The sequence below is a fragment of the Trachypithecus francoisi genome, unplaced genomic scaffold, assembly GCF_009764315.1.
Source record: "Trachypithecus francoisi isolate TF-2019V2 unplaced genomic scaffold, Tfra_2.0 Lachesis_group13, whole genome shotgun sequence".
Lineage (NCBI taxonomy): Eukaryota > Metazoa > Chordata > Mammalia > Primates > Cercopithecidae > Trachypithecus > Trachypithecus francoisi.
In genome coordinates, this window is record NW_022681458.1 from 4152555 (window position 1) to 4440912 (window position 288358).

General features: G+C 45.9%; 5 protein-coding genes, 1 long non-coding RNA gene and 1 other non-coding gene across 68 annotated transcripts in view; 1 reads left to right on the forward strand and 6 right to left on the reverse strand.

Annotated features, from left to right (window-relative positions):
* Positions 1-4377: 4377 nt before the first annotated feature.
* RBM44 (RNA binding motif protein 44) lies at positions 4378-43321 on the reverse strand. Of its 5 annotated transcripts, none has more exons than XM_033229708.1 (16): positions 42793-43321; positions 33794-33884; positions 28576-30185; positions 28251-28309; positions 26563-26724; positions 25642-25825; positions 25531-25553; positions 25071-25155; positions 23370-23484; positions 22512-22640; positions 19542-19621; positions 19364-19437; positions 17370-17655; positions 12401-12546; positions 12116-12261; positions 4378-4782 (listed from the first exon to the last, which is right to left on the reverse strand). In XM_033229708.1, exons 2-15 carry the CDS (start codon positions 33864-33866, stop codon positions 12138-12140), a joined length of 3150 nt encoding a protein of 1049 aa, XP_033085599.1. In that variant the 5' UTR covers positions 33867-33884; positions 42793-43321; the 3' UTR covers positions 4378-4782; positions 12116-12137. The 5 variants fall into 5 exon arrangements, with proteins under 5 accessions (XP_033085599.1, XP_033085600.1, XP_033085596.1 ...); XM_033229709.1 differs by having other exon boundaries at positions 17370-17436; positions 25071-25167; XM_033229705.1 differs by having other exon boundaries at positions 25071-25167.
* A 9537-nt stretch (positions 43322-52858) lies between these two features.
* LRRFIP1 (LRR binding FLII interacting protein 1) lies at positions 52859-220148 on the reverse strand. Of its 50 annotated transcripts, none has more exons than XM_033229765.1 (24): positions 219966-220148; positions 134790-134876; positions 128422-128439; positions 124608-124655; positions 122775-122819; positions 121567-121617; positions 118508-118546; positions 113841-113900; positions 108294-108338; positions 106813-106878; positions 102688-102765; positions 93262-93297; positions 92346-92471; positions 90408-90479; positions 88185-88355; positions 85213-85305; positions 83858-83950; positions 82569-82661; positions 81172-81313; positions 71453-71502; positions 69263-69380; positions 68518-68597; positions 67015-67119; positions 52859-53751 (listed from the first exon to the last, which is right to left on the reverse strand). In XM_033229765.1, the coding sequence occupies exons 1-24, from the start codon at positions 220059-220061 to the stop codon at positions 53641-53643; spliced, it is 1923 nt and encodes a 640-aa protein (XP_033085656.1). In that variant the 5' UTR covers positions 220062-220148; the 3' UTR covers positions 52859-53640. The 50 variants fall into 50 exon arrangements, with proteins under 50 accessions (XP_033085656.1, XP_033085649.1, XP_033085655.1 ...); XM_033229758.1 differs by lacking the exons at positions 82569-82661; positions 83858-83950; positions 219966-220148 and adding exons at positions 109696-109773; positions 111917-111979; positions 150943-151334; XM_033229759.1 differs by lacking the exons at positions 82569-82661; positions 83858-83950; positions 90408-90479; positions 219966-220148 and adding exons at positions 109696-109773; positions 111917-111979; positions 150943-151329 and having other exon boundaries at positions 53293-53751.
* A 28258-nt stretch (positions 220149-248406) lies between these two features.
* Positions 248407-268663, forward strand: RAB17 (RAB17, member RAS oncogene family). Of its 3 annotated transcripts, XM_033229767.1 has the most exons (7): positions 248407-248483; positions 251582-252111; positions 256450-256609; positions 264782-264933; positions 265558-265683; positions 267518-267611; positions 267857-268663. In XM_033229767.1, the coding sequence occupies exons 3-7, from the start codon at positions 256453-256455 to the stop codon at positions 267964-267966; spliced, it is 639 nt and encodes a 212-aa protein (XP_033085658.1). In that variant the 5' UTR covers positions 248407-248483; positions 251582-252111; positions 256450-256452; the 3' UTR covers positions 267967-268663. The 3 variants fall into 3 exon arrangements, with proteins under 3 accessions (XP_033085658.1, XP_033085659.1, XP_033085657.1); XM_033229768.1 differs by lacking the exon at positions 248407-248483 and having other exon boundaries at positions 251270-252111; positions 256450-256543; XM_033229766.1 differs by lacking the exon at positions 248407-248483 and having other exon boundaries at positions 251273-252111.
* LOC117094333 lies at positions 249481-251358 on the reverse strand. The gene is made up of 3 exons (XR_004441507.1): positions 251272-251358; positions 250691-250769; positions 249481-249590 (listed from the first exon to the last, which is right to left on the reverse strand). It is a non-coding gene; the product is annotated as an uncharacterized LOC117094333 (long non-coding RNA).
* Positions 268664-275752: 7089 nt separating the features above from the next.
* Positions 275753-276356, reverse strand: PRLH (prolactin releasing hormone). The gene is made up of 2 exons (XM_033232084.1): positions 276257-276356; positions 275753-275916 (listed from the first exon to the last, which is right to left on the reverse strand). The coding sequence occupies exons 1-2, from the start codon at positions 276354-276356 to the stop codon at positions 275753-275755; spliced, it is 264 nt and encodes an 87-aa protein (XP_033087975.1).
* A 2654-nt stretch (positions 276357-279010) lies between these two features.
* LOC117095474 lies at positions 279011-279118 on the reverse strand. Its single transcript, XR_004442014.1, has one exon. It is a non-coding gene; the product is annotated as a U6 spliceosomal RNA (small nuclear RNA).
* Positions 279119-288079: 8961 nt separating this feature from the next.
* MLPH (melanophilin) overlaps positions 288080-288358 on the reverse strand; it is a 68015-nt gene continuing 67736 nt past the window's right edge. For all 7 annotated transcript variants that reach the window (XM_033229776.1, XM_033229775.1, XM_033229774.1 and 4 more), the window contains one exon: positions 288080-288358. This exon is cut by the window's right edge and continues 149 nt beyond it. The gene's annotated coding sequence lies outside the window, so the exon portion shown is untranslated.

A 288358-nucleotide genomic window follows, 5' to 3' on the forward strand; every position in this document is an offset into this window, starting at 1 on the left:
GAAAGAATACTACAAACACCTCTACGCAAATAAACTAGAAAATCTAGGAGAAACGATGAATTCCTGGACACATACACCCTTCCAAGACTAAACCAGGAAGAAGTTGAATCACTAAATAGACCAAAAACAAGATATGAAATTGAGACAATAATTAATAGCCTACCAACCAAAAAAGTCCAGGACCAGATAGATTCACCGTTGAATTCTACCAGAGGTACAAAGAGGAGCTGGTACCATTCCTTCTGAAACTGTCCCAATCAATAGAAAAAGACAGAATCCTCCCTAATTCATTTTTATGAGGCCAACATCATCCTGATACCAAAGCCTGGCAGAGACATAACAAAAAAAGAGAATTTTAGACCAATATCCCTGATGAACATCAATGCAAAAATCCTCAGTAAAATACTGGCAAACTGAATCTAGCAGCACATCAAAAAGTTTATCCACCACGATCAAGTTGGCTTCATCCCTGGGATGCAAGGCTGGTTCAACATACGCAAATCAATAAATGTAATCCATCATATAAACAGAACCAAATACAAAAACAACATGATTATCTCAGTAGATGCAGAAAAGGCCTTTGACAAAATTCAACAGCCTTTCATGCTAAAAACTCTAAATAAACTAGGTATTGTTGGGACGTATCTCAAAATAGTAAGAGCTATTTATGACAAACCCATAGCCAGTATCATACTGAATGGGCAAAAACTGGAAGCATTCCCTTTGAAAAACTGGCATAAGACTGGGATGCCCTCTCACACCACTCCTATTCAACATAGTGTTGGAAGTTCTGGCCAGGGCAATCAGGCAAGAGAAAGAAATAAAGGGTATTCAATTAGGAAAAGAAGTCAAATTGTCCCTGTTTGCAGATGACATGATTGTATATTTAGAAAACCCCATCGTCTCAGCCCAAAATCTCCTTAAGCTGATAAGCAACTTCAGCAAAGTCTCAGGATACAAAATCAATGTGCAAAAATCACAAGCATTTTTATATACCAATAACAGACAGAGAGCCAAATCATGAGTGAACTCCCATTCACAATTGCTTCAAAGAGAATAAAATACCTAGGAATCCAACTTACAAGGGATGTGAAGGACCTCTTCAAGGAGAACTACAAATCACTGCTCAATGAAATAAAAGAGGACACAAACAAATGGAAGAACATACCATGCTCATGGATAGGAAGAACCAATATTGTGAAAATGGCCATAGTGCCCAAGGTAATTTATAGATTCAATGCCATCCCCATCAAGCTACCAATGACTTTCTTCACAGAATTAGAAAAAACTATTTTAAAGTTCATATGGAACCAAAAAAGAGCCCACATTGCCAAGACAATCCTAAGTCAAAAGAACAAAGCTGGAGGCATCACGGTACCTGACTTCAAACTATACTACAAGGCTACAGTAATCAAAACATGGTATGGGTACCAACCCAAGAGATATAGACCAATGGAACAGAATAGAGCCCTCGGAAATAATACCACACATCTACAACCATCTGATCTTTGACAAACCTGACAAAAACAAGAAATGGGGAAAGGATTCCCTATTTAGTAAATGGTGCTGGGAAAACTGGCTAGCCATATGTAGAAAGCTGAAACTGGATCCCTTCCTTATACCATATACAAAAATTAATTCAAGATGGATTAAACACTTAAATGTTAGACCTAAAACCATAAAAACCCTAGAAGAAAACCTAGGCAATACCATTCAGGACATAGGCATGGGCAAGGACTTCATGACTAAACACCAAAAGCAATGGCAACAAAAGCCAAAACTGACAAATGGGGCCGGGCGCGGTGGCTCAAGCCTGTAATCCCAGCACTTTGGGAGGCCAAGACGGGCCGATCACGAGGTCAGGAGATCAAGACCATCCTGGCTAACATGGTGAAACCCCATCTCTACTAAAAATACAAAAAACTAGCTGGGCGAGGTGGCAGGCGCCTGTAGTCCCAGCTTACTTGGGAGGCTGAGGCAGGAGAATGGTGTAAACCCGGGAGGCGGAGCTTGCAGTGAGCTGAGATCCGGCCACTGCACTCCAGCCTGGGCGACAGAGCGAGACTCCGTCTCAAAAACACAAAACAAAACAAAAAAAACTGACAAATGGGATCTAATTAAACTAAAGAGCTTCTGCACAGCAAAAGAAACTACCATCAGAGTGAACAGGCAACCTACAGAATGGGAGAAAATTTTTACAATCTACTCATCTGACAAAGGGCTAATATCCAGAATCTACAAAGAACTTAAACACATTTACAAGAAAAAAATCAAACAACCCCATCAAAAAGTGGGTAAAGGATACGAACAGACACTTCTCAAAAGAAGACATTTATGCAGCCAAGAGGCACATGAAAAAATGCTTATCATCACTGGCCATCAGAGAAGTGCAAATCAAAACCACAATGAGATACCATCTCACACCAGTTAGAATGGCAATCATTAAAAAGTCAGGAAACAACAGGTGCTGGAGAGGATGTGGAGAAATAGGAATGCTTTTACACTGTTGGTGGGACTGTAAACTAGTTCAACCATTGTGGAAGACAGTGTGGTGATTCCTCAAGGATCTAGAACTAGAAACACCTTTGACCCAGCCATCCCATTATTGGGCATATTACCCAAAGGATTATAAATCATGCTGCTATAAAGATACATGCACACATATGTTTACTGCAGCACTATTCACAATAGCAAAGACTTGGAACCAACCCAAATGTCCATCAATGGTAGACTGGCTTAAGAAAATGTGGCACATATACACCATGGAATACTATGCAGCCATAAAAAAGGATGAGTTCATGTCCTTTGTAGTGACATGGATGAAGCTGGAAACCATCATTCTGAGCAAACTATTGCAAGGACAGAAAACCAAACACTGCATGTTCTCACTCATAGGTGGGAACTGAACAATGAGAACACTTGGACACAGGGTGGGGAACATCACACACCGGGGCCTGTGGTGGGGTGGGAGGAGGGAGGAAAGGATAGCATTAGGAGATATACCCAATGTAAATGATGAGTTAATGGGTGCAGCACACCAACATGGCACATGTATACATATTAGGGTTAGGGTTAGGGTTACATTGTGCACATGTACCCTAGAACTGAAAGTATATATATATAAGTGTGTGTGTGTATATATATATATATATAGTGAGAGAGAGAGAGAGAGAGAGTGTGGTATGGCACTATTCACAACAGCCAAGACACGGAATTAACCTAGGTGTCCAACAGATGAATGGATAAATAAAATGTGGTACATATACACAATGGAATAAAAAAGAATGAAACCTGTCATTTGTGGCAATAGATGGAACTGGCAGACATTATGTTAAGTGAAATAAGCCAGGAATAGAAAGTTAAACACTGTATGTTCTTACTCACGTAGAAGCTAAAGAAAAGTTGATATCATAGAAATAAAAGGTAGAACAAAGGATACTAAAGACTGGGAAGAGGAAGATAGGGAGAGATTTGTGGGAGAGATTTGTGTAAGGATACAAAATCACAGCTACATAGGAGGAATGAGTTCTAGTGTTCTGTACCACTATAGGATGGCTATAATAAATAACATATGATATAATTTCAAATAGCTACAAGTAGGATATTGAATGTTCCCAAGACAAACAAATGATAAATGCTTGAGATGATAAATATGTTAACTACTCTGATTTGATTACAATACATTATATATATGAAAACATTACTATGTGCCCCATGAATATGTACAACTACTATTTGGCAATTAAAATAAAATAAAATAAAGAATATTTGTTATTCTGGGAAAAAAAAATGCCACTGAACCCAAAGAAAGCATTAAATTGACAGTGGTACTATGGATTAGATGACTTTATTAAATATAAATGTATCAAATATAAACGTTAAATGGCTAATTTTTAATCAAGTAACACCAACTAAACATTGAATGTTATAAACATTTAAAACATTTAAAGAAAATGCAGACTTAAATGTTAACCTTACTATTAATAAAAATGCAAATTAAATATTATATTACTTTCAAAAAGTAAGTAATTAAAAAACCATCTATTCTATATTTCTATCAGATAAGGCATAAAATTAGCCTTTGAAAATTGTTCTAACAATACAACAGAACTTTTCACAAAATGAATGCAAGCACTATAGGGAACATTTAAATTTAAGTACCAAAGCACATACAAGTTAACCCTTCCCAGCGAAAATTGCTAACGCACCTGAATGTTTTATACTGAAATCATAAAAATGCATGAAATGTATCATGACGTAATTTAATTACATTGGAAGCCTGAAAGCATACACATTCCAAAATGTTGTATGATACTGAATGTATCTATACAGTTTATCTGTTATCCTATAATCCAATATAAGAGTCTTAAGACAAAGTTCAGGTAAATTACCTTTTTTTATGTATGGAAATCATTTCACAAACATTGATATAACAACAAACCTCTTTCTTGGTCAATATATTTTAAAAGTGACTTAATAAAGGTTTTTAAAATGGACAAGACCATGTCTTTAGATCCCAAATATGCACCTTGATGTTCTAAACAACAAGATTGAAATAAAAAATTTTAAAACTTATTAAAATTATATTTTAACTTTAAATATACAGAGATCTTAATATTGTATAGACAACTGCTGCTCGATTTTAGAGGAGGGCTATAAAGTAGAATATTTTAACAGCTTAGCCCATGTACACAGCCTAATTACATCATCTTGCTATTACTACTTTTTCCTAAGTGCAGTAGAACATTCTCTGAAGGAGGAGACACACTTTCCAAGGAAGTTCTAGAATCAAAAGAAAGGAGAAATCAACAATGATTGTTGAGTATCTTTTGTTAAATACATTCCCAGGCACTTGTTTTTAATGGTACTATAATACCTTTTAACAAATTTCATTTTTCTTACATCATGGATAGTGAGAATTGCAATTAATTTTTGTGTACTGTCTTTGTATCTAGCAATCATTTTAACTCTAATATTTCTTTCACATGCCTCTAATTTTATTTTGATAAAGAAAAATAAGATATTTTATTTTAAACTTCTATTTTAGTTTCAGGGGCATATGTGCAGGTTCGTTATATATAGATAATTTACATGTCGTGGGGTTTAGCGTATAGATTATTTCATCATCCAGGTAATAAGCGTGGTACCAGATAGGTAGTTTTTTGATCCTCACCGTCCTCCTACCATCTACCCTTAAGTAGGCTCCAGTGTCTGCTGTTCCCTTCTTTGTCCATATGTACTCAAAGTTTAGCTCCCATTTATAAATTAGAACACGTGGTATTTGGTTTTCTGTTCTTGCATTAGTTTGCTTGATAATGGCCTCCAGCTTCATCCATACTGCTGCAAAGCACATCATCTCGTTCTTTTTTATGGCTGCATAGTACTCCATGGTGTATACATACACTTCTCTTTATCCAGTCTACCACTGATGAGCATTTAGGTTGATTTCATGTCTCTGCTATTGTGAATAGTGCTGTGATAAATATACACATGCATGTATCTTTATGGTACAATGATTTACATTCCTTTGGGCATATATTCAACAATGGGATTGCTGCCCCGAATGGTAGTTCTGTTTTAAATTCTTTGAGGAATTACCAAACTGCTTTCCACAATGACTGAACTAATTTACATTCCCACCAACAGTGCATAGGCATTCCGTTTTCTCTACAACCTTGTCAGCATCTGTTATTTTTTGACTTTATTTAATAATAGCCATTCTGACTGGTATAAGATGGTATCTTGTGGTTTTGACTTGCATTTCTCCAATGATTAGTGATACTGAGCATTTTTTCATACGCTTGTTGGCCAGGTGAATGTATTCTTTTGAGAAATGTCTGTTCACGTCCTTCACCCATTTTTTAATGGGTTTTTTTTCCTGTTAATTTAAGTTCCTTACAGATTCTGGATATTAGACTTTTGTCAGATGCAGTTTGCAAATATTTTCTCATGTTCTGTGGGTTATCTGTTTACTCTGTTGAGTTTCTTTTGCTGTGCACAAGTTCTTTAGTTTAATTAGGTCCCACTTGTCAATTTTTGTTTTTGTTGTAATTGCTTTTGGCATCTTCATCATGAAATCTTGGCCAGAATGTAATTGTCCTACTGTCCAGAATGGTAATTCTTAGGTTTTTCTTCAAGGGTTTCTATAAGTTTTAGACTGTACATTTAAGTCTTTAATCCATGTTGAGTTGATTTTTGTGTATGGTGTAAGGAAGGGGTCTAGTTTCAGTCTTCTGCATATGGCTAACCAGTTTTCCCAGCACCATTTATTGAATATAGGGAGTCCTTTCTCCATTGCTTGTTGGATTTTGTTGAAGATCAGACTGTTGTAAGTGTGCATTCTTTTCTGAGTTTTCTATTCTGTTCCATTGGTCTGCGTGCCTGTTTTATTTATTTATCTATCTATCTATTTATTTATTTATTTATGAGATAGTCTTGCTCTATCACCCAGGCTGGAGTGCAGTGGCGTAATCTCAGCTCACTGCAACTTCTGCCTCCCAGGCTCAAGGGATCCTTCACTTCAGCCTCCTGAGTAGCTAGGACAATAGGTATGTGCTATCATGCTTGGCTAATTTTCGTATTTTTTGTGGAGATGGGGTTTCACCATGTTTCCCAGGCTGGTTTTGAATTCCTGGCCTCAAGTGATTTGCCTGCCTTTGCCTCCCAAAGTGTTGGGATTACTGGCGTGAGCCACCTCCTCCCCAGCCTATTCTGGGTATTAACCCCTTATCAGATATATGATTTATAAATACTTTCTCATTCTATGGGCTGCCTTTTCACTCTTTCGATAGTGTCCTTTGATGTTCAAGTTTTTGATTTTGATGAAGTCTAATACATGTATCTTTTCTTTTGTTGTCCATGCTTTTGTTGCCATATCCAAATCAGTGCTAAATCCAATGCTGCGAAAGTTTTCCACTGTTTTCTTCTAAGAGTTTTATAATTTTAACTCATGTTCAAGTTGTTGATTCATTTTAGTTGATTTTCAGATATGGTGTAAGGTAAAGGTCCAACTTCATTTTCTGTATGCTTTCGAAAACTGTTCTTTTAGGGGCCGGGCGCGGTAGCTCATGCCTGTAATCCTAGCATTTTGGGAGGCCGAGGCGGGTGGATCACGAGGTCAAGAGATCGAGACCATCCTGGCCAACATGGTGAAATCCCATCTCTATTAAAAATACAAAAATTAGCTGGGCGTGGTGGTGGGTGACTGTAGTCTCAGCTACTTGGGAGGCAGAGGTTGCAGTGAGCTGAGATCGTGCCACTGTACTCCAGCCTGGGAGACTAAGCAAGACTCCATCTCAAAACAAAAAACAAAAAACAAAAACAAACAACCCTCCTCCACAAAAAATTGTTCTTTTAGTAGTTGCCCCCAAATTTACAACATGGATTCTTTATTCTGATATCAACTGGCATATGTGTAGAAAAATAATTAATGTAGCAGTCCTGAGACTGCCATCCTTAGAAAGATCTGCTTGCAAGGTTGGCCCCTGGCTGGTATCTAGGAACTTGGGATTTTGGGGTGGGGGTTCCCACCATTTCCAGAAGTGATGAGTGCCTCACTATACTAAAACTGCTATACAAACAATGTGGTTTATGCTGAATTGCTGCTCCCTGACAGTCTGGAGCTATAGTATGTGCTAGGCAGAGGGCAACTACATGACCAACCCCCAGTAAAATCCTTGGGCACTGAGTCTTTAATGAGTTTCCCTGGTAGACAGCATTTTATAGGTGTCACAATTCATTGAAATTAAGCACATCCTGTGTGATTCCACTGGAAGAGGACTCTTGGAAGCCTGTTTCCTCCAGACTTCACCTTATGTACCTTTTCCCTTTGCTGATTTTGCTTCGTATTTTGTTGCTGTAATAAATCATAGCCATGAATACATCTATGTCCTGAGTTACGTGAGTCCTCCTAGCATATAATGAAGCTTGGGTGGTCTTGAGTACCCCCAACACAGAGCATCTTACTCTCTTCCCAAACTGCAAGGTGTTTAGAATAGTAAGAATACTTAATCCCCTCTCAACTTATGTATTAGTATTATCATGTATTTTAATTACATTAGAACCTATAAAAATCATTATTTTTGTTTTCTACCGCCAATATTGATTGAGACCTACCACATATTTACTCTTCGTTGATCTTCATTTCTCCTGTACCTCTGACCTTTCATTTAAAATCACTTTTTTCCCAGAGAACATTCTGGTATTTAGAGTAGGGCTTGTTCTAAAGTAACAAATTATCTTAGTTTTTAAAATTTGCATGATAATTAGTTATTTTACATTTATTTTTGAAGGCTCTTTTCCTGGGTCTAGAGCTTTGGGCTTGGAGAATTATTTGGTGACTTCTGTTGAGTGAGAGTCAGCTGTGAATCTAACTATTGCACTCTTAAGGTAAACTTTATCCCTCCAGCTGCTTTATAGTTCTTTTAGGCTTTAATTTTTCAAGCAGTTTTTCTGATGTACTCATGTCATGCTGAAGGCTGGAGTGGCTGTGGCAACTTCTTAAAATAAGACAACGATGAAGTTTGCTGCATCAACTGACTCTTTCATTCACAAAAGATTTCTCTGTAGCTTGAGATTCTGTATGATAGCATTTTACCCAGAGTAGAACTTTTTCAAAATTGGAGTCAATTTCCTTAAACTTTTTTTTTAAACACCGAATGGGTACTTAATCCCCTCAAACTTTGCCACTGCTTTATCACATAAGTTTATGTACTATTCCAAATCCTTTGTTGTTATTTCAACAATGTTCACAGCATATTCACCAGTAGTAGACCGCATCTCAAGAAAGCGTTTTCTGGGCTGGGCACAGTGGCTTACACCTGTAATCCCAGCACTTTTGGAGGCTGAGTGGGAGAATTGCTTGAGGCCAGAAGTTTGAGACCAGCCTGAGAAAAATAACAAGATCCCATTTCTACAAAAAGAACAAAAAATAAAAAAAGAAAGTACTTTCTTTGCTCATCCATAATAAGGAACTTCTCATCCATTCAAATTTTATCATGAAGTTGCAGCAATTCAGTCACATCTTCAGGCTCCACTTCTAATTTGAATTGTCTTGCTATGTCTACCACATCAGCAGTTACTTCCTCCACTGAAGTCTTGAACCCCTTAAAGTCATCCGTGAGTTGGATTCAGCTTTTTCTAAACTCTTGTGAATGTTGATATTTTTACCTCCTCTCATGAATAATACATATTCTTAATGGCATCTAGAATGGTGACTCCTTTCCATAAAGTTTTCAATTTACTTTGCCCAGATCCATTACAGAATCAGCTATGGCAGCTATAACCTTATGAAATGTATGTCTTAAATATTTAAGACTTGAGTCAAAATTACTCCTTGATCCATGGGCTGCAGAATGGATATTGTGTTAGCAGGCATTAAAAAAACCCATTAATTTCCTTCTACATCTCCATCAGAGTTCTTGGTGACTAAGTGCACTGTCAATGAGCAATAATATTTTGAAAGAAATCTTTTTTTTTTCTGAGTAGTAGGTCTCAATAGTGAGCTTAAAAGATTCAGTAAACCAGCCTGGGTAACATGGTAAGACCCCATCTCTAAAAAAAAAAAAAAAAAATTATCCTGGCATGGTGGTATGTGCCTGTAAACCCAGCTACTGAGGGAGGCCGAGTCAGGAGGACTGCTTGAGTCCAGGGATTCAGTAAACTATGCTACAGGCTAGGCTCAGTGGCTCATGCCTGTAATCCCTAGCACTTTGGGAGGCTAACGTGGGAGAATTGCTTAAGGCCAGGAATATGAGACCAGCCTGAGCAACAAAGGTGAGACCCTGTCTCTACAAAGAGTTTAATTTTTTTTTTTTTTTGAGATGGAGTTTTGCTCTGTCGCCAGGCTGGAGTGCAGTGGTGCGATCTCAGCTCACTGCAATCTCTGCCTCCCAGGTTCAAGTGATTCTCTTGCCTCAGCCTCCCGAGTAGCTGGGACTACAGGTGCCCGCCACCATGCCCAGCTAATTTTTGTATTTTTAGTAGAGACGGGATTTCACCATGTTGGCCAGGATGGTCTCGATCTCTTGATCTCGTGATCCGTCTGCCTCGGCCTCCCAAAGTGCTGGGATTACAGGTGTGAGCCACTGTGCCCGGCCGAAAGGTTGAAATTTAAAAAGAAAGTAGCAGAGAATGGTGGCGTGTACCTACTCTGGTTCTAGCACTTAGGAGACTGAGGCAGGAGGATCTTTTGAGTCCAGGAGTTTATGGTTGCAGTGAGCTATGATTGTGTCACTGCACTCCAGCCTGGGTGACAGCAAGACCCTATCTCTAAAAAAAGAACAAAACCCAAAAAACCTCCATGCTGTAAACAGACGTGTTGTCATCCAGGCTTTGTTGTTCCATTCATAGAGTGGAGGCACAGTAGATTTAGTGTTAATTCCTAAGGGCCCTTGGATTTTCAGAATGGTAAATGAGCATCAGCTTGAACTTAAAGTCAACAGCTGCATTAGCCCCTAACAAGAGAGCTTGCCTGTCCTTTGAAACTAGGAATTGACTTTTCCTCTCAAGCTGTGAAAGTCCCTGATGGCATCTACTTTCAGTAGATGGCTATTTCTTCTACACTGAAAATCTGCTGTTTAGTGTGGCTACCGTCATCAATTATCTAACCTAGATCTTCTGGGCATCTTGCATCAGCATTTGCTGCTTCACATTGTACTTTTGTTACAAAGACGACTTCTTAGAATGATACATTGGACTTGAGGGCTGGAAGAAAGGGTGGGAGTGAGGTGAAGGATAGAAGACCACATGTTGGGTATAGTGTACACTGCTCAGGGCTTCGGTGATGGGTGCACCAAAATCTCAGGGAAAAAAAAGAAAAAGATGGCTTATTTCTTTAAACCTCATGAACTAACCTAACCCTCTGTTAGCTTCACACTTTCCTTCCTCAGCTTCCTCTCCTCTCTCATCACCTTCAAATAATGGAAAAGAGGTCCTTGCACTGATTACGCTTTGGCTTAAGGCAACGTTGTGGCTGCTATGATCTCTAAAATTTTCACCATATTGACAATAAGGTTGTTTCACTTTGTTATCATTCTTGTGTCCACTGGAGTAGCATTTGTAATCTCCATCAAGAACTTTTCCTCATTGGCTTCACAACAATGAACCATGTGGCTAACTGGTACCAAAGGCCTAGTTTTCAGCCTATCTTGGCTTTTGACATGCCTTCCTCACTAAGCTTAATCATGTCTAGCTTTTGATTTAAAGTGAGCATGTGACTCTTTCTTTCACTGGAATACTAATAGGTCATTGTAGGGTTATCAGTTGGCCTAATTTCAGTATTGTGTCTCAAGGAATAGGGAGGACCAAAGAGAGGGAAAGAGATGGGGAAACAGCCAGTGACTAGAGTGGTCAGAACACACACATTTATAAAAGTTGCTGTTTTATATGGGTGCAGTTCAAAGTGCCCCAAAATAATTACAATAGTAACCAAAGATCACTGATCACAATCACCATAACAGGTGTCATAAAAGAGTTTGAAATGTTGTATGAATTACCAAAATGTGACACAAAGTGGGTATACATTGTTGGAAAATGGCGCTGATAGACTTGCTTGATGCAGGGTTGCCACAAACCTTTGATATGTAAAAATTGCAGTATCTGCGACTACTGAGGGTAGATAATACAAGACAACGCAGTTTCCATCTTGCTCTCTCTCTCTTGCTTAGGGGAAGCCAGCTGCCATGATGCAAAGACATTTGAAGAGCCTTATGGAAGGGCCTATGTGGTGAGGAACTGAGGCCTCTTGCCAACAGACATGTGAATGAGCCCCCTGAGAAGCAGATCCTCTGGTCTCAGTGAAGCCTCTGAATGACTACAGTCCAGGCCAACATCTTGACTGCAACATGAAAAACCCTGAGCTAAAACCACCTGACTAAGTCACTCCTGAATCCTGATCTGCAAACTGTGAGTTTATGAGTGTTGTTTAAGCCAGTCAATTTTAGGGTAACTAGTTTTGCATTAGTAGTTAATTACAGTATGCTTGTTTTAAAACTTCATGTTATTTTGTGATTATATTATTATTTTAAATTTAATTTTTTTATGTAAAAAGAAAATGAAATCAATAGCTTATAAATTTTAAGTAATATTCAAATATGAAAGAATATGGTTGCTTTACCTCTTTATTGTTTTTCGAATTCCTAACTGGAAGCAGAGTTTTGCAGAAGAGATGAAGTCATCTCCACGATAGTATTAATAGATAAGCCATTCAGAAAACCTTTATGTCTTATTCTCACTTCCTGAAGCGCATTTATAATATGGTCTCTATGCAAAAGGAAAACATACGTGAGTATTTATTTGTCTTTTCCAAAGGAACACATTCTGAATATATCTAAGTTATTAACTTGAACTATATTTTTACACAAAAGTTTTAAACCAGTTAAAATATAATTTTGGTTATTACCTGCTGACTTCTGGATGCAGTTCAGCCAGTTTCTTTATGATCTTGGTAAAGCTACGAAGGTTCAACGTAGTTGGAGGTATGAATTGAACAGGTGTATCAGGTAATAATTTAGTAGATTCAATCTGCTTACAATTCTTCTTGACACCCTAAATAAGCATTTAAAAAGTTTTCTTAAAATCAGTAAGGACCATTACAAAAAGACAATACAGCTTATTCAATAATAATATACTTGAAAATTAAAATAATAAAATAAAAATTCCTTAAAAGTTTACTTTAACTTGGGATTATTTGTATCAATTGCATTTACTTGGGCTGTGTCTCAGGGCCATATACTACAAAACATACCCAACATTTTTTCTTTCTGATAAAGTATACGAGGCTATGTCTAAATAAGCCTTTCTCAACCAGATTTCTCATCTGAACCATAGAACACAGAAAATGATGTAACTACTTTCTCAATTCTCCCAAAGATAGGATATAACGAGTTTCATTTTAGATGCACAGGAGAGAGATTCATTCATTAAATAAATGTTTTAGGCTTAGGGCATTAAGGCTTAATTCTCTTAACCAACCTAAGAAAGGCTACACAGTAATTAGAGATATTTTACATCATATTTACTATATGCTGTATGTAATGAATACAAATTGTATGCCCAGAAGTGCACTATATGCTGCGCGAGAAAAACTATAGTGATATAAAACAGAGTCCTCTCCATTTGTGAAGAGACAAAATTGAAATGACCAATTAGTTACTGTTAACAATGCAAGTAGGCTATAAATTGTAGAAAACCACTGTAAATACCATAAGAGTTCTATAAAGGAAGGATTCAGACTTTAAAGCCTCGATGAAGTCAGGGCAAGACACATAATATACTGGACCTTTCACATCAGAACATTGTATCTTTCACTTGCTTGTTTATTGCCTTAACTCCCTCACTAGATTTAAGCTCCTTAAGAGCACAGATTTTTGTCTGTTTTATTCATTGTTGCTTTCCCAGTGCCTAGAATAGTGTACACAGTTGGTATGTAATAACTATTTGTTTAATACATAAAAAGTTTGGGATACAATAGTTTAAGTGACAGTTGAAGTAAGTGCTCTCCAAGAAAGAATATGTTCTCCAAGAAAGAAGTCAAATTATTGGTAAGTAATAACAACAACAGCTAATGTTTTCTGGGTACATCTTCCAAGGTAGGCACTGTTCTAAAAATTTTTCTGTGGTAAGCTCATTTAAGCTCGTCAACATTTGTGAGGTAATGGCTCTTATCTCCATTTTACGATAAGGAAGCTCAGAAATGGAAAGGTTAGGTTACTTTTCCAGAGTCACATGGTGAGTAAATGGCAAAGCCAGGTTATGAATCTAAGAGTGTTTATTAATCACTATGATTCTGCTTTTCATTGTAGATAATCAATATTTTCTAAATGAATGAATAGAATAAATAAATGTGGAGAATCAGAAAAAGAACATGGGAACAAGAAATTGCTAGAAAGGAAAGAGAACTTGGAGTATAGTTTAACAAAGATAGTTACAGGAGCTTCCCGATCCACATACCAATAGCCCGTATGGCCCTCTTTATAACATCCCCATCTCAACCCCATGGCCCACTGCCACAGCTGACAGGATCAAGAGTGTTGCTGCCTGAGCTAATGAACATCAAAATCACAGCTTGGATCAATTCAATTTCCTGTCTAAAGCATGTGGAATTAGCAGGGTGTGGTGGCTCACACCTGCAATCCCAGCACTTTGGGAGGCCAAGGTGGAAGGATCACTTGAGGACAGGAGTTTGGGACCAGCCTGGGCAACATAGCACGACCTGGTCTCTACAGAAAAATACAAAAATTAGCTGGACATGATGACACACCTGCAGTCCCAACTACTTGGGAAGCTGAGGTGGGAGGATTGCTTGAGCCCAGGACTTTGAGGCTACAGTAAGCTGTGGTTGTGCCACTGCACCCCGGCCTGGGTGACAGAGTGAGATCCTGTCTCAGGAAAAAAAAAAAAAAAAAAAGACTGAAATTAGAACATGAAGCAAATGAATTAATCAGATCACAGGGACTTGAATTGAACATAGAGAGTTAGAATCAAGCCAAACAAAGCCAAATGGGGGAAGAAAGCAGTCATGAGCAGAGAAAAGCAGTGTGTAGAGAGAGGGGAATAAGGGGAATGAGCACACGGAGAGCAGAGGCAGGAGACCACATGTGCTACACAAGAGAGGAAAGGGAGAGCCACAGATCCCACAGCTGCAGCTCAGGGCCCCACGCAGCTTCACTGCACTTTGTTTCCTTCCTTCCTGCTGTAGATTGAGGCTATGTACCAAACAAATCAATCCCACACATGAAGGGTCACTGAGATGAAAGGAAAAGTTTCAAGAAAGGGATGAACAGTGTCAAACAGGCAAAGTAGTCAAGAGGAAGGCAGATGAGGGAAAGACAAATACAAGGTCACTAATGCCTTATGAAAAGGGCCGTTTAGGTAAAATTTTAGAGACTGAAGTCAGATTATCAGGACAACAGAGAAGCAAAGAAACAGACATTGAATATAACCTACTTGATTGAGAACTTTGGCAATAAAAACATAGGACAGGCTGGGTGTGGTGGCTAAGGCCAGTAATCCCAGCATTTTGGGAGGCTGAGGCGAGCAGATGACTTGAGGTTGGGAATTCAAGATGAGCCTGGCCAACATGGTGAAACCAAATCTGTACTAAAAACACAAAAAAATTAGCCAGGCAAGGTAGTAGGTTCCTATAATCCCAGCTACTCAGGAGGTAGAGGAAGGAGAATTGCTTGAACCCAGGAGGCAGAGGTTGCAGTGAACTGAGATTGCGCCACTGCACTCCAGCCTGGGCGACAGAGACTCTGTCTCAAACAAATAAAACAAAACAAAACAAAAAACTTCCCCAAAACAAACAAACAAAAAAACACATAGGACAAATAAGGATGGTAAAGTTAGAGGAACGCAAAGTCAAGTGAAAATCCTGTCAGGATTAGGAAGGGCTGGGCCTGACTTTGAGTAGAGGCTAAGGTTTGTGAGTGGAAGTGGAGTTGCTAATGGTATAGAAAAGGAATGTAATAACTCCAGGAATGAGGAAAGGACTGGATAAAGGACACAGTTAGAAGAGATCACTTTATCTTATTAAGGGAAAAAATTAGATTCATTTATTCAACAAGTATTGATTCTTTTTTTTTTTTTTTTTGAGACGGAGTCTCGCTCTGTCGCCCGGGCTGGAGTGCAGTGGCCGGATCTCAGCTCACTGCAAGCTCCGCCTCCCGGGTTCACGCCATTCTCCTGCCTCAGCCTCCCGAGTAGCTGGGACTACAGGCGCCCGCCACCTCGCCAGGCTAGTTTTTTGTATTTTTTAGTATAACGGGGTTTCACCGTGTTAGCCAGGATGGTCTCAATCTCCTGACCTCGTGATCCACCCGTCTCGGCCTCCCAAAGTGCTGGGATTACAGGCTTGAGCCAGCGCGCCCGGCCAAGTATTGATTCTTGTGCTGATCTATGGATTCAAAATAATCCCAGCAAAAATCAAAGGAGGATTTTTTTTTTTTTTTTTTGTAGATAGGTGAATTATAAAAGTATACAGCAAGGCGAAGAGACTAAATAGCCACAATAACTCTGAAAAAGAATAAAGTTAGAGGACTCATTCCACCTGATTTCAAAACTTACTATGAGGCTACAGTAATGAAGACAGCGTACTACGGGTGGAAAGAGACAAAACGGTTCAACAAAACAGTTCCAGTCTAGAAATAGACTCACACAAACATGGTCAATTGATTTTTGACCAAGGTGCAAAGGTAATTCAACAGAAATAGGATCATCTTTTCAACAAATGATGCTGAAACTATTCCATATGCAAAACAGAAACAAATGCAAATAAACAATAACTACCTCAACAAATACCAGAAACAATATATGAAAATTAACTGAAAATCTCTATGACCTTGGATTATGCTAAGATTTCTTAGCTACAACACTAAAAGCATACATTATGAATAAAAAATTAATAAATTATACTTCATAAATACTAAAATATCCCTATTCTGAGAAAGACACTGTTAACGGAATGAAAAGACAAGGCACAAAGTGAGAAAAATTATTTGCAAATCGCCTATCTGGTAAAGGACTCAAAATCAGAATATTAAAACATCAAAATTCAATAATAAAATAAACTGAATAAAAATGGACACAACATGAGCAGGAATAAAATGCCAGTATATACAACAACATGGATCAGTCTCAAATGCATTCAGTGAAAGAAGCCAGGCTAACAGGGCTATATAGTATAATTTCATTTATATAACGTTCTGAAAAAGGTCAAGTTTTAAGAATAAGAAACAGATCAGAGCACGAGGTAATTTTTTGGAATGATGGAACTGTTCTGAATCTTGATTATGGTGGTGCTGATTTGCCTATATACATTTGTCTAAAGCTATAGGCACCAAAAAGTATTGAATTTTACTGTATGTAAATTAAAAAAAATATATATGGAACACCTATGGGATTCCAGGCAATTTGCTGAGCAGTGGAGAGAAAAGACTGAAGGAGGCAAACTTTACCACTTCTCACAGGGTGTTCACCTCAGTAAGAGAGACATGAGAATGTATGAAAATAAAATGACTACATCTTATGGTTTTAACAATTATGAGATAAGGTTAGCTGTGAAAGAAAAATCAAGATGAAATTATAATTAGTTACTTATAGAGTAGTAATAAAAAGACGGTGAAGGATTGGCAAAGAGCCTAGTTAAAATGAGTTTTTCATGAGCTCGGTCTACAAAGATCTAGATTTCCCCCCAGGAACAACTGGAGTTGTAGAAAACCAGGTTAGGGCGGATTCAAGGTTAAAAACAATTCAGATTAATGCTGTCATTCCCATTTCAAGACTGCATATTGAAGTTATTTATTCTACAAAGCTACTTACAGCAGTATGACACACAAAGACCATCTAAGGGATCTATCAAAAACACTAACCTGGTTGGAAGGGAAAACCTCACTGTCTTGCTCAGATCCCAGCTGCCGTGGTCTAGTTCTGGGCAATCTAGAAATGGAGAAGGCTGAGTGGATTTCTTTGTTGGTGCTTTTCTCTAAATTATTCGAACTAATTCTATTCCCATTTTTGGAGGAAAGTGGTGATGTACATTCTCCAAGAATTTTAACAGGCCTCACATTTACTGACTTCCCATTTATTTCTATCCCATTCATTTCTTTCACAGCTATCTTTGCATCACTGTTTTTTGTAAAAGTAAGAGATGCATATCTAAAACATAAAAGCAGAAAACCGAAAGGTTGTTAATGACTTCAAATTACATCAAACTTAATTTTGTAACTACGGATGCAAATACGTTTTTCACAAGAATAACTGCTTTTAAAAATAAAAAGGTTGCTGTACTTACCTTTGGATTAGGAAGAATATTTATTTAGGATAACTAAATAAAAACCAAGTTAAAGATGGGAAATAGAAGAAAAGTATTTCTTACACATTATCTCCTATTAATTTTATATTAAAATCTAATGTAAAATATTTGCAAAGCTCATATATGATAGAGTTGCTGAGATTAGTGGTCTGGGGACATCTGATTATCCATAACTAAAAAACCTTAAAACTAATCCCTATGTATAAACATAAACTTCAGATAACTTAAAGGCTTAAATGTGAGAGGCAAAATTTTAAATATTTAGCAGAATACGCAACAGTGTATCTTTACGATCTTGTAGTGGGGAAATATACAGACAAAAACAAAGAGTTGGAAAATCTAATCAGAATTTTAATTATATACACAAGAAAGTTGGGCAATAGCTATTCCTATAAAAGCATCAGCCCTTGACAGTGCCAATGGAAGGATATACACCAAATCCTGGGAAGAGTGGCTGTTTTCAAATGATGAGACTATGGATACATTTTTATAAACTCCTTGTATTTTTGCATTTAACTGTATTTTCTAAATTTCTACACAGAATGCAAAATACTTCAAGTAAGAAAAAACTATAGTTCTTAAAAAATATTCAGCAAGATACTAAAAGAGTCACATCAAGTAATGCTCCTAAGATTACAATACTACTTTAATGAAATGTATTAACATCATATCAACAGGTCAAATAATTACAGCTAAACAATTATCTTACAATTATATGACTTCATTTAAGACACACATTTTTAATAAATTGCAACCCCAACTACAAATAGGATCCTTTCTTAATTGATAAAAATTTTATATCTGAAATAAACAGCTATCACTTTTAATGATAAAACAGTAAAAAAAATTCCATTAAGCTATGGCCATTGTTATTTAATACTTTTGAATCATCTGGCAATGTCACAAAACAGAAAGTAGCAACATACATACTCAAAGTAACTATATGTAAATGAGGTAGCTGTCTACCTAAAATATACTGAGTGTCAACTAAAAAGTAATTGAAATCAGAAATAGTAAAATGAAACACAATTTTCTGAGCACCTACTATGTGCCAGGCTTTATTCCTAGTGTTTCACATATTTTACTTGTAATAGTTTCACAGCAATGTTGTGAAGGTAGTATTACTATGCTCACTTTATATACAAAGAGGCTGAGGTACAGAAAGGTTAAGTAACTTGCCTAAATTTATTAACCAAGTTGTTGACAGAGCTGGGAACTGAACCAATGTTATCTATTTCTGGAAGCCGTTCTTTTGCCTAATGTGCTCTACTTCCCCACGAAATGGCATGTAGCAAGATAAAGCATACAAAAATCAGTAAGTCTCCTGTATACCATTAACACGTTACAAAGTATAATGAAAAAAAAGATCTGGTTAAGAACAGTATCAACTCAAGACTGCAGCTATTTGTCCATGTGTCCCCTTTCCTGGCCTGTGAAACCCTATGAGAATAGCCCTTGACTTTGTCACCACTGTGGCTGAGATCTGATATAGGACCTTTGGCAAACAGCAGACACATAATAATGCATATTGATTAAAGTTGGGAAACACACCTGTAATTAGTAGAAGAATCATAAATTGAAATTTCAGAAACTTGGTATTTCTGGAAATGAGACCTTAAATCGGCCTAAAAGAAGAGAAATAAAAGTTTGTGAAGGGTAGAAAAATACAACAAAACATGAACAACTAATAAACTTGAAAATGAAGCTCAAAAAAATAATCCTGGTTTACCTCAGATACTGAAGGGCAGAGGCCACCAACATGTATCAAATAACCTTTATCTCTTTGTGAGGATTCAACATTCTTCATTTCTGCTTAGAGAAAAACACATAACAGAAATGATCCTTATTGTACTGATATGTTTCAGAGAAAATGTGAACGCTGTTACATATTTTATGCTTCCTTTTTACTAACCCAAAGCTTATTATAAAGTTATCAGCAACTATCAGCACTTCTAGACTGAGGACTAATAGCCTGCCGTATAGTTTTAAGATTTCTGGGCCTTCATCACATCATCTTAAAAACTAAAGGGGTTGGGTTAGTTAAGTCTCTTATAGCTCAAAAATGGACAAATTACATCTAAACAAAGTAATCAATTACTGTAATTGCTGTTCCTCAGTATCCCTGGGGGACTGGTTCTCGGACACCCCAAGGATGCTCAAGTCCCTTATGTAAAATGGTATAGTATTTGCATATAACCTACACATATCCTTCCGTATACTTAAATCATCTCTAGATTAGTTATAATACCTAATAAAATGTAAATACTATGTAAATATTTGTTATACTGTATTGTTTAGGGAATAATGAGACTCCTAAAAAGTCTGTACATGTTTCGTACAGGCTTTTAAAAAATATTCTCAATCTGCAGTTGTCTTTCATTTGTCTTTGGTTCAGAGAAGTGCTATCTAGAACATTGGACACACACAGGATCTTAACTCCCTAGTGTTAATGCTGGCTAGAGCTAGTGGTCTGAGAGCTCTCATTATGCAAATTCCCTTGCTGGGGAAACATCACGCCAAGAAAATCTTTTAATTGGACAAGGAGCAATAGCAGGTATTATAACATATAGCTTGTAATAATGGTAAGGGCACACAAGAAAAAAAGTGGGGAGATAACTTGAGTTAGAAAGCATGATTTTCCAAACTACAAATACTAGGATTATGGATAAATTTTTTTCTTGATAAAATATTTCAAAATTCTTAGAGTACATTTTCATAGTCTCTACTGTGAAGAGAACCTGAAACCAAAAAGGATTCACTGAATAGAGATTCAAATTACTAGCAAATCCCATACCTGGCACATAGGGAGTACACAAATATTTGCTGAATGAATCCTTAAAGTAGCTTTTATTTATATGCTTTATAATTTTTATATAGTAATGGGAGATATGGAAATTTTATTTTTTTCATTAAATAATAATATATAAGAGTAGCCTAACACTTATCCAGTGTTTCTGGTGCTCCAGGCAATATGGCAAGCACTTTATACACATCATCTCATGTAATTCTCACAATCATGCCACAGGGTAGCTATTATTATTTTCATTTTGCAAATAAGGAGGCTGAGGTCTCAGGAGTTTAGGTCACAAATATAGTAAATGGTGGTGCTGGAATCCAGGCACAGTTTGTCGTCGTTAGGTAATAATACCCAACCTTCATTAACTTATTCCATTTGTTAACCTCTTTGAATCATGATGTATTCTATAGAGAAAACAGCAAAACCACCTACCTTTATATTTTTACATTGGAGTGAGGAGGGAATAATGAGCTACAGTATAGTAAAAAAGGGTAAATAAGAATCAGAAGACACACATTATACCCATCACCTCACCTTTCACTACTTCAACACAAAATAGCTAATGAACATCCAATGGGCTGCATGCTGTACCTGGCACTGGAGATAGGGAGTAAACAAAACATATAAAAATCCCTGAGCTCACTGAGCTAATGAGAGGATGGGAAGGCAGTCAATATATCAGGTAAGCAAACCATACAGTGTTGTGATAAGTGACATGAAGAAAACTAATGCAAGGGAAGAAAAAACAGAATAAAACTAAATGATATGGGGCTGGGTGCAATGGCTCACGCCTGTAATCTCAGCACTTCAGGAGGCTGAGATGGGTGGATCACTTGAGGTCAGGAGTTCAAGATCAGCTTGGCCAACCTGGTGAAACCCCGTTGCTACTAAAAATACAAAAATTAGCCAGGTGTGGTGGTGGGCACCTGTAAGCTGAGGCAGGAGAATCACTTGAACTCGGGAGGTGAAGGGTTGCGGTGAGCCAAGATAGTGCCACTGCACTCCAGTCTGGGGTGACAGAGTGAGACTCTGCCTCAAAAAACAAACGACAACAACAAAACCCCCAAAATAGATGATATAATGCTATTTACTTTAAATTGTATGTGTGTATTAAATATATACATAAGAAAATGCATAAAAATGATCATTAAAATATTCATAGTGGTTACTGCAGAAACCAGTTTTTTGAGAAACCATTTTTGAGAAAGTTTTTGAGTTTATTGGAGAAACCAGTTAATTTTAATTGTCCTATATTTTAAAATTTTATTTAAAAAACCATAATAAGCATTATTTAGACAAGCAGAAAAAAACAATAAAACCAATGCTGACATGGAAAATAAAAGAAAAATCCATATAAGATACAAAAAAATAAGGAAAGGTAGCATAAACTTACCTAGAAATGATAGAAGGGCAATAATCACAGGTAATAGAGAAAACTATAACTATTCTAAGCAATTAAGGACTATCTAAAAATGAAAACATCCCTAAAATTATTGAAATAAGAGAAAGCAAATAGTTTTCATCATTAACACCAATTTGACAGATTAGTACTGGTTGCCTGGTGGTAACTGGGAAGCTGGTTTTATTCACCATGTACCCACGTGTGGAAAGAGGAAAATGATGCCCTGCAGGAGTGCTGATGTTGGCCTTGAGCAAGAGAAAGAATGCGGGTATCTACCTGTTAAAACTAAATCTTGGATTTAAGCTTTTAGCAGTTTTTTCCTCTTTAAAAAACTGACCTCCAACTGAACAATTTCCTCATTTTTTAATTTATAAAGAAAAGCCAAAACAGAAATAAAATATTAAAACAACTCAGTTGCCCATCACAACATAGAAGCAGGTAAAGCACTATTTTACAAATAATCTAGGTTAGGATTTCTCAGTAAATTCTTGAGAACCAACCTAGTGTAAGATTCAAATTCCATCTGTCTTGTTCTATTTGATTTTCTTGTGTTCCTGAGATGTCAACTCCTGTCAGGTTCTCTTTAGCATCAGACCAGTCTTCACTCATCTCTTGGTAATGTCTGCAGTCTAAGACATTAAACACAATGAGCTATGAATGACATATAATGTCCAACACACTGAAAAGTTATCTAAAAACCATGGATGAATCAGCATGATGATGACTACTAGAGTTTTATGTATAAATCTGAAGATAAATATTAGCAAAATAAGAGAACCAAGCACAAAGATTCTCTGAGAAGAGATTTTCAGTAGTCCTTGAATAAAAAGTTGCTTTCAGTCTGAGTGATCTGTTTCCTAGTTTTCCTTTAATTAAAACACTATTCCCAGCTTATTGAAACCCTTAATTTTCAGCGTTTTGAATTGTCCTTTAGTGAAAAAGACATTATCTTTATATATGCAATAACATGAAACATCTTTGAAAGAATTAAGCTGCGTTGCAGCTCTTTATTTCATTACAATTAAATTAATAATCTTTTGGAATGATCACAATCTCTTTTCATGTGCTAAAAATGCACACAATTTAGAGATACAAATGAGATATAAGAGAGAATTTTCATACTAAAAACATGAACCAAAAGAATAAGAGTCCATATAATTATTTAGCATTGTCAGCTATATTAGGCAACCTTAAAGATGTCAAATAGCAATAAGAACATATTTGATATTTATAATCAGAATGATGCCTTTCTGTCAATTAAGAATATTTATTTTTCTTTAATGAATAAGCACTACCAATACTTTAAACCTTATTTTGTTTTCCAGCAACTATACAAGATAACACATTTTTATACTAACCTTTATCATCAAGTTTCAGTTGACGAAAGTCTGCATTTATATTACCATTTTTAAAGTCATCTTTTTTGGGTGATATGTGTTGTGTAGCACGACTACTGTCAGATGATAAAGACATCTGAGGATTAAGATAACAAAAACAACAATAAATAAGAGCAAATAACTATTATGCTCTTACTATGTGACAGGTACTCTTCACTGGCATTATTCAGCCCTTACAGTAATGAGGGCTATGAAAGCAATACATTATCAACCTGACCTGACATGTGAGAAAACAGAATCTAAGTAACTTGTTGCTTCATGTTACACAGTTAACAAGAATTACAATTTGAATCTAGTCTGTGTATAATGACTGTGCTAACACTACTATTTGGCAAAGTGTGGCATACACACATGAGAAGTAATCGAGATAATTTTTGGAGGTATATATATACACACAAGTATTTATCACATTAACCTTTAACAGTTATATATTTAATTTAGTGTATGCTTATGTGTATCTTTTATTTATAAGAATATTTCTTTCCTATATGTAATAGTTATTATTTACATTTAAATTTATGTAAAAAGGAGAATCATTTAAAGACAAAGTAACATTATAGGTAATACAGGGCTATGGTAAACTGTGAAGATGGTACATGAGTAGCTGAAATTTAGAAACACAGTATACTGAGTTTCATGCATTACCAGTTAATTTAATGAGACAGGAATTAAAACGTAATCCCAACTTAAAATAAATATTGTTTTGTAGCTAAAACCAAGATTATAAAGAACGACATCTTCATCTTGTTCTTTAAAAAATAATTTATTGTTCTCTCTAAATAAACAGGTTATACAATTCCTACCATTAAATACATAAAAATCTAGTTTTTGACCTGTTAATTCTTTGTGGATAACTGAGATTTTTTTTTAAGAAGAATTTATCAATGGAATAGACAATGTTAAAGTAATTTACTTTTACTCAATCAAGTATTTGACTTTTAACTTTGGAATTCATCTTGGGGGATTAATATTACTTAAATAAAGAAAACCTCAGAGTTAAAACCAAAGTCAGAAAAGTAGACTAAACCCCAGCCTTCCTATTGTATTGCCTCCTTGCTCAATAATGGAATATAACCAATGTTTCCGTAACACTTCGTAATTTTCAGAGTGTTCTTACATAGATTAAATATTCCTTCTCGGTTGTCATCCAACAAACATTTTCTTGGGGGAACGAGAGAGTAAGAAAACTTATGACAGGCATTTAAAAATGATTTTCATCCATTTCAGTAAAGAAGAAATTATAACTTTACCCTGTCTAAAATGACTGAATTATTACTTTATCTCATGAGATGAAGGTACAAAATGTTAGTTTTAATTGAACTGGCTTAACATGATTATGGCACTAAATTATAGTTTGCCCAGGACAGTCCAGGTTTATACCGACTATCGTAGAGAATTACCATTTCACTCTTTCAACCGCAAAAGTCTCCTGGCGTGGTTTAAATTATACGGTCACCCTACTCAACATATACGGCTGACATCTGTTTGATCAGGATTTGACATAAATATATCATTATAATCAGTTATATCCATCAAATGGTAGTACACAAAGTAAGCCAGCTGAGTGAAAAGAAGGATGTCAGGGTTTCTGAAAATTATGGTTTACTTTACTTAAACAATACAATTAAAGGTTTACATTGATGAACTTTCAAGGACCCTTACTTGAGAGATTGTCTTTTTTAGGTTTGAAGAGACATCAAAATCTTGAGCCCTCTGATCATCTCGTTCAGCATCTGCTTCTGAAAAGCTAAAAGGAACACTTCAGAAGAAAAACGATCTAATGTTTGACAGCAGAGTAAGGTGACTATAGTTAACTACAATGTATATTTCAAAGTAGCTAAGAGAGAACTTGAAATGTTCCTAACACATAGAAATGACAAATACACAAGGTGATGGATATCCTGAATATCGACTTGATTAGTACACATCCTATACATGTAACAAAATATTACATGTACCCCATAAATTTGTACAATATTAAATATCAAGAAAAAAGATAAACACTTCAATAAAACATTTATCAATGTTCTAAATAGGGAACAAAACAGAAAGTTTAAAGTTAACTGAATTAAGCAAGTTTTAGAATCTAATGAATTATAAATCAGATGAAACCATAACTCACACATGTGTTTCTTTTTTCATTAGCTGGAAAGAGAAAAGGAAAAAAATCTTTGTTTAAAATGTTTTGTCTAAATGAAGTAAAATTTTTAATTTCTAAAATATATATACATACCCTGGAAGCAAAAGTAGAGAAGGTAGATAATAATTTTGATTCTACTGACAGTGGGGGTAGCTCTTCCAGTGGTATGCCTTTGTGTATTTTTTCTTTCAAAGTCACATATCTAACTTTTAAGTCCCCCCAAAGGGACAGTAGTGCTGATCCCACTTCCTTCTTAGCAGAATTACTTGATAAATTCCTGTTCAAAAGTTGAGTGCACAAAACTAAATTATTTAGGCCCAAGTTATCCATTTAACATTAATATTATATTACACACTTGGTTCTTGAACTCCTGGGCTCAAGCAATCCTCCTGTCTCCACCTCACAAGTTGCTAGGACTACATGTATGCTACAACGCCCAGCTAGTTTGTAAAACAATTTATTGTAGGGATGGGGGGGGGTCTCATTATGTTGCCCACATTGGTCTTGAACTCTTGGCCTTAAGTAATTCTCCTGCCTCAGCCTCCCAAAGTGGTGGGATTACAGGCACAAGCCACCTTGCTCAACCCCACTTGGTTCTAATTTTACTAGAACTATAAATATTTTCTTTTAAATGTTGAGTAAAAGAAAAAAATGAACCACAGTAAATGTGTTTTTCTAAGGGCAGTACAAACAACTCTCGACACATAAGCCAGAGAAAGTGTGGTAGCATGTCATGCAAAACCCTCTAACTTCATCCTTCCTTGAACTTTATAAAGAAACAACAAATCTATGTTTTCACTGGAGTTGTCATGCCAACCATGTACTGTGGCCCCTCCATGAAACTCAAGGGTTCTATTACCCTTAGGCTAACTAACAAACCCAGTAACAATCTACTCCTCATTTTACTCTTCAAAAATGAAAATTAAAGAAACTGTCTAGAATAAACTTAAAGCTAGTGACAAATTTCTAAGAAAAAACAGATTTAAAATTAATAAACACATATTTAATCCTTCCCTATTTTCCATTACAAGTTTGTAAATATCACAACAATGGCGACGACACATCTGATAGTGAACATTTAAAAGGTGCAGCTCTGCTTTTATGGCTCTCTGCATTATTTTCTGACAGCACATTGATGGCAAATCCTTCTCCGTATCTTTAAAAAGTTGAACTTCCCTTTAAAAATAAAAGATAGGATCAGGTAAGATTCCAAACATTTTTCTATAGTAATAACATGCCTCCAGAAACAGATTTTAAATTTTTTATATTTCCCTGTCAAGTTTAAATCAATTTATACTGAGGTTGAAAAGGCTGTAGGAATATATAACAACTTCAGAAAACAAGAAGTTAATGCTAAATATATTCATTCTAGAAGTCCAGGAAGTAAACAATTCTCAAATTCATACTTTCAATACCAAAAAAGGAAGTATGAATTTGAGAATTGTTTATTCTGGAGAATTGCTCATTCTGGATAAAGTTATTTTGGTAATGACCTTATTTATACAGAACCAATGGATTTTTTTCAACCTAAATCAAACTTTGGCCAAGATTTTTTAAAGTTATAAGCATTTTGATGAAACTTATTCTTAAAACAATATCTTTTTAATAGAAAATAATTTACATATTTCTTAATAATTAAGGATCTTTTTTTTTTTTTTTTTTTTTTTTTGAGGCGGAGTCTCGCTCTGTCGCCCAGGCTGGAGTGCAGTGGCCGGATCTCAGCTCACTGCAAGCTCCGCCTCCCGGGTTTACGCCATTCTCCTGCCTCAGCCTCCCGAGTAGCTGGGACTACAGGCGCCCGCCACGTCGCCCGGCTAGTTTTTGTATTTTTAGTAGAGACGGGGTTTCACCGTGTTAGCCAGGATGGTCTCGATCTCCTGACCTCGTGATCCGCCCGTCTCGGCCTCCCAAAGTGCTGGGATTACAGGCTTGAGCCACCGCGCCCGGCCAAGGATCATTAACATAAGCAAATATTTTGCAGTACTATTATATCAAAAAGCCCCAAGTCACTGTTTTTTTGAGTATTAGTAGTTTTTGGAGGTCTTCTTTTATTACTAATTGCCACTTCTAGCTATTCTCAATAGTTTTGCTTCTAGAAACCAATTATTCTATTTAATTTTATAGAACTGAAACACCAGATTAAACATTAGAAGGATGAGTAACAAGTGAAGGAAAAAGTAAATGACCTCAGAGTATGATAACTAATTTGGCTTATCTTAGACCTTCCCTGTTTCTCTCCCTCCCACTTCCTGGTTCTCCACTGTGTTCTGAATTACAAGAGTATCTAATAAATGCAAAGCAAATTACGCAATGAGTTAAAATCAAGATTAAAATGCTCCTGTGAAAGTAGCTATTTACTTCTCCAAATAAATGACATATTCCAAAGGTGCTAGTTTGTTTTGGTCTACAGGTGAATAAAATGAAAGGAAATGGAAAATTAAATCAGTATGGATTTGGGTTGAACAAGTAAAGATTAGATGCCACAAGTTTCTCAAGAAATTGAGACTGAAATCTCAGTAAGTGAAGAGCTTTAATATTCTATATTGTTTTAATATTTATTTGAAGGCAAACGGTTGAAACAGATGATTTCTTGAAGTCCATTTTAGCTATTATTCTATATGGGTAAGTATGCTATACAGAAAGCAAATACTATTTTGATTTTTTCTTCCAGATGTATCCGTAAGCATATATATATGATGTACCTCTCAGGATGTTTCTTTAGGTCTGTGATACCACATGGTTTTCTTAATTCCAGGAAATCCTGAAAATATGATTTAAAATTAAATTAAAAAAACACATGTTACATCTGAAATTCCAAACTAGTAAAATGTATAATTCAATTTCTACTGGATTTTGTGGGAGGAGCTGCCATGCGAGGAGGAGAGAACTGGTGGTAATTTACAAACCTTTCCCCTCATCTAACATTTTCTCACAAAAGCCCTAATTCAACAAACCAAAAACATCTACGTTAGCATACACTATCTCTTTATAAAGTCTAAATTTTATTATTACTCATATTGATTTTACCTTATTTAGAAAATTTCCATTAGGCTTTAAACTGTCAACTGAGGGAGATTTTCCTGATCCTTTTGTCACAGCCATCTGTGTATCTATACAATCTTCACTGTATGACCAATCTGTACTACAAGCCACACTTTTTTGTTTCTCATTTTGCCATTCATCAGGTCGTTTTTTATTCATCATTGTTATGTCTGTGTTGCTTGATGTAGATACTACAGAAGGTCTTGCACTTGTTGCCCTGCTGGTTGTGAAACAAGCCCTAAAATCAGTGCTAACATCCACTGTCTGATTAATTGTGACTGTACAACTTGCTGCATCTGTCATTGAGTTAGTACATATTCCTTCCATATTGTGAAAGCATGTTTTCTTTGTGGTACTGCTATGAGCAACTTTTAGGCAAGTATTATCTTCTACTGCCTGATTATCTCTCACTGCAATCTTCGGTAGTATAGCAGAAAAATCTAAGGCTGAGTCAGGGGTGTTTTGTAGGCTTTCATAATGTGAATATCCACAGGCAGAAATTATTGAATCATCAAAAACAGAGGTCCAGGAAGTTTGACAATCTTTACAGGGTTGGGGTAATGTCGCTAAAGCTTTATCCTGTGGTAATGTGCTAGGATTTTCAAGGTGCAGTAATAGTTTGTTCTCAGCAATTTTATTTCCACAAAAATCTTTACTTTCATTTATTTGAGATTTCATGTGTTCAGTATAAATTTTCGTTTTTAATACTTTTTGAAGGCTCAAGGAACCACTCTTAGATTGAGATTCCTGGTTTCCTGGAGAATTGCTTCTTAGTACACTGCCATCAAATACAGTGTGGTACACTGAACTTGTCTCTTTTTCCTTACACTTTTCTTGCTTTAGGTCATGATATTCTCTTAACATAACAGAATTCTGAAATTTGGAGACATGAAGTGACTCTTCTTGTCCATAAACATCAAATGAATCTGAAGAGATGATAGAACCACTTTCCGAGTTAACACGATTATCTTCTACATTGCTAGCACATTTAACTTCATAACCCAAATTTCCTAATTCAACAACTTCTGGATTAGATATACCTAATGTTTTTGTTTGGTCAAAAGATAAGTGGTTACTTATGTATTCTTGTTCTTCAGCACTGTGATATTCCTGCTGTGAGTCTTCATCTGTATCATGCTTTTGTGTATCTTCAGCACTTTCTCTATAATTAGCATCTGAAATATTGTAGATTCTTTCCAAGCCAGCAGTCTTATCTTGATGTTCCAAAATATCAAAAAACACCTCCTCTTTTTTCTGCACTTCAAGATCTAATTCTGAACTTAAAGGAATAAGACTTTCCTTCTTTAGTTTTGACTCTGGGTAATGTATAGAATATGTTTCATTCAAGAAAGCATAGTCAGTACTGTCTTCAAGTTCACTTGACTGAAAATGAGTACTCTCTGTGTTAGTATCTTGACTCACTGAAAAAACTGGCTCTAATAAATCCATCTTGTCAATATTGTTGATTTCTTTATTATTAGCTCTTTGCTCTAGTGTTGAAGAATCCCAGTCATCATCAGGAAAAGTCAATTTGACTTTATCACAACCACTGGAGGATAATAACAAATTTTCTTTCTTTGGATTTGAAGGTTTATCTGATTAAAAAAAGGATAAAAACATTAACAGCAACATTATAGAATCTAAACACTAGAAAAACCTTAGACATGATCTGGTTTAAGCTCTTCCCAATGCAGAATTACTTTTTACATCATCCATGACAAATATCCCTTTCAGTAGCAGCTAAAAACTGAACCATGTCCTCCCAAACGCATATGTTGAAGGCCAGACCCATATGTTGGAAATGGGGACTCTGAGAGGTCATTAGGTTTAGATGTGGTCATGAGGGCAAGACCCTAATTATAGGATTAGTGTCCTTTCAAGAAGAGATCAAAAGAGCTTGCTTCCCCCTTCTCTCATGTGAGGACACAGCAAGAAGGCAGCCATCTATAAGCTAGGCAGATACCCCTCACCAGAACCTGACCATGCTGGCACCTTGATCTCAGACTTCCAGCCTCCAGAACTATGAGAAAATAAGTGCCTGTTGTTTAACCCACTCACTGTATGGTATTTTGTTATGGCAGCCTGATCTAAGACAACAGCTAAGATTTTCTTGAATTCTTTCCATGGCAAGGAATTTACTATTTACAGGGCAGCCACTGTTTGTAAAATGGTCTAATAAGAAACTTTTTTTCTTATAAATTTATTTAATAAATCTTTGGATGCCTTCTAGTGCTAGCCCTAGGCACTGTAAAAACAAAGGAAAAGAAGACACAGATGCTGTCCCCAAGTGCTTATGGTTTTCATAGGGTCATAAGATAAGCACACAAAAATGTAATTTTAAAACAGTGCTGACAGAGTTGTGTTGATGGAGCAGGTAAATTTTTGAAAAACAGGGAAGCAGACTTCAGAAAAACTTTATATTTCAAAAGTATTTTGAAACAAAATAGACAAAATTATTTTAGGTAAATCCAATACAAGTACAATTAGCTGTGTGAAAGAACATGTCATTTTCAGGAAATTGTAAGACAGCTTCTCTATAGTGAAAGAACTCTTATGAGTGTGACAGGAATTATGAACTGAAAAAGGCCTTTTATGATGTGCTAAGAAGTTTGGCTCTTATTCTAAGACAACAAAAGACCACTGAAAACTCATTAAAGGGTAGTAATGTGACTGGAATTAAGTTGTGGTCATTCCTGGCAACAGAAAGACTAAAAACTTGAAAGAGGAGAATAAAGACAGGTACCAAAAGCGTACAGAAGTGGAATAAAGAAGAGACCGGCATGAAAGTTCCACAACTGACATGTCTTGGTGGCCAATTAGAGATGACAGTAAGAGGAAGAGAGAGAGCAGTGGTTTTCAAAAGATTTTTTTTTGACTAAGACCATAATCGGAATTACATTTTATGTCATGACCCAGTACACACATACATATATGTATGTGTATAAGTAAAACAAAAATTTTACCCATGTCCAGTGTATTCTGGTATTTTCTATTTTATTCTATTCCATTTCTTTAAAAAAAAAGTTGATCACAATCAGCTAAACTGATGTTATGACTTACCAATTGGCCAATAAACACCTACTTAAATAGCACTCAAAGATAATGCTTACATGTTTATAACTTGGTACTATAGTTGAATGGGAATATTCAGGGCCAAAGAGATAGGGACTGCATGAAGAACGGGTTTAGAAGGTAGAGAGGAAAAATGAGGGGGAGAATAGGATAATGAATTCAATTCTGGTCAAGTAGAGACCCAGATGTGAATGTCTGTCCAGTAAGCTGTTATAAATATGTGGTTGGAGATGACAGAGTTGTTTAGAAGTCTTTTATACATTCTAGATACTAATTCCTTGTTTTTTTTTTTTTTTTACATTTGTAATATAACTGAATTTTCCTAGCTTATTGCTTATCTTTTAATTTTTTTTTTTTTTTTTTTTTTGAGACGGAGTCTCCCTCTATCGCCCAGGCTGGAGTGCGGTGGCGCGATCTCCACTCACTGCAAGCTCCACCTCCCGGGTTCACGCCATTCTCCTGCCTCCGCCTCCCGAGTAGCTGGGACTACAGGCGCCTGCCACCGCGCCCGTCTAATTTTTGTATTTTTAGTAGAGACAGGGTTTCACCGTGTTAGTCAGGATGGTCTCGATCTCCTGACCTCGTGATCCGCCCGTCTCGGCCTCCCAAAGTGCTGGGATTACAGGCGTGAGCCACCGCACCCAGCCGTCTTATCTTTTAATTTTTAAAAATTATTTTAAGAGACAGAGTCTTGCTGTGTTGCCTGGGTGCTAGACTTGCATCAAACAATCTTCCTGCCTCAGCCACCCAAGTAGCTTGCCTGGCTTTAACTTTTTATAGTATCTTGTCATATCAGAATTTTCCAGGTTATTTAGTTAAATGAATCAGTCTTCTGTAACTTCTGGGTTTTGTGTCTTTGATCTTCTCTACCAAGTAATTATAAAAAGATTCTCCTATAATTTAATCTAATTGTGTGTGTGTAGGTGGGGTGGAGATTAACACTTAGTCTTTTTACACTACACAGAGTATTATTTTTCTCTTTAGCATAAGTTAGGACTCTAACTTAACTTTCTTCCAAAATGAATGGTCAATTTGTCCTAATACCATTTGCCAAATAATCCATTGTTCTTCTGAGCTGAAATAACACCTTTATCATATTCTGAAGTCTTCCTGTTTCTGTTTCATGATTTTCTAAGAATTTCTATTTATTTCATTCCATTAACCTATTATCTTTTTGTATGACTGTATTACTGTTTTAATTATTATAGTATCACAGGTTATTTTTATATCTGGTAAGACTTTTCCTGTATTTTAAAATTTATTTTACATTCTCTCCAACAGATTTTTTAAAGTTTATTTTTTGGGGACCATTTTGAATTGCATAAAATGTCCTATTGGGATTTACTGAGATAGAGAACCATTATCATGTCCAATCTCCAGCAGCCTTTCCCTAGATTTCCAACATTTAATGTATGAATACAAAGTATACTGTTTATTCCATTAGGGTTCATGACTGACATCTTCATTGTATAACTTTATCATTTTAAAATGACCCTCTTAATCTTCTTACAATGCTTTCTGCATTGATTATGCTCTTTACTACTATCACCCCAAAGTTTTAAGTTAATTTGTTTAACTTGTTCATCGTTTTATCCTAAACTTTTCTTGTTTTAAATATGTCTCATGAACAACGTAGAGTTTTTGTTTTAATCTAGAATATATGTATCTTAATAGTTTAAGCTACATATAGTCATAAGCACATAAAGTTTAGTCATCTTGCTTTTTAGACTCTTGCCATTTCTTATTTTCTTTCTGCTGTGACCCAAGAAAAATACATTTCAGATTTATGGGAAGAAGAAAACATACACAACTTGGGCAGTAGAAGTCAACCTGCACACTTTCTGATCACCCTGAAGGCAACTATACCTGTCAGCAGTTCTTGAAAGGCTGGCTGGACAGAAATCCTTTCTTCCTGCTCACTTTCCTTCTCCTAAAGATAGCTCCTGCCTAGACTGCCCTGATCCACCAAAAATCACCTGAGTCAATTTGGCAAGTTAAAAACATACTGAGGTCTTACCACCTTAGAGGGAGGAAGAGTTAAAAAGCAGCAACCTGAAGGGCAAACTGTCTGGCACAATACATTTAACACCCTTCCCCACCAAGAATAAGGGTAAGTGGCCTAGACCCTTACCTTTTTGGAGGTTGCCTCCATTACTGTGGTAGCCTTTACCAGATGCTGTCTCCACCACTGCAGTGGCCTGCATCACTCAAAGATATATAATCTAGAAAAGGTATAAATATTGAACTATTATTATATTTAAAAAGCATAAATTGACAACTACATGAAGGACAGAAAAGATATGTTCTTTTAAAATTTCCAAGGAACATTTTTAAAAAAACCAATGTGTTAGGTCACTAAAAGAAGTTTAAATATAAAAAATAGAGTCTTAAAGACCATAACATCACCCTATTTATGTCAAACCTAGATAAAAAGTTTCCAAGACAATTGGTACACTTACTAAAAATCAATGACGTGGCAAATCCATACAATGGAAAATCTTTCAGCAACAGAAAGAAATAAACTATTGATAGATGTTACCTTATGGGTTAATATCAAAAACATGCTGCATGAAAGAAGCTAGATAAAAGAGATCACCTATTGTATGATTCCATTTAAGTAAAACATCCAAAGAAAGCAAATGTATATAGAGAAAGTGTATTAGTAGCTGCCTGGGATAGGCAGCTAGATGGGAAGAGAGATTAGCTATAAATGGGCATGGGGGATAAAAATGTTCTAAGATAGGTTTATGATGGGGTGGTTGCAACACTTGATAAGGCTACTAAAAATCACTGAAATGAGTAAAATATAACTCAACAAAACTGTTTTAAAAAGGTAATAATGATGATTTTTTATTGATACATATTAGATGTACATATTTTGGGGGTACATGAGAGAATGACTCTGAACCCAGCTGCCACATGAAGCAGCCCAAGCTAATTACTGGTAGAACACCCAATGGACACATGAATGATCCCAGAGGCAACAAGCAGAAGGAAGTCAGCCAACTCACAAAATCATTTTGAGCCTCTGTCCCCTACTTATCGTCACTGTCCATACCCCTAAAAGCTGAGTTGTCTACAGCAGAATTCTGGTAATCAAGTGTTACGAAGGTTCCTGATGAGTTTGTAAAAAAAAAAAAAGGAATTCATTGTGTTTTAACTCTGAATTATTTCAATCACTGATCCTGAAAGAAATCATCTAAATGTACTCTCTCTCCTCTATAAGGAGAAGATATTAAAAAGCAGATCTCATGTCATGGAGACAGCCTTGTATCCTGACTTTGTCACTTAGTAAGCTGTGTGGACTTTGATAATTAAAATAAATTAATGACAATAAGAACACAGACTACCAAAATCTACAGGACATGGTCAAAGTTATATCCAAAAGAAGTCACAACTTTAGATGCTTATTATTACATAAAGCTAGAAATAAATGAACACTCAACTCTCAAGAATCTAGAAAAGATTAAAAATAAGCCAAAAAAGTTGAAAATATAATTAGTTAAGACAAAAACAGAAGTGATCACTTTAAAAACAGTAAAAATGGTAACTAAAATCGATAGCTATTCTTTTAAAAGACTAATAAAAGTAGGTAAATAACAGGCTGGGCGCAGTGTCTCACGCCTGTAATCCCAGCACTCCGGGAGGCTGAGGTGGGTAGATTACATGAGCTCGAGTTTGAGACTAGGCTGGGCAATGTGGTGAGTGAGACCTTGTCTCTACTAAAAATACCAATAATTAGCTGGGTGTGGTGGCATGTGCCTGTAGTCCCAATTATGTGGGAGGCTGAGGCACAAGAATTACTTGAACCCGGCAGATGGAGGTTGCCTTTCTTAGACTTACCTAAGAAAAAGAGACAACACAAAATACCAATGTCCTGAATAATAAAGGAACATTACTATGGGATCTACAGCCATTAAAATGACAGAGGATATAATAAACAACTTTATCTGCCAAATTCTACAACTCAGAATGACATACTTCTTTGAAAACCACCTTCCAAAATGAATACAAGAAGAAATAAATAAGGCTGATGTCAAGAAGAGTATTTCCTAGGTTGTCTTCTAAGATTTTTATAGTTTATGGTCTTACTTTTGTTGTTGTTGTTTTTAATTTTTTTGAGACAGGGTCTTGCTCTGTCACCCAGGCTGGAGTGCAGTGGTGCCATCAGAGCTCACTGCAGCCTTGACCTCCCAGGCTCAAGTGATCCTCGCACCTTAGCACTCCCCCACCCACCCCCTTGAGTAGCTGGGACTACAGGTGCACAATACCATGCCTGGTTAATTTAAAAATTCTCTGTAGAGGCAGGGTCTCCCTATGTTGTCTAGGCTGGTCTCAAACTCCTGGGCCCAAGCAGTCCCCCCATCATGGCCTCCCAAAGTGCTAGGGTTACAGGCCTGAGCCACTGCACCTGGCCTTGAGGTCTTACATTTAAATCTTTGATTCATTTTCAGTTAATTTTGATATATAGTGAAAGGTAGATGTCTATCTCCAATCTTCTGCATATGACTAGACAGTTATTCCAGCACCATTTATTTGAATAAGGGAGTCCTTCTCCCATTGCTTTGGCTCTTCAGGCTCTTTTTTGGTTCCATATGAATTTAGAATAGTTTTTTTCTAATTGTGTGAAAATAATATTGGTAGTTTCATAGGAATAGTGTTAAATCTGTAGATTGATTTGGGGAATATGGCCATTTTTACAATATTTATTCTTTTTATCCACAAGCATGGATTCCATTTATTTGTGTTGTCTGATTTCTTTCAGCAGTGCTTTACAGTACTCCTTGTAGAGATCCTTCACCTCCCTGGTAAGCTGTATTCCTAGGCATTTCATTTTCTTTGTGACTACTGTAAGTGGACTGTGTTCTTGATTCCACTCTCAGCCTTGTCATTGTTGGTGTATATAAATGCTATACATCAGATCTAGGAGCTTTTAGGCAGAGACTATGGGGTTTTCTAGGTATAGAATCATACAGTCTGCAAACAGAGACAGTTTGACTTCCTCTCTTCCTATTTGGATGCCTTTTATTTCTTTCTCTTGCTTGATTGCTCTGGCGAGGACTACAATGAAGAAGAGTGGTGAAAGTGGGCATCCTTGTCTTGTTCCAGTTCTCAGGAGGAATAGTTTGAGCTTCTGCCCGTTCAGTATAATGTTGGCTGTGGGTTTGCCTTGGCAAAGAATGTGTAAGTCCCCAAAAGCAATTGCAAGAAAAAAAAAAAAAAAGACAAGTGGGACCTAATTAAACTAAAGAGCTTATGCACAGCAAAAGAAACTATCAACAGAGTAAACAGACAACCTGCAGAATGGGGGAAGATATCTGCAAATTATGCATCTGCTATCTATAGATTCTGGCCTAATATCCAGAATCTATAGGGAATTTAAACAAATCAGTAAGTGAAAAACAACTTTATTAAAAAATTGTCAAAGGACATAAACAGACACATCTCAAGAGAAAACATATGAGCAGCTAACAAATATTAAAAAATGCTCAGCATCACTAATCGGAGAAATGCAAATCAAAACCACAATGTAATACCATCTCACACCAGCCAGAATGGCTATTATCAAAAAGTCAAAAAACAACAGATGCTGGCAAGGCTGTGGAGAAAAGGGAACTGTTGGTGGGAATGTAAATTAGTCCAGCTACTGTGGAAAACAGTCTGGAGATTTCTCAACTTAAAACAGAGCTACCATTTGACCCAGCAATCCCATTACTAGGTATACACCAACAGGAAAATAAATCATTCTACCAAAAAGACACATGCACTGGTACATTCATCACTGTGCTATTCACAATAGCAAAGACAGAATCAACCCAGTGCCCATCAACGGTAGACCAGATAAAGAAAATGTGGTATTGGTCAGGCATGGTGGCGCATACCTATAATCCCAGCACTTTGGGAGGCTGAGGAGGGTGCATCGCCTGAGGTCAGGAGTTTGAGACCAGCCTAGCCAACATGGTGAAACCCTGTCTCTACTAAAAATACAAAAACTAGCTGGGCATGGTGGCACACGCTTATAGTCCCAGCTACTTGGGAGGATGAGGCAGGAGAACCCCAGAGGTTGCAGTCAGCCAAGATTGCTCCACTGCACCCCAGCCTGGGTGACAAAGCAAGACTCTGTCTCAAACAAAAGAAAAAAGAAAAAAAGGTCTAAGGCATATTCAATAAATGGTACTGGCACAAGTAGATTTCTACAATCTAGATTTTTACCTGGAGGGGAAAAAATGCCTGGACCCACACCACACCACACACAACAATAAAAGGGAGATTAATCATATTTTTAAATGTGAAAACCAAATTTATAATGCTTCTCAAAACACAACAGAATATATTCATGACTTTGGAATAGGCAAAGATTTCTTAGAACACAAAAGGTGTTAATTTAAAAGTTGTTGATTGGGATTCTGCAAAATTAAGAAACTTCTCCTCATCAAAAGACATTACTTAAAAAATGGAAACACAAGCCAAAGACCGGAATAAAGTATTCACAATCCATATATCCAAAAGAAGACGCTTATTCAGATTACATAAATAACTTGTACAAATAGATTTTTTAAATTGCTTATAAGTATGAAAACATGCTCAACATCATTAGTCATCAGGGAAATGCAAATTTAAACAACCACAGTACCACTTTACATTCATTAGAATGGCTGAAAATTTGTGTGTGTGTGTGTCTCTGTCACCCAGAGAGAGAGAGAGTGTGTGTGTGTCTCGCTTTGTCGCCCAGGCTGGAGTGTAGTAGTGTGATCTTGGCTCACTGCAACCCCTACCTCCCAGGTCAAAGTGATTCTCCTGCCTCAGCCTCCTTTGTAGCTAGGACTACAGGCGCGCACCACCACACACAGCTAATTTTTGTATTTTTAGTACAGATGGGGTTTCACCATGTTGGTCAGGTTGGTCTTGAACTCCTGACCTCAAGTGATCCACTTGGGTCCTGAACTCCTGAGCTCAAGCGATCTACCCGCCTCGGCCTCCCAAAGTGCTGGGATTACAGGCATGAGCTACTGCACCTGGCCAAAATGGCTTTTAAAAAGAGTGCTAACACCAGATATTGGTGAGGATGTGGACAAACTAGAATTCTTCAACACTGCTTGAGGGAATACAAATTGTTAAAACCATTTGGAAACTGGGCAATTTCTAGTGATGTTAAATATATGTCTACCCTATTACCAAGCAATTACACTTCCAGTTTCAGGGATGAGTACCTTTCTTTGGAGAATCACTCTTTAATATATTATTCAGTAATTACTGAGCCTGTGTTTTCTAAGTTATATGTTAAGTGTTGAGGACAAAAAGGTGATCAGTCACTGGCTCTATGAAGCACAACAGGCATACAATTTCCAAAAGGGGGATGGATGCACGTAAATCTTCTATAAATTTAGAGTACGTTTTCCCAAACTTACCTGATATAAGAATCACTTGGGGCGCTCATTAAAAATATAGATTCAACAGCCTAATTTGGGGCTCAGAAACAATACTTGAGGACAACAGTCTACAAACTTTTTGGTACCAGACACCAGTTTTGTGTAAGATAATTTTTCCACGGACTGGAGGATTGGAGGTAGGGTAGTGGCTTTGAGCTGAAACTGTTCCACCTCAGATCATCAGGCATTAGTTAGATTCTCATAGGTAGCACGCAACCTAGATCCCTCACATGCACAGTTCACAACAGGGTTTGAGTTCCTATGAGAATCTAATGCTGCTGCTGATCTGACAGGAGGCGGAGCTCAGGCTGGAGGTTGGGAACCCCTGCCCTAAGAAATTCCTACAATCTGGATATTTTGAGAAACACAAGGTGCTATGGGAAATATTCAAGACTTAACCTAGTCTAAGGATTAGTGAAGGCTTTTCAGAGAGTTACTTAACCTCAGATCTGAATGATGAGTAAGAGCTAGGCATTGGGGGTAGGACTCCTTTAGTATTGATTTTGACTGAAAGGATAAAACGTAACATGCTCAAAAATGTATTTGGAGTTTTTCAAACTGCTAGTTGTTTTTAAAAAGCAATTAATTTTATGTTCAAATCCTTGCTAGAAAAAAGGATAAAAAGCAATTAAAAACTAAAATTCCGACCAAGAAAAATATAACCCGTACCTACTTTGGGATTCACAAAGTTAAATAAGACAATTAGGGGTTAAATAAGACAGTTACGTAGACAATAATTGTATAGCATGGTTGCATTAATAAAGGTAAGGAAAAACTTATCAAAAAAGTAAATGATGGTCAAGTAGGGGCTAGCCAGGCTAAGAAGCAGGAAAGGGCATAGAGCATCCCAATGTAAAAGGAGAAATAAGGAATGGCTCCAAGATAAGAGTCATTCCTTCTTCTTAGATGATAACTAGAGTTATTATGTATGAAACGAACTAGTCTGGCCAGGTGCGGTGGCTCACACTTGTAATCCCAGCACTTTAGGAGGCCAAGGCAGGCAGACTGCTTGAGCTCAGGAGTTCCAGACCAGCCTAGGCAACATGGTGAAACCCATCTCTAACAAAAATACAAGAAATTAGTTGGGCATGGTGGTGCAAGCCTGTGTTCCCAGCTACTTGGGAAGCTGAAGTGGGAGGATCACTTGAGCCCAGGAGATGGAGGTTGCAGTGGGGAAGATATTAAAATACATATATATTTGATACATCTGATTGTTCAAAATATTGTATATATATATTTATGTCAGGGTCTCACTCTGTTGCCCAGGCTGGAGGCTGGAGTGCTATGGCAGCAACACAAATCACGGCAGTCTCAACCTCCCTGGGGGGTTCAGGTGATCCTCCCACCTCAGCCTCCCGAGTGGCTGAACTACAGGCATGCACCACCATGCCTGGATAACTTTTTCGTAGAGACAGGGCTTCACCATGCTGCCCAGGATGGTCTCCTTGCTCAAGGGATCCACCTACCTCAGCCTTCCAAAATGCTGGGATTATAGGCATGAACCACTGCACCCAGCCAGCTCTTCATATTCTTAAAAAGTATTGAGAACCCTGGCTGGGCACGGTGGCTCACGCCTGTAATCCCAACACTTTGGGAGGCCAAGGTGGGTGGATTACTTGAGGTCAGGAGTTTGAGACCAGTCTGGCCAACATGGTGAAACCCTGTCTCTACTAAAAATACAAAAAATTAGCTGGGTGTGGTAGTGGGTGCCTGTAATCCCAGCTACTCAGGAGGCTGAACCAGGAGAATCACTTGAATCCAGGAGGCAGAAGTTGCAGTGAGCCGAGATCACGCCATTGCACTCCAGCCTGGGCAACAAGAGTGAAACTGTCTCAAAAAAAAAAAAAAAAAAAAAAAAAAATTGACAGTCCCAAGGAGTATTTTATTTGGGTAATATCCATCAATACTTACCATATTACAAATTAAAGCAACATTTTCAAATATTTATTAATTTATTCATAGAAAGTACATTCATTACTTAAGTGAAGTTTTAAATTAAAAACACATTTTCAAAAAATTGGTGAGAAAAGCAACACTATTTCAAGCTGGATTCTCATTCACATCTGATTCTACACTCAAATCTGCATTTACTGAAATCTGCAGTGTGTTGCAAGCTTCATTCTTAAATATGAAGACACCCAAAGTTAAAAACGTTTGCCAAAGAGAAAATTGTAGTATAACGAAAGTACTTGCAGATCATGTATGTGCTAGAGGTCTATTATCTAGAATATAGAAAAAACTCTTATAACTGAACAATAAAAAGGCAAACAACCCAATATTAAGAATGAGCAAATGACTTGACAAAGAGGATATAAAAATAGCCAATAAACACATGAAAATATGCTCAATTTATCAAGAGTCATGAGGGAAATGCAAATCAAAACCAAAAGATATCACTTCACACCCACTAGGATGACAGTAACAGTAACAGTGTTGAGCAGGTCATGGAGAAATCAGAACCCTCATCCATTGCCGGTGGGAATGTAACACGGGGCAGCCACTCTGGAGAAGTCTGGCAGTTCCTCAGAAAGTTAAACACAAGATAACCACATGATCCAGCAACTCTACTCCTAGGTACATGCCCATTTTTATTATTTTCTTCTAGTTCTCACTTACCAAACTATTTCCTCCAGTGCACCAAACTCCAGGGAATGGTATCGCCAGAACTCAGCCAGAAATCACAGGACTCGCCCTTGACACCTACCTCCCTCATCCCTGAGGTCTTGTCAATGTTAACTCCTGACTCTCACAACTATGCACGCAATCATCTCACATCTGGCCAGAATCATCTTTCTAAAATGCTTATCCAATCAAGTTACGCTCCTGCTTAAAACTCAGCAACGGACTGTCACTGTTTTCAGACAGATTAAAATCTGAATAAGCCCTGTAAGCCCAACAGTGGTCCTCTGTGTTCACCTGGGCCCTTTGTGTCTTCCAGATACACCCTCCTTTCCATTTCCTTAAAAAGTCAGGCCCTGGCCGGGCGCGGTGCCTCACGCCTGTAATCCCAGCACTTTGGGAGGCCGAGGCGGGCGGATCACGAGGTCAGGAGATCGAGACCAGCCTGGCTAACACGGTGAAACCCCGTCTCTACTAAAAATACAAAAAGTCAGGCCCTGTTCGTTCTCTCGCCTGCCCACTCCCCACCCCACCTTTAATTCACGCTCAACTTCAGATCCCATCTTAAATACGCGCTTCTTAGGGAAACCGTCCGGGCCCCTCACACTAGGTCAGGAGCTGGTGCCTCCTCCAGGGCGTCCGACGCGTCCTCAAGGGCACGCACGCCTGAGTACAGAATGCACCTCGCGTCCCCCTGTCGCTAGAGTCCCCGCCACGCAGCAGAGGCTCCACCAGTCTCCGTGGCAAGAAGAAGTATATGTGCGAATTTCTAGCTTTCCCCAGGGACATAACCGCGTTTGAGTGACCGGCCGCCCGCGACTTCGTTCGAGACCGACTTTTGCGGTGCCGAAACTCCAGTGCCACCCGAGGAACGTGCCAGTCCCCAGCCCGCCTCGCTGGCCTCGCCTACACCGCCGTTAGGAGTCCCCGCGTGCCTCAGCGGGACGGGCCTCGCCACCGGGACCGGCCACACGCGGGGTTCGCCATGCCCAAACGCTCAAGCCCATGGCCTCGCCCTCGCCGGCCTCGCTGCCCGACCTGCCGCCCCGCGTCTCTGACCTGGGAGCCGCTAGATAGCTACCGCCGCTGCCGCCTCCAAGGGCCAATGCCCCGCTCTCTGCAGCGGCCTCCGAGCCAGTGGCGTCACCAGAGCAGCCGCGGCGCCTGCCGGGTAACGGTCACCGGCGGCCCGCCCACCGCCTGTTGGTCAGTATGAAAAGTGCGGCACTGTGATTGGCCCAGCCTGTGGGCGCGAAAGCGCGGGAAGGAGGCCGCGTACTGGAATATTGCGTGACGTAGAAGCGATTGTGGGCGTCTGGCTTGGAGCGCAGAGCGCCCACAAGACTTTCCAGCTTTGCAGCGTGAAACCCTCTTCTGGACAGCGCAGCTCTGCAAAGCCACCATATGAAAATACTTGGAAGCGCTGCTTCTGCCAGCAGAGGCCAGACTGCCCCTCGTTTTTGGGTCTGGTGCAGGCCGAGTCCTCCGCCCTCAGTGGTGGGACAGAGGCCCGGCTTCCTTGCCGAACTGTTTCCCAGGCCGCATGGTCCCGCCTGGTGTTTGGCTTGTCCTCTGCCCATCTTCTGGAAATGCCGTTAGCAGGGTCAGGCCGCGACTAGGCTGAGGCCAGTGAGGCATTTGTCACAGGCACAGGATTTTAGACGCTGCCAAAATCGCAGCAATCAAGATAAATAATATTTTAATGCAGTCTCTAAAAAAGATCAAGAGTAATGAAAAAATTCAGTCCAATTTTTTCCTTTCACATCCGACTCTTAAAATGGCTCCACAGGGTACATTGTTACTGGTCCTGTCTTTATTTAAAATTTGAATATTCTGGGCCGGGTGCGGTGGCTCACGCCTGTAATCCCAGCACTTTAGGAGGCCAAGGCAGGCGGATCACCTGAAGTCAGGAGTTCAAAACCAGCCTGGCCAACGTGGTGAAACCCAGTCTCTACTAAAAATACAAAAATTAGCCGGGTGTGGTGGTGGACGCCTGTGATCCCAGCTACTCAGGAGGCTGAGGCAGGAGAGTCGCTTGAACCCAGGAGGTGGAGGTTGCAGTGAGCTGAGATCACCCCTTTGCACTCCAGCCTGGATGACGACAGAGCGAGACTCTGTCTCAAAATAAATGAATAAAAATAAATTAGATTTGAATATTTTATTATGGATTTTTTGCATTAATTTCGATTTTTTAAAAGACTGCATTAAAATATTAGATTACTGAGTTTTTGCATCCCGCCCCCCCCCCCCATATTTTGTGCCTAGTGTCATCCCTGATAGGGAATTTAAACCTGTACAAAATGATACAGTCCTGAAGGGGTGGGGACAGGATAGAGCTGCAGATGACTTCATTTGCTTATTAGTCTAAACATGCACTTGATTGTTAAGCCATGGGGGACTTTGGATAGGTGGCAGATAGAGGACGGGCTCTAAAACTGCACCTACCCCCAAATTGTCCCCTCAAATGAGGCTGCAGCCTCTGAAATGCACTTCATTCATTCATTCATTCATTCATTCTGCAGATTGCTCTTGGCCTGCCAGGGGCCAGGCGCTGAGGGTGCAGGGGTGGACAGTGGACCGTGAGCATGGATCTTGGGATGATGTAATACACTTATTGCAAATCTTGCCGTTACCAAAAGTGCTTTCAAGTGTCTTTTAAAGTGATATGGCCTATCCTTTTACATGGATTTCATTTGGAAGTCCCTATATCATTTGAAGTTAACACCAGTGGCTGGAGAGGGCAGCCACGGCAGCAGCAGGCCAGAGCTGCTGATGAGATTATGAGGTCTGGCCTCTGTTATAGAAAGGGGTTCAGACTGAGGCTCGCATTAGGAAGCTGGAGACTCTCCCCCGGGCTGTCGGGCAGATGGCATCTGGAGCAGGACTGGGCCGTGGTGACCCTGGAAGGGTGGCTCTGGAAGTGTGTCCGTGGGCCAGCAGCCCTGATGTCAAGACAGCTGGAAACCACATTCTACTCTAGGCCCTTGGCGTTTCTCTGACTGCTCCAGCACTGTTAGAATTTTGAGAAATTCCTCTGCTGAACAGACATTTGCCAAATGCTTATTTCACTGTTGGTCTCTTCTCCACCCTGTGAGTGGGTACAACACAGAGTCAAATCTTTCCTATATCAACCTTTTAAACCATCAAAGACAGTGATCATGCCGTCCTTAGGGAGGATTATTGGGATTTGGGGAATAGAGATGAGATGTGTTATGAGTGGACGGGCTGAGCACAGACATCACATGTGTCACCAGGCTACAGAAAAGGTAAGCTGCGCCGGACAGTGATGCTGTGCTTACAGGCAAGCCACTGAGCAGGTGGCAGGAGGGGCTGCCGCGTGTTGGCAGGGAGGCGGGTTGAAGGGCAAATGGGCTGTTTGCATGGGACACACCAAGCCTCCTGCTACTGCAAGGGGAAGAAACATTCCCACTTAAGTGACCTCAGCTGTTTTTGTGTAACTGTGGGATTCAGTGTCCTTGTTTTGCCTTCCTCTAGGCTCTTTGAGGTGTTTAGTTTTGTTTTTTGAGACAGCCTGGTTCTGTTGCCCAGGCTGGAGTGCAGTGGCACAATCTCAGATCAATGCAACCTCTGCCTCCCAAGTTCAAGTGATTCTCCTGCCTTAGCCTCCCAGTAGCTGGGATTACAGGTGCCTGCCACCACGCTCAGCTCATTTTTGTGTTTTTAATAGAGATGGGGGTTCCAACCATGTTGGCCAGGCTGGTCTCGAACTCCTGACCTCAAGTGATCCACCCGCTTCGGCCTCCCAAAGTGCTGGGATTACTGGCTTGAGCCACCACGCCTGGCCCACTTTGAGTTTTTTTTGACACTGTCTCCAGATACTCCCCATTGGCCCTATGGCATGGGACTCTTGCTCCTCTTGGTCCGAATTTCCTGTGTCTGTGTATGAAGCTAGTGGTTCTGCCTTTTCTGCCAGGGAGCTCTACCACGTTTGGACTTATGTAATTGATTTGGGGATTATATTGTTTTGATGTGAAAGTTTACATTTTTATTAAATCCATCAGTCTCTTTGTCTTTATTTTCAGTGATATTAGAGATTCTTACTCCAGCTCAAGTTCAAAATAATCATATTCAAACAATAGTTTTTGTTTGTTTGTTTTTGAGACATGGTCTTACTCTGTCACCCAGACTGGAGTGCAGTGGCACGATCTTGGCTCACTGCAACCTCCGTCTCCTAGGTTCAAGCCATTCTCCTGCCTCAGCCTCTCGAGTAGCTGGGATTACAGGCTTGCACCATCACACACAGCTATCTTTTTTAGAGATGGGGTTTTGCCATGTTGGCCAGGCCGGTCTCGAACTCCTAACCTCAAGTGATCTGCCCGCTTTGGCCTCCCAAAGTGCTGGGATTACAGATGTGAGCCACCATGCCCAGTTACGCAATAACTTTGATTTGTGCCTTTTATGATTTGATTTTTTACACTTAATTTTTTCCTTACAACTTTGAAATATTTTAACGTTATTAAAGTCACATGTGTTTAATGTAGAAAATGCAGAAAAGGGTGAAAAAGAAAATAGACATCTCCTATAATCCTGTTTTTCACAGAGCCTCACTGTGGGTGTTTTCGAGGAGCTATCTATAGAGAGAAACCATGGAGCTGCTCTCCCACATGGACTGTGATGCCTTTAGACATTTTTAACCTCTCTATTCAGGAGCTGTTAGAATTTCTTATTCCGCAAACACCTACTGAGGTCTTGCTCTGCATCAGGCAGGCCATGGAATGAAAAGCTTATGGCAGTTCTTGAAGAACGTACAGTCTAACTGATACCACACAACTTACTGGGGGCTAAAATGTGTGGAACAGACAGGATGCAGAAAGGGGCGCTGTGTTTGTGAAGCAGTCTCAATAGCATGGAAGCCACACCCTGGGAATCCTCAGGGAGTGCAGAAAATAAGGCAGAGCAGAGCAGCTGGGCCCTTTTGAGCAAGGCGGGGTCGCCCCATTGCAGGGACCTGTCTATCCTTGCACCTTTGTAACACTGAAAATACCTGGCAGAGGCCCCCTCAACTGTTGTTTTATCAAAGTCATCTAGTCTGGTTGCAATTTTTTTTTTAAGCTTCCAGGTGAATATTAGAATAATTTTGTTGTTTGCTGGGCATAGTGGCTCATGCCTGTAATCCCAGCACTTTTGGAGGATGAGACAGGAGGGTTGCTTGAGGTCAGGAGTTGAGGCTGCAGTGAGCTCTGTGTACTGCAGTACACGCCACTGCACTCCAGCCTGAGCGAGAGTGAGATCTTTGTTTTCTTTTTCTTTTTCTTTTCTTTTTGAGACGGAGTCTGGCTCTGTCGCCCAGGCTGGAGTGCAGTGGCCGGATCTCAGCTCACTGCAAGCTCCGCCTCCCAGGTTCACGCCATTCTCCTGCCTCCGCCTCCCAAGTAGCTGGGACTACAGGCGCCTGCCTCGTCGCCTGGCTAGTTTTTTGTATTCTTTAGTAGAGACGGGGTTTCACCGTATTAGCCAGGATGGTCTCGATCTCCTGACCTTGTGATCCGCCCGTCTCGGCCTCCCAAAGTGCTGGGATTACAGGCTTGAGCCACCGCGCCTGGCCGAGATCTTTATTTTCTTATAAAAAAGAAAGAAAGAAAAAAAAAAAAAACAATAATTTTGTGAGATTACCTCCCCAAAAATCTCAAAGGGGTTCTCAGAGAAATGTATTAAATCTGGTGGGGCGCGGTGGCTCATGCCTGTAATCTCAGCACTTTGGGAGGCCGAGGCAGGCGGATCACAAGGTCAAGAGATCGAGACCAACCTGGCTAACATGGTGAAACCCCTTGTCTACTAAAAATACAAAAAATTAGCCGGGCGTGGTGGCGGGCGCCTGTAGTCCCAGCTACTCAGGAGGCTGAGGCAGGAGAATGGCATGAACCTGGGAGGTAGAGCTTGCAGTGAGCCAAGATTGCACCACTGCACTCCAGCCTGGGCAACAGAGCAAGTCTCATCTCAAAAAATAAATAAATAAATAAATAAATAAATAAATAAATAAATAAATAAAATAAAATAAGAAATGTGCTAGATATATAAATATGAAAGTTTTATCTTTATGATATTTATTCTTACATCTTTCTATAGTTTTTTGTGTCTTGTATCTCAGCAGAGTATATAAATTTCCTAATGTAGGTTCTTCTATTTCTTAGGATTATTATTATTGCTTCGGTTTGTAGGGGAGGCTTTTTTGGGTGGGTTTTTTTTTTTTTTTTTTTGAGACGGAGTCTCACTCTGTCCCCCAGGCTGGAGTGCAGTGGCGCAATCTCGGCTCACTGCAAGCTCTGCCTCCCAGGTTCAGCCTCCCAAGTAGCTGGGACTACAGGCGCCAGCCACCACGCCCAGCTAATTTGTTGTATTTTTAATAGAGATGGGGTTTCACCGTGTTAGTCAGGATGGTCTCGATCTCCTGACCTCGTGATCCACCTGCCTCGGCCTCCCAAAATGCTGGGATTACAGGCGTGAGCCACTGTGCCTGGCCTTTTGGATGGTTTTTGTTTGCGATTATGAGATCCTAATGAACTAATCTTTAGTTAGATATTCTAAATCTAACTGGTAAGTTTTGATACATAGGAAAGCTATTGATTTCTGAACATTAATCACATATCCTAGTATTTTAAGGAATTCTCATTACTTCATCTGTAGTTTTGCAATTGAGTACAAACAATACTTATGTTGCCAGTTTTCCAATATTATATCTTATTACTATTTTGTGTTTTGCTGTGCTGTCTGAAACTTTACAGTAGTGCTAAACTTTAGGGCTTCAAGGCATCTTTTTTTCTTCCAGATTTAAATGTAAATGTGTCAATTTGCTGTTTTCCTACCAAATGTGATGTTAACTGTTTGAGATAGTATTTTTAACAATATTGCAGAACTACCCTTCTATTTCTGTCTACTTTGTCTTTATGAAATCTTTTCAGGATCTATAGTTTCCCATCTATATTGATAAGTAAGGCTGGGCTTCAGCAGTAGTAGACTATCAAAACTCTTCCTGTTCTTCACCCTGTTCCCAGCCCCCATAAACATATTAATAAGTTTGGTCCAAAACATGCTGAAGGCTATGACCAACCAAATCAATAACATAATGATTATATTATTCTCATTTATGAAAGTTTGTGAATCAACCCTTCTGCTTCTACTTTCATATATCTGGATAAACCAGCTCCTGAGAGAGAACATAGGGCTCTGAAAGTAGGAAAAATGGTGGAACAAAGAAATCTTGATGAAGAGGGTAAGGCATGAGTAGTTCAGTGAATGAAGCTATAGTTTTGCTTGTTGTCTCGAAACATAGTGGCCACACCTGAAGAAGAGCTGAAGACCCTCCTGGGTTCGTCCTCTTAAGCAGACATGTGCCTCACATGCCATCTGCAACTCCCAGGGCTTTCTGTAGTGAGAGGAGAATAGAATTTTGCTCTCTGAACTGTAAACAACATTGCGGGGAAGGATAGCGGGGGTGCACCTGGAGGCAGGCTTGGGAGTAGGGACTCAGGTTAGGAGTGTATATGCTTGTGCCTGACCTTGAGGCTAGAAGTGCATTTCCTAATGTGTTCTGCAGAGCCCTGATCCCAGAAGGCTCTGTGAAGAAACGGGTTCCATGTTCAAAGTTTGTGAAATGTTATCTAATCTGTCTCCCTGTTAAGGAATCCCAATGATAGATGCTTCTCAACGAGTAAACTCATCACCTGTTTAACTGTTACCAAAGGCTATTTGTTTATACAGCTATTTACTTAGAATCCCTCCTAACATTCCTAGAAATTCGTGGCTCATGATAAAACATGTTGGGAAACACATGACTGACAGTAATATTAGTAGTCACGACAACGAAGACAAACCATCAGTTATCTCCTCCTGAGCATCATGTACCAGGTAGTGTTGTCAGCACTGAGCCATGGTGCTGAGCAAGACAGACACGGCTCCTGACCCCACAGTGCAGTAGAGTGGTTACAACCAGGGCCAAAATAATATTAATGTAGGACCCTCCATTGTGCCCCCTTTATTTATTTTCTTTTCTTTCTTCATCTTCTTTTTTTTTTTGAGACAGGGTCTTGCTCTGTCGCCCAGTCTGGAGTGCAGTGGCAATCATTGCTTGCTGTAACCTCTAACCCCTAGGCTCAAACCATCCTCCTGCCTCAGCCTCCCAAGTAGTGTGTGCCACCTGCCCAGCTAATTTTTTTAGTCTCCTCTTATATAAAATGGAGGTATAAGAGTACCCACTTCAATGAGTTATTGCAAAGAACAAAAATGATTATAGTTGGAGAAGGGGTAGTGACATAATCAGGTTTTTTACAAGTGAGTTTCATGGGTTGGAAGTGTGAACAAGATTGAAACTGGGAAGACCAGGGAGGACGGGTTGCTAATGATGATGGCCTGGTCCAGGGGCATTGGCGATGGTAATGGGAAAAGGACAGACATGGGAGATCTGAAATGGAATTGATAGGATGAGAGTGGAGGGGCGATGAGGGAGAGGAAAGGGCCAACAGAACACTGAGGCTTCTGACCAGGCTGGTGGCGTGAATGAAGGTGCACTTGTATTACTGAGGATCTGGGGAAGAGGAGCATGCTGGTGGGGGCAGGTGGGAGGGAGGCACGGAGTTCAGTTTATGTCAGAAACCTTGGCTTTGTAAGCTGCACTGGTTTTGTATTTTTACACTCTCTATTGCCTTTTGCATCTCTTAGTATGTAACCCTTTGCCATCATTCTCAGTCCCCTTTCCTGGCCTCTCCTCCTCTAATCCCTTTTAGATTGTTCTAGGTGCTTCCTGTGCCCTCTACTTAGTTACACCCTCCCCCTAAGAAAGTCTAGTCTCAAGATTTGAAAGCTGCATCTTTGCTGGCGACTCCTAATCTACATCTCCAACCTGGTTCTATTCCCTGAGTTCCACACTCAGTTCCCTACCATCGACCATGGAGTTTCCGTTCCAGTAGGGGATGAAAGGCAGTAAAGAAAAATTTATTGTATGTTAGACAGCGCTAAGGTGAGAAAAACACATCAAGAAAGGGGATAGGAATTGTTGAAAGATTGGAATTTTATTGTATTTTATTGAGGCAGTCTCATTCCGTTGCCCAGGCTGGATTTTGGATAATGAAAGGTACTATGAAAAAAGTTGAAAGCAGCTAGTGGGATAGAGAGCAAGCTAAGGTACGTGTGGTCAAGAGTGTGTACGTTTGGGGAATTTGCTGCTTTAGCTGTCTGGTTAAGAAGGGCTTCACAGAGTGACATTTAAGCTAACACCTGAGGATGAAAAAGTCCTGGCCATTTGAACGTCTAGAGCAGCACTGTCCAATAGAAACATAATATGAGCCATATATGTAATTTTAAATTTTCTAATACCTATATTTAAAAAATAAACAGATGAAATTCATTTTAACAATACACTGTATTTAACCCAATATATCTAAATTATCGTTTTGCCATGTAATACACATTTTAAAATTGTTAATAAGATATTTTATTTTTTTTAATAGCAAAATTTCAAGTCAGTATATATTTTATATTTACAGCATATTTCAATTCAGGCAAAGTTTTCATCATAAATACTTGATCTGTGTTACTATTTCATAAAATTAAATAGAATACCAAAAAATCATTTTTTCTTCTCTTTTTTTTTGAGACAGAGTCTTGCTCTGTCACTGGCTGGAGTGCAATGGCGTGATCTTGGCTCACTGCAACCTCTGCCTCCTGGGTGTTGGGAAAAGCCCACGGTGCAGGGGACAGCCACCCCAGCCACCAAGAACGACCCAGCTCCAGACGACCGTCGTCCTGAGGCTGAGAAACGCTAGGTTGCAAGGATGAAAAGCCAGCAACAATTTCCATTAGCTACATCTGCAAAAAAAAAGTTTTATTCTACTAAATAAATTTAAAAATCGTGTTCTAGCTTCCTCTGGATTAGGAAGTGCGTGTAACATTGGTTTGCTGTTTCCAAAAGAATTGGTGGGAAAGGTAGAGACTGAAGGCTTGACTTCTTCAGAGCCACTGATAGGGAAAACGCCATCTTCTCAGGGCAGTGAGACACCTGGGAATCGATGCCTTGCAGCCCTGTACTTAACCAGCTGGGAGACTTCTGGCCAGTTCACCTTCCTGGACCCTGGTTCCCTCATCTGTAATGTGGATTTAATAACAGCATTTACCTCATAGAATTTCTGTGCAAAGGAAGTGAGTGAAAATATGTGAAAATTATGAGTGAAAAATACCTAAAAGTGTCAGCATGCTGCCGAGCATGTCTGTGTGCTGTGTGAGTGTTTGCTACTGGTGTTATTCGTGAGTGACATAGACATTTTCCCGGTTAAACATGTTTGTATTCAGACGTTGTGGAAGAAACCTGAAGGATGGGACAATGAACTGAACATCTCCCCTTTGCTGGTGGGCCCAGCATGGTCAGGACAGGGTCCCCGAGGGGCTTCGTCCAGCTTCCTTCCTCCTTCCTGTTCATACGGCGCCCGGGTGTGCAGTGTGGGTCTCCCAGTGGTGCCCACCTGCCAGCACGTTTTGCTTACCTGTCCTTACCCGTGGTTTCCTACTTGCCAGTGTTGGCCCCCAGCCCCTTATAACTTGTCTGCCTCCCAATGGGCAGTGGCAAATATCCTCTGCACAAGGAGATACAAAAATCTGTGTATTTTAATAGAGATTGCATCTCTTTCTTAATGCAGTGCAGCTGTGTATATCCTGGATCCATACAGTTCTGGGGGATGGACGCTGGTGACTCCTAGCATTACTCTGTGAGTGTTTTCTTAATTATACACCCTGAACTCACAACCCTCACTCCAGCATTCTCCATGTGTTAAGACTAGATATGGTTTTGGATGATACTGATTTGGTTTCCACTTGATAATGTCCGGAAAAGCTGGCTGGCTTCACCAGCCATATTTGAAATACAACATATATGAACAGTCACTAAAAATCAGCAGGTAGCTAAACGTTTTTACTTTTGTCCTTGATGATATCGCCATCATCTCTACTGTTACCTCCTTCTTCACTTCACTTTTTAAGTGCACTCATTCTGTGAAAACGCCTTTTTTTAAAAAATAGGGAAAGAAAAATGAATTGATTTGATATTCTTAAAAAATAAAAAAAGACCCAAAATATACAGAACCGTTAATATGAAATTAAAGATCTTCTTTCTCAGTGGAAAAAAATTAAAACCACATTGCTGAAGTCTCTCAACATTTCACTTTTAATTTTTCTAATAGTACATTCTTTAAAAGAAGTTAACAACTTCAATTCCAAATGTAAGGATTAAATAATGCAAATGAAAAGCTGTCATTTTCAGTGAAGCTTTGCCTAATTACCCTGGAAAAAAGTATTCCTATGACTGAACTGATGCAAAAATCCCTTAGAAAATCTTCATTTGTTGCCTGTAAAGAGTCTTCTTAAGGTCACTTTTACTACTAGACTGCCCCCTTGTTTCCAGTGAAAGAGTTTTGCTTGGTAATGGCTTGTGGTTCCACAGTGTTTTGTGTATGAAAAGCATAGACTAAGAGATACTACTGAAGTCGCTCAAATTGTAGATTCTGCCATGAAAGGAAGTCCCAACACTGTAACATTTCCCCTTAATCTTCAGCAAGACACATAAAAAAAAAAGAACTCAAGTCCCAACTGAATCTTTACTTTGATCACCATTTCCAGTGGCATTCAGAGGCTGCTGTGCGGTCAGACACAGAGCTCCCTCGAGGCCCCCATGTGCTTAATGAAGTACCTGCAGGTTCTGAGCGACGGCCCCAGCCTGGGCCAGGGGTCTGCACACAGAGGCACCTGGTGGCTGCTGGGGCTTCCTCGGGTGAGCCATGGCATGGGAGCCCCTAAGTGCCAAGCTTGCCGCGATCTTCTTCTCTCAGGAGGCAGGGGAAGAAGCAGCGCTCCCAGACAGGACAGAGAAAAGCCTATGAAACAATGCTCTCCAGTCACCAACCAGTTGCCTGTTCAGAGCTGGAATTTACTGCTGGGACAACAGTGCACTCCGATTTGCTTTCATTTTTTCCAGACGCTTCACTAAGTGGCCGTTGCTCACCTCAAGCTCTTCTGTTTTATCCAATGCAGAGCGGAGCTAGGAACAGAGGAAAAAGCAATGAACTTTGAGGAACTTGTTTCCTCCAAACATAACAGGGTTCTGTGTTACCAAAATTCCAATCCTACTGAAAAATAAAATAACTTGGACCCTGGTCACTCATGATGCCCTTCCTCCTCTGAAACAACTGGACTCTAGAGAGGGAACATTCTTGGGGATCCCGATGGTTTTCTTTTCTTTTTTTTGAGACGGAGTCTTACTGTGTCGCCAGGCTGGAGGGCAGTGGCCTGATCTTGGCTCACTGCAACCTCTGCCTCCCGGGTTCAAGCGATTCCCCTGCCTCAGCCTCCTGGGACTACAGGTGTGCGCCACCACGCTCAGCTATTTTTTGTATTTTAGTAGAGTGGGGTTTCACCATGTTGGCCAGGCTGGTCTCAGTCTCCTGACCTTGTGATCTGCCCACCTTGGCCTCCCAAAGTGCTGGGATTACAGGCATGAGCCACCATGCTTAGCGCCCTACGCCCACCCCCCCTCCTTTTTTTTTTTTGAGACAAAGTCTCACTCTGTTGCCTAGGCCAGAGTACAATGGTGTGATCTTGGCTCACTGCAACCTCTGCCTCCTGGGTTCAAACAATTCTCTTGTCTCAGCCTCCCGAGTAGCTGAGACTACAGGTGCACACCACCACACCCAGCTAATTTTTTGTATTTTTCGTAGAGATTGGGTTTCACCATGTTGGTCAGGCTGGTCTTGAATTCCTGACCTCAGGTGATCTACCCACCTTGACCTCCCAAAGTGCTGGGATTACAGGCATGAGCCACCATGCCCAGTGGGGATCCCGATGGTTTCACAAAAGGTAAGTGAGGCATGAGGTAAACAAACACAAACAACAAGAGCTGAGTCTGGACTGCATGGAGGAGGTGGTCCCCACAGCCCTGGCAGCCAGAGTCCAAGGCAGGAATGCCTGAGGTCAAGACGGCCACATCTGGGAGCCAGGGCCATGGAGCCTGAGAGTTAGGCAGAAGACAAGCTATAGAAGCCACATTAGCAGGACATCATCTGGCCCCACAGGCAGCATGGCAGAGTGGGGGTGCCCTAAGCTGGGACAGCATGGTTTTGGCGGGGTCACAAGAACAGGGTCTACAGCTTTGCTTTCAACCCAAAACACTCAAGGAAGGTTGTTTGGGTCCTGGGACAGAAGTCCCGCCCCCATCTCACCAGCAGAGGCAGAAGCAAGCCCTTTTTGCAGGAGGTTTCCACAAGTTAAGCCTGGAGTATTCCTACAAATTAAAATCATGCGTAAGCTCACAAAACACTAAGGTGACAAACCATTTGAGTGAGAGGCAACAGAAGCAATAAATGACAGAATTAGACCCGCAAAGACTGAGCATGTTTCAATCGTCAGATATAGAAAATGCAACAGCTGTGTATGAAATATTTAAAGAATAAGAATACAATTTAAAAAGAGGGCATACATGAACATGCAGCAAGAAACTATCAACAATGAAGATACTTTTTTAAAAAAAGGTGAACTGGATAATCTTTGCAAAAACTTTAGGCATTACGCAACAGAGAGAGGTAAGGAGATAGAAAATATGAAAGAGAGATGGTTAAAAAATGTGGAGACAATGAGAATCTCTAACATCCTCTGATTAGAGTTCCAGAGGGGAAAGTGGAGAGACTAAAAAGGAGGAATTATTTAAGGAGTTAATGGTTGAATATTTTCCAAAATCAATTTTTAGAAAGACTTCATAGATCCAAGAAACACTATATATCTCAAGCAGAAAGATTCCAATAAACCACATCTAACAGTAAAACCGTAGAAAATCGAAAATAAAGAACCTGAAAGAAACTAGAGAGGAAAAAAAAAAAGGTTCCCTACAAAGGACCCACCGTTAAAACAACAGCTTTTTCAACAGCTCAATGGAAGCCAGCAGATGGTGGCATAATGGCTATAATCATTGAGGAAAATGACCACCACACAGAATTGCATGTCCCTCAATACTACTGTCCAAGAACAAGGATGAAACAAAAACATGTATAAACAAAAACAGGGAATTCACCACCAAGAAGTCTGCTCTAAAAGAATTTCTACAGTAAGTACTTCATGGAGGAGGAATATGATTCTAGTACAGTCTGAGACACTAACACAACAGACATATAAAATGGCCAATATGTAGTTATGTCAAACAAACATGGGCGATATAAAACAACAACAACAACAACAACGCAACAATAGTATTATCTGAGAAGAGGGATTTATGAAGGTCAAAAGTATTTATGTGTGGATGTACATGTATACATACACATATACACATATGTGTGAGTGTGTGCATGTCAGGCAGGAGAGTGAAGCTAAGGTGCTCAAAAGTCCTTCTATTTTACAGGAGGGGAGTAAAGATAGTGTTCAACTTTAATATTTTTTTTAAGTTAAATAAGAATACCCCATATGTGATCACTGAAAAGAATAGAAATTGAATATAAAGTTTATATTTGGAGAGAGAAAGAGGACACACAAAAGACAGGACAAATGGTTATCTGCAGTCAGATGGTGAAAACAAGTCCAAATATACCAATAACAATGGACTAAAGGCTCTATTAAGATGGGCGGATCATGAGGTCAGGAGATTGAGACCATCCTGGCTAACACGGTGAAACCCCGTCTCTACTAAAAAATACAAAAGAAACGAGCTGGGCGAGGTGGCGGGCGCCTGTAGTCCCAGCTACTCTGGAGGCTGAGGCAGGAGAATGGCGTAAACCTGGGAGGCGGAGCTTGCAGTGAGCTGAGACCGGGCCACTGCACTCCAGCCCGGGCAACTGAGTGAGACTCTGTCTCAAAAAAAAAAAAAAGATATGCAGTTTTCAGATTCAATTAAAAACCACCGCCACCTAGCTATATGCATCTAAAAGAGATCATCTAAAGCATGACAACACAGGGAAGACTGGAAGCGAAGGGACGGAAAAATCAGAAGTGGACAAATACTAACCAAAAGAAAGCTGATGCAGCCACGTGAATACCCGACAAGGTCAACAGCAGCAGGGACCAAAAGGGTCGCTACAAAATGACAAAAAGTTTAACTCATCAAGAAGATATCAGAATTTTTTTTTTTTTTTTGAGACTGAGTCTCGCTCTGTCGCCCAGGCTGGAGTGCAGTGGCCAGATCTCAGCTCACTGCAAGCTCTGCCTCCCGGGTTCACGCCATTCTCCTGCCTCAGCCTCCGAGTAGCTGAGACTACAGGCGCCCGCCACCTCGCCTGGCTAGTTTTTTGTATTTTTTAGTGGAGACGGGGTTTCACCGTGTTAGCCAGGATGGTCTCGATCTCCTGACCTCGTGATCCGCCCGCCTCGGCCTCCCAAAGTGCTGGGATTACAGGCTTGAGCCACCGCGCCCGGCCAGATATCAGAATTTTAAACACCTAGTATCAATAGCCTCAAAATATATAGGAGAAATAGGGAGAATGAGAGAAATCCATCCTCATCTTTTGGAAGAGCTTGACAAGTCTCTATCAGCTACTGAGAACTTAAGCAGACAAAAGAAATCAGATCTGAATACACACTTCACACGTTTGATCAGTGGAAGTATACAGAATTTTGTGTCCATAAATCAGAGACTACACATTCTTCCTAAGCAAATTTGAATTTGAGACATTTAATTTACAAAAGCGAATCATGTATCAGGCCATTAAGCAAGTATTGACAAATTTCAAATACCAGATATAACAGGGACGATGTTCTCTGACCACAGCAAAATTAAGCTAGAAAGTTAAATGGACCGGGACTGGTGGCTCACGCCTGTAATCCCAGCATTTTGGGAGGCCAAGGCGGGTGGATCACCTGAGGTCAGAAGTTCGAGATCAGCCTGGCCAACATGGTGAAACCTTGTCTCTACTAAAAATATAAAAATTAGCTGGGCATGGTGGCAGGCACCTGTAATTCCAGCTACTTGGGAGGCTGAGGCAGGAGAATCGCTTGAACCTGGGAGGTGGAGGTTGCAGTGAGCCAAGATTGTGCCACTGCACTCCAGCTTGGGCAACAGAGTGAGACTCTGTGTCAAAAGAAAAAAAAGAAAAGAAAAAAAGTTAAATGAAAAAATTTTACATTTTAAAAAAGTAAAGGAGGGGGGCGCCCAAGATGGCCGAATAGGAACAGCTCCAGCCTCCAGCTCCCAGCATGAGCGACACAGAAGATGGGTGATTTCTGCATTTTCTTTTTCTTTTTTTGAGACGGAGTCTCGCTGTTTCGCCCAGGCTGGAGTGCAGTGGCGTGATCTCGGCTCACTGCAAGCTCCGCCTCCCGGGTTCCTGCCATTCTCCCGCCTCAGCCTCCGAGTAGCTGGGACTACAGGCGCCCGCCACCGCGCCCGGCTAGTTTTTTGTATTTTTAGTAGAGACGGGGTTTCACCGTGTTAGCCAGGAGGGTCTCGATCTCCTGACCTCGTGATCCACCCGCCTCGGCCTCCCAAAGTGCTGGGATTACAGGCGATTTCTGCATTTTCTTTTTTTTTTTTTTTTTGAGGCGGAGTCTTGCTCTGTCGCCCAGGCTGGAGTGCAGTGGCCGGATCTCAGCTCACTGCAAGCTCCGCCTCCCGGGTTCCCACCATTCTCCTGCCTCAGCCTCCCAAGTAGCTGGGACTACAGGCGCCCGCCACCTCGCCCGGCTAGTTTTTTGTATTTTTAGTAGAGACGGGGTTTCACTGTGTTCGCCAGGATGGTCTCGATCTCCTGACCTTGTGATCCACCCGTCTCGGCCTCCCAAAGTGCTGGGATTACAGGCTTGAGCCACCGCGCCCGGCGATTTCTGCATTTTCAACTGAGGTAGCAGGTTCATCTCACTGAGGCATGTCAGACAGTCGATGTTGGTCAGCGGGTGCAGCCCGACCAGTGAGAGCTGAAGCAGGGCGAGGCATCACCTCACCTGGGAAGCACAAGGTGGAAGGGAATTCCTTTTCCTAGCCAAGGGAAACTGAGACATACAACACCTGGAAAATCAGCTATGAAGAGAGCAGTGGTTCTCCCAGCACAGAGGCTGAGGTCTGAGAACAGACAGACTGCCTGCTCAAGTGGGTACCTGACCCCTGAGTAGCCTAACTGGGAGACATCCCCCACTAGGTGCAGACCAACACCTCACACCTCACATGGCTGGGTACACCTCTGAGACGAAGCTTCCAGAGCAAGAATCAGACAGCAATACTCGCTGTTCAGCAATATTCTATCTTCTGCAGCCTCCGCTGCTGATACCCAGGCAAACAGGGTATGGAGTGGACCTCAAGCAAACTCCAACAGACCTGCAGCTGAGGGTCCTGACTGTTAGAAGGAAAACTAACAAACAGAAAGGACACCCACACCAAAACCCCATCAGTACGTCACCATCATCAAAGACCAAAGGCAGATAAAACCATAAAGATGGGGAAAAAGCAGGGCAGAAAAGCTGGAAATGCAAAAAATCAGAGCGCATCTCCCCCTCCAAAGGAACGCAGCTCATTGCCAGCAACGGAACAAAGCTGGATGGAGAATGACTTTGACGAGTTGAGAGAAGAAGGCTTCAGTCGATCAAACTTCTCAGAGCTAAAGGAGGAACTATGTAACCAGTGCAAAGAAACTAAAAACCTTGAAAAAAGAATGGAAGAATGGATAACTAGAATAATCACTGCAGAGAAGACCACTGCAGAGAAGAACGAACCGATAGAGATGAAAACCATGACATGAGAACTACGTGACAAATGCACAAGCTTCAGTAACCGACTCGATCAACTGGAAGAAAGAGTATCAGTGATTGAAGATCAAATGAATGAAATGAAGCGAGAAGAGAAGTGTAGAGAAAAAAAGAGTAAAAAGAAATGGACAAAGCCTCCAAGAAATATGGGATTATGTGAAAAGACCAAATCTATGTCTGATTGGTGTGCCTGAAAGTGACGGGGAAAATGGAACCAAGTTGGAAAACACTCTGCAGGATATTATCCAGGAGAACTTCCCTAACCTAGTAAGGCAGGCCAACATTCAAGTTCAGGAAATACAGAAAACACCACAAAGATACTCTTCGAGAAGAGCAACTCCAAGACACATAATTTTCAGATTCACCAAAGTTGAAATGAAGGAAAAAATGTTAAGGGCAGCCAGAGAGAAAGGTCGGGTTACCCACAAAGGGAAGCCCATCAGACTAACAGCAGATCTCTCGGCAGAAACTCTATAAGCCAGAAGAGAGTGGTGGCCAATATTCAACATTCTTAAAAAAAAGAATTTTCAACCCAGAATTTCATATTCAGCCAAACTAAGTTTCATAAGTGAAGGAGAAATAAAATCCTTTACAGACAAGCAAATGCTTAGAGATTTTGTCACCACCAGGCCTGCCCTACAAGAGATCCTGAAGGAAGCACTAAACATGGAAAGGAACAACCGGTACCAGCCATTGCAAAAACATGCCAAAACGTAAAGACCATCAATGCCAGGAAGAAACTGCATCAACTAACGAGCAAAATAACCAGCTAATATCATAATGACAGGATCAAGTTCACACATAACAATATTAACCTTAAATGTAAATGGGACTAAATGGTCCAATTAAAAGACACAGACTGGCAAACTGGATAAAGAGTCAAGACCCATCAGTGTGCTGTATTCAGGAGACCCATCTCACGTGCAGAGACACATATAGGCTCAAAATAAAGGGATGGAGGAAGATCTACCAAGCAAATGGAAAACAAACAAACAAAAAAAGCAGGGTTTGCAATACTAGTCTCTGATAAAACAGACTTTAAACCATCAAAGATCAAAAGAGACAAAGAAGGCCTTTACATAATGGTAAAGGGATCAATTCATCAGGAAGAGCTAACTATCCTAAATATATATGCACCCAATACAGGAGCACCCAGATTCATAAAGCAAGTCCTTAGAGACTTACAAAGAGACTTAGACTCCCATACAATAATAATGGGAGACTTTAACACCCCACTGTCAACATTAGACCGATCAACGAGACAGAAAGTTAACAAGGATATCCAGGAATTGAACTCAACTCTGCACCAAGCGGACCTAATACACATCTACAGAACTCTCCACCCCAAAATAACAGAACATACATTCTTCTCAGCACCACATTGCACTTATTCCAAAATTGACCACATAGTTGGAAGTAAAGCACTCCTCAGCAAATGTAAAAGAACAGAAATTAGAACAAACTGTCTCTCAGACCACAGTGCAATCAAACTAGAACTCAGGACTAAGAAACTCAATCAAAACCGCTCAACTACATTGAAACTGAACAACTTGCTCTTGAATGACTACTGGGTACATAATGAAATGAAGGCAGAAATAAAGATGTTTTTTGAAACCAATGAGAACAAAGATACAACATACCAGAATCTCTGGGGCACATTTAAAGCAGTGTGTAGAGGGAAATTTATAGCACTAAATGCCCACAAGAGAAAGCAGGAAAGATCTAAAATTGACACCCTAACATCACAATTAAAAGAACTAGAGGCTGGGCGCGGTGGCTCAAGCCTGTAATCCCAGCACTTTGGGAGGCCGAGACGGGTGGATCACGAGGTCAGGTGATTGAGACCGTCCTGGCTAACACGGTGAAACCCCGTCTCTACTAAAAAAATACAAAAAACTAGCCGGGAGAGGTGGCGGGCGCCTGTAGTCCCAGCTACTTGGGAGGCTGAGGCAGGATAATGGCATAAACCCGGGAGGCAGAGCTTGCAGTGAACTGAGATCCGGCCACTGCACTCCAGCCTGGGCGACAGAGCGAGACTCAGTCTCAAAAAAAAAAAAAGAACTAGAGAAGCAAGAGCAAACACATTCAAAACTTAGCAGAAGGCAAGAAATAACTAAGATCAGAGCAGAAATGAAGGAGATAGAGACACAAAAAACCCTCCAAAAAAATCAGTGAATCCAGGAGCTGGTTTTTTGAAAAGATCAACAAAATTGATAGATCGCTAGCAAGACTAATAAAGAAGAAAAGAATCAAATAGATGCAATAAAAAATAGTAAAGGTGATATCACCAACGACCCCAAAGAAATACAAACTACTATCAGAGAATACTATAAACACCTCTATGCAAATAAACTAGAAAACCTAGAAGAAATGGATAATTTCCTGGACACTTACACTCTCCCAAGACCAAACCAGGAAGAAGTTGAATCCCTGAATAGACCAATAGCAGGCTCTGGAATTGAGGCAATAATTAATAGCCTACCAACCAAAAAAAGTCCAGGACCAGATGGATTCACAGCCAAATTCTACCAGAGGTACAAGGAGGAGCTGGTACCATTCCTTCTGAAACTACTCTAATCAGTAGAAAAAGAGGGAATCCTCCCTAACTCATTTTATGAGCCCAACATCATCATGATACCAAAGCCTGGCAGAGACACAACAAAAAAAGAGAATTTTAGACCAATATCCCTGATGAACATCGATGCAAAAATCCTCAATAAAATACTGGCAAACTGAATCCAGCAGCACATCAAAAAGCTTATCCACCATGATCAAGTGGGCTTCATCCCTCGGATGCAAGGCTGGTTCAACATTCGCAAATCAATAAACGTAATCCAGCAGATAAACAGAGCCAAAGACAAAAACCACATGATTATCTCAATAGATGCAGAAAAGGCCTTTGACAAAATTCAACAGCCCTTCATGCTAAAAACTCTCAATAAATTCGGTATTGATGGAACGTATCTCAAAATAATAAGAGCTATTTATGACAAACCCACAGCCAATATCATACTGAATGGGCAAAAACTGGAAGCATTCCCTTTGAGAACTGGCACAAGACAGGGATGCCCTCTCTCACCACTCCTATTCAACATAGTGTTGGAAGTTCTGACTAGGGCAATCAGGCAAGAGAAAGAAATAAAGGGTATTCAGTTAGGAAAAGAAGAAGTCAAATTGTCCCTGTTTGCAGATGACATGATTGTATATTTAGAAAACCCCATCATCTCAGCCCAAAATCTCCTTAAGCTGATAAGCAGCTTCAGCAGTCTCAGGATACAAAATCAATGTGCAAAAATCACAAGCATTCTTATACATCAGTAACAGACAAACAGAGAGCCAAATCAGGAATGAACTCCCATTCACAATTGCTTCAAAGAGAATAAAATATCTAGGAATCCAACTTACAAAGGATGTAAAGGACCTCTTCAAGGAGAACTACAAACCACTGCTCAGTGAAATAAAAGAGGACACAAAACAAATAGAAGAACATACCATGCTCATGGATAGGAAGAATCAATATTGTGAAAATGGCCATACTGCCCAAGGTTATTTATAGATTCAATGCCATCCCCATCAAGCTACCAATGACTTTCTTCACAGAATTGGAAAAAACTGCTTTAAAATTCATATGGAACCAAAAAAGACCCTGCATTGCCAAGACAATCCTAAGCCAAAAGAACAAAGCTGGAGGCATCACGCTACCTGACTTCAAACTATACTACAAGGCTACAGTAACCAAAACAGCATGGTACTGGTACCAAAACAGAGATATAGACCAATGGAACAGAACAGAGCCCTCAGAAATAATACCACACATCTACAGCCATCTGATCTTTGACAAACCTGACAAAAACAAGAAATGGGGAAAGGATTCCCTATTTAATAAATGGTGCTGGGAAAATTGGCTAGCCATAAGTAGAAAGCTGAAACTGGATCCTTTCCTTACTCCTTATACGAAAATTAATTCAAGATGGATTAGAGACTTAAATGTTAGACCTGAAACCATAAAAACCCTAGAAGAAAACCTAGGTAATACCATTCAGGACTTAGGCATGGGCAAGGACTTCATATCTGAAACACCAAAAGCAACGGCAACAAAAGCCAAAATTGACAAATGGGACCTAATTAAACTAAAGAGCTTCTGCACAGCAAAAGAAACTACCATCAGAGTAAACAAGCAACCTACAGAATGGGAGAAAATTTTTTGCAGTCTACTCCTCTGACAAAGGGCTAATATCCAGAACCTACAAAGAAATCAAACAAATTTACAAGAAAAAAACAACCCCATCAAAAATGGGCAAAGAATATGAACAGACACTTCTCAAAAGAAGACATTCATACAGCCAACGGACACATGAAAAAACGCCCATCATCACTCGCCATCAGAGAAATGAAAATCAAAACCACAATGAGATACCATCTCACACCAGTTAGGATAGCAATCATTAAAAAATCAGAAAACAACAGGTGCTGGAGAGGATGTGGAGAAATAGGAACACTTTTACACTGTTGGTGGGACTGTAAACTAGTTCAACCATTGTGGAAAACAGTGTGGCAATTCCTCAAGGATCTAGAACTAGAAATATCATTTGACCCAGCCATCCCATTACTGGGTATATACCCAAAGGATTATAAATCATGCTGCTATAAAGACACATGCACACATATGTTTATTGCAGCACTATTCACAATAGCAAAGACTTGGAATCAACCCAAATCTCCATCAGTGACAGACTGGATTAAGAAAATGTGGCACATATACACCATGGAATACTATGCAGCCATAAAAAGGGATGAGTTCGTGTCCTTTGTAGGGACATGGATGAAGCTGGAAACCATCATTCTGAGCAAACTATCGCAAGAACAGAAAACCAAACACCACATTTTCTCACTCATAGGTGGGAATTGAACAATGAGATCATTTGGACACAGGAAGGGGAACATCACACACCAGGGCCTATTGTGGGGTGGGCGGGGGGAGGGATAGCATTAGGAGATATACCTAATGTAAATGATGAGTCAATGGGTGCAGCACACCAACATGGCACATGTATACATATGTAACAAAACTGCACGTTGTGCACATGTACCCTAGAACTTAAAGTATAAAAAAAAAAAAAAGTAAGTAAGTCCTGGGTTAAAACCATAAATCATAATGGCAATGTGAAACATTGCTAACTGAAACAGTCTACATCAATACATATGGGCTGCAGCAAGAGTGGCACGTTGAGGGGTGCACCAGGGAAGCAGAAGGAACATCTGGAGTGTAGGAAGGGCACAGGAGCCGCCACTGGGTCCCACTCATGTGGAGAGATGCACGAGCTAAGCTGCGGGTGAAGAACCGACTCCCAGGATCTTCAGGAAAATGATTTTCTAGAATGGGCAAAGGATCAATACTACCATCCAAGAACAAGGCTGAAACAAAAAGAGGTATAAACAAAAATGGAATTTACCACCAAGAAGTCTGCTCTAAAAGAACCTTTACAGTATGTACTTCAGGGAGGAGGAAAATGATTCTAGTACAGTCTGAGACACTAGCCGGAAAGACATATAAAATGGCCAGTATGTAGCTATGTCAAAGAAACATGGGTGACGAAAAACAACAACACAATCGTATTATCTGATAAGTGGGATTTAAGAAGGTCAAAAGTATTTATGTGTGTATGTACATGTATATATACACATATACATGTATGTGTGAGGGTGTGCATGTCAGGCTCCAAGAAGGGGAGGGCCTGAGGCTCTGACAGCATTTTCAAGGGATTGCACCCTTTGCTGGTGAGGGGCTAATAACTGAGGTGGCATGGAGGGGCATGTGGGTGAAAAATGATTTTTAAAGAGGAGAGAAGGCCAGGCGTGGTGTCTCATGTCTGTAATCCCAGCACTTTGGGAGGCCAAGGCAGGGGCCAACATGGAGAAACCCTATCTCTACAAAAATATAAAAATTAGCCAGGCATGATGGTGGGTGCCTGTAATCCCAGCTACTCGGGAGGCTGACGTGGGAGGCAGAGTTTGCAGTCAGCCGAGATGGCGCCATTGCACTCCAGCCTGGGCAACAGAGTCAGACTCTGTCTCAAAAACAAAATAAAATAAAGTAAATTTAAAAAACAATAAATAAATAAATAAAATAAAGAGAGAAATGGCATATTTGGTTTCTCCTCCATAGTCCCTTTCCTATAGTTTAAATACAAAAGGAGTGATTCTTTCCTTTTTTTTTTTTTTTTTTTGAAACAGGGTCTCACTCTTGTACCCCAGGCTGGAATGCAGTGGCACGCTCATGGGTCAAAGCAGCCTTCACCTCCCAGGCTCAAGGAATCCTCCTGCCTCAGCCTCCCAAGTAGCTGAGACTACAAGCACAGGCCACCACACCTGGCTAATTTATTTTTGTGCACTTTATGTAGAGACAGGGTTTCACTATGTTGCCCACGCTGGTCTTGAACTCCTGAGCTCAAGCGATTTGCTCACCTCGGCCTCCCAAAGTGCTGGGATTACAGGCGTGAGCGATTGCGCCCAGCCTGAGTGATCCTATTGAAACATAAATCAACATAAGCCCCTCCTTTGCTCAAAACTCTGCAGTAGCTCCCACTTTACTCACAGGAGGAGCCCAAGTCCTGTCCACGGCCTCCACGGCCCTGCCTCATGGGCTGAGGTGCTCTGACTGCTCCCTCCGCCCCCTCACCCTCTGCTCACCGCTCTGACTGTTCCTTGACAAAGGCAGTGCCTTGCCCCCAGCTCCCCTGCACGTGCTGATCCTTTGCGTGGAAGGCTTTTTCCCAGGTCTGCCTGGCTCACTCCCTGGGCTGTTCAGGCCTGTTCTTACATGCCACAAGAAGGAAAGTCTTCCTTGGCCACCTACCTAGAACTGCCCTGGCCTGGGCCATTCCGCATCCCAGCCCCTCTACTGCCTGTGGTCACTTTTATTGACCTCCCTCTTCCAGAGCGTAGCCTCTATGGAGGCAGAGACTTCTTTCTGTCAAGGTCACAGCTGCATCTCCAGCACCTGAACCCATGCCAGGCGTGCAACGGATGCTATAAATATTTGTTGAACAAACAACTTTGCCAAGTGTCTTCAGTAAGGTAAATTATGTGTCTTAATTGGGAAAGATGGTAATTTGGGAGTGTGACCAGCGGAAGTGACAGCAGCTCAGTTTCTCAAGGGCACTTTCCACAGGGTGACCTGAGGCAGCTGTGGCCTGGCCCTGGTGCCACACCCAGCTCTTGGCCACAGTGGGCCCATGGGCTCCTGGTTCCTCTACCTGGGCTCATTCTGCATGACACAAAAAATATTCGGAGCGTAAGAGGCCTGGCTACTCCTTTATCTCATTACCTTGATGTTTATGGACAAGACCTATAGGAGATGCTCAAAACTGACAGGTCAACTAGTTGATGTCAACAAGGGTCTGGCCTTAAGCGCTAACTGGCTGAGTCATGCCTTCCTTTATTAAGATACCAGCACTGCAGAGTGGTGTGGTATGATCTGACAATGACCAGCCCAGGGGCAGATGTCACAGTAGTAAATCCTCCCTGTACTGTTCCCACTAGAGAAATACTTGCAGCCATTCTCTTCCTGGAAATTGCCTAGGAAATTTACCTCTCTTTGGAGTTTCCGTTTTTCTGCCTTAAGTTCATCTTCTATTTTTTCTGCATTTTCAGCCGCTGATTTGTAACGTGATACTTGACTTTCTAACCTTATTACCTAAAAGGTAGGAAAAAAACATATGTATAAATTGATAGGCCTGTTTTCTTTCTTCAGTTTCTTTGAGATCAAAGGGTGTGATTTAATAAAATGGGAGAATACACCATGTAAATACTTATAACATTTTGGACTATGGTGTGGGTTTGAGCCAAGCAAGCTATTAGTAGTTCTTATTTCTGGGCGACCCCGTGCTGACACGATGGGGACCCATTTCCTCTGACCCCGTCCACCAGGGTCATTTCCGCAGTGCTGGCGCCTTGCTGCCTGCTTTTTCTCCCACTGCGTGGGGCTGTTCTGTTGGAAACAGAACAGTATGACCAGGCAGAATGGTGCTGGTAAGGGATGGGCTCCACCAGGACCTCAGCTCCAGTCTAATCTCTCCTGGGGTGGTGGGGGTGGGAAGAGGAAAGGACAGGGTGAGCAGTGAAAGGAGGAGGCTTAGGCATGGCATTCCCCAGCCAAGATTCTGAGATGAAAGACCGCAGCAGCAAAGGCCTGCCGGACACCTTCATTCTGCTGCAATCAAAAGCATGCATCATCTCTACATGAGCTGTTCTCATTTTTGTTTCTATAAACATTCCAAAAAGTTCCAGCCAAGTATACCCTGTTTTTTTCCCTCTCTTTCTAGCTAGAACAAAATTGCCCCAGGGCCCAGTGTGCTAGAGGCAGGAGTGCCCCATGTCTACACACCAGGGAGAGCTGGCCTTGCTGCAAGAGACAGGCTAAAAGCCCAGGCAAGAGGGACGTCCCAGATGATGTGGTTTTTAAATTAGCTAAATTATTTATTTATTTATTTTATTTTTGAGACAGAGGCTTGCTCTGTTGCCCAGGCTGCAGTGCAGTGGTGTGATCTCAGCTCACTGCAACCTCAGACACCCCAGTTCAAGCGATTCTCCTGCTTCAGCGTCCTGAGTAGCTGAGATTACAGATGCCTGCCACCATGCCCAGCTAATTTTTGTATTTTTAGTAGAGATGGGGTTTCACTATGTTGGCCAGGCAGGTCTCAAACTCCCGACCTTCAGTGATCCACCCATCTCAGCCTCCCAAAGTGCTGGAATTATAGGCATGAGCCACTGCACCCGGCCAATTAACTACATTATTTTTAAAAAACAAAATTTTAAAACACTCCCAAGCCACATTAGCTATTTTCTACAACTAACTGTTGTTGATAAAGGATTAGTATCTAGTATAACAACTTAAATTCTAAGAATTCTTTCCTTCCTACTTGCTCTCTGTGAGAAACGGATGGAAAGACTTGCTGTCCTAACTTATCCCTCTCAGGACATTTTTTTGGTTCTAAAATTCTTGGCTTTTTTTGGTCCTCAGCCTTTCAGGGCTATTTCTAGCAAGTAAAACTCCAGTCAATCATCAGTTCTGCCCATTGTTGCTTACACGTACATTTTGTTCTAATGCAGTTATCTCTTGCTCAGATTTTGCAAGTTTAAATTTGAGGTCGCTGATCTGTCTGTTGGCATCCCCTAAAGGTTGAAAGAGAAGGAAAATCTGTTAAGCTCTTGGGCTTTTCAAATATTAAAACAATAGTTACTGGGAATCAAGCCCTTACTTTGTAATCATCTTGCAAATCTGTTAGTTCTGGCCCTACCTCCACAACCTCCCAGAGCTGAGAGTAGAAGGCACTCTCTCCCCATGAACCCAGGCTGGGAAAGTGCCTTCTGCCCCCAGCAGACCCCAGATAAGAGAGTGCCTATGAGTGAAGAAAACAAAGAAATGTGAGGGGTAGGGAAAAGGGTGGAGAGAGACTGGGCGTAATTTTATCTCCCTTAAGACTGTTTCTAGTTTATTGGCATTAAAAAAGCCTTTCTTTTTTTTTTTTTTTTTTTCTTCATACAATCAACAGATCAAAAGATGGCTGTATCCAGCAAAGTAAATGTGGTTTCCATCAGCACAGCATGTGGCGGTATCTTGGCGCACATTTTTGGGCACCTGTTCTATTTCAGAGGCTCAGAGAGAAACAGCATTGTTCTGTCCACCTACCCATCCTTGTGCTTCTACTTTCAAGGGCTTTTGTGAGGATGAGAGGGAATGAGGGCATTCTTTGCCGTGACAGTTTTCTCTGCCAGCACAAGTATACTAAAACAGCACATAGGAAAGCATTTACTTCTACACAAGAATTGACATTTACTTTGTAGGTCCATTACATGCATGTCTGTCCCGTTTTCCAAGACATCATCTTCAGATCGAAGATTGTCTAGTTTGCCAATCTTCTGTCTCTCCTCCAGCTGCCCTTTGAGTTTCTTAATCTGAAAACACCCGCCAGTAAAATATGTTAATTTCTCTATTCTGAATGAAACCAAAAAGCTGAAGTTAGAGCCCATCAGAAAGGAAGCAGCATGTCAACTGACAGAAGGAACTTTCTGTCCATCAGTACTCTTCTCAGAAATACAATTCAATGTACAATGAATGAAAAATGAATTACACTGCAGCTCTGGGAGAAAAGTCATTTCTAAAGCGAAATTCTTCTAGGACTCAGGAGGAGACTGTACATGAAATACCTGCAATGTTTAAGACTCAGTGAGTCACCGTGCCATTCACTTTCTTTTTATTTACTAAGAAACCAGAAAGGGCCACTTGGAGCCTTCTGGGCTCCGATATATTGTAATTAAGTCCCCCAAAAGTCAAGTGCTTTCTCAGAGTCCAGGCAAGCTGCAGGTGTGTTCAGAGGCAGTTTGCCAGCTTTCAGGGAGGTGGCCTCTAGCTAGCTTTCCCTTCTCTAAGCAAGACAGAATCATGTCCAGTCGTCCCTTGGTATCTGTGGGAGATTGGTTCCAGGACCCCCTCAGACACCAAAATCTGTGGATGCTCAAGTACCTGATGTAAAATGATGCAGTATTTGCAGAAACCTACATGAATCCTCCTGCACACTTTAAATCACCTCTAGATTCCTTTTAACACCCAACACAACGCCTACAACTCACTTCATTCGCGTGGATTCAAGTGCAGGACTCCGTGCAGGGCAAATTCAAGTTTTGCTTTTTGGAACTTTGTGGAATTTCTGGTTTTTTTTTTTTTTTTTTTTTAATATTTCAATCTGTGTTGGTTGAATCCACGGATATGGAGGGCTGACCGTATAGCTGGAATTGCAGTTAACAGTCAATGACTGCAGAACTTTCTGGCATCTAGTTGGTGGGGTCTCTGGGGGCTTTTCATGTTTCACTTCCAATCTATGAAAATTGTTGCAGGTGATCACCTGCCTTCCTACTCCACACACCAAGCATAGGAGACCCCTAATTAAAAACAAACCAAAAGTGCATGCTGCTTTAAGGAAATAAGTCTAGAACTCATGAACACATATTTTCAAAAGATCACAGGAACTTCAGGAGAATCTTCCTACCATCTTTAGTGCTTTCTCCAATTTTTGGAGAATCTTTAACAGAATGGTAGAAAGTAAGGCAAATATATTTGATTAGGCTTATGAGGAGAAATTAGAGGAAAGTGGTTGCAGAGTGATGTAATCACTATCCTGCATATGAAAAGATCAAAATAGGACAACTGTTCGGTATTTCTTTGTTTTTGAGATGGAGTCTTGCTCTGTTACCCAGCCTGGAGCGCAGCGGTGCAATCTTGGCTCACTGCACCCTCTGCTTCCTGTGTTCAAGCGATTCTCCTGCCTCAGCCTCCTGAGTAGCTGGGATTACGGGCGCCCACCATCACGCGCGGCTACTTTTTGTATTTTTAGTAGAGATGGAGTTTCACCATGTTGGCAGGCTGCTCTTGACCTCCTGACCTCAAGTGATCCACCTGCCTCGGCCTCCCAAAGTGCTAGGATTAGAGGTGTGAGCCACTGCACCTGGCCCGCTACTTCTTGAGGTAGGAGAGAGCAATGAAGATAAACATGGTTAAAACAACTTTGTTTAGCTGTAACAAAGAAATACCTGTGAGAGAGGGGTGCTGCGCACCAAGAGTACAAACCTGACTTTCATGGACAAACAACCCATATGGACAAGGGAAGTGCTATTTGGAATGACTCAGTAATGCCCTTGTCTCTCAATGGTTAATCATTAATATTATTAATGATTGATATTTACATTTACTTTAAATAGCAATTCAGTAAAATGTACCAAATTCAGTTCCATGGCTTTGGGCCGTTGAGACATCCTCATTAAACCTCGTGTGACTCAGGATGTTCTCTTTGGATGAAAATATTAACTTTGATGTTCTATTTGGATAACAATCTTAAGAACACCAGTTGGCTTGATAATGATTTCCAGGCATGATTAACTTAGGGGTTTTCTGAGTAAGCAAGAAGGAAGGATGGGCAGGTGGTTTCAGGTGCCCTGTTCAAGAACCGGTAAAGTAATAAAAAGATTGTTACCTGTTCCAATAAGCATTCCCGTTCATCAACCAGCTTTTTCAACCTAATATCTAAAGAAATCAGAAAGACACAGGTTTAGGTGAATCCGTGTGCCGCACCTTTCAACACATTGCTAAACTGAAGAATGATCGTTCAGGTTAGTGAAATGAATGATGGAAGTAGTTATACACGTACCACGGTGAATGAGGCCACAGACAGGACGGGGGAAGAATTCAGCCAAGGGGGGTTGGGTCAACCTCCCAGAACATGCTTCACGTCAGGGGCAGCATCCGGCTGCATGCAAACAGGCTGCTAATCTTCTACCTTAGGTTAGCATGCAAGAACGCTAGGGCCAAACCACGCTGCAACACAAGATCTCACAGGCTTCATGGTTTAACATCGTTAGCAATGTACAAACACGGAGAATTACAGTTCAATAGCACCAACATTTTGAACAGCCTCGCCTTTCCGAGTTTACATCCCAGATTTATCTTTCTAATGTCTCTCATAGACTCATCGATGTCAGTGCTGTGACTATCTGTTTACAACCCTAAGTCCACTAACACCTCTGCTAACCCAGTTATCAAAGGTGTTATTCTTTTGAGGCAGAAGGCAGTAATGGTTTAAGTGTCTGTAATTCCTCCCACTCCCGATATATAAAGATGCATAAATGTTAAGTGTCTATAAATTACCCAAACATCTCTCTGAAGGAGGGTCAAGTACTACAGTCTTTGGACTGGGTGGGGGAAACCACAGCTGGGGGAGGGTTTAGAGGTTTGGGCAAAATCCCACACTAGTGTCAAGGCACAGTCGGAATGCTGGAGTGATGACAGTGATAACGTATGCTGCACTCACTCTGCCACAGGTACAGTTCTAGCAGCTTTGACATTGTTAGCTTGTGTCAGCCCTGGGAGCCCTACGGATGGGCTTCATTACAGCCTCCTTCTATAGATGAGGCTCAGAGGCCCAGAACCACTAAGCAATTTTCTTAAGGCCTCGCAGCCCAAACACATGAACATGCCCCTCACCACTGCCCCCACTATTTTTCCAGATCTAAACTCACACCTCTGAGTCAGACCCTGACTCAAAGCTCTTAGCCCACTGGGACGCTGCTCTCACGCAGCCTACCTCCAGATTCTTCGCAGAATGAAAAACTAACCTTGATTAGCCATGTGAAAAGAAAATAATTCATATAAAATGCATCTTCATTTTCATTTAAAAAATCATCTAGCCACATGCTAATCCAAGTTACATTTTTCTCTATGTTTTCCGAAGACCCTAAGTTGTTGTTTTGAAAGGTACAGTAAAACACCAGATAATGTTAAGCACAATATAAATTAAATTTATCATCCTTTTGAGTTCTATTTTAAATCAGTCAAATTACTTCTGACAGATGTTTTACTCTTTCCCTCCTGTAACCCACCCAACACTGAAACAAAACATTTTTGCAGCTATAAACCTGATTCTTTTGTCCAATATCACTATTCATTTTCTTACATGTTTTAATACTCCTACATACAAAAACTACAGGCATCGTAAAAAACACTGAATATATCAGAATGTGATCTTGAAGCTCAAGTATCTATAGTAAATTGTTATTGTTTTCTTCTAGAAAACTTCAAATATTCTAGATAAGCTAGAAAGTAACTTAAAATGTAATAAAAGTGCAAGCAAAATCGATATAGGTAAACTGACATTGAGTTGTATAGTGAGAATATTAAAAATAGAGAAGAAACTTTTAAGGAAGAGAAATTTTAAAGGAGACTTGGAGAAGAAAACAAGAACGAGAGTTTGAAGAAAACAGAAAAAGAAATGAAGCAAAATAATTTGACATGAAGAAAATAAGAGTACTAGTGTTCACAGCATTAAAAACCACCAAGTCTAATTTGTTGAATAAATAGTGGCACATCACTGGTAGACTTATAATGTCTGCATAATTGGGAAATTTTTCCCTGTATGAGCCACCAGCCATTCACATGTTGAAAAATATTTAAGAGAGGCAGTAGATAGGGACAAAGAGAACAAAAGGATTTTCCTCTTGAAAGACAAAGTTTTCTCCATGTACAACTATCACACTGAACAAGTACATATTCTGAACATAATACATGCACACACAAACACCCCTCCCTTTCCCTTAGGGGCCCAGACATTTGGAACAAATCTTACTGTTGTGTTCCCTTGGCGGGTGGCCATGGGTGGCATGCTGTACAGGGTTAGGGGGTGGTCTCCCAGAAAGGGAGTCTATCAATAGAAAGCAGGAACCCCAAACCATCTAAACTCCCCAGAATTAGCATTCAGGGTCCTAGTGATAGTGGAAACAAGTGTCAGGTCATTAGGTCTTCTGTTAACTGCAAATATTAAAAACTATGGAAAGTGATCAAGGTCTCTTTTAAGGTCATTCTTGAAAACTGTTTAAAAACTTGATTGCTGTCCAACCTTTGTATAACAACCTATAATTCAAAATCCATCTTCCTCTGTATTTTTGACAGACACCCATAATTATACTTAATTATACTTTTGAAGGAAGATTTACATTTATATACGGGAGCTATGTTCAGGTTTGGGACTGAAAAATATCCATGCTTTTTGATTTCAGGTGTCACTAACCAATGTTTTTCTCTATTCTGTATGATAGTGAAACCCCAGTGGTCTAGGTTCCTCTGGGGATATGACTGGAAGGCAACCTTTTGATTCTTTTCTGAGTTTGAATCTTTTGATGCTATAATCTTTCTAAATTGCCCTATATATTTCTATACCTTCTTACATGGAGTATAGCTAAGTCAACTTTTTCTTTTCTTTCTTTCCTCTTTTTCTGAGACAGGGTTTCACTCCATTGCCCAGGCTGGAGTGCAGTGGTGTGATCACCACTCACTGCAGCCTCGACCTCCCAGGCTCAGATGTTTCTCCCACCTCTGCCTCCTAAGTAGCTAGGACTACATGCACATGCCACCATGCCTGGCTAATTGTGTATTTTTTTTGTAGAGATGGGCTTTCACCATGTTGCCCAGGCTGGGCTTGAACTCCTGGGCTCAAGTGATCCACCTACCTCGGCCTCTCAAAGTGCTGGGATTATAGGCATGAGCCAATGTGCCCGGCCTCAACCATTTCTTGGTAAGTTAAGAGCCTTCACAGTAATATCAATTACTGTGCTTGGCTATCAAGTCATTACACTGGAGAGCAGATAACTGATGCTCAGAATGAAGGCTCTGAAATCATCAAGAAATGGCTTGGCTGCTCAGAAGTCTTTCTTTTTCCTTCTTTTTTGCTCATGGATTTTCAACTGCCCATTCCCTACTGGAGGGCTGGGTCCTAGCCACTTGTTCAATGGTACAGTGCCTTCCGTGTACAAAGTGATCAAACTTGTTTATTAATTAAACAAATGAGTGGTGAATCACTGAGGCGGCTGGATGGCTGAGCTGAGGGATGTGACGTGTGCCCAACGTCCTGCAGGGTGCTGGTGAATAACACGGGAAAGAACTTAAAATGGCTTGATGATCTCACCATTTAGTGACCTTGGTTGTTGAACTGCTTTCCAAGAGCCCTTTAAAGGTAGGAATGAGAGCTGTTTCCAGTATGCATTCCAATATGAATGCAGCTTTGCTAAAGTTAGAGACATACACTAAAACCCTGTGAAGTCCTATAGAGCCCTTGGACTTGATTTCCTAGCAAGCATTTATCATCCCTACCATCCTCCACTTCAGGACACTTGAGCAGAAACAGTCAAGGTTTTTTCCATTTTCATCATACTCTTCAAAACATTCTAAGTATTGGTGCATTCAAGCACAGCAACAGATGAAGACCATTTTCAACTGAGGCTGCACATTAGAACCACAGATCACAGGAGATGGTGCGGGACGATCGTCTCAATTCTCCCAGTAATGCTCATGCTAGCCCCAGGCTCGATGCCAGGAGGGAAGTGCATTCCTTACTGAGGACAGGCATCAGGTGTGGGTCTTCCACAGGACCCCAATGGGAATCAGCAACCCGCAAGCAGGTATTACTGGAAAGGTGGTATTACATACAACAGTAGTCAGACTCAGACTTCAAGCAGCCCAAAGAGTGGAACCACAGTTTTGTACAATTATAAAATGTTTTTATTTCAATTACATAATAACACTTACGTTTTCCTCAAATTTTATTGAGGTTTTGGTCTTTTTGCATTCAATTCTATCTTGTAACAGTAATATGAATCCACATAATTTCATAAAATGTTGACAACATTCATAAGGTACATTCCTTTGTGATTTTATATTTTACAATTTTAAATCTAACTTTACAATTATTTTTTAAATGTTTGTTTATATAGAAAACAGGTATTTTCTTCAGGCAGATCAAAACAAGAATTTTCCAATAAGAATATACTGGGACATAACAAATGAAAACATTTATAACAAAATACCAAAAGTGATTCAGCTCTTTAAAATATTCTACTATAGTCTAATTAGTAGTTTGTACAAGAACAAGTAACCTTTTTTTACTGCTCTTTTGAATGATGATTAGAAATTCAAACAAAGAGAAGTAATTTCACGGTTCAAAATCTTTTTTTGTTGTTTTTTTTTTTTTAAGAGACAGGGTCTCACTCTGTCTTCCAGGCTAGAGTACAGTGGTGCAATCATAGCTCACTGCAGCCTTGAACTCCTAGCCTCAAGTGATCCTCCCATCTTGGCTTCCCAGTGTGCTAGGGTTACAGGCGTGAAAACATTGTTTTGTGTTTTTTTTTTAGACAGAGTTTCACTCTGGCTGTCCAGGCTGGAGTACAACAGCTTGCTCTCGGCTCACTGCAATTTCTGCCTCGCAGGTTCAAGCAATTCTCCGGCCTCAGCCTCCAGAATGGCGGGGATTACAGGCACCCACCACCACGCCTGGACAAGTTTTTGTATTTTTAGTACAGACAGGGTTTCACCATGTTGGCCAGGCTGGCCTCAAACTCCTGACCTCAGGTGATCCACCTGCCTCGGCCTCCCAACGTGCTGAGATTACAGGCGTGAGCCACCGAGCCCAGCCAAAAACATTTAAAAAATGACTGTCCCTGCTCAAATACTGCAGTAGGAAATGTAATTTGACATATATCACTACCAGAAAAAAAACTTTAAATCTTTCTATAAAATGAAATTGATACATCATCAGCATGAAGTTAAAATCTCCTACAGAGTAAATTCAGGTATATCAACAATGAGATCCAAAAGCATTGATTCAAGATCAAAGACTTATATGAGGTGAAGGCAAATAAAGCCCCTCGTGCTTTCAGACGTTTACTTGTTATCCTTAAAATGACTATTGTTCTAAGGTGCAAATCTTATCATTCAGTGACCTATTTGCTATTTGGCTGTTTATCCCCTTTAAATAAAATACCATACAGGTTATAATGTACATTTTAAAATCAAATATGAAAATACACATATGTGAACAAGACATTAATTTAAATATCAATTATATTCACAATACATAAGTCTAAGAATGCTATTTGGTCATTTCAATTAGATGCTGATATATTTGGTCAAGAATATCCACATTCCTATCAGCCTAAGGCAAATGGTAAATGATTCTATTTTAATTAAGTGGACTATAAACAGTAGACATTATTGTTTGATACTACTGGAATGCTCTCAATTAGAACGTACACTGATAACAAATATGTCTTTCCAATCTGGGTGATAACCTCAATGATTACATGGAAATCTACAAGTAACAGTCTATAACTTAAAGCAGTAGACCACCTGGTGATTGGCATACAGTGCATCTCTATGAATTTATAACATTCTACTTACATTGGCAGTGGAGAAAAGAGCCCCTTACACTCAGACTTCCTGTGCACCACACCTGCCGCCTGCCTCAGCTTAGGACATGGTACAGTCTTCTTTGCTTTTGCCCTTCTCATTCCCTTCTCTGGTATCTTCTCTGCTTTCTGGATTGAAGTCCCCCGGCTCTCCTCCCAGTGCCGACAAGTCATCATTTTCTAGGCTATTGCTGTCTAAAGCTTTCCTGACGGTCTGACTTGGGTGTTCTGACATCCCACACCTCTCTGTACTTTCTGCTTCACAGGCATCACTAAGGTCCTGTGAGGGACTTTCATTTTCGGGCAGTGTGCAGCTATCTGCGTCTTCGCTCTCTGGTTCTGCGGGACTGCTCTGAGTGGCACCATCTGTTTTAGCATTATCTTTTGCAACACCGTCATCTAATTCTTCACCACCAGCCCTCGGGCCTAATGATTGAACTGTGTCATCCTCAAAATCTAATGTGTCTCCATCAGCTAGTACCACCTCAGCTGCTGTTTTTACATCATCGCCTTCTTGGTCAAGTTTTCCAGCCAACTTAATTTTAGGATTCTCTGGACAATCAGCATTTTCACTGCTTTCTGCCGCAATTTTCTGTTTCGGATTTTCAGGCGCCTCATTTTGGGCTTCCACTGCGGACTTTCTGTCAGTAGACTTTACCTGCTCCTCTTCCTTAATTTCACTTAAATCTGTGTTCTGATAAGTTAACTCTTTTTTAACATCTTTAAGGGTTTCTACAGGTACTGGGGATTTTTTCTTCTTGTTTTTCTTTTTCTTGTTCTTTGTCTTCTTCTGCGATGAGTCCAATGCCTCTCCCTGTTGGTCATTCTTTTCTTCCTCAGGCTCTTTCATATCTAAGGATTCACTTTGAGTGTCTACTGTACTTGGACCTGTCGCTTCCTGACCATTGCTCTCAGTTCCTGCTGGAGAACCAGGAACTTCTGTCTTGATTGGTTTCTCATCCCTTAATACTGTTTCTTCATCCTCTTCTTCGTTGTGATCCCTACCTACTTCTGTACTCTGCACTGGAACCTCCTTGGGCTCAGCTGCTTCCAGGTTGGTGAATTCTTTCTCTAAACTATGCCCTGTGCTTGTCTCTAACTCTTGGGGAACCTCTACTGTGCATTTGTCATCATGATAAACTGTGTCATCACTATGCCCTAAAGGACATGAGGCCACTGTGCCTGCCTGCTCTCCAACCTGGGTCGCCGCTGCCTCTCCCACATTCCCTGTGTGGTTCCCGCCATCTAAGTCATTCCAACAGCTGGATGGCTCAAGGGGAGTTCTGGTCCTGTCATCTGGTGCACCCATGACCTCATCTGACTCAGCCTGTGCTGTGTTTTCAGGGAGAGAAGTGCTCTCTAGAATTTGGTTTTGAACCTGTTCCTCATATGTAGCACCTGCTAAGGTTCCTAGGAATGGGGCAGTGTCTTCAGAGGATTTCTGGTCCTCGGTATTCTCACCAGCAGGGAATACCTCTATGTCCACACAATCTTTCACTGTGTCCTCTGTGTGTTGTTCTTTCTCAGTATTGTGCAAGATTTCTCTTTTCCCCACATTCGCCACGATTTCATTTTTCACCTCCACTTCACTGGCTCTTCCTAAAAGACCATTGAGAAAATTGAAGGGACCCCATGATGTGGCGGCCACATAATTTACATTAGAATGTAAATACATGTTCTAAATCCCACCCACCCCTATTCCTAAAGAGAGTCATCAAAGAGTCATGAGAAACAAGCCTTTGCCAGTTCTGTGCGGCAAAGCAGCAGTTGCATTAGTAAATTTTGGGTCAGTGAGGGCCACTGCCACCACATCAAAGGCCAGAGTGGCTGCTGGTGCCATCTTGTGTGGATAGATTTTTAAAGGTGAAGTTAAGTTTCAACAAATAGAAAGAACTCTGGATCAGGCAGCCAAACAATCCACAATGATGGGTTTAGGAAGGGACTGAAGGTTCAATTCCCCACTCTCACTTCTCAACGCACAACTTGACAACTTGTATTTTTGTAGCTGTCAAACTGCACTGCATATCACACAGCCCTAAAAGCAGCTTGCAAGTAATTTTTTCAAAGAATATTCAGTGCACTTTTAGAAATGCAGCCTCAAGGTCAATCTCAAGGAAGATGCTTCTGAAATAGCTCATATGAAAAGAAATCTGTCTTCTGCCACTCAACCATTGTCTTCCTGAGAAAACACCCTGTGTCCGTGCCCTGATACCTCTGCTCCATTCCCTAAGGGACTAGGGAGAGAGGACCAGCAGGAGGCAAATGTTGAAAGATCAAGATGACCACTAAATTAAATGATAAATCATTCATCGTCTAAAGAACATCAAACTGTTTTGGAATTTTTGGATTCTCCAAACAAAACCTCAGCAGATTAGATACAGTACTATGTTACTGAAAGTCAAAGCTAGATAATTTTATAGCCTAGTGGTCTCCATGGTGGGGTGCCCGTATCCCAGGGAAAATGGAGGAAATATCAGGAATTCTATTTAGAGTTTTACTCTAAAACTTTTTTGCATATGTTTTTACATGTCTTATAATGTACATTTTATGTTAATGAAATAGTATACATATATAGATTTAAAATAAACATATATATTGGAAAGTTCCTACAATTATTTACTGAAGGAATATGTGATCAAAAGTCATTTGAAGGCCACTTTCAAAACTGACATTTCTGGTTCTTTAAACATTTCACAATGGTTATCAAAGATTTAGTAACAGCAGCATAATCAAATTCCTAGCTGTTTGGTATGTAAAGGTATGATGGAAATTAATTTATTTATCTTTTTTCAACAATGGCCTACAGATATTATACACATATCTAGAGATGGAATCTTGCTATGTTGCCAGGCTGGTCTGGAATTCCTGGTCTCAAGTGATCCTCCAGTCTTGGCACCCACAGCATTGGGATTAGAAGTGTGAGCCACTGCACTTGGCCACAACTTTTTTACACAATTGAAAAGAGCTGTGTTTCTTTAATAGTCATAAAGATAATGAATGAGGTATCTCCCTGGAATGCAAGTCCTGAGAAGATGGGGCCTGGAGGTGTCTATGTTTCCATAAATAAAAAGAAGATGAAAGTTTCTAAATTAAAACGAAAAGTCATGGACCCTGACCTTATTCCAACCTCCTTGTGAAACACTGGAATGCAGAGGGTGACCAGTGACAGATGAGGCCTCACTTGTGTGCTGCAACTTCAGGCTGCACGCCAGAATCTGAAGGTTCCTCCCAAAGCCAACTCTTACGACGAATTATGACAAATCAGGTCATTGAAAATGGTATAAAATACTCCTCTAATCTACTGGATTCCCCAGTTTTATATTCTTTCAGAAGCAAACACATGGCATACAAAGGAGGATCCCCTCTGACAAAAGTGGGCATGCTCAGACTTTCAGCACTGCTACACCCCCTACCACGGCCGCCTGCCCACCTGGAGTGTGGCTTGAAAACGGCAACACAGATGGACCTGCTGTCCACAGGCACCCCGTGCCCTCAAAACGCTGAATGCTGCCCAGGATGTCGATGTTGGCTTGCAAATATGGCCAACTTACTGACTTGACAACCTCGACTATTCTGATCTTCTGATAATTCTGTCACAGAATTGGTTTAAAAAGCCACCCTTTATATGTACAGATATATATATGTCTGAGGAAAACCAAATAGTACTCTCCACATTGTTACTTAATTTTGAGACTATTTTCCTTGCCTTCACAGTCTTGCTTGGTAGCTTTGAGCAGCAAAAGAAAAGGTATACTTGAGCCATTGATGGTGCACTACAGAGATGCATGCCAGACAACACGAGTGACCACACCGGTGGTAAGGAAATTACCATGAAGTGATGAAACAAATGGCATGCCGGTGACTGTTAGCCCATCAGTGACAGTGGCTCCAACCCAACAGCGCATGGAGGGTGAACCAATGCTGAGTGGCAAGGCGGAAAAGCCGAAGGAAAGCAAATACTTACCTAAGGTCCCATCCCCTGTCGACTTGAGGGCATTTAACTCTTCTTTCGTCATCTTGCTAGGACCTTGGTATCCAAAATTATTGAGAGTGTCGGAAGTCTCTCCATTGGTAGCTATTTCTGAATTTAGGATTATTCCATGTTTCTGGGAACAAAAATAGGCTCATCGTAATATTTACTCAGTGATACTAGGTTAAACTCTGTTTTAATACAACTAACAAAAAAGAAAAGAAAACCATTTCTTCCTGAAGTACAGGGTAACTCCACAGAGACAGAGAAATGCTAGGGTGCAGCGCTCGTAAATATTCGGTCAACACACACAAATCTGGGATATCGTCCTCTAAAGGCTACTTCTTTCTCAGATGTTCCAATCCATGCCTTCATTTGCTGGTGACAAGCTACTTCCACCAGGCATCCTTTTCAACTACAGGTAGTGGCCTGTGGGCATCCTTTTCAACTACAGGTAGTGAAGTGGAGCCGTAAGCAAGTCACTGTCATGCAACCTTTCATTTTAAAACCCTGGTTGCATTCTTTAAAAAGAAGAGCCAGATAAAGAAAGAAATATATACACGTTCTGAAAGGGTCATATGAAACTTACGTTAAAGGAGGAATTAAGAGGTGGCTAGAACGTTCAGTATATTCAAAAGAAACAGAATTCACTGAAAATAGGGGCACTTCGCAACTGCAGACATCACTCACCCACGCCCTCCTGCCGCCCGCGTCTGTCTCCCTTGTGAGGAACTCCCCTGTACTGATCGCCTCTTTGAGGAGCAGAATTACGAATCTTAGCTCTAAGCCTGTACCTGGCTGGCTCACTGCTCTGGCTTTGACCCTGGAGGCCAAGCAGCAGATGGTGACAGTTCAGGAAACCCCCACCCAGAGTGCTGCCATTGGCACTTCACCTGTGTCAAGCAGCAGATGAAGACGCCTTGGCATGGCCCACAAAGGACAGGGAACCTTCTTCCACCTGTAATCTAGTAGGTCTCAAAGTCTAATTAGTGGGATCCTTGCCCAAACCACTTACCCAAGTCACTGTTCATCTAGAGAAGTCCTTAAATTGGGGGTTTTAATATAAAGAGGCAAATTAATTCTCTAAGTCTGAGTAATATCCTGGAGAATTTACTAATGAGTATAAGAAAAATTTAGATAATATATCAAAAAATTCTTGCATTCAAGATGAGCTATGTTTGTCAACATCAAAAGACCTTGGGTACCACCCACTGAATCTACATTTATTTTACATCTCATCCGTGTCAGTTAACCCAAGATACGAATTATTAACAGATCTAAACTCAATGACATAAAATTAATTATATACACACATATTCACAGAATCCCAAAATTTGCTGTTGTCACCTGGATTTTTTTTTTTTTTATAAAACTGTACTTTGGCTTCATACCTTTAATTCCTCTTTCAGCATGACTACTTCTTCTCTAAGATCATCCCGTTCACTCCTTACGGAATCAAAGAACTCTTTCTGCCTCTCTAATGCCTGAGTGTGCAGCAGAGCCAAGAGAAAGAAGAAGATTTGCAGAGATGAGCAAGTTACTTCAGAAGCGGGAACCAGAAGGAGGCTTCTACCATCCAAAACACTAGTGGACTCTAGACATTAAAGAGACTCTGCCTAAAGATACTAACAAAATCCAAGTATTAAGCTTTTCACTTAGTATATATAATCCAAGAAATGTTACTGTTCATACTCCATGAAAGACACGGGCATTTTGAAGCACACAAACACAGCACCGGGTCCTAGAGGTTACTATATTTGCATCACTTTCTAGCTTTGTCTGCGCGTTCACAGCTGCGTTAGAGTTAACCAAAGTCTCCACTTGAATGAGGGATCAATAAAGAAAAAGGATTGCTTAAGCACCTCCCAGAACAGCTGTTGTAGCCATTTAGACTATTTTTACACGTTGATTCTTGGTATCCATCATCTCAGATAAACAAAGTGGTCCTAAAGTGTGCATGCGTGCACACACATACACACAATCCTAAGTGCTGATGAGCACGACAGTGGAAACACAGTGTGGCTTGTTGAGTCAATGTGCCGACAGTTTGTACAAGTATCTCGACGTCTTTATCAGAGCTGGGTGTATGCATCACTATTTTGGGGAAACCATTTGTCGTTACGAATCACAACAGTTACTTTGTGGGGTTCTGTTCCCCCTATTCTTCAATTCTAAGTGTAGAACTGCCTCTTCTCTTCTTGTGGAGGGAGAAGGGTATGTGGAGGCCTTCCCTGGGGAACATTTCAAGGTGGGGATATCTGTCAGGTGGTGCTTAGATTTTTTTTTCAAAGCACCGCCAGGCAGTTAATCCCAAGAAGTCTGGCTTTGCCCACATCAGACCTCCCCAGAGTGCCCTCCTCACTCCAGGTGTTTCAACAACCACTGGCCCGGCCCACCCACGGGGCAGGCAGAGAGCAGGGCTACGCATTCACAAGACCCTCCATGGACAGTCCATGTCACATTCCAAGTTCATATCAATTTGGATAAGTTAGTGTATTCACTACTTAATAAAATTAAATAAATTAATACAACTTTGTGTCATGTGGGAGTTGCATGCATACTCAGACAAGCAGTTGTGCAAACTAAAGACTCTGAAAAAACTCTATTTGCTAAGCGAAAAAACTCTATTTGCTAAGCAGGCTGCCCATTTGAGTAGATTTTCAAGACTTGAGAATCCTACCCCTATCTTTTTGTCTTTCCACTCTATTGTTTCCTGAAGATCAGAAATCTCCCTGATAGAACTCGCCTGTTTCTGCTGTAGCTGTCGGATTTCCTGAGGAAAGGAACAGATAGAAAGCAGATAAAGGGTTAAAGAGGAAGAAAAACCCCAGCCCAAGAGATAACCTGAGAGCTGGGACAGTGAGTGAGGCCGCAAGCACCCTTTAACCTCAACAACCCTGAATTCATCGTCAGCATTCTAAGATTTTTCTCCTTCTCCTACTCCTGGCTTCAAGTGCAGGAAGAAAACCTGCTTTGGGTGAAATTCTCACTTCAGGGCAGCAGTTAAAGAACTGATTAAGTCAAAACATTAAAAACCAACCCTGTATTAGTTTCTTATTGCCATTGTAATGAATCACCATATTCAGCAGCTTAAAACACAAATTTACTCTCTTGTAATTCTAGAGGTCAGAAGTCCAAAATGAGTCTTAGGGGCTAAAAATCAAGCCTTTCTAGAGGCTCTAGTGAGAATCTGTTTCCCTGCCTTTTTCAGCTTCTAAGACTGAGTTACTTTCCTTGGCTCATGGCCCCTTTCTTGCATCACTCCAACCTCAGCTTCCTGTGTCACATCCTCTACTTCTGCCTTTGACTTGCCTTCCTCTTAGAAGGACCCTTGTTCCATCAAATAATCCAGGATAATCCCTTCTCTCAACGTCTCTAATCACAACTGCAGGGGCCCTTGAACCATGTAAGGTATCATATTTACCATTTCCAGGGATTTGGATGTGGACAACTTTGGGGGACCATTATTCTGTCTACCACACCTCTGAAAACAAATACAAGATCACCAAAGAATAGGAATGTTCACCAACGAGAGGGACTGTTTTGTAAATCTAGGAATGGAGAGTTAGCCTAAACTCTCAGTTTTAAGAAAACTGAAAACTTTAGTAATTGCCATGAATGAATGGTGTCCCTCTAAATTCATCTGTTGAAGCCCTAATGCCCAATGTGGCTGTATTTGGAGATAGGGTCTTTATGAAGTAATTAAGGTTAAATGAGGTCATAAGAGTGGGGTCCTGATCAAATAGCATTAGTGTCCTTATATGAAGAGACATCAGAGAGATTGCTTTTTCTCCACCATTTGAGGAAGGATACAGCAAGAAGGTAGCTGTCTGCAGGCCAGGAAGAGAGGCCTCACCTGAACCCAACCTTGATCTTGGACTCCCAGCCTCCAGAATTGTGAAAAAATTAATTTCTGTTGTTCAAGCCATGCTATGTATGGTATTTCATTACTGCAGCCTAAGCTAAGATAGTCATGGTCTGACAAAATGCTCCAAAGGGAAAAAAGGAAAAGAAAAGCAGGAGAATGCTACCTACCTCGAGCATTTCCTCTCTTTGCTTCAGGGCTTCCTTGACTTCCGCAAACTGAAATTGCAGTATACTGTGGGCGTGTTTTTCCCTTTCAAATTCCTGTAAAGGAGAAAAACAGCACTAAAGCAGTGGAATCCCATGTTTCTGGCACGCCAGTTCAGGCTCTCATGATTGACAGTTTCTGTGGAACAAATCACTTGCTACTAGGTCATCACAATCTTCAAGGTCTTTTATTTGGTTTATTATTTATGTATTTTTTTGAGACGGAGTCTCACTCTGTCACCCAGGCTAGAGTGCAGTGTTGTGATCTCAGCTCACTGCAAGCTCCGCCTCCCGGGTTCAAGTGATTTTCCTGCCTCAGCCTCCCAAGTAGCTGGGATTACAGGTGCCCGCCCCCAGGCCTGGCTGATTTTTGTATTTTTGGTAGAGACAGGGTTTCACCATGTTGGTCAAACTGGTCTCAAACTCCTGACCTCAAGCGATCCACCTGCCCCAGCCTCCCAAAGTGTTGGGATTACAGACATGAGCCACTGCGCCTGGACTTCACGGCCTTTGAAACAACACAAACAGATTCCTCTGGACTTTACAGATGATGCCTGATGACTTACTGTCAAATTAACCTGACGAGTTGATACAATCAACAAGGATTTCCTGATTTCTTATCTACAGGGAAGCAAGAGCCAAGGAGGGGCCCCCAGGGAGCCTGATGCCTCCCACAGCACTGCAAGGACTTAACATAAAATGGCCCCTGCGGAAATATGACAAGGAAGACTCTTTGGGATAAAAAGGAGATAAATATGGCCTACTTAAGCATCTCTCATGAACATCTGGTGGCCAGCTCTGTCCTTCGGGGGGGCTGCCCCTTAAGGGACAAAACAGGAGAGTTTGGGGGAGCAAGTGAAGAGCCTGCAAAACCTAGCTGCTCCTCAGGCCCCGCCTCCCCTCCCGAGGCTCAGCCCAGGAAGCTGGCAGCTCGGCTCTGCTGTTTTCCTGCCCAGTCACAGCCGCGCCATCCCTGGTGATGGCCTGGGACCCAACTCACTTTGCTGACAGCTTACAGGCCTGCAGGACACCCCTTCCCTAGACCTGTCAGGCGGGTGATCTGAGATGGGATCTGGCCTGAGCTTCTGCTCACCCTAGCACCTCTGTTCACCCACTTCCTTTAGCTTGGGGGTGGCTGGTGCCCTCCTGGCTATGACAAGGGCCCTCCTATGGGGCTTTGCATAGCCCTGTGTCCATCTCGGGACAGCATTCTAGCACCATCCAACTTCTCTGGAGTGAGACTCGAGAGTTCTCAGTCCACTGAATGGTGCCTAACAACAGCGTTCCAGGAGGAGTGCAAATGCATTACAGGCCCCCACCTGAGGGGGATTGGGATGTGCTCTCCACTCCTCTGTTCCCACATGACATCAGTCTTGTGAAAAGCTTCTCCCCTCTTTCAGAGTTCAGCTGTCACGAACTCTGGGGTAAAATCTGCAGCTTCCAACTCAATTCTATAGCAGTCAAAGAAGCAGGCCTGAGGGTTATCAAGGGTACCTTGGTTTTAACCCTTCGGATTTAGAGGATATCAGCCAGTTAAAAACAACAACAACAACAACAACACTCAGACATTACATTTTCTGTTTCTCTCAGAATCTCCAAAAAATTGGACAATTCCTAAAAATATGAAAGAAGTATTCCTTGCTTTCTATCTAAAGAACATCCAAGCCAGCCTTCATGGAATCAGTCCGCTGTCATTACTTATCTTAACACATGACTCATGCCTGAGACTCACGCTAGAAATTATATCTGATATCTGCTATCAACAAACTAGTTCCAGTGGTTCTTAATGAAAGCTCAAATAAGACTGTCTTTCTCTGAGCTTGATGATATATTTAATTCTTTTTTTTTTTTTTTTTGAGGAGGAGTCTCGCTCTGTCGCCGGACTGGAGTGCAGTGGCCAGATCTCAGCTCACTGCAAGCTCTGCCTCCGGGTTTACGCCATTCTCCTGCCTCAGCCTCCAAGTAGCTGGGACTACAGGCGCCCGCCACCTCACCCGGCTAGTTTTTGTATTTTTAGTAGAGACGGGGTTCACCGTGTTCGCCAGGATGGTCTCGATCTCTGACCTCGTGATCCGCCCGTCTCGGCCTCCCAAAGTGCTGGGATTACAGGCTTGAGCCACCGCGCCCGGCCGATATATTTAATTCTTAAGTGGAGTAACTGTGTCTTTTCCCAATCAGCAGGAAATAATATAATTTTCTTAAAACCTTTGATACTCATAACTATTTCTCTATGGTGTTAAGAGAGAATAAAATAAAAATCAGAAAATATATATTAACAGGAAAATCCTGAGGCATCTGATCGCACCTTATTTGAGCACGGTGGCTCTTTCATAGGTATGTTTTTTCACAGTTTGATTTTAGCTTACATGTTCTCCTAGAAAAACTGTCTCTAGTTTACATGTTGAAATTATACGTATCAATATTTCAAGTCACTTGGCAAAGAGTATGGTACTTTTATTCTCAGATGTTTGGATTTCCTGGATAACTGGAGAGCCATTGTTTAAAAATACAAAAATACACAATGTAAATTATACATTATATATCCACACATACACACGATATATCCACACATACATGTAAACACACACACATACACACACACACACCCTACCACTCCCTTTTTTTTTGAGACAGGGTCTTTTCTGTTGCCCAAGCTGGAGTGCAGTGGTGTCAGCACAGCTCATCACAGCCTCAACCTTCTGGACTCAAGTGATCCTCCCACCTCAGCCTCCCAAGTAGCTGGGACTACAGGCATGTGCCACCTGGCTAATTGTTTTAATTTTTTTAGAAATGATGTCTCGCCATGTTGCCCAGGCTGGTCTTGAACTCCTGGGCTCAAGTAATCCTCCCACCTTGGCCTCCCGAAGTACTGGGATTACAGGCATGGGCCACTGCATCCAGCCTATCCTAACATTCTGCATCATACTAATGCTTACTTTGTTTTTCTCTTCGTACTGCCGCCTAGATTCAGCCAGCTGTTCTTCAAGCTCCAGCATCATATCTTTGAGGGTATCAACCTGGTACATGAAGTTTGTCTTCTCATTGTCTAGCTGAGCATTGGAAACCATAGCCTTCTTATATTTCTCTTCAACTTCCGCTAGAGAGTCCTGTGGAAAGCAGGTCATATTTTTGAAATTGCAATAAAAAAAATCAAAACAAAGAATCATTCAGTATTCTGTTAAAAAAAAAACCCTCAGTCCTAAACTTAGACTATATTTCTTAGAGCAAATGGATCAGAGAAAGAAACACACGGCAACTTCAAATGCATGGAAATTCCCCTTTTCAATTTGGTCAAATTCTCATTGCTCAGAAAATTCGCTAGTAAAAGCAATGTACACACTCATTAGAACAAACGAGACACCAGTATGGAAAGGGATGTTGTCACAGAGGCAGTAGAGTCTCTGGCCCCACTCAGTAGCTGGGGAATCCTCCCCGCATGGTGTCTTAGGGCTGGATGTCAGGCTGTTCAACAGATTGCTGAAGAATCACTAGAGGCGTGTGACCAGCCCCTGGGAAAGAGCCAGTGTGTGATGGCTGAGATAATGACTCAGGGCCACAAGCCACAGTGACCACCACCAGCCCTACTCTGGCTTATGAACCAGGAAAGGAGCAGTAGTGATTTCAGATTTTTGACCCATAGGAAAATGGCATGCAGATCTCACTGGGTAGGTCCTGGAAAGACAAAGGTCATTCCCTTTGAAGAACAGTCCAGAGAAAGAGGCCTGTAAAATATGCATGGCAACGCCCTCACTTGCCTCACATCCTTGCAGGTCCCCAACATGAGGAGGCTAAGGTGATCCCAGAACACAGAGCAGAGCCGTCAGGGCGCATACATGCAGAGCTAAAGGCAGAGGCAGGAGCTGCCTGGTCAGGTGCAGCAGTGGCTACGAGGGGGCTGGAGGGACCAGTGCTGGTCTAGCTCTGCACCTCCACACCAGGACAGCTGTTTCAGGTGGGACCAGAGGGTCTCTGGTTGATTCAGTGGCTCCTCACCAGCTGTTTTTAATTTTTTTTTTTTTTTTTTTGAGACAGTGTCTCACTCTGTCACCCAGGCTGGAGTGCAGTGGCACAATCTTGGCTCACTGCAGCCTCCACCTCCCAGGTTCAAGTGATTCTCCTGATTCAGCCTCCTGAGTAGCTGAGATTACAGGTGTGCGCCATCACACCCAGCTAATTTTTATATTTTTAGTAGAAACGGGGTTTTGCCATGTTGGCCAGGCTGGTCTCAAACTCCTGACCTCAGGTGATGCACCCGCTTCGGCCTCCCAAAGTGTGGAATTACAGGTGTGAGCCACCGCGCCTGGCCAAGGGGCTTCCTTTTTCTCAGGAACTGAAAGCCAGAGTCTTATTTTTCCCCCTTTCAGGAAAGGTGACAGATATGAAGATAATGAGATAATGAATTAGTCATGATTGATGTCACCTCCTCTGTCTGGTGCCCTTTGATATTAAAAGACGACCTCTCAGGTACTTTCTGGGGGGGCTGAAAAGGAAGTAACAGATTTGCCACCTACTTCCAGACCCACAATCTGCTGCTCCCTAATAAAGACAGTCACTGATTGATCACCTTACTGTCAAGGAACAGGGCAACCACATCTCCTGGCTGGTGCAATGAAGTCAATGCACACTCTAAAAGCAGGGTGCACATGCTCCAAGAAAGCCAATGCCACAGTCAGTCTTTACTTCAATTAGCAGCATTTTACAGGATGCAAATAATTGGGATGTTTCAAAAGTGTGGCACGTGAGGACGGCCTTATTAGTAGACATCAGATATTTTGAGAAGCAAATCAACCTAAGCATTTTTGTATACAGCTACAACAAAAGGTGAAGAAAACCAAACCTTCTTCAAGTGTCTGGTACACGCCTATGGGAGATAAGAAACTGGTTTGAAGCCTGGGGGAAGGATGGTGAGTACGAGACATGCGTCAGGGAGTATGTTAGTAACCTCTTCTACTGGGGAGTTACATTTTCAAGTTTTGGTTCAAACAATGCATTTGGGAAAACGGTGAGTGTACACCCATGCCAGCATTCCTGCCATTTTCAGTTCTTCTACAACCTGGAGCCTCTTTACGTAAGCATGCACTTTGAATTTCTTTAGGATTTTGTTTTTTTTCAGTGAAGTTGGGTTAATAAGGTGAGACCAGACTTCTGTGAATTGGTACCTTCATCTCTTTCAAGCCCTGCATGTATTTGCCTTCTACATCCTGAATCTGGTCCTTTAACTCGTTGAGTTCCTGGGGGAAATGGCAGAAAAGGCAGATGATGTCAAGGGAAAACAGGTGATTCCCTAAATCTTTCATACTTCAGGGTACTTCCTATTTGGGTAGTCTGAGCACCCAATTTTCTTTTTTATTAAGTGTTAAAGGAAAATAAACTTCACTATTTAAAGATTAAAGTTCAGGTGTATCCCACGTGGTATTTTTACATGATTTTATGCAATCCTGGTGTATCTCATAGGATTTTACACAGTTTAAAAAACAGGCAAAATAGAGCTTCTGAAAATGGTACAGGTTATTTCAACTCCTATTCAGTAATTCATTCAAGTACTTGGAGTTCCTACTCTGCAAGATACAGTGAGATGCTAGAGGCAGAAATCAGCAACACTTTTTCCCTGCATTTATGGAGCTCCAAGTCTCTGCCAAATTATTGGTGCCTGGAACAGCATCTGGCATGAGCCAGCCTCTCAGTAAGTACCTGAACAAATGAGTGGCACGCAAAGCTAAGGGCAGAGAAACAGCAGGACTGCCACCAACTCTGCTGTAGAAAGAGAAACAGCAGGCCAGGCACGGTGGCTCACGCCTGGAATCCCAGCACTTTGGGAGGCCAAGGTGGGTGGATCACCTGAGGTCAGGAGTTCAAGACCAGCCTGGCTAACATGGCGAAACCCCGTCTCCATTAAAAATACAAAAATTAGCCAGGTATGGTGGCGGGCGCCTGTAATCCCAGCTACTCAGGAGGCTGAGGCTGGAGAATCGCTTGAACCCAGGAGGTGGAGGTTGCAGTCAGCCAAGATCACGCCACTGTACTCCAGCCTAGACAACAACAGCGAAACTCTGTCTCAAAAAAAAAAAAAAAAAGAAAAGAAAAGAAAAAGGAAAAAAAGGGAAGCAATGAGGAGCTGCAGGTGGCCCAGGGGTGGCACATGGGACACGGCTCTTCTGGTTTCGTAAACTTATAAAACATAGGTGTTGGAAGCACCTTCAAGGTGACCCCGGCCAACCTCTGGTGGATGCTTAAATCCCTATCTGTCCTCCCTGGCAAATGGCCATGCAGCTGCTCAGACATCCCCAGTGGGAGCTGCTTCTCTTTTAAACTTAGTTTAAAGCACTAGAAAATTCAGAAACAGAGTCAATTCTGGCTCCTTTCAGCTGCTTCTGTCTTGGTTCTGCTCCCTGGAGGACACAGGTCTAGTCACCTCACCTTCCCTTCCAGTCTTCAGGTTTTCAGATGCACTGTCCCTAGTTACTTTAACAAATAGCACTATGTTTCTCTCTAACACATGGAATGCTACCAAATGCCTGGCACTGTCCTGGGTGCTGAGGATAGAGCAGAGAATAGTACCTACAATACAGTGGGAGAAAAGAAATCATTAAAATACAGAGATGAGATCTACTAAAGGCATATTACAAAGAGAAAGGAAAGGGCATGTTCTAGGCCGAAGGGGAACATACTTAGCGGGGAAGGTCGTGTGAAAGTAGGTAAAGCTGTCTGGTGTCCAAACATGTGGACTGAATGTCTACGCAGACCAAGCACACAGAGACGATGAAGCACACAGAGACGACCAAGCACACAGAGACGACCAAGCGCATCAACACAACGTGCCTAGTGCTCTCACTAAGGTATGCCCCGGGTGCTGAGGGGCAGAGGGGGCCGGTACACAGTCCGCGCTGCTGGGGGTCAGTGGGTAGGATCAGATTCCTGCAGGAGACACTATGTGAGCTGGGTCTTGTTGTTAGAACACCATATTTTAGGGGAGGTGAGGGAGACAGGACCAAGAAGAAAGATCCAAAACTTTATGAATTAAGTCTTTTTTTTTTTAATCTAAAGACTGATTTTTACAAAAGGTTCTCCCAAGTCTGAGTAAGAAGAGAGTATCTCACCTTGATTTCCCTGATGGACGCCTCGGTGTCGATGGAGATGGAGGTGTCTCCGCTGCCTCTCCGAGAGGAAGTCCCACCCAGAGAGGCCAGCGTGGCTGCAGACAGGCCTGGCATATTACGAGACCCCTGGAACGTTGAGAGGATCAGATGCCGATATGGGTGTCCCCACCCAAATCTCATCTGGAATTATAATTCCCATAATCCCCACAGGGCGAGGGAGGGACCTGGTGGGAGGTGACTGGATCGGGGGGCAGTTTCCCCCATGCTGTTCTCACGATAGTGAGTGGGCGCTCAGGAGATGTGATGGTTCTGTAAGTGTTCGACAGTTCCTCCTTCAAATGTTCTCTCTCCTGTGGCCTTGTGAAGAAGGTGCCTGCTTCTCTTTTTACCATGACTGTAAGTCTCCTGAGGTCTCCCCAGCCATGCGGAACTGTGAGTCCATTAAAGCTCTTTTCTTTGTAAATTACCCAGTCTTAGGAAAGTTCTTCATGGCAGTGTGAGAACGGACTAACCCAGATGCGATTTTAGACAAAACCAAAACTGCATGTAAATCTAACATCACAGGACTGTTACTTTAATTCCATTTCCAAATTGGAAGCTCTTCATGGACTTATGGTAAGCTATAAGGAGAGGATCTTTCCAGGCACCTCCTGGATGCTCTGTGATCAGCTGGATTAACCCTAAACTCCATGGTGGGGCCCATCATAAACGCCTCCCTGCTCTGCAGGGTCTAATGCACACTGGACAGGACTCCCGGTGGCCTACCTACAGGGAGGTGATGCCAGGTTAGGTGGGCCGCTTTCTAGTCCATTCCCTCACTGGAGAACATCTTTATTAAAAAGACCAAGCAACATATTTTCTTATCAATTTCATCCACAACTTTCGGGACCCTCTAGATTTATGAACGATTCCTTACCTTCTCAGTAAAATCTTTTTCTGGTCTGTCTTCTACCTGTAGAGGAAAATGGACAACATATTAAATACTTTAAAAGCGTTAAATGGATAACATGAAGATAGGGGCTAAGAATGATAAAAAACAAAAAACAAACACACACAAAAAAACAAAACATTCACTTCCTTCGTAATTTAGAAGCAAAAAAGTGGGATCCTCCAAATTTGGCTTTTCCCACCTCTCCTACTTGGACGTCTGTGAGGCCCCTTCTCCTGCCCTCATTTGGATGTCCCTGAGGACCCTCTTCTCCTGTCCTCAGGTAGGAGTCTCACTGGGACCCACAGCAGGCTGTGGAACTACAAGAGGGGGTGCACATGAGGAACGGACCCTGGAGATGGCCCTGCACCATGAGGACGTCTCGGGACACGAGGCAGAGGCTGGTAGTGGGGTTACTTCTTTCCTGGCTCAGGACCCAACAAAAGACAGGCTTATTTTTTTCTCTTTCCTTTTTTTTTTTTTTGTGGGGCTCAGGGTGGGGAAGTGTTGTTTAAACAAATATTAACTACCTGGAGTGCTGCTTTTTTTTTTTTTTTTTTTGCACATTGAATGTTATCATAAACCCACTGGGAAGGTTACCAAGATTGAGTTTGTCTCCAAACTCTCTGGGAAAAGCTGTCAACTAATCATGTTTTCCCCATCATGTCTTCAACACAGCTTCCTGTAGCTCAGAACTTTTTCACTTTGGTTGTCAGAAAATCAGCCAAAGACATGCCCGGCAACTGCAGACCATATGCTTGATTCAGCAGATCTGAGCAGTGACCTGGGACTCTGCAGTCACCCTTGTGAGGTCACACAGAGATAATTCAGAATGAAGCTTGAGAAATCCTGATGGAGAGCTGCCAAGGCCACGGCTCACCAACACTTGATCTGCACAGACGCTGGTGCCGGGGACCAGCAGCTCAGTACAGGGGTGCAGGTGCTATGGTCAGGGTACCAGAGAGATGGTGACCTCCAAATGACCACTTTCCATCTATGGCCCGAGTCCACGCTGGACCAGATGCCCCTGCCCTCACCATCCGGCCCCACCAGGAAGGCTCACTAACCGCCACCTTCCCTCCTGCAAACTCCCTGTACCTTCAACTTCTCCTCCAAGGACACCTGGAGCAGCACTAAAACAACATAACCAGGAGTCACAGCTGGTCAGCCAGTTAAGGGATCAAATGGAATCCCACAAAATACTCAGTTAATCCAGAAGAAAGCAAAATCCAGGACCAGCTCTTAGCTCAGGGTGGCCATGTTTAAGGGTCTTCTACTCAACAGATCCAAGCTAAACCCTGCGGCCTGGCTCCCAAAGCCATCACACGGTCTCACCCACCCACCCTACACCCGGGTCTTCAAAAATAAACTTTCTACTCTCATTGAACCAGTCTCCTGTGTTCCAAGAGCAGGAGCGGAAATGGGGGCAGAGAGGCCACATCTTTCAGGCCAGTAGGATGCAGCCAGGGGCAGGCTGGCCTCTCTCCCCTCTTTGCTAAATAAGCCCTGTGGGCAGGGTGGTGGTGGGGTGGTCCCTCTGCCCACTTAGCCACAGCTCCTAAGGACCCACCCAAGGCCCTGCCTAGACCATGTGTTCATGGGAGCTGTCCACAATCCCAGCTGTTTACAGCTCTCCTCCCTGATGTCTCACGCTGGGTGCGGCCCAGCTATACCGCAGTGAAGACGGCTCTCTCCAACTGTAGCCCATACCACCTGCATTTGCTGATGTGTCAAAATGCACATCTAGAGTTATTTTTTCAGATGTGCATGCCACATCAGCCTAACTGTGTACTTGGAGGCACCAAGGCAGACTCTGATCAGATGCGTACCAAGGCAGACTCTGATCAGACGGGTACCAAGGCAGACTCTGATCAGATGGGCACCATCTCATCTAGCAGAGCCCCAGAAGCCCTGCAGCCATGTTCTGAGTTGTGAGATGACTGGAGCAATTCAAGTGTGGTTCTTCTCTTCACGTGGGAATAAAAATATTTCTGAAATGTTTTTCAAATCAAAATTTCAAGGCCAGGCGCAGTGGCTCATGTGTGTAATCCCAGTACTTTGGGAGGCCGAGGCGGGCAGATCACTTGAGGTCAGGAGTTGGAGACCAAGCTGGCCAACATGGTGAAACCCCACCTCTACTAAAATTACAAAAATTAGCTGGGTGTGGTGACATGCACCTGTAATCCCAGTTACTCAGGAGGCTGAGGCAGGAGAATCTCTTGAACCCAGGAGGCGGAGGTTGCAGTGAGCTGAGATCATGCCACTGCAATCCAGCCTGGGCGACAGAGTGTAACTCTGTCTCAAAAAAAATAACAAATAAAATAAAATAAATAAAATTTTAAATAACAAGGAAATGTGAACTATCTAGCACTTAGTTTCCTGGAGAATAAATTCATTAAATCTCCTGGGCCCAAAGCCTTTATCCCTTAGAATAAGTTAGTTTGTAGAACAAATATTAATAAGATGAAAATAAAGAGGCTAGTTTAACTCTTGGTGGAATATGAAAATCCAGTTTAATAGACTGCCAAGTTACCACTGAAAAGCCTGCAGCACTTTTGCTCCACGGTGTAAAATGAATGTTTTCTGGCTGCTGGTCAGCAATGGATAAATATTGTGGAGAAATAAACGAAGCTCAAGGGATGCATTCGTTTACCTACAAAGGTATCTGTGCCCGTAAAAGAAGGGCCTACCCAAGTCTTTTTTTTCTTTCTGGTATTTCTTGCAAGAAAGCTGAGAAAGAATAAACAGGTGGTCCATAAACTTTGATTTTGGGAGGACAGGGCTTTAACACATCTTTGTTCTGCATGGTTTTAATTGTAACCGTCTATATCTACTTTTTTTATAATTTGTAAAGTATCAAATAAGGGGAAAACCCCCAAAAGCCATAGTTTGCTGCTTCTATCATTTTAAAAAAGTCCTTGCTCCGAAGAATGTAACGGACTCAAAATAAAATCTGGGCATATTTTTAAGTAGAGACCATGCAGAGAAAAATTAAAAATTAAGCTCTTGATGAAAGGCGATGGCAATGAACATTTAACCTATCTCTGTTTTACATAGCAGAGTAAATTTCATTTTGTGTGTCTTCTGAATGAAAAAGGAATTTGTCAGCTTTCCTGAAACACAGGAAGGCTGTTCAGCCCCGTGGAAAGCCACGCAGCCCCACTCGCGTCCACCAGATGGCGGTGTGTCGCAGCTGCAGGGGCCAGGCCCGGACAGAAGCTGCAGGCAGCGGAGCCCACCTTAACAAGCCCACTTTCCTAAGCCCTAGCAGAGCCAGGTAAGGAATCAGGTGCTGTGTTTCATCTTGACATAAAGCACAGCACTTCCCACCTAAAATGACTAAGAAATCTAAGACACGACAGGATTTTAAACACTGTCACAGCCACTGCATGACATGGTGTGGGGACCCGGAGGAGGTGGGCATGGTGCAGAGAGGGGTCCAGAGGACACGGTGGCTGCAGGCGGTCCAGGCTGCTCTGCTCACCCACCCTAGCCCAGGGCAGGAAAGCACCGGACCCTGCAGACAGTGGCCTCCTGCACGGGAAGGGCAGCAGCGCTGCACACATTGCAGCCTGTTAGCTTCATGACTTTCGTATTGTGAGTGATACTAAACATTTCAGGTCAGGGTGAAAACTTCACACAGGTTTATAAAGTATGTGTGTCATATTTTATAGTCACAGCTGAGTGTATACAAAGACATCATTGAAAATCTACTGGAAACAGTCACTTCTAAAACACTTCTGTGGAAGTTTAGTTTACGTCAATTTTCCTTTCATAAACAAACGCTTCAAAGAGCACATTATTTTATTAATTCCAAACTTCTAACATTGTGTCTAAAGGAGTTTACTATCTAGGCTCCTGTACACACGATGCCTGGTGAGGCTAAAATGTCAAGTTTTCCACGTTCCAGCTGCCTGTCCATTTTCCTAGAGAAAGAATATGTGGCACCTGTTCACGTACCCAGAGAGACCCTACTCAAGGGCCCAGGTACAAAAAGAACCTGTCCCCAGTGTCCAGCCAGGCAACACCAGACTTGGTGGAAAAAGGGATCACCGAAGCAATATCCTTGTGAGGTCCCTCTTGAGACACAAATTAATAGCAAACACTGCTCAGAAAACATTGATTTTAAGGGTAAATTTCCTTCACATTTAAATGATAGCACAGTCTATCATTAGGGTGACAGTTTTTGGTTATAAATCCATAATATGTACTTTAGCCTGAATGACTTATCTTTGAACTCTGGTGTTTATAATTCAAGACCCATTTTTCCACCTGGTCCCTGCCCCTGCCTCTCTGTGCAACAAAAAACATGAGTCAAAATAGTGTTGTTTTTCTAGTTCAAACGGGCAGAGATCTGAGTTCATTGCTCCTGTTTTCTCTGAGTACACAAGGGAAGATATCGACCCGGGCTCCCCTCAGGACATTACTGATGGATGTTTCAGAAACGTGGTGGCTTTGCCAGGTTCCCAGTGGGATTCTGGGGCTTGGATGACCCAGACCTGTTGGCTTCACCAGGTGGAGTCACTCTGCTTGGGTATGGCCCAAGCCTGGGCCGTCAAACCTCCGGATTCCAGCTCTCTGGAGGCACCTTTGCCTCCCCTCACACCCCCGCTGCTGGGCTTCACACCATGTGTGATCACCCGATGAGCTTCCATCTGCCCCGTCTGTGCGTCCCATGAGGGCGGGGGCAAGTCTGCATTTCTCATACAACGGCCCTGTTTCTGGAACATTCTAGGTACTCAATAAAGAGTGAATGAGTGAAACACAACTTCCTCAAGGAGGAGATCCTGGCCATGCTGGAGAGGAAGAAAACAGTTCATCCACAGCATGGACGAAGACGAGAATGAGGTGAGAACAGTATTCTATGTCTGTCTTGACATGGGGCCGATGCCCTCTCTGCTTTCCCAAGGACCCTGGGAGGACCAAGTGGGTGGAGAAAACTTTAGGTCTTGACCCTGGTGGTGGTCTCTGGACACTGAAGCATTTTCATTTTCTCGAAGTGGGACAAGCAGTCACTTCCTTCTTTCTGGTTACTACTGCCCTTTAATAGCACTGCCCTCCCTCCACCCCTCGGGGGGCACCAGCTCTCCCTCCCCTGTAATGGGTGTGACATGCTCACCTGTGCACCTGTGTCTCCCAAACCCAGGGCGGGACTCCCTACAGAGCCTACAGGGCTGACCCTGTCTGACTGCATATTTTTCTTGTCCTCTGTCCTCACTCATACTGGCCCTGGATACATGTTCCTGATGAAGTCCTCGGCCTGGGAGCATTTCCCATGAGCTCTCGCTACAACAACTGTATCCCATCCCTGGCTAACCCCAGCCAAGGAGAAATAAAGTAACCATGTGTTTTTGTTTTGTTTTTTTCTTTTTTTTGTTTTTGCTTTTTGAGGGAATCATGACCCCTCTTTCCAGGGAAGGCACAAGAAGTTTACATGGCCAGCTAGATGTCCCAAACCAGGAATGAGAGCTGTGACATTTGAACCTGGGTTCTGAAACTCCCTGCCTCAGAGTACTGCCTGCTCCATGTGACCCCAAGGAAGGCCAGACTGGAGGGTCATTCACCTTTGCCACCACGCTTACTCCAGGCCCTGCCCAAGACCTGCTGCTCGTGCCTCCCAGGTAGAAGGACCGGCGAGTCCCATCCAGGCCCTCCTGGCTTCTTCCCATCAACAAGGCCAAACACACCCACTAGCACTTTCTGTTGGCCCAGGAGATCCAAAATATACCAGCAACAGTGTTAATGTCCCAAGACAGAAAGCAGAAATGGAGCCGATTCAGTATAAGAGGACCATGAGTTTTAGAAATTATGGAAATGAGCTAGCTTAGTTCTGTCTCCCAGGCTCTCTTCAGATACCAGAGATGCTGCCTGTACTCACCGTTCTTCTATCCTCCACACGATCAGTCAAGGGATACCATAACCACATCCCCTAGGGAACTGCCCTGTACCCTACAGACACCCCTCTGCATTCTAAGAATCACATACAGGAGGTTTCATCAGATGTGGGGTCCCCAACCAACATAAGGCACCCAGGATGAGGAAGGGGACAGCCCTGTCCCTCACTGCGGGACTGACCTTTGTTCCCTAAGTGTGCCAACCGCCCCGCAATCAACTGACCTTTGTTAGTTGAGCAATTGATTCAGGGAAGGAAGAGCAGATATAAGGAGATCACCCACCCCCATCAGGTCCCAGGACGCCCAGGAAGGCTGAACCCACATCTCTCTGTTTATGATCATCTACTACACCTGTGAGTAAATTTTCTGCAAATTTAGAAAACACATGACAAAGAAATTTGTATCATTTCAATCTCTTCAGTCAATTTCATATGACAAAGAAATTTGCGTCATTTGAATCTCTAAGTGGCTATATTGAGCCCTGTTATTTTGTGACCTCATCATATGATTGAATAAAGACAATGCTTAACAAAATCCAATTGCCATGTCTCACTGGAACCAGACAGAAGGTATGGAGGGCAATGGAACCAGGCGGAGGGTATGGAGGGCATTAAGGGTGTTCGCGGTTCACTGAAACTAAAGCCACAACATTCTTCTGTCAATTGTAAATACTTATATTTTCTTTTCTTTTCCTTTCTTTTGAGATGGAGTCTTGCCTTGTCACCCAGGCTGGAGTGCAATGGTGTGATCTCGGCTCACGGCAACCTCTGCCTCTTGTGTTCAAGTGAGTCTCCTGCCTCAGCCTCCCAAGTAGCTGGAATTACAGGCATGTGCCGCTACGCCTGGCTAATTTTTGTATTTTTAGTAGAGACGGGGTTTCTCCATGTTGGCCAGTCTGGTCTCGAACTCCTCAAGTGCCTCGGCCTCCCAAAGTGCTGGGATTACAGACATGAGCCACTGTGCCTGGCAATATTTATATTTTCTTTTCCAAAAAGTGAATGTGAGAAGACAAAGCAATTCTACATTAAATTTATTACGGAAAATGTTTCTTCCTGGTAGTTTTAAGTGATCACGTAAGTTAGCTTATGTTTACTGGTCTACTATAGAGTATGAGATAATACAGAGATCCCAACTGAAAGGAAGATACAGGCGTGGCGGCTGGCCAGGCTTACTGAGTCTGTGATCTGAAATGTCTTAGTTCACAACCATTTACTTTCGGTTATTTGAGTAACAGCATCAAGACCAACTTGTCAGGTTTGAAAATGGGAAATCATGTCATAACAAACAGCTGAGGATCTTCCTGTTATTGCCTGATGCACTCCGGGGAGAGACTTACTGGGGGGCGGTGTGCCCCTGGAGTTTGCACGGTAGCTGCTGCCTCGCACTCCCTGCACACATTTGCCTTCTCTCACTGCTGACTGCTGGGCTCTGGGATGGGGAGGGGTGGAACACAAACTCAAATGCCTGTGAGGCCAGCTGGGTAGAGCCAAATGCGTGACAAGATTGGATGTCTGCAACTTATACAGAGGGGAGAGTCTTCCCCCAGAGAAACAGGCACTGGTGTTGTAATACCCGCCCCTCTTGAACTCTGCTTTCCTGCTCTCCACGGCCGGACGGAGGAAACATTCCTCTAGCACAAGGAAAGCCATGCTGCACAGTGATGAACGGCACCTGGGCCGTGGCCTCGGGGTCATGAAAATAGTGGGTGGGGTGGAGGCTGCGCAGTTCTGCAACGTAGCCGCAGAGTCAGTGGCCAGAGACCCTGGGTTTTCTTTCCCAAAGAAGCTGATACCTGCATTTGCTGATACCTGAATGCAGGTATCAGGTGCGAGGTAGGAAACCTCACAGTTCTAAAACACTGCATCTAATTTAAAACAAATCACCAGCACCGTAATAGGAAAAGCCCGCCAAACAAGGTACATCTGTGCAAGCGGAGGTCTCAGCGCTGCGACTTCTTGGTTGATAACTAGGAACGTTACCGAAATTGTAGGGCTCAGCATGCTGAAGTATGGTGCTCAGTGACTAACTTAAGAGCCACATTTTAATGGCTCTATGGCTGGGAGAAGTTTTTGTTTTTGTTTTCTAGAGACAGGGTCTCACTCTTGTCCAGGCTGAAATGCAGTGGCGCAATCACAGCTCATTGCAACCTCGAACTCCTGGGCTCAAGCGATCCTCCCACCTCAACCTCCTGAGTAGCTGCGACTACCAGTGCGTGCCTCCACACCTGGCTAATTTTTTTCTTTTTTTTTTTTTTTTTTTTTTTTTTTTTTTTTTAATTGAGACGGAGTCTTGCTCTGTCACCCAGGCTGGAGTGCAGTGGCCGGATCTCAGCTCACTGCAAGCTCCGCCTCCCGGGTTTACCGCCATTCTCCCGCCTCAGCCTCCCGAGTAGCTGGGACTACAGGCGCCCGCCACCTCGCCCGGCTAGTTTTTTGTATTTTTAGTAGAGACGGGGTTTCACCATATTAGCCAGGATGGTCTCGATCTCCTGACCTCGTGATCCGCCCGTCTCGGCCTCCCAAAGTGCTGGGATTACAGGCTTGAGCCACCGCGCCCGGCCAATTTTTTTCTTATTACTGTTTAAGAGATGGGGAGATCTTCCTATGTTGGCCAAGCTGATCTCCAACTCCTGGCTTCAAGAAATCCTCCTGTCTCAGCCTCCCATGTCGCTGGGATTACAGGTGTGAGCCACCACACCCAGCTCAGGCTGGAAATTTCGATGTGGGTGGAGACGAACAGAGACGCCTGGCCCATCTTTGCTTTTTGTCCCCAAGGTTTCCCACTGGCTCTTGAGGGCGGGAACCCTGGTCGGGTCGTGCAGCCTGGAGCCCCTTCCCTGGCCACATGCCTACCTCCCCTCCTCCATTCCCACGCCCCCAGGCCAAAACTGTCCTGCAAACTCTTCCTTTAAAAAGAGTGATAGGGTCACCTTTGAGTATCAGATCAGGTAAAACCGTGTCTAAAATTCCAACAACCCAGGGAAAAACACATAATAATGAGACTTCACGAGCTGGAGACAACCTAACAGGGCTCCTATTTTGTGAAACAAAATTTGGGCCACGCTGAGTGACAAACAGGATGCAGGGCTGTAAATCCGCACATTTCGAAGGATCTGAGAACCAGCAGGGTAACGAATGACTGGGGCAGAACTGGGAGCATCCCGGCATCTACAGGTCACGCTTTACCTTAAACGCTGTCTGGCTTTGGTCACAGGTAACACTTCAAGCAAAACATTTAAGAGTCAATACTTCAAATTTTTTAATCATAAAAAGAAAATCACACGTCCGTGCACATGGCTATATTACTTTCTCCCTTTGTATAAAGTTTCCCTCCTCTAAGATCCCCATCTCTAAGCACTGCTAACAATTTCTTTTATGGTCCTTGAAAAGTTGAGCAATGTAATCCTAATAATATCACCGCAGAGTAATATTCTAAATTTGGAGACATTGGAAGAGGAGGGTAAAGGGAAGCGGGAGGGAGGATGACGCTGAGTAGGAGCAAGGCCAGGAGGCCAACTTACCACAGGACTGGCCCGGGCCGAGCTGGCCCTGGAGGAGGCACGGGAGCTGGAGTTGAGGTGGCCGCTGTACTCCGAGGGCTGCCCACACAGCCGCCGCCAGGACACGCAGCCAGAAACAAAGGAACAGGGTCAGCAAAGGAGCAAGGAGAATAGAGGCCGACAGAAAACATGCTGTGTGAGTGGTGGAGGTTAGCCACGCATGGCAAGGAAAAGAGAGTTAGGGTTAGACAGCAAACGCATATTCAAATCAGTGCTTGCTAATAAAAAAAAAAATCACATTATCAGAGCAACACAGAATTTCTCAGAGTAGGGAAGAAGAAAATAACACAAAGCACCCATTCAATTGGGTGTGCAGTCGCATTCCGTGTAGACACAGAAAGTCACCTCGTGGATGTGGAAGTGACTGTTTTGAGAACTTAAGCTGCCTTCCGGCACAGAAACTGAAGACTCAGACAGGGTGCTTGGCGCTTTAGCAAGGGAACATTTTTGCTTCTCCACTATCTTTCCAAGTGGAAGCAAAATGAGATTTAGGGTTAATACAAAATTATGTATGGCTTTTTAAGTTGCCAGATTACTTTCTACCTGGGTGGTTGCTATGCACATATCTGTCTATCCATTTATCTGAACTTTCTCACTTCTGGTGAAGGAAAATGACAGCAACTCCATTATCTGGAAGCCACGCCCTTGTAACTTTGATTTCTAGTCATCTGCTCGTCTTAGATACATTTTCACGTTCTTATAAACATTCTCATATTTTTCTTGAGCAAGGTATGGAGGGGTGGGGGCAGGATTTGAACACTATTTAGGTCCTGACATGTCCTGAGGAGACCGTCAAGAGAGACCTGTGCAGCGCCCTACAGGAGCCCTGCCACTGCTGAAGTCCCTCCACTCCAGCCCCTGGACACCCTGCACTGTGCCGGGCACAGACCCCTCTGCTGGCCTCACAGGCTCTGCTGGGGACCTGCAGGGAGTGCCCTGCCTGCGAACTGTAAGGAAGCCCAGATCTTCAGGGGTGCCCACGATCTCATCTCAAATATCATCTTTTAGTTTGTTTCCTCACCAGGGCTGGTGACCAGATGAGGCCTGGCAAACTCAAGAAATACTTGTTGAATGAACGAATGATTTCAACTGTAGACTAAAATAACCATCAAATGTCAATTGAAAGCATTAAATGTTGTACAGGGCTGTGGTCAAGATGGGCAAGTTCCCCAGACCCATCCACCTCTATTTTATTTGATACATGTTTACTATATATTTACACTTAGGTGCAAGATGTTGCTTAAGATACACAGATAATACTGCTGTGTTCACACCACATGTACAGCATTGATGCCATATTCAAGACATTCAAGAAAATCGCCAGTATTCCTAGACTCACTTTTTGGCTTTCTTGTTGAAAATAAAGGAAAACACTTAATGTCAGCACTTTAAAGCAGAAGAATTTTGCCTGAGGGTTTTCTGATATGAGAGGAAAACTTCCTTCATCCTGCAGCAAATCCCTCACCATTCTGTCATTCATGCCCTGGTTTATGGTGCGAAGACACAGTGAACTGTTGTGAGTACAGCTTACTGCCCACCCACGCTTCCCTAAGCAAAAGCAGTTCTCAAACCTTCCAACTTGACCTCATCATGCAGAAAAGAACAAAGTAAAAGTCTGTTATCGCCATGGTCCACGTGCATCTTATGTTTAGGAGTTACGTGGCTACCATGCAGCTAATGTAAGTCAGAAAGCTTTAAGTCTGAATCACAGTTCCATCTCTTCTTGGCCACGTGGCTGTGGAAGATGCTTAGCCCGTCATCTGTGACATGGAAGTAAGGATGTGGGTTACGCAGAGGAGCTGAGGACTAGGAAGTGACATGGAAGTAAGGACGTGGGTCACATGGAGGAGCTGAGGACTAGGAAGTGACATGGAAGTAAGGACGTGGGTCACGTGGAGGAGCTGAGGACTAGGAAGTGACATGGAAGTAAGGACGTGGGCCACACGGAGGAGCTGAGGACTAGGAAGTGACATGGAAGTAAGGACGTGGGTCACGCGGAGGAGCTGAGGACTAGGAAGTGACATGGAAGTAAGGACGTGGGTCACGCGGAGGAGCTGAGGACTAGGAAGTGACATGGAAGTAAGGACGTGGGCCACACGGAGGAGCTGAGGACTAGGAAGTGACATGGAAGTAAGGATGTGGGTCACGCGGAGGAGCTGAGGACTAGGAAGGGGTACATGTTGGGCTTCCTCTGTTTCCACTTTCTGCCAAAAACAACTTCCTCGGCTCCTGGATCAGATGATGCCGCTGGTGATGACTATATCCCAGCTTTGTCACAATACTGAAGAGAGTCACTTCATACTCAGGAGCTGCACGGGGGCAATTCCTGGTCCTCCAGGGGCAGGGCGAGTCCTCCACAGCAGGACCAGGGCTGTCTGTGCAGGCCTGGGGGCAGCCTGGACCCTGAGGTCATGACCGCTTGGGGCTGGGACCTCAGGCCTGGGCACTGGGACCACTCTGGACACCATCCTGGGCCACAGCCTCCCTACATGCTGAACTGAGAGCAGCGGTGGCTCTCTCCCAAGGCCCTCCTGTAAACATAAGGAATGGAGTATCCACTTGGAGGGGAACTGTGAGGGTTCCGGGGAAAAGATGGGAGAGGTTGGGAGGTCAGGAACTTCCTCATCCCTTCCCTCTTCCTCACGATGCTAATTTGCTACCCACAGCAGAGCTATTTTAGGCAGTTGTGCTGCCAGGACAAGATGACCTTTTGTTTTCTTAACTCTCTAAGGCCCTCACTCCCAGGCAATTCTTGTGGGGGCTAAAAGCACAGAAATCACTGCTCGCCAAAGAGCAAGAAGGGCCAAGGACTCACTAGGGCTGACGACTCATTAGGGCTGGTGACACAGTAGCGTCTAGAGAGCATCAGGAGCCCTCTGTCCTGCCAGATCGTAGAGTCCCCACTGAGGATGCCAGAAAACCACCTGGTGCTTGGGGGAAATTTCTCTTGAATTAGTACGCTCCCTCTTTTCTGATAAAAGAGAATCATTTAGTTGTGCTTTATCCATCACATCATGGGCAGGGCTATTTCATTCTTCACGCATGGTTTATGAGCTTTCTAACGGCCTATGAAAATGTTTACCAACTGGGAAACATATGTTGTATAGTGAGCTGCAAAATACTGAACAACTTATGCAATATAAAAATTGATAAATGTGTAACTAGTTGTTGACAAAAACGAATGCTATGTCAACTACTGGATTTAAGATTCATAAATTACATTTTAAAGAAAACTGTAGGTTAGACTGGCTTACATCGGAAGAATTCATGAATATTCATGTGGCTGGACCAAATGGCACAGTAAGTCATAAAACTGGATTTAGCCAAGTAAGTAGCTGATTAACTTCAAAAGCAAAATTATAAAAGCATTTCAAGTATTTCTTAGTAAATCATTCTATTTCCTGGAAGCTTGAAGCCATTTTTATAGGACTGGGGAGGAGTCTCTGAATACAGGCGCATCCACCGCCAGGGAGCACCGATTAGCACTGAAGGCTCCATTTCCACGGGTCCCTGGGACACGCAAATTCGTCTCCCCACTTCCACGGATTCCATCTCATTTTCCTACCTTGTTGCTTCTCTCATTCATTCATTCACAAATGTTTATTGTGCACCTACTACATTTTTACTCTCATGGCTGAGCCTATCATTTCAAATCGAAGAAAGAGGTAGAGAGACAACAAAATAAAAACAGGGAATGAAATATGCATAACAGTCCAACTTTTAAAATTTGTTCCTCTTCCTCAACTATTCAGAGACGAAAATGACGTGTGGCCTGCCAAATTGCCCTTTTTCTGTTTGTATTAATTTAAGATGATTTCACGACCTGTTAGTACTGCTGGCGTGCTGCAAAGACAGCAGATGAAACTCAGTGCAAGTGAGTCTCCCTAATGAGTGATGACATGAAACCAACAACCAGAGGTTTCCTGATTCACATTATTCGTGACCTTCATTATAACGGAAGGGGGTGGTGAGCCCAGTGACTCGGTGCTTCCTCCTGAGGACGGCCAGTCACTCCCCTGCCCAGCAAGCATCCCCAGGTCATGCAGCAGGCAGGGGGGAAAGGCGGTATCACCGAAAGCGCCTTACAGCACGGGAGCCACTGATGCTGCCCCGTCGGGCCCCACCGAAGCTGCCTTCATCCAACACAGACGCCTGCGACCAAAAGAGACTGTCAGGATGGGCACTCTTCCTTTCTCCAAGAGTGCCCAGAAAGTACTGAAAACGTAAGCTGTGAAAAACTGACACGTGCCAGAAGCATGACCTGAAAAGCATGCAGGGGAGGCCCAGAACCACCTTTCCAGCTCTTCAAAGGGTTGCAGAGTGCGACAAGGAAACCAGGAGAGACAGGTTTTAGTTGCTGTCCAGCAGCGTGCAATTTAATCTCCAACAGACCATTTAAATCTATTATTTTGAAAAACATCCCAGGCCTAAGTAAAAACTTGTTAATCCGGGTTAAAATGAGCAGATAATTCTCACATCCTGAATGCTGTCATGGCATTCTCATACTTAATGCTTAGAGAATTACTTTTATGTGAAGTGACTTTGGGATAAAATATCAAATAATGTTAATTACAGTTTTAATGTTAAATATTTTATAACCCTTTAAAAGTTGCTAAGTAGAAGAAAAATTGGTTAACTGGAAAATGCTACTTAATTAATCAACGTGGGTAAACAGGAGCTGACACTGCCACAAATGGTGATGTCAAACTGTGCCGGGTGTAAAGGAACTTTAATTTCCCTACTTTCCCCTGAGGACATACTAGTTTGCTCCGTCATTTATTAATATATCTAACACATAAGTATGCAATCTGATGAAAATTCAGAAAGTTATTAATGGCTGGGTACGGTGGCTCACACTTGTAATCCTAGCACTTTGGGAGGCCGAGGCAGGCAGATCAACTGAGGTGGGAGTTTGAGACCAGCCTGGCCAACATGGTTAAACCCATCTCTACTAAAAATACAAAAATTAACCGGGCGTGGTGGCACGTGCCTGTAATCCCAGTTACCTGGGAGGCTGAGGCAGGAGACTCACTTGAACCCGGGAGGCGGAGGTTGCACTGAGCCTAGATCATGCCATTGCACTCTAGCCTGGGTGACAGAGGGAGACTCTGTCTCAAAAAAAAAAAAAAAGCTATTAAGACAATATAGGTACTTTGAGTATTTATTTACATTTTTTGCATAGCATTAAGTATTTATATTTAAAACTGGAAATTTCCAAAGTAATAGAGTAACATGGATTAGTATCTGTCCAAGTTACCAAAGCACTAAAAAGCCACCATTCTTTCTGCCAACAGGTGAAGTAAACATTGCTGTTGTTCCATTCCTAACAATCCCAGCAAACACAAGGCTTCCTGGAGACGGAGCAGTGTGGCAGCTGCAGTCGGGGGAGAGAAAACCCAGATCCGGCCAAAGGGGACAGACATTCCCCACAGGCACATGTAAACTCCACGTGAAGGTGCGACTTCCCCCAGGGGGCTGGAAACAGGCACATCCACAGCTCTGGGCTTGGTGGGGGCGGTGCATGCACAGCGGGAGTGGGTGCGGAGAAGCAGGGCGGGCACACGCACCCGGTAACTTCCTGAAGGCCGGGCAGCGCTGTACAGACAGGAGGGCTGGAGGATGAAAGCAAATGGCAGGTTTTAAAAGCCTTGAAAAAACAGCAACAAATGACAGCGAAAGGTCATCATGACAGTTTCAGCATTCACCACAGCCAACTGCTGGACAGTGGTTAGATGGAAACAAACCGATCAAGGCGCTGTGTTTTCTGTAGATTTGATAGATGCAAATCCAAAATTTACAAGAAAGATAAATGAGATGATCTTTAACTTTGAAACAGTAAATTTCCCAGCATCTTTAAAAACAAGATCATTTCTAGTCATTTCAGGCATTCCTGGAAGAAAGAGTCAGGGGATGAGACAGAATGGTGACAAGGTCAACACACTGACAGCAACAAAACCCACAGCTCAAATCCAAGGTTAACGACACACTTGGCAGGATTCAGTACGCAGATGTCCACATGTGAAGACAGGGGCAGGGAAAGTCTTTATTTCTATGCGAGGGGCCCAGTGACCGTCTTCAAGACACAAAGGGAGTCGCTGCAAGGCTGCCTCAGCCGGTGTGGGAGGCACCCCCAGAGGGGCCGCAGTCTATCCCTGTCAAAGGAGAATCCTGCCTAGCACACATGTCAGGGGGAGGCAGTGCTGGTGAGGGGACAGGCTGGGACACAAAGGCAGCTCCCAGTGTCCAGAGACTGTGCCACAGGACAGAATCCAGACTCATTTCCAGGGCACAGTGAGCAAGTCAGGCAAGGTGCACAGCCAGGTGGTGATCACTCAGCAGCTCTGGTCGACGTGCAAGGGAGAGGACAGTTCAGCCTCCAAATAAGATGTGTACTTTCATCCCTGACACCAACTTCCTTGGATTAGAATAAGACTCAACACCTGTAGCTAACAGGCCAAGGACCTCACGGCCGGACCTAAACCCCACCTTGTAAAAACAGGAAACAGAGGGGAGACCGAGCCAAAGAAATAACACTGTTCTGTCCACTTCTCAGAGACCAAGGAGGCAGATTATGCACAAAAACCTTCCAAATTGCTTCCTGGACACATTTACAAGAGAAAAAATATTTAAAAAAAAAAAAAACAAATGAAACCCCAAATGGGGAACAATTGCTGGAAAAGGAGGAGAGACCCAAGAGACCAATTTTTTGGACTCGAGTTTTTGAAAATACGCCATTTAATAAAACCCTCCTTTTCCTTAAGTCTCCTTTTCTCTATCTGACAAGCATTTTTCTAAAAGATTGACAAAAGTCTTAGCAAACTAGTCAAGCCAATTAAAACAGTTGCTAAGCTGTGCTCTTGTGACTTTGTGTAGAGGAGGCTGAAGTATCCACTAAATGTAATCAGCAATTACAGTGATGCACAGAAGGAAAGGGAAGGAGCGACAAAGTGATGTCAAAAGGAGACAGACCCAGTTTCCATTTGGGGCAGAGAGGGGTGTGGGAGCCAAGCCACCACCGGGAAGCCCAAGGCTGGAGCCGGAGAGTCCCTGTAATCAGAGCAAATGGGCAGCAGAGAGGGGAGAGAGGCTCACACCCTCACGGCATTGCAAAGGTACATCAGTCCAGCGACCTTACACGACCAAAACAGGAACGGGCATGCACTCACGGGGGAGGGAGAGAATGAGGGTCGGAAGGGAATAAAGACAGCTGGGCCAGGCAACTGACAAAACTAGGAGATTGGGCCAAATTAGGACTTCTGAGTTTACACACAGAAAACAAGATTTAATTCATATTAAATACTGAAATAAATTTTAATTGATGTTAGGAAGAGTCATCAATACTACATTCTATGCTGATACCTTTCCATTGTCATATTTAAATAAAATTAAATGTACCACCCACTGGGCAGGAATAGATGTCTACAGAGCACACTTCCCAGAAAGGTTCCGAGGGCGGCTGGGGCGGGTGAACCCAAGAGCCCTCAGGCAGCCAGTGATGGGCACCCAGGGCTCAGGGCGGGTTCTGACGTGGCCCTGTTTGAATGCGGCGGCTCTCATTCCGATGTTTAACCCTTTGGATGTGGGTTATTTCTCTTAAATGGATTGAAGTGAGTCAGATGCAGGCTGAACTTCGGTGAAACGTTCATATCCAAGGATGAGATATTTATCACCATCTCTATTTTAGAGCAAGTAACTCAGCTTATCAAAAATGAGTTGGAAATAAAGTTTTCTTAATGACTAAGTGCCTTGAAAAAGGCTTTGGGCATTTTCTTAATTCAAGGGCAGATTTTGCTGTTGCAGAGAGCACTTAGTCATTAAGTCTGATTTCAGCGGGGGAGCTGCTCCTGCGGTCACCAGGTCCATAGAATGGCCCCAACAGCACCCTGGGCTCAGCCACGTGGCGCCTCTCCTGGGTTCTCACCATTCTGCACAGCCTCAGCTCTGCTCAAATGGCTACTCACCTTGAAGAGCTTCCCCTCTAGGCTCTACCTGGTTAGTTCCTATTCTTTTCATTTGATCTATCTATCTATCTATCTATCTATCTATCTATCAATCAATCAATCATCTATCTATCTATCTATCTTATTTATTTGTTTGTTTGTTTGTTTGAGATGGAGACTAGCTCTGTTGCCCAGGCTGGAGTGCAGTAGTGCAATCTCGGCTCACTGCAACCTCTGCTTCCTGGGTTCAAGCGATTCTCCTGCCTCAGCCTCCTGAGTAATTGGGACTACAGGCACGTGCCACCATGCCCAGCTAATTTTTTGTATCTTTAGTAGAGCTGGGGTTTCACTGTATTAGCCAGGATGGTCTCGATCTCCTGACCTCATGGTCTGCCCGCCTGGGCCTCCCTAAGTGCTGGGATTACAGGCGTGAGCCACCACACTAGGCTCTTCCTATTTCTTAAGGTTCAGTTCACATGCTTTGTTGCGACATTTCCTGGCAAAACCAGTGTCTCCCTCTCATTCTATTTACTCATCTGTTCACTACTGTACAGGTCTCCGGTGCCAGTGGCTTCTGTTCTAGATGTCAGTGCCTGGAGAGCACCCACCTCCCCCGCTTATCTTTGAGATGATGCCAGGCCTGCTCGATTTTCCTACCTAAACTAGTCCCAATTTACTGAGTAAATCTGAACTTAAACAAACACCAACAAGCCTTAGCAATTTTAGGGTTCTTAAACAATGTAGAAATTATGTTTATCAAGATCGATGCATGTTTGTAGAGAATGGGAAGGAACTCTGTTGTGTAAACATGTGGATTTGGATGAGACTCTGGATTTTCCTTCCAAGTCGAGTCCATGCCCAAGAAACCACCAAAAAGTTTGCATGTACTCTTCAAAGTAGTTCTGTTTTCAGAAACTCAAGAATTCAAGAGCATTCTTCCTATTTTTTTTCTTTTGATTAATTCTAATTAGAAAATATACACAAAAACACGTCCTTTCATTGCAGCCAGCTGAACGCCACAATTCACATTCGAGCTGGCGTGGTCAAACGCAGCACACTGCAGTGCATCTGAATGAAGGAGCTCATGTTAACTACTGCTTTTCACGTCAATAACACAGCTACCCAAACAAAAATCTGTCAAACAGACACCGAAAGAGAAAAGTAGAGCTGAATCCACACACACAAGATTGCATGCTACAAAACCTGCGGTTTCTGAAGGGAAGATGTGAAAGATTTAAATGGAAACCAACCAACTTCTCCTCCCTGGATGATGACAAAGTAGAGAATCTGCTGTCACTGCTGTAGCTGGAATTCTAAGCACCAAAAAAGAAAACATGTTTAAGTGACAAGCACTTCCTTATGACTCCAAAGCGCCCCTGTCCCATTCAAAAGGCAAACATGAAACAGCACAACCGAGCCAATCCCAGGAGCCCAGGAATGCTAGTTTATCTAAAGACACGAGGCACAAACAGCACAGCAGAGATTCTGAACAACTAGAGATTCGAAGCTGTATTTTCTATTTCAGTGTTTATGTCTCGGTGACGCCAGGGGTGTATCCAGTACTGCTTTTCGCAATCTCACATCTTCTAGCACAATTCGTGATTACTGAGTTTCACACTGTGTTGTCAGTAAACTCTTAGTCTGAATTATCCTTGTTACTTATCTCCTTAGGTAACTAAAATTCCATTTATTGCAAAATTTTCCATCTTTCTTCAGCTCAGCCCACCTGCGGGCTATAGCGCAGCCCTGCGGTGCCAGAAAGGTGGGTGGAGTATGACGGGCTGCTGCCACCCGTCCACTGGAGAGCCCTTATCCACACAGGGAAAATGTCCTGCAGGCTGTCTTTACATGTCTTGAGTATACATTTTAAAAATGTCACATCCAGCTCGGTGCAGTGGCTCACGCCTGTTATCCCAGCACTTTGGGAGGCCGAGGTGGGTGATCACCTGAGGTCCGGAGTTCGAGACCAGCCTGGCCAGCAGGGTGAAACCCGGTCTCTACTAAAAAATACAAAAAAATTAGCTGGGCGTGGTAGTGGGTGTCTGTAATCCAAGCTACTCGGGAGGATGAGGCAGGAGAATCGCTTGAACCCGGGAGGCAGAGATTGCAGTGAGTTGAGATCACACCATTGCACTCCAGCCTGGGTGACAGAGCAAGACTCTGTCTCAAAAAATAAATAAATATTAAAGGGCATGCAATGCCAAATAGGTAAATAGGAATGATAAAATAAAAACAACTTGATCAGCTGGTTTCAGAAAGCTAAAGACTGGTTTGGTCGGGGAGAGGGAAGGAGGTAAGGGTGGGGTCACTCATTTGAAGCCCAAAAGTATAATTTAAGTGTATACATGATATCTTAATAAAACATAATTAAGATAAATGAAAAGAAATATTATTTTACACAGGAGTATTACTAAAAGAAAAAAATGAAGCATAAGAACAGGAAATTTTTAGACCATTTAACATGGAATGGACCTGTGGGATATTGTGGAGCTTGATGGAAATGAAATGTATCCAGTGCAACCTTTTAAAATCCCCAATGACCTCCTGTCCTTGATAATCCAAAGCCCTCCCCACCTCTGTCCGGCCTCCCTAATGCCCCTGCCACTGGCACCACTCCCTCTCTCTCCCCCTAGAGCATCACCCTTTCCTTCCACCAGCTCTTCCTGCCTCCCACCCCTTAACTGGGAGCCTTCCAAGCATCTGCATTGTTTTCTTCTCCTTTTCCTCTCCAGAAAAACACAGGTTCTTGTACACATGCCTTTAAGGCAAACATTAAAATCACAAGTGACAGATGTGGAGACTGCAAAAATGTTGGATTTAATATCTTTGAAAGCTGAATACACTTAATACACATATTATATACATATACCCAGGGGAATACAGTAATGAAAGAGCTAATCTTTAATTTCAGATCTTTTTAAACTTGAGGTTCTTATCAATATCTACCCCTTATACTAACAATCAGAATGTTGGAGGGCTAACATTCTCAGAATGCTTGCTAGTTGAAAAACAGTATCTTTCATTCCATCATGTGCTAGGAAAAAACAGACAGACCCATTTTAACATTTAAAAACAGCAAAGAAGCTAAATTTAAATTTAGCAATTAGTTTTTAGTTCTAGAAGCTTTGAAACAACCTATTTGAATTTTGAGCCATGCAAATTTACTATACTAACCCTGCCAGCTCTTCTATTCAGGGACTGTGATCCATACAATTCTCCATCATAACCATTTGTCTGTTTCAACGAAGAAGAGAGAAAAACTGGCATCAGTACACAAATGAACTCACAGGCACAAATCAGCAGGGGCGAGCCAGCCAGGCATGAGGTGAGCTTACTTGGTGGAGGGGTGAATGACCAGCCCAGGACTGTACAAGTCCTAGCAGCTTCCACACTGCATCCCTGCCCCCGTCCACTCCCCCACAGCTCAGGAGAGAACAGCAGTCAAGCTAACGAAGTCAGCAGGCTTCCTGTCGCATGTCACTCTTAGTCTTAAAGTAGCACCAAGTCCCTCCGCGAGGTGGAACATTTGGGCTTGGCATGGCCGTTTCCTTGTCAGGCTCTGTTTCTGGTTTTATGGTGGCGCTGTGGACATTCTGCTAGCAAGACGCCACATGCCAGGCCGATGGGCAGTGATTTGGTCTGAGTCAATGAGTTTTCAGTTCCTGGTTCAGGGAGGGTCTTCGAAAATTATGGCACATTGTGATGCTATGGGCCATAATTCAGAAGATTCAGAAATCATTTCTTTTTTTTTTTTTTGAGATGGACTCTCACTCTGTCGCCCAGGCTGGAGTGCAGTAGCACGATCTTGGCTTACTGCAATCTCCGCCTCCCTGGTTCAAGCGATTCTCCTGCCTCAGCCTCCTGAGTAGCTGGCATTACAGGTGTGCGTTACCACGCTCGGCTAATTTTTGTATTTTTAGTAGAGAAGTGGTTTCATCATATTGGTCACGCTGGTCTCGAACTCCTCACCTCATAATCTGCCCGCCTTGGCCTCCCAAAGTGCTGGGATTACAGGCGTGAGCCACCGCACCCAGCCTCAGAAATCATTTCTAGTCAATCTATAGTGAAATGCAAAAGTTCATCGTGGGGCATAGCCTCTATACTAGTTTTTCATTCATCCAGCCCTCCCACTTTATTTTTCAAAATGAAATCTGAACACATATTTAATACTTTCATAATGTGTCCTCCAGAATAAAGGAGAACGATTCTATTAAGTGGATGCCTATCATCCCTCTCTTCTCAGTTTCCAGCCCAGGTTCCCTTAAGTCAAAGCAAGGGCTTTCTAAATGTCCCTTAATTCATCTATAAGGAAATTTCTGCCGATTCAAAATAAGAACTGTCAAACATCAGAGACAAAACCAGCTCTCAGGACAGAAAAAGGAGGAGCAGTCTACACAACTGGTAAAAATGGAAGGAGACACCATCAGGTTCTGGGCATGAGTCCAAATTCCAGACAGAAGTTCTGTCATGTGACCTTAAGTAATTATTTAATCCACTCGAACATCCGCTTTCTCAGCTGTGAAAATATGCATAATAATAAATACATTACAAAGCCATCGTGAGGATTAAACGAGATGAAAATGAGTATCTCAAGCACCTAGAACAGTGCTCTCATGAAGCATGTGCTGACTGGGCAGATACCTGAATATACATGGAAGGGGCCCGGGTACGTGGGAGGTGCTGAATGTGGCTCCTTATTCAGGGGATGGGTGCTGCACAGCACATGTTTTGCAGCCATGACATTAAAGTAGAAAAAAAAATTGAATTTCCAAACAGATTATAAATCCAGATTCATGAAACTTTGACTATCAAACTACATATTTATCTTTGCTATAACTCCAAACAAATCAAGAAATCAATTTGAAGTTTTGAAACAAAAGAAGTGTAGAAATCCTTCCACATTAAATTTGAGAACTCTGTGAGTGACATTACAACATTTCTGAAATAAATTTAATAGTAAAACTCTTTGGAGGTGGGCAAGAGTTTTACTCAGACTAATTTCCTCTCATGTCTTCAGCAACAAGATTATTTGACATGAAAATGCATGTCAAGGACTTGCAAATTGTAGATCTCAATCCCTTGTTATCTCTTCAGAAACTAGATTCCAGAAGAAATTAATATAACAATGAAGGCTAACGTTAATCGATTTTAGATGACTTTGACTTTACTAATAAATGAGGAAATGTATGACATAAGCAAGGCCTCTGGCTCTCCACTGCTGCTTATGAAACACACAACGCTGCAGAGGAACTCTGTCCTTTGCACTGCAGTTCTCCAGCTCAGCTTGCAGCGATGGAGCAGAAGGTGGGCAAGCCGGAAGCATGACAGTATCCTCTCATTTGTCACCTTTCCACTTACAGGATTCCACGAAAACCCGGGAAAAACTGTTACTTTGCAGGAAACCCTGCAAAGCAGTTTCCACGACCAGGTCTGTGGTAATGGAATTCTATCATAAGGAATCTATTCCTGGGCTATATTCCTTGAATGTACTCCCAAATCTATAGGATCTTGTTAACTGTATCTCTACAGGGAGAAGAACTTTGACCTTCTTAAAGAACACTGCTAACTTGCTCCTCTTGGATGGTGTTTTTTGCGCTGTATTTAGATGGGTGGGGCTATTTTTAGGTGGCGTAAAAGGGCAAGGGGCATTGACAGTTAACTGAACAATATTACAACAAAAAGTCCACAGGCAGCATATTAACTTCATCTTAAGTTGGGTCTCTGATGTTCAACAAGCTTTGCTCTATTGTACTGTATGGCTTTAAGTGGTACATAAGCTTATTCACTTTGCTGGTTCCATGCTCTAAGACTGAGTCTCAGAGGGGAGTCTGCAGACCACCTGCTTCCTGGTCACCTGGCATGCTTCTCACAAGCAAGGGCCCCTGCCTAGGGAATCAGGATACTTAGAGAAAGGGCTCAGGAACATGCATTCTAACAAGCTCTCCAGAAACACTGCCATAAGAGAGAACAACATAAAGAGGACATCCATAAGTTAATATTTTCTAATACAGGGTAAATAAGATACAAGGGTACATGTCCTATGAAAACGGTAACTTGTGACTAGCATGAATGCTAATGACTACCACGCAGTGTTATCAAAGCGTCTGTGACCTTCCCATGGGACCATGCAAAAGTCCCCTGCCAACTTTTTGGATTAATAATGTTAGATGTCTTTTCTACATGAGTCAAAAGACAGAGCACATGTAAAGGGCATTAGAGATGGAAAATAAACAAGGAAGGCAACGTCAAAACTCTTGAGTTCGATCCCTGATGCATTCTATTGAATTCTTACAAAGAACACCGAAAAAGAAATCCAAAACGTGTTCCTGACCATTGCTAACACATACATTTATCCCACTGGGGGTTAGCTCTTAAATCAAATTTACTTTGAATTTAACATAAAAAGAGTAATAATCTAGATTTATGTTGCTAATACATTGAATTCCTTAAAGAACAGGAGAGTTGCTGGAGGTACAGTGTCACAGAAATGCTCTCACCTGCCAGAGTGACTTGAAGTGCTCTGTAGTTAAGTAACAGATACTCTGTGAAGAGCACTTTCTGAATCTAATGACCTGTCTTTGTGCTTTCCCCTGTCCTGACCCCCAAGCTACTCACTCCAGCCTACATCTGTTAAGAGCAGAATAGCCGCCCCACAGGAGGCTCACGGCACCAAATATGCTATGCAGATGTATGCTACAATTTATTCATTATAATTGCAAACACAAAAAAATATATATATATTTTTTGAGAAGGAGTCTTGCCTAGAGTGCAGTGGCACAATCTTGGCTCACTGCAAGCTCCGCCTCCCGGGTTCATGCCATTCTCCTGACTCAGCCTCCTGAGCAGCTGGGAGTACAGGCGCCCGCCACCATGCCTAGCTAATTTTTTTTGTATTTTTAGTAGAGACGGGGTTTCACAGTGTTAGCCAGGATGGTCTCGATCTCCTAACCTTGTGATCTGCCCACCTCGGCCTCCCAAAGTGCTGGGATTACAGGCATGAGCCACCGCACCTGGCCGAAAATACATTTTTAAAACAGGAATTTACTAAATAATTTTGAAATGCACTGGAACAAAGGAAGCACAAAATGCTTCTAGGTAAAGTCCTTCAGGTGAAATAGTACATAATACGCTATAATGACTTTAGCATCAAATCACTTTAATGCGGAGCTGCGCTTTCGGGGGAGAACTTTTTCTTCCTGGAAGTATGACACTGACAGACTTTTAGAAAGCATAAGGCACAGAAACTGTCAGATACATATAAGAAGAAGTAATTCTGAGTTTAAGTCTAAGGCCTTAGTTTTTGTTACTGGAAGTAGGAGCTTTCTCAAAGAATACTTCCTGGCAAAAAAGTCAGATTGTACATTTAATTTGAATGGATATAGACTGGAAAATAATAGATTTTTCACTAGGTAAAATGACTTTACCTTTAATCTTTTAAAGGAAATGTAGAGGCTCTGGGAATTCTTGATCTGATTTGAGTTCCTTGAAGGCAGACACTATCTTTTTCATCTTGGTATACACAGCTGCTAACACAGGGCATGGCAAACAGCTGGTGCTCAAAGGCCATCTGGTGAGGGAGTGTTCACGCACAGATGCCTGGGCTCCTCCCCTCCAGCAGGATCAGGGCTGCACCCTGGAGGCCCCAGGAGGAAGACTGCTCACTCCGCAGGGCAGCGTAAGCCTGCCCTCCTGGCCTCACAGCCCCCCAGGCAAAAACTGGAGACAAACATGTACTTGGTTTTTCAGAAAAGCACCCATGAGATTCGTGGAAATAGCATAGGTTATTATACGTCACACCACACAGTTAAGGTCACACAGCAAAGCATATCCGACCATCTCACCCAGGCGTAGGGACCCCCATACTCCAAGTCAGGCTGTGACTGTCAGAAGAAAGATAGCAGAAAAAAAGAAACAACAGAAAAGAGAGTTGCCAAAAGTAAATTTAAAAGCTAAGTAAAACATAAATACAAGCAATCTTTAAAATCTTAACAAAAATACATTTTCCCATAATCTCTAGGATCTAATATGTACTTACAAAAAGAATTATGTCAGAATGGTAGCTACCATAGAATCCAGTAGCATTAAATAAACTTCCATGGAAAAGGTTGCTATAATTCAGGAAGTCTGAAACAGTCTGATAAATCTTATTTCCTCTTCTACATAATCCATTTTAGTTACATAAGGGAAAAGGTTAACAGACACATTGTTGTCAGTTTTTCAAAAGGGAAAATTAAAAATCTAGATTTTTCCAGAAAATCTAAAATCTAGAAATTCTAGAAAATCCGAAATCTAGATTTTCTGAGGCGGCATCCATACAAATGCCAGAATAGTATAAATCACCTCCCCACCTTTTCTAGGGTTTATCATCTTTTCTAGTTAAATGAAGAAGGCCTGTGTTTTCAGAGTCAATAAACAAAAGATACGATCTTAGAATCAACAATGTAAAAAGTTCATAATATTAAAATACATAAAAACAGTAAAAAACTGACCCTGCATAGAAATAGAGCGAGATGAGAGTCCTCACTCTGGGGAATGCCCTGCTCAGTGGTACAAAGGGGCAAGCATGGAGCCCAGGGCACCCAGCACACGGGGGGCACGCAGGCCACCAGGCCTCTGAGCAGCAGGCACTGGCCTTGTTCCTAAGAACTGTGACCCCAAGCAGGCCTCTTCACCGCTCTGGGCTTGTTTGGTGCCTATAAACATTAGGAGGTTTGACTCTCATCTCCAGGATCCAAGTTCTTAAGTTCTGAGGAATCTATTTCTTTAGATCAAGTACATGATGGGAAAGTGTCATGTGACTGAAAACGAAAATCCCATCCACTTCCTCCCCATCTTACATACTGTCCTAATGATGAATCTCCTATAGGGAATTTCAGCTCTTAAAACAAATATACGGCCGGGCGCGGTGGCTCAAGCCTGTAATCCCAGCACTTTGGGAGGCCGAGGCGGGCGGATCACAAGGTCAGGAGATCGAGACCATCCTGGCTAACACGGTGAAACCCCGTCTCTACTAAAAAATACAAAAAACTAGCCGGGCGAGGTGGCGGGCGCCTGTAGTCCCAGCTACTCGGGAGGCTGAGGCAGGAGAATGGCGTGAACCCAGGAGGCGGAGCTTGCAGTGAGCTGAGATCCGGCCACTGCACTCCAGCCTGGGTGACAGAGCGAGACTCCGTCTCAAAAAAAAAAAAAAAACAAATATACTTGATATCTTGGCAAAGAGTGGTGTCCAGCAGAAAGATGTAACTTATTTCTGGTTAAAAATCATTGAAAATGAAATGAATGCTGTTACATAACACCATCATACTCGTTCATATTGCAATTGTTTTCAGCTCTTTGGGGTCAGGAGACCCTCTGAGAATCTTAAGACAGTGAACGTACTTTTCCCAGGAAAATGTAAGTGCGTACCTCTTGCCTATAATTTCGGGAGGGTGTGGCTCTGAAAATGATGCATTTTGAGAGAGAGTTTGGGATTCTGTGTCTCTCTCCTCCTATTCTCTCTTGAACACATATTAACCAGGCTTTGCCCTCAACGTTTCTGTTAAAAGTTCTCCTGCCAAAGTCACCGACATCCTCTATGCTGCTAAGTCTGAGTTTTCTCTTCTCTTGGTCACTCTCCCTCATCCTTGAAACAGCATTTTCTTCACCGGTTTCAAGGACTCAAGCTTCTCCTGGGCCTGCTCAACAGATATGATATCTGGGCTTTGTCTACAGACTTTGTTAATTGAGTTTTGCATTTATTATATTTTGGGTCCACAAATCTTCCCTCTTCCTGGGTGAGTGGTGTCAGAGTGTCCTGAGGTTAACAGTTACAATGGCATCCCTGAGGCTGCATCTCAGGAGAAGGTTTTAAGCAGCAAGGAAGCCCTCAGGTGGGCCTCACATTTGAACCACAGCTTTTTGGCAAAATCAGTACAGATCTGCTTCTGGCACTGCAAGGACAGTGACAAGAACAGAGTTGCTTCATAGCACAGCAACCAGGTTTCACCTCTGCATTTTATCATTACAAACGGCCAAATTACACACACACTCAGCACATGTATAAGTCAAGGAGTAATAGGATTTACTTGTCACAGTGAAGTATAACAAGCCTTCAGCTCTATGGGGTCCCTAAGGATTAATAAAACGGAGTGGCTGCTTTGAGACTTATTTATTACTAGTGGTGAGATGCAATTTCAATCCTGTGGTAAAAGAAACTGACATGCTCAGATTAATCCACTGACTTAAAGCACTGGGCAAAACATAGTTTTTCTGTTTTACTTCCCCCAAAACTCACACTTTTTTCAAGTGTAATTATTAAGGTTTCTGGAATGTTTAAGGAAAAGTCCATATTTGTGTTGATTGACCATTAAGCCTATCAGTGGTGAAGAGATCTAATTATAACTGATACAAGGAAAAGCGGCTGAAGGCAGATCTTATGGATCCAGTCCTGGTCCAAGTTTTCAGCAGGCAGTCTATAGCAGCTGTGTGAAAACACTGCTCAATAATAATTCACTTACAGCTACTTTAATAGAGGCTCCGATTTTACCAGAAGCATGTGTGTCAGTGGATACAGACTTAATGAAGGGCAGATGCGCCTTTGCATTCCTGTGGAACACCAATGTGCTGAGCCCACTGTGCTAATCAAGGCTTGGGAGCTTTGTGATGTGGATAAGTATTGAAAAAAAGACGACTTCATCTCGGGAGAAAGAAACAACCAGCGTGCCTATGCATATTAATAATCTCTCTACAGCAACAAAGAAACATTGCCCACTGATTTGATTTTAAGTAAGCATCTCATCAGTTAAGTATTGACTATCAGACCACGGGGATAATGGAGAAGGAATCAGAATGCAGGGATGAGAAAGTAAAGGGCTTGGACCAGAAACTGTGCCATGCAAACTCCATCATTCTGTTTACTGACCCTCAGGCTTCCACGACTACCCACTGACATGCGCTCGTCTTCATCAGAAGCCTATTAAAAGAAAGGACGAGAACAACCGTGAAGTAATCATACAACATACGTGAAGAACCAGTGCCCAAGTCTTAGGGTGATGCTGGAAACTGACCCCACCGCCCCCGGACATCTCAGTGGACACCAGTCTAGATCCCCCACAACATGGCCTTTGTGGATCTCTGTCTGCTTATGGGCAATATGGATTTAAAGTAATTTCAGGGTCAGGCACGGTGGCTCACGCCGGTAATCCCAGCACTTTGGGAGGCCAAGGCGGACAGATCACTTGAGGTCAGGAGTTTGAGACCAGCCTGGCCAACATGGCAAAACCCTGTCTCTACTAAAAATACAAAAATTAGCTGGGTGTCATGGCACGTGCCTATAATCCCAGGTACTCAGGAGGCTAAGGCATGAGAATCACTTGAACCCACGAGGCAGAGGTTGCAGTGAGCCAAGATTGCACCACTACACTCCAGCCTGGGCAACAGAGTAAGACTCCGTCTCAAAAAAAAAGTAATTTCAGGGCCAGGCACAGTGGCTCATGCCTGTAATCCCAGCACTTTGGGAGGCTGAGGTGGGCACATCACTTGGGCCCAGGAGTTCGAGAAGATTGGGCAACATAGCAAAACTCCATCTCTACCAAAAATACAAAAATTAGTCAGGTGTGGTGGCGTGTGCCTGTAATCCTGCTACTTGGGAGGCTGAGACATGAGAATCATTGAATCTGGGAGGTGGAGGTTGCAGTGAGCCAAAATTGCACCACTGTACTCTAGGCTGGGTGACAGAGTGAGACTCTGTTTCAAAAAAAAAAAAGTAATTTCATCCAAATAGTATTATCTCACCGGTAATATAAATACACAGCATTGGTGTATATTATTATGCAAATTATTTATGGGTATTCAGTGGCACAAAAAGCACTACAGTTGTTATGAATATATTAATACTCAAAAATTTCTCAAACACACTCTCCTTACCAAATTTAGGTCAAAACGCTAAAAGCTGAGTTCATAGTCTTTATTTAGGTAATAATATCAGTATTCTATCATCAATAGTGTTAATTTCTTTAAGGGATGATATCATCATTAAGCTATTATACATATTATATATACTTCAGCCACTACAAGTAGAAATTAGAATTCAATCAAATTGCCTAAGTAATGAATGAACACGGTACTAACCGATGTGTTTCTCCTGGATCTACGAGAGTAGCGCTCACTGTCTTCCTACCAAAATAATGGAGGAAACAGTATGAAAAGGTTAGAGACAGATGGACACAGGAAAAGTGCTTTAAAAAAGCTTAGGTAGTCCCATTGCAACATAACACAGCAGTTCTGATCTAAATGTCAAATAAATATTTTCTCTGCCTTCGTTTAAAGGCTTCAATTAAACCAGTGGGTAAAAATGTTCTTTTCTGGGGTGGGAGGTTCTTAAGCACAAAAATAATTGGGATACTTCATTTTTGTCGTAAAAACAGTGTTTGGGGCAGAAGTTGGGCCTTAATTTTTTCTAACCTCTATCATCTGGTCCATTTAAATCAATCTGCTTTTCCCCTTACTTTCAGAACCTTACTCTCTTCAGGAATCAGAAGATAAATCATTTCCACAAAATATCCGAAAAGGATGTCACTCTTTCTACTATATATGGTGGATTCTAAGACACACATGGGTTTTCACACTTAGACATCTCTGAAGCTGGGGTGTACCTTACAATCCAAGTTGTTCAGTTATCATTAGCATTTTTTCTTTCTCAGTGGTATGTAAAACAATGATACAACTTCAAAGAATGTCTTAAGATTTTTTAAATTTTTCTTTTCTTTTTTTCTCTTTCTTTTATCACCATACCTGTGGACAAAAATGTCTTAAGGTTTAACAAAAATACATTTATGTCATGTAAGCCTAAAATGATGGTTTGCCTAGGCTGAATGTAATCATATTTCCAATAGAGTAAGTGTGTGCTCTTTATATTTGAAGAGATAACCTCTTTTATACCCAGTATGTAAGATGTTAGGAAAGAATTGTGGATTTTCCTCAGATAATTTTATGTATAAGAAACATTTAATAGGACATTTCCATCCTAACCAGGTTCTCAAATGCTACAAGCATGTGATGAAGTCCACGGGGCCAGGCAATAAAGCAAAAGGGACAGGAAGAGGTGGAAGGACTCGGGTAGATGAACTAACGAGAAGGGCCAGGCCATGCTCTCTCGGGACCAGTGGAAAGCACAGAGATTATCCCCCTTCCGCAGCCTCCCTATGTGGGTGCTGCTGCTTCCCGAGAAAGCCAAAAAGACAGGAGTATCATCGGGCCGAGCTAGCCCTCCATTCACAGGATGGCAGAGGGGCTGTTCTACGAAGCAGGTTGAGTATCATCGGGGCGAGCTAGCCCTCCATTCACAGGATGGCAGAGGGGCTGTTCTACGAAGCAGGTTGAGAAGGTAAAGGAATTTTCTTACCAAAGACCAGTGGTTTCAGCAGGCACAGCGGACAAGATGAAGAGAGAACCCAACAGCAAATGCAGATAAAGTCTAAATGAGGGTGATGGGGCAGCTGGTCGCAATCATGAGTGAAGGAAATGGAGCATAATGTACCTCTCAGGTTCCAACCAGAGTCTGGTGAGCTGCGATGTCAATGGGAATGTTCTCTGGAAAGTTCTCAAGCCAGGGGCGCATGCCCAGCCTGAGTCCTGGTAGAGGGCCCTGTGCTCAAGGAGATCAGGGTGGCTGTGGTAGTGGAGACCTCCCCAAACCGCTGGCCAGGAGACATCAGCAGTCAGTGGCTACTGAACAGGCAACACCAGGACTGTTTCTAAGCAGGCTGCATTTGGGGATGTAAACAATCAGAGACCAGATGCAGAAATCCCCGGAAGAAAATCTCTCAGTATTAAATTATGGTGCAATAGGAATCTATCTACATAGTTAAACTACATAAGAATTACATTATAAACCATTTAAGTCTCAACACTGTATTCAAGTGGGGAGGGAAGAGTAAAAACAAAATTATATTCAAGGCCTACCATCCACTGCTCGATGTCACCCCATTTTGTATCCAGCCCATAATATTTCTATAGACAGAAGGGGAAAAAAATGAGGCAAGAAGTGAACTTTCTTAAAAAGGCAGTTGTCTAAGGCACTGTTCCGACATGCATTTCCAAACCGCCGTCCAGCCGTGCGGTGAAGGTAACACGCCAAGGCAAAGCAGTCAGCAACACACTTGGCTTCTATGCAGGGAGCCGCCACCCGCGCAGTCATGCAGGCTGTGCTGTGAAGAGAGATCCTCCCCACCCACTCCATCCTGGCAAAGAAAGAGAGCCCGGGACGAAGCTTCCCCTGGACGAAGGGCCTCGGCGGAGAGCAAGACAGTAAAGCCGGCCCAGCAGCCTTCACGTCCCCTCGGACAGGCTGCTCATGCCTTCAAAGCAAACACGATGAAGGAATAAAACACCATCTAAGAGAAGCAGAAGCTCAGAGCCATTCCTGTGTTGGGACCTCAGGGAAACTGAGAGAAGAAGGCGAGAAACTGTGTGCTGACACTTGTTCTAGCTGCCTGATGTCTATGCTGAGTCTAGGCCCATGAGAATTCAGACTTTGATGTCTTTGTAGCATGGACGGAGAGATGACTGCCACCCACAGAAGAGGTCATTGTACAGAAGAAAAATACGCAGACCCACAAGTTACGTATGTCTGGAGATGACGTTAGCTCAGAGGTGTCCAATCTTTTGGCTTCCCTGGACCACACTGAAAGAAGAGTCTTGGGCCACACATAAAATACACTAACGATAGCTGATAAGCTAAAAAAAAAATTTGCAAAAAAAATTTCATTATGTTTTTAAAAAGTTTATGAATTTGTGTTCAGCTGCACTCACAGCCGTCTTGGGCCGCATGTGGCCCGTGGGTTGGACAAGTTTGCTTTAGTTTATACTTCCATGTTTTTATCTTGCTCAGTGGTCCAAGTTAAAATGAGAAAAGCAGACTCAGAATGGCTACTGATGTCACTGAATTGGGGAATCCCAAAGGTAGGTGGGAACCCAGGTCATGGGCCCAAATAATGGGGTTTTGCTTTTCTCCTTTTTATTTAATTTCCAGTAAGAAAATCAAGAAACAACTAACCAAACTTCCATATTATAACACAGATGTGAATTTTCTCTTTATACATTAAAATCTGATAATCAAGAGAAAAAATCAGACGCTAGACATACAAGACCATTTTTGAAATTATTTTACAATAACCAAAACATGCTGTTGCTATGTTTGGTTTAGTTTCATTTCGAAGTGTGGTCAGATTTAAAAATACGCAGTTCTCAGATGGTCTTACCTCTTTCTCTTAGAGATGATGGTAAGTAGAAAATTGGAAGAGCAAAAATTAGGAGGGAGAATTTAAAATGCTTTTAAAAATTCAATAATACTGAACTCTCCTACAAAAAGGACACGAGCCATATCTTTTTCTGTAAGTCATTCCCTTGGAATATAAATTCAGAAAGGAAATAAAAGCAAACATATCCCAAAGTCATGTCTTAACTTCAGTGTCAGGGAAATGCATCAGCTTAAAGCTATTTTGCATTCAATTAATGTTAGCACCTGTCAAGTTCCCGATTTTTCACAAGTAAAATATGATGCCATCTTGGCTCAGCTAGAAAGAGGGAAGCAAAATATGTTTTTAGAAGGATGAGGGCTATATAAACTCACAATAAAATTATTTAAATTCCAAAAGAAATCTGTATTGTCAGTTTTTCTGTTTTCATAGGTTTCTTTTTGCCCATTATATCTGCACACTCTGTCTTGCTCTTTTCATGATGAAGAACCAGTATTGAAAATCATTCACCTCGTTCATGGGTGGCTTTTTTTTTTTTTTATTGAGACGGAGTCTCACTCTGTTGCCCAGGCTGGAGTGCAGTGGCGCAATCTCGGCTCACTGCAAGCTCCACCTCCCGGGTTCAGCCATTCTCCTGCCTCAGCCTTCTGAGTAGCTGGGACTACAGGTGCCCGCCATCACGCCAGGCTAATTTTTTTTTTTTTTGTATTTTTAGTAGAGACGGGGGTTTCACCGTATTAGCCAGGATGGTCTCGATCTCCTGACCTCGTGATCCGCCCACCTCGGCCTCCCAAAGTGCTGGGATTAAAGGCGTGAGCCACCGCGCCGGGCCAGGGTGGTCTTGTAAGTGGCTACTGTAACTGCATTTCATGTCATTCCTGGGGAGAGAACGCCCCTAGTAACAGCAAGTGCAATTAACTAGTAGTTCCTGGGTTAGCCAGCAGCACTAGCACAGCAAAGTCCAGGAAGGGCAAACATTTCAAATGTCAATCACTACCATGAGCCGGAAGCCATGCGGAGGGAAGCAGGAGCCGCACTACTTTCAGAAATAGCTTTAATCCCAGAGGAACTGTTCCCCAAAGCAGTTGGCTGGGCCGGAGGAGCAATCGCCGCCTCCTCTCCTCCCCAGACATCTCAGCGATGAGGAAAGCCTTCCCTTCCCTGGGCACACCTTTACCATAAAACTGTGCCTCTGCTCCTCCACTGCGGATTTCCGGGGCTCCTTCTAGCTTCACATTCTACACAAATGCACATTCTGACAAAAGTTTTCACAATGTATCCCTGGCACGTTAGTGAAAACAAAACAACGTGACCTAGCAAAAGAAAGGCATGAATGCGAGTGGAAACGACCAGACAGAGCCCCTCTTCCAGGTTCTGGATGAGAGTGTCCTGCTGTCAGTCACAGGCAGGGCTCCCTGCCTGGCCTTGCACGTGTCCAGTTCTTCCCGAGGCTCTCTGAGGACGATGAGGAACGCCAGCTGCAATATCCACTTCTACACTTGGGCCCTGGAAACACTAGCCAAGCACAAGAGATTCTGGCATCTACTTAACAAATTTCTTTGCACTCTTCCGGACAGCAGCTATGCAGAGTGCAGGGCGCCCGCGGGGAAGGTGATCCGTTCTGATGGCCAGCACAGGAATCCAACACAACAGGTCTTAAATTGACCACCCGTGCATTCCAAGGGCCTGTGTGCTCTAACCTCCGAAATTAAGTGATCTTATTCTGATTTTCTCATCCGCTCTAAGAGAAAAATACAGTTGTTGTTCATCTAGAAACTAAATAAATTTATAAAAGGAAACTATCAGAGATGTTGTAAGTATCAAACTATATTTATGGGAAAGACTCCCTTCTATACAAATTCTATAAATTCTCAAGGAACTCGCTCACTTCTGACTTCATTTTTGCTAGATCTTGAATCACTGACTTGGTTGTCTTTATTTTCTGTGTCCGACCTGCCCAGTGTATTTACTTCTGAACCTCAGCTGCTTCTACAAAATACTAGGAAACAGAGAGGCGTGTTATTTTATGATCTCTGAGCATTAGGGATGAATGGCAGGTTTATTTTATATCATCACTGTCTTTTTACTCAGACTTTTAATTTTAAGTCAATATCTAATACTCTCTCAGTATGTGGTAATCTGCATGGATTTTTTAAGTTTTCTAATAAAATCATCTTTTTCTTTCAATACATAATTTCAGGAGGCTATCCAAATTCTGAAATATAATTTTATTTTGCCTTACAATTACTTTTCTTCTTAAAGAAACAATTTTTAAATTTCTTGAGGAAAATGCAGATGAGAAAAGCATTCAGCACACAGAAATGTGTCTGACTGTGGCTTTGAGTGGGGTAGGATGAGGATCTAGGCAGAATGTTCAAACAAATTCATACACAAAGTAGTAAAATAAACAGTAAGAACTTCTATGTATCTTCAGTGCAAGGTGTTATTTCTGAAAGGTGACCAGGCCCTTGGCAAGGAAAAAACAGTACATGCAAGTTAGAAAATAAAGAAGAGCCTACCTTTTGGACCTGATAGATCTACAGAGAAGGACAAAAGAAAAAAGAAATGTAAAATCCAATTAAAGAAGCTGTAACATCAGAATGAAAGGTTTTCCCCATATGAATCAAAGCCACAATGAATAACAGTAAAATGTGAAAAAGAAAACACGTGAGGTCCCACTGACAAGAGTTTGTAATTTTATCACTTACTTTACATTCCATTTTAGATACATCGGGGAAATAGGGGCATAGCCACATGAATCTCTACCCAAAATACTGCTATTATTCTAATACAGAAGTCTGTATAACCTATTGCCATCAATAAGAAAAAGTTCTTCCTTCATCTTTAATTCAAAATTTCCTTTTGCAGTAAGTAATAAAAGTTTAACCAAAAAGTGCAGAAACTTAATTGGAAAGTTAACTGGTCAAATTCACAAATAATGAAGAAAGAGGCTTTGATGTTCTGATTCACACAGACACATACAGAATAACAGGAAAATTCCAGCTAAATGGAGTGTTCATTTGAATGTAACAGAAATCTTCCTAAAAGAGGTTATTATCATACATTGACACATTCGTTTGCTTCAGAGGTTTCTCTTAATTTTGTAGTAATCACTAGATAAAACTGAGATAGCTACTCATTTTCATTCATTCTTCATTAAGACATTTATCATATCAGGCACTATTGAAGGCACTGCCAAAACTGCGAGACCAAGAAGTTGGCATTTCTAGTCTTATATGGGGGAACACATGTGACTATATCCAACAATATGACTGTAAGAAACACAGCATCTCTAACCAAAATGTGTATCAAGTCAGTAGAAAGAAAAGAGATACCCCGATCACCATTTTTTTCTATCAGTGTAGATTCTCCCTAAGAAGTTCAAGGTTCACTTGAATTTCCCAAAAATATGTACATTATTCTCCCCTAACAAATCCACTAAAAAAGAGCTCATATCCTTTTAACCAGACCCTGGAATGCAGCTAGAGTAAGCTGTGGAGGGTTCTCGCCGTTTGTGTGCTGAAAAGAACCACTTCCACGCTTCCCTTGGGGGACACCAACCCCGGTCAGCTTCCTGCGCCTCTCAGTGTTCTCACAGCGGGCCCCTCAAGAAAACCCTGAGCCTGCTCAGAAACGCCTGCATGCCAGTGAGATGGCTTTTGACCCAGATGAAAATAGGGATCAGGTTTCTCAATTTTTACACCAAAGTATCAACCCTACCCTTTAAACACGGGTCTTCCAAAACGTATTCATTTCCCCTTAATCAACAACTTAAAATGCCAGTGCCCCAAGCTACCAGATTGTATAACCTCCAATTGTGTTAACTGGTTCTAATAATAGCCAGGCCCAGAGACTTGATATGCAAAGAAGAGTGTGAGGCACCTTCCTAAATCCTCCAGGCACCGCCCGAAGATGGCCCCAAGACGTGCAAGCTCAGACCCCACCAGCTCGACTCACTCTTCCCTCTGGATGCATATACAGATGCTCATGTGTGAGTGCACATACACACACATGCACACACGAATGCGTGCGTGCACACATGGGTACACTCCTCCTGGCCTCTGCCCCACCCTTCGGATCATATAAAAACACAGCTAGGTGAACGGCTACTGATTCTGTATTTATAGAAAATTCTAACAAAATTGTCTATTTTATGTTTCATATTCCTGTGCCTCAAATTCCGCACCAAGGAGAACTTTATTTTTCAAGGCATGCTTCCACTTGGAAAGTGACTAGGATTATGTGGATCATTCTATTTCCCTCTCTGCTGTGGGTGCCAGCATCCTCAACGGGAACTTCAACCCCATGGTCCACGGATTCACTCCATCCTCCACTCTTACTTGTTTTTTTTTTTTTTTTTTTTTGAGACGGAGTCTCGCTCTGCCGCCCAGGCTGGAGTGCAGTGGCCGGATCTCAGCTCACTGCAAGCTCCGCCTCCTGGGTTTACGCCATTCTCCTGCCTCAGCCTCCCCAGTAGCTGGGACTACAGGCGCCTGCCACGTCGCCCGGCTAGTTTTTTGTATTTTTTAGTAGAGACGGGATTTCACTGTGTTAGCCAGGATGGTCTCGATCTCCTGACCTCGTGATCCGCCCGTCTCGGCCTCCAAAGGGCTGGGATTACAGGCTTGAGCCACCACGCCCGGCCTTGTTACTTGTTTTTATTGTTGGCTGCAGAACTGATTTCGAGACAGAGGGATGTGCTAGGAAGACCACAGGCTTTGCGTCTTGTCAAATGCGTTTGAACCTTGGCTTGGCCATTTTCTTGGATTCGGGGAAAACTGTGTCTCCCCCTAAGGCCTGTTCTCCTCACCTGTAAAGTTCGGGAAGATGCCCACCACCGACGGTAGGTGACAGCCCCAAGCCCACCTCTGCTGCACGGCAGGGGCCCTGAGATGTATCCCAACCCCAGGCTTCTCTGACTAGTAACAAAATACACATCTATCTTATTTAAGATCTTTCAATCCTTCTTTTGAAGAAGCAGACATACACTTTAAACAAGAATGTCATCACCTTGCAAAGACCCTAAATTCATGAAGGCACTATTGCCGTCGTTAGGAACGCGTGCTGCGCTGGGCTGACTGGGCCGGCCCTTCCTCGGCTCGCTCTCGTCTCCCAGGGCAGCTTCCTGTCTGTCACATCCATCCTCTGCTGCCAGGAAGAGTGGCTTTCCCCTCCGTAGAGCTGCTTCACTCCGTGTCTTCACTCACCATCTTGGCCACGTTCATTTCTCTGCCCCTCCTGACACGTCTCCCACCTTCCCAGGCTCTCGTTCCACAACCTGGTAAATTTGGGTGGCTCTGGGTCCTGGTCCGTGACCAACCCCAGGCAGGAGTCTGCAGCCACGCCCACGACGCCCACCCTGTGTCACAGCCGCAAGCCACAGTCGTGAGGGCAGAGGTGCAGGCATCAGTGATGAGGAAGCTGAGACTGCAGATCCATAGAAGACCGTGCAAAAGGTAACGTTGGCCAAAGGTGCTGCCTGCAAGGGACACCATCCCCTCCTCTGGTCCTGGCTGTCTGAGAGCACAGACCAAAACCACCACTCTTGGTGGAGGACTTTCCACCGAATTTGCAATAGGACGAGATATTTTGACCCCTGTGGCCCCCTGAAATATCTTTATGATAAAACCATGCTGTCTGAATGCGATCGACTAAGCAAATGACATCTGTACACGTGCTGAAGAGGGCAAACTATGGCATTTGACATCAGACTTCCCAGATTTCATCAGATGTTCTCTGCAAAGCCTGTGTTCATCAGAGGCATCAGCGACAGCTGCTCTGCACCCCCTTTTTACGATACTAAAATTAAATGCCCAAGACTTGGTTTCCCACCTGGAGTAGCAACTACTTTTTATATTTTGACTTTTTGAAAGAGATGGGGGTCTCATTATGTTGCCCCAGCGGGAGTGCAGTGGCTACGCACAGGGACAATCATGGCCCGATCATTGCTTCAGGCTCCTGGGCTCAAGCAATGCTCCTGCCTCAGTGTCCTGAGTAGCTGGGACTATAGGTGCACGCCACTACGCCCGGCTTATTTTTTATTTTTCTTCTCGTGTGGCTTAGAATATTACAACAGAGATGCGGGAGTCCAGCAACAGATTGTCCTTACGTTGTACAATTAAAATGCAACAGAAAAGGGCTTCCTTTGTATCAAAGGAATAAAGGGATGCTTTGCTTTTAAAGGAGGCCATTCACATAGATGATTGCTTGCCTTAATTCATCTTAGTTATTTTTTAAATCAAGAACTTTTGCCCAACAACTTTGTAACAAGCTGCTTATATCAATATGTATATATTTAAATCAATTCTATCCATAATTAAGGATATAATATGGGGCAGGTGCAATGGCTAACGCCTGTAGTCCCAACACTTTGGGAGGCCGAAACGGGCAGATCACAAGGTCAGGAGTTGGAGACTATCCTGGCTAACACGGTGAAACTCCATCTCTACCAAAAATACAAAAAATTAGCCGGGCATGGTGGCGGGCACCTGTAGTCCCAGCTACTCAGGATGCTGAGGCAGGAGAATCGCTTGAACCCAGGAGAGGGAGGTTGCAGTGAGCCAAGATCGTGCCACTGCACTCCAGCCTGGGCGACAGAGCAAGATTCTGTCTCAAAAAAAGAAAAAAAAAAGATATAATATGTTTTTACCTAAATGTTTAATTTGGAAGATGTTCGTACATACTACATAATTCTTTTTTCACCTTGATTTTGTAGAAATCCTAGGTTTGTATTCTTGATGAAAGTAACTTTCGTTACATCTACTGTACAAGAGAAAGATGAAGAAAGGATGACGGATGCCATCATGAAGGCCGAGTAGGGCCCACTCACAGCTTCACGACCATCTGCATCCTCTGGGCCCTTGGCTCTGCTGTAACAACAGAGCTGAGACACGGGAACTATGAACAGGGCAGGGGGCCTTAAAATCCCATCAACTGTGCAAAACCTGCCAGAACAACAAAATATTTTGGGAAATTCTTTTTACAACTCTTTTACGACCTTAATAAAAAAAACAAAGACTGAGGTCCTATTGGAGAGCCAGGCGAAGTGAATTAAAATCAGATACGCCTCAGAACGCCAGCATTAGCCTGAGGGAGTGGCTTTTGGCTCTGGAGAAAGAGGCAGCCCTCCGCTCACACAGTGGTGTGTCCTAAGAAACAGTGGCCACTGCCCACCAAATTAACCACCTTGCCCACCTGCTGCCATTAGGTTTCTAAAACAGACGGAAGGGGCCAGCAGTGTCCCGCACACAAGGAGCTTGAGAGTGTCCGCTGAGGTATGAACAGACATTTCTACAGAGACACTGATACTGGGCAGTGTGAAAAAGCACTTGAAATTGTCATTTAAAATATATATATTTAAGCCAGGTGTGGTGGCTCACGCCTGTAATCCTAGCACTTTGGGAGGCCAGGAGGTCAAGGCAGGAGGATCACTTGAGATCAGGAGTTTGAGACCAGTCTGGCCAACATGGAGAAACCCCGTCTCTATTAAAAATACAAAAATTCGCCAGGCATGGTGGTGCGCACCTATAACCCCAGTTACTCGGGAGGCTAAGGCATGACAATCGCTTGAATCTGGAGGCAGAGGCTGCAGTGAGCGGAGCTTATGTCACTGTACTCCAGCCTGGGCAACAGAGCAAGACTTGATCTCAAAAAAAAAAAAAAAAAAATTATACATATACATATTTAAAAACCAGTTCAGAATAAAAGCACTATTGCTTCTAGTGGCCTCTGGCACCACTATGGATACCAGAGCTTGAGTGTGCAGGACGGTTCCCAGGGCTCGCTGACACTGCCCAGCCTCTGCATGCAGGTTTCTACACGGAGCAGCAAACTCCTGGCAGCAGAGGGCAATGAGCACGTTCGACTGGCGGCAGGGCCCCAACCCTGCAGGGAATGTGGCCAGCTTGGTCTTTGCTGGGAATGTGGCGGAATCTACAACCACCGTAAGAGAATCTGGAAATTCAGGTTTTTATTGGAAATCTTACTGGTTTTAAACACTGGCTCGCCTTTTTACATTTGGCTATGTAAGCCAAACAAGAAAATCAACCCTGGGGAAGGCAGCTGGTTACTTCTGTCTAACAAAATAAATTCAAATATTCTTAAGAAGAAAAGCCCTTGGGGGTGGGCTCGGGTGTGGATGGTCCCTTGGCCCCAGGGCATGGCCCATGGGAGAACATGGACTGAGTGGGGTCTCAGCTTCTATGTCTCTGAGGTCATAGAAAAGGTCACACCATAACTGTGAGTTAAAGAACCCTCATGCTGTCGGAAATGACTCCCAGCTCCAGCTCAAGACGATGAAAATAACTTGCAAATGGCTTGAGCAGGTGTGTCAACACATTACTAGCCATTTTCCCAGGGAGGAATTTCTTCCCTGCCTGCTTCATCCATGTGTTCCTTCCTGTCTCTCTATCACACAGGAGCTCTAGATATCCTGAAACCTGGAGCCCATGTGTGACCAACACGGTACAGACCACGGGGGACATATTTTTAAACAAAACAATTTGACCAGTTTAAAAACTCATTAATCCATTCTGCTTTTCTACTTTAATCCAGAGAATCTAGATTCTAGTACAACAGTTAGAACTTAAAGCTCAGACCCTGAACATTTTGGCTCCTTGCAGCTGGAAACGACGATTTTCACAGGCAAGAGGCTTCTAAGCCCCTCTCAGGAGCCAGCAGGTCTGAGCAGGCATGCCTGATATCCATGCTAGCTATGTGCACTCCCGGCCTGACCTTGGGCAGAAGTCACAGGTACAAACGCACTCCGACCATGAGCAACGTGAGCCAGCCAGGTGCATCTGCAGCAACAGGTGCCTGCCCTTGCACGCTGGGCCCAGAACGCGTGAAATCACTGTGAAAAGACCCAATAAGGAGTCCCAAACGTTACCTCCTTCTGCTGCCGCTCCAGCTCCTTCATGCGGATCTCACGAGCCTCCGCGCGGGCCGCCCGTTTTGCAGCGAGCCGGGCCTCCGCCTGAAACAGACAGAATATCTTATTAGAGGACTGAGCAGCAGGCACCTTCCCAGTGGAGGGTCAGCAGTGATGATGCGGAAAGAAAATCTTGTTCAGAGTTTAACAGATATACAGCAATAAATTCCAGACTAATAGAGTAAAAGGGTGGTCACGAGCAACAGAAATAGTCGTTATAAGAACTGCTACCATTTATCAAGCCCTTACCACATGCTAGGCAGGAACTATTCTAAGAGCTTTATGGATATGATGCCATGTACTCCCTGAAATAGCCTCATTAGGCAGAGACTGTTACCATCCCCAGTTTAAATATGAGGGAACTAAGGCACAGAGAGGGTAACTTGCCTGAGGTCACACAGCCTGTAAGTGGCAGGGCTGGGCAGTCAGCCTCCCTCTGGAGCTCTGACAGACGCATGGAGCAGAGTGTTAACATCTGGATGCTACTCCAGGTTTCCAGTTCAATCCCTCGCTTTACAGAGCAGAAAGTGGAGGCCTGGAGAAGCTGCCAGACCCATCTGAGGTCATAGGGGTGGCTGGCATGGAGCTGGGACTGTAATCCCAGCGAACTCCCATCCAGTCACTTCTCAGCACACACGCACTCTCAGCTTCCCCTTCAACACAGCCGTGCCAGGAGTCCATCTTTTCCCAACACAATGTAGATCACAGCAGAATGGTTGTAGCTGTTGGAGTCCTTCCTTGCACTAAAATATTAGCCTCCATATAAGTATTTTTCAACTTGTAGTTTTTCTGCCACATTCTGCTCTATGAGAACGTTTCAAATGCTTGAGCAGGAATGGACATGATGCTATCGAGCTTGGCATCTGAACTGTTTCTACAAACGACTTACAAAACAGTTTACAAACTGCATGCGTATGCACCGTTTCATGTGATACAGCAACCCAGTAAGCTCGACGGCATGTTACTACTGAATGCAGGTTTTCTGGTATCAAATAAACCCCACCCTCTTTCTACTTAAGTGTTCCTGAGAATATGTCTGGAATCCTTCCACCAATGGTTCTATAAACACAGTTTTCAGACGTCTTGCATAATGTTTTCCTTTTTTTCTTCCTTTTTTTTTTTTTCTTTTTCCTTTGGGGATGGGGTCTTGTTCTGTCACCCAGGCTGCAGTGCAGTGTGTGTGTATTCACAGGTGTGATCACAGCTCACTGCAGCCAGGCACTCCTGGGTTGCAGCAACCTGCCTCAGCCTCCTGAGTAGCTGGGACTACAGGTTTGCACCACCACAACTGGCTCCTAGATAATATTAAAATGGGACTTCCGAGGTGGCTAGCAAGCTCCTGGCATGGGGGTGGTCCTGACAGGGACATCCATCTCTCCCATCCTAGACTTACACTATATTACAGATGTATCTTCTTTCTCAATTTTAATCTAAGTTGCAAACTGGCCATACTCGATCTGTCGTCTTGAGGTTGCCTGGCTTGTGTCCTCATGAGGAATCTGTTCTATTCACTTGGCTCCTTTATCAACCCACCCCATGTCTTTCAAATCAAGGGGTGTCAAAAATCACAATTGCATCAAGAATTTGATACATTGTTGCCATTTTCAATTTCCAAGACCATAATACATGGTGTGAAGGGCCTATTGGGGCCAGGCTAGGCATGGTGGCTCAGGCCTGGAATCCTAGCACTTTGGGAGGCCCTGGCAGGTGGATCTCTTGAGGTCAAGAGTTCGAGACCAGCCTGGGTAACATGGTAAAACCCTGTCTCTACCAACAGTACAAAAATTAGCCAGGTGTGGTAGCACACACCTGTGGTCCCAGCTACTTGGGAGGCTGAGGTGGGAGGATCACTAGAGCCTGGGAAGTTGAGGTTGTAGTGAGCTGTGATTGTGCCACTGCACTCCAGCCTGGGTGACAGAGTGAGACCCTGTCTCAAACAAAAGAAAGGCCTCTTGGGTCTATACAAAGATCTAGCAAAGAGGAAGGAGACAGAGAAGGAAAGGCATTAGAGTAACGTCCTACAGCCCTACCAATGGGCCAGCAAAGTGACCAATGCCACGCCAAGGGCAGCCCTTCCTAGTAAGGCAGGTGGCTCTGTGCCATTGGCTCAGTTTCTAAGTCAGTTCAGAGCAGGTATGAGGTTTCAAAGCAGCCACAGCCCACCAGCTTGGGGGTTGGGGGGCGGAGGAACAGAGAGGAGGGGCCAGGAAAAGAGAAGGGAGGCCATACAGAAAGAAGAAGGGGAACAGAGGGGTGAGATGTAAGAAAGAAGAAAGGGTTGGGGGAAAGAAGGGCACCAGAAGGGAATGGAGGGAGAGACAAGGGCAGTTGGCCGAATTCTGGGTTGGTCCTCAAGACTCTGGTGTACACGCCCTGTATAGCCCTCTCCCACTGTGTGGGACCGTGGAATTGTAGGCTGGTCCCCAAGACTCCCACCACCAGTGTACCTGCCCTGCATACCCCTCTCCCACTGAGTGTGTGGGACCATGGACATAATGGATGACACCACTGTAATTAGGCTGTATTACGTGGCAAAGAGTATTAAAAAATAATAATTAAGATCCTTCATCAGTTGACTGTCTTGCTCAAAAGAGAGATTATCCTGTGGGCCTGCCCTAATCAGGAGAGCCCTTTAAAAGACGGTCTAGAAGTCAGAGTGTCCTTGCTGGCCTTGAGAAAGCAAGCTGCCCAGTAGGAGGGACCTCGGCGAGCTGAGAGCAACCCCTGGCTGACTGACACCAGCAGAACAGTGACTTCCGTCCTACAACCACAAGGAACTGAATTCTTCCAACAAAAATGTGGCTCAGAAGAGGGGCCCGAACTCCAGAAAGACCCCAGAGTGGCCGACACCTTGGTTGTAGCCTTGTGAGACCTGAACACAGGGCCCAGTGGGGCTGACTCCAGGCTCTTTTTTTTTTTTTTTTTTCGAGACAGGGTCTCCCTCTGTCACCCAGGCTGGAGTGGCGTGATCACAGCTCACTGCCTCCGCCTCCCAGGTTCAAGTGATTCTCCCATCTCAGCCTCCCAAGTAGCTGGCACTACAGGGCAGGTGCCACCACACCCAGCCAATTTTTGTATTTTTTATAGAGACAGGGTTTTGCCACATTGCCCAGGCTGGTCTCAAACTCCTGGGTTCATGCCATTCGCCTGCCCCAGCCTTCCAAAGTGCTGGGATTACCAGCATGAGCCACTGCGCTTGGTCAATGTGCCCAGACTCCTGACCACAGAAACTGTGAGATCATAACTATGTGTTATCCTAAGCCGCTGAATTGTGGATATTTATTACACACTAGCAGATAACAGAAGGAGAGGAGGTCTGAGGTGACTCCTGCTCTCACAGGGAGAGTATCTCTGTGAGCTGAGTGGGGTCCCAGGCACCTGCACGCCCACCCACTTCCCTGCCTGCCTGCCCAGCTCCCCACCTTATTCCAGCTTAGCTCTGCTTGGGTCTGGTCAAAGGTCCTTGCAGAGCTCGCCTGCCTGAGCATGCAGTATTCCACCTGGGGGCTCCCTGTCAGGCGTCCCCCCTCCAGACTCGCCAGACTCCAAGACAATGTCAGAACCAGGTGCTCTTGGGGGCCTGCCCTCCACCAAGGAAAAGGTTCCCATCATGGCCCGCCTTCGGCCTAACAGGTCTACCCTGTCCCTCACTTGGGGATAATGACATTTAAAGACTAAAAAACATGACCTTTGCTGGGAGGCACATGGGCTTGGGCTGACAAAGGAACCCCATGGATAAACCATGGTATGGCATCAATTCCTCAGGAGGACATGCGCCCACCTCCAGGACAGGTCAACTATGGCAATCTCCACCTTACATTAGAATTCAGAAAGAAGTCCATTTGTCACTGAATACAATTCCAAATCCTTGCAACCCCCGCCTTCTAGAACATCTCCACCCTTACGATCCTCATGTGACTCATATGTGGAAAACAAAGTGCTGGCAATACCGGAAGTGGCAACTTAGTTTACAGGCAATTCTTGGAATCTGCCTGACTAAACATCAACAAATATATGAGCCAGCATTTAAACTGGCACAAAACCCCCATGCATGACCATCTTCACGAACACAAAACTACACACTTAGCCACAGAATAACTCTTGCCACTCGCTTAAGATGCTTGAAAGAAAATCCGCAGAGTTGGCCAGGTGTGGTGGCTCATACCTGTAATCCCAGCACTTTGCGGGGGCCGAGGCAGGCGAATCACCTGAGGTTGGGAGATTGAGCCCAGCCTGGCCAACATGGTAAAACCCTGTCTCTATTAAAAGTACAAAAAATTAGCTGGGTGTGGTGGTGGGTGCCTGTAATCCCAGCTACTCGGGAGGCTGAGGCAGAAGAATTGCGTGAACCTAGGAGGTGGAGGTTGCGGTAAGCCAAGATCGCGCCACTGCATTCCAGCCTGGGAGACAGAGCAAGACTCTGTCTTGAAAAAAATAAAAAAGAAAGAAAGAAAAGAAAATCTGCAGAGTTTCGACAAAATTCTTCCCCAAACAGAGACACTGTGAAGAATGGCACAGCAGGCTGACAGGGCACAGCAGATGACAGACAGTGGGGAGAGTGCTGGAGAGTGCTGACTGTGCAGATGCGGGTTCTCAGGGATCAGGGCACCTTGTGCCAGTGCTCCGGTGGTGCAGGACGAATCCTTTATCGACAGACACTTTTGTAAAATATAAAATCTCACGAAGGGCCACAGCCATGTCAGACTGCTTAAAGAGTTTCGGAACACGGCCTGTCACTTTCTGTGAGTAGCCTGTGGGCTAACCATGGCCCGCGGAAGTCACAGGAACGCACTGTGCTGGCAATGCATGGTGGTGTCTCAGCACCGCTTGAGACGGTGGGAGGGATTTCCAAAATGCAGTTTAGGTGTCTAGTCTCCCGGGAAACAGGCAAAGCGCCTGGTGACAATGTACATGTGATGAGGACCACACGGGGGAAGAAACGTGGGGCGGGGGCGGGGGCTGCTGTGGAGAACATGACCCAACCCTGGGGGGCTGCGGAAGGTGTCCGCGGGACAGGAGCCCTAAGCCGGACCCTGAAACAGGACAAGCAGAGCTGGGTGGCTGCGACCAGCGACCAGCGACCAGCGGCTGGTGACAAGGAGTGCAGACACCTGGGGTGCGGACCCTCGCCCTCAGCCTCCATATCTGGAACCTTGTCTTGAAAGAATTCAGAACCACTGAAGGGTTTTAAGAACACAGTGGAATCTGACTTTTGTTTCAGAAACAGGGCTCTGATAGAAGTGTGGGGAGCAGGTACGGGGTGGGGAGAGCAACAGGAAACCCAGGCAGCGAGTTGAGAGGCTGCTTCCAGCATGGGGACAGGAACGGGCTGGGCTGCAGAGGATCAAGCTCAGTGACAGAGTCCGGGCCCGTGGAGTTTAGGATACAAAGCAAAACCTGCACAGGGCTTCAGAGAACTCAGGAGACCAGACTGCACATACCCCAAATGGCCTGCAGGTTGAGCCATTCTTTCACCCCGATCCGGGCTTGCTGGATCCTCCACTGATGAGATTAGAACAGCAGCTTCTTGGCATGGCCCTCACTAGGGTCCATGGGGGCTGGTCTGTCCCTACCCCACAGGAGCCAACAGGGAAAGAGCGAACACTCGTCTGCTCCTGGGGTCCTACACCCTGAAGCCTCCCTTCTCTGCCCATACTATCTCTGCTGAGGTACTAAAACATTCAGGGGTACAGTGACATTATCTCCCTCTGACTTGTCTTCAAAAAACCTGGGTGGGGTGTAAATGGCTGTAAGCGAACAATTGTTGAGGCTGGGTAGTGAGGGTACAAGGCTCTTTAAACTGTTGGCTCAGTCCCACCCCAGATCTGGGTTCCCACAAGCCCCTCCCCCGCCCCCCCTCCTTGCCCAGCATGTGGGGTCATTCAAGATAAGGGCCCCTGCTTGCAGCAGGCCATGCACAGCTCGGTCTGGTTGCAATGTTTCATAACAAAGAGCAAAAATTTAAAAAAGAAAGAAAGGAAGGAAGGAAATCAAAGAGCCCCAAAACCAAAACTCATGCTTTCTGCTGCTGGAAGGTAGCCCTGCTGCTGGGTTTTGCAGCGCTGCCCCCACCGTGTCCTCTCTCAGCTCCTGCTGCTGCCCGTGGGGTTAGGATGGAGCAGAGGGAGGAGCTGACTGGAGCTCCTCTGACAAGATCCAGGCTCCCTGGCTTCCCAGGAACGCCCACAACGGTTGGTCCAGAAGCATTCCTGTTCAGAGCACACAGCCCAGCCCTTTCCCCGGGATCCCACCCACCCTGGCCAGGGACCCTATAGACAGTTTTACAGGAACTGGGTCTTAGAGCAAGATAGTCTTTGAGGGTGGGGGTGGCTGGGAAAAAAAGATTCCATTTACTATCAAAGTTGCCTCCTTGTCCCAATCCTAGAAAGCCGAACTTCGACTCCAGAATCGCACTTTTGTGTCTTATTTCACCATATGTGAATATGACAGCCCTCTAATATGGAGGTGGTGTGTATGGTGATAAGAGATCTAAAAATACACAAGGAAGCACAAGTATGACCCCCAGGGCCTCCGAAACAAATGGCTAAAAAGACAGCTAGGTTCTCCCAGCCACATCCTCGATGCCAGCCCCACAGCCTGCTGAGAGTCCGAGTCTGTGGGGGCACCTCCATGGGAGCCCCATCTGCCAGGCGCCTGGCCCACAGGCCAGATGGGGAGACAGGCAACCAAAGTGACCCTTCTCCCCCTGCAGGGTCTTCTCTGGGCTGCACAGACCGTGCGTGGCATCTCGGGAGCCAGGCTGGAGAGGCCTGCGGAAGACTGCGTGAAGAAGTCACCATCCCCAGCCCCAGCCACAGATAGAAGCACATGTTAGGAGGTGCTTTGCAAAGGGATCCCACAGCATGCAGAGGGCCCTGAGGGGCTCTCATCCTAGACAGAACCACACAGCAGAAACGGCTTCTGCTGGGGCAGGGCACACAGGGCAGTGAGGTAAATAGTTCAACTCATGCCTGTTCTTCCAGGGTCCCCCATGGGCCTCCTGCTCAGAGCCCCAGAGACTCCCAGCTGCAAGAAGACAGTCACAGAAAGATAATGGCCGTCCCTTCTTCCGGATTAGGGAACTCAGGGACAGCCTGGCTCAGCTCCTCAGGGAGCTGAGGCCAAGGAGAACCAGAGAGAGAAGGAGAAAGCCCTAGCGGAGTGCAGAGTGGAGAGCCCTCCTGGCCTAGCCCACATGTGCTTCCATCCTCATGTGGCCTCAGCCTGCGCTGGAGGTGTTGTAGGCAGTGGGGGTACTGCCTAAGGGTGGGGACAGCCCAACACCCTGAACTCCAATTCCAGTGGCGTCTGGGGCTCTAACAGCTCTAATGGCATTTGTATCCTTCTTACGGCTCCTACCAGAAGATCATCACGTGGTCTCTTCAAAGAACAGAAACACAACCAACACTGGTGGGCCAGGGGCCCTGACTGCGGGCAGAGCGACAGCAGGTGCCGCAGGAGGCTTGCTGGGCAGTTTGCTTAAAAAGCCCCACACTCCTTCAGGGAATCCTGGCGCCGCTCGTACATTTCCCGAGCATTGAAGCTTTTCTGGGGTTCCAGCCTAGTGTGGAATTACAGATCCCAGGGCCTCTCACCCTGCAGTCACAGGAAATGTTCTTCCTCTGCTTTTAAACTCTCTGGTGATACCCTGGGGGTCCAGAATTCTACGCAGAAGCTGGAAGGGGTTTATGAGCCACAGCTTTCGGGCAGGCAGTTCCTGCGAAATGCTGACGTCACTCCTTCCACCCAGGCTGAGAAAGCCCGGCAGCCTGGAAAGCACCGCCTGTGAACTGGAGGCCCGCTCCACCTCCCCCGGCAGAGCCCAGGGGAGACCTAGGGCACACGGCTCATGTGCAGATTCGTGGCTGCCATGCCCGCCGTTGGCCAGGAGCCTGTTAGCGCACATTAGGGACACCCAGTGGGCCAATGGACAGAGGACTGGGCCATGAACAGCAGCTTTCTTCAGATGTCAGATGGAAATGATGCACCACAGGGCTATTCAGGGAGAGAAGCCGTTTGCCAGCGGTAAAACTCTCCACAAACAGGAGGAAGTTCTCCAATTAATTACACACATTCATTTTAGCCTCCAGGTTTTAGCATCAAGCAGAGAAGTGAAAAAGCAGCAGCATTATTTTTCCAGGCCCCATGATATGTCACCAGTCTAGTTTATAACCTTTTTGGAAAAGTGTTAAGGATGTAATTCAAGTTCACTCACGTGAATGTAACAGGAATATGATGCAGCCCAAGGCTGAAGTGGCCACAAAGGCCAGTTTGTTCACAGACAAGCAGGGGCCTCTGTCCTTGTGCGATTCTTCCCCTGAGCTAAGAAGGAATCAAGCTCCTGGAGGGGCCGTGGTGTACCCAGGCTATGACACGGGATCCCTTTCCTGAGCCACCTTGCTATAGGAAGTGGCCACAGCCACCAACTTTTGTTTTCTCTATAAACCCCCAAACCCTCAGATGCAGCAGCCTCTAAAAATAGTTTGCTATTCACAGCAACCAAGTGGGCTGGGTGATGTCCTCCTGCACAGACATGGACAAGAACGGACAGCACAAGGCTAGTGCCTCCGAAACGCAAGGGAGGCTTGCCTCGACTCCGCGTACCCACCCCATGTCTCCCAGAGGCCATGTGCATTGTATCTCAGTTCCAAAAGAAACGCTCATGTAGGCAATCTCACCAAGTCCCCCAGTAACCACAAGGGAGCCTTCCCTACGGCCATGACTGTGAGAACGATCGTTACATGGCACAGGGCACTCTGGGGTGGCAGTTGGCAGTGGCAGGAGTGTTGACTTAGAGGACATTTTGGAAATGTTGGGGGGATTGGGATGTCAGAAAGATTGGGAAGAAGCGAAGGGTATTGGGGCAGGGGGGCAGGGCCAAGTCGGCCAACCATCCCGCATTCAGACACGCCTGCAATGGGAAGAACTTTTCCCTCGACTGCTCAGGAAGATAGAAAAACCGCTGTTTCGGCCGGGCACGGTGGCTCACGCCTGTAATCCCAGCACTTTGGGAGGCCGAGGCAGGCGGATCATCTGAGGTCAGGAGTTCAAGACCAGTCTGACCAACATGGTAAAACCCCGTCTCTACTAAAAATACAAAATTAGCTGGGTGTGGTGGTACACGCCTATAATCCCAGCTACTCAGGAGGCTGAGGCAGGAGAATCACTTGAACCTGGGAGGCAGAAGTCGCAGTGAGCCGAGATTGCACCATTGCACTCCAGCCTGGGCGACAGAACGAAACTTCATCTCAAAAAAAAAAAAAGAAAAGAAAAACCACTGTTTTTAATTTTTGGATTTACAAACTTATTGCAACTTACATATAAACTCAAAATATGTTTTACACAGTTCAAATATACATGAAATATTCCAGGAATGCAATTGACATGGAAATTGAGGGAAGATGATACTTGGCTTCGTTCAGAACTTTCCTGAGAGTTAGTCAACTTTTCAGAATGTCACATCATAGACAGCAACATGAGGGGTGGTGTGTGGGTCTCAGTGCAACACACCTGTGTCGGCCTCCCTGTGACACCAGGCACAGGTGTGTGCAGGTCTCACCACTGCATTCAACTGCTGGTGTACCTGGTCTTGAGTATTTCTATATCAAAATTCTTATTATGTTACTATAAACTACCTGTATTGTATTTTTTATGGAAATGTTATATTGACTTGAAATTATGTGCACTGGTTGATTTTATCACCTATGCATTTCATTTCAGGTTAGTAAGGAAGTTAAGGAACTTGTAAAAAAATAAAGGGCTGAGAACCACAGCTTCAAAACTCCAGTGTGGATCTGTCATCTCTCCATCACGCTCTATGAACCAGCCCCGGCATGATTCAGAGCACAGGTCTGGGTGCCTGGTGCTCAGGCCATCATGAAGATTTGGACGGCATAAAGTTAGAGATCAAAGCTTAACTGATTACTTAACACCATGTTTCCATCAAAATTAACTCAAACAAATTATGGAGTAGACTGACTGTGAAATTATCATGAAAGTTTACAGTAAAATGGCAGCCTTCAAAGAAGGCTTTAGCTTCTCTGGGGCCCACAGGCCCCAGGAGCCAGCATACTGTCCTCTGCCCTCAGGGGACCTGGCAGACAAGTCCAAGAAATGCTGGGTGCCACCTGCCTCTCTCAGCTGTGGCTGCACTGTTCTCAGTCTGAATTTATGCAGGTGGGGACTGTCAAGAAAGGAGTCTGAAGACCCAGCCATAGCCTCCAGCTTGGGCTCTATCACCTACAGTTATGTGAGCCTGGATAAATTACTCGGTTTTTGAACACGAGCCCTCATTAAAGAAGCAGAAGGGGACATAATCTTTAAGAGCTTCCCTCCCCTCTGAAATTCTTTGTCTTTATGCCAGCGGTGAATTATTTGTACACTGAGATTGCCCACAGACTTTCTCTGTTTTGCTACTGGAAATCTCCAGGCTTTGCTTTTCAGAATAAAAAGCTTCTTTAAAGTACTTCGCATACTCAAATAGCAAACATATTAATCAGGAACAAAATGATTGATGTTACTTTATTGATGACTTACACACTGACCTATTCAAACCTCACAACACAATCTTGGGCTTAGCAGCTACCCACACTGGCACTGAGAAATAAATATGCTACACAGTATCTTCCCTGCAAGTGAACTTCTACTCTTGCTCTTAATACATTTTTTGCTTTTCCTGAGATGAATGAATCTTCACATTTCCTTCAATTGCCTCAACATGCTGGAAATACAAGAAGAACCATGACTACCACTAACAGAGATGTGCGGGACTGAGAGGCGAGGGTGGCTGGGCCTCCCCTGTGCCGCCTCCTCTCCAGGTGACAGGTTTCCCTCCAGGCAGCACATCTGGACTCCACTCCCTTCACCTTTGCCTGCTCTTCTCAAGATAGTCCTACAAACCCCAGACCTTTTAGGGTTTCACAAAAACATTGAAATTGTTTCCTCTGAGAAGGCTGAGAGCTCCACCAGTACCAGGGTTCTCCCACTTGGGGCAGCACACAGCAACTGACGATCTTTCCTATATTCAGCAGATATTCCCCGGAACCAGCTGTAAAAGAAACATCAGCTGTCATGTTTATCCTCCATGAACTTGTCTACTTGGATGAGGTAGGGGAGGAGTTACATCACACCCAGAAAAATAAAAAGGCTTAAATCACAGCGGCTCTCAGGTATATGCCGACATAAGTAGTAGTTAACATTTTAGCATGGTACAAAAATAGCAAAACAAGTTTCACAGCTATTTCATTTCTATCATTATCTTCCTTATGTAGAAAAGTAAAGTTCATTGGGTCGGGCGTGATGGCTCACGCCTGTAATCCCAGCACTTTGGGAGGCCAAGACAGGAGGATCACTTGAGATCAGGAGTTTGAGACCACCCTGGCCAACGTGGTGAAACCCCATCTCTATTAAAAACACAAAAATTAGCCGGGTGACGTGGTAGGCACCTGTAGTCCCAGCTACTTGGGAGGTCTGAAGCAAGCAGGAGAATCGGTTGAACCTGGGAGACGGAGGTTGCAGTGAGCTGAGATCATGCCACTGCACTCTAGCCTGGGTGACCAAGCGAGACTCTTGTCTCAAGAAAGAAAGAAAAGAAAGAAAAGAAAAGAAAAGAAAAGAAAGTTCTTTGAATGCTCTCTTCTGTCTGGAAATTACCAGGCAAAGAATAGAAAAGTTTGATAGAATGAAGACTTCTCAGTACGCATTCAGGACAAGGACTTCTGTCCTAAGAGGCAGCTTTGGTAAAAAGAAATCCTTCAGCCCCAATACTGGGGTATGAGACAGCAGGCCTGCAAAGAAAAGCTGACAACAGCGACAAAAGCAGCAGCAGTAGCCGTGGCAGCCACAGATATCCCTTGCACATTGACTACCTGCCAGCCCCTGCCTGCAGCACTGTACACAGCGGTGACACTTCTCAGTACCAGTTCCGAGTCAGCAGGCCTGGGTCTGAACCGGCTCCACTGCTGACTAGCTGTGAGGGCTTGGAAAGTCCCTGACATTTCTGAGCCTCAGTTTCCTCTTTATCTGAAAAACTGAGAGAAAACTATCTGCTCCCCATGAGGTTACCTCAAGGGTTAGAGAAGACCTTCGCATAAAACACCAGGTGGGCGCGGCAGGGGTTTGGTAAATATTAGCGACTTTCACTCCTTAATGTCTTCTTTGACAGCTACTGACCTAAGTATAAATCCAGTCCAGAGAAGTTTAGCAGCACAATGAGAAGGCAAGCATGCTAAGGCACCCACTTAGCAGAGCAGCAGGAAAAACTGGGGAAACTTCAGAGGAAGGGGACAGAGGTTCCCAACCCACAAGGAAAGCCCACTCCTTTCCCTAGGAAAATCACACAGCCACTTACCACATACAGTAAAAAAGACAGAAGGATCACAAGGGAGTGTTGCTTTGATCATCTTCATTACACAAACATATTAATGAAACATTTTGGTTAAAATTAAGAGTAAATCTTCATTATAGTGATTTAAGATAAATTACTTCTCTATTACAAAGTAGTTATACTTTAGATTCAAGGGAAAACTACTTATCTAGTTTTAAAGTTGTAAAGTTACAATACCAAGGAGAAACCACTGGAAACACTGGCCCTTTCCAAAATGAATGAATGAGTCTCAGAATACATATCATTGCCGGGTGGGGGTGTGTGTGTGTGTGTGTTCTGGTTTATTGTTTTGGAATCTGGCCTGGGGCAGGGGGATTATAGTAGTGGTCTATAATCAAATACATGGCAATTTTGAATGATTAAATCTTGCATGTAGTCAAAATATTTAATTTGGGAGAAAGAAATGAATTTACTTAATTGTATCTAGGTAGTCTGAATAATAAAAGTTCTAGTAAGTCCATTCCATGAAAACAAGCTTCTTTATTTAAAAAAAAAAAAAAAAAACTCAAATTTGGGTGGCCTCCAGTAAAAACAGTAAGGTAATAAAAATCCTCTTCTCCTTTCCCATGTCTAACATGTAGTGAGATTAACGGACTTACTGATTGGTGAAGAGGTTAGTAATCTAAACATTACGGCCTCCAGGGCTTCAAGATCACTCCTTTAAATATGAGCAGATATTTTGGAAGCACTGGCATATGAGTAACCAGTCATAAACAATTCCTTTGCTGAGTCACAGAGCCTGGTTTTTCGGGGATAAGTTCCTCTTGGACATTGCCTTTTGAGGAGCAAACACACTGCACCAACATTTTGTCTCACAATTCTGTAGGGATTGGATAAGAATCTCGCTCTAATCAGGTAACACTCCAATCAACTTCGCTGAAACACCGTTTTACAACTATAAATAACTTGGTTTCCTGTGCTCAGCATAAGTGGCAGTTGAGACTGCAGGGTTTTTTGAAATTTGCTAAGGAGGCTTCCGCTGTGTGATATTAGTTCAGGCTAAACAGAAACTGACTCTTAAAGAAAAAGGGAAATTTAGTCTCCATCTTTGCCCCAGTAGGACACTCTCAATGCTACTAGAAAAGACCTACTTTACTATATTTATATCTTACCTGCCCAGGGAAATGACATGCCTAAAACACACCATACGATTCCATGCTCCACCATCTCAGACTGAGCTAGAGCAGGGCCAGCCCACCTTATGCCAACTTCATCCCCACGTTGGTCAAGACTCCACTCTCCCAGACCTGGGGAACCTGGACCAGGTACCTATAATGAGATGGGACTTGGGAGACTGTGTGTCCACGCTCTCCCCTAACAGCTCTTTTTTGGGACGGTGCTGGTCATTTAGAAGGGCTGCATGCTAATCAGTATGTGGAAAGACAGCAGGGTGACACAAGCCATCGCAAACACAGGGAAGTTACAAAAGCTGAAGAAATGCAGTTTCTCCACTGTCCGCATTGGACCCTCTCCTACAGCTCCAGGGCCGGTGCCCACTTGCTGAAGAAGCCCAGGCTCCCACTCAGATCCTGCTTTTGTCTTCTAGTTGAGGTGGAGCTTGCCAAATCCACTTCCTCTGACCGACCCAGCTCTGCTCTGCATGGGTGCGGCCCCCAGTCCCGCCTTTCCACGGGAGACCCATCCCTGAACCCACGGACACAACGCAGAATATGAAGTAGCACAAACCAGTGTGAAATGCCCACTACTACTCTCCCATGGGTATACCCAGCCCACAGCCCAGGGCAGCCGCTGGCTGACGCCCTGCCCCCGACCCATGAGGAACCCCAATTCCCATCACCATTCAGCACATTTCCTTCCCTACCTGAACATTAACCTCTTAACAGGAACTGCGTTTTGCTTTTGTTCACCATGTCTCACTCTGATAAAGTTTTTGCTACCATTTACCAAGAACAGCTCCTACAGGTTCACAATTTCTCTCTGAAAACCCTTGGGGCCATGTTTCAGAATTCAGCATTTTTGGACATTAGAAACGTAGTAAGACGTATACACCATATATTCTGGTACAACCCAGAGTAGCAGCCCTTAATCAAAGACATCAACAAGAAAACGTATGAATATTCACACTAAGAGGGATAAATGAAGACTAAAAATAGCCCCCCCCCTTGGTCAGGGCAAGTCTCATTGCTAAAATTCTGCCACAAACTTATAAAAACAAAACAAAACACAAACCTTCTGGTCTTCAGAGCTTATTGGGTTTTGGAACTGGGGGTGGGGGCTGGGGGGGGACACAGTGGGCCTGGGATGATCACATACCTACTCAGTTGGACGCAGTCCAGACTTTTCTCTCCCTTCTTCCCCGCAGCATCTCAAAGTCATCTGAACCCAGACTCGTCCAGGAGGCTCCCAGCCTTAAGTAATAGACCCCGTAGCCAGTGCCTTAGCAGCTTCAGGTGTGCCTCTACTTACTCCTCTGATCAGCCTGTCTCTGGCTTCCTCACATCCTGTTCTCAATGTTCACTCTTCCCTTCTCCAAGGACTCTCAGTCCAGCAGGCGGCTCTTCACCTCCACCCTGCTCCTGCCATCTATGGTGTCCCAGGCTGCTCCTCAGAACACCAACACCCTCAGCCACATTCCCACCTTCCTTCTTTGAAGAACCCTTCCCTGATGGTGATTCAAGAGTCTCTCTTCCCAGGCCCCTAGGAACTAATTAGTTGAAGGGGTAAAAACCAGCTCCGGAGGACTGGCCCACTGCCAGAGTTTTAAACGAGGTCACAGAAAAACCATACTAAAATGGACATTTAAAAAACAGCCACCATCTGACAAGCAAAGAACTGGCTTTTCAGTATGCGTTCATCAGACTATTTCTACACCTCTCTCTGGCATTTCCTAATAAGCTCTCCCAAGGTCAAGGCAGTCTGATTCATCTTAAATCTTACACACACACCCAGTAGATGATTAATTTCTACCTAATGAAGGAGTGATTGTTTGGGGCTCATACTTTTACCAAGATCCCACGAACATCTGATTAAGTTGAAAGCTAGGGTTTTATATTTATTTTCCAAAGTGCACCCTTTCACTTTTATTCCCATTCATGTTCAACCACAAGCTGCATGAAAATGTGTATTTGCAAACTCTCTCCGCCTCATCCCCTGCCCAATTTTAATGCCAAACTACAGCCATAGTCCCATGACTGCATATTGAGCTGGACAACGGCAAAATCCTAGAGGCAGGATACTGTCCGGGCTGGGCGGACCCGGGAGACAAGCCAAAGTGAATTTGGCGTCTGGGGTCTTCGCGGGAGGTGGTCCTCAGGTGCTGAGCGGGATGAGTGCTCCAAAGCACCCCAGCCACTTCCCGGTGGTTCCAGCTCGCGGGTGAGGGCACCGGCTCTGGCCACCCGGTCCCTGGTGCTGTATTTTGTAAAACAGCAAACTAGCAGCTCCCTGTGACTCTAGGCCGGGCACAGAACTGGCCAGGGCCTGTCTGGAGCCCACCACCTCGGGCGGGGAGAGACTATGTGCCTTTTCGTCCTTAAAGGTGGCGTCCCACAATAAAATGTGCTTCCCAGCTCAAGAGGGACGCCGCTCGCCGGGGCCACTCACCGACCCACACCCACTGCGCCCGCTCCCACCGCCATGGGGTCCCGCCGGAGCCCACCCCACGCCTCCCGGGGACCTGCGCCTGCCCTTGACCTCGAACAAGCTGTAAGCCCTGAAAGCCTGCCGCAGTCAGGAAAGAAAGTTTCGGAAGCGCTTTCCTCTTACCAGCCTCTGAGCTTCCGGGCTCAAACAGTCGATCTCCCGGCTTTGCGCGGCCGCGGGGCTGGTCATCCTGCCGGGCTGGGCCCGCTCCACCCGGCGGGAAACGCTCGGGGACCACGCCGGGAGCCCCTCGCGGGCTGGGCCAGCGGGCGCGCGTTCTGTCCGTGGAGACGGAGCCACTCGCAGAGAAATGAGCGCTCCCGCTTCCGGGGCCAGAAGCCAGCCCTCCAGGGCGAGGCTTGCGGCGCTGGGCTCGGGCGTGGCCGGCAGGGGCGGGGCGCAGGTAGCCGCCGGGCTGAGCACGGCCGGGGGTGGAAGGGCGCAGGGGAAGCGGGACTCGGGCGCCTCGGGCGCCTCCGCCCGCCCCATGGCCCGCCCCGCCCCCCACGCAGCTCCGCCTCGGAGGGTCCCTCCCGTCCCCGCCCGCCCCGTCCCCGCCCCACGCCCCGCCCTTCCCTGCCCCGCCCCCCGCGCGGTGCCGCCTCGAAGGGTCCCTCCTGGCCCCGCCCCTTTCCCCGCCCACACCGGCTCCGTCCTACCCAGGCCCCGCCCCATGTCCCGCCCCGTCCCCGCGCTCAGTCTCTGCGGGATCTTCCTGGTCCCGCCCGGCACCTCCCCGCCTGTCCATCACCACCCCTCCGGCCCCCGCGGGAAAGAGGACCGGAAGGAAAAGACCCCTCCGATCCCGGCCGCAGCTCCACCCGCAGGGGCCTGAGTCAGCGGCTGGAGCGCGAACTGTGAGGCTGTGGGAAGCCGGCGCTCCGGGAAGGACTCCACGCCCAGTAGGGGTTGACCCGAATAGGGGTCCCCTCCCAGGTCGGGGCTGCCCGGGGCCGGGCGAGGGCTGCGTTCTCGGCTCTCCTACATCCCTCACCCTCAGGCCCCGCTGAGCTTCCCGGACGCGGAAGCCTAGGCCCCAGCCCCGCTGCACCTGCCAGCCGGTCATCCCGCTAACACGGCATCCCGAGAAGGGCCGACTTCCAGGACGACGCAGCTGCGCGCACACAGGCCCCCTCGGCCCGGTGCAGGGGCCTGCGGGGGAGAACGAGCTTCCAGGGCGCGGGTGCGAGCCGCTGGGGCCGATCCGGCGTCGCAGAGCCCGGGGTCCCCACCGTCCAGACTGCGGCCGCGAGGACCCTGCCAGGCGCCGGTCTCCTCCTGGAGGGCTCCAGCCTGCGCCTCCTCCAGGCACAGGGCGCCCTTGAAACTCCCAATGAAAGTCCTGCGGGAAACGCTTCCCAAACTCGCCAGGCTGGGGGCAGAAGCGACGGGATGACGCGGATTGTAATCGGAAGGTCTGCCTGTCCAGGCCACGTCAGGAAATGTAAAATTTAAAGCACATTTACATTTTGCAGTCCCCCCATTCTTAATTCCCTTTTCTCTGCACACTGACCCGACTTGGTAACGTGAGCGCGCACCTGTGAGCACTCACCTTCCCGCTGTGACCCGGGCCCAGGGCTTCAGGGCAGGTGATCCGCGGGCTGGAGTTGTCAGGAGGGTGTGCAGCAGGGAAAATGGGTGCTGAGAAGCCAGAGGACGACTTGGGAGGGATGGGGGCGAAGGAAAACAGGGGCCGAGCAAAGGCTTAGCGAACAGCTGGGGAAGAAACGTGGAACTTAAGATGAACAGATGCCAAGCTCTCTTTGACTGACAGCATCTCAGGCTCACAAAAGCAACTTTCAAAGATAATGAAACGCCTACCTTTTAATAGCTTGTTTTCTCCCTGTAACACTTATTTAAATGTTGTTATAACATTTTTTTTTTTTTTTTTGAGATGGAGTCTCGCTCTGTCGCCCAGACTGGAGTGCAATGGCGCGATCTCGGCTCACTGCGACTCTGCCTCCCAGGTTCCAGCGATACTCCTGCCTCAGCCCCCTGAGTAGCTGGGATTACAGGCACCCACCACCATGGCTGGCTCATTTTTGTATTTTTAGTAGAGACGGGTTTCACCATGTTAGCCAGGCTGGTTTTGAACTCCTGACCTCAAGAGATCTGCTTGCCTTGGCCTCCGAAAGTGCTGGGATTACAGGTGTGAGCCACTGCGCCTGGCCTATAACAATTCTTGATTGTATAAAGTGCAATTATTTGGAGAAAATAATTTTAAATGTTCTCTGGGAATTTATCGTAGAAAGCTGTTAGACTTTTACCAGTGGTCACAACTTCACTGATGAGAATGATAACCCATTAATAAAACAGCCCTCTTCTAGACTTGAGTTTTGAATATTCTGATGTAGATAGGCAGATTCTAAAGCTACTCAACACCCCGAACCCTGTGACTGAACCCTGTGACCGCATCTCCCAGAGCGGAGTATTGGGACTGGCTTCGTTCCCTTGGTCTGGACAATGCTTGAAGACACCTGTAATTGCCACAAGACGCATTTTCCTAACCCCTAGGCCACCAGTCAATTGCTAGTTACCAGCTTCTGAAAACCATATAGGGAAAGGATTAAGAAGTGGGCTCTGGAATTAAGCCACCTCATTGGGTTCCTGGCCCTGCCACTCACTAAGGGATATTGAGCAAGTTACTTAGCTTCTGTGCCTGGAGTCTCACCCAAAACATGCCAGTGATAATAACAGTGCCCACCGTGAGGGTGAGAACCAAAGGCCCTAACATGGGGATCCCGCTGAGCATAGTCAGGGTGAGCTGCCCTGCTAGCCTGGTGCCTGGTGTCCTGGGAGTCCAGTAAAAGCAAGCCAGCACCTGCCTTGCTGCCTCTGGAGCCCCCTCTTTTCCAGATAGAGTCTCCTTGGTAGGTGCCCCAACTCAAGGTGCCCAGGTCTCCTTCTCCTCTATAGCAGGAAGGAAGCTGGGCACCAGACCAAGAACTGAGATGAGCCAGGCAGCAAGACTGTGGACAGTCCGGGGAAGAGAACAAACCCACTGCCTGCCACAAAAGCTGTGGGAGGGGGCTGCTGCAGAGGATGTAGGTGGCAGGGAGGGGGCCATGCCAGGACACTCACGGAGTAAGAAGCAGTGAGCTAATGAGTCTTAGTCCTAGGAACAAATGAACATTACCAGCAATAAAATAATGGCTGGTTTCTGATTCCACTAAGTAGTAGCATATTAAAGAAAACTGCCATCCTGTCACCCTTCTAGATGAGAAGATGCTACATTCTGACTTGGGTTTCAGCCCAGCCAGTCCTGTGAGGTGGAGGTCTCAGAACCATCCCCAACTCAAGGGCAAAGTCTGTACTGCAAGTTGAATGCTAATACATCTTTCTTGGTGTTTTTAGATCCCAGAGCCCAGGAATAAAATGTAGAGGGTTCACAGTTGCCTTCCAGTTTTATTAGGATGGTGCAAAAGTAATTGCAGTTTTTGCATTAAAATTAACAGCAAAAAAATGCAATTACTTTTACACCAACCTAAATAATACAGATAACTTTAATGTTCCCTTCTTGAAGCTCCCTTCTGGGGCAGTCCTCCCTCCCACCCCCAATCTTCTTCTTTTTTTTTATTTAATTTAGAGCAAGGTCAATTGTGAGGGTGGTGAAAGGGTGGTTGGAACCCACAAACTCGACACTGGAAGGACCAGTCAGAAGTCAAGGTGTGGGTGTGGCTCTGAAAGGTGGCATTTTATAGAAACATGGAGGTACACAAAATGTTCATCCCAGCACTCACAGATGGCTTGGCAGAGTAACATTAAATCCTTCACCTTGAAGACAAAACTCAAAACCCGAGGGCACCTTGGAAAGGTCTGAGCGGAGGGTGGGGGGTGTCCTCGGAAAAGGGTGCATCTGGGGCCGGGCATGGTGACCCACGCCTGTAATCTTAGCATTTTGGGAGGCTGAGGTGGGTGGATCACCTGAACCCAGGTGTTCGAGACCAGCCTGACCAACATGACAAAATCCCTTCTCTACTAAAAATACACAAATTAGCTGGGTGTGGTGGTGCACATCTGTAATCTCAGCTATTTGGGAGGCAGAGGCATGAGAATCACTTGAACTCGGGAGGTGGAGGTTGCAGTAAGCTGAGATCATGCCACTGCACTCTAGTAGCCGGGACAACAGAGTGAGATTCTGTCTCGAAAAAAAAAGAAAAGGGTCCATCTGGACCATGCCAGCATAATGCCCAGGGTCTTAACTAAAGAGCTGTGAGGTCAGTGACCAAGGCTTGACTTCCTCCTTCTCTTGGTAAGGACGATCCAGGGACAGCCCCTTCTAACAAGTGCCTTGGAATTTATGGCCCCTTCCACACTGCAGTTAATGGCCTGTAGACACACAGAGCTGACCTCCCGACGTCACTGGTTAAGCCCAGAATCTCTGCACTGAGAGGGTACTTTGGGTTTTGTGACAGGTCTGACTGCCTCAGAGGGCATCCTTAAAAGTTGCCAGGCCTGTGATATAATTTTGTCTTCCTTTGTGCCCTCTCAATGAAGATTACCTGTCTGAAATCTAAAAATTCATGTTCATAAGTATAGGAGACTCCTGAGAAAAGAACAAAAGGCGAATAGCATGGTCCAATTTTGTTCTAGGAACATCAGAATCATAGCTAACCAGAAAATGCCAGAACAGTTAACCAATTTGGGGCCACACCCAAACATGGTTTACTTTGTCTCCATGGTATTGGTCTGTTGCTTGGTTCACTAGCTGTGCCTCCCGCTGTGGTTTGGGGCTAGAGAGACAAACCCTTACAGGGATGACAACACAAAGCTGAGGGCAGACGGGGAGGACACAGTGGCTCTCGGCCTCCCCATTAGTCAGATAACTAACATGAAGTCATTTTTCTAAATCAGAGCCCTTAACATCTGTTTTTCATGAATGTGAATCACTAGCCATACTGATTACAGCAGAATAAATGTCAGTAAATTACTTCTACAAACTATGAGCTTACATTCATGTTATTGCTTTGGATCCCCTCCTTTTTTTTTTTTTTTTTTTCTGAGATGAAGTCTTGCTTCGTCACCCATGCTGGAGTGCAGTGGCATGATCTTGGCTCACTGCAACCTCCACCTCCCAGGCTCAAGCAATTCCCCTACCTCAGCCTCCCGAGTAGCTGGGATTACAGATGTGTGCCACCATGCCCAGCTAATTTTGTATTTTTAGTAGAGATGGGGTTTCACCATGTTGGCCAGGCTCATCTCGAACTCCTGACCTCAAGTGATCCGCCCACCTCACCCTCTCATAGTGCTGGGATTACAGGTGTGAGCCACCGCACCTGGCCTATTTGGATCCCTTTGACTGATATCTAAAAACACATCTATTAAACGTGTGGCTCATGAAATGCTCACTTGAAATTTACACAGCACTGGCTGGGCGCGGTGGCTCAAGCCTGTAATCCCAGCACTTTGGGAGGCCGAGATGGGCGGATCACAAGGTCAGGAGATCAAGACCATCCTGGCTAACACGGTGAAACCCCGTCTCTACTAAAAAATACAAAAATCTAGCCGGGCGAGGTGGTGGGCGCCTGTAGTCCCAGCTACTCGGGAGGCTGAGGCAGGAGAATGGCGTAAACCCAGGAGGCGGAGCTTGCAGTGAGCTGAGATCCGGCCACTGCACTCCAGCCTGGGCGGCAGAGTGAGACTCCATCTCAAAAAAAAAAAGAAATTTACACAGCACCTTTCAGCTTACAACACACTTTATCCACCCACTGAGGCTCACAAAGGTTATAGAACTTGTCCACAGATGCATGTTGGAAGAGTGAAGCTAGGTTATCAACCCAGGTCCCCTCAGCCCTTAGCACGTGATGATGGAATGCACCAGCGGCATGTCGCCTGATGCAGAGCTGCTTCCTTCCTCCCAGCCATCCAGAGGCCTCACTCAGAGCAGACAGTCATCACGTGGACTCGACGAATGTCCTTAGCTGTCTTCCTGGTGGACCAGTGACCACACCTCCCACTCCAGGGGCACTGGCAAAGCAGAGTACACACCCAGGTCAATGCCAGGAGACAGATCTCCCAGTAATACTGGGGGCATTGGTAGGAGCATCAAGCAGGGGAGCCAGACCCTGCCTGCTGTCTGCAAAGAAGGTGGTACCCCATGGCCAGCTGGTCCAGCTCAGGTGCAAAAGACACTTGGTCCTCAGGCCAGGGTCCTGACTGCCTCTGGTGGACAGAAGAGCAAGAGCGTCTAGAAAGCAACAGTGAACTTGTCTCTAGCATCCACAACAGCTCCATTGCCTGGCTTACTTATGGCAGCATGCTGCCCTCCCACAGCTGCCCTGTGACCTGGGTACTGAATCTCTCCCACCACCTCCCTCAGCCCCCACCCCCAGGTTATGAATGGGCTCTCCCGATTAAAAGCATGTTCTCGCCGCTTGGAACATGGTAGGCGCCTTATAAATGATGGGTAGGTAGATGGATAGATGGATGAATGGTTTTCCTAACAAAATGGAGGACTTTGATGAGTTGTCGTTAATTCTCATTGATCTTCAGTATTTTATACTTTTGTAGCAATTGGGAATAGAAACTCTCTTTTAAAAATGACGTGTCTTTAGGATATTTTTTTCATAACTAATTGTACCCAGCAATTCATCATACTTATTTTTCATCTAATGGGGTTTTTATTGTTTTTGCTTTTTAAATCCCTTTAGATTTTCTAAGGAAGGTGATGGTTTGATTATTGATTGAACTGAATTTGAATTGGAGGCAGAAAGCTTCAGTGGAGGTGTCTAACAGGCACCTCAGCACACACTACCAATTAAAGGTGATGATAAAATCAGGCAGCATGCCTAGAACAGAAAGGAGCCTGCAGAAAGGAACCTTGGGATACCTACATGGGAAGGATAAGAAGTGTGTAAGAACAAGTCCAGACAGAGAAGGGGTAGTTAGAGAGTCAGGAAATAGAGACGTCTCCTGGAAGCCACAGAGTGAAGAGAGCAAGGTCAGGAAAGACTTTAATTTGCAACTAGAAAAACACTGGTCATTACATTCTGCCATTAAAATTTGGCAATTAAACATTTTCTGTGATTTGTGCATGTGTAATAAATGGTAGACGGCAGCCTTGAAGGAAGGCGGGACCAAGGAAAAGACTTTGCGTGGGGGAGATTTATTCATGGTTTGTCGGTTTTTAAGGATGGAAGAGACGTGAGCCTGTCTAGAGGCTGAAAGGACAGTGAGAAAAGATGGAGTGGGTGGGGTGAGGCCTCAGAGGCTGCTGACCAAAGGCTGGGTGTGGAGAGCGGGGAGGGGAGTTGCAGGCACTGGCATCTTGTACTGACTCAGGACTTGATCCGATTGTGAGCTCCATGGGAAGGAGAACACCACAGTGGCCAGGAGCGGGCAGATAACTAGAAGCAGAGGTTCCTGTGCAGGAAGAGTGGATGGCAGAGTTGAGGGAGGATGAGGAGCAGGAGGACCCAATGTTGAAGGACCTGCCTCGGAGCTGTATGAGTCCCAGTCAAGGTGCACTGTACCTGAGCTCAGAGCCCTTCCATGGCATTACATTACGCCATTAAATGTTGCCTTGGGATACACTCTGAGGCGTACTTAAAATAATTTCTAATGTATTTTACTCTGGAATTAAGCTCATCTCAAAAAGTGTCTAGGAATAAGTCTATAGCAATCCTAAATGTATCCGTTTTCCCAGTGTGTTCCACAGAATTGATGATTTTTAAGTCCGTACCACAGAAACCTCCTATATACACAGTAGCCAAGGAAATGGCCACAAACACCTCCAGTAAAGCATCTCTAAGAAAACCAGTTCTGAGTTTTGGGGTTTTTTGGGGGGGGTGGTCATGGGGAGACAAGGTCTCACACTGTCGCCCAGGCTGGAGTGCAATGGCACATTCTCAGCTTACTACAACCTTGGTTCACTGCAACCTTGTCTCAAGCAGTCCTCCCAACTCAGCCTTCCAAGTAGCTGAGACCGAAGGTGTGCACCACCATGCCTGGCAATTTTTTTTTTTTTTTCAGAGACAGGGTTTCAGCATGTTGCCCAGGCTGATCTTGAACTCCTGGGCTCAAGCAATCCACCCACCTTGGCCTCCCAAAGTGTTGGAATTACAGGTGTGAGCCACCACACCAGGCCCAATTCTGTTTTTCATGAAGACAATGCACTGTAAATATCTACCAATTACCTTCTAAAAACATGACAGCTAAAATTCATTATGTATTTCTCAGTCTTATAGGCACAAACTCTGAAAAGTCCTCCTAAGGCAGCTCTCCTATAAAGAAAAAAAAATCTATACGTGCTCTCAGAATAGTTCATTTAAAATGTTCAGAATAGATAGGGACATGGGAAAATAAGCTTTATCCTCAACAACTGCATTCACCAGCTAATAGTATACCCCACTGAGAAGAAATAAATCAAATGCTTCAATATATACTTAGGAATAGAAAATGGCAATTTATTTTCTTTTCTTTCTTTTCTTTTTCTTTCTTTTTTTTTTTTGAGACAGTCTTGCTCTATAGCCCAGGCTGGAGTGCAGTGGTGTAATCTTGGCTCACTGCAGCCACCACCTCCCGGGTTCAAGTGATTCTCCTGCTTCAGCCTCCCAAGTAGCTAGGACTACAGGTGTGTGCCACCACGCCCAACTACCTTTTTTGTATTTTTAATAGAGATGGGGTTTCACCATGTTGGCCAGGCTGGTCTCAAATTCCTGGCCTCAAGTGATCCACTTGCCTCAGCCTCCTGAAGTGCTGGGATTACAGGTGTGAGCCACCACGCCTGGCCAAAAAAATGGCAATTTCCGTACAAACTAAAAGCAATATACTTTTTCCAGAGATTCTCTCATTTATTTGGCTTTGCCTCAGTAATCCTGCCTATGAGTTTAACATTCTAGAAAAGACATTCTAGAAAATTCTAGAAAAGTTTAACATTCTAGAAAAGATGTTCTCTGATAATCAGAGCCATGAAGTAAATCTTTATGCTACTAGCTGAAAACTTCAGAAATCAACCAATTACAAATGTCATTCACAAAAAAAGAAGTGTGGGGAGAATAGGACTTCATAATCTGAATTTAAACAGTACCCATAGCATACAGAGAAGTTTAAGGTACTCAAGATGTATTCAAAGGCTTAAAAGTAAAGCCCTGCCACCAAGCAGCTTGGCTTGCCCACAGCCTGACTGAAGGGCAGACAAACGAACATCAGGAACAGTGAGTATCCTTCCAGCTGAAGGTACAGAAATCCCTAAAACAGCATCCCCAAATTGATGTTTCCAAGCAAATGCATTTCCATAAAGGAAAATAAAGGCTAAAACATACTTCAGCATCACACTAAAAACATAGACCCACACTCTCATAGAAGGGTTTGCCCTTTTGTACTTTGGCCCTTGAGATATAGCTCAAAGAAAAGTCATCAACTATTCGACTACAAAAAATGTTCTCCATGTGTACAAATTGGATATCTTTAGAGAAGACTTGGACATAGAACAGACAAGCCTCACCTTTGAAGAATGAAGATCTTAGATGAACTTCAGGGGGAGCGTGAGGAACGCCAAAGAGCAGCCGTTTGGAGGGACATGCTTGGCACAAGAGTGGAAATTCTGGAAGAACTGGAGATCAAATAGCCACTCCTGACCACGCCACCTTTATACCCTGCACCTCACTGGGCAGCTGCCTTGGCATGCTGAGGGGGCGTGGTCCCCTAAACGCACTGGAGGCTTTCCAAACGCTTCTCTCACCTGACCGTCGGCTCGATTTTAGTTGCTGAGATTACACTGAAGCCCCTGCCCCTTGTCTCCACCCTGTTGGTGGCATCTGTATCAAATGTGGTGTCGGGCTTTCTGGGAAACCCTGGGATTAATAAAGAGCAGGGTCCCTCGACGTTTGGAGTTGCAGTTCCTTGTTGTGGACAGCTGTCCTGGGCATCCCAGGATGGCTGGCAGCATTCCTGGCTCCACCCACCAGATGCTGGCAGCACTCTTCACCCCAGCTGTGACAACCAAAGATGTCTCAGACATTGCCAAGTGGCCCTGGATCTGGAGGGGCCCATACCTGCATCCGAGATGCCCACACTGTGGAAGCACATTCACTTCTCAGCTTACGCAGCTGGATCGGGCCCCAACACATCCACAGCAAAGCGTGCACAGAAAGAATGGTCAAGATGGGAATATGTGCACACAGCATCTAACATCTGTTGCCTTCTTTCATCCAGTGAGAACACGAAGGCAGGGCTGCTTGTCAGGGACTGCAAGAAAGTCAGCGCCAGGAGCACTGAAAGACAGGAGGTGCGGGTCACTGGGTGGAAAGTGGGGAGTGAGATTTCAGATGTGGTGTGGAAGTTGGCTGGAAGAAAGAGCAGTTGAAGTGAGAAGATCAAAGAACTGGGTTTTGCTTCTTGACACCTCTGGGAAGGCCCAATCCAAGAGTAAGCCGACGGGAGAGCAAGCAACCCTGCACCCCTACGCAGAGAATGCAAGTGACCTGTGCAGAAGCCCTCAAAGCTCCAAAGCAGAGGGTTGGCAGATAATCAGGTTCCAGCTCCTGCTCTGCCATTCACTGGCTTGTAATTTCAAGGAAATCCCCTGACCTCTTCCAGCTTCCTACATAAAGCAGGGAGACACAGCCAGCAGACAGGACTGCCCGGAGGACTGCAGGTAACAGGGGACCTGAGTCTGGTGTGAACAAATACTTTGTTCTGTTGCACTGGCAACAGATTCTGTCTGGCAGCTCATTCCATCTGTTATTTGACCATACACAGATTATTTTTTCCTGCAAAACAAGGGGCTCTAGAATGACAATTTACATCCAGATTAGAGAAGTTGCGGGAAGGTCTAGTGTCGCTCAGTTAGCTTGGACTAGGTTTAAAACTTCAACAGTGCTTTTGGCACGTGCAGAGAGCTTCTGCCCTCTTTCCTCTTTCAGGCAGCTGTCCCCCTTCGAGCCCAGCACTGTGTTGTTGCTTTATGGCTATTCCCAAAGCCATGCTTGAGGTGTTCTTAGTCCTCAGACGAACACAATTAAGAATAGGACTGCGGCAGGGCATGGTGGCTCATGCCTGTAATCCCAGCACTTTGGGAGGCCGAGGCAGGCAGATCACCTGCGGTCACTAGTTCAAGACTAGCCTGGTCAACATGGGGAAACCCTGTCTCTACTAAAAATGCAAAAATTAGACAGGCATGGTAGCGTGGGCCTGTAATCCCAGCTTCTCAGGAGGCTGAGGCAGGAGAATCGCTTGAACCCAGGAGGCAGAGGTTGCAGCGAGCCAAGATCGCACCATTGCACTCTAGTCTGGGTGACAGAAAGAGACTCCATCTCAAAAAAGAAAAAAGGAATAGGACTGTGCAAAAGACATAGGCACGCAAAGACCAGAAGGACACACAGAATAAACACAGGGCTGCTCTGCCGAAGTGGTGGAACTGTGGGAATTTTCAACATTGCTGTTTGAACACACTTGGGTACTGTTAGAATGCTCTTTTTACAATACGCAAGTTAAAGAACTTGGGCTTTATTCAGGAAGCAGTAAAGGACCCACCAAAAGCATTTGAGTGGGGAGGTGAGATTGTGTTTGAATAAAGAATCTGTGGGCTACAAAAAAGTTGAAAACCACCCTGTTACATTTTTTCAAAAATTTCTTGGCCAGCCTCTCCATTTATTCTTCCAGATCAACTCAGGAGTCTATTTGTTTTTTTTCTTTTTGTCATTGTTGTTGTTGTTTCTGACACAGGGTCTCACTGTGCTGCCCAGGCTGGAGTGCAGTGGCGTGATCATGGCTCCCTGCAGCCTCCACCTCCTTGGCTCAAGTGATTCTCCCATTTCAGCCTCTCGAGCAGCTGGGACCACAGGCATGTGCCACCACACCTGGCTAATTTTTGTATTTTTGTAGAGACGGGGTTTCACCATGTTGCCCAGGTTGGTCTCCAACTCCTGGGCTCAAGTGATGGGCCCACCTCAGTCTCCCAAAGTGCTGGGATTACAGACATGTGCCACCATGCTGGCCTAGAGTCTATTTGTTAAGCTTTCAACCAACTTTCCCCTCTAAACGGAGATTTTATTTGAAATGCATTATACGGTTGTCCCTCAGTATTCAAGGGGCATTCGTTCTAGAACCCCCTTCAACCACTGGGGTATCAAAATTGGAGGATGCTCAAGTCTCTGATATAAATGGTGGAGTATTTGCACATAACCTATGCATATCCTCCTGTGTACTTGAATCATCTCTGGGTTCCTGTTCATACCTAATACAATGTAAATGCTCTGTAAATCGTTGTTAGACTGTATTGTTTAGAGAATAATGACCAGAAAAATGTCTGTACATGTTCAGTACAGAGGCAACCATCCATTTTTTTTTCCAAATATTTTCTTATTTATTTATTGTGATGGAGCCTCGCTGTGTTGACCAGGCTGGTCTTGAACTCTTGGCCTCAAGCGACCCTCCCATCTTGGCCTTCCCAAGTGCTGGGATTGCAGGCCTGAGTCACTGTGTCTGGCCAGCCACTGCACCTGGCCTTTTTTTCCCCCAAATATTTTTGATCTGAGGTTGGTTGAATCCATAGATGTGGAACCCACAGACACAAAGGGCCAACTGTATTTATCAATTATTTGGGGACGGATCCGTGTCTCTTTAACGTGGAGTCTTCTTGTTCAGAGACAAGGTATTGCTCTCTGCAGTTTTCAACTAACTGTGTCCTTCAGTAAATTATTATGGTCTTCATATAGGCCCTGCATATTTCTTTATTCCTATATGCAACTTTGAGTGGGATCTTATCATTTTTTCCATTATTTAAAAAATCAGGCTGGGCGTGGTGGCTCATGCCTATAATCCCAGCACTTTGGGAGGCCAAGGCGGGTGGATCACCCGAGGTCAGGAGTTTGAGACCAGCCTGACCAACATGGTGAAACCCTCTCTTTACTAAAAATACAAAATTAGCTGGGCGTGGTGGTGCATATCTGTCATCCTAGCTACTCGGGAGGCTGAGGCAGAAGAATCATTTGAACCCAAGAGGCAGAGGTTGCAGTAAGCTGAGATCATGCCATTGCACTTCAGCCTGGGCAACAAGAACAAAACTCCATCTCAAAAAAAAAATCATTATAGTAGGATATAGGAATGCTTTGGTTTTTATTTCTGTTATTACAAACTATCTTACTGAACTCTCAGTCTGAGACTGATTTTTTGGATTAGACATATACATAATCTGCAAGTTTTTACAAATTTTATCTGCACCCTTTCAGTACTTATATTGCTGATTTCTTTGTTGGGTATGAATATCAGAACTGCCATTATCATTATAATTTTACAGTTATGGCTGATCTATTCCTTCTTCCTTAAATTACTCTACAATTAGAGAAATAATCAGGACACAGTAGCTTTGTGAGTTAGTGCTTGCTCTGTAATCACACAGTACAGAACTCAGGCTTGTCAGAATTTAAATAGCATTTAAAATTGCTTGTAAGATAAACAGAGAGTTGTGTTGCAAGGCACCTGAAAGGAAACAAATCACGTCTCACAACAAGATACTCTTGCCTAAAGGCTAGAATCAAAGTTAGACCAATGGAAGATTAACTCGGAGAAGGAATAATACTTAAGTCAGTGAAAAGTTATTTTTATTGTTGATATGGAGTACAATTGTCTACTGCGGTGACAGGGAGCACAGGTTCTAGGGACGCTGTGACTGGTGGGAATCTTCAGCGCTGGGCAAGTTACATATCCTCTCTTTGTGTTTCAGTTTCCTCATCTGTAAAATGGGAGTGATAATGGTACCCAGTTCCCAGGGTTTATAACGATTAAATGAGTTGCTATTGATAATCATTATTTAAGTAAATACAATACTAGAGATGTAAGTGCAATGAAGGTGTTTGATCTGTATAATGCAATCTACAAAATAGTTTGAGGGGCCGGGTGCTGTGGCTCACACCTGTAATCTCAGCACTTTTGGAGGCTGAGGCAGGCAGATCACTTGCAGTCAGGAGTTTGAGACCAGCCTGGCTAGCATGGTGAAACCTTGTCCCTACTAAAAAAATCCAAAAATTAGCTGGGCTTGGTGGCAGGTACCTATAATCCCAGCTACTCAGGAGGCTGATGCAGGAGAATTGCTTGAACCTGGGAGGCAGAGGTTGCAGCGAGCTGAGATCACTCTAGTGCATTCTAGCCTGGGTCACAGAGTGAGACTCTGTCTCAAAGAAAGAAAAAAAATAGTTTCAAGATACTTTAATCTAAATCTGATGTACCCAGTCACACTTTACCAAGGGATCTGGGAGCTGACATTTGTCCCTGATACGCCAGCCCCTCCCCACCCACCTTCCTGCACACCCCAGGGCCTCTACCTCGCTCCACTCTGCATAGCCTGCTGTGTACGCCCACTGCAGAGAAAGAGGTGTGCCTGTTAAACACACAGAACCCCAACAGCAACTGGAAGTCTACATCCCGTGGCTCTAGTAGGAGTAACCTTCCCACTTTTCTAGAACAAGAGGCCTGAACTTTGTGCTGGTTATTTTTGTAAGGCACCCAGTTATTTCCTAGTTGAAAGTTATGATCTAGACAGCTGGACTTAAACTTCGAGAGCCACATAAGGAGCTGTGATTGTGCCTCCAAAGAATGATATTAGGCAATGGAAGCTCATGAGCTTCTCCTTTTCGGCAAAGAGACCCTCCCGTGGTGTAGGTTTTAGAAAAAGGGGAAATGATCTGCCCGTGGTGATGCAATGGACTCAGAATATTAATGAGATAAATAGATTTTTAATATAAAGCATATTAAATCTTTTTAGCTCTAACATTCTATGATTATTTAAAATATATGTCCTACATTTAGAATATGATATTAGAGCTCCAACTCTAACTTGCAGCATCTTCGTCTCTGGGGGAAGGCGAGGGGACCTAGGCAGTGAGGAAAGCTGAAATCAGGCAGACCCCAATGTGACTGGGAGGGTGGCCTCCTGGTACCACAGGTAAGCTGTGCTAGAGGTTTCATGGTGGCTCAGTAATATCAGGTAATACAGTGATAAGAAGGGCTCTGCATTGAAACTTCAAATAATCCACATTACATTAATTATGTAGTTTTTAGTTTTTTGGGTAGAGATTGGGATCTTGCTACGTTGCCCAGTCTGGTCTCAAACTCCTGGCCTCAAGCGATCCTCCTGTCTTGACCTCTCAAAGTGCTAGGGTTACAGATGTGAGCTACTGTGCCTGGCCTTCAAATACCTTATATTAAATGGACAAAATAATTTGGTCTTTTGTAGGTAGAAGCAACCCAAGTGTCCACTGATGGCTAAATGGAGAAACACGCATGGTATATATACACAGTGGAATGTAACTCAGACTTAAAACGGAAGGAAATGCTGTCACCTGCTACAATGTGAGAAAACCTTGAGGACACAATGCTGAGTGAAATAAGCTAGTCACAAAAGGACAAATGCTGTATGATTCCAGCTAGATAAGGTACCTCATACAATTCATCAAGACAAAATAGAATGGTGGGTGCCAGGGCTGGGTGGAGAGGAGAATGGGGAGTCAGTGTTTACGGGGACGGAGTTTCAGTTCTGCAAGATGAAGAAGTTCTGGGGATGGCCGGTGGTGTCGGCTGCACAACAGGATGACTATACCTGATGTCACTGAAAAAATAGTTAGGGTGGCAAACATTGTTATGTGTATTTTAGCACAATTTAAAACTAATTTTTAAGAAAACAATTTACCCTTTTGTTTATGCAATCACAAAAGGAGGAAGACGAAAGCCAGCGCAGAGTTTCCCCAGAAAACAAGCCAGATGGTGCGAATCCAATCGACTCCACATCAAATCAGCCACACCAAAGGTCAGGAGACCTGTGTGGAGATAAACTTTCAGAGAAGGCAACCAGGGCACATCTCTGTTTTAAAACCATCTCCTGGGCCGGGCGCAGTGGCTCACGCCTGTAATCCCAGCACTTTGGGAGGCTGAGGTGGGCAGATCACTTGAGGCCAGGAGTTTGAGACCAGCCGGGCCAACAGGGTGAAACCGCATCTCTACTAAAAATACAAAAATTAGCCAGGCGTGGTGCACGTCTATAATTCCAACTACTCAGGAGCCTGAGGCATGGGAATCGCTTGAACCCGAGAGGCAGAGGTTATAATGAGCCGAGATCGCGCCACTGAACTCCAGTCTGTGCGACATAGCGAGACTCTGTCTCAAAAAACAAAACCCACAAAGATAAAACCATCTCCCTACCATGAGCCTTCCACATTTGAAATTCATAAACATTGACAGCTGTCGTGCCCCCATATGAATTTTCAGGTCTCACTAGAAAGCGGCATCGGTAAGATGGGATTCAACAACAGTTGCTGGTCTCATTTTTTAAAAAGGTGGAAAGGAGGCAGGCTGGCGTCATGCAATATTGCTTGCGTTAAAGTATATACATTTAAATGATGTACCTTGAACTTTTATTGGAAAAGCGAAGCCCAGTAGTAAAAATTTCCATTAATCAAATTCATGGAGGCAGAAAGCAGCATGGCAGTTGCCAAGGGCTGGGGAAAGCAATGCCCATGCCACCTTCAGCTCTATGAATCTGGGGAGTCAGTGTTTAATGTGTACAGAATTTCAGTTTGGGAAGATGAAAAAGTTTTGGAAGTGGATGATGGTGATGGCTACACACTAGTGCACTTAAAACCACTGAACTGTATACCTAAAAATGGTTAAAATGGTCAATCTGAGATATATTTTATCACAATCAAATTATGTTAAAAGTTTTACATTATAAGAAAGGGGCCAGGTCAACCTGCTACTTTACAGCATCCTGTCCAGCTATAAAAATAGTGTTTATGACAAGTATGAAGTAGAATTGGAAATGCTTATGACAAAGTTCATGACAAGTATGTCTCTGCAAAAATAAACAACACCAAAGGCCCTAAGGAAATACATCAAAATAGAGCCATGGGTGTTTTTATGTCACAAAGAAGATAGAAATATTGTTTTCTTTACTTCTCTTTTCCAATGTTTTTTTTTTTTTTTTTTTTCCCCATGAGCAGGTACTACTTTTGAAGGGGGAAAATAACAAAGTTCATTTTCTTCCATAACTTCATTTGAAAAGAAAGGGAGGAAGAACAGAAGGAAAACCCTTTATGTTTTGTGTTCCTAGAGGCTTTTAAACCCAGCCCAGAAAAGGGCAATTAATCAGGCTGGCAACTGCTTTTAGCTCTGTTTTTTTGTGTAGTGGATCCCGCGGGCAGGCTGGTGAAGCCTGTGGGGCATTCTTGGAATAACATTTTTAAATGCATGTAACAAAACATAGGGTTATGAAGGAAACTGATTATGCTGAAACACATTGTCAAAAAATATTTTTAAATCCTGATACAGTGTATCAATCAGAGCCAAGTTAGGAAAAATGACAGCAGTGATTTCAATAGAAGCAATACAAGGCACCCCTAAACAGGTGTTGCATGGCTGAAAAAGCAAAGGAGGTCTCATGCCACAGAGGCGTCATCTCAGGAACAGCTAGGGCTGGAGACAAAGACCGGGGTGATGGTCCCAGAAGGCTTGGAGTGGGGACCCGGACCGCGGGGGCTCAGGCGGGACTGATGAGGGTGGTCTCTGGGCGTGTGAAAAACACTACAAACGGAACCAACAGCTGCTGCCAGGGTGAAGTCCCGTTGCTGGGGTGACGCTCACAGAAACAGGAAGCAGGCAGGAAGCAGCGTGCTCCAGGCTCCCTCCTCCCACTGCCCAGGCTCTCTTTGGCCCTCCTGGGGACAGGGCCCGATAGGGCACAGCTCTGGCCCGGCAGTAAGGAAGGGAGGGTTTGCAGTGAAGAGGCAACAGTTCAACAGCATGCACATGCAGGCACGTCCTTATTCTACCAAATACCGACAGTGATGCATGCTAACCATTTCCCCAGCTCTCAGCAACAACCCTAAAGTGACGGAGAAATATCTGTGGTTTCTATTGGTGCTGAGGTCACACAGACTTCTAATGCTACTGAAGGTTTTTGCCGGCATTTGTAATGGAAGGTAATGCTACCCTTTTATTCCTATTCAATTTTGGGGACCTCTGGAAATCTCTCCAAAGGCCCTTGGGGGAATTCTTGGACCCAAGGTTAAGAATCCCTCTGGGCCTTTCAAGGTGTCAAATACAGTTCTTTTGTCTTCCTTAATTTTTGCTTTTGAAAGTCACATAACTGACCATCGATACCAGGGTTTTAAAAAACGTTTTTAAAGCAAAAATAATAAGAGGACAAACACATGCCATTCTGCACAGCTCTCATTTAACGGACACTGATGGCCACTCCTGCAGATAGCAAACAGTCACTTTTGCAGTGTGTCACATTTTGCCTATTTCTGAATGCCACAGAAAAGAAGGTAAATGCACAACCGCCCTTGCGTCCTTGCCCCTGCGCATCTGCGGGCGCGGGCTAGGATCCTGGAGGGCTGCAGAGCTCTTTCCTGTAATACCCCACCATCCACTTTGACCATGACCTAGATGTTGATGGGCACCCAGTCCATATTTCCAATCCTGACTCCTCCAAGCCGCAGCCCCTGCCGTCTGGACACCTCTTCCTGGAAGCCCCAAAGGCACCTCAAATGTGACACATTCAAAGCAGAACTCCTGCCGCCTCCTGAGTCCTTCCTCTGCATTTCCTTCCTGTGGGGGCACCACAGTGCCTCCTAGCAGGCTTCACTTGAAGTCCCTGTGCCCAGACTCGTGTGTAAAGGAGAGACAATAACAGTGACAACTTTATAGGGGTGGTTTTTGTGAGGATGAAACGAGACAATAGACAGTGTTTGTAGACGACGTGCTCTGCACAGAGCTTAGTGTCAGGAAACGCCCACTACTCACTACCAGCTGCTGGCGCTCCCGAGACAGCCTCCGCCCACCTCTCCGTCCGCCATCGAGTCAGCTTCCTCTCTCAATGCCACTCCGTGCCCTCCCACAGCTGCTGTCTTAGAGCAGGCCTCTGCATGTGTCCTCAGAATGATCTGAATTGTCCCCAAAGAGTCCCCTCCCCGCCACTGCCGCCAATGTGACTTCCTTCATTCACACACTGATTCATTCCATCAACAAACACGGACCCAGGGCCTCCCCCGTGCCAGATACCACGCCAGCTACAGACAGAACGACCGACCAGGGGCAGCTGCACCCTCCGGGGAGGACTGATGTCAGATAACCACACACCCAGTGAGGATAACGGTGAGGAACCACCCCACACCATGCCCGCCACTGCACGTACAGACAAGAAATCCAGAGAGAAGTGCAGAGGCGCGGGGAGAAGGTGAATCTGACCCCACAGCTCTCTTGGTGAGACGCTGGTGAGGCTTCACCTTGAGAATGGGGTAATGTCCAAACTCCTCCTGGACGCCTACTGAGGCTTCCTGGCGAGCCCCTGGCATCCTACTGCCCACGGGCCCTCCCAGCACTGTCCCCGCATTGTCCCGTCTCCTACAGACCAGGGACAGAGAGGTCTGTTATGCCGCCTGGTGGTGACTTAGAGCCTTGGAAAGGGAATTCCCATGTTTATTTTTTATTTTTTCACTGAAACCACGTATTAAGATGCAGCAGATTTGTAATAAAAGAAGGCCCAGCCCTCAGCCGACGAAGTTAGGCTAATCCCTGTGGGGGCTTCATTTCACCTGAAGAGAAAGTCCCTCCTTCACTGTCTCACAAAGTGAAAGAAAGCACAATGTGTGGTAAGTCTGTTCTTCACCTAAAACGATGGAACACTGCCACTGTATTGTAAAATAATTTCTCATGCTTCGTGAAGAATGGAAACACTGCAACCATTTATATAAGATGCCAAAATTCAGTATTTTGTGACTTATCTATAGCAATACCTGGAAACACAGATGACTCAAATTGAGAGGTTATGTTCAGAGCTTCAGTATCAGAGACATAGTTAAAAGGATATATCATCCACATTTAGATACTGTAAAGTCTTATTTCAAAATATGATAAAGTTGATATTCTCTTAGAACAATCAGAAGGAAACCAAATTTAGAATGTATCAACAGCGGGTGCCAGGGTGAAATCCTGGCAAGGACAAATATTGAAAAAATAGTTCAATATTTTTTCAAGAACAAGATAAACTTTGTGTTGAGGAGTACAGAAAATTCTCTGCTTTCTTTCCATTTTGACAGAGCCATCTGATCATAATGGAAACCTAAGTTTTAAGATCTTTTATTTTTTTATTTTTCAAATATTAAATTCTCATTGAACACAAAACACTGATTCTCTTGCATAAGAATCACATTCCCCACCTTGATTTTAAGAGATTCCTATTGCCAGTAGACAGCTATATACTGTCTACTATTTTTTAAAAAGCCACTAAGGAAACAAGAAGCTGGGGCACTGATCCTTACTCTGTAAAGTGACTGTAAAGCTAGCTTGCTGTGTGTGCTCAAGGAATTCTAGAAACCATGAGAAGGAACTGAAGGAAGGTGACCCAGCAAGGCAGGTTCTGCTGTGGTTCAAGCCAGCCATGAGGAGGGCCTGAGTTTGGGCAGAGCAGAAAGGAGTGGACTTCGAAAACCTTTTAAAGGCAGAGTTCATGAATGGGGCAGTGGACAGATTTGCAGGACCAAAGGTAGCCGGAGGTGGCCAGACTGAGCATTTGCAGAAAGCAGCTACAGTTAAGGGTAAGCTCGTGTAAAGGCTAGTTTTCAGGGACAAAAGATAACTTCAACTCACGAGTAGCTTATGCTTTAGTGAGAAATCATATAAAGTGAAAGTCAAGAGATCAACACATGTGGATGGGAAGAAAAGCAGAAATTGCTACGCTGCTTTTTGTTTTGTTTTGTTTTTTTGAGATGGAGTCTTGCTCTGTCACCCAGACTGGAGTACAGTGGCGCGGTCTTGGCTCACTGTAACCTCCACCTCTCGAGGTTCAAGCGATTCTCCTGCCTCAGCCTCCCAAGTAGCTGGGATTATAGGTATGCACCACCATGCACGGCTAATTTTTGTATTTTTAGTAGAGACAGGGTTTCACCTTTTTGGCCAGGCTGGTCTTGAACTCCTGACCTCAAGTGATCCACCTGCCTTGGCCTCCCAAAGTGCTGGGATTACAGGCTTGAGCCACTGCGCCCAGCCACTACGCCATATTTTTTATTTTTATTTTTTGAGACGGAGTCTTGCGCTGTCACCCAGGTTGGAGTGCAGTGGCGTGATCTTGGCTCACTACAACCTCCACCTCCCGGGTTCAAATGATTCTCCTGCCTCAGCCTCCCAAGTAGCTGGGATTACAGGCGCTGCCATTACCATGCCTGGCTAATTTTTGGATGTTTAGTAGAGATGAGGTTTCACTATGTTGGCCAGGCTGGCCTCCAACTCCTGAGCTCAAGTGTACTGGCCTCAACCTCCTAAAGTGTTGGGATAATAGGTGTGAGCCACCATGCCCAGCCAGAATTCATATTTGTAGACCAGAAAGTATCACTGAAATGTGGGCAATTCAAGCGTCACGCTATGGTGGAAATTTTAGAAGAAGAGGCTCATTTGATCAGCCTAATAACAAATGTGTTGCCAGATGCCATCCATAATCACAGTACTGCCACATTTGGAGTCTACCATTTGTGCGAGAAGCTCTTTGGTAACATTTTGCTGAATCAATAGGAAGTTACCTTTTTTATTTTTCTGGATACAGGTGCTTGGTACAGGCCAATATTTTATATGATGCAATATTATATATTTTAAAGGATCTAGATAGAAAGGAAAAAAAAACCATTTTTTTTCAGAGATAAATGCCATGTTAAACTACTTCTACCTAAGTAATTGTCTGCTGAAAGTAACTATTTACTGAAACACTGAATTTGAAAAGAATGATACTGTATTAAGTCATATAATTTCGTTAAAGATGCAAAAGCCAAAATAAGGAAAAGAAATCCTCAACCTGGTGAACAGTGAAAAAGCATTAAGAAAAGATGTTGCCAGATGGTTTAGTTACAGCACTTAAATGTGATTTACTTAGAGAGGGCATCTAGTAAAGGAATACACAGACACACATGCATGCAGGCACACACACACGTGTGCACACGCACATGCAGGCACGCACACACCTGCACACACACATAGGCATGCACACATGTGTGCAGACATATAAAGCAGTGCTGAGTAGGCAGAGGAGCTGTCTATGAGTGCTGGCCCAGTCCCTGGCCAGCTTCTCCTGAAGGGGCACAGACACAGGGAGCAGGGGTGACGAGCTGCCCACTGCGGGGTGAGAGCTCCTGAGCCTCACCTGAGTCACTCCTTGCCGCCCCAGCTTCTGTCCCCTTACCTGTCTTCCTCGTCCCTGTGCCCCCAGCTCTTCCTACCACAGTTCCCTTTAGTTGCTAGAAAACAAAAGGCTCACATGACATGAAACATATTGTTGCAATAGGTTCATCTCTGATTTAAACATCTCCAACTTAAAAGTACCCAACCTATAAGCCAGTAAGAGAGCATCTATTCTGTGCCTTCCTGGGTTTCTGATGTGTGACAAGCAAATTAGCATTTGTGGGATCACGGATGTGCCCCGATTTGCTTTCATAAGTCAAGGTGAAGTGTTTCAGAGCCTTAGGTGGTTTCAAAAGCCTCTGGCTCTCAGATCTGTATGGCCGTGGCAGCTTATACCACCTACGGACACGTGTAGGATGTGTGTGTAGTGCAGGGTATCACACGAGGGACACAAGTCCACGGGTCATCACTTGGAAAGGGAATTTCTGGGATCATCAACGGTAATGGCCATTCGAAGCTGAAGGGGTTCCCTCGTTCAAAACCTCCGGACTCTTCATATGCAACAGGACAGCTCTCCCAGGGAGAACATAGCGCTCCTCAGATGAAACGAGAGGGATGGAATGGAACTTTCAAAGTGGGGCCTTGGGCCACCCCACACAGCTGTTAGTGCCGGCAACCTCTGCCATCCTCACGACCTCTGTGGGACTCCCAGGGAAAGTATTTCTAAGAGGAGGAGAGAGAGAAGAAGACCCTGCTGCTGAGGATGTGCCAGACGTTCAGAAAATGCCTGGCACGCTTCCATGTGCTTGCTTCTCATAACAGCCCCCCGGGGAGGAACAGTCACGCTTTCTAGCTTAGATGCGGAAACTGAGGCAGGCAGGAGATGCAGCCTGCCGAGGTCCCACAGCCCTGAGCCGCGCAGTCGGAGCTGGACCCAGGCAGGGAGGACCTGCCATCTGGGAGTGCTGTGACAGACATTCCCTAGACTGCCACCGAGTGCTGGCTCTGCAGGCGCTGTGTTGGGCACTTTCTATGTCTTAGCGCAGGTAAGCCTCAACAGCCTCGCAAAGTCCGTGTTATCATCTCCACAGCACCAGCGTGGAAATTGAGGCCCAGCGAGTCATATACTGCAGTTGGGGCAGCTTCAATTCAGCTCAGCGGGACTTCCAGCTCAGCATGATGGGCTGTCCGTGTTGCTGGCTCTGTCCTCCCCCACCCCTGGCTTTCACAGGACAATACACATTTTCCCTTCTTCTTAAAATCACAGCCAGGAAGGGGCCTCCTAGGACATCTGGCCTAGGGCCGTTGCTCCCCAGCAGACCAGTGTCATTATCTCAGGCTTGACCAGTGACCTGCCCAAGGCCACACAGCCAAGGGACACACCGAGGTGTCGGGCACTGACGTCCGCAGGACGACCTCCTGTTGACCGATACTGCTTTCCCCTCTGCCGGCTGTGTTCTCATGACAGCAGATAGCTTTATTTGGGACATTTCAGACGTTTTCCTCTCTGCGAAATATCCAATTGACAAATCATCATGAGAATATGCATTACGTTTTCCTTTCTAAAATTATAACTATCTCCCACCATTTGTCAAATGCCCAAGAACACAAGAAAACCGACTCCTCCCAGCTGGTTTTCATTAGATGATTTGGTGTCTAATATTCAAATTTGTCCAAAGACAGTCCCAATCTTCTGCCAGAAGCTGACTCAAGCTGATCCTCCCCAAAGCGATGTGCAAGGCTTTATGTCACGTGCACACATCCCACACATGGACGGAAATGGAGACCTGTCAGGCTTCTGCTACTCAGCCACTGTTTCCTAGGAATGAGCTCATGGAACAGCTGGTCCATGTTTAATGACACTATCATTTTTACAGGGAGGAGTGTGGTTAAGCATTTACCCAGGGTGGAGGCATCACTGCGGTTCTACTGAACTCCAGCTTTTAGCACTTACTCCTCTGCTCAACAAACCACGACGGCCTCAACATCATATAAGAGAAAGCCCGGCAGAAATCTCCATTTTAGGGTTATCAAGCACCTGGTCAGGCATATTTCTTTAAAGACATGAGGGAGATACTCGGTTCCTAATCTAAACTGACAAAAAAAAAATTGCAACAACTATGAAAAAGGTTAATAAGCAATCCACAAATCAACAAGAAAATAAATATCAGCACTCACTCTAAGACATGTTTTGACAATTTGAAAAAGAACTTCAGATGACTAAGAATTAGTTAGCTGCCAGTTTTTAGCTGTCAAATGTACAAAGCTGAGATAATCACAGTATTTAATCCTGTGATGAGAAAGACACTCGCAGACAACACAAATGAAAGTGTAAACCGACACACCCTTTCAGGAAAGCGGCTTGGAAACAAGCGCCTCATAACGGTCCTTAACTGTGTTTACATGCTTTGTATTTAAATTGCACTTCTAATATTCTAATTTAAGGAAATAATTTAAAGTACCAAAACTTCACTCTAAAAGATGTTCACTGCAATGTTATTCACCATAGTAAACAAACACAAAAGCCTGAGTGTCCAGCAACATGGAAATGACGATGTGATGGTATGTCCTCAAAGCTATGTTGTGTGGCCACTAAAACATTTTTACAGAGCATTTCATGCAAGAGTTATGTTTCTTTCTTTCCTTAAAAAAAGAAGATTTAAAAATGCACTCTTTAGAGACACACAATTGAGACTATGTTAAAAAAAAAAAAAGTCACAGATAAAAGAATGGAGAAAAGCAAAACCAAATGTTAACAGGTATTATGCTTGGTCAAGTATGAGGCATAATTTTTATTTTCTACTATTGCCTGAATTTTCCTTATTATTTTTCTATAATAAACATGTAGTACGTTTAATATAATAAATTAAATATTTTCTTTCAACAACAATTACCCTTGTTGCTGATTTCTTCATTTTTTCAACAGAAAAACCTCTTGTAAGCCAAACCTCAGGAAAAATGCTGTGAGGATAATAAGCAGCTAGTGCAAATGTTCCTACCCCGACCGAGGAAGTCAGGGAGGGCTTCCTGGAGGAGGGGGAACTGAGGCTGGAAGGATGGAAAATGTTGGGAAACACTGTTCAGGAGCTCAGTGTGACTGGAGTGTAAGACCCCCATGGGAGAGAGGCAGCAAGGAGGAGGCTAAGAGGCCCCCGGTGCCATGATATGAGTTTAAAATGTATCCTGTAAGCTATGGGAGTCGTTAAGGATGGTAAGGCAAGGAACCGTAGCATGAGGGTTGTGTTTTCTTTCTCCTTTTTGAAGATGGTAAGGCAGACTTTATTCCAGGGGGCCACGATGACAGGCACAGGGATGGCTGTGACGGGGCCTTGCCGTGGGGAGAGAGGCTGTTTTCAATACCAAGGCTGGCGTGTCCTAGGATCACTAGGACACCAAGATGAAGATGCAGGTGTGGTGGGGCCAATCTTGGAAGCAGATGGACTAGGAGGCTGCCAAGGTCACCATGCGAGGGGAGGGGCCTCAGCCAGGTTCATGATTCCACCGAAGTGGGGAGGGGAACATGCTGGGGGTAGCCCTGCATCAAGCAGCTCTGAGGTGGGGGGGATGAGAAACGCAGGAGAAGCAGCTGCTGGCAGGGTGATGAAGAGTGTTGGGGGAAAGGGGGGTGTCAAGTTGTCAGGTGGAGCTCAAAACAGGGGTCTGGGCAGGACATGGGGGCATCCAGGGATTGTAAAGTCATAATGTGGCTGCAACTGCAAAAGAGCGTCCTGTAAATACGGCAAAGGAGAAAGATTAGGAGCAACACCGTCACCCGAGGGTGCAAACTGCATGAAAGCAAGTGGAGAAGCCCAGGAACCCGGGGGAGGCTGATGGAGCCTGAGTGAATGGTGTTAGGGAAGCTACAGGACTTGGGGGCTGGACCAGTCCTGTGCCGGGAACACAACTGCCACTCCACCCCGGTTAGGCCATTTCATGTCAGGATCCCAAATTAATACTATGAAAGTCACACACAGGGAACGGTCAATAAATGAACGATAGGACGCTCCACACTTTGACGCTGTTGGTGGGAGTGTAAATTAGTTCAACCATTGTGGAAGACAGTGTGGGGATTCCTCAAGGATCTAGAACTAGAAATACCATTTGATCCAGCCATCTCATTACTGGGTATACACCCAAAGGATTATAAATCATTCTACTGTAAAGACACATGCACACATATGTTTATTGCAGCACTATTCACAATAGCAAAGACTTGGAACCAACCCAAATGCCCATCAATGATAGACTGGATAAAGAAAATGTGGCACATATACACCATGGAATACTATGCAGCCATAAAAAAAAATGAGTTCATGTCCTTTGCAGGACATGAAGCTGGAAGCCATCATTCTCAGCAAACTAACACAGGAACAGAAAACCAAACACCACCTGTTCTCACTCATAAGTGGGAGTTGAACAATGAAAACACCTGGTCATAGGGAGGGGAACATCACGCACCAGGGCCTGTCAGGAGGTGGGGGACAGGGAAGGGAGAGCATTAGGACAAATACCTAATGTATGCAGGGCTTAAAATCTAGATGACGGGTTGATGGGTGCAGCACACCACCATGGCACGTGTATACCTATGTAACAAATCTGCACGTTCTTCACACCTATCCCAGAACTTACAGTGAAAAAAAAAAAAAAAAAACTAGAAACAAGCGATCTGTGAAAATGCTTTGTGATGTGGATTTAAGTCACAAAAGAAAGAAAGAAAGAAAGAAAAAGAAAGGAAGGAAGGAAGGAAGGAAGGAGGAAAGCAGGAAGGCAGGGAGGGAAAGAAAGAAAGAGATGAAAGAAAAAGAAAGAAAGGAAGGAAGGAAGGAAGGAAGGAAGGAAGGAAGGAAGGAAAGAAGGAAGGAAGGAAGGAAGGGAGGGAGGGAAGGAAAGAAAGCAAGTGCACTCCAATCTATGATGTCAAGGACACGTCTCTTGGCTCCGTGCGGCTTCTGCAGTACCAGCAGGGTTTGCTTCACTCCTCTTGTCTGCAACCCTTCATGACCAAGACCTCTCAGGGCCTCCCTTTCTCTAGGAAGAGATAAAAATCCCCAGGCCCAAGAAGAGGAGCAAGAAGAATAACATATCAAAGACATGTTGGCTTGTTGGTACCTCTGGGAACCAACTCATTCTTAGGTGAAGAGTGGATTCCAACTCTGACTCTAATTAAAACCTTTCAGAAAAATTGGGATCCCTGTGTCTCACAGGTATAGATTACTTCAATTATACATATTTTGTTCAAAATCACAGGCACATAAATCATCAAGGACTGCCGATCATTTTAAAAGAAACCTAAAAAGAATTTAAAGGAAACCGAAAACCAAGAATATCTTGCATTGCTGCACAGGACTGCCAATGCACCCATTTACAGACAACTGAGTTGCTCGATTTGGCGGACGGAGCCCGACTCAAGAGCTTTCCATGTGCCAGGCGCTGTGCCAAGTGCTGTGTGTCCATTCTCTTATTAATTCTTATAACAAGCCCACGAATTAGACCCATTTTCCAAGGAAGGCACAGAAAGGCCAAATAACCTGCTTGAGGTCGTGTGGACAATCAGTGGTGCAGCCAGGGTGGGGCCGTCCATGCCAGAGCCCATGCTTGTGAACAAGACCCTGGGACACCCCTGGGGAAGGCCATGAGCACCTGGGTGCTTTGAACCAAAGGCACACAGGTTAAGGGATCACTGGAGCAGGACTGCAGTTGCCATGGAAGCAGCATTTACTATTCAAAGACCTTCAGAGATGTTCTTGCAAATCAAGACAGCAAGAAAGAATCCTTCCACAAATGACCCCTGTGTTGACTGCAGCTTGAGGGTCTTCAGAACAGTACGGGACACCCATGTTTGCTGCAGGGAGGTGGCACTGTCTATCCAGACAGTAGAAGTTTCAAGTTCAAAAAGAGCCAACTCAACCATGCTGAAAAAATGTTAACACACTCTCCCTACATAAACACAATGTCGCTTCCACATGGTGTCCAGTTTTCATATTAATAACATTTTACAAAGAATATAAATTCGTTTCATTTTTGTAGTTGTTTTTGGAAGTTTCATAGCATGAAATGAATTACTCAGAATAAAACCCCAGTTTTAAATATTGTGCTGATAATAAACAAGGCATCAAAGTAAGATGTGTTGACTTGTTAGTACCTCTGGAAACCATCTCATTCTTAGGTGAAGAGTGGATTCCAACCCTGACTCTCTAATTAAAACCTTTGAGAAAAATTGAGATACCTTTTTAGCAGAGTATAGATTACTTCAATTATGCATGTTTTGTTCAAAATCACAGGCTCACAAATTAACATTATTTCAATATGTAATATAAAAACATCTTGAGAATTCACATCAGTAAATAAGAAAATCAGCATTTTTTCTTTTTTTAAACTAAATTACTATTGTATTTTACCTTAACCTTAGAACTTTTTCTTTAACCTTAGAATTTGTTTCATTAATTTTAAAAAGCATAAGTAAATGAAGTAAATGGTTTATTTCACAATAAGAAATTATCTAATAGTAAGAAGCTTATTTAAATGTTTTCATGAATAAGTAAAATTATAAGTATTCTTAAAGTGATGTGAAGAACTTACAAATTCTTCAGAATCAGCACAGTGCAATGGTCTGATGACAAGCCTGAAGTCATCTGTTGGCTTCCAAAGAAAACCCTACATTCAGTTTTATGAATGGAAATTCTTGGCTGTCACTAAATTCTGCAATGTAATGGAACACGAGATTAAGATGGCATGGAAATCTGGATGCGCCAGGAGTCTTAACAAGTGGCCATCATCCTTTGAACCCAGCAATTTCCCTTCTAGCAACAATCAAAGATGAGTGCGAACATGATTGCCTGTGGATGTTCATCCCAACGTTCTTTATACCAGAGAAGGATGGGGCTTAGGTACATCAGCTGTGGGAAGCAGGACGCTAGGCAGCCACTGGGTGGAAAAAGTACACATAGAATGATTATAAAAGGCGATTTGCTCAAAATTTAAAAACTCACAAAGAAGTTCAAAGGGGGCAGCAAAAACACCCTTGCAGAGGCCAGACCCTTGCACTTCAGAAAAAAAGTCCATTCAGTTTTGGAGCAGCACTCGTTGCGGGGAAGTTCTCTTCACGCCTTCCTGGAGCTGTTACCCGTACACACAACAAGGTGGCTTTTCTGTTCCGGAGGCAGCATGCCAGCAGCTGAACACACTGCCAGACCGCCGAGGCCCCGTCATTTGCTGATGGACCTCAGTCCAGTCAGAGGTACAATCCAGATCTGAATAACAGCAACCAGCACAGCTGCGGACAGGCCAGGCAGCAGGCGCACCTGCGGATGGAAAGGCAGTGGAGAACGCGCCCGGCCTCTTTGCGGCCAACTCAATCTCCTTGGCTTGGGCCCCCTCCTCTCCACTGCCAGTCCCACTGCGGCCCCAGTCAGGACTCAGTCCTCTGTGGTCCTTCCTCCCCACGACTTCACTAAAATGGTTCTGGCTGAGGCTGCCAGGACCCTCCCTTTTGCAAGGTGCAAGTGACATTCTTCCCCGTGTCTCCCTTGGGTCTCTCTGCAGCACAGACACTGCTGTTTCCCCTCTGCCCGCACCCCTCACCCTGCTCCTCCCTCCCAGTGCCCTGAGGGCGACTCTTCCTCTGCTCACCCCTTCCCTGTTTCTGAGGTTCCCAGGGCTCCACCCTGAGCACTCTGCTCCACTGACCTACTTAGGACACCTCATGGAACTATGTGACCTTGACCACCCTGACCACTGATGACTCCCCTCTCCCGTACGACCCAGGCGAACTCACGTGAACCTATGCCAGACCTTTCCCTGTGGGTAGTGCTCAGCTGCCCCAAGGTGCCATTTCCAGAATAGAACTGAACTCTTCCCCGGGTCCCCACTCCACCTACCCAGTCAGTTCCGCAGTGTCTGAGTGATAATGCAACATCACACCATCCTCCCCAAAGCACCCCATCAGAGGCCCAGAAGTCATGCCATGTGCCTCATCCATTCAGGCCGAGCTGTTCAGGCTGCTGTAACAAAAGGTCATAGACTAGGTGGCTTATAAACAACAGAAATTAACTTAGTTCCAGAGGCTGTGAAGCCCAAGATCAAGGTGCTGGCAGATTCAGTGTCTGGGGAGGGTCCCCTTTCTGGTTCATAGAAGGGGTGAGGACCCCCTTCCCATTGTGTCCTCACATGGCTGGAGGGGAGGAATGAACTCCCCGGGTTTGTTTTATAAGGGTACTAATCTCATTTACCCTCATACCCTAATCACCTCCTAAAAGCCCCCACCTCCTAATACTGTCAGCTCGGCGGTTAGGATTTCAGTACACAGACCGTCGGACTGCAGCACCTTCTTTCACTCCGCGTCTCACAGAATGGTCACGATCTTACTCCTTCTTTAAAAATTAAAAATTCTAATAGTTTAGTTAAACTGATGTAGGGCAGGTGAGCCCTAAAGTGGAGCTTAGCCCATCTGGGTTCTTGGCTTTGCTCAGGAAAGAAGTCAAGGGCAAGTCATAGGTAGAAGAAAACAGCTTCACTCAAGTGGCAGTGCTCCAGCTCCCTGTGGGCTCCTGCAGAGCAGGGCTACCCCGCAGGTGGAGAGCAGCACCTCAGGGCAGTTTTGCAGTCATGTTTATACCCACTTGTAATTGCATGCAGATTAAGGAGCGGTTTATGCAAGGAAGAGGTAGTAATCACTGGGTCATGGCCATGGAAAGGGGCAGTAATGCCTGGGTGCTGCCATGGCAACGGTAAATTGACATACATTGGTAGGCGTGTCTGATTGAAGCCTGCTTTCCCCAGCGGGCCTGTTTTACCTAGTCCTCAATCTGGCCTGGTGTCCAAGCCCCACCTCTGGGGTCAAGTCCCACCTCCTATCGCAGAAGCAGTTCCAGTTTTTAATGTTAACCAACACAGAGAAAGTGAGGTTTCACTATAAATAGCTACATCGAGAATGGGAACATAAAACTGTCCCAGTTATAGGCATTATTAATGGATTTTGCTGCAGAACAAACAGGTATTTCAGGTCAGTTTATGACATATTGTTATATATCTTCGAATCCTAAGAGAAAGAAAAAAAATTACATTCAGTCATTGGACCTGAAAAAAAATAATTTTCCTTATCTTTTCTAAGGGGTTAACAGCACATGGCACACACCACACCTTAGCACCCCGAAGAATAAAATCATATATGTGATGGTGAGAATGTAAGAACCCTGCGCTGGGTTCAGTAACGTCGCCCAAAAGTTCATGTCCACCCAGAACCCGTGGATGGGGCCTTATTGGGACATAGGCTTTTTGCGGGTACAATCAAGTTAAGATGGGGTCGCACTGCATTAGCGTGGGCCCTCATTCAATGACCTTCTTATAAGGAAACAGAAATTTGCACAGAGACACAAATACCCAGGGAGACGGTCACATGAAGATGGAGGCAGAGCCTGGTGTGATGTGTCTACAAGCCAAAGAGGGCCGAGGGCTGCCAGCAGCACCAGAAGCTGGAGAGACGCCTGGAACACCTTCCCCTCAGAGCCTCCAGAAGGAAGCACCTGGCCCATACCTTGACTTTGGACTTCTGGTCTCCGGAACTGTGAGGGAATACAGTTCTGCTGTTTTAAGTCACCCAGTTTGCAGCACTTTGTTATGGCATCCCTATAGACCAACACATGCATGCTGTCATGGGTCACCCTACATGCACCAGGACTCAGTCTTCAGCCAGATTTTACATTTTATCCAAAGGAACCTTGGCAACAGCTATTCTGGGGGCTGATAGGTACCTGGGTCAGGAGAGCCTATGCCACACAACTGGGTCACATAACTACAGAGGATGGATTCAGGAAACAGGAAAACATTGCCCTCTCTCTTCCTGGAGCTGTCCCTATGCCCAGCACAGAGAATGTGTGCCCACTCCCGTGTCGCACCAGGGACACAACTGTCCCCCTGGAATGTGCTTTCTGAACTTGCGTGGCTCTGGGACAGATGTTAGATATCACTGAAAAATTCCATCCACAGTGAGGACCAGGATGGTTCCATGGATAAGGACAGAGATGCACATAGGGCGGTTTGCCCTGGGCAGGAACAGAAGGTGAACTGGGGCTGAGAGTAAGGTGGAAGGAAAGGGATTTGCTCACATCTGGAAGGAAGGAGGGAGTCTGGGGAGGGCAGCCCAGCCAGCTGGAGGGCTTTGGGGAACAAAAAGTTTCCACTGTCCGGGAGCATCTGAGGGCTTGTGCTCTAAGGAGGAGAGGGACTGGCAGGCATGGTGACATCTGGGTGGACTGGACACACAGTCCAGTCTCCACTGTGTGGCCCAGTCCACTGTGTCCTCCAGAATTGGCAGCAGCCAGGGGAAGCCAAGCCTCCAAGGCAGAGGGAGAATCATCGGAGGGCCCAGGAATCAGCTCAATCACTTCAGGGGCTTGTGTCCTGGATCCCCCAGGGTCTCCCTGCATGGCTCCAGACATCCTTCCCTGTTTGTTCGCAGTGCTGATGAGGCGCGCACTGTGGCAAGGCCTCTCCCCGCAGCCCAACCCAGGAAGCAGTGGGACAGCAGAGACGGCATGTTAGTTTCTCAGGGTGCAGGGACCGCGTGCCTCTGGAGCCAGGCTGAGCAATGATCTCGCCTCTTTCACAAGAGATCCAAGAGCTTCCTCCTCCCTCTCCCAGGATGACAGTGGGTCCTGCAGGTGGCCAGGTGTCCCGACGGTGTAGATGGAAGGTAATGGAATATATAAACTCAAAAATGCGTGCTTTCTCCCTTTTACTGTCACACACAGGTAGCACCGTGTGCTGTCCTGCCCTTGCTTTTTTCACTGAACTTATATGTTGAGGCTTTGCTTGCTAAACAGTCGAGCTCAGAGCTCCTTCCACAGGTGCACAGGAGCTCGTGGCACTCCTTGTATGGATGGCAACAGGTTTGACCAGTCCTTTATGGCGGACAAATTGGGTTACTTCCACATTTTTGCTGCTACAAGCAATACTGCAGCGAATGACTTGGAATTTCACATCATGGGAGTAGAGGTGCAAGATAAACTCCCAGAGGTGGGACTTCTGGGTTAAAGAGCATGTGCCTTTTGAAGTGGACAGATACTGGCCAGCTGCATTCTGCAGAGACAGCTGCTGTGCACTCTCTCATCTGCACTGTGGGGTCCCTATGTCCCCAAACCAACACCGGCCAGCTGTGCTCTGCAGAGATAGCTGCTGTGGACTCTCTCGTCAGCACAGGGGTCCCTATGTCCCCACACCTACACTACGCAGTGAGTTGCCAAGCCATGTCCTAATCCCTGCTAGTGTGCTGGGGCGTGGGGTGGGCAGACGGTAACCTAGAGTAGTTTTAATGAATACTTCTAATATGCGTGAAGTTTGGACCTTTCTGTTTGAGAGTCATGTGTAGTTCCTTTTGTTTTTAACACACTATTTTATTTCTTTTGCCTATTCTCATATATTGTTGGCCTTCTTAATAACTTTTTAGTCTTCCTCTTGTGAAAATGAGTTTTAGTGATACAAGTTGCAAATATTATATTTTTTCCCTGTTTGCTGTCTTTTGACCTTAACATTGGCTTTTGCCTTTATAAATATTTTTATGTTGATGTAAGACAAATCTAAATATCTTTGGTAACTTACGGGATTTGTAACTGATGTGAAATGTTTTCTAATATTATCTTAAACTTCTCGGCCAGTTGCGGTGCTCATGCCTCTAATACCAACAGTTTGGGAGGCTGAGGGGAGAGGATTGCTTTAGGCCAGGAGTTTGACACCAGCCTGGGTAAGATAGTGAGGCCCCATCTCTACAAAAAATGAAAATTAACTGGGCATAAGGTGGCACATGACGGCAGTCCCAGCTACTTGGGAAGCTGGGGTGGGTGGACTCCTTGAGCCCAGGAGCCTGAGGCAGCGATGAGCTATGATTGCACCACTGCACTCCAGCCTAGGCAACAGAACAAGACCCTGTCTCTAAAATACATATATACATATATATATATAATATATAATATACATCATATAAATATATTATAAACATATATATTATATAAATACATATAAAATTATATATAGTTTTTTTGTAAAATTATATATAGTTTTTTTGGTAAAAAAATCAAGAAAATTGATTTCTTCTTGTTGTTTTGTGGTTCTATTTGCCAACTTTTGACTTTCTTGTAATTTATTTTGGTATGAGGTATGAAGCATTAACTGATTTTATTGTACTCCACATGGTTTACTCTCTGTCCCCAAAATGTTATTTAATAACATATCCTTTCCTGCCTGGCACAGTGGCTCTTGCCTGTAATCCCAGCACTTTGGGAGGTCAGGGCAGGAGGACTGCTTGAGGCCAGGAGTTCGAGACAAGCCTGGGCAACATAGGGAGATGTCATCTCTACTAAAAATAAAAAAAAAAAATTTGCTGAGTGTAGTGGTGTGCACCTGTAGCACCAGCTACTTGGGAGACTGTGGCAGGAGGATTGCTTGAGCCCAGGAATCTGAGGCTGCAGTAAGCTGTGACTGCACCACTGTACTTGAGCCTGGGTGAGAGAATGAGACCCTGTCTCATTAAAAAAAAGATATAATAATAATAATAACTTATCTTTTCCCACTGGTTTGAAATGCCCCTTTTACTGTATATAAAAGTTCATTATTTATTTGGATCTACTTCTGCATTTTCCATTTTGTACCATTGACCTACCTGTTCATGAGATGTGCCAGTACCATATACTTTTATTAATTACAGACTTACAATATTTTCATACCTTCAGGCTAACCACACTGATACGGTTAGGCTTTGTGTCCCCACCCAAATCTCATCTTGAACTATAATCTCCATAATCCCCCATAATCCCCACATGTCAAAGGAGAGACCAGGTGGTGGTAATTGAAACATGGGGATAGATTCCCCCACGCTGTTCTTGTGATAGTGAGTGAGTTCTCATAACATCTGATGGTTTTTTAAGGGGCTCTTGCCCCTTCACTCGGCACTTCTCCTTCCTGCCGCCTTGTGAAGAAGGTGCCTTGGTTCCCCTTCATCTTCTGCCATGATTTTAAGTTTCCTGAGGCCTCCCCAGCTATGCTGAACTGTGAGTCAATTAAACCTCTTTCCTTTATAAATTACCCAGTCTTGGGCAGTTCTTTATAGTAGCATCAAAACAGATTAATGCACGCCTCCCTACTAATCTTTTTTAAAAAATGTCTTGATTATTATTGCTTGTTAATTTCACACAAATTTTAGAACCAGGCTATCTGGTACCAAAAGAAATTCTATTAATATTTTTATTGGGACCTGCATTATGTAGATAAACTTGGTGAGGTTTGATATTTTTATAGTGTTAACTCATCTTATCCAAGAACATGGCATGCCATTTCTGCTGTTGAAAGTTTTGGTTTCTCAGTAGTGTTTTAAGGATTTCTTTACATAAATTGCACTCATGCCAACCTTATTCCTTGGCATTTTATATGTTTTATAACTATTAATATGAAGCCTTTTCTTTCATTCTGTCTTCTAACTGGTTATTGCATGAATATATGGAGGCTATTGATTTCTGGGCAGTAGTTTATACCCAGTTGCCTTCCTAAATCCTTGCACTGTTTGTTACAGTGTTTCAGGTGGTTCTCCTTGGCTTTATTAGGATTACAGTTAAATAATGCTCATTGCCTGTTCTCTTGTGTACTTCTTTCACTTATCTTTTGGTTGCACTGGTTCTGAAACTTGGGGTTTAAAACAGTATTGATGATTCACTGCTGTCACTGGAGCTTCTAATTTAACTCATATGGGCTGTGAACTGAGCCCACAGGTTCATAAAGGATCTGGGCGATTCCATGGAACACTGTCAGATGGAAGACATTGTCTCCAATAGTTTATTCAAGAAGGAATTGTGGGGACAATATTCCTGAATCCTTGCATTTTTTAAAAATGAAATTTCATTTTCTTACCTATCCTTTCAGGGAAATTATATGCCTGTATAAACAAATACATAACAAATACATTTTTTCTCTTTTATTTTTATTTATTTATTTATTTATTTTTTGAGGCAGAGTCTCGCTCTGTCGCCCGGACTGGAGTGCAGTGGCCGGATCTCAGCTCACTGCAAGCTCCGCCTCCCGGGTTTACGCCATTCTCCTGCCTCAGCCTCCCGAGTAGCTGGGACTACAGGCGCCCGCCACCTCACCCGGCTAGTTTTTGTATTTTTAGTAGAGACGGGGTTTCACTGTGTTAGCCAGGATGGTCTCGATCTCTTGACCTCGTGATCCGCCCGTCTTGGCCTCCCAAAGTGCTGGGATTACAGGCTTGAGCCACCGCGCCTGGCCTCCTCTTTTATTTTTGAATGACAGTCTGAAGGGTGAACAATTCTGTCACACCTTCTTTCCTTAAGGCTTTGTAGGCATTGCCATAAATTTCTTCTACTAGTGAATGTTGCCATGGAGAAATCTGAGGCCAGGTTGGATATTTTCCTATTTAATCTTGGTAGGTCTTTTGTTATTGTTGTTGCTGTTGTTGTTGTTTGCCTGTCTTCTCAAGAAACTCTTCATGACAGCTATCTGAAAACACTATTGAACTGTTTCAGTAGTGACTGTACTATCTCTGTGTTTTCTTGGGCATGGTGCAGATTTCATTCTTTTTTTGTTTTTTGTTTTTGAGACAGAGTATGACTCTGTTACCCAGACTGGAGTGCAGTGGCATGATCTCAGCTCACTGCAAGCTCTGCCTCCCGGGTTCATACCATTCTCCTGCCTCAGCCTCCCGAGTAGCTGGGACTACAGGTGCCCGCCACCACCCCTGGCTATTTTTTTTAATTTTTTATTTTTAGTAGAGACAGGGTTTCACTGTATTAGCCAGGAGGGTCTCAATCTCCTGACCTCATGATCCGCCCACCTTGGCTTCCCAAAGTGCTGGGATTACAGGCTTGAGCCACCGCGCCTGGCCGCAATGTGATTTTTTAAAAATTATGTTTGTTCTGCCCTAGAATAGTAGTTCCTCTGGAGATCTGTGCATAAGAAAATGTTTCTCAGTCATACGGATGCTCAAGCCCTGGGGGAGAGACCTAGGAAGCAGTCTCCGAGTATGAGGCTCCCAGGAGCGACTCTCCCAGAGGGACAGTGTCTCAAAGCCACTGTCTGCTGCTTTTCAAATTAAGTGAGTCACACAGCAAAATAATGACTAACACTTTAAAATGCTTTTTATATGCCAGATACTCATAATTTTAAAAAAGTTGTTACTAGCAAACACTGAAAACCAACTAAATATCTAAAACGACTAGACTGACGTGGATAACGTAGTCTATTTGGGCCAACACAGTTTTATCTCAATCAACTTCTCTCAAGATTGAACGATTTTACTTCTACTGTGAGTCACAGGCATTCATTGATTTCCAAAACTGTTCGGCTGCTTTTATTATGAATGTGTAAACGATCTCTGCAATGAACAGACACGACTTGCTGAAGTTAAAGGGCAGCAGATTGTAAGAACCTACTGAGTGAAGTATCCAGCTAGAGTAAGAAGGGGGTGTGGGGCCGAGAGGGCTGAGGACCCGGATGTATGAAATCGGCCCTGCCCCACGTGCTTCCGGGAGACTTGGCGCAAGCCTGAGTCCTGGCAAAGCGGTTGTATAACCTTGGGCAAGTCACAGACCCATCTGAATCTCATTTTCAAATAACGGAAACGGGATAGAGATAAATAATTTCCTTAAGATTGTCCTATTTAAGGTTATTAATCTTGGAAAGCACTTAGCAATTGTCCCTGTTGATCTCAGCAGACGACCCAGTGATGCCTTTTTAATGTGTGATCTTTCATGGAGTCAAACCCTGGCAGACAACAGCTGCTCTCCATCCAGTCCCAAGCGGCACCCCCCACTTCCCCCACCCATCTACATGAAGGGACAGCCTCTGCCATGCCTGCCTTGAGAATGTGCCGCTTAATAAAAGCCACCAAGTCGAGCACACTCACATGGCAGCCACAGGCTGAGTGACAAAATCCAAAGGAATGAGGTGATGAGTGAATCTAAAACAAAAAGCCTGGCTCAGAGTTATTTCTAGGCAGACAGCGTCTGAAGGCCACTCCTCTGGAGAAGGCAGGCCCACGCCCCAGGCTGGCAGAGCTGCCCTGTGAGTTTCTAGTGGCTGACTCAAGCCTGGGCACAGCCAGCTGTTCCTCCGACTGCAGAAGACATGGGCAGCCGCATAGAAATGTGAGCCCCAAGGCGGTCCTGAGTGGCAGGTGAGGCCTGGGGAGACGAGGCCACCCTCCCATCCTCACTCCAACAGGCAGCGAACAGGCAGTGAATGTGGCTGGAAGCCGGCATCCTGTCATGTGCTGGAGTTGCTTTCATGGCCCCTAACTTGGGGGAAACCCATAAGTAGAGCGGAGCCTCCCTGGGCCACTTGGGGAGTCATCTCTGATGAGGTCACCACGTCTAGATTAAAATGCTTTCAAGTTCCAAAATTATGACAGGACCTCAACAGATGACGCTGCCAGTGACACAGCTCCAACACTTCCATTGCTCTTTTCTTTTTTTTTTTTTTTTTTTTTTTTTTTTTGACGGAGTCTCGCTCTGTCGCCCAGGCTGGAGTGCAGTGGCCGGATCTCAGCTCACTGCAAGCTCCGCCTCCCGGGTTTACGCCATTCTCTCGCCTCAGCCTCCCGAGTAGCTGGGACTACAGGCGCCCGCCATCTCGCCCGGCTAATTTTTTGTATTTTTTTAGTAGAGACGGGGTTTCACCGTGTTAGCCAGGATGGTCTCGATCTCCTGACCTCGTGATCCGCCCGTCTCGGCCTCCCAAAGTGCTGGGATTACAGGCTTGAGCCACCGCGCCCGGCCCCATTGCTCTTTTCATGGTGAAACGGGGGCAGCTGGCAGAGGGCAGGGAGACTGTGAGTAAGAGACAAGCAGGGTTACAGGGAAGCAGGAGTGTGTGTGTGAGTGTGTGTGTGTGTGTGTGTGTACAGCTTTACCGAGGTATATATAATTTACATACCATAAAATTCATCCACTTTACATGTATAATTAAAAGATTTTTATTTTATTTACTGAGCAGTACAACCATCACCATCATCTAATTTTAGAACACTCCATCACCCAAAGGTACCTATTTTATGTAATCTGTTCTGTATGATCTGTTTTGTAGAATTGCTCCCTGGAAGTAGTTTCAGCCTTGCCTAAAAGGTATACTGTATCAAGAGTTTGCTGGAGTTTTTTGAGGCCTCCAAGTTCATGGTGAAGTAGCCAAAAAACAATTGCTTTCTTTTCTCTTCTTTTTTTTTTTTTTTTTTTTAGAGATGGAGTCTTGCCCTGTCACCCAGGCTGGAGTGCAGTGGTGCAATCTCCACTCACTGCAACCTCCGCCTCCTGGCTTCACACCATTCTCCTGCCTCAGCCTCCCGAGTAGCTGGGACTACAGGCACCTGCCACCATGCCCGGCTAATTTTTTTTGCATTTTTAGGAGAGACGGGGTTTCACCACGTTAGGCAGGATGGTCTCGATCTCCTGACCTCGTGATCTGCCCACCTCGACCTCCCAAAGTGCTGGGATTACAGGCGTGAGCCACCGTGCCTGGCTTTTTTCTTAACTGTGTAACATTTTTACATGTCTGGCCCTTGATCTCCTGTGCAGCTAAACTTCTTCACAGCATGACTCCTCCCTTCTCTCCTTTCACGTTTTTTTCTGGTCCCTGCTCCTCATCCTCATCTCCCATGTGGGACTCAGACTCTACTCTCCACCTTGTCCCTACAGCTCAACCCTGCCTCAGTTTCCCACTCTTCCCTCAACCCTTAAAAAATCGTGGTAAAATATATATAAGATGAAATTGGCCATCTCAACTATTTTTTTTCTTTTTCGAGACAGAGTCTCACTCTGTTGCCAGGCTGGAGTGCAGTGGCATGATCTTGGCTCACTGCAACCTCCGCCTCCCAGGTTCAAGTGATTCTCCTGCCTCAGCCTCCCGAATAGCTGAGACTACAGGTGTGCGCCACCACGCCCAGCTAATTTTTGTATTTTTAGTAGAGACGGGGTTTCACCATGTTGGCCAGGCTGGTCTCCATCTCTTGACCTCGTGATCCACCCACCTTGGCCTCCTAAAGTGCTGGGATACAGGTGTGGGCCACTGTGCCCGGCCTCAACTATTTTTAAAGGCACAATTCCGTGGCATTAAGTCCATTCACACCGTTGTGCAGTCTTCACCACCATCCATCTTCAGAACTTCTTCATCTTCCCCAAACTGAAACTCTGTCCCTATGAATACTAATTCCCCATCCTCCCTTCCCCTAGTCCCCAGCACTCACCAGCCTACTCCTCCCTTCCCCTAGTCCCCAGCACTCACCAGTCTACTCCTCCCTTCCCCTAGTCCCCAGCACTCACCAGTCTACTCCTCCCTTCCCCTAGTCCCCAGCACTCACCAGCCTACTCCTCCCTTCCCCTAGTCCCCAGCACTCACCAGTCTACTCCTCCCTTCCCCTAGTCCCCAGCACTCACCAGTCTACTCCTCCCTTCCCCTAGTCCCCAGCACTCACCAGTCTACTCCTCCCTTCCCCTAGTCCCCAGCACTCACCAGTCTACTCCTCCCTTCCCCTAGTCCCCAGCACTCACCAGCCTACTCCTCCCTTCCCCTAGTCCCCAGCACTCACCAGTCTACTCCTCCCTTCCCCTAGTCCCCAGCACTCACCAGTCTACTCCTCCCTTCCCCTAGTCCCCAGCACTCACCAGTCTACTCCTCCCTTCCCCTAGTCCCCAGCACTCACCAGTCTACTCCTCCCTTCCCCTAGTCCCCAGCACTCACCAGTCTACTCTCTGTCTGTGAATTTGACTACTCTAGGGTCCTCCTATAAGTAGAATCATACAGCATTTTTATAATTAGCTTATTTCATTTAGCATAATGCTATCATTGTTGTAGCAGGTGTCAGAATTTCCTCTCTTTTAAAATAATGTTCCATTGTATGTATACACTGCATTTGGTTTATCCATTTATCCAGTGATGACAATCTGAATTGTCAAGTTGTTTTTACTTCTTGTGAATAATACTACCGTGAACGTTGGAGTAGAAATATCTCCTTGAGACCTAGGTTTCAATTTTCTAAAAGAATTTATTTTTATTTTTAATTAAAAATAAGAAATTATGTATTTTTATAGTGTGCAACATAATGTTTTGATATATATATTATGGAATGGCTAAATCAAGTTAATTAATCTGTGCACCATTTCACATATTTATCTGTTTTGTGGTGAGAACATTTAAAATCCACTCTCAGTAAGTTTCAAGTATACAAGTATAATAATTGTTATAATTATTTAGTAATAGTAATTATTATTAATGTTATAATTAAAAACACTGTTATTAATTATAGTCAACATGATGTACAATAGATCTCTTGAACTCTCTCCTCCTGTGTAACTGAAATTTTGTGCTGTTTGACTGACATCTACCCAAACCCCCCATTCCCCATTCTGTGGTTATCACCATTCAACTCTCTGTTTCTTTGACTCTAACTTTTAGATCTCACATAGAAGTGAGATCATGTGGTATTTGTCTTTCTGTGCCTGGTTTATTTGACGTATCAGGGTGTCTTCCAGATTCCTCCATGTTGTTGAAAATGACAGGATTTCCTTCATGTTTAAGGCTGAAGAGTACTCCATTGTGTCTCGATACCATATTTTCTTTATCCATTCATCTGTTGTTGGACACTTAGGTTGATTCCATATCTTGGCTATTGTCAATAGTGCTGCAGGGAACGTGGGAGTGTAGAAATATTTTCAACAGGCCGGAAGCAGTGGTGGCTCATGCCTGTAATCCCAACACTTTGGGAGGCCAAGGCAGGGGGATCACTGGAGGTCAGAAGTTTGAGACCAGCCTGGCTAACATGGTAAAAAACCATCTCTACTAAAAATACAAAAATTAGCCAGGTGTGGTGGCAGGTGAGTGTAATCCCAGCTACCTGGGAGGCTGAGGCAGGAGAATCGCTTGAACCTGGGAGGCAGAGGTTGCATTGAGCAGAGACAGCACCACTGCCCTCCACCCTGGGTGACAGAGCGAGACTGTCTCAAAAAAAAAAAAAAAAAAAAAAAGGAAATACTTTCAACATACTGATTTACTGATTTCATATCCTTTGGAGACATACCCAGAAGTGGGATTGCTGTATCATATGGTAGTTTTCTTCTTAATTTTCTGAGGAATTTCCATATTGTTTTCTATGATGTCTGTACTGATTTACATTCCTACAACGTGTATAATGGTTCCCTTTTCTCCACATCTCCTGTGACACTTGTTATCTCTTGTCATTTTGATAGTAACGATTCTAACAGGTGTGAGGTGATATCTCATTATGGTTTTAATTTGCATTTCCCTGATGATTAATGATGTTAAGCATTTTTTTTTTCATGTATCTATTGGCCATTTGTATGTCTTCTTTTGAAAAATGCCTATTTGTGTCCTTTGTCCATTTTAAAATCAGGTTATTTGTTTTCTTGCTATTAATTTGTTTATATTTCCTGTTTATTTTGGATATTAACCACTTATCAGATGTACAGTTTACAACTTTACAAATATTTTCTCCCATTTGGTAGGTTAGGTCGTCATTTTACTCTGTTGTTTCCTTTGCTGTGCAGAGGCTTTTTAGTTTACTGCAATCCCATTTGTCTGTTTTTTCTTTTGTTGCCTGTGCTTTTGAGTCACATGCAAAAAAATCATTGTTTTTGGAACAATATCATGGAGCTTTCTCCCTATGTTTTCTTCTACTAGCTTTATAGTTTCAGGTCTTACATTTAAGTCTTTAATCCATTTTGAGTTGATTTTTGTATATGGAATGAGATGAGGGTCTAATTTCTTTCTTCTGCATGTGGATATCCAGTTTTCCCCAACATCACTTATTGAAGAGATTATCCTTTTCCCATAGTGTGTTCTTGGCATCTGTGTCAAAAAACAATTGACTGGAAATGTATGGATTTATTTCTGGGCTCTCTAGTCTTCCACCGGTCCACCTGTTTCTGTTTATGCCAGTACCACGCTGTTTTGATTGTTACAGCTTTGCACTAGATTTTGGAATCAGGGAGTGTGATGTCTCCAGCTTTGTTCTTATTGCTCAAGATTGCTTTGACTATTTGGAGTCTTTTCTGATTCGGTACAAATTTTAATTTTTTTTCTATTTCTGTGAGCAATGTCATTGGAGTTTTGATAGGGATTGCATTGAATCTGTAGATTGCTTTGGGTAGTATGGGCATTTTAACAATATTAATTCTTCCAGTCCATGAACATGGGATATCTTCACATTTATTTGTGTCTCTTTCAATTTTTTTCATCATGTTTTATAGTTCTTAGTGTACAGATCCTTCACCTCCTCGGTTAAATTTAATCCTAAGGTTTTTTTTTTGTAGCTATTGTAAATGGGATTCTTTATTTTTCTTTTTTGAGACAGGGTGTGTCAGTCTGTTCTCACACTGCTATAAATAATTACCTGGGACTGGGTAATTTATGAAGAAAAGAGATTTTTTTTTTTCTTTTTTTTGAGACGGAGTCCTGCTCTGTCACCCAGGCTGGAGTGTAGTGGCCAGATCTCAGCTCACTGCAAGCTCCGCCTCCCGGGTTTACGCCATTCTCCTGCCTCAGCCTCCCGAGCAGCTGGGACCACAGGCGCCCGCCACCTCGCCCGGCTAGTTTTTTGTATTTTTTAGTAGAGATGGAGTTTCACCGTGTTACCAGGATGGTCTCGATCTCCTGACCTCGCGATCCGCCCGTCTCGGTCTCCCAAAGTGCTGGGATTACAGGCTTGAGCCACCGTGCCCGGCCAAGAAAAGAGATTTAATTGATTCACAGTTCCACAGGCTATACAGGAAGCATGGCTGGGGAGGCCTCAGGAAACTTACAATCATGTAGAAGGGTAAAGGGGAAGCAAGCACCATCCTCACATGGTGGCAGGAGGGAGAGAGTGAAGGGGGAAGTGCTACACACTTTTTAAACAACCAGATCTTGGGAGAACTCACTATCATGAGAGCAGAAAGGGAGAAATCTGCCCCCATGATCCAACTACCTCCCATCAGGCTCCTCTCCCAATACTAAGATCATAATGCAACATGATATTTGGGGGGGGACACAGGGCAAAACCACATAACAGGGTCTCAGTCTGTAGCCCAGGCTGGAGTGCGGTGGCATGATCACGGCTCACTGCATTCTCAATCTCCTGAGCTCAGGCAGTCCTCTCTCCTTGGCTTCCCCAAATGCTGGGATTACAGGTGCGATCCCACAGTGTGGCCACTGGGCCCAGACAAGATTGCTTTCTTGATTTCTTTTTTGGATAGTTTGTTGTTAGTGTATGTGCTGCGATGAACACTGCTGTACAAGTATCTCTTTGAGACACCGCTTTCAGGTCTCTTGGGTAAACACTCAGAAGTATAACTGCCAAATTATATGGTAATTCTATTTCACTTTTTTGAGGAATCTCCTCTCTTGAACCTCTCCAACCAGGCGCTAACCCCATTACTCCACTGAAACAGCTCTCATCAAGGCTGCTGTAACCTTTACATCCACTGGGTACTTCTCATCTCACTTGGCCTCTGGGACAATGTCCAACTCCTTTTGCTGGTTCTGCATCTCAGTGACCTCTCAGCACTGGCTCTGGTTCCCTTGGTGATCTCATCCAGCCATGTTCACATCATTGACACACTGACAACTCCTGAATTTATATCTCCAACTCAGATCTTGAATTCCAGACTCAGATCCAACTGCCTGGTTTACTTCTCCCCGTGCATGTCAAATAGGAACTTGAAATGTGCTGTGCCAAGTTGGGACTCTTAATTCCCTAACTTCTCTCCAGTCTTCTCCATCCAGAGAATGGGGGCGCCAGTGCTTTCCTGATGGACAAGTTTATGATGGAAAGATCCACCATCACCACCTGCACCTACTTTTCACTAAACATGGGACGACCAGAGGGCCTCCCAGTGCCATGCAACAGGAAGCACACAGCACCACCTAGGAGCAAAAGGTACACCAGAATCTGGTGGAGCCGCTGGAGCTGCACAGCCCAATGCAGCCCCAGGCAGCACCTGAGCCTGTGAACCAAAGCTGAGACGCTACCTGTGCAGAGTACAAGCCAGATTCCAAAGGCTTAATGCAATAAAAAGAATATAACATCTCTCATTAACAATTTTTTATATTGATTACATGCTGAAATACTCTTTTGATATATCAAGTTACATAAAATATATTACTGAAAATGATTTTACCCATTTCATTTTTAAAAAATGTGGCTAATATAAAATTTAAAATTACATATGTGGCTCATATTACATTTCCAACAGCACTGTCCTAGAGCTAATTTTTACTCACAGGAAGTACAGAGGAGAGAGGAACAAGTGAAATGACACTGGAAGGAAGCAAGCAGCCAGACTGTAGGATGCTCTACTGATCCAGTGCCTTGGTTTCCATAGCAACATGGCAGGGAGGCAGCTTTCCAGATGGAAGGAGGTGTAGGAGGCAGAACACCCAGACATAGTGTGTGGACTCGGTAGATCTTGATTCAAACCAACCAATTGTAATATGACACTTTTTGACATAATTGGAAAAAAGTTTATTATGTTTTAGATATTAGATGATACTAAGGAATTCAAGTTAATTTGATTAGATGTGAAAGCATTGTGGTTGTGTGAGAAAATAGTGTTGCTTTAGATGCGCACACTGAAGAGCGAAGTGACCCTGCACCTGGAATGTGCTTTAAAATACTATGAGCACAGACACCCAGAAAAAGAAAGAGACAGCCAGGTGAAGCAATACGGTAAAATCTTGTTGAATCTGGGTGACAGATGTATTGGTGTTCTTGGTACTAGTCTCTCTAATTTGGGGTATGTTTGACAATTTTTAAATTAAAATTCATTTTTAAAACCTCCAACTTAAAGAGTATGATACATGTTGCATAAATTAATTTCAGTCTATACCTTAGGGGCTGTGAATGAGCTACTGAACTCCCCTAATCAGAAACCCATGCCCCAGAGTGACCCGATAGCATTTCAAGGAGGATGTGGAGGACAGAGGGCAGAGTGCTCAGCAGAGGCAACCAGGTTTCCCCCCAGAACCTGACATTTACCCAGCTTCCCACACTGGCACAGGTCAAACCTCGACATCCACTCTGGTTATGCAGGGGAAAACCCCAGGACTATCTTTGATCTCTCTCTCCCATCCCATATTCAATCCATCAGCAAACCCCACAGGCTCTACTTGCAGAAGGCATGCAGAATGCAAGTACTTCTCTCTACCCCTGCAGCCCACGGCTCCACTCTGGTCTGGCAACGTTCTTCTCTCCTATGGTCACTGTGCCAACGTCCAGCCTGGTCTCTGGCTTCTGCTCTTGCCCCTGCTGGTCTGCTGCTCCTACAACCAGCCCCGCCCAGGCTGTGATGGTCATTCACGCAGGAATCAGTGTGAAGGGTGCCCCCAGGGCTTCTGTAACCTGCCCGGCCGTCCAGGGCTATCCTCCACACAGTGTGAGGAAGAATCCTCTTAACACAGGCCAGAGCAGCCAGGTTTCTGTCAGAGCTGTCCAATAGCCACCCCTCTTGCTAGGGTGAAAATTCAAGTCTTACAGCTGCCTAGACAGCGCCAGGGAGTCTCGCCCCCAGCTGTCTCCCCTCCCTCATTTCTCCCCACTCTTCCTTTGGATCTCTCTGCTCAGCCACAACAGCCCCCATGCTGAGAGTCAGCCAGGTCAGGCTGGCATCATTCATCATTCTCCACTGTTGCACCTGCTGTCTGTCCCACGGCCATGAACATCGCCTTGCCCAGGAGCCCTCCTCTGGCACTCCACAGACAACAGCAACCTCTCCACTTGCCCTCCTTGCTCCTCTCTCCAACCTGTTTCCTCTGGAGCCCTTTCCAACACTTGGCATGTTACAGAGCTGTCTGTTCAGCAGTTTGTCTTCAGGGTTACAGAGGGTAGGGACTTTGGTTTGTGCACTACAGTGTCCCCAGTGCCCGGGCAAGTCCCCAGCACAGAGAATGTGCTAAGTAAAAATCTGCCCAGTGGATGGATGGATACTTAAAAGAATAACCTTTGAGATGAGGACTCATCTCTTTTGAAGGCTGCGGTATATTAGGACATGCCGGGGGTAATCAAAGATTTCTTTGTTGAATCAGAGGGAAAGTGAATACATAAAAGAGTGGGTAAATGAACTCAGCCCGAGTGGCACAACCAAGGGCTGGTGAGGCCTGAACAACACTGGCCCCTGTGGAGCCTGCGAACTGCGGCAGGGAGAGAGGAGGCGATGGGCCGAGGACTCAGGTGAGAAATGTGACATGTGACTATCCTTCACAGTCTGCATGGACAACAACCGGGAAAACTCACCTTTTTCTCAGAAAAACAAAACACCTGTGAAAGTTTTACTGGGTATGCACTCAGGCTGACCCACAATTGCCTCTCACACCACAGAGTTCTTTTTTTTTTTTTTTTTTTTGAGGCGGAGTCTCGCTCTGCCGCCCAGGCTGGAGTGCAGTGGCCGGATCTCAGCTCACTGCAAGCTCCGCCTCCCGGGTTCACGCCATTCTCCTGCCTCAGCCTCCCAAGTAGCTGGGAGGCGCCCGCCATCTCGCCCGGCTAGTTTTTTTTTGTATTTTTTAGTAGAGACGGGGTTTCACCATGTTAGCCAGGATGGTCTCGATCTGCTGACCTCGTGATCCACCCGTCTCGGCCTCCCAAAGTGCTGGGATTACAGGCTTGAGCCACCGCGCCCGGCCACAGAGTTCTTTTTTTTTTGAGACAGAATCTCGCTTTGTTGCCCAGGCTGGAGTGTGATAGCACAACCTTGGCTCACTGCAACCTCCACCTCCCGGGCTCAAGCAATTCTCTTGCCTCAGTCTCCTGAGTAGCTGGGATTACAGGTACCCACCACCACGCCCGGCTAATTTTTTGTATTTTTAGTAGAGATGGGGTTTCACCATGTTTGCCAGGTTGGTCTCTAACTCCTGACCTCAAGTGATCCGCCTGCCCTGGCCTCCCAAAGTGCTGGGATTACAGGCGTGAGCCACTGCGCCTGGCCTACAGTGTTCTTAGCTGGGCACAGTTGTAGGAGGGCAGGGAGGGGCTGCTCTGGGGCCAGGCTTTGACCCAGCCAGGTCACAGCTAAGGGGGCTCTGAGGCTGGCACCACAGGAGCTTCCAAACCATGGTCCAGCACCTCCTCTAGTTCCAGGGGCCGGCCAAGACCCAGGGCAGCCTCCGTGCTGACCACAGATGGGAGGCAATGAAGGATGGTGACAAGGACGCCTCTTCTCATGCCAGCCATGCCTGTTTCCGGAACTCCTTCAAGGCAGCGAGAACAACGGGACTGATACATGCATTGCAATATCACCCCAGAAAGGAAGCAGAAGGAAAACTTCCTGAAAAGATGGGAATCTTTCAGGAACTTGAGAAAGTGAGGTGGGGTAATCAATCATTTTTCCTTCCCCTGAGGAGCCTTGTCATCACCGCCTGCTTTGAGGGGGATCCTTGCCACACAGTCACGCAGGCTCTGGCCTCCTTCCTGGGTCTGGGCTGCTCAGGCTGGGCTGGGGGTGGGTGGGGATAGTTTCTGGGAAGATGGTTTCAGTTGCTCATCACAGGCAAGAGAGACAAAGAAAAGTTGAGTTTATGTAACTCCCCCAAGTTCACAAAACAAATACCTGAACTGCGTGAACTGCGGTATCTTTTTTGTTTTATCTTGTAGAGATGGGGGTCTCACTACGTTGACCAGGCTGGTCTCAAACTCCTGGCCTCACGGGATCCTCCCACCTTGACCTCCCAAAGCGCTGGGATTACAAGCAGGAGCCAACGGCGCCTGGCCATGAGGCATCTTGTTACACCAGATTACAATGAACACCCCAGATACTTGTAAAACACTTTTGATGTGTGCCACGTAATTTCAGCAAAGAACAATCCCTAAATTAGGGAAAGAGCAGCATTAGGGTGTCGGGAGAGAATCAGCAGCTGTCAGGAAAACACGCTCTGAGTCGCAGCTATTTCTAGACTCCTGCGTCCTTAGAACACAGGTGCTGAGTTGCCTGCTAGGGGAAGGGCGAGGGCTCAGGGCTGCCTGGGTCCACAGCTGGCTGAGAAGCACTAAAGTCATTCAAATGGCACTTGAACGTGGAAACACGTGAGTGGAGTGTCAGAACCCAAGTAAAGAAAGCAAAGCAAAACCAACCAAAACCAAGCAAAAAGACCCGTGGACTCATACGCTGCCTCTGTTTCTGGTTCGGAGGCCACTACTGTCGGAAGTTGTACTGATGGTTCAGAATATCAAAGAAACGAGTAAGTTCTTCCCCCAGATTCTGGAAAAATTCACAGGCAGATGTGGTTCCTGCTTCAAGAACGGTTTGAAATGCTGTCTTGGCAGCAGCCCCCACCTCTCATGGAAATGCCATGAAGATATAAAGACCGCAAAACCCAGCGTGCAGTGAGTGGCCAGCCACAGGGCGACAGGGCGCAACCCTGCCCCTGCTCCCTCCACCCTGCCTGCAGTGAGTGCCCGGCCACAGGGCGACAGGGTGAGACCCCGCTCCTGCTCCCTCCACCCTGCTGCAGGGGGTGGGGGGACACCCATCTGAGGGAAGGGATACCCCCTCCTCTCCCAGCCCTGCACCAGTGGGTGGGCTCTTTTTCCCCTTTTCTGCTTTGCACAAAGGCCCTCACATTGGCTAGAGGAGCCCACCTGGCACCTTCCCACCATCTGAGCCCAGAAATGATGTGTCACTTCTGGGCAGAAGTGTTAAGAGCCAGTGAATGAGTCTGTGCTGACAGCAGAAGCTGTGAGAGCCATGTCCCACTGGGCAGGGACTGAGACGACAGTGAGCAGAGGCCCTGCACAGCCCCGATGGCCTCCAGTGTGCCCAAGAGAGAAGCCGTGGTCACTGTAGGCCTCTGGGTCTTTAGAATGTTTGTAACAGCATCAGACTTGGCCTATCCTGCCTGACACAAATGGTTTCAGATGCTAACATTGGAGAAAAGAGAATTCAAAGTGAAAAATGTCAAAGAGGAAAAGGGAAGCAGAGGATGCTGTTAAGTGGGGAAGTTTACAACAAACCATCATGGTCAGGAGCCTTTATGAACCGAACATTACAGTAAATGTAGAAAGCAAAACTATTAGAAGGAAAAATCAACAGAACAATATGGCAAGTGACCCCTTTCCATGATTCAGTCTCTTCATTTTTCATATGGAAATAATAGTATCTGCCTGTCTCAGTCTGCTCAGGCTGCTGTAACAAAACACCACAGACTGGGTGGCTTAAACAACAGAAATGTATCTTCTCAGAGCTTTGGAGACTGGGACATTCCAGATCAAAGTGCCAGCAAGCTCCTGGCTTGCAGATGGCCCCTCGCTGTGTGCACACACGGCCACACTTTGTGTGCATGCCGAGGCAGAGTGAGCTCTCTGCTGTCTCTTCCTACAAGGACAATAATTCTGTTGCATCAGGGCCCCACCCTTATGGCCTCATTTAACCTTAATTACTTTCTTAGAGACCCCATCTCCAAATACAGCCACACGGGGGGTTAGGGCTTCAAAATACGAATGGGGGCTTGTGGGAGCAAACATTTAACCATTTAACGAGTTAAGGAAAGGGCTTCCGTTATCCTCAGCAAACTCATGCAGAATGGGAAAGCGAAACACCGCGTGTTCTCACACACATCGGGGCTTGCCGGAGGGTGGGGTAGGGAGGGAGAGCATCAGGAAGAACAGCTAATGGATGCTGGGCTGAACACCCAGGTGATAGGATGATCGGGGCAGCAAACCTCCATGGCACACATTTACCTATGCAACAAACCTGCACATCCTGCATGTGTACACCTGAACTTAAAATAGAAGTTGAAGAAAAAATATATAATATATATATTTAAAAAAATGAAAGGAGGAAAATAGCTAGTAAATTTCCATCTTCCCTGATGACAATAATTGTCCCTGTAAACGAATCAGAATATTTAGTTTATGTTTTAAATAAATACGTTAACAATTTTAAAAACAGAAAAATGAAAAGGGCTCAGACACATGGTGCATATTAACTCCTTCACTGCCGCTACTATGGGCTCTGTTGTAGTCTCTTGTTATCCAGAGTCCCCACGGCGAGGAACAGAGCTAAGGAAAAGAAAAAAAGCTAACTGTCTCACAGGAGTGGAGAAGCAGGCCAGAGCTTAGGGACCGGTCCATTTGCAGTGCTCCCTAGAACCCAGTGGACAAGGCTTTGTAAACATTTAGTGTTGATATTTTCGAGGGAAAGGTCACCCTTCTCTGCAATCCAGATGTTTCATCTTTCATAGTCTGCTCTGCATTTCTTTGATCTGTCTCACATTCCATTGCTCATCCTTGTTTAAGATAATTTCTAAAAGGGAGTAACTGAGTACATCATGAAGACTGACATTGAGTTAGGATGAAGAAAGTCGTTATTCTTTCCACCCATCATAAAACCTTCATTCAAGTAATAACCTAGTATTTAGCCACCCCACCTCCCAAAAGAAGACAAAGTTAACGAATTATCTCCCAAGTATATCTTGTTTTCATCCATGTCAGGGTCCAGAGCACAGAGAGGGCTCCTGTAGGAGCAGCTACCCCGGCACCTCCTTTGTCGCTGCTGGCTCTGGCAGTGGCAAGCTGGAGGAGAGGGGAACGGTGAGGGGTAGGAAGGTGTCAGAGTCCACATCCCCAGCAGTGAGCAGAACACTCAAAGGTGTTTGTGAGACCAGGGCGCAGCAGCATCTTGGCAGCGAGGAGGGAAGGAACACAGCCAGGAGCATGAGGCTGAGCCACAGCCACTCCAGGGCTTCCCAGTCCCTGCTCTCAAGCCCACTGGTTGCACTGAATAACCTGCTTTTGATATTCACACTAAAAGAAGAATGACCTATCCACGGATGAATACTTCAGGGTGACACAGGATATCTGCATAGCCTCTGAGTATCTCTCTCCAAATTTACTATTGATGGTGATGGTTCTAACCTTAGGAACGCTAATTCTTTGATCCTCCTCCTGCCAGGATGGGCAGCCTGGGTCCACTTCCCTGGATGTGGGCTGGACTTAGTGACTTGCTTCCAGAGCAGGGAGAGGGAGAAGCAGTAACTTTATAGAGGAGAAACCCACAGACACCACCTCAGCCTGGTGATCCAGGTCAGCATCCCCAGTAAGAAGCCACATTGGTGCCATGCATCCCTGTGGGATGTGAGGGAAAGGGCGCTTCACCTCTTTGCGCTTCTTCCCCCAAATCCAAGACCTCAGTCTAATCAGACGAATCCAAATTCTACAAGATACCTAACAGCTACTCTTCAAAAGCACCAGGTGGGGAAGACAAGTAAATACTGAGAAACTGTCACGGATTGGAGGAGTCCAAGGTGAACTGATGACAAAACGTAATGTGGATCCCAGATGGATCCTAGAACAGAAAAGAGACATTAGTGGGAAAACCGGGAAAATCCTGTTGTCAGTTAAAAAAAAGTTGCTGAGAACAGGTTACGTATTCTCTTAAAGACCATTCTAACTAAGCTTTCCGGTTTCACAAAACACATCTCCAACATTGACTCACTTTTATTTCCATCTGAATTCTCCAGCCCGCCACCTGCCTCTAACCCATGAACACCAGCATAACTCTCCTCCAGAGGTTTTCAGTTACTCCCAGGGTGTCCAGGACTCCTGAGAAGCACGGCGCTTAGTTGAGGTTAAGGTCAGGCAAAGGTGGCTATTTATTGCACCTGGCAGGGTGTATTAATACACCTAAATTCCTCTGGCCCAATCCCCCTGCCCCAAAGGGGAAGCCACACGGAGCATGTTCTACAAACCTTGGTCCAAGTGACTTCAGCCCCTGGGCGCGTGCCATCAACCTAGCAGAGTTTTCCTGGACACAGTGATTGCCTTTTTAGGGAGAGCGAGCTCATTGCGCCGGCAGTGTGCAATGCAACCCGATTGCGCACACGATGCCCAGTGAGGCCAAAGCCCCATTGCTAGGATCATTCAGAAGATTTTTTCCAAGTGCATACATTGCAACAAAAGCCAGAGGAGAAACACAAGGGAGGAAAAACCATAAAAACAAGGAACTGGAACGAGGGAACAACTGTAGGAGTAAACAGGAAAAGGATTTGGTTTCTTGCTTTAATTTTCCCCTCCGTATCTTATTACATGCAAGAGGAGTAAGGTCGCAAACCACCCTGGCCAGAGTGAGGGGGAATCAAAACCAACATTTCTGAGAATCCACGCCTGGCCAAATTAAATCCTGCTTCCGTAAACCTTCACTTATATGTGACTTCTGACAAGACTTTTCAAATCTTTTTGAATTTCCAAATGTTATAGGAAGTCAGGCTAAGTTCCTTTATTCATTCACTCATTCATTCATTCATTCATCCATCTGTTCTTTTATTCATTCACTCACTTTCTGCCACTAAACCCTAGTGATCCAGGGTCTGCTGTGTGCCAAGTGCAGACCCACAGAGCTGGGGGTCCTGGGCAGACTCTCCCCTGGGAGAAGGGAAGGAGCCCTCTGAGAGGGAGCAGATCCTCAAATAGCAGCTTTGCCTAGCGGGAAGGTCACAGCAATGCTAACAGCTATGACCGAAGTTATTCACTCCTCAGCCATCTGAGCAGGAAAGAGCCACCCTCTGCTAATCAGGAACATCAGAGTAAATGCATTCTCCCATCTCTACAGCCAGATACACCAACGGCATCCATCTACCAAAGGCAGAACTTCTGACGGTGAGGGTGCGCCCAAATCGTCCAGGGGTGTGTCAGAAGCCCAGATGGCTGGCTCCACCCCCAGAGGTTCTGAGTCAGTAGCACAGGTGGGGCTCAAGACCCAGCATTTCTAGCAAATTCTGGGTGGTGTAGATCTCCTCCAATTGCAGAAGAAAGCAACAGCATCGCCAAAAGAGGCGTAGCGAGTGCGCGGTGGCCCTCTGGCCCGTGAGCACACGGCTCCATGTTCAGAAGCAGTTACAAACTAGCCTGAAACATCTGAGTGTTTAAGAATTTATTTTAAACTTTTCTGACAATAATATCACCACCATCTCACAGCTGTAAAGCCCTTTAGGCGTTATGTGCATCATCTCAAATGTTTTCTCATTGGGACCTCATGTGAACTCTGTGAGGTTAGCAGACAGATTTATCCCACCTTATAGAGGAGGTGGTAAAATGAGGGTGGACTTGGCCCTGCAACCTTTCCTCCCTTCTCCAGGTAGCCTGGAGCTGGTGTACGAGTCCAGATCCTGCAACCTGGAGCCTAGGATTGAAGACCTAGAGTTCAGAACCTGAAGCCTGGAGCCTAGAACCAGGAACTGGGAACCCTTAGCCTAAACCTGGGGCCTGGAACCTGAAACCCTTAGCCAGGAACCTTAAACCTGGAACCTGAAACCCTTAGCCTGGAACCTGGAACTGGAAGCCTGGAGCCTGGAACCTGGAACCAAAACCCTTAGCCTAGAACTTGAAACATGGAACCTAGAACCTGAAGCCTGGAGCCTGAAACCTAGAACAGGGAGGACTTATCCTAGAGCCTGAAACCTGGAACTGGGAGCCCTTAACCTAGAACCTGGAACCTGAAGCCTGGAGCCTGGAGCCTGCAACCCAGAACCTGAAACCCTTAGCTTGGAACCTGGAACCTGAAACCCTTAGCCTGGAACCTGGAACTCGGAATTTGAAATCCTTAGCCTGGAACCTGGAACCTGAAACCCTAGTCTGGAACCTGGAACCAAAACTCTCAGCCTAGAACCTGGGACTGGGAACCTGAGGCCTGGAGCCTGGAACCTGGCATGGAGCCTAGAACCTGGAGTGAAGCTGGGGGCAGAAGCCAGGCCTCAACCTCTGAGTCTGAAAGTCTTTGAGCACAGGTGGCAGACGGGGCAACTGCACACACACGGTCCTTAGCCAGCATGATCCCTGAAGGTCCATCCTAAGGCCTCATGTCTGCATTGCCTCATACGCTCCTCACAGCCACCCAGTGTCGCCTTTCCTTGCCAGGTGGAAACACTGAGACTCAGAGATGCTTGCCGCCTGTCTGAGGAGGTCTCCCGGCCACAGCACCCAAGGCTGACCCTCTACACTGCACTCTCCCTGGGTCCCCCAAAGATTCTCTCACGAGTGTGTGAAGTGTCTCTAGTCATGGGAGTTAGGAGGAAAACTTCACACCAAGAGAAACCCGAACCCTGCAAGGGCCCAAGAAAGGAAGCACACAGCCATCTAAGAGGGTGCCCAGGAAGTCCTCCCAAGGATCAGGAGTATCCTTATCTGAAATAACTTAAAAAATTTAAAAGCAGGACACAAAACTGTACAATATACTGTGCATGTTATATGTTACTTTAACCTGGTATACTTTAACACATTTTTAAAAATCTTACTTAAAAAAAAAGCTATTGGTAATACAGAGTGCAACCTGTTGATCTGCGAGGCAATCCTCCCACCACACATATATTCAATATAATTTATTAACTATTGTGTTCTATATAGGGAAAAATTGGAAAAGATATTTAGGAAAGAAAGATAGATTGAAATTTTAACACCAGTCACAAAAACAGAAATCCAAGGAGAAAAGATTGATTAAGCCTTAAACCAAAAGGAACACGATGTTTCTTCTTTTCTGAGATGGAGTCTCACTCTGTTGCCCAGGCTGGAGTGCAATAGCACGATCTCAGCTCACTGCAACCTCCACCTCCTGGGTTCAAGCGATTCTCCTGCCTCAGCCTCCCAAGGCACCAGCCAACATGTCTGGCTAATTTTTGTATTTTTAGTAGAGATGGGGTTTCACCATGTTGGCCAGGCTGGTCTTGAACTTCTGACCTCAGGTGATCCGGTTGCCTCGCTCTCCCAAAGTGCTGGGATTAGAGGTGTAAGCCACTGCACCCGGCTTGTTTTTTTTTAATAGAGAAGGGTTCTTGTTATGTTGTCCAGGCTGTTCTCAAACTCCTAGGTTCAAGCAATCCTGCCTCAGCCTCCCAAAGTGCTGGGAGGAATATCATTTTTAAAAAGAATATTATTGATTAAACCAAATAGAATATTAAAGCTGAGTTTTCAATCAGTGAGAGGGACAGTGTATGTGTGTGCTTTCCTTTGCAAATTGTACATAAAATAGGAAGCAAGAGGTAGAAACCACAGAGGTGAATATGCTGGAACATTCACATGGTTAATGATCCCTTCCTGTCTCATCCCAGCAGGCTGAGATGCACGCCTTTTGGCCAAGGGAAAAGAGAGCCCAGGGGTTGGAAGGGGCAGTCTTTGGATAGACACTGCAGGTTCTTGGGGTTCTCTTGCTGTGAACAGGAGTGGAGGGGCGGGGGCCACATAGTACTCTCTGGAGATCAGTTGGGAGGTGGTGAGGAGAGTGTCATGCAGAGAGCTGCGGAGACCCAGGGCTGATGCAGCAGGGGTTCCAAACAAGACAATGATCTGGTCATCTATTTTAAGAAGTTCAGCAATGTGCTTCTACAGGAGATATGGGGACAGTTTTAATCCTGTGGAAATGTGGCAGTCACTGATCTTTCTGTTGTCCAACATCCAGTCCCCCTTCTCATCTGGGGGGTGGTCCTGGGGGGTGAAGGATGAATGGGTCTCCAGCCCCACCCCCATAGGTGAGACTAAAGCTGGGGGTCTTCCCCGTCCCTTCTCCTGCAGCCACACCTGGATTTTGAGTCATCTGAAGATGCAGACAAGAGGTGTGTGCTGAATGTGTCGGCACTTAGGTCTTGGACTTCCTGCCTCCAGAATGGGGAGAGATCAACTTCCATGCTAAAGCCCCCAGTCTGTGGTATCTTGTTATAGACTGTCCCCAGCCCCGCCATCAGCTCAAGCACAATTCTAAAGCATGGCAAAGTGTAATCACATTGGAACCTCATGTCTCCATTCCCTGAGCCTGCAGCTGACTTCTAAAATGACTCCATCTCAGCTTCCAGGGTATGTGGCCCCCTCTGTACCAACTTCCAAGAGGTTTAAATGGAGGAAACGCCAAGAATGTGGGGTGGTCAGCTAGGGCTTTCTACCCTCCTTGCAGGAGGGCAAACAGTTGTAGCCACTGCCAGACCCAGGGTTCTCTAGCTGAGGGGAGTGGTTAGAGCTCAAGGTACAAACCCAGCAGGGTGGCAGGGGAAACCTGAAACGGAGATCCTCATTTGGGCATCTTCTTCCCCATGGGCCCTTTGACAATGTCTGGAAGCATGTTTGGTGGTCACAGCTGGGAAGCGGGGAGCTACTGGCGCCTACTGGGCAGAAGCCAGGGATGCTGTTTAAAATCCTATAATGCATAGGACAGCACCTCCCAGGAGAGAGAATTACCCAGCCCTAAATGTCAGTAGTGCCCAGATTGAGAAACCCTAACACAAGACAAAACAAAGAAAAAACTTCAGATACTGAAATGAAGAGTTGGAAGACCATGTGGCCATCACCTCATCTCAACTCATGTGGCAATTCCTCTGGAGCTGGCTCTAGGCATTGGTTAAAAATAGGCGGGTAATTTAGTAGGTTCTAAGAGGTCAGATAAGCCCAAAGATAAACAGTGCAGAACAAGGCTGGGGTGAAGTGGCCCATTATTTCCGGGAAGCCAACCAAGGACCTGGGCTCCAAGGCTAGGTTGCTTGATGGTGACGTGGCTTGAAAAATCTGATGGCATCTTACTGTCGATTCTTGAATTCAAGACCAAGAAATAAAAGTGACAGACTGTCTCAATGCCAAGAATGGTAACATGCTTCAAACTTATAAGAAGTCCCCAGGGATGCTGACACTAAAGACACACATATTTACAGTGACAGCCATTTGTGCTTTTATTCTGAGTTCATTTAATCAGTCCCAAGGGCCGTCTGTGTCCCTCTTAGGCATGGGAGATCATCTTTCCTGTATTTTTCTCACATGCTCCACCCAACCCCCATCTCAGCCCTGGGGCACGTCCCAACCAGTCAAGAAGCACGACTGCCTCCTTCTAGAGCTAACCACAGCCACCTGAAGGTAGCAAAAGACCACCACCATTTAGTTGCCACCTACCAGGCACCAGGCAGGCAGCATGCCCTGCAGCGTGTGGACTGTAGTTCATTACCATGACCGCCCCACACGACAGCATTCCTCTTCCTCAGATTAAAAAAAAAAAAAAGACTGGGTTGCATTCACTTGCCTATGGTCACACAACTTAAAAAGGCTGACCCACAGGTCCCGGAGACCACAGCCCCACAAAGGTTCCAACCTGCAATAGATCAGTCCATCAGTCAGTCCGGTCCACCTGCACTGGTCATGAGTGGTATGCAGCCCCATGTGTAAGTAGCCAATAAATATCCCACATTGCAGAACGTACCTCTATTACAATGTATTTCCACAAGGGAATTGCTCTGGAACTGCACTGGCCCACATGGCAGCCCCAAGACTTCTGTAGCTTTTTACATTTAAATGCATTGCAATGAAGTTAATTTGACATGCAGATCCTCAACTGCACTGAACGCATTTCAAGTGCTCAGTAACTACAGAGGACTAGTGGTTACCACAGTGCACTGCACAGATACAGAGCACAGAGTCCTATAGACAGCACAGCTCTGGGTGATTTAAAAATATGCTGGGGGTAATTTAAAGCAGTATCTTAGGGCAGAGGTCCCCTACCCCCAGGGCACAGACTGGTACCAGTCCGTGGCCTGTTAGGAACTGGGATGCACAGCAGGAGGTGAGCGGCAGGCGGGTGAGTGAGCAAAGCTTCATCTGTATTTGCAGCCACTCCCTATCACTCACATTCCCACCTGAGCTCCACCTCTTGTCAGATGAGTGGCAGCATTAAATTCTCATAAGAGCGCAAACCCTACTGTGAACTGCGCATGTGACGGATCTAGGTTGTGCGCTCCTTATGAGAATCTAATGCCTGATGATCTGTCACTGTCTTCCATTACCCCCATATGGGACCGTGTAATTGCAGGAAAATAAACTCTGGGCTCCCACTAATTCTACATTATGGTGAATTGTATAATTATTTCATTACATGTTACAGTGTAACAATAATAGAAACAAAGTGCACAATAAATGTAATGTGCTTGAATCATCCCCAAACCATCCCCACACCCTGGTCTGTGGGAAAGTTGTCTTCCACAAAACTGGTCCCTGGTGCCAAAAAGGTTGAGGGCTGCTGTCTTAGGGAATACAGGGTAGAGCCACGCTAGCTGTTCGGTCAGCACGGAAGCCCCACCTCCATAAGTGTCAACCTGGAAAACCCCACATCTTCCCAGATGCCTAAGGAATATCATCAAAGAAAGTGAAAAATAAAAAGGAAAGAAGTCAAGGACAATGATGGCAAAATTGATAAACCTACATGATGGTTAAAAATACATGAACAAAGTTAGATCTCCTGATGTCTTTATGTTTAAATATGATCATGACCACTATGTGATTGATTTTTCATTCACTCCCCAAGCCAAGAGTGGGTGGAGAGTTTGTAATATAATATGCCAGTGGAGGCACTGAACAGATCTGGCTCTCAGAGACTTGCTGATCCAAGGGTTTACCCGCTGCCAAGGCCATATCACATTCTGCCTACCTCAACTCTCCAGGTATTTTATTTGTTTTATGGAAAGTATATCTCAGATCTTAGAGAACTTTCCAAGCAAATAAATGGATTATTCCTTTTCTTTTTTTCCTCTTTCTTTCTTTCTTTCTTTCTTTTCTTTTTTTTTGAGATGGAGTCTCGCTCTGTTGCCCAGGCTGGAGTGCAGTGGTGCGATCTTGGCTTACTGCAACCTCTCCCTCTCTGGTTCAAGCAATTCTCCTGCCTCAGCCTCCCGAGTAGCTGAGACTACAGGTGCATGCCACCACACCTGGCTAATTTCTGTATTTTTAGTAGAGATGGGGTTTCACCATATTGGTCAGGCTGGTCTTGAACTTCTGACCTCAGGTGATCCACCCACCTCGGCCTCCCAAAGTGCTGGGATTACAGGTGTGAGCCACCATGCCTGGCCCAATTCTTGATGCCTGAAGCTATGAAAATCTCATTTTTTTTCACTATCTTTATTTGCTCACCTAATTTGACATTTTATTTCACTCTCAGTAAAAGAATACATAATGATGGGTTCCCTTGTTTGGGCTGTGTAGACACTAGAGGTCAGCTCTTCTTCCCTGGCGTATGTCTCAGATTAATTTTCAACTTTCTTTTCCAGCCTTACTAGTCCCTTAATCAAAAACAAAACTCCATTTGTAGGCACCAAATTAGAGAAGTCTGACTTGTTAACACTAAATAATGTTTCCTCCCAACACTGACATGGTGGTCAAGGGCACCAGCCTCAAAGGCAGGAGACTGGGTTCAAATCAGAGCTGCATGCCCCTGCCTGAGGAACCACTGTCTGGTATCAACACTTCAGCCACCCTGTGTGGCTTCCTGTTCACACTTTGTGACATCTCCCTTCCTGGCCTTTGCTCAAATTGTAGTCATGATGTTTAGTGCCTCCCTCTAAAATATGAAAGGGTAGCTGAGGATCACCACACATCTGGGAAAGGCTCCAAGATGACAGAGACCAAAACACACAAAGGAGAAAAAGAAACAGGAAGAAACAGACCAAGATGCAGGGAACAAAAAAATTTTCAGGAAAACCTCCAAATTAAGTGAATTTGCTAAATATCCTTAGAGTAGTAAGAAAAGGTACTGCATTAGTGAGTCAAGAAAGGATGTTATAAAGGAGAAATAAGGAACAATAAAAAAACTTAGAAATTAACTATAAAACAGGTAAACTTAGTAGAAGGAGTGGAAGGTAAAGTTGAAGAATCTTCCATGAAGTATTATCAAAAGACAAAAAAAAAAAAAAAAAAAAAAGAAGAAGAATGAAAAATAACTTGATGGGGATAGGAAAAAAATTCAAGAAAATTTCCCAGAATTTTAGGATAAAGGTTCCAGATTGAATGAACCAATGAATGCTCAATAAGTGGGGGAAAAATTGAGAATTCTGAGAATAAAGAGAAGATCCTAAACGTTTCCAAACTTTTTCTTTTAAATTTTATTTATTTATTTATTTTTATTTGAGACAGAGTCTTGCTCTGTCAACCCAGGCTGGAGTGCAGGGGTGTGATCTCACCTCACTGCAACCTCTGTCCCCTGGGCTCAAATGATCCTCCCACCTTAGCCTCCCAGCTAGTTGGGACCATAGGCACAGGCCACCATGCTTGGCTAATTTTTGTATTTTTAGTAGAAAAGGGATTTCACCATGTTGTCCAGATGGTCTCAAACTCCTGAGCTCAAGTGATCTACTCGCTGGCCTCCCAAAATGTTGGGATTACAGGCGTGAGCCACTGCAGCCAGTCACTTTTTCTTTTCTTTTTTTTGTGGAGATGGGTGTCTCACTGTGTTGCCCAGGCTGGTCTTGAACTCCTAGGCTTAAGTGATGCTCCTGCCTCAGATTCCCAAATAGCCGGGACTACAGGCATGCACCACCATGCCCAGCTAAATTAAAAAAATTTATTTTTAGAGGAAGGGTCCTACTTTGTTACCCAAGCTGGACTAGAACTCTTGGTCCCAAGCTATTCTTTCACCTTAGCCTCCTGAGTTGCTGGAATTACAGGTGTGAGCCATATGCCCGACTCCTAATTTCACTTTTTTGATATTTATTAGTTTATTTTATTGACTAGGTAATACAGTTACATGGTTCAAATATCCAGAGCATGAAGAGTAGCACTTGACAACCTGCTTCCACCTGCATCCCCACAGTCCTTTCATTGTGTTCTGCCAGTGATTTTTATGCAAATGCAGGAAAACTGCAGGCTTTCTCACACAAGGAACAGCATACCATTTTTATTTTCTGTATATTAATTTTTCCAATTAACAATACTTACTGGAAATTATGCCAAAGAACACACAGAGTTCTTCATCATTCTTTGGAAAATTATTTTTAACCTAGAACTCCATACACAACCAAAGTATCAATCAAGTATGAATGTAGAATAAAGACATTTTCAGACATGTGAATACTTAGAAGAGGCATTCTTACTCTGAAAGCTACTGAAGGATGTGTTCCAGAAAAATAAGATAGCAATCCAAGAAGGAAGATAATATGGAATCCAGAAAACAGGGACCTAACAACAACAATAAAAAGGGGGTAAAAGACATTCTCAGAATGGTGGCAGAGGGAATAGCAGGTGCAGGAAACCGCCAGGAGAACACCCAGACCAGACTGGATCTAGAGGATGGAGGTCTCCAGTGGGTAGATTTCTATGGGATAATAAAATGGAATTGATAGATTATCTGATTTGTTTAATCATATAGAACATAGCATTTTGATGTGTTCTGTTGAAAACTTTGTGGAGATATGTAGATATATAGATAGATAAGCTAGATAGGTAGGCAGATGAACAATGAAAAAGAAAATAAATCATCAACTGTAGAAGAAACAGAAAGTTGTATGAGGAAAGAAAGATTATAGTATACTGCTTGGCTCTGCAATTGACATTATTTACATAGCCGGCAACATCATCATCATTACCAGCATTTACTGAGCATTTACTATGTGACAGACATTGTTCTGAGGTATTTTTGTGAAAGATCTCATTTACCCTCATAACTGCCCTGGGTGAAGTATACTCCTAAAACTTTCCATCTTACCTATGGGGGAACTGAGGCACAAAGTTGATAAGTAACTTGCCCTAAGTCATGGTATAAGGGACAGAATGGGGATTTGAACCCAGGAAATCTGATTCTAGCACCCATACTCTTAAGCAGTCTGTCCTGTCAGTGAATATTCATTCACACATAATGAACTATAGTGTGATGCAGAGAAGGAAAGTAGGGAGCCCGCCTGAACTGGGCCCATGCACACCAAGTCCTGTCCTTCAATGCAGGAGCCAGTTGATAGCATCTACAATTGATAAACTAATGTGTAACACATATGCATGTTATTTATAAACAAGGAGATCATTACCAGATCATTTAGGGTCTTGTAGGTTGTTTAAGGACTTGGCTTTTACGGAGTGATACAAGACACCCTTGGAAAGTTTTTTATCATGATCTGACATATTTTAAAAGGACTGCCCAGCCTGCTGTGTGGGGAAGAGCCTGACGGTATGGGGTCGGGGTAAAAACATATATTACTCTGATGAAAAAAAATTAAATTTTTTAAAGATGAAAGGATGGAAAAAGAAGATGAGAGACACAGTAAGGCGGAGACAGATATGGGACTCTCTCTTCTGAAATGTTACCCCTGGTGGTTCAGAGGTCAGTGGGGGACAACATGTGCCAGGGATAGGAAGAAGGTGGCTTGCCTGCAGGACATGGCCTGAATGGGGTCTTGGAGGGAGCCGAGGGGCTGATCCAGGAAGCAGCCTGGGCCATGAACTAGCAGCCCCTAATTAACAGGTGGCCTCAGCCACGTCCCACGCTGTCTCTGAGTCTTTTTTCTCTCTGTCAGACACAGAGACTCTGAACTCTTTTCACAGGATATAAACAAACTATGGGAGTAGAGCTTCTAGAGTACCTGGTACACCTTGGGCCGTAGAAGCAACCTCCGCTCGCCCCTCTCTCCTTTCCTGTCTCACACTCACTGAGGACGGGCAGGGCTCACAGGGGACGGGCAGGGCTAGAAGCCAGGTCCTGAATTTTCCTTATCCACACCGCCTCTCATGTCCTCCACACACACATCCCAACCCTGAGTACCAGGCCAACGAGTGGCTCAAGAGTCACCCAGAAAAGGAAGAAGGGAGACAGCTGGCCCTCTGACAAAAATAGCTGTGGGGTGGGGCCCAGGGCCATCGGGGACCAGCAGGCTTGTCCACAGCTGAGTTTTCTGTGGACTCAGAAACCCAGAAGCATCTTTTGGGAATCGCACAAACAGCCCAAGGTCACAGGCGCAGTGTTCGCGCCCTCCAACAGCTCAGACTGTCGGTAAAAATCTGTCTGGAACGCCGGTCTTGTCACATTCCTAAAACCTGCAGACGATCTGCCAAAATGGGTGTTTGGCTTAGGAGAATTAGCTGCAGAACGGCCCTCAGGGACTCCACTGCGGCTGGGTTACACATGGAGGCATGATGTTGTTCAGGCTGGACAGTCCTATGTCCTGCCGGGCACTGAACGCCCCTCACCTCTCCCAACTCCTGTGGAACAAAGGGGCAGGGCCCGACCCCAATGGCAAACCAATGTCCAGCAGCATCCAGTTGGTGTGAAATCTGCTGGCCAGCCTCAGAAAAGCAAATTCATAGAGAAAAAAAGTCAGGAAATTCACTTTCAAATCAAGTGAAATAGGCTGTAGGGACAAGTCTGACATCTTGGTTGTGTGCAGGTGAATGCCGGCCCCAGGGTCACCTCACCTGAGGGCAGGGGACTGCATTGGGGACCCAGATTTGCATCTTGGCAGCCGGCCTCAGTCCTGGACTCTCCACCCCACAAGGGCCAGGTCAGGGTAGTGCTGGAGAGAGGTGGAGCGAAGTTTTCTCACTGAACCCCATTTCTCGGCTGTTCTGGAAAAGAATACATGCACCCCACCCCCAGCCTGGTTCTCCAACAGCCTTGAGGAGAAGAGAGACAGGCTCCCTCCACCCAGGCTGATAGAGGAGAGCTATTTGGGAAGGACAGGGAGAAAAGAGGAATGAAAGGGGGACTTAAGATTAAAAGACCCAATATTTATGAACTACCCAAAATGAGGGGCACGGCTTTACGTTGGGTTCCAGAAGCAGAGCCCGTGGCAGGACTGGATGTGAGCCCCGTCCTAGCAGGGGCGTGAGGGAGGCAGGCCAGTCAGTGAAGGGCTGGGCGGGGAGGTGGCCTCGGCAGGAGTCAGCCTCAGTCTGGCCCGCAGAGAGTTCCGGAGCAGGAAACGCACCGCACAGTTGGTTGCACCTTGAAACAAGGCTGGGGCACATTTTGTGTCCTCACAAAATGGTTACTTGATGGCTGCAGGCTGCCTTGGGGGCAGTGTGACCCCTTCTCCACAACTGGACTCCTGTGTGGCCACAGCTTGAGTGAAAGATGGAGGCTGTGAGGCCTGAACAGCCAGCACCTGCAGGCCCACAAGTCAACTTGGGGCTGGTGAAGGGGAGCCAGGTGGGGCAGCAGGGCCCCTGTCATGGATCAGGGCCCAAGGCCACAGGCCACAGAGCGGCCAGCTCGGAGAGGAGGCTGCAGAAACAGTTATGGGCGAGAGGGGCCCCGTCCTGCTGGGTGAGGAAGGGGTACCTACCACAAGGACGTAATAAGCTCACCGCACTGTCACAAGGCCCCACGGTGAGTTCCTAATGCAGCCTGCGCAAATGACTGTTCCTGTTGGGAAAAGCACTCTTCATTTGAGAGCAATACTCTGAAGCGCATGGCGAGACCAGTATCACTTTACTCAGCTGCAGAGTGCTGAATGAAAAGTTTGGGATGCTACCAAAATGCACCAGCTGAATGTGAAACGCGGTAGGAGAGGAAAATCTATCTGCGTTGGAAACACCCCTCCCCAGATGTGGGAGGCGCAGCTCATGCCTTTGGTGCTAATGAGCTTCTCCAAGTGCGTACTGAACCTTTTTCCTGACAACATCCCGCCTGAATTCCACCGCAACAAGAGAGTGAGGAATAATCGACTTATGATAATACAGCATTTGCAAATAACTGTCTTTACTATACACTTGCTTAGAGTTTAAACCATAACATGGAAGCAGGACATCAGCTGCAGATGCAGAAATGCACTCTCCAAAGGCTGCCCTCACCGTGAGTCCTGCTTCTACCCAGAAGAGTGCAAAGCCCTGCGCAGTGGAGCCCAGCTCTTACCCTCGCTCCAGCGGAACTGGGACCCACATCCCTGCAAGGTAACTCAGGCTTCCCAATGACCTCGGCCCAGAATATTCCACTTACTCTCTAGAAGGCATGTTCTTGGGTGCCAGACTCAAGTGCCAGCTCACTCCTTACCACTTTCTTGAAGGCTCCCCAGTTTCCTTTCAGGCCCCCACACCTTCCCAAGTATTTCAGGGAGGCCAGCTCTCCCCAGTCCTAGGATGAGCCTGACAGGTCACAGAGTAGACCCACCCACCTTTCTGGAGAGAGCCACCAGAAAAGATGGTGTGTGGGCTCCACAGCAGCAGCCCAGGAAAGCCAAGGCCAGTGGCCTTCATGAAGCAAGTCAGCCTGAGGATGAGGCCACCCACAGAGGATGGCCCAGCCCAACCAGCTGCGCAGGTACTGTGGGAAAAAGGCTCGAGCCACTGGTGAGGCTGGCGGGGAATCCTACATTGCCTCCGGGCTTGCTGTGCTCCAGCCAATATGCTTCCCCTTGTCAATGCCTGTCCAGTCAGGGTTTCCGTCACAGCAGCCAAAGCATCTTGACTGGTAGATACAGCCTTCAAAAACTCAAAATGCCACTTCCTCCAGGAAGCCACTTCTGACACCACTGGCCTGCTATAATTCTCTCTGTCCAAACCTTCAGAGCATTGTCTACACCCTTTTTATATCAGATCTCTTCCTGTCTTCCGTTAGTATTATTGATCTACAGGTGTCAACCCCTTTCTGGCCCAACTCCTGGAGGGCAGGCAGGTCCTTGTCAGGTTCCTTCCTGACTCTCCAGTCTCCCCAGGACAGGAATTTGGATACTATGACTTGTATCTGTTGAGTCAAGAAGTGAATAAGAAAGCACTGAACCTAAGACAATTTTTTTGATTTCCATAAGAACCCCGATGAATTCAAGGAATAGATATTTGCCATTTGAATAGTGATTTTCATTTTCACAGTTGGGAAATAGAATTTAATTTGTACTAAAACATAAGGTGTCACACCTGCTCCCTCCAGCCCTGTCAATCTGTGCTACTCAGCACTCGTAACAGCTGCATCTACGGCTGGGTTTTACAGGGAGGGGTGTGTAAGGAGCTCTCATATTTACCCTCCGCCTAGTTACATACTTTACATTGCTACTCACTTTCTTTAATCCTGACAGCCAGGGGAGATTTATTCTTCTCCATTTTAGAGATGAGAAAACAGAGGCTCAGAGGAGATTGAGTAACTCACCTTCCTAGGATGGCACAGCTAGCAAAGAACTATGTCGTTTCAAAGCCCAGCTCTGACTCACAAGTCTATCTCTGTAACTCCAGCTGCATCTTCCTGGGTGGGAGGCAGGACCTGGGGCTCTCAACCCAAGGAGTGTTCCCTTGCCTTTCTTTTCAATTTATTTTATAAAAAGAGCAGATAGACTGGGCACAGCGGCTCATGCCTGTAATCCCAGCACTTTGAGAGGCCAAGGCAGGCAGATCACTTGAGGCCAGGAGTTCGAGACCAGCCCGGCTAACATGGTGAAACCCCGTCTCTACTAAAAACACAAAATTTAGCCGGGTGTGGTGGTGCATGCCTGTAATCCCAGCTACTGGTGACGCTGAGGCAGGAGGATCTCTTGAGCCCAGGAGGTGGAGGTTGCAGTGAGCGGAGATCACACCACTGTACTCCAGCCTGGGCAACAGAGTGGGACTGTGTCAAAAAACAAAACAAAACAAACAAAACAAACAAACAAAAAAAAACACCAGTGGATAAAAGGCAAACTCTGGGAACTTTCATTCTTCTCATTCTTTTGCCCCATAACCACTGACATCAAGACAAGACTTGCGAATCACTGGCCACCTCTGGCCCTTGGAGGGAACACTTGTTAGGCGCTGTGGTCAAATGCCTACATAAATGACTGTCTTCACGGGAGGGAGTTATATTCAAGCTACTATATTTAGCAAATGTCTATATTTAGCCAAAGGTCCTTTAAATGCCTTGTACTTCTTTTGTTTACTAATTAACGTAACAGACATTGATGAACACCTAGTATGTGCCTGGCTCTGTGCTGAGCTCTTGGGATACAAAAGTAAGATATTTCCTGTCTGGGTGTCACCTTCTACAGGTGAACAAATAATGATGAGGTATTCTGACTGCCATGCCAGGTGTGGGCACGCCATGGAGGGCCATGGAGCCAGGGAGACTTAGGCCTGGTGTGCTATGAGAGGGCCGAGAGTCTGGAAGGTCTCCTGGAGGTCACAGTGGGCTTCCAGCAATGAATAAGGGTTTGCCTGGAAAGCCCTTTTCTGTATCATACAGAGAGAAACAGAAGTCTTTATTCACTCAATGTTCAACAAATACTGTTGGCTGCCACATGTCCGTAAGAGCAAAACCAGGTATTTACAACTACAAACACCTAAGGATTGGTTACAGAGTTGATCCCCCAGAATATCTGACGGATGCAGCCAGACACCACAGTCCAAATGGCTTGGAGGTGTTTCCTGTGGGAAGAATCACATGTGGAAAAGCTCGCCATCATACCCAACACGGAAGAGAACCTGTGAGGTGGGCTGCAAGGCAGAGACTTTCTTTGCGTTCATACACCCACCTGGCACACAGTTCAAACGGTACAAAGGGAACACCGTCAAAAATTAAGCTTCCTTTGTCCCTCCGGGGCCGCAACCTATTGGCTCCCCTTTTCCCAAGCTGCTGCTCTCTGTCCCTGTACGGCTTTCTGGATGTCATGTACATTCTTTAGCCTTAAGGTAGAATCCTTGTGGTAGGGGGAAAAAAAAGGCATTTGTACAAATACCCACTTCTAGTGTGCCTTCAATTAGTCACAGGTAGAGTTAATCACCAAACATGATCTTAGTTACAATAAACTCTGCTCAGGAAACTTTAATGAAGACCTTTCAGTGTGCCTGGACCCGTTTGCAGGCTCAGTCCTGAAAGAAAATTCACTGTGATCCCCAAGTTCATCTCTGAGCTGCACCTTGAGTGACATCGATGGATGGATGACAAATGGTACCTGAGCAACTCGGCCATTTCGGCAGGGCCATGTGGCCTCCGAAGACCGTCCACTGCCTCCAGGTCCGGCCTAAGCCCCTGCCTCCTCCCGTGTGGCACAACAAAGCGGGGAGCTCGGCCAGCCCGGGCCACCTCGCGCGCTGGCGGCGCCCGGGTCCTCTCCGGAGGGCGCAGCGGCCAACGAGGGCCGGGGTGGGGGAGGGCGCGCAGCGTCGCGGGCTGGGCCCGGGGCTGGAGGACGCGTGCGGGATCCGCAGGCCGCCGAGAGCGGGGCTGGGGCGCAGCGCCCGGGGATCAGCGCCCCGGCGCGCGCCTGCCCGGCCCACCCGCCTGGAGCCGGACGCGCAGTGGCACAGACGCGCAGCGGGACAGACGGACGCCGGAGAGACCCTGACAGCCGCCCGGCCCCCGCGCCCGCCCCGCGACCCCCGGCTACCCGCCCGGCGCGCTTACCTCCCGCGCGATCTGGTTGAGCGCGTCGTCCTCCGCCGTGAGCCGCTCCCGATTGGGGAGCCGCTTGCGCCCCGAGCCCTGGGTGCCCATGTCCATCGACCGCGTCGCCTGCAGCTGCCGCGGGGCCCGTTGCTCCAGCCGCTCGCGCCGCCCCGGCCCGGCCCCGGCCCCAGCCCCTCCCTCCGCCGCGGCGTCATGGCGTCAGCGGGCGCTGGGCCGGGGACGCGGGGACGCGGGGGGACGGGGGCCGCGGGGACCCGGGGGAAGCCAGAGCTGGAGATCCGCAGCAGGGGCCAGGGACGGCGGGGACCAGGGACGGCGGGGCGGGGCGGGGGACGGGGGTGGGGGGCGGAGACGCCAGGTGTCAGGGACGATGGGGGTCCGATACCACGGGGACGCTGGGGATGCCCAGGGCCGTGCACGCGGGACCTGAGGGACCGGGAACCCCGGAGGGTGGACTCCGCGGGGACTGTTTGGCGGGCCGGTAATCGCGGAGCGACGCGCCGCAGGGCGGTGGGCACCAGTTGAGTGGGGTCCTACCCACCGGAGAGCTGGGGGTAGGAAGGCTTTAAGGGGCTTGGGTTGCCTTGAGGTGTTTGCATGGAGGGGTGGGCACAGGATATGTTCCAGCCTGACGCTCTCCATTCCGCGGTGAGTCGGTGAGTCGGGATGGAAGTCCCTCGCTGGGGTGAGAGCTAGGCTCTGGGGTCAGGCCGAGATGTGCTCCGATCCGCCCGCCACAGCCGGCTCCTGTGACCTTGGCCAGCCTCCTGGGCGCCGGCTTCACAGGCTCTGGGAATATGATGTGGATGTGTGCGTTTCTGTCTTTACACGCGTGTTCTTCGTGCTGGCATCCATCCTTCTCCCCGCTGTCTGCGCCCTGAGATCAACGACTTGTCACTTCTCTCGTGGGTCTACAGCCTCTAGGATCGGGGCAGGTGCATGGCAGCTCTCTCCTAGTTGCTGAAAAAGTAATGAACTTACTTGCGCTCTCTGAAGCTCACAGTCCATGCTCCAGAGGTGGATTTAAAAGTAAATCAAATCGGAGGATTGGGTAAAGGTTAAAAGCCCATGTTTAGGGCAGCGCAGGAGCACCGGACGGGAAAATTACTGGTGTGTTTGGGGTATGGGGAGAACTTCAGTGTGGCTGGAGCTGGGGAAGGATGGGAGGAGGGTAGTGATGGAAGAGGAGAGGAGGCTGTACTGAAGTCACCTGTGATTTTTTCCCCCCCGTGTTAGGGACAGTTAACGTTTTGGTGTATTTCCAACCAAGTGATGTGTCCAGATTGCTTTGGGTTCTTAGGGATGTAGCCTGGAAGCTGTATGGAGGTGGGAAGAGGAAGGGGGCCCCTCCACTCGCAGTGACAGTGGCAGCTGTTGGAGGTTTCATTGCAGGGAAAAGACAGTGAGTCCGGTGACATGGGAGGGAGGGCAGATCCAGGTGACATTGCTCTGGGTGCCTGAGCTGATGCAGGTGAGTTGGCAGGACTGACTGTGGCCTCATTCATGGCTGGACTCCGGGAGCAGGTACTGCACCTGCACATTGTAGGCACTAAGGAAATAAGTGTTGACTGAATCTTCCAGGCCATATTCACATTACTTCATACTCCTTAAGTGACATGGTCCTCCTTGGGGGAAACTTTGAGTCGCAGCCTCTTGCGCTGCCCTGGTCTTGCTGGTGGCTGCTCACTGTTTCCTAACCCCTGGGGCACTGTGGGGACTGCACGTCTCTGCTGAGACTGGTTCCCGTGAGTTCACTCATTCATGCACGCACACCTGCTGCCTGCCAGCTGCTGAACTGGAGGCTGGGGCATAGCTGTCAGAGAGGCAGACATGGCCACTGCCTCTCAGGGCTGATTTGAGATGCCTGGAGCTGCTTAGCTAAAGCCAAATCCAAGTTCCAATGTCTCCTTTCTAAAAGATGTCTCCCTTTGCTCCCTGTCCTTCACTGGAACTTTGAGCCACTTTTTACTAACACCTAAATCCTCCATCCTGATCTGTTGAGGCCAGGAGGGCAGGCGCTGACCCCATCTTCCTCATCTTTAAGCCTTCACTGGGGATTAGCTGTGCCAGTTGCTTACTGGAGTGCAGTGGTTGAACCTGTGGAACAGAGTTCAGTTCCCAATCCTCCTCCCGACTTCTCCTGTCGGATTGTTGTCCAGAAACAGGAGATTCACTGCCACGGGGAAAAAGTGCCCAGAGGTGTGTCTGAACAGCTCCCGCTGGTAGACTGTGTTCTCGGACACTGTGGTGAATTCAGCTTCCTGCCCCTCCCCCATCACCTGTCCGCTTCCAGAAAAGAGCCGCTTTTCAGGAATCATCAGAAACAACATTGCTGGGTCCTCCGATGGCCCCATGACATCACAACTCCCTGGCTACAGTCCTCTTCCCCTGGCGATGTGCTCTCAGAGTGGACTGGTTCTTACTTCAGAGTCCGTTCCCACCTCTAAATGGAAATATGGGTGCCCACTGTCTTAGTTCCTTTGTGCTGCTACAACAGAACGCCTTAGACAGGTCATTTACAAAACCACAGAAATGTATTGTTCACAGCTGTGGAGGCTGGGCAGTGCAGCATCAAGCCTCCAGCAGAATCAGTGTCTGGTTGAGGCCCATTCCTCACAGATGGCACCTTCTGTGTGTCCTCTCATGGTGGAAGATGGGCTCCCTCCAGGCTTTTGTGTAAGGGCACTCATTGCACTCATGAGGGCTCTGCTTCAGGACCTGGTCACCTGCAGGCCCCACCTTGCATTGAAGGTTAGTTTTTGACAGATGAATGGGGGCGGCCACCACCATCCAGACCATGGCCTCTACCTTGTCAGGGTAGGGACAGTATTCTAGGCAAGAGCCCTTCCAGGGCTTCACACACAGGCAATCAATCAACCATCCTTGCAGCTCCTGTCCTCAAAGGCCCAGGTCTGGAATGAATAGTGAACAGCAGTTCCTGCCTGGGCAGAGGGGAAGTAGACAGAGACATTAGACAGCGTGGTGGGTCTTCTCTGTGCTTGGGGTGCCTCCTGGAGGAAGATAAAGACCTACAAGACTCCATCATGTTGATCCATGGGTTCACCAAAAAATTGTGGTGTTTCCTCCACCCTCGACCCTCGGCCCTCCCTGCATGGATGTGCATGAGCCTGTTTCCACTGAGAAGACTGGCCTCCGCCACCAGCACTACTGATCCCTCCCGTGTAGCCCTTCTCCTATTCCAGATGATGACACTGCCCACCAGGGTTTACTTCAGAGCAAGAAATTGAGAAACTATATCACAGATCTGATGTCCAGGGCCAGAGAATTAACATGTTCATCTCCAAGCCTGGTACCAAGTCCCTTCACAAAAATACAGATGCCACCTTCAGGAAGCCTCCACGAGAAAGTGGAAGCAGCCAGGGAAGCCTTGGCAAGGGAAATCACACAGAGGTGCCATCCCCAGCACAGGTTTGCCTTTGTTCAGGAGCTCAGTGGGCAAGCCCTGTGGGCTGGCTGGGAAAGGAAGTTGATGAGCAGCTATGGAGAGGCGTCCAGTCTGCATGAGGACTCAAGCTTCTCAGGCAGAGAGCCATCTGAGCCATCACATGGGCCATAACGTGACTCACTCCGGGTCCACTGAGAGCATCATCCACGTGGGTCTACCTCAAATCTCTTTTACCAGCACTCCAGTCTTGCTCTTCCAGTTCCCAGAGGATGGAAAGCCCTGCTTTGGATCACAGCTGGAGCAGGGCAAGAGAACTGCAGCCCTCCCCAGGAATGCTGAAGGTCCTGTAGAAAAGAGCCACCTCTCATGCATGGAATTTGGAGCCAGCACTTTGCCCAGAAGTGTGGCTGGCTGAGGTCAGGGCCTTCGTGATGCTCAGGAGGTAAATGGCGTGTCTCCTTTGTCCTGCTGGACGTTTTCAGGTGCATCTTTCAGTAGCTCAATCACAGCACTTCCAAAATAAAACAGTGGATGATGCCTGCCCCAATAAATGCCTCTTCCTTCTCAGGACACCACCACTTCCAGTAACGTTTTCATGTTTCTTGGAGTAAAAACTTTGGAACCATTTTGAAATCCTTTCTCCTTTCTCTACTAAATCCGATCAAACGCCCAGTTGGTCTTTTCCTTCATCTCTATCTGGTCATTTCGATCCTCCTTTGGTGTGTTTGCTGATACCACCAAGGTCTGCAGCTGGTCCCCCTTATATGTCATTTGTGGATTACTAGCTTAAGTCACCTTCTGGACTTGGTGTCTCCAGGGTAGGGTGCCTGAGACAATCTATGGGGAAGGGGAAGCAAATACAGAATTTCTGTTACATATATCTTCAACTAAACATTAGAAATCCAATGTTACTACTTTTTGATCTATAAGCTCATTTCAAGCAGTCACTCAAGGCATTTCAGGGGCTGGCAGTGGCACGCTCTCTCATTATATCATTTTTTGCATATTTTGATGTATTTCGGTGGACCAGGTTAAATGGATTTATGGATTGCGTAACCTAGTTTTAACTAAAACTCAAAGAGTAGATAAATGGCTTCAAAAGATTTAAAAGATTCCCAAAAGCTGCAAATAAACAAGAAAATGAGAGACTTGTTTCTTAGTTCAGGTAGGAGCTCTTCACTGGCCTCGGCATAAGGTTATCAGACAGGATAAGAACATTTAGTAACCATCAAAACTATTTACATATGAATTTACATTTCCTATCATTAATGATTAACTTCATTCTAAGTGGATATCGTGCCTTTATTAACTAATGATGATAGACTAGGAACATAATTTATATATAAATATGCAAATACTTGTGGGGGGTTAAAAATACTTACGGATCATTTCCATTATCAAAAACATCTGGGTTCTAAGGCCAGGTGCCTGACTTACGCCTGTAATCCCAGCTACTCGGGAGGCTGAGGCAGGAGAATTGCTTGAACCCAGGAGGCGGAGCTTGCACTGAGCTGATACCGGGCCACTGCACTCCAGCCTGGGAAACAGCGAGACTCCCTCTCAAAAAAAAAAAAAAGTTCTAGATCAGGAATTCGTGTTTGTGTGTGTGTGTTGGCAATAAAGAAAGAGTTTAATTGATGCAAGAATCTGATGAAAGTCCTCTTACAGTGGGGAAAATGGTCATCTGAACATGAAATTTGAGTCCAATTTTAGAGGGTGACATTTTGAAGTCCATCCATGGGCTATTTGAATTCCCATTCTACACTGTCCCAATTTAATCCACTATCTACAAAAGCCAGAATAATCTTCTGCAATATGCCTCCATCATGCTGGCATCGGAACTGCGGAACGGCTCTCGGGCGGCTGCGGCCGCAGTTCTGGAGGGTACCAGCAGGTGTGAAAGGCATCAGTTTGCACGTGATTAGTGATAGTCACAGTGCTGAAGTTTGTGAGATTATGTGCTTTAAATGTTATTGTCATAAAATTTCATCTTCACTAAGTGCTACTGGGTGCCAGGAATTTTGTAGCAGGAAAGTGCCTGGTAGGAGGATGTCAGGCTTGGGACACATTGGCACACGCCACGTGTGCCTCTGGGAAACTCGCTGAAGGTGGCAGGTCCTTGGCACACAGTGCCAATTCTGTAGCCAAACCCCTAGAGCACCTTCGAGTAGCTCTCTTGGGACAGCTTCCTGAGAGCTGGGACCAAGATTGCCTTTCCGTCCCTCAGAGAGCCTTATTCTGAGCCTCAGACCCATGGGTGCTTAGAACATATGGCTTGACTGAAAGAAGAATCCTTTCTTAAGGTACGATATCAAATAGGATGTGAAAACCAATTTTCTTTTTACTTGGGGAAGAGTAATGATGCAAATGTAGGTACTTATTGACTAGCAATGTAATCAATTTTCACCTAACATGGGATTTATTAACTATTAATTCAATTGGGTTTAAAAAAAAAAAAGGTGACAGGACTTTCACCTACAGGACTTTCAGCAATAGGGATAAGCCTTATAGGAAACTAACCCTCCTTCCAACAATCATGAACCTCAAACAAAGACTAGAAAACAGCCCTCTGGAGGCTCTGGGGAGTAAACAAATATACACTGGGACTGGAGTGGACACAACCTTTGAAGGAAGAGAAGTAAATAAGATGTCTGCTTTCCCAGAGGACATACCCCAGCCTGTAAGGCACACTGGGAGAGCTTGAGAATGCTGGACCGAGGAGTTAGATGTCTGGGTCTGGGGCTATAAGTGCAGCTGGAAATTGTGGGAAGATCCCAGAGAAGAGGGACTGTAGAAGGTTGGGTCTCAAGATTTGCATACTAACTTATCCAGAATCCATGGCTGAGTCCCAAACTACACATGTGTGTGGTGAGATGCCAGGACATGCAGAAGGAGGCAACAGCTGGAAGCCTGAAAAAGCTGAGCAGAGATTTCAGCCCAGTGCTGGGGAGATAAACTCAGAAATTCAAGTCCTACCAAGTTAGAGAGTCTTTCCTTTGAAATCTCAGAAGACTGTGACTAAATAGTGAGACACAGGACTAAGGGCTATGACAGAAAAACCAAAATGGGCCCGGATGCAGTGGCTCACACTTATAATCCTAGCACTTTGGGAGGCCAAGGTGGGTGGATCACCTGAGGTCAGGAGTTCAAGACCAGCATGGTGAAACCCTGTCTCTGCTAAAAAATACAAAAATTAGCTAGGTGTGGTGGCAGGCACCTGTAATCCCAGCTACTTGGGAGGCTGAGGCAGGAGAATTGCTTGAACCTGGGAGGTGGAGGTTGTAGTGAGGCGAGATCGTGCCACTGCACTCCAGCCTAGGCCACGAGAGCGAGACTCCATCTCAAAAAAACACAACACAACAAAGCAAAATGAGCACAAACCTAGAACCAAGTCTCAGTAAGATGAAGACAAGACGCAGGATGGAGGTGTGTTTATTAACTGCCTGTTTGAAGCAAATGCAACACGCTTCAGCGGAAGAGAACAGAGTCCGTCGTCCAGATCCCCTGTAAAGCGTTGCCTACCATGTACAGCACAGACAGAGACTTCCTAGACAAGAAGAATCAGGAAAATGAGACTTGGGGCAGGAGGAAAAATAGTCAATTGAGAAATACTCACAGATGACCTAGATGTTGGAATTAGCAGATAAGTCATATAAAATAACCATGGGAAAGATGGATATAATTGATGAAGAGATAGGGAATGCCAGCAGACATCTGGGAATTTTAAAAATGGAAATTGTAGAACTATAAAATATAATATTTGAGATTAAAAATGTATTGAGTAATATTAACAACAGGTCGGATAACGTAGATGAAAAGATCCGTGGACTTGAGGCCTGGTCAAAAAAATTACCCAAACTGGAAAGAGAGAAAAAAAAAAACTTTTTTCTGTAAAAAATTTTTTCGGGCTGGGCGCGGTGGCTCAAGCCTGTAATCCCAGCACTTTAGGAGGCCGAGACGGGTGGATCACGAGGTCAGGAGATCAAGACCATCCTGGCTAACACGGTGAAACCCCGTCTCTACTAAAACGAAATACAAAAAACTAGCCGGGCGAGATGGCAGGCGCCTGTAGTCTCAGCTACTCAGGAGGCTGAGGCAGGAGAATGGCTTAAACCCAGGAGGCGGAGCTTGCAGTGAGCTGAGATCCGGCCACTGCACTTCAGCCTGGGCGACAGAGCGAGACTCCGTTTCAAAAAAAAAAAAAAAATGTTCGACGGCGTGGTGCCTCATGCCTATAATCCCAGCACTTTGGGAGGCTGAGACAGGAGGATCACGAGGTCAGGAGTTCAAGACCAGCCTGACCAACATAGTGAAACCCTGTCTCTACTAAAAATACATAAATTAGCCAGGCATGGTGGCACTTGCCTGTAATCCGAGCTACTCAGGAGGCTGAGGCAGGAGAATCGCTTGAATCCAGGAGGCAGAGGTTGCAGTGAGCTGAGATCACGTCACTGCACTCCAGCCTGGGTGACAGGGTGAGACTCCATCTCAAAAATAAAAATAAATATTAAAAAAATAAAAACTTTCAAAATTCTGAATAGTTGAAATCAGGAGAAACAATACATATCTATATTTTTTTCAGACAAAGTTTCACTCTTATTGCCCAGGCTGGAGTGCAATGGCATGATCTCGGCTTACTGCAACCTCCGCCTCCCAGGTTCAAGTGATTCTTCTGCCTCAACCTCCTGAGTAGCTGGGATTACAGGCGCCCACCACCACACCTGGCTAATTTTTTGTATTTTTAGTAGAGATGGGGTTTCACCATGTTGGCCAGGCTGGTCTTGAACTCCTGACCTCAGATGATCCGCCTGCCTCAGCCTCCCAAAGTGCTGGGATTACAGGTGTGAGCCACCGCTCCCGGCTGAGAAACAGTATTTTTTAAAAGAACAGGTTCCAGGGATTCAGGATCTCACAGTGGTCAACTGAATTTTGACAAGGCACCAAAATAATTCAGTGGAGAAAGAAAAGCCTTTTTTAGTAAATGAAGCCAGGACCATTATATGACAGAAATGAATTTTGATGCTTACTCCACAATATACACAATAAGTAAATCAGGATGCTTATTGTGTATAGTATTAAGTTTAGACCTAAACTTAAAAGCAAAAACTATTAAGTTTCTGGAAGAATATGTAGGAGAATATCTTTGGAACCTTGAGGTAGGCAAAGATTTCTTGGATAATTAACAAAAAGCACAATCGTAAAATACAACTATTTATTTATTTATTTATTTATCTCCAAGATGGAGTCTCGCTCTATCGCCCAGGCTAGAGTGCAATGGCGTGGTCTTGGCTCACTGCAACCTCCACCTCCCAGGTTCAAGTGATTCTCCTGCCTCAGCCTCCCAAGTAGCTGGGATTACAGGGGGCCGCCACCACGTCCAGCTAATTTTTGTATTTTTAGAGACGGGGCTTTCCATGTTAGTCAGGCTGGTCTCAAATTTCTGACCTCAGGTGATCCGTCCGCCTCGGCCTCCCAAAGTTATGGGATTATAGGCATGAGCCACTGCGCCCAGCCATAAAATACAAAATTGATAACTTGAATTTCATCAAAATTTTAGAATTCTGCCTTTTACAAAACACCATTATGAAAATGAAAACACAAGCCACAAACCGGGAGAAAATATCCACAATATGTGGATGTGACCCAGCACTTGTATCCAGAATACATGAAGACTTCCCGAAAGTCAGTAAGAAAAAGATAAACAACTCATTTAGAGAGTGGGCAAAGGACTTGGAGACTTGAGCAGACACCGCATATAAGGAGATCTACAAATGGCCAAGGAGATATAAAGAAAAGTGCTCACCATTTTTATCATCAGGGATATGCAAAATAGAACCACAGTAAGATACAACTTCACACCTACTAGAATGTCTACAGTTAAAAAGACTGACAAGACCAAATGTTGGTGAGGATGCGGGGCAGCTGGAACACTCACGCATTGCTGGTGGGAGTGGAACATTGCACAGCCAGCCTGGAATGCTGTTTGGGAGTTTCTTGGAAACATAACCTACCATATGATCCAGTCATTCAACTCCTAGGTACTTACCCAAGAGAAGTGAAAACATGCCCGCAAAGAGACATGTACAAGGATGCTCATGGAAATCTGATTCACAATATCCAAAAGCTGAAAACAATCCAATGTCCATTAACAGGTGAGGGGATAGGCAAATTATCCTAAATCATGGATGCTATACTATGTGGCAATGACACAAACCCCTAATACAGGCAACAATGTGAATGAATCTCAAAAACGTTGTGTTGAGTGAAAGAAGTCACTCACAAAACCGTATGTATGGAATGATTCCATTTCTATGATATTCTACAACAGGAAAAACCTAAGCTATGATGATAGAATTTAGAAGAGCGGTGACCTTTGGAGGGTGGGTGGGTTGGCTACAAAGGGGCACAAGGAAATTTTGGGGGTGACAGAAATCTTCCGTATCTTCAGTGAGGTGCTGGTTGTGTGGGGTAACCAGCCATGCAGTTTATCTGGCTGTAAGGGGCTTCCTGAAGGATGGCACTTTAGTTTTAAAACTGGGCGCCTCTCTGGTGTGCATGTACACGTTTGCCAAAAGTTGCATGTGCAAGCGCACACTTCAAATGTATGCCTCTTACTACGTCTAAATCATACTTCAATTAAAAAAAGAGTATTTTAAAAAATCACAGTGGGAAAACAACCAAACCCATGAAAACACAAGCAACAGAAGAAGGTGTTTGCCTTTTAGGTGTCATATTGAACCTACAGTTTTATTATAACAAATGTTGAAAGGTCCATAACTTAGGGGGCTGCCTGACACATCACTTCCTCCAAGCTGTGGAGACCCAGATGAATAGATGCTGGATAAACAGGTGCTCTGGAGGCATATTTAGTGTTTTGCATAGTTGACTCCTGTTTTCTAGGAGAGCTTGGGGGTTGGAGTAGTTCCATCTATTTGCCCCTTCTCCATTTTCATGGGGCCTCAGATACCCACGGCATTCGGTTCTCCTACAGAAGAACCACAGGTAAGGATCATCAGAGCTCGAAGATAAGGAGGTGACTCACCCACAGTCCCAGGTGGGCTTTACTGTCTCATTTGTGAAAAGGATCATGAAGCTCGCTTCTTCCCTTGCTGCTTTGCCAGTTAATCACAGTTAATCCCATTGCCCGTGGTGGTTAGGAGCTGTTCTGCACTCCTGGTCACTGACTGAGTGTCTGTAACCCAGAAGGCAGAGCCAGGGTACATCCAGCTGTGTGTGGATTTTGCTGCTATTTTTCCATGAACCGCCACGCAGGTGATTTTCGCTATAAGGTGGTTCCTGCAGCCTTCAACAGCTCACACACATCCCTACATACCGTGCGGCACGTTGAGTATAGAATCACAATGTTCCTCCACCATTCCCATGTAGCTAAGCAGTTTTCCCCTTGAGGAATCACTGTCTTCATGAGCAAAACACCATCCTTATCAATCACTCAACCGCAGTCCTCCAGAACGGAAATGTAGCACAGATGTTTCAGATCTCTTTCGATGTTATAGGAAGATGCTTACCATATTTTTGGCCGTGGCTTTTAAAAGCACTCTATGTCCTTGACTTGCCAATTTTAAAATAGCACAAACATTTCATCAAGTTTTTTGTTGTGCTGAATAATGCTCTGAAGACTTTTTCATGAGAAAATCACTTCAGATTTCTCTACATTGAGATAGCACCCAACAATTGAACACCTTCTGGAGAGGCCTGGGCTTTGCCTAATTTTAGTCTCAGCCATAAACGACGCTCAAGCGGACAGGCCCATCTGAAGCGTTCTGCGCCAGCTTCCAGTCTATTTTAGGAACATAATAGGAAAATAGTTTGCCACTTACTCATTTGCATCCTGTGCTCAAGTAGAATTCTTTCTATCAACATCCCCAGACAAAGAACAGTTCATAAAATTAGCTACAGTTTATAAAATCCAGGCTGGCCTCAAGCAGAACAAAGATGATGTGGGTTTTCTTCCTATGGAAGATTTTTCCTACACTGAAATGTAATCACAATGCAAGATAGGATCATCGAATGGATCAAATGAAATCACCCCGTCTAGTACATTGGCACAGAGCTCAGTGCCGCTGTAAGTGCACAATAGGGCACCTACTGTGTGCAGTGTGTGGAAGGAGAGATACTGGGATGAATGAGGCACAGTCCCTGCCTTCAATAGGTCTCAAGATGTCAAGGAGCGATGAGTGTGTAGATCACCAATCCTGTGCAATGGTTGGGTCTTGGTGGGAAAATCAGGAAGGAGTCCTTGCTGTAAGGATGGATATGATTTCTTCCCACAGGTAGAAATTGTAGCAGAGGAGAGTCCAGGCAGAGGAAGCCTGACCCTGCAGCCTCCGTTTCAGCTGCCATGGTTTCACTGTGTTAAGGGTGGAAGTTCTAAACTGTCTCTGCATCCTGTTTGGGGACTCCCATCTGTACACTCTCAGAAGGGGAGTCAGGATCCTTGCTCAGCAAGAGACCTGAGCTATTGACCAAAGCTGCTGTCTGCCGTGATGGAACAGAGGTAAGATACCCCTCCCAGAAAGAAGCAGGGCCTCTGGCCTTGGAGTGGAGAGGAGGTGGGATGGGTCAAGGCCTGACCCCAAGAAAGAGGACAGCCCTCCAGAGCAAGCCCAGATAAGGGGACAAAGACTAAGACGTACCAGTGTCTGGCTGAGAAAGGAGACAGATATTTGCGTGTGTGTGTGTGTGTGTGTGTGTGTGTGTGTGTGAGAGAGAGAGAGAGAGAGAGAGAGAGAGAGAGAGAGAGAGAGGAGAGAGAGACTGTCAGGTAGCTCATTAACTTTCTGCTTCCCAGTCTCGGGCGAGAACATGCTTTGGTCTTTTCCTGCTGGTTGATGAAGGGTTTGAGGGAAAAGCCATTGAAACAGTATACTCAGATTGTTTCAAACTGTTTCATCTCCTAAAGGGATGTGGCAGTTCCTGCATTCACATAGCCATTGAGTCCTGTGCTGGTCCCTGTGTGCTCCAGGTGGGAAGCCTGACCTTTTTGCTTTTGTGTTTTTCATTTACCCACCCATTCACTCACTCAGCTCACCAATTCAACCAATATTCACGGAGTGACCATTGGGAATAAGAGAAGTGGTGCGTTTTTCTTTGGTTGAACTTAAGGTGAAGGAAAGTCGCCTCCAGGATACTCGAAAGGCCCTCCTTTCTCTTGCCCCATTATAGCATATCTTGTGGTTATCGGGGCTCCCACAATTGTCATCCTTGGAATAAAAAACCTTCCTCTGTGCAATCTCACTCCAGCTTCTCCCCCAGTTCTGCTTCCTTGGACAATGTCTTCTGGACCCTGCTATGTTCTGGGCGGATAATTTTCTACTCAGGCTTCAGTATTTAGGGAGAAGAATCCTTCCCAGTGAACCTGGATAGGAGAAAAGATAAATGGAAGCAGACCAGGTTTCTGCTTCCACTTGCCTGGTTTCTAAATTGATATTTTCTTCCAGTGCATCCACAGCATTCCTGGGGCTTGGGGTTGGGTGCTGAGTGCTTCCGATGATTCTGGTGGCCCCTTATGTCTTAGGGGCTTACCATCTACTGTTATCACAACACTGCTTCTAATGCTGATGTGAATAATTTAATTTTTATATTGTTATTTAACTTGCGAAACTCTCTTTGGGCTCCTCGATAGACAACAAGCTCTCTGAGGACAGGGATTGTTTTCTATTTCTGTGTGGCCCCACAGTTTCTGGCACAGTTCTGGGAGCTTGGGAAGGTTTCTGATAAGTCCTTAATGAAGGACGAGATCTACTATGCAAGAGAAGGGGTGCGTTGACTCTGCCCTGTGCTGGTGTTATGCCCAGACCGTTTATTCCCCGAAGACCACCAGAGTCCAGAGTCAAAGCCAAGCGGCAAGGATCTTTAATGCAAGTTCGAACTTGGTCCCTCCGTTCTATAACATACAAGAGGGCCCCAAACAATGCGTGCGCTTGCTATTTATAGCTCGAGGTAAACAGGACTTGTCAGGTTACAGAGGAACAAGGCATTTCTCTAGGCTACAGCATTACAATTGGTTTACATGTTAATGTGAAGCTATGCTTTTAGCAGCCTTCTGATCGGTTCCTGCGCTTTTACAAACGGTTGTAACCTTATTGGAGCTTCCCCAGGTGTTGTTTTTCTTAATGTGTTTGTCCTTACAATGTCTGGAGTCTATAGATAACCTTAATCGGTTAGGTCCGGGGTCGATCTTTAACTAGGCTCAGGGCGCCGCCCGGGCTGTTTGCCTGTGGACTTCATTTCTGCCTCTTAGTGTCTTCATTTGATCTCTTTCACTGGTCACGTTGCTCCTGAGAGTTTGGTTTAGTCCTGGGAATAAATTTAAATGGGAAATGCACAGAGTGTACAGAAGAGCAACTGGGGGTTAGATGCTGTGACGAAGCTGAGCGGCATGGACTGTCGGGATTACCAAGGGCGGAGGAGGAGGCCCCGGGCAAGGTTCCCAATGCAATGGGAGGACGGCTGCTCTCGAACAGAGCCTGAGGGTGGAATGGGGTTTCTTGGCAGCACAGGGTCTCAGGACAGGAGGTGCTGTCAGAGACAGCCCAGAGGAGGTGTAGTGTCAGGCAGTGCTGGTTCCAGGGCATGACAACAGGTGTTTTATGAAAAATGCATTTCCACTCCAGTGCCTCTGGGGAATGCTTCAGTGAACAAAGGTAAACAGGTCTCACCACTGTGAGGCTTCTGAAGGTCTTTGATATGCAATTGTGCATTGACTCGCCAAGAAGGAATGCCAGGAATGGTCATTCCAAACCCACTTGACCCCTTATCTTGGAAACACATCATACAGGTTGAGAATTCACAGAGGCCGGTTTTGGAGATAACAGAATACAGGGTCTGTCTGACACCTCACGGGCCCAGGGCCTTTCCCGTTGTGAGTCTGCAACCGAGTGACCCAGTCACGGAGCCGGGCCCCCTTTTGGTGCTTCCTGTGGCTTTCTGAACAGCCACTGGCGTCTTTCCCTCCCGCCTGGAACCAGAATGCATATTAGGTACATTTGTTCTGATAACTCAAAATAGTACACGACCAGGTAAGTCATCATGCTTTGGAGTTTGCAGGCAATGCATGGTTTAATGATGAGTATTAAAGTAACAGCCATCACTTTGTGGGATCTCTGTTCTGCTTATGAGAACTCCCCTTTGCTCAGAACTTCCTCCTTCCACCATGTTTGTTCATGTGCTTCCCGCTCCTCCCCCCACCTCCCCAAGCTTCCCAGCCCTTGATGACCCCATGTGAATTTGGGATGGGGTGGAGTGACTGACAGCCTGGTAGGGCTGGTCCCCTCTCAACACCTGAGCTGTGGACTGCTGTGGGCACAGAGAAGCAGAGCGGCCAGACAAAAGACACAGAGATTATCCCCATCACAGGGATGACAGCTCTCCCCTTACTGATTCCAGGCCCAGCTGTCCCCGGTCTCCATGATCAACCTCAGCAGACATCTAATAAAATCTCCTTTACTCCAGCTACCTTGAGTTGGTTTGGTAAATTGCAACCAAAGAACTTTTCAAAATACACTGTTGAGACTGGGCACAATGGCTCACACCTATAACCCCAGCACTTTGGGAGGCTGAGGTAGGAGGACTGCTTGAGTCCAGGAGTTCAAGACCAGCCTGGGCAACAAAGCGAGACCCCGTCTTAAAAAAAAACAAACGTACACCATTGAGTTACTATTGCCAAGCTCTGTGCATACCTGATCTCAGGAGGTTCATTTTCATATGCTCCCACAGGTTAGGCCCAGATTTATCTGACTTTTACAGACAGATGCACTGAGCCTCTGAGAGATTGAGTAAACTTCACCCAGCAGCTCATTCCAGCAAGGAGTGCAGTGAGCTCCAAACCCAAGACCATCAGGACAAGTCTGATGCCCCTCTCTGTGCTTGCCAAACCTACCTCGCTGTCTGCAGGATGGAATGCCAGGTGGGGTCCAGACTGGCCTCTACTAGGAGCAGATGCTGGGGGTTCCAGCTGCAGAGGGGAGAGGAGAGGGCTGTCTTGTTCTGAGAGCTACCCTGGAGCCCATCCTGTCTGCAGGGCTGGAAGACCAGGTGGTGGTTGGGGAGTGATCCCCACACGAGGGCCCCTGCTTGGAGCCCAGTGCTTCTATCACCTATGGGGCTTTGCAGTATCAGCTCAGCCCCCTTCCACCCAGCTGCAGCTTCCTCAGCCCCTGTTCTTCTTCAGCTGCAAGGAGTGATGGGGACTTTCCTGTTGGGGAATTCTAGCGGTAGCCTAGGTCTCATGGGAGCCAGCCTGAAGCAATTCAGTTCTAGGTACCAAATTATAATCCATCTCCTCTCTAGAGCGTCACCGCTGTCACAACCCCACTGTCCTGTTCCTTTTCTCTGTCTGTCTTACTGATTTCTGCTGTCATGGCCAAATGCTTCGCCAGAAAATACGGTGACCCAGTTGGTCACTTGGAGCATAACACCCAGCACACGGTGACCATGCATTTGTGTTGTGATCATTATCGATGTTGGTTACACTTGGTGCCGGGTACTCATCAGCTGGGGCTGGGGTGGGGGAGTCTAATGCAGGGCCGACGGCACAGGCATGTCACCCCTGCAGTCCCTCGGGGCCTGTGCACAGAAGGACGCAGCCTGGGTCAGATGTTCTGTGTTAGGCTAATAACCTCCCAAAGGGCATTGGTTAGGTTACGTTCTGGGTTAGTTTCCTGGGCTGCCATAAGACCTTACCACAAGCTGTGTGGTGTATAACAGAAATGTATTGGCTCAAGTCTTGCAGGCCAGAAGACTGAATCAAGGTGTCAGCAGGCATGGCTCCTTCTGGAGGCTCCAAGGGCAAATTCATTCCTGGCCTCTGGTGCTCCTGGTGGTCCTGGGCGCTGCTTGACTTGTGGACCATCACCCGATCTCTGCTTCTGCCTTTCCATGGCCTCTTCCCTCTGTGTGCGTTTCTCTGTCCAAACCTCCTTTTTCTCATGAGGAAGCCAGTCGTTGGATTTAGGGCTCACCTGAATCCAGGATGACCTCATCTTAAATTATGTTTGCAAAGAGTCAGTTTCCAAATAAAGACACATTCTAAGGTGCCAGGTGGACATTAATTTTGTGGGGACACTCTTCAACCCAGCATAAGCTCCCAGAGTATAAAAGCTTCCCATATGGCTTGGGAACTCCCAAAGGACAGGGCCTGGAGTAAACGCCCAATTTGCTTCTTTTTTTTTGAGACAGAGTCTCGCCCTGTCGCCCAGGCTGGAGTACAATGGTGTGATCTCGGCTCACTGCAACCTCCGCTTCCTGGGTTCAAGTGATTCTCCTGCCTCCGCCTCCCGAGTAGCTGGGATTACAGGTGCCCACCACCATGCCCGGCTCATTTTTGTATTTTTAGTAGAGATGGGGTTTAACCATGTTGGGCAGGCTGGTCTCAAACTCCTGACCTTGTGATCCACCCACTTCAGCCTCCCAAAGTGCAGGGATTACAGGCGTGAGCCACCATGCCTGGCCGTTTGTCCATTTTCTCTGGGAGATGGGTTTTCCACGTTTGGACCTTCCTGTGGGGCTGTGAGTGAGCATCTCACATGAGGGCCCCCCACATATCCCCCACGTATTTTGTCCGTGGTGGGGAGGTGGGTCCAGCAGCCTCTGGTCTCGGTGTGCTTGCTCCACAAGGAGTGGCCCCCATGTGGCCCCCTCCAATGAGCCTCCAGGCTTGGGATGGGACAGGTGCTGGAGCAGGTCCATTCCAGAGCTTGGTTATTTTTAAAATTACTCTCTCTCTCTCTCTGTATATATATATGTATATATATATTTTATAGACAGAGTCTTGCTCTGTTGCCCAGGCTGGAGTGCAGTAGCAGGATCATAGCTCACTGCAACCTTGAACTCCTGGGTTTAAAGGATCCTCCTGCCTTAGCCTGCCAAGTAGCTGGCAGTTAATTTTAAAAAAGGGTTTTTTTTAAAAAAAGATTTGGGGGATCTCACTATGTTGCCCAGGCTGGCCTCAAGCCCCTGGCCTCAAGCCATCCTCCCACCTCACGATCCCAAAGTGCTGGGCTTACAGGCTGAGCCACCATGCTGGCCGGAACCCGGTTCTTAGTGGGCCAGTCAGGCAATTTCAATGAAAAGTGAGGAGCCAAAGAAAGAGGAAAAGGAAGTTGAAATAGGTCGGGGCTGAGATAATCCTGAGAGATCAACATCTCGGGTCTCAGGTGTTTGAATTCTAACCCCGACCTGCACCTCCTGTATCTTTCTGGCGCTCTCAGTTTTGCTTTTTCAGAATGGTTTTCACTGCGTGTGTTGCTGCTGACTGGACATGAGGGTGAGTGATTTTACTGGCGCATCCAGGGTAGCCCAGAGCGACAGATGAACTCCGGAACCGAGTCATTTCCTGGATTCTGCTTTCCGAAAGTTCCCTTTCTTGATGTGCAGTTGCCGAGTCGAAGGCTATGTTGTCGTTGAATTCATTGCTACATATCCCAGGTTTGCCCTCCCAGAAAACTGCACTGCCCGACAGTCTCTACCACGGTTGGTGGACGGTCTTTACTGTTTTGCCAAAGCCTGGACGTGAGGAGGCTTTGCCGATCTGACCTCCGTGCTGACCGGCGTCCGCACGCGCTAGTGAGGCTGAACGCTTCTGCTAGCGCTCCCCACACACCTGGGACTCGCTTTCAGCGAATTGTCTGGCTGTGCCTTTGTCCATTTGTTGCTGATTTATAAATCAAGGATTTTAAAGCCACATGTTTGTGGCAGTTATAGTCCCAGCATTTTGTTTTATCCATATGCTTTTCTTCATATACAGGTGGCTTTCATCTGCAGTGGTCATTATTTCTTTCCTCTTAGGGTTTGGTTTTTGCGTTTGACTCTGAGGTAGGTTAAGAAAGATGAGGATTTGAATTCCCGCTCAGTAGCTACATAACTCTGGGGAATGTACTTAATCTCTCTGAGCCTCAATTTTCTCATCCATAAAATGGGGATAACAATATCCACCTCCCCGGTTCGTTGGTGCGTATGGAAAACTCAAACCACGTTCTTCCTCTTTCACACCACCACCACCAGCACCACCATCAACACAGAAGACGTCTGTGACCAAAGGCGTGGGGGTTTTCCCCACACATTAAGCAGTGGGCCCCAGCTGGGTGTTCATTTCTGACACTGTTCACCTGGAGATAGCACCAGATCCCCCTGGTTAGGGGGCTCAGTCCCCATGACTGCCACCCACCCCCGGCACCAGTCACAAGCCTGGGCCTCTCGAACTTCTGACAGATGGGCTTCAAGTTGGGGTTCCCATGACCCCCTCTCTGGGTTGATCAGTTTGCTGGAGCAGCTCACAGAACTCAGGGAAATAACTATGTTTGCTGGCTCCTTGTAAAGGATGCTACAAAGGACACAGATGAAGAGGGGCATAGTACGAAGCATGAAGGAAGGGGCAGGGGCTTCCTAAGTCCTCCCTGGTCACATCAGCCTCTGGGAACCTCCACGAAGTCAGCTCTCCACGGCTCCCTGAACCCAGTCCTCTTGGGTTTTCATGGATGCTTCATGTTGTCAGCATTCCTTCCCCCATGGTATGAGGTGGGACCCGCCCAGGGGAGGGTGTTAAGACCCACAGTCAGAAAAGTGAGGGAAGGTTAGAGTCCTGCCTTGTGGCAGGAAGAAGGAAGGCAGGAGAGGGTCAGAGAGGTTCTGTCACCTGAGGGTGGCCCCCAGGACTAGCACACCCAACATTATCACAGAAAACTGTAACAAGGGCTATGGGAGTTATGAGCTAGAAACTGTGAATGAAAAAACAATATATATATATATATATGAACATCACAGTTGGCCATTTTATAATTTATGTAAACACTGGGCAGGGAGGTAATAAGCACTTAATAAATGATACCTTTCCATATTCCTTGATTTTAAGTCAACAAATGTGATGTGGTTCATCAGCTACTATTTAGGTATCTTGAGAAAGACAGAAGACCTCCAGACATGGGTCTTGTTCTTGAAGGAAAGGAGAAGAGAACCCTTTTCTGGGGAGCATGCTCTGCACTTAGGCGACCAGCAGGATTGGAGGGGCCATCAGTGTGGGGCGGTGAAGGACTTGCCCATGTAAACTGCAGGGCCTGATCTGCTGCTCCCACACCCCGGTTAAGCCCTGCAGCTTATCACCTCAGTGGAGAGACAAAGCAGTGCTTTGGAATGTGACCCCTTCAATAGCTTGAATGTTGCAGGTTCCGCAGGGGCTTTCATGCCGGTCAGGGGGCAGTGGAGAGTGGCAGCACGTCAGCTCAATGTGGGGCTACCAAGTCTTGGGCCAGGCAGGACTTGAGCATCTTGGAGAGTGGCCCGGAGGAGGGATCCTGGGGATTGCTGGCCAAAACCAAGCTAGTTAAGATAGGTGGCTAGGAGGAACAGGACTGCGTTATGTGTTAGGCAAGGGAAGTTATGTCCAGAGTCCAGAAGGGCAGGAAAAGGAACCCTAATTAGAGGACGGTCATCAGGCCTCAGTCGGTCGGGGAAGGTGAGCCCTAGGTCCAGGGCTCCGGCAACCACGGAGCCCCATGCAGACTGAAGGCCTTGAAATGCTCACTCATTAAACGATGACAATTGACAGTAACTGCAAAAGGAAGGGACACTGTTTATCACACACTCACCTGTCACATGCCAGGCTCTAGCCTCCACGATAACCTTAAAAACCAAGGAATATTATTTCCTCTCTGAAAGGGGGAGACCAAGGTTTAGAGATGAGCTAACATGACCACACTCACTGCCAGTCAGCACTGGACCTCGGGTTTGAACCCAGGACTGCCCGACCTCTTTCCTGGCCCTTTACCATAGACCTGGCGACCTCTGTGCAGGGCGAGAGGACAGCCGGGGGATAGTCTACAAGAGATAAAAGACAAGCACAAAGCTTGGCTGGATTAGGGGATGAAGAGGCAGGGCAAAGAACAACTCCTGCAAAACACATTTTTACCTTCTTTTATTTCCAAACTCTTTCCTGGGGCGGGAATCGGTCATGAACCGAAGCCAGAGGAAGGCCATTGGCAATGTGACTCCCGTCTAAGTGCTGGGGGTAGAGGAGATGGAGAGAAAAAGATGGTTTTGAGAAATCTTTCGGAGGCACAATTGGGAGGACTGGCTAATGGGTTGGATGCAAGGATTGTAGACCAAGATGACTCCAGGTTTTCTGGCCTAAATCACTGGACAGTTCTTTTTCCTGGAAGGAGGGAGCTTAGGGGATGAGCATATTTGGCCGGGAAGAACCAGGGTGTGGTTTGGAGCACGCTGAGTTTGGGGCATCTGTGAGATGACCTAGAGGAGATGCTGTGCCCTGGCCAACCTCAGCAGGTTCATGTTATTGTTCCACCTGCTTGGAGTCCCCAGGCCTGCACTTGGGCCACAGATTTCCCCACCTCTGCTCATGCTGGGGTTAAACAGAGCCACCAGCACTGCCATCTCTGTCGCCTTTTGTAGGATGAGCTCCAGTTGGCTGATACCCCACGGGACTGTGTTCACTGTCTGCCCAAGGCGGTGAGGCTGACCTCAGAGCAGAAGGGGACCCACCCCACAGTCAGCCATCTGTTCTGTTCGCTAGGAGGGCTCCAGAGCTCTGGCTGCCTGCCTTTCAGAGAACAGGGATCATTCACAGAACTGCAGCTTCTGCTAGAGGCACAGACTGGTCTGCAGCTCAGAGGGCAGACTCACTGATTTCCAAAACGGAAGTGAACATAAGCCCAGCACTTATTTTAGGAGATTTGCTAATCAGAGCGGCTGAGTGCATGTGTAAAACGTGCTGTGAAGGAGTCTGTGTATGGAGGCAATCTCCCAACTTCTAAGTCGGCATTTAACCTGGATAAATCCCAGGGCCCCACATGGCCCAGTGACAGCGTGGTTTCACTTTTAAAGAAGTGCAAGCCAACCACTAAAGGTAATGTTAAAAATGATTCCAGGAGAGTTCCAGTGGTAGTAATGCTGCAGGAGCATGGGTTGAACTAATCTCCCACAAAGAAAAATGATACACTCTAGGTAAGATGTAAAGCAGTGTTGAAAACACTGGACAGAGGCCAAAGAAGCAAACTGACCAAAAAGCAAAGGATGGAGAGGACTCGACCCTTGAAAGAAAGGAACTGCTCTGGATGAAATTCACACTAAGATGGCTTTCCTCCAAGGCCCCTCTCCAGGCTGCTCGGGGCAGGGTGGCTGGAATGTAAGGCTGAGGAAGTCAGGGAATGGCGTTCAGGCTGCTGGAGTGGCTGGAAACTGAGGGCGAAGTCTTAGAAAGAAGGGAGATTGAAGGAGACAGCCCCAAAATATTGCACATTAATTCTATTTTAAAAAAAAAAATTTTGGCCGGGCGCGGTGGCTCAAGCCTGTAATCCCAGCACTTTGGGAGGCCGAGACGGGCGGATCACGAGGTCAGGAGATCGAGACCATCCTGGCGAACACGGTGAAACCCCGTCTCTACTAAAAATACAAAAACTAGCCGGGCGACGTGGCGGGCGCCTGTAGTCCCAGCTACTCGGGAGGCTGAGGCAGGAGAATGGCGTAAACCCGGGAGGCGGAGCTTGCAGTGAGCTGAGATCCGGCCACTGCACTCCAGCCTGGGCGACAGAGCGAGACTCCGCCTCAAAAAAAAAAAAAAAAAAAAAAATTTTGTAGAAACAAGGTCTTGCTGTGTTGCCCAGGCTGGTCTTGAACTCCTGGACTCAAGTGATCCTCCCACCTTGGCCTCCCAAAGTGCTGGGATGACAGGCATGAGCTGCTGTGCCTGGCCCACATTAATTCTCAAATCTTCAGCCTACTCTGCAATACCCAAGTGAGACTCCAGGAAGCCAGCGGGAAGCAATGCGTGTAAGGCCGAAGGCTGAGCAGAGATTGCAGCTGCTGCCCACTGCAGGGAAACAGAATTTGGAGTTTACCTCCTGCCAAGTAGGCCCCTCAGGTTTTCCATGAAAACCCCAGAAAGGCCTCCACTTAGGCTCAAAGACTATGTACCAGGACTAAGATCCATCCTAGGACTTGGGGTTACAATAGTAAACAGAACAGCCTGGCGTATTACAACAGTAAACAAACAAAGGTTCTGGTTGGGAAATGTATATTCTAGTTGGGAAAACTGCAATAAACCAATAAGTGCTATGCAGAAAAATCAAGCCAGGCGGCGGGTAAGGAGGTTCTTGGGTAGGTTAGTCAGAGAAGAACTTACTTGGTGGGGCAGGCGGGGGGGGTCACATTTTCAGCATGGAATTTGTAGGGGGATTGAATGGTGACCCTCAAATGGTGGCTCTCAAAAAGATGCGTCTAAGCTCTAACCTCTGGCACCTGTGAATGTGACCTTATTTGAATAAAGAGTCTTTGCAGATGTAATTGATTTAAAGATCTCAAGAGGAGGTTATCCTGGATGAACCGGGTGGGCCCTAAATCCTATGGCAAGTATTCCTATAAGTAGGGGAGACTCAAGGGAGAAGCCATGTGAAGACGGAGGCGGGGACTGGAGGGTGCGTCTGTAAGCCCAGGCCCCCAGAAGCTCACAGGGAGCCGGGGCTGGCTCCTCCCTCAGAGCCCCCAGAAGAACCGGCCCTCCCAAGGTCTGGATTTTGGATTTGTTAGAGGGTAAGTGTGCTTTCTTCTAAGCCACTAACGTGGTGGTTGTATGTTCTGGCAGCCACAGACACAGTGACAGACCTGCCGTGGGAGACAGGGAAAGTACTTCCCAGGGACCTTCCCACGGAGAAGGGACAGCAGGTGCAAAGGCCCCGAGTCAGGCTCAAGCACAACCTGTGTGTAGCCAGGGACGCTGGAGGGGAAGGAGCAGGGAGAGAGGAGAAGAATGAGGTCAGAAGTCAGAGGTGATGAGGGTGGGGGAAGGGGGCAGGTTACAGGGTCTTCCAGGCTATGCTAAAAACCTGTAATGCTGCTCTGAGTGAAATGGGAAATGCTAGATGCCATTGCCAGAGGAGTGGCTGCATCGGACGGTGCTTGTAAACAGAATCACACAGCTGCTGTGTTGAGAAGAACAAGGCAGGCACGGGGAGGCTGATCAGAAGGCTCTGCATCACCCAGGGGAGAGACAGCAGGGGAGTGGGACAGGTGGAGGTGATGGAGGAGAGGAGCGGGAACCAGGATGGGGAAAATGGAGAAGGGGAAAGGGAATCAAGGCGGGATTAATGGAGAAGAAGAGAGGGAACCAGGATGGGGGCAACAGAGGAGAAGGGATGAAGGGGGGGACGATGGAGGAGGGAGAGGGGACCAAGGTGAGGACAGTGGAGGAGGGAGGAGGGAACCCAGGTGGGGACAGTGGAGGAGGGAGGAGGGGACCCAGGTGGGGACAGTGGAGGAGGGAGGAGGGGACCTAGGTGGGCCAGTGGAGGGGGGAGAGGGGACCAAGGTGGGGACAGTGGGGGAGGGGAGAGGGGACCCAGGAGGGGACAGTGGAGGAGGGGAGAAGGGACCAAGGTGGGGACAGTGGGGGAGGGGAGAGGGGACCAAGGTGGGGACAGTGGGGGAGAGAGGGGACTGAGGTGGGGACAATGGAGAAGAGAGGGGACTGAGGTGGGGACAATGGAGGAGGGAGAGGGGACTGAGGTGGGGACAACGGAGGAGGGAAAGGGGACGGAGGTGGGGACAATGGAGAAGAAGAGAGGAGACTGAGGTGGGGACAATGGAGGAGGGAGAGGGGACTGAGGTGGGGACAATGGAGAAGAAGAGGGGACTGAGGTGGGGACAATGGGGGAGGGAAAGGGGACTAAGGTGGGGACAGTGGAGGAGGGAGAGGGGACCAAGTTGGGGCCAGTGGAGGAGGGAGAGGGGACCCAGGTGGGGACAGTGGAGGAGGGGAGAAGGGACCCAGGTGGGGACAGTGGAGGAGGGAGAGGGGACTGAGGTGGGGACAATGGAGAAGAGAGGGGACTGAGGTGGCGACAATGGAGAAGAGAGAGGACTGAGGTGGGGACAATGGAGGAGAGGACTGAGGTGGGGACAATGGAGGAGGGAGAGGGGGCCAAGGTGGGGACAATGGAGGAGGGAGAGGGGGCCAAGGTGGGGACAATGGAAGAGGGAGAGGGGACCAAAGTGGGAACAGTGGAGGCGGGTCATGGGGACTAACACGGCAGCAGTGAGAAGCGGCTGGTTTTGTGTGATGTATGAATGTGGAGCTGAAAGCACTTCCTGTGGGTGAGACGTGGGACATGTGAGGAGAGAGGACACAGGTGACTCTAGGATTTTGGCCTGAGCTCCCGGAAGGATCAAGTTGCCACGAAGTGAGGCAGGGCTGCAGGTGGGGCAGGTTGCGGGTATCAGGAGCGCGAGTGTGGATGTGTGCATCTGCGATGCCTCTTATGGGAAGGAGGCGGATTTGGGCCTCTGGAGCCGGAGGGTGGCCTGGATGGAGGCCTGTGTCTGAGCATCGTCTGCCGGTTCATGGTTTTCATCTGTGGATCTCCAAGCGGGGCGGGGAGCAAGAGGAGGGAAGAGGCACAGGCCTGAGAAATTTTACCCTGGTGTTGAGAGGTTGTGGGAGCAGGAGGAGGGGGGCCAGTGGGACTGGGCCATCAGGACAGGCTGTGGGAAGCCTCATGGGGTCCTGCTCAGGAGGGTGTCCAGCCATGCCAGGGGGACTGAGGGTCTGGTAACACGGGGGCCGCAGGTGACTGTCTAGGAGCCTCCTGGGTGAAGTGAAGGAGGCCACAGCCCCAGTGGAGTAGATTCAAGAGAGACCCAGGAGAGAGGAAGTGTAGACCGAGGGTGGAGGCCACTCTAAAGGGTGAAATGGTGCTGGGGGTGTGGGAACGGGAGCCATGCTTTTAAATTTAATTACGAGAGAAGCTAGAGCGCAGCTGCGTGCCCATGGGAACCCCCTAATAGAAAGGACAGCGCTGCTTCGGAGAATGTTAGAACAGCGTCCGTCCTAGGGGGTGGGCGGCTGGGGCTGCGCAGCCCAGGGCAAGAATGGTGGAGCTTATCTGCCCCCTTTCTGAGAGAAGCGCCCAGGCCTCTGCGGGAAGAGCTAAGGTTCCTCCCCGAGGGATAGCAGCAGTGTGGCGCTGTGCACCTCCGCCGAGGCTGATTCAGGTCTGATCAGTTCCTGCCGTTCACTCCTACAGACCACAGGGTTCCTACCCTTGTCCTCCTCCATGTGGCCTGGAGTGGGTCTGGGCTTCAGACTCCTCACTCATAAAATAGGATGAAAATAACGGATCCCCCCCTCACATTTCCAGGGCTTGGGACAGGAGTACAAACGGTAGTCCATGCACCATGCGAATAAATAAAGTCATAAATAAAGCCAAGCGAATGCCTTGTTGAACACAATTCCCCACCTGCTACGTTGCTAGATACATCTTCCTGACAGCCTGGAAGCCCAGGGTTGCCCTTAGAACCCTGGGGCTCCTTGGCCAGAATGAGGTGTCCCAGCCCCAGGCAGCCTCCTTCCCGGGCCTGGGCCTGTCTCACACTGGGAGGAGCTCAGGATAAGCGCCTGAGTGCCTGGCCCACACATCCAGCCTCCGGCCATGCTTCCTATTGACAGCTATGCCTTTGCCGTGTAGCCTGCTGTGGTTTGCTCTCGGGGAGTGGACCCGGAGCAGAGGCCCCTGCAGCCCTCAGAAGTGGGCTTGGGCTACTTGGGTGGGGTATTCTGCGCTTCCTGAATCTGGCAGCGTGATCTTGAAGTGGTGTCCCTTGGTCTGGCGGACTGCTCACCTGGAAGCCGGAGCACGGCCAGAGGAAGGCCAGTGTGGGGCCCTCTAAGGTGTGGTCACAGGGTGGGGTTCCATCGAAGGGTTGCTGTGAGGACTGAATCAGATATTTTAAGCCAAGGACTTAGCATAGTGCCTGGCACACAGTAGGTGCTCAATAAAAGCAGTGTCTTTTTTTTTTTTGAGACCAGATCTCACTCTGTTGCCTAGGCTGGAGTGCAGTGGTATGATCATGGCCCACTGCAGTCTCAACCTCCCAGGCTCAAGCGATCCTCCCACCTCAACCTCCCTAGTAGCTGGGACCACAGGCATGCACCACCATGCCCAGCTAATTTTTAAATTTTTTTATAGAGATGAGGGTCTCACTATATTGCTCTGGCTGGTCTCAAACTCCTGAGTGTAAGTGATCCTCCCACCTCGGCCTCCCAAAGTGCTGAGATTACAGGTGTGAGCTGCTGTACCCGGCCCTTCATTTTTATATTATATTATATTATATTATATTATATTACATTTTTCAGGCAGAACTTACTCTGTTGCCCAGGCTGGAGTGCAGTGGCATAGTCTGGGCTCACTGCAACCTCTGCCCCTGGGTTGAAGCAATTCTCGGCCTCAACCTCCTTAGTACCTGGGATTATAGGTGTGTGCCACCATGCCCAGCTAATTTTTGTTTTTAGTAGAGATGGGGTTTCACCATGTTGGCCAGGTTGGTCTTGAACTCTCAACCTCAGGTGATCCACCGGGCTCAGCCTCCCAAAGTGGATTACAGGTGTGAGCCACCGTGCCCAGCCCGTTTTTGTTATGTTTCTAATCCTAGTCTACAGAATTAGGCAGGGCCTCCCACAGCCAGGCTTGGCTGTCTCTGTGCTCTCACCCCTCCCGCAGCCTACCCAGACCCTGTGCTCACTGATGGTGTCCCCAGCCCTGCACCTCCCAGTGCACATCTGCCCCTGGCATTCCGGGGCCCAGGATGCTCTCCCTCCTCTTGGCTGCCACATGGGCTTCTCGTGCCTGTGCCAACATTTCTTCCTAGGAGAGGTCCTCTGGATTCTTCCCCTGCCTCTGGGCAGGTAGGTCAGCCTCTCTGGCCTGTGTGAACCCGGGCCGCAGCCTCTGGCTCTGCAGGCAACTATCCTATCCCCGCCAGACTCTGGGCACCTGGGGGCAGGACTTGGGTTTATTCCTTTGGCTCCCCTCTGCTCTGCCCAGCCTGGCGGGCAGCCACGCGCCAAACTGATTGTTGAGTGGAGGAATTTAACTTGGTGTTCAGAAATCCCTGCTGGAATTTTCCACTGAGATAAGCAAGGATAAAGGTTTGGAGGCAAGGCAGACACCACAATTCCTGCTTATCTCAAAGGCCTTAGGCGATAAGGACATTCTGGAAGAGCTGACCTCGGATAATTATCACAGCTGAGTTTGATTCTTCACAGCAGCTCTGCAAGAAAACCCCAAGGAGGAGGGGGGCGCCGCGTCCCCACAAATCCCCTGAGGACTTCGGCCCACGGTTCCCTGGCCAAAGTGGGGTCACCTGGTCCCTTCTGCAAGAAAGAAGATACGAATGCGTTAACAGCCTGAACCACAGCGGGGACCTCCTCGTAAGGAACAGGGAGGGCACGGATCTGGGGCAGGCCATTTACAATGCCCGCTGCAAGCCCTGAGAGCCGCTTCCACAGCTCAGAAATGTTTATGCAGCAGTAGCCTGGCTCGCCACCCAACCCCAGGGCAGTAAAGCGTGGAAAGTTACAAAGGACTGGCTTGGCTAGAAAGGAACCCACATGGGATAAACTGTCTCAGAGAAAATCCCGTCGCTGTCGATGTTTGAGCAGAACCCGAGACATCAGGTGGCAGGAGAGCTGCAGAGATTCTTCAGCCGCTGGACGGGCACTCAGGCCACATCTACCCAGGGGCCCGTCCAGCTCCACAATGATATCACTTTGCATGTTTTGGAAGGAGAAAGTGTGCATGCCTGCATACGTGGCCTGTGTAAGTGGCATTGAGAATATTCTCTCTTTCAATGGTAACACAGACAAGTTGATAAAATGCCTAGAGAAAAATTTAAAAATTGGTATGTGTTAAAATCATATTAATTCTGGTCCTGTAAGTAAATTGCTTATGTTCCATTTTGCCTAATTTCTACTACAAGCAATGATGGTTGTGCACGCTACCACGTCTACGTGGCATTATGGATACTGTCTGGATGGTGAGTCCTGACCCGCCTTCCTGGGGGTTTGTGTCTGAGCTTGACGTCCCACGTCCCCACAGAAATGCACCTTCTGATTTACACAAGCGCACTGCAGGCTTCCTGTGCACACTGGATTCCCACGTCCCCACGGGAATGCGCCTTCTGATTTACACGCGTGCACCGCGGGCTTCCTGCTCATGCCGGATGGCTCTCGGTGCATAGAGTGATCAATCACAGAGGCTGGAAGCGGAGGGAGGTTTAGAACCATCTGGCCCAGCCCCCTTACTTTGGAGGTGAGTAAACTGGTGTTGGGAGGAGGAGACTGTTTTCCTGAAGGAGGATCTGGCAGGTTGCTCCCAGATGACCTCTGTGCAGGAGGGGAAGCTGTGAGTCCCCAGACCCTCTTGAGTATCTGGGTTCTGGCCTTTCACTGTACCCTTGGGCCTTCATGAGGAGGGTGTCAGGTTGCTTGAGATCAGCATGAGCACCGGGCCCTGCCACATTGACCAAGCAGGAAATGGGCTCCGGCAGTGGGTCCCCTGCCACCTGCCAAAGTCACCTGGGCTGGGAGGGCCTCCCTTGTGTGAGCTTTGACTCAGGCCCTGTGGGCAACGGGCTCTGGGATGGGCCCCAGGATTCCAAGCCCTTGGTGAACATGTCTCTCCCCTTGAGTGTGCACAGGGCTGTGACTATGATGGTGTCACTCCTGAGATCAGGTTATATTACATGGTGAAGGTGAAGGGATTTTGCAGATGTAATTAGGGTCATTTATCAGTTGACTGTGAGTTGAGCAAAAGGGAGATTGTGCTGTGGGAGCCTACCCCAATCAGGTGAGCCCTTTAAAAGAGGATCTAGAAGTCAGAGAGCATCTCTTCCTGGCCTGGAGAAAGCAAGCTGCCTTGTGTGAAGGGCCTTGAAGGGCTGAGAGCAGCTGCCCACTGACCCCAGCAGGAATGGGGACCTCAGCCTACTGAGGGAACTGAATTCTGCCAACAAACATGTGGGCTCAGAAGAGGACCCTGAACTCTAGAAAGACCCCAGCCTGGCCAGTGCCTTGACTGCAGCCTGTGGGAACCTGAGCAGAAGACGCAGTGAGGCCATGCCCCGACGCCTGGCCACAGGAGCCGTGAGGCTATAAATGTGTGTTATTCTAAGCCGCCGAGTCACTGGCTATGTGTTACACATCCAAAGATAACTACACAGGCATTGACCCTGTCCACCCAGGGATGTTAGAGGGGCTCTGCTGGTTTTGCCCCAGGCCATGGTGAGAGCCACTGTGAACACAGGGCTCTCTTCTCTGCGCTGCAGAAGCTCGGTGCCCTGTCCCTGCCACAAGTCACAGACTTTCTTCATGTGTTTTACCTCATGTTAATGAGAGAGATCTTCTCCAGGGGCTTGATCTAGCGGGAAACAGAGGAGAGGGGGGATTTTAAATTTCCGTCCATCCGACCCTGTAGATTTGCTGTCCTACAGTAACGTAAAGGATCACCAGGTAAAACGCTGCTTCTCCCGGCTGCCGCCACCTTGCCCCCTCTCACGTGGACGCTGGTGCCTGGGTTGGGAGTGTGGCCGGGGACTTCGTGGCAGTGTGGGGAGGGGATGTGTTGTCCTTGGACATGTGAGAGATCCTTGTTTCCCCATGGTCTCTGCTGGAAATGCCTGCCTGGACCGCCGGCCTCGGAGGCACCTTGGACCTGCCTGCACGAGCTCCTGAGCCTGCCTATCTTGGCGTCTCCTTCCGCTGTCTCATCCTGGCCCTCAGGGCCTCTCTGCACCCTCACCAGTCACTTCTGTGATCTTACACATGTGCATTGCTCAAGGGGTGGCTGGGGATGCCGCCTGGCACAGCTCGGTGCTGTTTGGGGACTGGCCTGAGGTCTTCTAGGGGTTTCCTCCTTCTAGGGAGTTGGGACCCCCCCCCCCAACATGATCCATGGGCTGTTACATAATCACAGTTGAGCTTAGCAGATTCCAAAACTCCTTTCTCTAGACAAGGCCTGGCTTTCAAACCTGCTGTCTGACTGTAGGCACAAACCTCCCATTTTGGGAGTAAAAAGCTGGTTCTTAACCATTTTGTCTTTTTAATTTTTTTTTTTTTTAATTTTTACTTTTTGAGACAGAGTTTCACTCTTTTGCCCAGGCTGGTGTGCAGTGGCACAATCTCAGCTCACTGCAACCTCTGCCTCCCAGGTTCAAGCAAGTCTCCTGCCTCAGCTAGGATCATAGGCACACGCCACCATACCCGGCTAATTTTTTGTATTTTTAGTAGAGATGGGGTTTCTCCATGTTGGTCAGGCTGGTCTTGAACTCCTGACCTCAGCGATCCACCCAGCTCAACCTTCCAAAGTGCTGGGATTATAGGCCAGAGCCACCGCACTGGCCTCTTTTTGCATTCTTGCTACAAAATTGGTATTTGTATCTTCCTCCCATTCTGTGCTCCCCCAACCCTGCAGGAAGGTGGATTCTTCAAGGGAATTGGGGAGAAGAGAAGCACATTCACGTGTTTCCACATTCAGCCTCCATCTCATGAGTTATACCTTTCCCAGCACGTCACCACCCCCAGACCTTTGGTTACCAGCCTGGGGGCAGAGGATAAGGACTCATTCAAAAAGAGAGATTCTCAAGTCTCCAGAGTGCAGGGGCCCAGCCAAGCATGCTGGCAGCTTCCAGGGAGGTGGCCATGCCACGCCCCAGGGGAAGTGGTTGCATGGAGGAAGAATCCCAGAGGAGGCTTGGACGTGGCAGAGCAGCACTGGTCCTGTGTTAGGACTGGCTAGTCCATCCTGCAGGGGTGAGGGGCAGAGCCTCAGCAGAAGCCCAGGCCGGTGTCCCCCCTCCAGCATAAGAGCCCCCGACTCCCACAGGGCGGAGGAACCACTGTGATGGTGGAACTTACTTCCCAGCAGCCCCATGGGATGGGACCCAAACTAGAAGTTAGGGTGATTTTGGAGGACATAAAGCGAGCTGGTTTCCCATATACTGGCTGTGTGGAGTAATGTTCACGGCAACAGATTTCCGTCTCCTCAGCCTCAGGCCCAACCCTGGTACCCCAGCCGTACTCAGAGGCTCTGGAAATCTTACCTGTAGGAGACTCTTCTGTTACCACCAAGTCAGAAATTTCCTGACTAGAGTCTCCCGAAGAATTTGGAAAGACCAGGAGGAAGTCCACCTCCCTGTCTCCTGCACCTGGAGTATCCCATGTCCACGGAGGCCATGTCCACCCTGCCCTCAGGTGACATCAGCCCAGGGTCTGCCCCTGGACTGGCTCACACTGAGTTGCCTGTGGGTCTAGTGTAGGGCTCAGCCAGGGTTGGCTTCCAGCTGACAGTGGGAGGAATTAATTCATTTGACCGAAATATTCTTTTCTCTTCTGGGCTGTTGGTTCTTCAAGTGCAACAAAGATTCAACACAGCTTCAAGGAAGGAGCCAAGAAAAGCATTCCGTGCCAAAGTGAGACCCCGGAAGTGAAACCCCGGAACAAAGCTGAACAACGGGCTCCAGTTCGGTGCCAGCAAACGCAGGACTGGAATGTGACTTCCGGCAGCGCACAGGTGCTCCCAGGTCACCTGCTTTGTGGTCCAGCCTCCTGCTGAGTCACCTGCTTTGTGATCCAGCCTCCTGCTCTGCCCCAGGTGACCACATGACCACTGTGGACTTTGCCCTGAAATCTTTTGGGAAGAGAAGAGGCCTGACCTTGGGGCTGGGGGCCAGCGGGCACTGCCCTGGTCCAAGGCTGCTGCTCTTGACCTCTGCTCTGAGGCTGTTTTCCACTGGAGCAGAGGCTCCTTCTGTCCTGCCTGTGGAGGGAAGTAAACCTTCCCCTGGGCCAGAGAGAGGAGAAAGGGGAGACAGGTAGCAACGCTGTGGACTGGTGATGATAGGCTCTTCAGCTCCCTGCAAGTGACCGGGCCTGGGGAACAGGTGAGTCATTGTTTGAACCTCTGTGCACTTTGCAGAGTGTCTGCCTCTATGCGTGTGTGTCTGCGTCTCTGTGTGTGTGTCTCTGTGTGTCTGTATGTGTGCTTACGTGTTTGTACCCATGTCTGTATTTGTGTCTGTGCATGTGCCCGCATGTGTATAATCAAAGGACAAAGCTGGGGCGAAGACTTCCTGGTTCAGATTTCTGATGGCTCACTAGGTTGGATTCCCAGAAGGAGATTCTTATTTGAAGTTTTCTTCGGGAAAGTTCCAGTTTTAAGGTCTTGAAAAAACAAAACAAACAAACAAAAAACAAACTTCTGGTAATAAGAAGAACTCTTCAGGGAATCCATTTCAAATGACATCAGAATCCCCAGTTAATACCCGGTGATATCTAGGAAGCTTGTCAGGTTTTCTTGTAAACTCCTTTTTACAGTCTACATTTTGTTTTCTTTCTGTATCAAATGGCTGCATTCTGAATGCAATGTACTGGTGTTCCTCTCGTAATCTCAACGTTCTTCAGAGGCCCAGGCAAGGGTGACACAGGAGCGCAGCTGGCGATAGACTCATCAACCAGACCCTTCCCTGGAATGGCCCCTTCCCCACAAAAAAGACTGATTTGGGATTTGCTCTCCTTTTCTTTTCCCTTTAGTGGAAGGGAGGTGTAAGAAATGAAAAAGTCCAGGTTAAGATTCCTAGAGAAGCTCCAATCTTGAATATGGTGTTCCTGAAAACATCTTTGTCTTCAATAACCTAATAACGTCTTTGACTACTAATAACCCCACCTTGATTAAATTCTGGAGGTGGGGGTCAGGTGCCACGCTTTCAATTTTCTCTTTGGTCAGAAGGCTCCAACCTTTCATTGTTGAAAGCTTACAACACTCAATCACACAAAAAGTTGTATAAGAAAATGTTTACTGTAGTCTTATTACAGAGAAAAAAATTAAAACTAAGTAAAAATCCAGTATTAGGAAAATGGTTCAGCAAGTTGAGATAGTTGTAGAAATGTTATGTGTCCACTAAACGTGATTTTGAAGCAATGTGAGACTGCCCTTGGTATTACATTTAAGTATTTTTTACATATATAAGATAATACTTTTATTTTAAAACCATGGGTTTTGGTTTGTTTTTAGGAGTCATAGAAAAAAACTAGAAGTAGGCAAAAATACCTTTTGTGGTTGTATTAAGGGGGTGGAGTTATGGGTAGTTTATTCATATTGACACTTGTATGTTTATAGTAAAATAACTTTTTTTTTTTTTTTTTTTTTTTTTTTGAGATGGAGTCTCACTCTGTTGCCCAGGCTGGAAGGCAATGGTGAGATCTTGGCTCACTGCAACCTCTGCCTCCTGGGTTCAAGCGATTTTCCTGCCTCAGCCTCCCGAGTAGCTGGGATTACAGGCATGCACCACCACAGCCAGCTAATTTTTGTATTTTTAGTAGAGTTGGGGTTTCACTGTGTTGGACAGGCTGGTCTCCAACTCCTGACCACAAGTGATCCACTCACCTCGGCTTCTCAAAGTGCCATTACAGGCATGAGCTACTGCGCCCGGCCCAAAAATAAAATAACCTTATTAAAGAGACATATCATTGTCAAAGGAATGAGACGCTGGCATCCTAGTAGTCACAGTGCATTCCTTCAGAGTCCACCTATTTCAGTTAATTCAGACAAGTTTTGGGCCACAGATTTTTTTTGACTTAGGAAAGGTTTTATTAACCTGTACAAATAAATAGCAAAGAGAACTTGAAGGGGTATCTTTGTTTATTTTTAATTATTTTTTATTTCAATAGATTTTGGGGCAACAGGTGATATTTGGTTACATGGATATGTTCTTCAGTGATATCTGAGATTTTTTTTGCACCCAATACTTGAGCAGTGTACACTGTAGCCACTGAGTAGTGTTTGTTCCCTCACCCCACCCCCACTACCTTTTCCCCTTCCACCAAAGGGTGGAGAGTCTGGGCTGTGCCTTGGCCTCTGAGAGCCTGTCCCCAGCTGACTTGAGCAGATCATCTGATGGACTGAGTTCCCACCCCAGGCACTCTCACTTTGCCTCAGGTGCTGTCTTAGTCTGTGCTGCTTTGACAGAATTCCTGAGACAGAAATGTATACAGAACAAAGATTTGTTTCTTATGGTTCTGGAGGCTGGGAAGTCCAAGGCCAAGGGGTCTACATCTGTTGGGGCCTTCTTGCTGTGTCATCCCCGAAAGGACAAGAGAACATGCAGGCTCGTGGACGTGCAAGACTGCAGCAGTGTTAATCTGGGCATGGATTAATGAGAGCAGAGTCCTCATGACCCAATCACCTTCTGTTAGGCCCCACCTCCCATCATGGTTGCATTGGGGACTAAGTTTTCAAATCTGCTTTTTGGAGGATCCGTGCAAACCATAGCTGGCCCTAAGAAATCATCCTCAATCCAGGAGGATATTTCAAAGCACAGGTGCTGTGTTAATATGCTCTTTGTGCTTGGCCTCATTCATTCATTTCTTAGGTATTTATTGAGTACTTACTATGTGCTAGACACTGTTCCCAGCTCCAAGGAAAACAGAATTCTAGCAGTGATTCCTAGTCTTGGCTGCATACTGAGATCACCTGGAGAGCTTTTCTTTTTCTTTTTCTTTTCTTTCTTTCTTTTCTTTTTTTTCTTTCTTTCTTTTTTTTTTTAAGAAACACAGATGGAAAACTTAACGTTATGTTTTTTATCCGTCTCTGAAGCCAGCATCATACTTGATGGTGAAACTTGAGTATTTCCATCTAAGATCGGTTTCCAGGCATGTTTGGGATAACCACCCAAGTCTCCTATGTGGAACCCTTCTTCTCTGATGGGTAGAGAGCCCTAAACCCTCCTGTTAAGGACTCCGTGACTCTCCAGCCGCTTTCTGTCTAGAACGATCTTCTTGGTATCTAGGACCCCATCGTATCTGTTTCAAGACTGATTTCAAACTTGATTACTTCTCTTCTTATCCCTGCAGGGCAGACCAGACCAGTCTGGGGCCGTGGCTCCTTACTGGGGGCAGTGAGGGCATGTGGATTGCTTCCAACCACTCCTGCTTTTTCTTCTTTCCTTTTCAAAATTCCTCTCCTTCCCTTTTTAGGGAGCCTCCCTCTTGCCCACAGTGGTGAGGGAGGGAGATGAGACTCTGATCACAGGACCAGCTGCCGCCGATGGGTTTCCTATGGATTGTGGAGAGCTTCTCTTTCTAGATAATAAACAAGCACCAAGTGATAACGTTAGAACATTATCAGAATGTCACCATTTTGCAACCCTCTAGTGAAAGCGCGGGTCGAAGTAATAGTCTTCAGTGACTGCCAACATCACAGAGAGACAACTGGACATTATTATTTGTCTTCTGCAGGAAGTGCACACACACTCTCATGGCAATCTTGCCAAAAAATAGCCTGTATCTAATCAGATTTCTATCCTGAACCACCACGTATCAAAAATATAAAGTTCAGAGGACTCCATTCAATAACACAGGGGTGCAATCAGCAACATCCGTACTGGAAATCTATAAGACAACCTGATTTCTTCAACACATGAACTGCAAAGAAAAAAATGCCTGTATCTGTACTGAGATTTGCAGAGGATGGGATGCCTGGGGTCTGCTTTACACTAACCTGCTAGGGGGAGGTTTGGGAGTGTGAGTGACATGAATGGCTGAGAGGATTACTGGGGAAGAGGGAGGTGGGTCTATGGGCCCATCAGACCGTTCTCTATTGCGGTGTGTACATGAGAGTTTTTATAAAGAAAAAATATGCATGGGTCACCCACATTTATTTTGATCACAAAGTTGGTTTTCTCTGGGGCATACTACTATGGGTTCTGAGGCTTTAGACACAATAGGAATGTGTCTATGATGTTTTGAGATCATTGAGACACCAACTTTTTTTAGGTAGATTTTTTCTGAAACACCAACTTTAATCCATGAACAACCACCCAAGAAATGCTCAGATGCTTTTTACCTCTCCGTGCATTAGATACTCTGGAGACAAGTAATAGATTTGTAAAAATTCAAAGTAATGGAAAGTGAACAATAAGACCGAAGACCTCCACATGTAATCATTGCTTTTCAGGGCCTGCAGTGACCTGTGCCCGGAGCTTTCCAAGCAAAACTCCTTTTGTTCCTTACCACAGATGTAAAAATGGACCTAAAAACTGCAGATGGGGAGATGGGGCATGGGGTGCAGAGGGGAGCAGGAGTGTGGACCCAGGTGACCTCTGAGTTGGGAACTCTGTTTCGGACCATCTGCTCCTGACCAGGGAGCAGCCCCGGGGTTGAGCTTGCTGAGTTGATGTGGCTCAGATGTTCCACCTGTTTCAGGCGGTTGTGATTCTTTGCAGGGCATGGCACAGGCACACAGGACCCCCCAGCCCAGGGCTGCCCCCAGCCAGCCCCGTGTGTTCAAGCTGGTTCTCCTGGGAAGTGGCTCCGTGGGTAAGTCCAGCTTGGCTCTTCGGTACGTGAAGAATGACTTCAAGAATATCCTGCCTACGGTGGGCTGTAAGTGAGAGCAGAGCACCCCTTTGCTGGTCTTCAGTGCAGAAGTCTGGGCTGCTGACTCACACCTGGGGCAGATGGGGATGATGCCTGCCTAGAAATCCCCATGCTGTCCTGGGGCCTTGAGCTGCCTGTGTCCAGTGCGTGAGGGGAGGGCGTGAGGTCCATGAGCGCAGCCACAGAATCTACAAAGACAGGAAACACCCTTGGCTCTGGATCAGATTTCAGCTCAGCTGGAGTCTGCAGGGGGTGGAGATTCTGGAGTAGGACCTCTGGCCCCAAAGGGTTGGGTTGGGTGTGAGGGATTATGCTGGTGGAAGGGAGAGCCCGGATGAAGCCTCCTGGGCTCCAGCCCCTCAGCGGCCTAAACCAGCTGTCCTCTCCCACCACCCAGGCCGCCCTCCTGCTAACACTGCTCCCTTGCTTTATTTACCCCAACAGCATCTTCCTTCCCACCTGGACTTGCTTTACCAGCTTGGCCTGGATTGGGGGTGGGAGGATCCTTTTGGGGGTGGGTGGGGAGGGAGACCTTCTCGCTGTGTTTCTTAAAAAGGCGAACCTGTCGTGAAGCTCAGGAGTGACTGTATGGGGCATCTGCAGGCTGCTGGCCTCCTTCCCATCCTGCTGTGGGCACAGCCTGCCTAGGCAGTGAAACCCAGTTTTCACCTGAAATGGGGAAAGCCAGCGTGTTCTTTATGCCAATGCCCCCTGGGGGAACACGTGCAGAATCAGAGCCTTGGTTTCAAATTCGGACTCTGACATGGATAAGCTGCCCATCTCCAAATGGACTCATTCGTTTACTCATCTAACAGGCATCTGTTGAGCACGAACCCTTTTCCAGGCCTGCGTTAGGTGGGGAGGATTCTATAATCAGCTAAACAGAGGCACCAAACACAGAAACACAATTGCAAATTGTGGCACATGGTATTAGCTATTAGGGAGCCCTTCCATTTTCTCGGGGGTGGGGGGTGGTTCCTGAAGGATCCCCAGGGGATACAGGGGGATTGGCAGGGGTCTGTCTGGTCCAACTCCCAGAGCTAGTGGTGAGAATGGCCAGAGTGATGGTGAGAGGCTGTCTGCAGAGGGGACCCTGGGGAGAGAGTCAAGATTGCCCTGGGATGGGCAGTGCAATCCTCTTCTCCATTAGCAGGGAGATCTCCACCCCTCACCCCGCAAGTCCTGATACTGGACTTGGCTTCCTTTAAAAATACATCAAAGTGCCAAGGCTGGCCTCAGCTGAGAATAGAGAACACAGATGAGGGCCTCACTGGGCCTGGATGTTGAGAACTTTGTACCTGGGTGACTGGTATTCAAGATGCAGGGAGAAGCAGCAGGTGTCAGGCCAGGTGAGTTGGACTGGGGATCGATCTCGCTCTGAGACGGAGGTCTGCACACCGTGGCTCTCTGGCTGTTCTGCTTGTTTTGTGCGTAAGGTTCTGTGGAGACAAAGCTCTACCTGTTCAGGCACTTACCCTCTGTAAATGATATTCTTGCTGTTCCTCCTCTCTTCACTCTAAAACGGCAGCAGTGTTGAGTGGTTGCAGCAGTGACCCCATGGCCAGTAAAACCTAAAGTATTTGCTACAGGGCCTTGTACAGAAGGACTCTGTGCTGCCACCCTAGCAGAGCCTGCAGGAGGCAGTGCCCAAAGGCACTCACTGGGTGAGTGCAAGCAGGGCTGAGAGATTCCGAGATGCATGGTTGGAGGGTGGGAGGGTGCTTTGGATTCATTGTGATGTGCTTGGACGTGCTCAGCCCACAGAGAGCTGGACCCACAGAGCCCCCACCTTCCTTGGGTGGGGGTGGGGGGCGATGTGTGGGGTCCGTGGAGCCTCAGGGTGGTGCTGGGCATTCTATATTTTACAGGTGAGGGGGATGGAGGCCCCGACATTGAGGGGCGAGGCCCTAGTTCCTTTCATTCCATCAAGCCAGGGTCCGAGCGTCCCCTCACGCCTGCCCTGGCTGTCCCAATTGCCCACCCTCTCTTCAGGGGGCCTACCAGTGTCAGTGGGGTGAACAAAGCTGGGGAGTCCCAGGCCAGGTTGGGGGTCTTTGCTTGCGGGGAAGGCCTGTATGTCTCACTCTACTACTGGTCCTCTGCCTGGCCCCTCAGGGGCCATCCCACTGCCGGCAGCTTTCAGATGAAAGCCAGGGCCTCCCTTCCTTCAAACCCCTCTCCCCCGGGCCCGGGTTTATCTCCTCTCTCCGAGGGGGAGGACCGTTCTACAGGCTGGACTCTGCCTTTCACCCAGGCCTGGTGTGTGGAGTCTTTTTTCCCACTCTGGGTCTCTGTGATGGGGCAGGGTTGGGAGGCTGTGGGCTGTGGCCCGTGGCACAACAGGGAGAGGAGGAGAACGGCCAGAATAGGTTAGCCTGTGGCTCACAAGCCACCTTCATCCCATCAGCCTCCAACCCTGGGGTCCGTACTTTTGTATTGAGCACCTGGGTGTGGGGGCAGCTGTGCTGGGCTGCAGGAGCAGAACTGTGGAAGCTCCTTCATCTGCTGTTGCCTGAGTCCGCTGTGGGAACGCTGGTCTTCTCTGCTTCCATCTGAGTGTCTGCGTTACACCTTGGGATAATATTACAGCTTTGGAGGTAGATATTACCATAGCTATGGATAGACGTCATGTAATTTATTATTATCATTATGTTAATTTGTTTGAGACAGAGTCTTGCTCTGTCACCCAGGCTAGAGTGCAGTGGCTCACTGGAACCTCTGCCTCCTGGGCTCAAGCCATCCTCCCACCTTAGCCTCCAGAGTAGCTGTGACCACAGGTGCACACCACCATAGCTAATTTTTATATTTTTTGTAGAGATAGGGTTTTGCCATGGTGTGCACCGCCGTACCTGGCCTGTGTTAGTTATTTTATTATTATTATTTTTTGAGATGGAGTCTCGCTCTGTTGCCCAGGCCGGAGTGCAGTGGTGCGACCTTGGCTCACTGCAACCTCTGCCTCCTGGGTTCAAGCGATTCTCCTGCCTCAGCCTCCTGAGTGGCTGGGATTACAGGTGTGCACCACCATGCTGATTTTTGTATTTTTAGTAGAGATGGGGTTTCACCATGTTGGCTAGGCTGGTTTTGAACTCCTGACCTCAAGTGATCCTCCGGCCTTGGCCTCCCAAAGTGTATGTTAATTATTAATCATCATATAATCATTACATGATCATATATTATTATAAATGTGGGTATTGCCGCTTCTAGGATGAGGAGATGGGATGTGCTCATGCCTTTAACTTATGTGCTTTGGGGGAAGAGTGATCTGTGTTGCACGAAAACCCTTTGAGAGTAGACACTCTTGCTGCTTTTGTCACGTGTGACTTCAGCTTTTATCAAGAACACTGGCTCCTGCCCAGGGGAGAGGGTGGGCCAGGAGCAGAGAGCCTCAGAGGAGAACGGGAGTGCTGTCCTCACAGGCAGCCTGGAAATGCAGGAGGCAACGCACCCAGTGCTTGCTTGCAGGAACCCCGAGGGAGGGATGGGATGGACGGCCACAGGAATGTCGCTCCTTCCCTCCATCTGTATTTTTTCCCTGTGAAATGGGAGTGTAAACACTTTCCCGGAGTGGGCTCTCCATGAAAGGTTGCTGTTACTTTGGGTGGCTTAAGGTCACTAAGGCCAGCCCTGTCTGAGGGGTCAGCCTTCGGGAGGATTGACTTGCGTCCCTGGGGCCCTCCCGAGGGGTCTGGTTCAGTCGACAGGTGTGTGGGGTGGGGCCCACAGCAGGACGTGACACAGGCGGTGGGCTCAGCTCCTGGCAAGACACCGTCCATCCAGGGGAAGCAGGAAGCAGAGCCAGAAAGTGACACGGACTCGAGCCCTGAAGCTGGAAACTCAACCTGCTGGCCGGTGCCACAAGAGCAGGCAGGGGCAGAGGTAAAGCAGACAGGAGTCCAAGTGAGCCCAGCCTCCCGCCCACCCCCCCAGGGCCTGTTGAGGAGGTGGCAGCTTCAGGAGCCACTGCTGTGTCAGGGATGGGGGCTGGCGCTACCCATGGACTGCCCCCAGCGTCCTAACGGGCCATAGCAGGGGAGATTCTGTGCGCTGCCGACTTTTGCATGACATCTTTTGGAAGGATGGTGACATCTAGTGCTTGTGTGAACATTTGCCAGCTGAAGCCATGACTAACCCCGGACTTGCTGGGGTTTTTGCAGGAAGGGGAGGGTGACAAACAGGTACCAAGCACATTCAACCTGGCACCAGTTCACTTCCCTTCCAAACCGAGAACGTGGCTGATGTCCTAGAGCCCCCAGAAAATAAGTGTCCATTTCATGTTCTTTTCAATTTGTCATCAGCTCACTATTTTTACAAAAAAGCCAAGTGCTACAGAGAAGGCTTCAATGAGCAGAATCAGCTGTTTATTTAAATTAAAAGGAAAAAAAAGCAAAACCACTTATATGATGTTAACATTTAGTAAAGAGGCTGGGCGCAGCGGCTCACGCCTGTAATCTCAGCACTTTGGGAGGGCGAGGCGGGCAGATTGCCCGAGCTCAGGAGTTTGAGACCAGCCTGGGCAACATAGTAAAACCGTGTCTCTATTAAACAAAAATTAAAATTAGGTCTGGCACTGTGGCTCATGCCTGTAATCCCAGCACTTTGGGAGGCTAAGGCGGGCGGATCACGAGGTCAGGAGATTGAGACCATCCTGGCTAACACGGTGAAACCCTGTCTCTACTAAAAAACACAAAAAAATAGCCAGACGTGGTGGTGGGGGCCTGTCATCCCAGCTACTTGGGAGGCTGAGGCAGGAGAATGGTGTGAACCCGGGAGGTGGAGCTTACGGTGAGCCGAGATCGTGCCACTGCACTCCAGCCTGGGCAACAGAGCGAGACTCTGTCTCAGAAAAAAAAATTAAAATTAAAAAAATAAAATTTAGTAGAGGAATTATTATTTTTATTTTTATTTTTTTTAAGATGGGGTCTCATTCTGTTGCCCAGGCTGGAGTGCAGTGGTATGATCACAGCTCACTGTAGCTTCAACCTCCTGGGCTCAAGCAATTCTCTGCCTCCGCCTCTTCAGTAGCTGGGACCACAGGTGTGCACCACCATACCCAGCTAATTTTTGTATTTTTTATAGAGACAAGGTTTCACTACATTGCCCAGACTGGTCTTGAACTCTTGGGCTAGAGTGATCCTTCCTCCTTGGACTCCCCAGATGCTGGGATTACAGGCATAAGCCACTGTACCCAGCCAAAAATTTATTTTTTAATTACATTTTGGCTTTAGCTGTGGAGACACAGAACATGTAGTTAGTGGGTTTCTGAAAAAGGATATGATAATAAATGCATGTTGTCTTCCAGGTCAGAGTCAAGGAGTGCACAAGACTAGGTGCCTCAGATACCTGTCCAGGGGCCCACCTGAGGGTCCTACATCTCTCTGCAGGGAAGAGAAGGGTCTATGTTCTGTAAATAGCCAAACATTGACTATTATCATGCATTATCGTTGCTTGGACTAAAACCCATGCCCTCCTTGGAATTTTGCTGGGATTTTACATTAGTGTAAATTCAACCAGCAGCCATCATTTTCTTTTCTTTTCCTTCCTCTCCCCTCCCCTCCCCTCTCCTCTCCTCTTTTTTTTTGAGGCAGAGTCTCATGCTGTCTCCTGGTGCCCAGGCTGGAGTGCAGTGGCACGATCTCAGCTCACTGCAACCTCCGCCTCCTGGGTTCAAGTGATTCTCCTGCTTCAGCCTCCTGAGTAGCTGGGACTACAGGGGCGCACCAGCACACCTTTTTAATTTTTGTATTTTTAGTAGAGACAGAGTTTCACCATGTTGGTCAGGCTGGTCTCGAACTCAACCTCAAGTGATCCACCCACCTGGGCCTCCCAAAGTGCTGGGATTACAGGCATGAGCCACTGCGCCCAGGCTCCAGCCATCATTTTCAACATGGAAAAGGAAAATATGAGAGGCTAAGGTTGGTAAATGGAGGAAGCAAACCTGAGTTTTATGCTCACGTGTCACCTGCGCCAGCTTTTAAGATAAAACCAAATTCAAACTGAGAAATGTGATTTGAAGTGATGGGAAACAGAAAGATGAGGATAAAAGGCCCACGTTTTAAGACAAGTCCACGAAGAGCAAAGAGGACAGGAAGAGGAAGCAAAACTCGTGTTCCCTTTCTCTCCTTGCTCAGACGATTTAACTGCCACCCTGGGTGGAGGGCACCATTAGCTCCTGCTATGGACGAGGAAGCTGAGACTTAGAAAGTTTAAGCAAGCTGCCATCAGATCAGCTGAGGGGTCTACACTCATGGCCTGGGCACAGTCTTCATTCTGGCACCATCGTCAATCCAGTGCAACACCTGATGTGTTCAGAGGTGTATAGCCGGTTCAGTCCCAACAGTTGCCCCGTCCAAGCTGGAAATCACTGGTCCTACTGTCTGCATGGAGACTGCAGCTTTGTTTGACCTGGAGAGTTTGTCTAACTTCAAGTTCCTGGACCTGCAGGAAACTGCAGGACATGCGGGCAGAAGAGCCCAGGTGGTGGCTTCCGTTTAGGAAGAGGTTGTGTCATGAGAGAGAAGCATGGTCTTGCTGCATCACGCTGGAAAGCTCTGTCCAACCTCCTGTTCTATGTTTAGTGGGTGCAACTGTGTTTTCCCCACCTGTAAAGATGCAATTAAGTCCTATCCCCTGGAACCTGTGAGTGCGACCTTATTTGGAGAGAGGGTCTTTGCAGATGGCCCCTAAGTCCAGTGACTGATGTCCTTATAAGAAGGGGAGAGGACGCGGCTACAGAGATGCAGCCACATGAAGACAGAGCCAGAGATGGGGGAGATGCAGCCACATGAAGACAGAGCCAGAGATGGGGGTGATGCAGCCACATGAAGACAGAGCCAGAGATGGGGGTGATGCAGCCACCAGGAACACCAGTGTTGCCGGCAGCCCCTGAAGCTGGAGGAGGCCTGGGACGGATTCTCCTTCAGTCTCTGGAAGGAACCAACCCAGCCAACGTGTTGGTTTTGGACCTCTGGCCTCCAGAACTGCAGGAAGAAATCTGCTAATTTGAGCCACTCGGCTCGTGGAACTTTGTTTTGGCAGCTGCAGGACTCTCATGCATGTCCTTGGAGTGAAAGTTTTCATTTCAAACATGTGGCTCCATTTGCCAGAATCTCCCCCAACAGACTCCAAACCCAACCCAGGGTCTAGGCAGGGCAGCAGCTTTGACAGAAGCCTGCCAGTGCTGGTGGCTCCTCCATTCCCAGACACCTTGCCTTCCCCCACCGCTTCCTCTCCAATTCTGTGTATAACACATCCCTGACAAGCCACACACGATGGGCAAAACATTTTGGAGATCTGTAAAATAATCGTTTTTAAAATCATATCTCTTTGGAAAGCAAAGGGTAGAAAATCTTTAAATGAACAGTGCATTGCCCAATATGTGAAAGTGCTTTCGGGTAGTTTTGTGTGTGTGTTTGTTAAGCAGGTACTTGTGCTTGGGGGTGGTTTTTTTGTGTGTGTGTTAAGACAAAGCCCCTGCCTTCCTGGGGGAGACAGGCAGAGAATGCAGGAAGCCTTGCCTCTGGGTGTGTATGGGGTGCAGGGAGGCTTCCATGGAGGCAGGGGGCCCAGCAGCCCTTCCAGGGTTGCCGCTCGAAGATCTCAAAGGACGCCGAAGAGTTTTCTAGGTAAGAAGAGGAAGGATGCCATGCAGAGGAGACAGTAGAGAAGGCGGCTGGTGGGGAGCAGCAGCAGGAAAGTGGGGAGGTTAGGAGGCGAGGAAGGCCTTGGAGAAACTTGTGCAATTGTCACTCCCTCTGTGCAAGATGGGTCTGGCAGACAAGGGGCCAGTGGGCTAGGGGTGCTCAGGGTTCTAGGGGTCCCCAGAGCCCAGCTGCATCTGTGGAAGCCGGCAGGGATATGTTGGACTCCGGGTAAGTGGAGATCCCTTCCATGGCATATGTAACCCAGAGCTTTTGTGTTAGGTCCTGGAGAGATTTATCTTCCCAACCAAAGCCTCTCCGAAGGCCCCATAGCAATCACTCCTGACACTTTGCTTGATGTGGAAGCCTCCATTTCCCAGAAGAACTGTTTGCTCAACCGCCCGGCCATGCGGGCATAGGAGGCACGTGATCAGCTGTCCCTCTGAGCCCATTACTGTGCCTGTGGCTTCCCGTGGTCCCACCTGAGCCACACGTGGCAACCTCGTCCTCTGAGTAAGCCCTGTGGGCCTCCCTGTTTCAGGTGCGTTCTTCACAAAGGTGGTGGATGTAGGCACTGCCTCTCTGAAGCTTGAGATCTGGGACACAGCTGGCCAGGAGAAGTACCACAGTGTCTGCCACCTCTACTTCAGGGGCGCCAATGCTGCGCTTCTGGTGTACGACATCACCAGGAAGGTAGGGCCCACCTTGAGGCATGTCCCATCCTCCTTCTCAAGCACCTGCCTTCTGGTTTCTCCAGTGCAATGATGCCATGGTGTAATCACAAGGCACAGGGACTCCGTTAGTGAGCACCAGTCACCTCCTCCAGGATGGCCTCTTGACAACCCCCCATCCTCCTGCACAGTCAGGGTTCTGCTCCTCTGTGGTTCACAAGGAACACGCCGCTGCCATCTGCCACTCAGTAGTTCCTGGTGCTGCATTAGGGTCAGGGTTTGGGGTGGTGGCCAGTTCCCCAGACTCTTGCACAAAGTGGTCCTTTGAGGACATCTAGGGGTGGAAGATTCAGGAGCTCAAGGCCTGACCTGAAATACCCCGTGGTCGGCAGTCTCCTGGGCCTGCTCAGGGTGAAGGATCTGATGTGTGTCCCAGCAGTTTTCTGCCTGGCCGCACAGGTCACCCAGGACAGGAACGTGCCCTCCTCAGAGGAACAGAGCAGCCTGCAGGTGTGTCCATGGCCAGTTGGATTCTGTGACATTTAACACAACATGAACAGCAACACTGGCTTTCCCCCCCGGAATAGCTAATGACCGCCTGTAAGTTTTGTTTGACATTATTTTTTTTTTTTCTTTTCTTTTCTAGGATTCCTTCCTCAAGGCTCAGCAGTGGCTGAAGGACCTGGAGAAGGAGCTGCACCCAGGAGAAGTCCTGGTGATGCTGGTGGGCAACAAGACAGACCTCAGCGAGGAGCGGGAGGTGACATTCCAGGTACCGCCTAGGAGACCCTGCTCTCCTCTTCCACAGGAGAGAGCCCTGCCCGCCTGTGTCAAGACCTTGGCACTCACACTTTCACACACGCACACCTACACTTGCACACCTTACACATGTGACACACACCTCTACAAGCCCACATGCATTTGCACACATGTGCACACCCCCCACATTCACTCTCACTTGCACCCACACACATACAAGCACGCACACACGCACACACACTCGTGCACATGCACACACACGCACACACACGCACACACATGCACACACACACACAACTTTCCACCTGAGTTTCTCTGTTAGTCAAAGATTTCCTGAAAAACTCAGGGCCAGCACCATGGCAGTTCGAGCCCAGTGGTGGAGGAGCAGGCACGGTGTGGCCGGCAGAGGGAAGGGCAGGGCGGCACTGCAAGGTGGGCTCGGCTTGAATGAGAAAAGTGACCTATTTCCTCAGTAGGGCTCCCTTCCCCACTCGGTTCCCAGAAGGGGCTTCTATGCAAATATAGCCTCCCTCACCCGGGTTTTGTCAGGCCTCCTTACAGGCAGAGGCAGCGGTCACCCAGGTGTCGCTGTTGTCCCTCTTCCATGGCATCCCACCTCCCCCACCACATTTAGGACGGAGACCATATAAACAGCTGCAGACAAGTGGCTGATGGGGAGACCCCACACACACTAGAGGCTGGCACAGGGGAAGACCCAACTCAGGGATTAGACCGACAGGCGCTCCTCCCAAAGAGAAAAGGCCCCAGCTTCAATGGAGGCTGTGGAGAGATGGAGAAGTGGGGTGAAGATTTTGGAGAATCTCGGGGGAGAGCAAGGGGAACAAAGGAAGACAGCATCGGTCTGGGCCTTCGTTGCAAAGTGGGGTCGGGGAGGAGAGGGTCCTGGCAACAGAGCTGTGCCCCCTGAGAGTGACTAGATGTGCTGTGTGCTCAGGCAGGCACAGAAACACAGGTGCGAGGTTACTCAAGGCCTGGAGGGGCAGTGGGCGGCCATGGTGGGTTTGGAGCGTCTGTCTGGGGAGCTGGCTGAGGCGCTCAGTGGGGACGAACACAGGGCTGGCTGAGGGATCTCTGAGCCGGGACAGGAGTAGTGCATTCATGATGGCGAATGGTGCGAGAGCTGTGGGTGTGACTGGCCACACCTGCTGCCAGCTCCGTGTCTGGCTGGACAGTCAGGACCCTGAGCTGTGCCCTCTGGGATCCATCACAGGCTCCTCTTCCTGGGAGAGTCCTGGAGGCTAGGGGAGGGGCCTGCACAGGAAGGCCCCCATTCCTTGGCCACCCCTGACTCCTGGGCAAGGCTGTGGCCTTCCCATGAATGCTTCTCTCCTGGTCACCCATTGCAAGCCTGCTCTTTTCCAGTTTGCCTTTGCTCTGGGACATCCATTTCTCCCCAAAGGAGAGCTGTGCTGGAAAATGAGGGCTTCCCAGAAGAAGGGCCCAGGTGGGCGCTGTCCAGGGGCCTCCCTCTGCCTCTTCTGTTTCTTGGGTTTTCAGTTGATTCTTTGCCCAGTATCAAAGCCCACAGGTGCCAACAGGCATGGTGGGAGGGGAGTCTGGTGGTGGGAACGTGGCTTTCCAGGCGCTGCAGGAGGAGGAAGGCCGTCCCCAGCCAGCTAGAAGAAGAGCCTCTTCCAGGGAGCACACCGTGCCCCCTCCCCAGCCCTGGCTGTTCAGGAGTGCCGAGAAACACAACTCGGACGTGAAACGTGGAGGCGTGCGGGCTCCACAGCTGCAGCTTTCTCAGGTCTTCCTGTTGGAAGTGAACCAGGTGTCCTCCGGAAACTCTCATAAACAACGCGGGATTTTGTGACTATTTCTTTCAGGAAGGGAAGGAGTTTGCTGAGAGCCAGAAGTTGCTGTTCATGGAAACTTCGGCCAAACTGAACTACCAGGTGTCAGAGGTGTTCAGTGCCGTGGGTGAGTGACGTCCCCATGGGCCAGACAAGGTGGGAGGTGCTTGTCCTTGACCGACTTCCCTGGGTCCCTGTTGCTGGTGACATCCCTATAGAATGCCTCTAGGGACTGGACAGTGACCAAGAGGGGCAGGAGGCCCTTGTTCTATGGTTCCGGATCAACATAGAGGGATGGGTCCCGCCTGGGGTGGCTGGTCTGCAGGGCTGTGCTTGGCTGGGCAACTTCCCTTCCCCTCTTGCTGTTCACAGCCCAAGAGCTACTGCAGAGAGACGACAGGGAGGACCAGGCTCCGCAGGGGGATGCAGCTGTGGCTCTGAACGAGGGGCCCGCGAGGCAGGCCAAATGTTGTGCCCACTAGGTGCAGCCACTCCTGGGGGCTGTGGAGAAGACACCCCCTGCCTGGGCCATGGCCAGCTCTGCGAGGATTCTGATTCGCTCTCGATGCTGGGTTGCTCCCAAGCCCTAGAGGTTCCTGGAAGTTGGCCCCCTTTATAAAAACCACTTCCCACAGCCAGTGGGAACCGCCAGGGGAAGATCTGATGTCACATGGCTCCCGGGAAAGTGCTGTACCCCATCTTCACCGACACCCTCTGATCCTCCGATGCCTGTGCCTGCCCTACCTGGACAGTGGCCCCCTCAGCCAGGCAGCCTCTGGGCAGAGAGGAAGGAAGGATTGGAAAAGTCCCTGGAGCACAGCGATGGTGGGAAGATGCCTTACCCCTTGATCTGGGTGGGGGCACTGGCCTGGAGCTTGGGCCCACCTGCTTCGGGGAGTTGGGGAGCAGGCCCAGATGGAGGTGGTGGTGCCAGGAAGAAACGGAGGGATGACTGACTGTGGGGTGGGCACAGGATTTCCGCTTATTGGTGAAGTTGCCCCTGGGAAGGGCAGCGGGGGCAGTGGCACCAGTTCCCTCCCATGGTCTCCCAGCTGGCAGTGTGGTGAAGCTGAGTTTCTGTCCAATGCGTAGGAAGGTTCTGAGACATTTCGCCTGAGATGTAAGGTGTACTGCGTATGCATTGTTTTCTCCAAAAATTAAATTGCTTTTGACAATCTGGCTTTTGGAAGTTTTTGAGGACAAGGCGGGGCACTGCGCCTGATGGATGGTTGGAGGTATTTCTGTATAGATTCTGGGAGGGTTCCTGCTAAGTAAATAAGGAAGCAGGCCCATGTGGCAGGCTGTGACGCACGTGGGCCTGGCCCAGCTCTCTGGATGGGATGCATTCCCAGATGGCGACACTTCATCCTGCCTGCCTCCCTTTACAGAGAAACCCATGTCTTAGTCTGTTTTTGTGTTGCTATAAAGGGATACCTGAGGCTGGGTGATTTATGAAGAAAGAGGTTTATTGGGCTCATGGCTCTGCAGGCTGCACAGGATGCATGGGGCCAGTGTCTGTTTCTGGTGAGGCCCCAGGCTGCTGCCACTCATGGCAGGAGGCAGTGAGAGCTGGCGTGCAGAGGTCACACGGGGAGAGGAGGTAGGAGAGGGTAGGGGGGAGGTCTCACTCTTTTTAACAACCAGCTCTGGGGGAATTCTTACAGGAGCTTTGGAGTAAGAGGTCCCTCATTACTGCTAGGATGGCACCAAGCCATTTATGACCCACCCCCATGACCCAACACCTCCCATTAGGCCCCACCTCTCACACTGGGGGTCAGATTTCTTCTGTTTTTATTCTTTTCTTTTTGGAGATGGAGTCTCGCTCTGTCATCCAGCCTGGAGTGCACTGGCATGATCTTAGTTCACTGCAATTTCTGCCTCCCAGGTTCCAATGATTCTCCTGCCTCAGCCTCCTGAGTAGCTGGGACTACAGGTCCACTCACCTACACCCACCTAATTTTTGTAATTTTTAGTAGAGATGGGGGTTCATCATGTTGGTCAGGCTGGTCTCCAACTCCTGGGCTCAGGTGATCCACCCGCCTCTGCCTCCCACAATGCTGGGATGACAAGCGTGAGCCACCGCATCCAGCCCTGGGGGTCAGATTTCAACATGAGGTTTGGAAGGGACAAATATCCAAACTGCAGCAACCCAGACCCTGTTTTGGGAGGTAAACCCCACATGATGTTTCCCTGTTGGGTCTCTTTCTGGACACCTGATGTGGCAAGGTTATTTCAAAGGTGGCCACTTTTTGGAAGGTTATATTGGTTTTCATTCTTGTCCCTGGGACTGTGATAAGCCAGGTTAAGTTTTAAACAATAGAACATTTTTATCCACCTGGAAAAAGTGGCATCACTGTATTGGTTGCTGTAAGGATCAAGTAAGGAGAAAGCAAAGTACCTCTTGTTTGACGCTGAGCTGCTCATCACGCGAAAGGGGAGAGGGCTCTGTGCCTGGAACTTCCGGGCTTCTCTCTGCTCTCATTCACTTTGCGTAGAGATGCCAGGCCTTGACCTTCAGTGGTGCCCAGACCATGGGGAGCCCTGACAGGGGATGGAGGAGGGGACACAGAGGCCAGCCATTGCCTAGGGCCCACCTGGTGAGGCTGGCTGTGTCTTGGCCAGAAGCCCCTGCCCCTGCCAAAGAGGCCTCTTCCTCCTGCAGGTTCTGGTGGCTGCTCCCTCCCCTCATCCATTGGGCCTAGAGTGGGCACAGCCCCTCCTTGCCAGCCTGGGTTTTTCAGCGTTCCAACCACAGCTTCATAACAGTACCTCCCTCACGATCCCTGGCTTCATTTTCCTAACTGGAGGAGCTGCCTGGGTCCACTGGGCCCCTGGCAGATCCAGCTTTCAATCTTGGAGACAAGGAAACATCCTGGGTCTCCCTTGGAGTCTGGCTTTCCTGGTGCTAATGTGACCTGAAATGAACTTCTCACGTGATCTTTATTAGACAATTGCAGACCAGATTTCACACGCCTCTGTCATGATCTCCAAGAAGAGCTAAAGGATAAATACAGAAAACAATAGCTCGCGAGAGGGCCTGTTCCCTTGCTTTTCACGCGTACTGTCCTCGTTTCTTAGACAATTTCACAGGTGAAATCTGACACTATTATTGCTATGCACATTGCAGTTTCCGGCTGCTAATAAAGTTGGACCATTTTTCGTGCGATGATTCCCTTGCCGATGAAGAACATGAAGTGTGAGTCCCCAGTGTGCTAGGCTGTGTCCTCGCGCCCTGTGCCCCTGCAGCGGGCCCTGAGCCCAGGTGGGACCCACCTTGCAGGCGGCTGCAGGCTGAGGTTGCCCGTGGCCACCAGACGGCGCTGCAGCATTGTGTAAGGCAAGTCCCAGGGTCCTGGCGTCCTGAGGGTTGCTCTGCTGAAGAGCAAACCAGGAGGCTCTCAGAGGAGCTGCAGAGGAGCGGCTTGATGACATAGAAGGGAAGGAATATGAGGGAAGTTTGAAATGATTCCTTCAGGAATCCTTCATTTCAGGAATTCCTTCATTTCATGGCCTCCCCAAGGGTGGACAGATCTGTGATGGTCCTGGAGCCCTGGGTTCCCCGTCTCCTGGTACTGTGACTACCCCTTTCCCCTCCTCCCTCACCACTAGGCAGGCGGGGCTCAACCCTGTGCTGGAGTCACCTGGGGAGCTTCGGAAAGCCCTGCACCTAAGCAGGGTGAGGTGGCTCATGCCTGTAATCCTGGCACTTGGGGAGGCCGAAGCGGGAGGACCACTCCAGGCCAGCAGTTTGTGACCAGCCTGGGCAACAAAGAGAGACCCTGTTTCTACAAAAAGCAAAACAAAAAATTAGCTGGGTGTGGTGGTGCACACCTGTAGTCCTGGCTACCCTGGAGGCTGAGGTGGGAGGATTGCTTGAGCCTTGGGGGTTGAGGCTGCAGTGATCCACGATCAAGCCACTGCATTCCAGCCTGGGCAACAGAATGAGACCCCATCTCCAAAAAAAAAAAAAAAAAAAAAAAAATCGAGCCCCACAGCTGCATCTCACCCGGAGGTTCTGATCCCATCAGACTGCACAGGGATTTCTAAATCCTTCCAGGTGAGCATAGGTGAGGCTGAGAACCTCAGTGAGAGCAGGGCCTCTGTCTGCCCTGATTTCTGTGGGGTTCCCAGGGTCCCCTACACTGTCTGGCACACACCAGTCACTCAACACATGTGTATCCAACCAAGGGAGAAAAGCGTGTTTTCTTTCCCGGAGACCTAAAGAACAGGCAGGCTTTCCTAAGAACAGCCCCCACAGCCCCTGACACCTGCGTGTGGAAGTCTCACCCGTGGCCATGCTCCACCACCGTATCTTCCTGTCCCGAAACGGGGCTGGGGTGGGGCAGCAGGCAGGAAGGCCCCATTTCTGTGAGCACACAGGGAGAGGCCCCAGCAGGGCTGCAGACATTTGTGTCACAGATGATTCGGGATAAATGACTCCAGGACCCCACCGGCCCTAGACCCTGGGGGAAGCTGGTCCGTGTGCCCACTGTCCAGGCTGCTGCTGGGGAAGCAGCTCCAGCCCTGCTTAGCCTGAGTTTGGACCTGGGTCTTCTCATGAGCTGTTGTTTGCCTGTGGCGGGTGGTGGTGGAGGCCAGAGGCATGGCAATGTTGATGAGTGGCCCTGGGAGCCCCTGCCGTCCCAGCCTGTGAGGCTAATCTTTTCTTTTCTTTCTTTCTTGTTATTTTTGTTTTTGTTTTGAGATGGAGTTTTGCCCTTGTCACCCAGGCTGGAGTGCAGTGGTGCAATCTCAGGTCACTGCATCCTCTGCCTCCTGGGTTCAAGTGATTCTTTTGCCTCAGTCCCGAGTAGCTGGGACAACAGGTGCCTGCCACCACACCCGGCTAATTTTTGCATTTTTAGCAGAGATGGGGTTTCATCAGACTGGTCTCAAACTCCTGACCTCAGGTGATCTGCCCATCTCAGCATCCCAAAGTGCTGGGATTACAGGCGTGAGCCACCATGCCCGGCCTGTCTTGTTTCCTCTTGACTATATTCCTATCCCGTTCCTCTGGATGGATCTGTGTTTCCCCGATGGGCTGACTCACAGAACTATTCTTTAAAAAAAGGTTTTTTTTTTTTTTTTTTCTTAAATCTATTCCCTCTTTAGGACTCCCACTGGCCAAATTTAGACCACTTTGAGTGTCAAAAATTATAAAGTTCTGAGAAAAAAAGAAAAAAAAAGAAATATATTATCTGGAAGAATCCAGCTAATGACTGTGGAAGGAATTAGAGAATCATCGTGGTGTGGGGGTGACTTGTGGTGCAGGAGCTCAGCCTGGCATGAGTAGTCAGGGGACACTGACATCTCGGGCTGCAAGCTGGCTGGGAAACAGGATCTGGCCATGGGGCCCTGTCCCCACCACAGATTTCACATTGATCACACAGGAAAAAAACCTCTTACAATGAAGAGATCTGTCTCTACCACAGGGTCAAATAGCACCTGTCAGAGAGGGAGCCCGGGGTCCCATGGTCAGATATGATGCAATAGGAAAGACACAGAGTGTTTAGGTCCACTGTGCACGACCTGAATCCAGGCAAGACCCTGGATGCACTTCTCTGATGACAGGAAGTACAGGGAATGGAAGAACAGGTATATCGCCGTGGGAGAACAACTTACAAATCACATAGGCAGAGCATTTTCCAAGACGACTCATCCGGGTGCTTGAAAAAGGCAATACCAGGACAACATAAAAAATTAACTGGTCAGGAATCAAAGAGAAACAGCTGACTGTGAATTTAGATTGGAGCCCGGTGGGGGAAAAGGAGACTCTCTTGCCACACGTGGGGATTTTTGAGTACAGACTAAAAACTAGATGATATTGTGAAATTACTACAATGGTTTGCTCAGGTATGATAATTTTATGGCTATGTAGGAGACTGGCCTTATTCTCGGGAGAAGGATGCTGAAAATATGCTTTAATACATTCAGTCTGTTCTTCAGCCACCGCCATGGTCCACTTCTAAGACATTTCATCACCTCCAAAAGGGAACTCCTATATCTATTAAGCAGTCATTCCCCTCAACCCCTCTTCCCTATCCCCTGACGGCCACGAATCTACTTCCATAGAATATACAATTTCATACAATCTTTTTATATAAACAGAATCATACACATTTGAATTCTTGTGCCCGGCTTCTTTCACTTAGCATGATGCTTCCAAGGTTCCTCCATGTTGTGGCATGTATCAGTGCTCCATTCCTTTTCATGGCTGAGTAATATTCCATTGCGTGGATAGACCATGCTGTGTTTTTCTACTCTTCTGTTGATGGGTGTTATGAAATGTTTGTGTCTCCCCCTCCACCATAAATTTATATGTTGAAATCCTCCCCCCATTGTGGTGGTATTAGAAGATCAGGTCTTTGGGACATTAGGTCATGAAGGTGGAGCCCTCATGGATAAAATGAGTGCCCTCATAAGAAGAGGCTGGAGAGCTTGCTTCCTCTTTCTGCTCTCTGTTGTGCAAGGATACGAGAAGACGGAGTCTGTCAACCAGGAAGAAGATGGTGTCAGATTAGCTGGCACCTTGATCTTGGACTTCCTGCCCCCAGAACTGTGAGGAATGAGTGTTTACTGGCTGAGCCTCTGTGCGTATGCTCTCTTGTTAGAGCAGCCCGCACTGACTAAGGCAATGGCATTCAGATTGTGTCCACCCTTTGGCTACTGGGAAGCGTGCCGCTGTAAATGCTGCTGTGTGGGGATATGCTGAGCACCTGCCCTCAGTTCTCCAGGGTCTACACCTGGGGTGAATTGTTGGGTCATTTGATAACTGCCTGTTTAACTTTTTGAGGGCTGTGGCCTCTTTAATGCCTGACCTAGCCCCTGCTGCCCTAGGAGCAGGCCTTGCCCCACTTCCTGTTTCCGGAGGCTCACTCTACTCTGGTGAGGTGCCCAGGGCTGGAGGGGCTCCCCTGTAGCTGGGGAGGTGCAGTCACCCCAACTCAGCCCCATGTGGGTGGCCTGGGCCTTGCCACTGGCCCCTCTGAGCATGCATGGCCAAGAGGGCTGTGGTCAGGGTGGGCCTGAGATCGGCCTCTGCAGGCAGTGTCCAGCAGAGTCCAAGCCAAGCTTTGGGTTGGAGGTTGCTGGTTAAGCCTGTTACCTGGCTGGGTTGGGGGGTGGGCCTTGGGGAAGGGGTTTGCACTCACAGAGCACCCACCCTGTGCTGGCTGGCGTGCAGGTGCCATGCCCACCGAGCTCAGGAATGAGGTAAGCGTTGCTGTTCTGTGGCATGCAGATGTGGAAACTGAGGCTCAGTGATTGAAAGGATGAACTCAATCTCCCAGGCGGTGCAAGTGTGCCCCCAATGTCAACATAAGCTACACCTGAGGCAGGACATGGAGCCGTCCCGGTGTGATTTGAAAGGGACGCACGTGGCGTGGGAGCAATCTAGGTTCAAGTCTCCCTGCCATGGGTCAGAAACAATCCATGGTGCATCTTCCCTGAGTAAGAGGCAGACAAGACAGACTGCAATAAGAGGACTAGCAGTTGTAGGGGTTGTGGGGGGAGGGATGAATAGGAGGAGCCCAGAGGACTTCTAGGACAGTTAAATGACTGCATGATGCTACATCATGTTGTTGTATATTTGTGCAAACCCGCAGGACATGCAGCGTGAAGAGTGGGCTCTGACATACTCTGGATGGGGATGGGGATGTGTCAGCATGGGTACCTCGACTGGGACAAAGGCACCCTCGGTGGCGGTGTTGACCATGCGGGAGGCTGTGCGGATGTGGGGGAAGTGGGGGGATGGGAACTCTCTGTACCTTCTACCCAATTTTGCTATGAACCTAAAGCTGCTCTGAAAAATAAAGTCTAGGAAAAAAAAGGACTGGCGTTGAGGGGCTGTCCAGGGCTGAGGCTGGGGGCTATGCTACCCTCCCATGGGGGCAGTGTCCTGCAGAGTATGACGTGTGGCACCTCCTGGCCTCATGCAGTTGGCAGCCTGGGCAGTCACTCAGGGCAGCTTGGGTGTGGGGGTGACTGTGGGCTGCTGGTGACCAAGGGTGGTCCCAGCTCCACACCTCAGTGCCAGGTGCCCTCTGCCAAGTCACAGAGCCTTTTCTTCCAAAGAAGTTGCTGGGCTCTGAGGTTCTTTCTAGTCTAACATCCCAGGAGGGAAGAACTTCAGAGTCACCACCACACAGTCGTGAATGTGCAACTAAACAAGACCAGAGCTTTTATTAGGATTGAAGGGAAAGGAGCCTGAAGGAGAGGAGAGGGCGGGGTGGGGGAGGCTCCAGAGTGATTTTCTTGACAAGCTGGCTGTCACCCATCCTGGGAGGACATAGCACCGCCTTCCAGAGGGAAGCAGGTCAGCCGGGCTCTCAGGCCAGGCTTGGGGACGTCCCGCAGGGCTGCCCTCCTCCGACCGAAGCGGCCCACAGGCCTGATCCCACGACTGGTGTACCAGGCAGGATTGATGTCAGGGGCTGGAAAGGAAAGAGCTGGAGCAGATCATGGGCATGTGTCCCCAGGGTGTGCTGTGTGCTCCCAGAGGCAGCAGGGCAGAGCGCACAGGCAGAGGGTCTCAGCCCAGTCGCTAGGCCATGCTGGGACCCACCCGAGGAACAGGCACCCAGAGGTCCTGGCCAGGCCGTTTCTGGGCGTGGGCTGGCTTTGGGAAGCAGGAATTCAAAAAAGCACCAGGACTGGCTTCCCTTTCCTCCCCCGCACCCGGTTCCTGCCAGGTTCTTGAGTGACCAGGCTGCACCAGGTTCTGGGGTGAGGCAGGGTGGGGTAAGGGAGGCTGACAGGGGTCCAGGCACTCACTGCGGATCTCCATGGAGAGCCGGTGGGTACGACTTGCAGCTCCCCGCAGGGCCAGGCCCAGCATCAGCAGGCACAGGAGCCAGGCCCTCAGCACCTTCATCCCTTGGCTCCTCCGGGGAGACCCCGCTGGAGGGGAGATCCAAATAAGGAGGACACAGCCTAGGGGAGGAGGGGCAGGAGCAGCATTACATGGGCATCAGGGTGCATGTGCACAGAGCTGGGACCTGTGAGCGCTGTGTGTGTGAGAGAGAAGTATGTGCATGAGTGTGTGTGCATGTCACTGCACAGTTGTGTGTGTATATGTGTACAAGAGGGTGTGACTTGTGTGCACACGGTGCATGCGTGTGTGTGTAGATGTGTGTGTGAGACTGTGTGTGTAGATGTGTGTGTATGTGTGTAGATCTGTGTGTGTATGCATGTAGATGTGTGTATATGTGTGTGTAGATGTGTGTGTGTGTAGATGTGTGTGTGAGTGTAGATGTGTGTGTGAGTGTGTAGATGTGTATGTGTGCGTGTGAGTGTGTGTATATGTGTAGATGTGCACGTGCACATAGCCACATAGATCTCCACGTGTTCCTCTGATCTGTGCTGGGGTGGGAATAAGCACAGAAATAGCAGTTGAACCTGGCTCTCTGTATGGTCCCCCACCCACCTGTGACCCCATTCTCTCCTCTGTGCAATGAGGTGTTAAGTGAGATGCTTCTGTGTGCGTCAGCCTCTGACGGGATCGGTTACATGTACATTGATGGTCATGATCAGAAAGCCCTCAGGAGGTGTGTGAGCTACGCGTTACAAAGAGGGGCTATTATGGAACAGCATTGGGTCTGTCTGCCAGCCTGTGTTAGGGAATCAGAAGGTGCAGCAGGCCTCTGCACGGCTGTTCATGTTGCACACCTAGGACAGCAGGTTTGTGGGGGAGGAGCCCAGGGAGCTGCACAGGTGGAGGCAGCCACTTGCTCAACCTCAGACATGGCTGGGGAGCTGGGGAGTGCCAAGCCTGGACCAGGCTCAGGGGCTGGAATCCGGTGCATGGTCCTTTCCCTCATTTGTCTCATGGCCCCCTAATGCCTAGTTCCAGCCTGCCATCCCTGCTGTGCTGGGGGATGTCAGCTGACAGCTGCGTGTTGTAGAATGAGTCTGCATCCTCTGCCCTAACCAAGCCCACTCACCCTTGCCATGTCGCTAGATCCAGTCTTCTGAGGCTCCAAGGTAAACCTGCAGCATCTGGGGCCTCTTCTCACCAGGCAGGGCCACTTCCTATTGGTGATGGGAGGAGGGGGCTGCCGTGGATGGGACCAGGTGCATAGAAAGCCCCTTCCACCCCACTGGAGTGGAGGTGCTGAAATGCCTAAACAGCATCCATCGTGGCAGACCTGGAAACACCTGCTGCAGATGCCCCTCCTCCTTCCTCCACCTGTGGTGCTTTGGGTGCCGTGGGAAGATGCCCAAGAGCTCCATCTTGCTCTGGGGAAGACCCCCGCTGTTGACCTTGACTTTCCAGTCCCTCCCTGAGCCACACAGAAAGTGCTCTCCATCAGAACAATTTAAAATGCCAACCCCTCTCCGTTTTAGAGATCTGGCAGGGCTTCCCATGCCAGGTGGGGTGGGGCGTTCCCCAGTTTAGAGGAAATGGAGGTGCCACCTTGAAGAGTGATAAAGAGATGCATCCCAGCACGCTGGCTGTTTGCATTTTCTCTGGCACAGGACCGATGCCAGTTGAGGGATGTCCTAGAATGCTAGTGATGCTCACTTGGCTCCTGATCCCCAAGGACCTGCCTCCCTGAGAGATGGAGACTTCGGTTGTCTGTCCCGTGGGATTTCCGTGTCAGCGGAGCTGAATGGGACATCTTTGCCTGGTGTCTCCACCATGGACCGCACCGGAGCCTTGGTGCCCTGGGAGGGCAGGGTGGCTTTGGATGCAAGAACCCAGGGGCCGCCTTCTCTGCCTCTCCTGCTCAGGGCTAGCCTCAGCTGCCAGGAGAGTAGGCAGGGTCTCAACCTGACCTACACTCAGACAGAAAGGGAAGATTTTACAAAGTAGCAAAGCAGAGGACCCAAGCTCCAGCGCCTGGATGTGCTACTCACCGCTCTCGAGTGTGGTAGAGGCGCTGTCCTGGTTACTGGCGCAGTGGGGCCGAGGAGGCGGGAGCCTCTGTCCCCCTTTTATAGCCGCTGAAGAGGATGAGAGAACGAAGCCAGCACCCCCAGGTGCCCTCCCCCAAGCCAGCCTGTCTCCCTCAAAGGGCGGCATCAGGAGCAAGCCTATGTCTTTTCTCGTTCCTTTATTTTTTAAAAAAACTCTCATCAGCGACGCTATTTGTTCCTTCCTGGGTTATATAATTTCATTTGGACCAGTGGTTTTAAAACACATTAGCTTCCCTTCTTTGTGCTCGCCTTCGGGCAGACTACAGAGTCAAGTGTCCGCTGGGCCTCACAGATGAGGCTCCTGGGCTCCTTCCAGTCCTCTCTCCCTGCCTTTAAATCACCACGTTCAAGGGAAAGGTGAGAAGGAACAGTCACCAAAGCCCAACACTGCAGCTTTGTATCTCCGTGATCTTCTCGGTCCTCGTTCATTCACCTGCCTGACTGTCCTAACTGCATTTGTTGTATGCACACCGTATCTTCCTCATTCTGTAACTTACACGCAGGGGCCATGCTAATCTGTCCTAACTGCATTTGTCGTATGCACACCATATCTTCCTCATTCTGTAACTTACACACAGGGGCCATGCTAATCCGTCCTAACTGCATTTGTCATACGCACACCATATCTTCCTCATTCTGTAACTTACACGCAGGGGCCATGCTAATCTTCTCTGCAACGTTCCAATCTTAGTATATGTGCTTCGGAAGTGGGTGCTCTATAACTTACAATAGGTGGTTTCTAGACTTTTACGTCTTCATAATGTTTAACATAAATAAGTTTATTATTCTCATAAGACAAGTTTATTTTTATTATAAAAGAAATGAATGTATTTTTATTATTAAAGCAGCTCATATACATTTGGAAAAAAATTAGTGCATACAACAAAATAGAAAAAATAGCACTGATCATGTTAAAGAAGCCTCTCGCGGCCGGGAGTGGTGGCTCATGCCTGTAATCCCAGCACATTGGGAGACCAAGGCGGGTGGATCACGAGGTCAGGACTTTGAGAGCAGCCTAACCAACATGGTGAAACTCTGTCTCTACTAAACATGCAAAAATCGGTCGGGCATGGTGGCACGTGCCTGTAATCCCAGCTACTCAGGAGGCTGAGGCAGGAGAATCACTGGAACCCCCAGGAGGTGGAAGTTGGAGTGAGCTGAGATTGTGCCACTGCACTGCAGCCTGGGCGACAGAGCAAGACTCAGAAAAAAAGGCTCTTGCTTCTCCATTTGATGCACTTTCTTCTAGTGAGCTTCCCATATATTTTCTGGGTAGATTGATCACATTTATACATGTTGAATTTCATTCTTTTCACTTAACACTATAACAATCACATCCTCAAGATGCTAAAAATCTGTAAGTTTGTGCCATTTTCAGTAACTGTGCATGGACCTAAATCATTCATGTTCTGAATAATTATAGGTTATACTCATGACCACTTATATGCAGTTGAGTACAATCTTTTTAAGGAACATTTCTGGAGAGGAAACTTGGCACGTGCTTCCTGTGGATTGGTGCAGATGGTCAATGTGCCACTTCTGTCCTTTAGGAAAAGTTTCTGGGCAATTCTTTCCCCTTCAGGGAATAGGACACAGTCAACTTCTTCCTTGTTACATGGTTGCTTTATCCCAGTGACACAGGTTTGTGGCTGGTGGGCTCCCTGGGAGCTCTGGAGTCCAGGGGTGGCTGGTGGCGGGAAGTAGGGTAAGAAGCATGAGAAGGGTGATGGGCTGGGGCACGCAGCTCCCAGCTTGGGCTGCTGATTCGAGTTACTTGGAAGCCTTAAAAACTTCCCAATGCCTGGGCTCTACCTGGAATGAATTCCTTCAGAATTCCTGGGGGTAGCTCAGGCATCAGTGATGATGAAAAGCTCCCCACCCATAGTTTTTACCCATAGTTTTTGCAAATGTAGGTTGAGTATCCCAAATCCAAAAACCCCCAATCTGAAACTTTTTGAGTGCTGAGGTGATGCTCAAAGGAAATGTTCACTGAAGCATTTTGGATTTTAAATTTGGGATGCTCAACTCGTGAGTATAGTGCAAATATTTCAAAATCTCCCCCCCCAAACCCTCAAAATCCCAAACTGTTCTGGTCCAAAGTACTTTAGATAAGGGAACTCGACCTGTAGTGGTGATGGTGATGGTTAAGAATCACTGTCTTGGAGGTGAGTTTTCTGTCCAGTGCTAGGCCTGCCTGGAGCAACAGAAACTGAGATTCCAGGACCTGGGGGCAGCTTCCTGGGCATCCACCACTGGAGTGTGTGTGTGTGTGGGTGTGTGTGTGTGTCAAGCAGCTCTGTCACAGTGTGGCACTGGCATCTTGCCACTTTGGGAGTCCACCAGTGGGAGGCAGCAGGCAGGCTGGGCGGTAGCACAGGATCAATCCTGCTTACGCCACCTCCACGTGGAAACTGATGGCGTCCATCAGAGGCCTCAGAACTGCTGAGAGGCTGTTCTGAGAACTCTGACTGGCTGGAGATGCTGTGACAGCGAGTGAGGTGTGGGCTGCCCTTGCAATAAGGTCACAGGACTGCAGGCCTGGCCTGGGGCTCTCAGGCTGCACATGGCTTCAGTGTCCTTTGAGAAATGAATCCCACAGATGGGGTTTGACCATAGAGAGGCAATCAGGGAGCTTCTCCCCGTTCACTATTTAACTGGGTCATGGGCCTCAGAACAGGCAGAGCCAAGCACTCTTGGTCCAGCTTCTGTTGGTCAGTATTTCATCCAGAACGTGATGTGGCCACTTGAGTTATGACACATACAAACTAGAACCTGTGCAGGAAAGTCGCCTCCCTGGGGAAAGTACAACTGCCTGCCATGCTACCCTCCTGGAGGCCACAGGAATAATGAGAACAAAGACGCTGACTGCCACACCTTCCAGTCCTAATTTTCTAAGCTACTTATTTATTTATTTATTATTTTATTTTATTTTATTTTTTTTGAGACAGAGTCTAGCTCTGTCGCCCAGGCTGGAGTGCAGTGGCGCGATCTCGGCTCACTGCAACCTCCACTTCCCAGGTTCAAGTGATTCTCCTGTCTCAGCCTCCTAAGTAGCTGGGACTACAGGCATCCACTACCACGTCTGGCTAATTTTTGTATTTTTAGTAGAGATGGGTTTTCACCATGTTGGCCAGGCTGGTCTGCAACTCCTGACCTCAAATGATCTACCCACCTCGGCCTCCCAAGGTGCTGGGATGACAGGCATAAGCCACTGTGCCCGGCCAGCTATTGATTAATTCTCGTGTGCCTTTCTTCATTGAATGAAGTGGTCACAGTGGTTTTCTCATTTACTCTGTTAACACAGTGGACGACAAGAATAGATTTTCTTTTTTTACCATTAAATAATTCCTGACTCTTTTGGGATGAACCTTACCTTGTTAAGATACAATAGTTTTCTAATAGATTCCGGGATTAGTTTCATTAATACTTTATTTAGAATAGATCTTTTAGGTTGTGCTCAGTGGTTCACCCCTGTAATACAAGCATATTTCTGGGAGGCTGAGGTGGGAAAATTGCTTGAAGCCAGGAGACTGAGACTAGCCTGAGCAACATAGCGACACCCTATCTCTACAAAAAAAAAAAGAAAACTTAATGTATGGAATAAATATGTTAAAATATGTTGCCTTTACTTCTCCTTCCTCACATTGCATTCAGTAGGAAGGTCTTATCAGCCTTATGAAAGAGGAGCCATGCTTCCCCTTTTTCCTGTCCTCTGGAAGAGATCTGATAAAGACAAGAATTCCAGAGCTATCTGGGAGACATATGGGGTAGGGCTTGGGCTGAGGTGAGGGACAGAAAAGGAGTGAGCTGGGAGGTCATGGGCTGGGGGTTTCCAGACTGAGGGCTGGGGGGCTAAGATGGGAACTTTGGGGATGGGGAAATGCTGAGGTCAGTCATGGGCAGGTGTTTGAGAAGCCCTAGAGGGTGGCCAGGTGGCTGCTCGCTGGGCCTGGAACCCTTTATTTCTTTATTTGCTTGCATTTGAGACCCCAAAGAAGCCCAGAGCTCTTTAATGAGATCTCAGCCGTAAACCTGAACATGGGTGCGGCCAGAGGACAGGTGGCTGTGAACAGCCCGGGAAAAGTGGGCACACCTGAGAGAAGGCAAGATGAGGACAGGTGTCGCGGAGGTGGACAGAGAAAAAGGACTCAGTGAATGACTCCGAGAAAGTACTAGGGAGGAGGGTCTTGCGGGGAGAAGTGGGGAGAAGCGAAGGAGGCAGAATGGCCCCACAGCAAAGAAGGGATCGTCCGAGTCAGGGACCGTATCACGGCGCCCACCTGCCAGCTCCTTTGCTTGTGGTCTGTAGGTATGTTCCAAATCCAATCTTGAACACAGGACTGGCAAACTTCTTCCGTAACGGGCCAGATAGTAAACGTGCCCAGCTTTGTGGGCCATAGGATCTTGGTGGCAGCTGGCCAAATCCGCTGTTGTAGCAGAAAAGCAGCCATGGGGAAAAGGCAGATGAATGCGTGTGGCTGGGCTCCCATGAAACCTCACTTAGGAAGACAGGCCGCAGCTGGCTTTGGCCCAGCGTGCCGTTTGCTGCCCTGAGTCTAGGTCTCTAGCTGGCAAACTGTTGCAACAGGTGTGCACTCGACACCGTGAGAACCTCATGCTCTTGGGCAGTGACCTGTCTCTGAAACCCATTGTGTAAAGTGGGAGAACAAGAGAACTCACTGTGTGGGAGTGTTGTGCTGTGTGAACCGGTTGAAGTGACCTGCTGCCCTGCTTGTCCAGGCAAGGCAATCTCTCCTTTGGCATGAGCTATCTCTAGGTTGACCAGCAACTCACATGTACATGGCCCTGCCCATCTATCTCTTGGGCATCTGGAACGATAAGCTGTGGCCACTGGAGGGAACAGTCCTAGAGTTGGGGTTGGAGAAGCCATTGAGAGAGGCCACCTGCTGAACAGGCTAAGGAGCAGTTCATGGTCAAGGGAGAAGAGAAGGGCACAAGGGGAGCTGAGAAGCCTCGAGGCCATGGCCACTGCAGGGCCACCCCAGCCCCTGTGCCTGCTGCACTGGATTGCTGGGTTTCCCTGGGTTCCCAGGAGAAGGCTCTGTAGTCTTCTCTCACGCTCGCTGTTTCACTTGGGCTGGTTTCAGTGGATTTCTGCTCTTTGCAGTTAAAGGAACCCCAAGGCCAGGTGCAGTGGCTTATACCTATAATCCCAGCAGAGATTTGGGAGACCGAGGCAAGTGGATCACTTGAGGCCAGGAGTTCGAGACCAGCCTGGCCAACATGGCGAAACCCTGTCTCTACTAAAAATACAAAAATTGGCCAGGTGTGGTGGCTGGCACCTGTAATCCCAGCTACTTGGGAGGCTGAGACAGAAGAATCACTTAAATCAGGGAAGCAAAGGTTGTAGTGAGCCTAGATTGTGCCACTGCACTCTAGCCTGGAAGACAGAGGAGGACTCTGTCTCTAAATAAATAAATAAATATTAAAAAAAGCGCCCCAAGTTGAGAGCCTCCCTCCCTCATAGTCTTTCTTTCTATACTTAGCATGGTGGAGAGGACCCTACTCTGGGGTGCATTTCAGTTTTGAGATCTTTGAACTTTCACCCCAACATGGTAAATGTACAGCCTGTAGCAGGTACTTGGTAAGTAGTAACAGCACCATGATGGACAGTTGGTTTTGATGGATAGCTGGTTTTGGTTTTGGTTCTTGGACCACAATGGTAGTGGGTTGGAGTCTCCCATCTGGAATCTCAATATGACATTATTTGGAAACTAGGATCTTTGCAGATGTAATTAGTTAAGATGAGGTCATCCTGGATTAAGGTGAACCCCAAATCCAATGACTGGTGTCCTGAGAAGAAGAGGACAGATGCGCAGAGATGCACAGGGAGAAAGGTGATGTGAAGATGGAAGCAGGGACTGGAGGGAGGCAGCTACAAGCCAAGGAGGACCAAGGACGCCAGCAACCTCACAGCTAGAAGGGGCCAGGAACTGCCTGCCTTCAGGCCCTGCAGATGGAAACGGCCCTGCTGACGCTGTGATTTTGGACTCTGGCCTCCTGAACTGTGAGGGAATAACTTTCTGTTGTAATCCCCAGTTTGTGGGGATTTGTTATGGCACCCACAGGAAACTAATGCAGGGCTTCAAATGTGTGTCTGAGTGGACTGATGAAACGTCTCTCCCTTGGGCTTGTTCCCAGAAGAAACTGGACCATAGCTGTGGCCTGTGTGTGTCTTCTGGCCTCCTAGGAAGACACTACACAGCCTGATGGGAGAGGTAACCTCGGGAAATGGAAGCATCAAATTGAAGCTGTGGAACAGCCACTGCAAGAGCAACATTCAGTTACCAGAAAAGCTGTTTCTGATGTAGATGGCTTCTGAAAATCCAGACTCCTAAGAAATTTTATAGCACTACTCTTTGTAAATTAGAAAGCTGCTTTTGAGATGTGAGTCATCCAGAAAGTGGCATCTCTGAGAACCGAGAGAGAAAGTGCTAGTGAGAGTCGAGCAGCGGAGGAAGGCTTTCCTACCCCAAGTGGCCATGACTCTGGGACCTTGGCATTGCATTTGTGATAAAAATAATGGTGTTCCCCGACCCTCACACATGGCTCCCATCTAACCAGTTTACAAGTTTCAAACACAGACACACTGAACATCAGACAAGGCTCTTACATAGGGACTGTGCATCGGTCAAGGTTCTTCAGAGAAGCAGAACCAATAGGGTGTGTGTGTGTGGAGAGAGAGAGAGGAGAGAGAACGGAGAGAGAGGAATGGAGAGAGAGAGAGAGGGAGGAAGGGAGAGAGAGAGAGACAGAGAGAGAGAGAGAGAGAGCGAGCGAGCGCGAGAGCGCGTGAGAGAAGAGATTTAGTCTAAGGAATGGGCTCATAAGATTGCAGGGCCTGGGAAGTCTGAATCCTGTAGGACTAGCCATCAGGCTGGAGACCCAGGGAAGAACTGAAGTTGTAACTGGAGTCTGAAGGCTGTCTGGAGGCAGAACTCCTTCCTCCTCATGGCACATCAATCTTTTCTCTTAAGACCTGCAACTGGCTGGGTTAGGCTCACCCACTTTATGGCAGGTTATCTGCTTTAAAGTCTACTGATTTAAACCTTAACCACATCTACAAAATACCTTCATAGATACATCTTGGCTGGTGTTTGATAGACATCGGGGCACCACAGCTGAGCCAAACTGACCCATAAAATTAACAATCATAGATTGTTACAAGTGTCTGTAGTGATGTAGCAAAATACTCCTTTCCCCAGCATAGCCATTTCCTTGGAATTCTGAGCTCAGATGCCACTGAGCTGCAGCTGTGTTCACTGGAAATAACTGAGCAGTTTGTTCATTTAGGTACCAGCAAGGCTGTCTCTGGGAAGATTTTGCTGTAGATATTTTCAGGAGAATATGGGTAGCATACATGGATAAAACACTTCTTTCTGGGGCTGGGTCTTTCCTGGGAATACATAGGTGTGAGGTAATGTTTGGAATGGGCTTTACTCACCTACCAGTATATTAACTTGTAGGAGTTTTAATTAAAAGCTAATATGTGAACGAATGTCTGGAAAGACTTAACAGTGGTTGCTAGTTGGTAGATGATTCTTTTTCTTTTGTGTATCTTTTTTTTCTTTTGCATATCTATCTTTTCTGTTTTATCCCAATAAAATAAAAAGAGATTTCATATGAAATAAATATTCTCTATAAGAATAACTTTGAAGTTATGAGCATTGTGAGTATGTGAGGTTACTTGGCTGTCACCAGCATGCTAAAGTGGATAGCTGGGGTCTCAGAAGCCCAGCGAGTGACAATACCTTACTGTTACTCCTTTGGGGATGGGTTTTTGGCCCCCAGTAAAGTGGGTTCTTTTGGATAGAGCTGTTGGAAAGTGAAAATCCTTGGAACTTACAGAAACAATGGCTTGATATAAAATCAGTGAAACTGCAACACTGTAATGCACGGTTGGTTTGATCCCTGAGAGCTGGGAGCTACACCTGTCAAATTGTGTTTCACCCCAATAATCTGCAGTGAGGCAGGGCATCCCTTATGTTGGATACTGGATTATCTGGGGAGTGCAGTTTTGCTGTATACTCACAGTTCATTTGTAAGAAGCACTTTTGGGAGATCTGTGCATTCAACTCTTCCTAAAACTTTTTTCTTTTTCCCCTTATAAATAAGACTGTTGGAGGATAAAACTTTGGAGAAATCTTTTAAATGCTTGTCTCTAATCTCCATCTGGAGTCATAGAGAAACCACTGACTTCTGTCAATCTTTAGCTGGAAACAAAGAGCCAGCAGCTGTACTGGTTGGGGTACACCAGCCTCAAGGATCCCTGACCTGCCTGTATGCAGCTTCCACTACACATGTCTCCAGAATAGCCATTTGCTAGGAAAGGAATTCTGAAGAATTCTTTTCATTTATTTATTATTATTTTTTTTTAAGAGACAGGGTCTCACTCTATTGCCCAGACTGGAGTATAGTCATGCGATCATGGCTCACTGCAGCCTCAATCTCCAGGGCTCAAGTGATCCTCCTGCCTCAGCCTCCTAAGTAGGTAGGACTACAGGCATGTACCATCATGCTTGGGTAATTTTTTGTTTTGTTTTTTGTAGAGATGAGATCTCACTATGTTGCCCAGGAGGCCTTAAACTCCTGGCCTCAAGCAATTCTCCCACCTTGGCCTCTCAAAGGACTGGGATAATAGGTATGAGCCACTTTGCCTAGCCTGAATAATTTTTTCAAAAAATAGAATTTATAAGTAATGTTGGGAATTATATGGAAAAACTCCCATGTTTTTATCTGATGCCACAAGGAGTCAGAGAAATAGCTGCTAATGTGTGCTCACAGGTCTCCTGAAGATGCAGGAGTATCTGCCTCCCGGCAAAACACTTTGAGATTCAAACTTTAGTTTTAAGTGAGAGATTGGAGAGCTCCTGGAAGTGTCCTATTCAGAGAGGGTAGGAAACACTTAACTTGGTCAACCCTTGAAGACAAAAGGTTTGCCTCTTGTCTCTACTGTTTGATTCCGAAGGAAGCCACTCCTCTCAGCAACCCCTCTGACAAAAACAGTGCAGCCATTGGGTCCTATCTAGGGTGAACCTCAGGGAGGGTGAGATGTGATTACTGTTAGGATGTTCAAAGGCAGCTTTGGGGAGTCTCGGAGGGCTCCGCTTAAAACTGGATGGGACACACAGATATTAGGAAATAACTCTGAGTCCCAGGCTGTCTGAGGGGAGATCATCTATGTAACCAAGGGGCGAGTGGCAAGCTGACCTGTGGCCTCTGCACCCCCGTCCTTGGCAGGCATTCCTCATTGGTTGTGACCCTCTGTCCTCTGCCCCACTGGATCTGTTGTGGTGAGTGGCAGAGCCAGGCTAGAACCAGACCTCTTCCCTGCCCATCTGGATCTCTGCCTGCCGTCTCTCCCTCTCCCAGCAGGCTTTCTGCACTAGCATCTGAGCATGTATCAGATGCTCACTTGCTGCCATGTGCAGGCTCTGCCCTTGACCACAGTGTAATTTCCCCTGGTCTACAGATCACATGGGAACTTGCAGAGTGAGTGCACGGAGTGTGGGGGCTGGGGTGTCTCTTCCTCCCTCAGTATTCAGCAGGTCATTAGTTCAGTCACTTGTCTGGATGCCTAATTTCCAATCACACCCACAAGAAATAAGCATACATCTGCTCACACCCCGATATAGACCATCAAGAATACACATATGGTTGGTGCCTTAACTGAGTCATCTTTTTTCCATTTCATTCATGAAAGCAACATAAGAAAGCCAAGAGTGAAAGGGGTAAAAGATCACAGTATAAAGGTCTTCTGTGTGTCCTTCAAAGGTTTACACAACATTGTCCTAAAGGGAAGTCACAGCAGCTTAGCTGTTTCTCACAGATCAGAGCGGCTGGTGGGGTGGCCAGGAGTCATCAGTAAACCCAAATGAGCAGTGCAGGACTGAATGTCGCTGTCCCCTTGCAAGGGGAGTCCATGTGCAGGGTGCT

Bases quoted from the DNA above. Each gene is read 5' to 3' on its own strand.
- RBM44 (XM_033229705.1), bottom strand. From the start codon at position 33,866: ATGCAGGCCACTGCAGTGGTGGAGACAGCATCTGGTAAAGGCTACCAC. The intron at 26,725-28,250 runs GTACATCATATA...TTATTTTTAAAG, and splicing joins CTAAAGAAACATCCTGAGAG to GGAAGTTCAACTTTTTAAAG. The intron at 25,168-25,530 runs GTGAGTTATGGT...TTTCTTCTGAAG, and splicing joins ATGAAAAAAGAAACACATGT to TGTTCCTTTTAGCTTTTCAG.
- LRRFIP1 (XM_033229711.1), bottom strand. From the start codon at position 151,308: ATGGGGCGGGCGGAGGCGCCCGAGGCGCCCGAGTCCCGCTTCCCCTGC. The intron at 102,766-106,812 runs GTAAGGCGCTTT...CTGTGTGGGCAG, and splicing joins GCATCAGTGGCTCCCGTGCT to CCCTCGGAGTACAGCGGCCA. The intron at 81,314-85,212 runs GTAGGTAGCATT...TTTTGTTCCCAG, and splicing joins AAAGAGAGGAAATGCTCGAG to AAACATGGAATAATCCTAAA.
- RAB17 (XM_033229767.1), top strand. From the start codon at position 256,453: ATGGCACAGGCACACAGGACCCCCCAGCCCAGGGCTGCCCCCAGCCAG. The intron at 265,684-267,517 runs GTACCGCCTAGG...TATTTCTTTCAG, and splicing joins AGCGGGAGGTGACATTCCAG to GAAGGGAAGGAGTTTGCTGA. The intron at 267,612-267,856 runs GTGAGTGACGTC...TGCTGTTCACAG, and splicing joins AGAGGTGTTCAGTGCCGTGG to CCCAAGAGCTACTGCAGAGA.
- PRLH (XM_033232084.1), bottom strand. From the start codon at position 276,356: ATGAAGGTGCTGAGGGCCTGGCTCCTGTGCCTGCTGATGCTGGGCCTG. The intron at 275,917-276,256 runs GTGAGTGCCTGG...TTTCCTTTCCAG, and splicing joins GCTCTCCATGGAGATCCGCA to CCCCTGACATCAATCCTGCC.